The following is a 253269-nucleotide window of genomic DNA, read 5'->3' on the forward strand; positions in this document are numbered from 1 at the left end:
GCAACAATCCCACCCGTTGCTTCCCTCCTCCCCCACCACTCCTGGGCTACCGTGGCAGTTATCCCCCCATTTCTGTGCTGAAGTAATAAAGAATGCATGAATAAGAAACAACACTGATTTTATTGCTTCTGCAAGCAGAGATCAAAGGGGGGAGGGGAGGGCAGTTGGCTTACAGCAAAGTAGAGTGAACCACCATTCTGCACTTACTCAGCCTATAGCTGAAAATGGGAGTTTGTGACAAGCACTAGGATAGAAGCACAGGCAGGACTGAATCTCCATTTGTGTGTGGGCCTTTGGTTGACACTAGGAAAATACAAAATGTCCCAGGATATGTATGTTGGGGGACAGTTCTAAACGGTAGCTTAATTTTTTTATTTGCAGCAAAATGTAGCGGTCTAAGTATCTGATTGTGATCCCTGGTAGCAAGGGGTGGGCGCGACCGCACGGTGCTGCTGACTGGGGAGAGCAGCCTGAGGCAGAAGCCTCCAGCTGGCCTGATATTCCAGGCAGGATTGAATCTCCATTAGACAAAACTTAAAGAAGAGAATGACCTGGAGTCATTCCCATTTTTGCCCAGGCGCCCCCGACCGACCTCACTGAGGCCAGCCAGGAGCACCCATGGGATGACAATGATGGATATCAGTCATACTGTACCATCTGCCGTCCGCAAGGCAAGACAAGGCAAGGCAAGGCAAGGCAAGGCAAGAGGATGCTACTGTGTAGCGCTGCAGCACTGCGTCTGCCAGCAGCATCCAGTAGACATACAGTGACATTGAAAAAAGGCAAGAAATTATTTTTTTCCCTGAACCACCCGCGACATGTTTTTGACTCTTCAGACTTTGGGAGCTCAGCCAAGAATTCAAATGGTTTCGGAGAGTGCAGGAACTGTGGGATAGCTACAGTCGTCAGTCGCCCCTCCCTCCATGAGCATCCATTTCATTCTTTGGCTTTCTGGTACGCTTGTCTCAGCTCCTTAAGTTTCACGCAGTACTGTGTTGAGTTCCTGTTGTGGCCTTTGTCCATCATAGCCTTGGAGATTTTTTAAAATGTTTTAGCATTTCGTCTTTTGGAACGGAGTTCTGATAGAACAGATTCATCTTCCCATACAGAGATCAGATTCAGTATCTCCCATATGGTCCATGTTGGAGCTCTTTTTTGATTCTGGGACTGCATGGTCACCTGTGCTGATCAGCTCTCCGTGCAGGGCAAACAGGAAATGAAATTCAAACGTTCGTGGGGCTTTTCCTGTCTACTTGGCCAGTGCATCCAAGTTCAGATTGTTGTCCAGAGCAGTCACAATGGTGCACTGTGGGATAGCTCCCGGAGGCCAATACTGTCAAATTGCAGCCACACTAACCCTAATTCGAAATGGCAATACGGATTTCAGCGATACTGCCCTCGTCGGGGAGGAGTACAGATAACGATATTAAGAGCCCTTTATATCGAAGTAAAGGGCTTCGTTGTGTGGACGGGTGCAGGGTTAATTCAGTTTAACGCCGCTAAATGAGAGATAAACTCATAGTGTAGACCAGTACCCCGTCTTCCGACAATGGCCAATGCTAGATGCTTCAGAGGGAATGAACAGAACAGGGTAATTATTGAGTGATCCATCCCCTGTTGTCCACTTCCAGCTTCCGGCAGTCAGAGGCTTAGGGACACCAGAGCATGGGGTTGTGCCTCTGACCAGCTTGACTAATAACCACTAATTGGCCTAACCTCCATGAAAAGGTTACTTACCTGTAACTGGAGGTTCTTAGAGATGTGTGGTCCCTATATGGAGTCTAAGTGTGGGTGCTCATGCGCCAGAATGTTTTTCTAGCAGTGTCTGTTGACCTGTGACTATGTGTGCTCACTTAGAGTGCGTCATGACTCCATCAGGTGGAGATATGTTGGTTCATGTGTAACATTCGTGGATGCACCTGGAGAACCATTTGGAAATTTGTTGTGAGGAGTGGGCTTGTCCCTTGCATTGATTAGCAATAGCTTGAGTCTTTGTGACGTCCAAAAGGCACAGGTTCACTGGCGGTAGAATTCCAGTGCACCTTGGATGTTGAGGGAGTGTAGTACTCTGTCTGTGTGCGATCTGGGACAGAAGACAGGGAGGTAGATGCACTGATTTAGGTGGAATTCCGATGACACTACCCTAGGTATGAATTTTGGGTGCAGCCATAAGAAAACCTTATTCTGTGGAAGATGGTGTAAGGTGGGTCCGCCATCATGGCCGCCAGTTTGCTGATCTGTCTAGCCAACCTGATGGCCACTAAGAAGATCACTTTCATGGAGACAGAACATTTTGCCAGAGGCCCGAAGAGGAGCTTTGTGAGGGCAGAAGAAACAAGATTAAGGTCTCACAAGTGAGTGGCCTTCAGGACTGGCGAGAAGGTATTGAGCAGACCCTTCAGGAAACAGATGGTGGTAGGGCATGTGAATACTGAGGCACTGTCCACCAGAGGAAGAAAGGCACTGAGCACTGCCAAATGGACCTATATGAAGCTGAGGGCCAGGCCCAACATTTTGAGTTCAAGAAGGGGACTAATTGCACCCTCAGCAAGTTCGCAGATGACACTAAGCGGGGAGGAGAGGTAGATACTCTGGAGGGTAGGGATAGGGTCCAGAGTGACCTAGATAAATTGGAGGATTGGGTAAAAGAAATCTGATGAGGTTCAACAAGAACAAGTGCCAAGTCCTGCCAAATTGATCTATATGGAGCTGAGGGCCAGGCCCAACATTTTGAGTTCAAGAAGGTAGTTGAGGATGACATGTATGGATATTGTCCCCGAGGGTGTTGATGTCAGTGGGCATGTGAGGTAAAGCACTTCCACTTTGCTCAGGAGCAGGCCCTGGTGGATGGCGTCCTTCTTTGTGAAGGGATGTGTATCACTGGAGTGGAGCATGCCCTGTCTATCATCAAGCCCCATCCCACTTAGGAAGGAAGAATCTCATGCACTGCTAGAGGCTGGGGACCTAAGATCCCTCTAAGCTGCGTGGATGCGCAGCTGCCTACCAGAGCCGCCCAGAGGATTCAAGGAGCCTGGGGTCATCGGCAGCGGGGGCCCCCCCTTCAGCGGTAATTCGGCGGCAGGGGGTCCGTCCGCTCCAGGACCCGCTGCTGAAGTGCCCCGAAGACCCGCAGCGGGGGCCCCACGCCACCGAATTACTGCCGAAGACTCTCGTGGGGGCCCCTGTGTGGTCTGGGGCAAATTGCCCCACTTGCCTCCCCCTCTGGGTGGCCCTGCTGCCTATTAAGCCATGCACAGGGGCTCACGGCTGCAGTGGGGAGAGAGGCATGGACCTGCCGCAGCGGGGAGAGGCATCCCTCCCCACCAGCCCCAGCACGGACTTGCCCTGGACTTGCCGCGGCAGGGGGAGAGGAGCCCCTCCCCCAGCCCAACCCAGCCCAGCCCAGGCCCACCGGCACTGAGGAGAGAAGCCACTCTCCTGCCCCAGCCCAGGGCTACCAGAGCTGCCACTGGGGAGAGGTATCTCTCCCCTGGCCCTGAGCTGCTGCGTGAGAGAGGGCTGGGGGGAGTCCTCTCCCTCCACTTCACCCCCAAGGCAGCCTGCACTCCATACTCCTCATCCTTGGCTCCACCCCAGATCCTGCATACCCCCCGCACCCCAACCCTCAGCCCCTGCCCTGAGCTCCCTCCCACACCCCAAGTCCTCATTCCCAGCCCCACCCCAGAGCCATCACCCCTAGCCGGATCCCTCACCCCCTGCACCCAACCCTTTGCCTCACCCCTGAGCCCCCTCCCACATCCAAACCCCTCATCCCCAGCCCCAGCCCAGAGTCCACACCCCCAGCCCTGAGCCCCCCTCCTACACTCTGAACCCCTTGGCCCCACCAGATACATTTTGTTATGTGCACTAATATGGAGGTGATGTGTCACACATCACCTCCATATTGGTGCACATAACAAAATTCATTCCACACATGGACATAAAAAATTAGAGGGAACACCGTTGGGCACCGACTGGCTAAGCAGCAGTGCTGCAGAAAAGTTCCTGGGGATTACAGTGGACCAGAAGCTGGATATGAGTCAGCAGTGTGCCCTTGTTGCCAAGAAGGCTAATGGCATATTGGGCTGCATTAGTAGGAGCATCGCCAGCAGATCAAGGGAAGTGATCATTCCCCTCTATTCGGCACTGTTGAGGTCACATCTGGAGTATTGTGTCCAGTTTTGGGCCCCTCATAACAGAAAGGATGTGGACAAATTGGAGAGAGTCCAGCGGAAGGCAACAAAAATGATTAGGGACTGGAGCACATGACTTACGAGGAGAGGCTGAGGGAACTGGGGTTATTTAGTCTGCAGAAAAGAAGAGTGAGGGGGGATTTGATTGCAGCCTTCAACTACCTGAAGGGGGCAGGGCGGTTCCAAAGAGGATGGAGCTCAGCTGTTCTCAGTGGTGGCAGATGACAGAACAAAGAGCTATAGTCTCAAGTTGCAGTGGGGGAGGTCTAGGTTGGATATTAGGAAAAACTATTTCACTAGGAGGATAGTGAAGCACTGGAATGGGTTACCTAGGGAGGTGGTGGAATCTCCATCCTTAGAGGTTTTTAAGGCCCAGCTTGACAAAGCCCTGGTTGGGATGATTTAGTTGGGGTTTGTCCTGCTTTGAGCAGGAGGTTGGACTAGATGACCCTCTGAGGTCTCTTCCAATCCTAATCTATAATTTCCCTCCTCCTGAAAGTCCTACACAAAATTTGCTGGGACTGAGCTACAGTAATACTTATAACCCAATTCTGGCTCCATCAGTATTTGTTCATGGCCCTCCTGTGACTCTCTGCTCACATACAGCTAAGTCTCTGCACATTCCTGGATCTCATGCAAGATTGAGGCCAATTCTGGCATCCCAATCCAGGCCCTCTTCACCTCACAGCTTGGTTTTTGGATGGGGCTTGATGATAGGCAGGGCATGCTCCACTCCAGTGATACACATCCCTTCACAAAGAAGGACGCCATCCACCAGGGCCTGCTCCTGAGCAAAGTGGAAGTGCTTTACCTCACATGCCCACTGACATCAACACCCTCGGGGACAATATCCATACATGTCATCCTCAACTACCTTCTTGAACTCAAAATGTTGGGCCTGGCCCTCAGTTCCATATAGGTCCATTTGGCAGGACTTGGCACTTGTTCTTGTTGAACCTCATCAGATTTCTTTTACCCAATCCTCCAATTTATCTAGGTCACTCTGGACCCTATCCCTACCCTCTAGAGTATCTACCTCTCCTCCCCGCTTAGTGTCATCTGCGAACTTGCTGAGGGTGCAATTAGTCCCATCATCCGGATCATTAATAAAAATGTTGAACAAAACTGGCCCCAGGATCAACCTCTGGGGCACTCCACTTGATACCGGCTGCCAACTGGACATTGAGCCGTTGAGCCTGACAATCTAGCCAGCTTTCTATCCACCTTATAGTCCACTGATCCAATCCATACTTCTTTACCTTGCTGGCAAGAATACTGTGGGAGACTATATCAAAAGCTTTGCTAAGGTCAAGGTATACCATCTCCATTGCTTTCCCCATATCTACAGAGTCAGTTATCTCATCATAGAGATGGGGTGAAGGCATGGCATAGGATGTCTGTCCAGAGGAAAAGAGCATTGAGTAGGGTGACCATATTTCCTAAAGGGAAAATGGGACACCACGTGGGACTGGTCCGAGCTCTTCCCCCTCAAGCCGCTCGCCTAAGCTGCCCCCTCTGTGCATCCGAGAGTGTTGCTGGTTGCCTGAGCACGCCCTCCCCCGCGTGAAGTTGTCACTAGTCACTTAAACTCTTCCCCCCCCATTGGCACCCTCCCCCCTCAAGCCCTGCCTCCACCCTGTGTGGGGCTGGTATTTCCACTCACCCCAACCCCCCGCATGTTCCTCTGCCCCGCACTCCACCTTTTTGACAAAGATGGGCATTTGCTCTTGCCCACTGATCAAGCTGGTGAGAGCAAATGGGACAAATGCCCACATTTGCCAAGTAAGTCAGGATGGTCGGGACAGGGCTTAAAAAGGGACTTTTCCGGCCACAACAGGATGTATGGTCACCCTACTTGTGAGCCTGCCCCCATGACTCCTCTAGAGCAATAGTGGGGCAGTCTGCAGTTCTCGGGGGTCACAAAGTGGTCCCAGGATAGAGTGCCCCCCACTTGTGGAAGAGTTACCTCGGTGTGGCATTGTGCAGTTTCCACTCATGGTTCATGTGGAGAGTCCTGCTAGGGAGTTTTGGACAGCCAGGAGGTATGCATAGGCATAGTTTGACTTCTACATTTTGTGGGGGGACAGGGAACAGAGCCAGGCTGAGCCACCTCCACCCTCTGACTCACCTCAGCAGGCCACCCAGCCTGTCTGAGTGTGGTGGGGGGGAGAACACAACCAAAAATTATAACTCAAAGGGGAGGGTTTCAGCTCAAAGTTTGAAAATTGCTCAAGATGCAGGGAGGGAGTAGCTAGGGGGTGTGTGCTGGGTGATCACTGCTCCTTGAGGGTTCTGCCAGCCCCAGAGCCAGGTCCTTCCCACCCCTGAGTGGCTCTTACTGGCAGTGTGAGCAGTCAAAAGGGGCTGGGAGCTGAAAAACAGCAGTAGGCTCAGGCACCAGCAGCAGGAGGAGGAGATGGGGGAATGCTGCCGCCGCCTGCACCATGCTACCAACCAGAGCAGCAGGTGCCCTGCACTGCTCAGTTCTGGCTTCCGGCCTCTGACCTGCCCAGGGGCGGGGCCTGGTGGGAAGTGGGAGAGGAGGAGTAGGGGTGCCTCCTCCACTGCTTTGCGCCCTGGGCTGCTGCCCTGCTCTGGTTACGGCCCTGCAGTTTGGGAAGGCAATGTCTCTCCCCCAAACTCCGCCCATGGAGGTACATGGCCTGGAGTGTGACTTGATGATTGATGCACCAATTCCAAAGGTGGATGGACTTGGAGCAGAGGGAGGGAGCCTTGCTTGTTCATGTAAACTACCACAGCAATGTTGTCGGAGAGCAGTTAGATGTGATGGGATCAGATGAGAGGGAGGAATGCCTGGCATGTGAAACGGACTGCCCTCAGCTCCAGGAGGCTGATATGGATCCTGGCCTCCTGTGGTGTCCAGTTGCCATGGGTTGTATGACAGTCCAAGTGGGCTCCCTAAGGGAGGCGAGGGAGGCATCTGTAGTGATGGTGGCTTGTGGGGTAGGATGTGTAACGGGGATATCGACCATGACCTTGGAAGGGTGGGTCCACCATGTGAGGGAGTTCAGAACCATCTGGGGGACCAGGACTCTGCTGGCTAAATGGTCCCTGTGTGGTCTGTAGATTGAAAGGAGCTACATCTCTAAGCGATGCTTGTGGATGTGGATGTGCGGAATCACCAAAGTACAGGCTGCCATGTGGCCACGGAAGGAGAGACAGCAGTGGATGGTGGTACGGGAGTTGCAGCATAGGTCTGCAGTTATGGAAGTCAGCATAGCAAAGTATTCTGCCACGGGGAAGGCGCGTGCCACAATGGAGTCTTCTTGTGCCCCAATACATTTGATCATCTGGGTAGCTAAAAGTACCACCTTCTCGTTGATGCAAATAGCAAGAAAGGTAAGTTGAGGAGCGCGAGAATTGCTAGGATGGCTGAGATAAGGCCTTCAGAGTAGCTGAAGTGGCACATATGTGCTGCCACGATGGTGAAAACTTATTGTGAAGACTCGCAGTGCCATTGCTATACCAAAGGGAAGGACTCCAAATTGGTGAGCTAGCTAGCAGGAGCAGCTAACAGGGGAGTTTTGCAAGGGAGTTCTCCAGGTGAAGGAGGAGCGATTACGTGACCCTTTGGGTAAGTTTGTTGTCTGTAGTGCATGAGTTTGTGGTGTGCTTGCTGCTTGACTGAAATAGACTGCGTGATCTGTTTGTTTGGGGGACTGTGTGCTGAGCCTAGCGGGCAGTGAGGCAAGGCTGAGTGCTTCTTAACAAGGCTTTGATCTCTAAGCCCTTTAGCACCCATCAACCCTTAACCAGGTGGCAGGGCTACTCAGAAAGACCAGGGCTTTAAAAAGACCACTCCTATATGACCAGAGGAGCTAGTGAACAAGAGCACTGAACAGGGGAGTTTTGTGAGGGAGTTTAGATGCGGGGGGGGGGGAAGGCTACAGTCACTTATTCTTTAAATTTAAGGCCAAAAACACCCCCTGATCAAAACATCAAACAAAAGAGCTGAAGGAGTGAGAAGACAATGCAGGCAGAAGTTCAGCAACAGAGTCGGGGCTACCCAGTTTATTGCATTCAATGCAGCATGTCTGATTACTTGCTCTATGGGCAGGTGGCGTATGTGTGCATTTGGTGCAAGGAGCTCCTGGCCTTCAGAGACTGTGTATGGGCTTTGGAGACCAGAGTGGCTGAACTGGAGGAGCTGAGGGAGACAGAGAGTTACATAGATGAGACTTTCCGGGACACAGCAGAACAGTCCCACCCCCAGTCTGACAACCTCTGTGCTGTTGAGGAGGATGAAAGTCTCAGGGAAGGATAACATCCAACTGGAGCAGAGGGAAACGATCCCATAGTTGGAACCCTTCTGCCAGATGATGTTGTGGTATCCTCTTGCACTGAGGATACTTCTCTGGGGGAGGGAACTCCAGTTATTAGGAAGAGACAGATAATAGTTATGAGGGATTCAATTGTTAGAAACAGACGTAGCTGGGTTTACAATGACCAGGAGAACCACGTGGTGACTTGCCTGCCTAGTGCAAAGGTTGCGGATCTCTCAAGACTTCTAGATAGACTTATATGTAGTGCTGGGGAGGAGCCAGTGGTTGTGGTACATGTAGGAACCAATGACATAGGGAAGGATAGGAGAGAGGAAAGGAGGGGAGAGGAGGCGGCCAAATTTAGGTTGCTAGGTAAGAGGCTGAAGCCCAGGACCTCCATGGTAGCATTCTCTGAAATGCTTCCAGTTGCATGCACAGGCAGAACTGCAGGGTCTCAATGTGTGGATGAGATGATGGTGTAGGGAGGAGGAGTTTAAATTTATTAGGAGCTGGGGAACCTTTTGAGAAAGGGGGAGCCTATACAGGAAGTACAGGCTCCACCTAAACCAAAATGGAACCAGACTGCTGGCACTTAACATTAAAAAGGTAATAGAGCAGTTTTTAAAGTAAGGGCTGGGGGAAAGCGGATAGGTGCGAAAGAGCATGTGGTTCGGACAGAGACATCCCTTAGGGGAGATCTATTACTGGAGATTCTCTATGTCCTAGTAAGGAGGAGAGAATGGAAGATAAAATACGGGTAGGATCTGATGAGAAACAGTCAAATGAAAGAGTCCCATTCAATTATATCATGTAATGGCAGACAGCTAAAAAGTGACACTTTTTAAAGTGCTTATATACAAATGCTAAATAATAAAATGGGTGAACTACAGTTCTGCATATTAAGTGAGGATATTGATATAATAGGTATCACAGAAATTTGATGGAATGAGTATAATCAATGGGACACAGTAATACCAGGGTAAAAATATATTGGAAAAACAGAACTGGTCATGCTGGTCAGGGAGTGGCACTATATGTGACAGAAAGCGTGAAATCAAATGAAGTAAAAATCTTAAATGAACCAAACTGTACCATAGAATCTCTATGGATAGCAGTTCCGTGCTTGAATAATAAGAATATAGCAGCAGGGATCTATTACAGACCGCCTGACCAGGCTGGCAATAGCGACTGCAAAATGCTCAGGGAGATTAGAGAGGCTACAAAAATAAAAACTCAATAATAATAATAATAATAATAATAATAGGGGATTTCAACTATCCCCATATTGACTGGGTACATGTCACCTCAGAACGGGATGCAGAGATAAAGTTTCTTGACACCTTAAATGACTGCTACTTGGAGCAGCTAGTCCTGGTACAAACAAGAAGAGAGGCTATTCTTGATTTAGTCCTATGTGGAGCACAGGATCTGGTCAAAGAGGTGAATATAGCTGGACAGCTTGGTAGTACTGACCATAATGTAATTAAGTATCAGAGGGGTAGCCGTGTTAGTCTGGATCTGTAAAAAGCAACAAAGAGTCCTGTGGCACCTTATAGACTAACAGACGTATTGGAGCATAAGCTTTTGTGGGTGAATACCCACTTCATCAGATGCCTGTAATGGAAATTGCCAGAGGGAGGTATAAATATGCAGGCAAGAATCAGTCTAGCGATAATGAGGTTAGTTTAATCAGGGAGGATGAGGCCCTCTTCTAGCAGTTGAGGTGTGAACACTAAGGGAGGAGAAACTGCTTTTATAGTTGGCAAGCCATTCACAGTCTTTGTTTAATCCTGAGCTGATGGTGTCAAATTTGTAAATAAACTGGAGCTCAGCAGTTTGTCTTTGAAGTCTGGTCCTGAAGCTTTTTTTGCTGTAGGATGGCTCTCTTGAAATCTGCTATTGTGTGTCCAGGCAGGTTGTAGTGATCTCCTACAGGTTTTTGTATATTGCCATTCCTAATATATGACTTGTGTCCATTTATCCTTTTACGCAGGGACTGTCCAGTTTGGCCAATATACATAGCAAGAGTGGGTATTTTGAGGAGGGGGGTATAGCGGGGTAGTCATGCTGCTCTGGCCCTGAAGGGGTTAAACCAGCCTGGGGAAGGCGCTGAGGCTGAGAGAGGGCTGCTGCTGGGGTAAGTGGCAAGCCTGGGCTGACAGGAGAAACTGCTACAGCTGGGGCCATGCCCCAATCAGGGCCCAGCTGGCCCTAATAAGAGGGCAGTGGGCCAGGAGCTCAGATAGAGTCTCTCGCTAGCTTGCCCAGGCTTGCCACTTACTCCAGCAGCAGCCCTCTCTCAGCCTCAGTGCCTTCCCCAGGCTGGTTTAACCCCTTCAGGGCCAGAGCAGCATGACTACCCCACTATACCCCCCTCTCAAAATCCCCACTCCTGGGGGTAGGGGAGAGTCTTGGCATGGGCTCCCCGAGGCTACCCCTCCAGGGTCACCCTTCCAGGCCCCCACACTTCCTCTCTGATGCTTCCCAGCCTCGGGCCATCTCCTGGGACTGGGCCTCTACCTTCCGGTGGGCCAGCTCCATGGCTTCCAGCCACGCCCATAGGTCAGCATCCCCTGGGCCTTCCACTTGCAGGGTCTGGGTCCACTTAGTGGTCTGTCCCACAACCACCTGGGTCCCAGCCTCTTGCAGGCCCCACTCAGTCTGGGTTTCCCCATTGGTGACCAGCTCAGCGACGGTCTGAGTGCCGACTCCGTGCTGGGTCCCCGCCGTCTCCGCCTTGGCCTCTGTCACCTTTACTGGGTCCAGTACGGCCCCTTCCAAGCCTCCAGGCACCTCTGTCAACTGGCCCTCAACTCCCTTGAGGGGGCAGTACCTCCTCATGAGGCCTGGTATATGGCAGGCACAGCAGGCTCCTCACCCCTGTGCCACCTTGGGTCTTTCCTGGTCTGTCTTGGGTCCCACCCTTCTGCCAGGGCGGACGTGGACCCTGGACCTTGCCCCTGGGGCCCAAGCATGCCCACTGCATGAGGCCCTTTTGCCCACAGGCCCAGCAGATTAGCAGTTGCCTAGATTCCCTTACCTAGCGGACTGCCCCCGGAATTTGCCTCTCTCTCTCTCCTGGGGGAGGCACCCTGCCCCCACCCCAGTAGGGACAATCCTTCTTTATATGTCCCTGACTTAAACAGGCATAACACCTCTGGTGCTCTGCCACAGGCCTCCTGGCCCTGGCTCTCGGCCACTCACACCCTTCTCCACTATTCACCTGAAACTCCTTTCTAAGGAATTTTACCAGGGCCTGCTGTTCCCTTGCCAGCTGGCCCAACTCTTCATGGAGGGCCTTTTGCACATCCCAGTCCTTCCTGGGCCTCCTGGATTCCCTGTAGGTTGTCTGCCCCCTTCCAATGGGGCGCTGACACCGGGGCCCAACCAGGGATGGCCCTTGGGGTCTCTGCATAGAAGACCCCCATGTAACCGGGATCCATCATCCCCTGTTCCTTTAAGTCTCCGGGCAACAGTCCCACTGTCCTTGTGCTACCCCTTGTATTGGGGGCAGACCACCTATGCCCACATTCTCCACCAGTCTTGTAACAGGGCGACAACTGGATCTCACTTCTGGTTCACCTTACCCTCTATTCTGAGAAGCATGAGCAGAGGGCTGGCTAGATCCACCCATGACTTCTCACCCAACCTGGCTTGGGGAGGAAAGGCTGCGTTTCTGAGTAGTCCTGGACAGGGATCTGCTCTCATTCTCGTGTCCATATGTCTTTCCCTCATGGTGGGGCTTGTCTAGCGGTCTTGGTACCATCAGATCTGGTGCCTAGGAGGTGCTCAGAGGTGTGCTCACCACTGGTGATGGACAGTGCACCACCAATTCCATTGGTCCTGGATCTGAATGCGCCCGTGGGCACATGGCCTCCTCCATTAAGAACTTCCAGAGGTGAAGTTCTTAAGCCTCCCGCCTTTGGGGCAGGACTTACAAATGGTGCAGCAAGCCATGATGTGGGTCTCACCAAGGCAGTACAGGCAATGCTGGTGCTCACAGAAAATGAGCATGGGCAAGAGGCATAGTTCTTGAAGCCTGGAATCTAGGGCATAGACCCCAGGGTTGGGGAAGTTTCCCCAAATGAGGGAAAAAAACTAGACTAACTAAACTATCTGCGAGTAACTAAGAACTATATAATACTAAGAACAACTATCTAAAAGAAAAATGGAAAGTAAATCACTCCCAGCAAAGCTAAGAGTGTGAAGGAACAGGGCTTCCAACCCATCATGTGGCTGTAAGAGGGAACTGGAGCGGTGTTGACCCGCATGGCCTATTATAACCTCGGCTGCAACACAAGGGGGACACACACTGCAAGTGTGCGTCAATAGACATGGCCCACTCCTGTTTGGAATTTATATAGGGATCATCACTCAAAGAACTAGTTGTTTTTTGAACCATCATTATAGTTTTTGGCCTTCACAACATCCCCTGACAAGGAGTTTCACAGGATGACCGTGCGATGTGTGAAGAAATACTTCCTTTTGTTTGTGTTAAACCTGCTGCTTAATAATTTCACTGTGAACCATGGTTTCTGTGTTATGTGAAGGGATAAATAACTCTTCCCTGGTCATTTTCTCCACAAGTAATGATTTTATAGACCTCTATCATATCTCCCCTTAGTTGCTCTGCAGCAAATACGATCAAGAACATTTCTGTAAAGCCATCACACATTTAGTTGCCTGCCAAAGGCCTGGGCTAGAGCCAACTTCTCCCCATGCTGTGTGGGTTTCATGCGAGACTCACCTGCTCCTGCCAGATCTCCTGAAACTGGGGCACACATAGCTTTGTGACAAAACATTTTAGGGCAGTGTGAAATCACAGTACATGCATCAAAATATCAGCTATTCAGGCAACTCTGTGAGATTAGGAAAGAGACAAGTTGATTCAGACCATTTCCTGGTCCCTCCTTGGTGGGAGCAGCATTAGCTGCATACAAGAATAGCATTAGGCCAGACATTCCCACATGAAATAAAATTTCTGCATAAGCTAATGTTTAAGAATTGGCAGTGGAATCTGTTTTGGCTACCATATGGTGACTGTTGAGGAGAACCCTTGTCCTCTGTCCAGGATCCTTCAATCTCTTGGGTTGTGTCTACTCTGGCTAGGAAACTCATGCCTCAATCTCTGCTTGCCACGCCTGTGGGAGGTCCACTGAAGCCGCGGGACCAGCGGACCCTCTGCAGGCATGCCACCAAGGCAACCTGCCTGCCGCCCTCACGGCGACTGGCAGAGTGCCCCCTGTGGCTTGCCACCCCAGGCACACACTTGGCGTGCTGGTGCCTGGAGCCACCCCTGGCACTAGGCTTCATCTTGGGGAGCTGTCCTGGGCCGTGGCTGCTTGCTGGGAGGCTGAGGCTGACAACATGCTGTGGAACTGCTGTCAGGGTGGTGTGAGGTTCCTGTAGGCAGAGATAGGCTCTCTGGACATCACGTACTGGGTTCTACACAACTGTGTTGCATCTATTCTTTGTTTTACTAGGTGCTTGAGGCCTGAGTGGGTTTACTCAGACCCCAGGAACAGCCATTACTGGGTGCTGCCATTGTTAGTGGCAGGACTGACAAGGATTGAGAATCCAGGAACTTATGCCCTCATTATCAGAAGGGCAAAACTGCAGCCAGAGGACAGAACGCCCTTGAGCTGCTAATTCTAAACTTGTTTCCTTCTCCTGCTGAGAATCCAGCTCCCAGGAGTCCCAAACTGCTCCACTCATGCTGGGAACCTCTCCCCCACTCATGAGGATCCACACATGGGCAAGTTACAAATAGTAAATAAGAAACACATGTTGTTCACCAGATCAAGGAGTGGTGGACTATGTGCTCAAGGGAGCAGCATGACAAAGTAGCAGCTCTTCTCATACTAGCTATCCTGCACTGACCTCTCAGCTTTCCCACCTGGCTGCAGGCCACACAAGCCAGCAAAAAGGAGACAAATGACTAGAACAGCACTTGGGTTGTGTTGTGCATCCCACCATAACTGAGCAATTATCAGCTTTTATCTGCAACACCTGATTCAGGACATACTCACTATGCGACTTAAAGAAACAATTTTATAAAAACAAACAACATTATATACAAGCACAAGGACTCTCCTGTGGCTCATCGGCAGGGCTTGAGCATTGGAGCTTCAGATCCCCACCACAGACTTCTGTTGCAGGAGTGATTTATGGATGGGTATAAACTGTTCAGGAAGGACAGGTATGGAAGGAAAGGTGGAGGAGTTGCACTGTATGTAAGAGAGTGGTATGATTGCTTAGAGCTCCAGTATGAAACTGGAGAAAAGCCTGATGAGAGTCTTTGGGTTAAACTTAAAGGCAAGAGCAACAAGGGTGATGTTGTGGTGGGCGTGTGCTATAGATCACCAGATCAGAAGGATGAGGTAGACGAGGCTTTTTTCGGACAACTAACTGAAGTTTCCAGATCACAGGACCTGGTTCTCATGGGGGACTTCAATCACCATGACATCTGCTGGGAGAGCAAAAAGCAATGCACAGACAATCCAGGAAGTTTTTGAAGAGTGTTGGGGACAACTTCCTGGTGGAAGTGCTGGAGCAACCAACTAGGAGCTGTGCTCCTCTTCACCTGCTGCTCACAAACAGGGAAGAATTGGTAGGGAAAGTAGAAGTGGGTGGCAAACCAGGCAGCAGTGACCAAGAGATGGTTGAGTGCAGGATCCTGACAAAAGGAAGAAAAGAGAGTAGCAAAATATGGACCCTGGTGTGACAGGTTGGATCACAGAAAAGCCTTGGGGCTGCCAACTGATGTGCCAAGGCTGCTTCTGCCCCTGCTTTCCTGGCAGCTTAGGACTTTAGTGCCCTGCCTGGTTTGAGCCAGACTCACTAGACTGCTGAAAACCCAGACCCAGGTTCTGAACCACATCCCCTAACAGCTGTAGGCTTGACTGAAAGCAACTTACAGAAATGTTCCTGTCTTTAACACTCAGATGTCCAACTCCCAATGGGGTCCAAACCCCAAATAAATCCATTTTACACTGTATAAAGCTTATACAGGGTAAACTCATAAATTGTTCGCCCTCTATAACACTGATAGAGAGATACGCACAGCTGTTTGCCCTCCCAGGTATTAATACATATTCTGGGTTAATTAATAAGTAAAAGTGATTTTATTAAAAACAGAAAATAGGATTTAAGTGGTTCCCAGTAGTAACAGACAGAACAAAGTGAATTACCAAGTAAAATACAATAGAACATGCAAGTCTATGTCTAGGAAACTGAATACAAATAAAACTTCACTAGTTCCAGTAAGCTTCCTTTTACAGACTAGTCTCCTGCTAGTCTGCATCCAGCAATCACTCACACCCCCTGTGGCTACTGTCCTTTGTTCCAGTTTCTTTCAGGTATCCTTGGGGGTGGAGAGGCTCTCTCTTTTGCCAGCTGAAGACAAAGTGGAGGGGTCTCCCAGGGGTTTAAATAGACTTTCTCTTGTGGGTGGAGACTCCCTCCTCTCTCCTATGCAAAGTCCAGCTCCAAGATGGAGTTTTTGAGTCACACTGGCAAGTCACATGTCCATGCATGACTCAGAACTTACAGGGTAGCAGCCATGGTTCACATGCTTCCTTGAACATCCTCAGGTAGTCTTATGTGGATTGGAGAATTCCAAGATTCATTGTTCCTTGCGTGCTTCTTGATTGGGCACTTAACGTTGCAAATTCCTTTCCAAAGAAGCTGACAAAATGCCTTACAAAGCTTACTTAGAAATCAAGCAAGTATACAGCCAATATTCATAACTTCAAGTACAAAAATGATACATGCATGCAAAGACGAGGAATGTATTCAGTAGATCATAACCTTTACCAAGATATGTTACATGGCATATGTAGCATAAAACATATTCCAGTTGTGTCATATATACATTCCAGTTATGTCATATATAAGCATATTTCCATAAAGCCTTATCGGGGGCACTGCCACACCTGGAGTTCAGAAAAGCAGACAGATTCCCTTAGGGAACTGATGGGCAGGATCCTCTGGGAGGCTAATATGAGGGGGCAAGAAGTCCAGGGGAGCTGGCTGTATTTTAAATAAGCCTTATTGAGGGCACAGGAACAAACCATCCCGATGTACAGAAAGAATAGCAAATATGGCAGGGGACCAGCTTGGCTTAACAGTGAAATCTTCGGCGCTTAAACTCAAAAAGGAAGCTTACAAGAAGTAGAAATTTGGACAGATGATTAGGGAGGACTATAAAAATATTGCTAGATCATGCAAGGGTGTAATCAGGAAGGCCATAGCACAATTGGAGTTGCAGCTAGCAAGGTATGTGAAGGGTAACAAGAAAAGGTTTCTACAGATATGTTAGCAACAAGAAGGTGGTCAGGGAAAGCGTGGGACCCTTACTGAATGGGGGAGGCAACCTAATGACAGATGATGTGGAAAAAGCTGAAGTATTCAATGCATTTTTTTGCCTTGGTCTTCACAGACAAGGTCAGCGCCCAGACTGCTGCACTGGGCAGCACAGTATGGGGAGGAGGTGAGCATCCCTCAGTGGTGAAAGAACAGGTTAAGGACTATTTAGAAAAGCTGGACAGGCACAAGTCCATGGGTCCAGATCTAATGCATCCAAGGTGCGGAGGGAGTTGGCTGTGATTGCAGAGCCATTGGCCATTATTTTAGAAAATTTGTGGCGATTAGGGAAGGTCCCAGACGATTGGAAAAAGGCAAATACAGTGCCCATATTTTAAAAAGGGAAGAAAGAGAACCCAGGGAACTACAGACCAGTCACCCTTACTTCAGTCCCTGCCATAATCATGGAGCAGGTCCTCAAGGAATCCATTTTGAAGCACTTGAAGGAGAGGAAGATGATCAGGAACAGTCAACATGGATTCACCAAGGGCAAGTCATGCCTGACCAATGTGATTACCTTCTATGATGAGATAACTGGCTCTGTGGATATGGGGAAAGCGGTGGATGTGATATATCTTGACTTTAGCAAAGCTTTTGATATGGTATTCTTGCCAGCAAGTTAAAGAAGTATGGATTGGATGAATGGACTATAAGGTGGACAGAAAGATGGCTAGATTGTCGGGCTCAACTGGTAGTGATCAATGGCTTGATGTCTACTTGGCAGCCAGTATCAAGCGGAGTGCCCCAGGGGTTGGTCCTGGGGCCAGTTTTGTTCAACATCTTTATTATTGATCTGGATGATGGGATGAACTGCACCCTCAGCAAGTTCGCAGATGACACTAAGCTGGGGGGAGAGGTACATAAGCTGGAGGGTAAGGATAGGGCCCAGAGTGACCTTGACAAATTGGAGGATTGGGCAAAAAGAAATCTGATGATATTCAACAAGGACAAGTGCAGAGTCCTGCACTTAGGAAGGAAGAATCCCATGCACCCCTACAGGCTGGGGACCGACTGGCTAAGCAGCAGTTCAGCAGAAAAGGACCTGAGAATTACAGTGGATGAAAAGCTGGATATGAGTCAGCAGTGTGCCCTTGTTGCCAAGAAGGCTAACAGCATATTGGGCTGCATTAGTAGGAGCATTGCCAACAGATAAAGGGAAGCGATTATTCCTCTCTATTCAGCACTGGTAAGGCCACATCTGGAATATAGAATCCAGTTTTGGTCCCCCCACTACAGAAGGGGGACAAATTGGAGAGAGTCCAGTAGAGGGCAATGAAAATGATTAGGGGGTTGGGGCACATGACTTATGAGGAGAGGCTGAGGGAACTGAGATTGTTTAGTCTGCAGAAGAGAAGAGTGAGGAGGGATTTGATAGCAGCCTTCAACTATCTGAAGGAGAGTTCCAAAGAAGATGGAGCTAGGCTGTTCTCAGTGGTGGCAGATGACACAAGAAGCAACGATCTCAAGTTGCAGTGGGAGAGGTCTAGGTTGGCTATTAGGAAACGTTATTTCACTAGGAGGGTGGCGAAGCACTAGAATGGGTTACCTAGGGAGGTGGTGGAATCTCCATCCTTAGACGTTTTTAAGGCCCGGCTTGACAAAGCCCTGGCTGTGATGATTTAGTTGGTGTTGGTCCTGCTTTGAGAGATTAGACTAGATGACCTCCTGAGGTCTCTTCCAACCCTAATATTTTATGATTCACCTTTTGGGTGGCCCAACTATTAGCTGGGACATGACACACATTCAGCCAGTGGGTCATACAACTATTTGTTAAATAGCTGCAGGATGCTGTGATTAGGAATCTTGAGGTTTATGCCAGGCTCTGGGAGAAGAGTGCTATATGAGGTGAGAGCTGGGGTTATGGACTGGATGGGGTGCACACAGAGTTAGCCTTGTAACAGGGTTACTGGTCTTGTTGGTTGGCTGGTTTTTTGGCAACCCCGCAATACAGCTCTCCCAGGGTGAGAAATGTCAGGAAGTAACGCTGCGGGAAAGTTTAGGGTGTGTTTGTCCTCCCTGCCACTGGGAGAAAGCAAAATTAGTTCACTCTACTGTATAGCAGTACCAGCAGCAAGATTGGCGCTGCCTCTGTACCCTCTTCCAGTGAACAATAGTCTGTTGCTAAATGAGCTTATGCCTGTGACAATATTCCAGGGACTCTGCCTACTAACGTGCTAACATATCAATAAGGAGCCAGCGAGGTCATGTCACAGCATGGTCAGGTGGAAGGTGGATGAGACTTCCTCTGTCATATTTGGAGACTGGGTTCTCCCAAGATCAGCCCAAAGTGGCCGTGTGCAGCCCCTAAGGTACATCAACACGGCAAAAACAAAACAAAATAAAACAAAACCCCCACAAATCCTGTGGCAGAGAGTCTCGAAGCCCGGGTCAACAGACTTGGGCTCATGCTGTAGCACTAAAAGTAGCTCATAGACGTTAGGGCCTGGGCAGAAGCTTGACCTCTGAAGCCCAGGGACAGGGCTGGGTTCAGAGCCTGAGCTCCTGCTGGAGCCCAAATGGCTACACAGCTAGTTTCTCCACCGTAGTTTGAGCCCAAGTCTGTTGACTGAGGCCTGGTCTACACTATGCGTTTATACTGATTTTAGCAGCGTTAAACTGATTTAACGCTGCACCCGTCCACACAATGAGGCCCTTTATATCGATATAAAGGGCTCTTTAAACCGGTTTCTGTACTCCTCCACGACGAGAGGAGTAGCGCTGAAATCAGTATTACCATATTGGATTAGGGTTAGTGTGGCCGCAAATCGATGGTATTGGCCTCCGGGCGGTACCCCACAGTGCACAACTGTGACCGCTCTGGACAGCAATCTGAACTCGGATGCACTGGCCAGGTAGACAGGAAAAGCCCCGCGAACTTTTGAATTTCATTTCCTGTTTGCCCAGCGTGGAGAGCTCATCAGCACAGGTGACCACGCAGAGCTCATCAGCACAGGTAACAATGCAGTCTCCTGAGAATAGAAAAAGAGCACCAGCATGGACCGCACGAGAGGTACTGGATCTTATTGCTATACGGGGAGAGGATTCTGTGCTAACAGAACTCCGTTCCAAAAGATGAAATGAAAAAACATTTGAAAAAATTTCCAAGGCCATGATGGAGAAAGGCCACACCAGGGACTCAGTGCAGTGCAGAGTGAAAGTGAAGGAGCTCAGACAAGCCTACCAGAAAACCAAAGAAGCAAACGGAAGGTCCAGGGCAGGGCTGAAAACATGCCGCTTCTACGCTGAGCTGCATGCAATTCTAGGGGGGTCCGCCACCACTACCCCACCCCTGTCCGTGGATTCCGAGGTGGGGGTAGTAATCTCAGCCATGGCTGAGGATTCTGCGGACAGGGAAGATGAGGAGGAGGAAGAGGACGAGCTTGCAGAGAGCACACAGCACTCTGTTCTCCCCAACAGCCAGGAGCTTTTTCTCACCCAGTCGGAATTACCCTCCCAAGCCACTAGCCAAGACAATGAAACCATGGAAACGACCTCTGGTGAGTATACCTTTGTAAATATAAAACATGGTTTAAAAGCAAGCGTTTTTTAATGATTGATTTGCCATGAGGATTTGGGATGCATTTGCGGCCAGTACAGTTATTGGAAAAAGTTTGTTAACATGTCTGGGGATGGAGCGGAAATCCTCCAGGGACATCTCCATGAAGCTCTCCTGGAGGTACTCTAAAAGCCTTTGCAGAAGGTTTCTGGGCAAGGCAGCCTTATTCCGTCCACCATGGTAGGACACTTGACCACGCCATGCATGTAGCAAGTAGTCTGGTATCATTGCATGACAAAGCCCAGCTGCGTATGGTCCCGGTGATTGCTGGCATTCAAGCAACATCCTTTCTTTATCTCGCTGTGTTATCCTCAGCAGAGTGATATCGTTCATGGTAACCTGGTTGAAATTCAGGAATTTAATTAAGGGGACAGAGATGGCCATTCCTACTGGGCTGTTTGCCTGTTGCTTAAAAGAAATCCTTCCTTGCAGTTAGCCAAGTGGGGGGAGAGGAGGGGGGGGAAATGGCGCTGAGCTTTTTCATGTTTGGCTAGCAGGGATCTTCCCTGCTACCAGCCATGCGGTGGGGTGGGAAGGGGGGTGATTAGCAGTGATCTTCCATGATACCAGCCACGCGGTGGGGGGAGGGATAAAGCGATCATCCCAGAGAATTGGATGGCGGGTTGGTTTCTGCTGCTGCATGTTAACAGGAAAGCAGCAGCACTGAACGGGATTTCCTTGGTATTTGGGAAAGGAGGGCACTGTGTATACGAAGGCTGCAGAAGCCGAAAGACAATGGCTTACCATGGCCGCATGCAAGTTGAATTCTGCTGTCTGGACCTGCGTCTGTGAGATCTCTAACATCAGAGCCACATGCACTCAATATTAAGATGCAAAATGCGACCTTGTAGTGAAATCACATGTGCTATGTAAGGTGAATAGTGTTCACCATGAAAGAGTAAAAGCATTGTCCTGTAAAATGTATCTTTTAAAATACTTCTCTCCCTTTTTTCCCTCCCTCATGCAGCTGCAAATTTTTCAAGCCTCCCTACTCCATCCTGAAGACTATCTCAGATAAGGCGGCAGAAAAAAAAGACGTGAGACGAAATGTTCTCGGAAATCATGGAAGTGACCCGCAATGAAAGAGCTCATCTGAATGAGTGGAAGGACGTGGTAGTAAATTACAGGAAAGATGCCAGTGAACGTGAGGACAGGAGGGACCAACGTGAAGATAGGAGGGACGAACGTGAGGAGAGGAGGGACGCTCGAGATCAGAGGTGTAGGCAGGAAGATCAGTGGTGGTGGGATGCAACGCTGGGGCTGCTGCGTGATCAAACTGACATCCTCCGACGTCTGGTGGAGCTTCAGGAACAGCAGCAGGGTCACAGAGTGCCGCTGTAGCCCGTGTAACCACCTTCACCCCTCACCATGTTCCATATCTTCCTCACCCAGACGTGTAAGAACGCGTGGGGGAAGGCTTTGTGCACCCGCCCACTCCACCCCCATGGACAGCCCAACCAAAAGGCTGTCATTACTTTGAAATTTTTTTAGTGGCCTTTGCCTACCCTCCTATCCTCCTCCCAAACCACACCTGGGCTTACCTTGTCAGTTCTCTCCCTCTTTTTATAATGATTTTTTAATAAAGAATACATGATTTTTAAACGATAGTGACTTTATTTCCTTAAGCAAGCTGTAATCGAAGAGGGAGAGTGGGTTGCTTACAGGGAATGAGTCAATCAAGGGTTGGGGTTCATCAAGGGGAAACAAACACAACAGTCACACCGTACCCTGGCCCGTGATGAAACTTGTTTTCAAAGCTTCTCTGATGCGCACTGCTTCGTGGTGTGCTCTTCTAATCGCCCTGGTGTCTGGCTGCACGTAATCAGCGGCCAGCTGATTTGCCTCCGCCTCCCACCCTGCCAATAAAGGCCTCCCCCTTACTCTCACAGAGATTGTGGAGCACACAGCAAGCAGCAATAACATTGGGGACATTGGATTGGCTGAGGTCTGAGCAAGTCAGTAATGTGCGCCAACGCGCCTTTAAATGGCCAAATGCACATTCTATCACCATTCTGCACTTGCTCAGCCTGTAGTTGAACAGCTCCTGACTACTGTCCCAGGCTGCCTGTGTATGGCTTCATGAGCCATGGCATCAAGGGGTAGGCTGGGTCACCCAGGATAACTACAGGCATTTCAACATCCCCAACTGTTATTTTCTGGTCTGGGAAGTAATTCCCTTGCTGCAGCCGTTTAAACAGAGCAGTGTTCCTGAAGATGTGAGCATCATGAACTCTTCCTGGCCATCCCACGTGGATGTTGGTGAAACGTCCCTTGTGATCCACCAGTGCTTGCAGCACCATGGAAAAGTACCCCTTGCGATTTACATACTGGGTGACCTGGTGCTCCGGTGCCAAGATAGGGATATGGGTTCCATCTATTGCCCCACTACAGTTAGGGAATCCCATTGCAGCAAAGCCATCCACTATGACCTGCACATTTCCCAGAGTCACAACCTTTCGTAGCAGCAGCTTAATGATTGCTTTGGCTACTTGCATCACAGCAGCCCCCACAGTAGATTTGCCCACTCCAAATTGATTCCCGACTGACCGGTAGCTGTCTGGCATTGCAAACTTCCAGAGGGCTATTGCCACTTGCTTCTCAACTGTGAGGGCTGCTCTCATCTTGGCATTATGGCATTTCAGGGCAGGGGTAAGCAAGTCACAAAGTTCCATGAAAGTGCCCTTACGCATGCGAAAGTTTCGCAGCCACTGCAAATCATCCCAAACCTGCAAAACTATGCGGTCCCACCAGTCTATGCTTGTTTCCCGGGCCCAAAATTGGCATTCAGTGGCTAGAACCTGCCCCATTACCAGCAGGATCTCCAAAGCGCAGGGGCCCGCCGTTTGAGAGAATTCTGCATCCATGTCCTCATCACTCTCGTCGCCGGTCTGCCGTAGCCGCCTCCTCCTCACCTGGCTTTGCAGGTCCTGCTTCAGCACAGACTGCACGAGAATGCGCGAGGTGTTTACAACGTCCACGATTGTGGTCTTGATCTGAGCAGGGTCCATGCTTGCTGTGCTATGGCATTTGCACAGTTCACCCAGGAAAAAAGGCGCGAAACGGTTGTCTGCTGCTTTCACGGAGGGACGGGTGAGGCTGTACCCAGAACCACCCCCGACAATGTTTTTTGCCCCATCACGCACTGGGATCTCAACCCAGAATTCCAAGGGGCAGGGGAGACTGCGGGAACTATGGGATAGCTACAGGATAGCTACCCACAGTGCAACGCTCTGGAAATCGATGCTAGCCTCGGTACATGGACGCACACTGCCGAATTAATGTGCTTAGTGTGGCTGCGTGCACTCAACTTTATACAATCTGTTTTACAAAACCAGTTTATGTAAAATCGGAATAATTCCGTAGTGTAGACATACCCTGAGACTCTGATAGTGGGGTTTCTTTTGCTGTGTAGACATAGGTGACAACTTTCTCTGGCGCTGGTGGACGCCTACCCCCCTGCCCCAACTCCACCCCACCCCTAAGCCCACACCCTAGCTCTGCCCCCTCCCTGCCCCATTGGATTTCTTCCCCCAGGGAGGTGTCACCGGCCATGCAGAGGAAATTGGCCTCTCCATGTCCCCTGCCTGCCGCTAGCTCGCTGTCAGCCTTGCGCCACCTCTCCCCCACCCGCTGGCCTCAGCCCATCTCCCCAGCCAGGCTGCCAAATCAGTGGGGGAAAGCAGCCTCCGCACCCCCATGGTGACAAGCCCGGCCCCGCGTGCTCTTGACAGCACCGGGCAGGTGCCTGTTGTGTTCTCGCTTCTCTTTTGTGTGCCTGCTGTTTTTCACATGGCGGCTGCTAGAAAGGGGGCAAGCAGCAGAGGGGTTCAGCAAAGCGCCGCGCTAGTGGCTTGGCAGGCAAGGTTTCCTTAGGGGCCTGGCTCTGCACAGGGTCAATAAAAGAGCCAGTGAGCCAGCCCCTGGCAGGTGTTACCCAGAGGGAGTTATTGGGGATAAGCAGTCCAAAAGAAGCAGTGACTCATTCTCATCCACTCCTGCCCTGGCCTAAAGAGCAGCTACCTTGTAGAAAACTTTGAAAACCCATCTTCTGAGACAAAGTGGTACCTGTCTTGTTTGGCCCACAGGTTTTTAGTTTTGTTTTTTAATTTAGGAAACCCCTGTGAAAACAGGACTTTAATTGTTTCACAATGCCTCACCCCCATTCCAATCCCATCCCCAAAGTTCCTGCCCTAACTCCGCCCCCTCCCTGCCCCTACTGGATCCCTTCCCCAAATCCCCGGCCCCGCCTCTTCCCCGCTCCGTAAATTAGCTGTTTTGCAGCGCAAGCACTGGGAGGGAGGGGGGAGAAGCAGGATGCAGTGGCGTGCTCACGGAGGAGGTGGAGGTGAGCTGGAGCAGGGGGGTGAGATGGGGCCACGAGGAGCTGCCGGTGGGTGCTGAGCTGAGTTGGCGCCTATGTGTGTAGACGTACCCCAAATTAACAGAGGCCAAGTCTACACTACAAAGTTAAGTCAACTTAAGTTACACTGACATACGGCCACTGCTGTAATTAAACCTCTGTTGCATGTCCACACTATGCTCCTTGTGTTGGTGCTGCGTATCTACAGCAGAAGCTCTTGTATTGACCCAGGAAGCAGTGCACTGTGGGTAGCTATCCCACTGTGCAACTGGCAGCAGGGTGCTTTGCGAAGGGTTTGCAGTGCCTCGTAGGGGCAGGTTAAGTGTCACATGATGCAAGTTTCTCAATCCCATAATTCCATGGGCATCCTACTAGGTTTCCAGCTGCTTTTCAACTGCCCTGGTAACCTGCGAGCCAGCCATTGCGTCAGAAAGCCTGGATCCTGCAGTGCTCTTCAGTATTGAGCTGTGTTATTAACACAAGGCTATAAGAGGAGCCCAATGGGGGGCTATTTCGCTGAGGGAGGCCTTGAAGGAGCATTTTAATAATGAGCCACAGTAACATGTGTTGCTGTAATGTGCTGGCATTGTTTGTTAGCATTGTGCTATGTACCTTGTAGTGATTGCTGTGTGTGTTCAACTATATTGCTATTCTTGGTGAATGTTAGCAGATATTCTGACACTAAACTTGGAGGAGTAGTAGATATGCTGGAAGGTAGGGATAGGATACAGAGGGACCTAGACAAATTAGAGGATTGGGCCAAAAGAAACCTGATGAGGTTCAACAAAGACAAGTGCAGAGTCCTGCACTTAGGATGGAAGAATCTCATTCACTGTTACAGACTAGGGCCCGAATGGCTAGGAAGCAGTTCTCCAGAAAAGGACCTAGGGGTTACAGTGGACGAGAAGCTGGATATGAGTCAGCAGTGTGCCCTTGTTGCCAAGAAGGCTAATGGCATTTTGGGCTGTATAAGTAGGGGCATTGCCAGCAGATCGAGGGACGTGATCATTCCCCTCTATTTGACATTGGTGAGGCCTCATCTAGAGTACTGTGTCGTTTTTGGGCCTCACACTACAAGAAAGATGTGGAAAAATTGGAAAGAGTCCAGCAGAGGGCAACAAAAATGATTAGGGGGCTGGAGCACATGACTTATGAGGAGATGCTGAGGGAACTGGGATGATTTAGTCTGCAGAAGAGAAGAATGAGGGGGGATTTGATAGCTGCTTTCAACTACCTGAAAGGGGGTTCCAAAGAGGATGGATCTAGACTGTTCTCAGTGGTACCTGATGACAGAACAAGGAGCAATGGTCTCAAGTTGCAGTGGGGGAGGTTTAGGTGGGATATTAGGAAAAACTTTTTCACTCAGAGAGTGGTGAAGCACCGGAATGGGTTACCTAGGGAGGTGGTGGAATCTCCTTCCTTAGAGGTTTTTAAGGTCAGGCTTGACAAAGCCCTGGCTGGGATGATTTAGTTGGGAACTGGTCCTGCTTTGAGCAGGGAGTTGGACTAGATGACCTCCTGAGGTCCCTTCTAACCCTGATATTCTATGATAACTTCAGTTTCCATACATAGTTTTTTATTCCACACCCATACCCATGTGGAAGCTGAATTAAAAAGCAGGATAAATGTTTTAGTCAATTTAAGGACAGTGTGAAATTTAGCCCTAATCCTAACAACGCGAGAGTTCTTAGAGATGCAGAATTTTCACCTCACTTTTAGCTGATAAGGATTTAAGCTGATTTAAGCAGAAACCTTGAGATAAGGTAGAGTCTGAAGGGAGTTTGTATAAACAAAGGATAACTGTTAGCCCTTGATGTTGTAACAGGAAGGTATAAATACTTGCCTTATATTGCTTGTAAAACAAAGATCTGCCTAAAGCCAGGGGGACCTCCGTCCCACCACAGTCTTCCCTTGCAATTACTCATAATAAACAGTCTCTGGCTGGTTGCTAACAAATGCAGAGTGAGGACTTGTTTTCTTCCACAAAACCTACCTGTGTAATGTGGAGGAAAACTTCGTATATGCAGGGGAAAGTATCTTTAAAGGGGAGGGAACAGGGTGAACCAACACAGCTTTCACAGCTGGGTGTATGTGTGACTGTTCTATTTAATTTCCTACGAGGCAGAGTGCCTTGGGTGCTGCTGCGGCCCTGGAAGATACCTGGAATGGAGGGTGGGAGGGGGAGTGTAGGGAGGTCCTCGAATGCTGTTTCTTTTCTAATTAAGCTTTGTATGACTGGAGAAGGTTTCAGCCAGAATTAAAACACAAAAACCTTCCTCAAAAGAAGTAAATCCCTTTTCTTTAATGAATAATCTACAATAGGCATACAAAAATTGTACCTATTTCTCACTCTCCATCAGTAATTTAATCCTGTGCAGTTTACGTCTATATGAAAAAGTGAATGCCAGTGGTATCTTTCTTTCTTCCTTAAAACCATGCCCGCTTTTCTATAGTCTGAGGCTAAGCACCCTGACCCCCACCCTGACTGCTCCCTCCAAAAGCTCCTCACCCTTATACTAGTACTCTGGCTGCTCCCACAACCCCGACCCCAGCCCACTTATTCCCTCACAGCCCTCACCCTGACTGCTCCCCAACCTGCATGTCAGCACCCTGACCCCAGCCCCCTCTTTTAGAAGCAGCATGCCTGCAAATCTGCACTAGAGTGACTATTTGCCTCCCTTGTCTTCTGCTATGCCTGCTGCAGCTTTTTAATTCTTTACATGTCCCCCTATTATAGCTCTTCTCCTCCATGCCCTCGAGAAGTTCCTGCAGCTGGAGCAGAGCTGGGCCTCCTCTTCCCACAGACCCAGGCAGGAGCATGTTTGCTGCCTGAAGCCATCCTGCACAGCTGGGCAGCTGCTATGTGAGCTCTCCATACCTAGCAAACAGGAAGAGCAAGTTCAAAACTTCCTGGGGCTTTAAAGAGGGAGGGGCACATGCCTGTGTGCAGTAACCTTCAAAACGGTGACTGGAGTGGTCACAATGGACATTGTGGGACACCACCTGGAGGCCACTTAGGGCAACATAAGCAATGCAGCATCTACACTGACGCTGCATCACTCTACCTACATCGCCTTAGGTGCTACTCCTCTTATCAAGATGATTTTATTATGTTGGTGCAGCAGGAAAGTTAAACTGGCAGGAGGAGCATCACAGCATATACCTCTGTAGCGTAGACAAACCCTCAATTTCTTACACAGTGTATCCTTAAGGGGCAGTTCTGATTCCTCACACACACCAGGGCTTTTTACTCCTCACACCTATCCAGAAAGTGGGACTCTGCAACCCCACATTGAAACATTAGCAATCCAGGAGATGCTGAGTTAAGGGCTGCCCACACACTTCTACTGATATCACCAATCACTGATAGCGCGAGGCGAGGGGGAAGGGCACCTACAAAAACCAGGAATGCAGAGTTAAGGTGAAGGTGACACTTTCCACATGTCCTTAACTCTGTCCCCTTTGAGCCCTGCCTTGAAGAATCCCTCAGGAAGACCACAGTACTGCACCCCTTCCTTCATCTTGGAGTTGTGCCAGGCACAGAGATAATGGAAGGTTTGGTTAAGGAGGACTAAGGCATTGTTATATTGCCAGTTTCTATTTCCCTACCCTGCGTGAGATGCTGAGACAGAGCAACACATGCACACCTACCCAGAAGAGGTGCAGCAGAACAGACAACTGGATTCAGCCAGACTACAGAATGGCTTTGAAAGCCAATGCACTGCAGAGACCAGCCCGAACAGTTCAGCAGCATTTTCATTCCATTCTCTGCAGAAAACTGCGCCCTTGATTTCACAAATGTGCAACACCCAACATGTTGAAATAAAAGCATTTAGCCACCATCCTGCTCTTGCTAAAGCAGTAGCTGAAGCAATATCTGACCCAGCTGCGGTTTCATTAGTCAAGGGGAAAAAGACAGGCCAGGTCATGAAAGATCTGATTTTCCAGAGCTGAGCACCTGAAACTGGAGCCTGATTGTCAAATAGAAGCTGAGCTCTGGCCAGATTAGCAAAAGTGTTCATTTCATACTGTGACCTCAGCTATGACCTAACACGCTGAGTTCTGGAAACCTGGCCTCCGGGATTTGTCTAGGCTAGAATTTGTGGCCCTGTTGCAACTCAATTAATTACCAATTAATGCAAGTTAACTAATAGGACTCTAAATGCTAGTCTAGATACTTCACAAAGGTCTGTTGCGGGAGTCAAGTTTAAGGTTTGGCCTGGGAGTCTGTGATAAAGGTGCTTTCACAAAATACAGCACAAAGGTGGCCTTTAAAAACCAAATTACTATATATACTAATATTTCTGGTAAAAAAGTGAAGCATCAAAGAGCGGGGGGTCAGCTTATAAACGGATCTACACCAAAATTTGATGATTTTAAACACTATGGAATTATTGAATATCTAATACACTGTTGTTTTGTTTACCTGGAGTATCCACAGGCACGGAGACCCTCAGCTCCCAGTGGCCGTAGTTCGCTGTTCCCAGTCAATAGGAGCTGCAGGAAGTGGCTGGGAATGGCTCAGTGCAGCTAGAGGGAGCTGAGGGGCTTCATGCCTGCGGACGCTCCAGGTAAACAAAACGTCTGAACCCACCAGCAGCCTACCTGACAAGCCAGGAGCCAAAGTTTGCCGTCCATTTATTGATGTCAATACTGCAGCATTTTAAAGTTGCAAAGGCTTTGTTTAGTGGACTAGATTGGCTTGAAATGAATACTAAAAGAGCAGTGCTGCAGAACTGCATGATATTTGCCTCATGCATTTCACAAAATGTTATGCCTTACAAGCCAATCAGAAAAAAACCCATGAACGATAGTACTATAGCACTGGTGTCAGTCCGCTAGTGTGTAATTTGATCTCTTCATGCATTTCTGCCAGTGGACCTCGTAAGTCTCGAGCCAATATGAAAATATAACACACAGAATCAATGGAATCGCTAATAAAATTTAAATAGCCTGTTATCACCACAAACATGCCAATCTACAGGGCTGCTTTGAAATAAACAAAGAACAATAATAATTTGACAGTGATAAAGCTGGTGACATTCCTATATAAAGTCCTAAAAAATCTATAACTATAATAATCTATTTTCATACTAGTATTTAAAATGAACGGTGAAATCAAAAGAAAATGGTCTGCTTATCACACAGCCTTCAAACTTAAAAGTTGTTGAATATGCAGAAGCAAACAATAATTACACTACTGCTCATGAATTCTGTATCAATGAGAAGCAAGTAAGAGAATGGTGAAAAAAATAAACACTAAAAGACATGCCAAGAAGCAAGAAAAAACATCCAACGAAGTGTGCTTCCTTTCCTGAGCTAGAAAAAGATCTCAATAATTGGGTTGTTGAATGACAACAAAATAGGTACATTGTCACTAGAACTGGAATTCGTCTGCATGCTCTGCAAATGTCAAAAGATGACAAATACAAGTCAGTAAAGCTGTCAATGTTTGTCGCATCAGCATTTGGGGTACTGCTTCATGAACTGTCATAGTCTCGGTCTTCGTCAGCGAACAAAGACAGCACAAAAGCTGCCGAGACATCTGGAAGAAAAAAATCGAATCTTTCCAAAGGTTTATTATAAAATATCGAAAGGAATATGCATTTGAACGGTCACAAATAGCAAATATGGACGAAACACCAATGACATTCCATCTCCTGAGCAACAGAACGGCAACCGGTGTTGGTGAAAAAAGTTTTAATTAAAACCACTGGCCATGAAAAAATCCATTTTACGATGGTTTTATTGTGTTTGGCAAATGGATCAAAGCTCCCGCGTGTTATTTTTAAAAGAAAAACCTTACCTAAAAACATGAAATTTCCTGCTGATGTAATCGTACGTGCACATGAAAAGGGATGGATGAAAGTGGGACTATTGAATGGCTGGAAAAGTGTGGAATAATAGACCAGGAGCACTTTTCAAGAAACCTGCTATGCTCGTTTGGGACATGTTCAGGGCATACAAGATGGATGAGGTGAAAAAAGTGGCCAAAAATATGAAAACTACTTTGGCTGTAATATCTGGTGGCTTAACTTCAGTTTTTGATGTCTGCCTGAACAAACCCTTTAAAGACAGGCTATGCAGAATGTGGTCTGAATAGATGTGCTCAGGCATGGTGAAGTTGACAAAAGGTGGGAATCTTATGAAACCCGAAATCAATCTGGTTGCTCAGTGGGTCAAGGATGCGTGCGTGTCCTTTCCCTCGGAAATGACAGAAAAATCAATTCGGAAATGCTGTATCAGCAATGCACTCGATGGGTCAGAAGATTATGCCATATTTGATGATGACACAACAGAGACTGATGATGAGAAGGAATCTGAGTCTGAAGATGACACTGCTGACATCTACGATGACAATGCAGGTGCAGCTGTGACTGAAGCCGAGTTTAGTGAACTGCTTGGTGAATCAGAGACTGATTCAGACGTTGAAGGATTTTAAGACTTTTTAAAGTCTCATATTGTTCTAAGGTACTTATTTAAATATCAATTTGCTGATTTTAAATATTGACTGTAATTGTGAAGGTGAAAACGTATTAGTTCAGTTATTATTATAACAGCAGGTTTTTCGTTAGATTACATTAAAATAATTCTGGCAAAACTTTTGAGTGTTTCTTTGTGATGCCAACTTTTAAAATATAGCAAGGGTTGGCAAACTTTGTCTCCTGGCCTGTCAGTGTAAGCTGCTGGTGGGTGGGACATTTTGTTTACTTGGAGCACCTACAGGCACAAGTCCCTCAGCTCCCAGTGGCCGCAGTTTGCCGTTCCCAGGCAATGGGAGTTGCGGGAAGTGGCGTTACTTCCCGCAGCTCCCATTGGCTGGGGACAGCAAACCGCGGCCATTGGGAGCTGAGGGGCTCCGTGCCTGCGAACGCTCCAGGTAAACGAAACATCCAGGCCTGCTAGTGGCTTACCTTAATGGGTCAGGAGCCAAAGTTTGCCAACCCCTGAAATATAAGGCCAGCTTATGAAAGGGTCATAGTTTTTGCTATTTTCCCAAGGTATCCATCTTGGGAGGCTGGCTTATAAACAAATGGCTAATAAACAAGTATATACGGTAACTAGTTTGATTGGGTTAATGTGACTTGTCACATCCCTTCCCATGTTAGCTTTGTCCTGACTAAGATTTAAAGGTGTGATGATAGCGTGCCTTAGCTGATGTCTCCTAACACTCACCCTACACTCTGGTGGAAACAGGGCAGTGTGGATTTCAGCATGCACTACACTGGGCGAGTTGACGTTTGGCTCCCCCAGGCTCCAATATGCACTATTTAGCACGTATGAAAGTAAGCCTCACCCCTTCTAAACTGGAGTTGTAAAACACCTGTGTTAGAAGTTATTAGCTAACACAGAAAACACCTTTTATCCCAGTCCAGAAGTACCAGAGATTAGCCTCTACAGTGGCATCACTGCCAAGTTTTGTTCATCTTCATGTGGAACATCTAATGTAAATATAATACACTAATTTGCACATGTGAAAATAATTTGCATATAACCATAATTTCACCTTTACAAAAATGGCCTGGATTTAGTGCTGGTGAAGGCATCACCTATATGACAGCACTGTTGAACAAAGCCCTCATTCTCCTCCATGCTGTCAAGCCAGCAGGCCTCACCACTAATCTGGAGATGGATGATGTTTCTGCTAACAGGGTAGCAAGGAGATCAGTGGTAACAGACAGCTCATTCGATAATTATTTTTTCAGAACTATAACGTAACCAGTTTGTTGGCTAGATAGTTTTTACACAGTGCTGGTGTAACTGTGGTGGGCCCAGGATACTGGACAGACAAGGTGAGGGAGGTGATATCTTTTATTGGACCAACTTCTGTTGGTGAGAGAGACAAGCTTTCAAGCTTACACAGAGACCTTCTTCACCAAGAAGAGTGTGGTGTAAGCTCAATAGCATGTCCTCTCACCAACAGAAGTTCAACAAAATATCACCTCAGCCACCTTGTCCAGCTAGTTTTTAATCCATTTAGTATGTGCTGCTTTGATTTTGTTCAGTGCTATTTTTAAATAAGAATTCCATACAGTAGCCAGTCAAAAACATGAGTCTAAATATATCACACTTACCTTTACCAACCAAATTTGTAATTTCATCAAAAAACAGTATCAAGTTGGCTTGGCAAGATCTATTTTCCACAAAACCATACTGAATGGCCTGAATTATGCTGCCATTCTTTAATTGTTTACTGACTGCATCCAGCCTCAGCTTTTCCATTATTTTACCAAGGATTGATGTTAGGCTAAGCACATTAGAGTTACCTGGGTTGTCCCATTTACCCTTTTAAAACCTTGATGCTACATTGCCCTTTTTAAAAAAAAAAAAAAAGCAGTCCTCTGAAACTTCTGGAACAGTCCAAGATTTTAAAAATTCCACATCAATGGTCAAGAGAACTCCTAGACCAACTCTCTTAAAACTCTTGGGTGCAAGTTATCCAGTTTGCTGATTTAAGAATGCTTAACTTTAGCTGCTGCGGTTTAACATCCTCCCCAGTTGCTGTTGGAACAGAGTATTTCATTATCACTGTAAGGCATGAAATCATCATCTAGCTTCTTTTGAAACACAGAAGAAATATTTATTGAGCACTTCTGCCTTTTCTCAATCAATATATACAATTTTACCATCTCCATCACTAATCAACCTAGACTACTGTTAGGATTTCTTTTATTTGTGATATATTTAGCAATGCATTGCCCCTCCAACAAATACAACTTTTACAATACAGCTCTTCCTAGAAAGGTCCCCTATAACCTGATTTAGGCCCTGTTATTTCATTCGTTGGAATGAAATGAAGTCAGCAGAACCAAGCATCGACCACCATCACTGGTGGGAGGTGGACAATAGGGAAACTGGAGGTGGAAGCCTGGGGCCTGATGTTAGAAAGCAGCACAAAAGGCCTCTGCATGGAACCTGACCTAAAAAAGGTCAGAGGAGCTGCTGCATGCTTCGAGTGTAGACCATCCCCCCTTTGCTGTGATTATAGCCTGGGAACTCTCAGGAGTCTCTCTCCTCATGCCAGTAACTCATAGGAGGTTTGGCTTAGGCCATTTCCTATTTACTGCTCTGGGATCCTGCATGCAGTTATGGAAATAGTTAGTGCTTCCCAGCGAGTACTGGATAGGGCTCCTGTTTGGATCTTATTCCTACATGGGAGCTCACACTTCATCAGAAAGGCATTTCCTCATATACTCATTGCTTAGGAAGAGGGCTAGAGAGTGGTCCAGCCAGTACCTCTGCTCTCCCCTTAATGCAGAGAGGGTCAGCACTGCAGGAAACCTGCATGTTTAAAATCCAGAAAACATGAGGAGACAATGTTTGCAAGGGGACTAAGTCACAAGCTAGAGGATTGCAAGAGCACCCTCAACCCAGGACCAGGATCACTGAAGGATTTGGTGAGGGTGGGGAGGGAGGCACTCAATTACACCATTGGCAAGAAAGCAAATACAAGCTGCTGTTTTCAGGCTCAACAGGAAATACAACACACAACAAGCGGTGCCTCACCCCACTAGCTCAAAAGTAACACATTTCTCAATCTCCATCTAGATTAGATGTTCCATGAATCACATAAATGTCCAATCCTTTCCTGAATCCTCCTAAATTGGCCTCAAATCGATTTGGCAGCAGCAAATTCTTCTAGACCTCCTATCCCCAAAAGATGTTTGTAACACTGACCACAATGGACAGGACACATCTATTAAGAACCATCCACCCAGGCTTGTAAACTGCAGGTCAAAAAGTCACAGCTGAAGAGAACTTCAACATGGATGACTAACTGGTCTAAGGAGGGTCTTTTAAGGCAACTGTACGGGTGTATCCACAACATAGCCCTTAAATGCATGACTAGAGGGCAGAGAACAAACTCCTACAGATATTTTATTTTTGATACTTTCACTAAAAAGATACATAGGAAATGAAACACAAAACATGTGATAGGAACAAATGGAGGAATTCAGAGTGTTGGCTGAAAGTGCATCATTAACTCCTTCTACCGTGTCCCTGGTCCCATCCCATCCCTGAAGCACAGAATCAACAGCACACGAAAAGAGCAGCACTACCCAAAACCCAGACATTGTGGGAGGCTTGGTAGGAGTGACTGAGGCTTCTGATCCTTGATCCAAAGATGTAAGATGGGCTAAAGGGGATGGCAGTCTAGCAAGCTAATGGATGAAGCTGCATTATTTGCAGCTTTAGCTGTGGAGCTTGGACTGTATGTTTTGTACACAGCATTATGGGCATGAGAAGATGAGGTCTTAGGAGCCAAGGAAGTAAACAACTGAGAGTAAAGGCATGAAAAGGGTTTGAAGTGCCAGTTCTAGATGCCTTGTGTCTTGAGGCAGGGAATGGCTCTTATTCAGTAGTACATGTACGTTCTAAATTGATCCTGAGTCCTGTCTACCCTCCCATGTCTCAGTCACCAAGGGATCTGCTGGTTCCACTGTTCTGCACAATGACAAACACTAACAGGGTTGTGGTGAGCAGCAGAGTGAGGTTTCTGCTGCCAGAATAAGCTCTCACTCCCAAGACAAGTCCATCAATCTTCTTGAAGAAAATGCAACCATGTTAAACACATTATTCTCCTCACCTCTTCCAGTCTGTTTCCAGTAGGCAGACTGGGATACTGCAGTGTTGCCAACACCCCAATCTCCACTTCTCCCTCCTCCACTATTATCTGGAGTGCCAGCCCTTCTCCTCCACTGGGTCTCAGTAGTTGAAAGCATTAGTGTGCAAATTCTGTCCTTTGTACCCAGGTCCATGTATAACCTGCAGGTGTAGCTCCAGTGCAGCGCATACTGGCAATCATCTGCATGGAAGTGCACTTGGTACATGGAACACTTAGCTTTAAACATTTAGTTTGTATGAGAATCTGAAGCTGGCATATCAAGAACAGTTTGGATTCCACCCTCAAACATGTCAGATCAGCTGTAAGTACGTATCTTCCTAAACATTCATTAGGCTGGCTAACCAGCCAAAGCTCCAAGCGTATCTGCTGTGTTGATAAAGTTAGCTGTTGGGTTGGCAGAGGATGCAACTTCTCCTGACACACCCAAGTACCTTTTTCTAGCTTCACACAGAGCTCTTGATTTCAAGTGGCTGCTGGGGAGATGTCTTTGTCCACACAACGTATCAAGCAGTCCCTGCATCCCCAGCTATCAGGAACAGTCTCTGCAAATCACGTAAGACTCTCCTCCTTCAGCCTGTCCTTCTCAAGGAGTTTCTCTCACCTGGGCTTCTCCAAAGTCACTTCTCCCGAAGGACACAAACACCAGCATCACAACGCTGTGTCCCTAGGGAGGTCACCACTTCCCAGCTGTCAATGATGGGATCATAGCACTCAATGCTGCTCAGCAGCGAGTTGCCATCATACCTGCAAAGGACAGAGGGCTACAGGTGAGCAATGATTTCTGAGAGGGAGAGAGGGGAGTACAGAGCCCTGGGTGGGAGCTTAAGGAGTTACCCTGGGCATTCGAAGGCCCAGAATGCTGCTAAAGGTCTGTGTACAGGGAAGGAGGGCTGAATTAAGATCAGTACAGCAGTTCCAGAGCACCTCTCCCACCATCTCCCTGGCCAGCTCAGCAGCGTTCCAGCACGTGGCGCTGCTTGTTTAATTCACTATGGTGATACCATGACCTGTCAGTCTTTGGGTGCGCCAAAAGGGAAATACATGGAGAGCCCCTGTTTTGAAGCTCTACTGCAGGATCTGCATCCATTGCACTAAACTTACTTGCTGGCTATTAGTTTGCTTAGTGACAACAAACCACTCCCCCTCCCCCAGCCTGGGTTGGACCCTCCCTGCTAATACGTTTTAAACATGGCTGTCCTCGTCTGCACTAAGGATTAAGTCTTGTTTAGCAGCATGTTAGAGGACTCCTTTCCTACCACCAAACAAGTTCCCAGTATAGACAACCCCTCAAAGACCAGCAAGACCCACCCTTCTTACCCAGCTATTGCATACAGCCGTCCCCTCAGCACGGTGGCACCCACGTAGCAACGAGGTGTTGTCATACTCGTCACAGTAGTCCAGGAATCAGTGCGAACGTTATAGGCTTCCACAGAGGAGAGATGCGCTGTCCCATCAAACCCACCAACAACGTAAATGTGATCGTTCAACAACGCTACTCCTGCTCCTGGAAGGGGAAGGGGAGTTATGCTGAGCAATAGTGACCAGCACACGATTATCACTGCAGCTAGGCTGGATGGAGAGCACTCTCCCCATAACTGCAACTCTATGGCAGGGATGCTACTACACTTAACAGGGATGGAAAGGACATATCTTACTTGCTTCAACTTTCTGCAAAATAGCTTGTTAGAGTTCAAGTGTTTCCTGATTGTTCTTACCTCAAAGGAGACACTTTGGTGAAAGTTTGGTAAACTCTGTGGTTTTCATTCATCCATTCAACTGAAAAAAAGATGGTTATTCACCTTTGTAACTGTTGTCTTCGAGATGTGTTGCTCATATCCATTCCAATTAGGTGTGCGTGCGCTGCGTGCACGGCCATCAGAGAAACTTTTACCCTAGCAACACCCGGTGGGTTGGCCGCAGAGCCCCCTGGAGTGGCGCCTTCATGGCGCTGGATATATACCTTGGCCAACCCAGCGCCCCCTCAGTTCCTTCTTGCCAGCTACTTCAATAAAGGGGAAGGAGGGCAGGTCTGTAATGGATATGAGCAACACATCTCGAAGAACAACAGTTACAAAGGAGAAAGGATAGCTCAGTGGTTTAAGCACTGGCCTACTAAACCCGGGGTTGTGAGTTCAATCCTTGAGAGGACCATTTAGGGATCGGGGTACCCTGTCAGGGACAATACTTGGTCCTGCTAGTAAAGGCAGAGGACTAGACTCAATGACCTTTCAATGTCCCTTCCAGTTCTATAAGATAGGTATATCTCCATATATGATATTATTATTAAAGGTGAGTAACCATCTTTTCTTCTTCAAGTGCTTGCTCACATTGATTCCAATTAGGTGACTCCCAAGCCTTACCTAGGCGGTGGGGTCGGAGTGAAGTACCGTGGATTGTAGGATCGCCCTACCAAATGCTGCATCATCTCTGGCTTGTCTAATGATGGCATAGTGTGAGGCAAACGTATGCACTGAAGACCAAGTAGCAGCTCTACAGATCTCCTGGATTGGCACCTGGGCCAGGAAGTCTGCCGACGAGGCTTGAGCCCTCGTGGAGTGAGCAGTGAGATGGGGGGTCGGGATCCCGGCCAGATCATAGCAAGCACAAATACATGATGTGATCCAAGAAGAGATGCACCGGGAGGAGACCGGAAGACCCTTTATCTGGTCTGCTACCACGATGAAGAGCTGTGTTGTTTTCAGGAATGGTTTCATACATTCAGTGTATAAGACAAGAGCCCTACAAACATCGAGGGAGTGAAGCCGTTGTTCCTGACTATTGGTGTAAAGTTTTGTAAAGAAAATCAGGAGGAAGATATCCTGGTTGATATGAAAAGTCGATACCACCTTGGGAAGAAAGGCAGAATGAGGTCATAGCTGCACCTTATCTGTATGGAAGATTGTGAAAGGTGGTTCTGATGTAAGAGCCCTGAGCTCAGAGACCCACCTCACCGAAGTGATCGCAACGAGGAAAGCTGTTTTCCAAGAGAGGTACAAAAGGCAACATGTGGCCAAAGGTTCAAACAGAGGTTCCATAAGTCTGGAGAGGACCAAGTTGAGGTCCCAAGTGGGTATAGGAAAATGAGGTGGATGACATTGGGGTGGAGTGACCACTCATGGTATTAAAAGGACCTGCTGAGGTGGTCCACCAACGTGTTCTGGACCCCTGGTAGAAACAATGCCACTAGGTGAATGGAATGGGCTATGCAGAACTCCCAGAGTCGAATGGCCTCTTGACAGAAGGGGGAGGAACAAGCCCTCCCTCGCTTGCTGATGTAGAACATGGCCATGGTGTTGTCTGTGAGGACCAGCACACAATGACCATGCAACCACTCCCAAAAGGCTTGTCATGCAAGATGCACTGCCATCAGCTCCCATACATTGATATGAAGAGAGAGATTGAATGCGGCCCATAGACCTTGCGTCTGGATGTCCCCGAGGTGGGCCCATCCGAGGGCTGACACGTCCGTGATGAGGGACAAGGAGGGTTGAAGAGTGTGGAAGGGGACTCCTTCGCATACCACCCTTGGGTCTAGCCACCATTGGAAGGAGGCCAGGATACTTTCCAGAACAGTGACCACCAGGTTCAGGCTGTCTTGACCTGGGCGGCAGACAGATGCCAGGGAGGCCTGAAGCGGTCGGAGCCGAAGTCTAGCATGTCTGGTCAAGTATGTGCAGGAAGCCGACCAGGAGACTCGGGCATGTTCTTGCCGTTGAGGTTAGGAACCTCTGAAGGTTCTGGATGAGGCCCGTCAGAAAGTGGAAACGCGCGTCCGGCAGGAGGGCTTGGGCACGCATGAAATCTAGGATCGCCCCGTTCAATTCTATTCTATTCTCTGGGTTGGTTCTAGAGTCGACTTCGCCAAACTGAAGAGAAGACCTAATAGAGAAAATGTGTCCATGACCACTTGAACGTGGGATTGCACCTGTTCTTTGGTATGACCTTGGATGAGCCAGTCATCGAGATACGGGTATACCTGTATCCGTCTCCGACGAAGGGAGGCTGCCACAACTGCCACACATTTGGTGAACACCTGGGAGGCCATGGAAAGACGCAACGGAAGGACCGTCAACAGGTAGTGTTCGCGGTTGACCACAAAGCGGAGGAAGTGTCTTTGTGCCAGATGGATTGCTATGTGGAAATATGCGTCCTTCATGTCGAGGGCAGCATACCAGTCTCCAGGGAAGGTATAATGGTACCCAAGGAGATCATGTGGAACTTAATGAATTTGTTGAGTCCGCGCAAGTCCAAAATAGGCTGAAGCCCGCCCTTTTCCTTGGGTATTAGGAAGTGATGTGAGTAAAACCCCTTGTCCCTTAGCTCCCTTGGAACCTCCTTGATTGCCCCCATGGATAAGAGTGTTTGACCCTCCTGAATGAGGAGTTGCTCGTGAGAATGGTCCCTGAAGAGACAAGGGGAGGGAAGGTGGGGAGAAAGAAAATTGGACAGAGTAACCCCTTTCCACCGTGCGAAGAACCCAACGGTCTGTGGTTATACGGGACCAAGCACAGTGGAAATGGGATAAACAATTCAGGAAGGGTGGGGTAGGATCCTGACTGAGGTCCGGTACATCATCCAGTACATCGAACATCCCTTCAAAAGTTTTGCTGAGGGCTTGGAGGGGCCTTGGCTGGGTTGGTGGTTGGAGGGTTTCCTCCTGGTATTGCACCCCTGCCTCCTGTAGAAGTCCTGCCTCAGCCGAGGAGGAGGATAGGAGCTTTGGGGCTGAGGCTTAAATGGCTTCCTCTGGGTAGCTGGTGTGTGCATCCCCAGCGATCACATTATGGCCCTTGAGTCCTTAAGGCTCTGAAGCCTCGAGTCAGTTTTGTCTGAAAACAGGCCCTCTCCATCAAAGGGAAGATCATGTAATGTTTGCTGAAGCTCCGGTGGTAAGCCAGAAGCTTACAGCCAAGATATACGTCTCATTGCAATGCCCGAAGAGAGGGTCCAAGCAGCAGAGTCTGCGGTGTCCAACAAGGCCTGTAATGAGGTCCTCGCCACCGTCTTGCCCTCTTTCACCAAGGCTCCAAACTCCTCTCTGGACTCCAAAGGAACCAGCTCCTTGAACTTTAACATGGAGTTCCAAGAGTTGTAGCTGTATTGGCTCAGGAGCACCTGCTGGTTTGTGATCTGGAGCTGAAGACCGCCTGAGGAGTAAACTTTGCGCCCAAATAAATTGAGGCATTTGGCCTCTTTTGATTTGAGTGCTGGGGCTTGCTGACCATGGCACTCCTTCTCATTCACTGAGGCTACCACCAGTGAAAAGGGCTGTGGATGTGTGTACAGATAGTCATATCCTTTGGAGGGGACAAAGTACTTCCACTCCACCCCTTTAGTAGTTGGAGGAATGGACGTGCATATTTGCCAGATTGTTCTGGCTGTGGTCTGAATGGTCCAGATGAGCAGTAGGGCCACCCTGGATGGAGCCTCTGCGGACAAAATGTCAACCACAGGGTCCTCCACCTCTAGAACCTCCTCCGCTTGGAGATTCATATTCTGCACCACCCTACGTAAGAGGTCCTGGTGGGCACAATGGTCTATTGGGGGGGGACCCGAAATAGCAATGCCTGCCACTGCCTCATCAGGTGAGGATGAGGAGGAGGCCACAGGAGGAAGAGGATCATCTGGGCCATCTTGGTCAGCTGCGTCTCGGAGTCCTGAGCCCACGATTTCAGCGTCCGGACCCAGAAGTGGGGCTGGAGGAGGTTCTGGAGCCTGGATGGACAACGCCCCAGTTTCCATGCCCCCAGGAGCAAGATGGCTGATGGAGACCTCTGGTACTCGCGACTCGGAGAGGGCTGAATGAGAAGGCCCTGATGGAGCACCCTGGGCCTCGTGGTACGCCCAGGATGTCCAAAAGGGCCACTGAGTAGACCCTTGGACCAGACCTTGTCTCTACGCCTGCCAACGAGCAACCCCTGAATTCAGATGTGATCCAAGTGGCGGCGGTCTGATAGACGCGACCCCGCGTCTGACTCTGTCAAATGAGAGGCAGATCGCGATGGAGATTGGTACCACGAAGATGGAAAGCGATGCCGCGAGAGGGAGAGGTGCCATGACCTAGATCAATGCTGGGATCTGGACCAGTGCCAAGATCTGGACCTAGACCTCGACGGTGATAGTCGTTGGGAGTGGCGTCTGGACCGAGAACGGTGTACAGACCGTTGCTGAGACTGGTGCCGGGAGTCTGAACAGTGCTGTGAGTACGACCACTGCCGCAAAGGAGAGTGGTGCCGGGACTGCGAGCGACGTCGGTACTGCGAGTGGTGTCGGGAGCAGGAATGGTGCCAAAAGCAGGAACGGTGCTATGGCTCAACCGACAATGCCAGGTGGATAAGGGCCGGCTTGCCCCGGGATGGGACCACACGAGCAGCCTCTTTCTGCTGAGGGGATGCCGACGCTGTCATAGCAATCAGATCCCTTGCAGCCGCAAATGTGTCTGGAGTTGATGGCAACTGGACTTCAACCACGCTATGTGTCGGGGAGTCCAGACTCACCGGCTCCGCTCTCAGTGCCGGAGTCAATGGTGCCGAAGTCGGCACTTGTGCCCCTGGTTGCTCCTCTATGGGATGCGGTGCCGAGGATGGGTCCAGGGAAGCTCGTGTCTGCTGAGGTGGGCCAGCATTTACTGGTCTATAGTGCCACTTCTGACCAGGTGAGTGCAAGCGGTGCCAGACCGATGGTGCTGGCTGCGGTGACAGGGAATGCCGGTGCCATGGGTCTCTATCAGAGTCCGACTGCAGTGCAGTCCCTACTGTTGCAACCAGGGCGCTGCGCACTGAAGCGCTTGGTGCTGGGTCTTGACACGGTGCTGGAGGTTGAGGGCTAAGAGCCACCTCCATGAGGAGCTGACACAAACGAAAGTCCCACTCCTTTTTAGTCCAGGGCCAAAAACCTTTGCAGATCCTGCAGTTCTTGGTCTGATGAGACTCCCCCAGACACTTTAGGCAAGAGCCATGGGGGTCGCCTGTTGGCATGGGCTTGGAGCAGGACAACCAGGGTTTAAAGGCCAGAGCCTTGGGCCTGAACCCAAGCTACCGGTGGGGAGGAGGGAAGATCACTGCCAACCCGCTAAGTAGAACTATTTATACTATAACTATATAAAAACTAATTATACTAACTATAAACTATTAACAAACTATTAACACTGTTCAGAGGAATAACACTAGGGAGAGTGGAGAGCAGCAAAGCCGGGCTCCACAGTTCCAACGACTGTCATGGATGGTAAGAAGGAACGGAGGGGGCGCTGCATCGGCAGGGATATATATCCAGCGCCATGAAGGTGCCACTCCAGGGGGCTCCACGACTGACCCACTGGGTGTTGCTAGGGTAAAAGTTCACCGACGACCATGCATGCAGCGCACACACACCTAATTGGAATCAATATGAGCAAGCACTCGAACAGCAACAACTGGATTTCTCTGCTTTTAGTGGACAGTTTGGGCAATACGCATGGGGAGGGGACAGGGCACTGGGGTCAGGCTGCAGACAGAGCTGAAGCAATAGCTCTAAACATGCTTGCCCAACTCAAGGGTGCAGAAAGGTTTAAACCCAATGGAACTGCCATGATTCTACTGAGTGTGTGTGGGAGGCCATGCTGGGGGACTCAGTGCAGAGGAGTAGTTTGATGGCCGTACAAATGAGTGGATCCATTAATATGCACACATAGGTATAACCCCTGCACAGTGCATGCATTTATCTCTGGCTGCTACTCAGCTCATTGGCTGTAGCGGGGAGAAGGCAACTGCTCTGCACCAAGCTGGAGATGGAATTCCTTTACCCCATCCCTCTTAGACCTTCTTCACACAGTCAGGCAATATCTGGCCCTACGTACATGAAGGCTGCTGTCATCAACCTCAGTGATGTGGTGGCACTGAAGCACAGCAGAATTAATATCCCACCTTGCTCCAAAATGACCATACCTATTGGATAAGGTCAAAGTGACCCTTTCCCTGGGATGTGGTTTACTGGTAACTCAAATAACAGAAAATAAACCTCACCCTAAACTCTTTCCCAGCCTGATTGTTCCTAGCTACACTACCTTTCAGATCTGGTGCAGCTGTGAAGCACCTACCCCACTGAGCCAGCAGAATGTGCTCAGTAACTTTATGCAGGGTTCTAAATCCTGCTAAGAGTGAAGGTTAACAGCTGAGCCCTGGATAGATTCATAGATTCCAAGGCCAGAAAGGACCACTCTGATCATCTACTCTGACCTCCTGTAAAACACAGGCCAAAGAACGTCCCCAAAAGAATTCCTGAGCACATCAGTGAAAAACATCCCTTCTTGATTTAAAAATGGTCAGTGATGGAGAATCTACCATGACCCTTGGTCAGTTGTTCCAATGGTTAATTACCTGTTAACAGTGTATATCTTATTTCCAATCTGAATCTGTATCTCTAGTCAGGGTTGTAAATACTGCCACCTTGTTACAGTCAACACTATTAACTATTTTACTGCTGATCATCTTCACAGAAACATCCAGCTACCCTGGGATTCTATTCTATACGTTATTGTTTTATACTGCACTCACCACCATAGTATCCAAGAGCCTTCCAGTAATGCATTAAGCCATTTGACTATATATCGGTTACATGTTTATTCTCTCATTTTCTCCCCATATGGAGAAGCACATGAAGTGGGGTATCTTGGGTTGGCAGCATCTATTATTTTTAAATATAGGTATACATGTTGCTATGTGCTTATAGTACAGAAAGCAAGGGGAAAGTAGTGAGGTTTTTGATAGTCTACGTTCCTGGGGGAGTTTGTTTCATAGTCTCAGGCTACCCCAGACATGAGTTCTGTCTCCTGCAGAGATGAGCTTTACTTTTATTGTTGAAAGTTCCATTGTGCCAGATGATTGTGTGGGAGAGTAAAAAACAGTCACCTATCTTTCGTAACTGTTGTTCTTCGAGATGTGCTGCTCATGTCCATTCCATTCTAGATGTGCACATGCCCATGTGCACAGTTGTCAGAGATTTCTGCCTTAGCGACATCCGTAGGGCCAGCTGTGGCACCCCCTAGAGTGGCACTCCCATATATCAGGTGCCGCTGGCCCGGTGCCCTCTCAGTTCCTTCTTGCCGGCAACTCCAAAAGAGGGGTGAGAGAGCGTGAAATGGAATGGACATGAGCAACACGTCTTGAAGAACAACAGTTACGAAAGGTAGGTAAACTGTTTTTTCTTCTTCAGTGCTTGTTTATGTTGATTCCATTGTAGGTGATTCACAAGCAGTATCAACAGAGGTGGGCTTAAGAGTTCACAGCTTAGTGGCTTGCAGTACTGCCCTGCCAAAGCCAGTATTGTCCCAGGCCTGCTGGGTCAGAGCATAATGAGATGTACAAGTGTGGACAGATGACTGTTCTACATGTGGCTGCTCTATAGATGCCCTGGATAGGCACATGGGCCAGAAAGGCTGCCAAAGAGGCCTGCACCCTGGTAGAGTGGGCGGTGACAATAGCCGGGGATGGCATCTTCTCTCGGTCACAGCAGAAGTGAATGCAGGCAGTGATCCAAGAAGAAATTCTTTGAGTGGCTACTGGGCAACCTTTCATCCTGTCGGACACTGCGACGAACAATTGCATGGACTTACGGAACGACTTGGTTCTGTCCACATAGAAAGTCAGAGCCCTCCTATGTCCAGGGCATGTAGCCTGCGCTCCTCTTCTGACTTATGCAGCTTTGGAAAGAAGACCGGTAAATAAATATCCTAGCTCCAATGAACCTGAGAGACTATGTTAGGAAGAAACGCCGAGTGCGGCCTTAGCTGGACCTTGTCCTTGCAGAAGACCATATACAGCGGCTCTGAGGTGAGCACCTGAATCTCAGATACCCAGCAGGCTGACATCACTGCAACCAGGAACGCGACCTTCCAGGAGAGGAGAGAACAGGAAGCCAAGGGCTCAAAGGGAGGACCCATGAGCTGAGACAGCACGAGATTCAAGTCTCACAGAGGGACAGTGTCTCTGACTTGTGGGTAGAGGCACTCCAAGCTTTAAGGAATTGATATCCCAAGCAAAAACAGACTTACTCTGTAACGGCGGGTGGAAGGCCGAGATGGCTGCTAGATAGACCTTGATCAATGAGAAGGACAAGTCCTGGAGCTTGAGATGCAGGAGGTAGTCCAGAATAAGCTGCAGTGAAGCTCGCTCGGGACTAACGGCTTTGTCCGCAATCCAACAGGTGAACCGTCTCCACTTGGCCACGTAGTTCGCTCTGGTGGAGGGCTTCCTGCTTCCCAACAGAACACGCTGAACCTCTGCCGAGCACTGCTGCTCCTGCACGTTTAACCACGTAGCAGCCAGGCTGTCAGATGTAGTGCCGGCAGGTTGGGGTGCAGAAGACTGTTCTGTGGTTCTGGGACAACATGTCCGACCTGAGCGGTAGCTGGAACAGGGTTGCTACCGAGGCCCAAGAGAGTGCTGAACCAGTGTTGTTGCCCTGTCCTGTTTGATCTTCATGAGAATCTTGGGAAGCAACAGTACCGGAGGGAAGGTGTACATCAAAGCCCGACCATAGGAGCAGAAAGACATCAGACAGGGTTCCTCTGTCCCTGCCCCCAATTGAGCAGAAGACATGGTACTTCCTGTTCTGCCTGGAAGCGAACAAGTCCACCTGGGGAATTCCCCACCTGTGGAAGATGGAGCTGACCACTTCTGGATGAAGGGTCCACTCATGGCGAGACGAGAACATCCTGCTGAGGCGATCTTCCAACGGGTTCTTGGACCCCGGAAAGTGAGCAGCTACGAGATGGATGTTGTACTGTAGACAGAAGCCCCAGAACCAGAGGGTTTCCTGGCAAAGCAACCCTGCCTGTTGATATAGAAAACTATAGCCATGTTCTCCGTCAGGACCTGTACCATCCTGTCTTGTATATGAGGTAGAAAGGGCTGGCAGGCCAGTCAGACCGCCCTGAGTTCCCTGACATTGATAAGAAGGAAACAATCTTGACTGGACCAATGGCCTTAAGTGTTGAGATTGCCGAGGTGGGCTCCACAGTCCAGGTCCAAGGCGTCGGAGACAGGGATCACCGATGAGGATGGCAAAGGGAACACCTTCCGACACCGACACGAGATCCTGCGGCCAGATGAGGGACACCAGGACGCTGTCCGGAATCCTGACCACCCTACCAGTTGGGGACACAGACTGATGCCAGCCACACTGAACAGGTCTGAGGCGGAGTCGTGCGTGCCAGACCATACAAATACATGCTGCCATGTGGCCCAGCAGCCTCAGGCACATGTGGGTGGTGGTGAGGGGTGGGCCTGCAGGCCTGCAATAAGGTCCGACATGACCTGGAACCGAGTCTCAGGGAGGAAAGCCCTGACCTGAGTGAAGTCGAGGACCGCTCTGATGAACTCTGTGTGTTGTACAGGGGTTAAGGTTTCCTTTGTCTCATTTATTATAAACCCCAGGTTGCAACAAGTGGAAAAGACCAGGTTGAGATGCCTCCCAACTGACCCGGAGACCTGCCCTTTATCAACCAGTCATCGAGGTACAGGTATATTTGGACTCCCCGAAGTCTCAGGTAAGCAGCCACTGGTGCTATACATTTTGTGAATAACCTTGGGGCCGATGAAAGACCAAAGGGCATTGCTGTAAACTGGAAATGATGCCCTCCCATGATTTGAGGACTTCAATAACTCAGACATAGGTTAGGGGTTTGTTACAGGAGTGGGTGGGTGAGATTCTGTGGCCTGCATTGTGCAGGAGGTCAGACTAGATCATCATAATGGTCCCTTCTGACCTTAAAGTCTATGAATCTATGACACACCTGTGCCCCGGAAAGATGGAAATATGGAAGTATGCATCCTTTAAATTGAAGGCGGTGTACCAGTCTCCTGGATCCAGGGAGGGACTGATGGAGGCCAGGGAGACCATGTGGAACTTCAACTTCTGGAGTGACTTGTTGAGGTGACGCAGGTGGGTCTGAGGCCTCGTTTTGCCTTCAGAAATAGGAAGTAGCAGGAGTAGAATCCTCTGCCTTCCACATTCCGAGGAACCTTTTCCACTGCCCCCAAGTGAAAGAGGTCTTTGACCTCCTGAACAGGGAGTTGCTTGTGAGAAGGGTCCCTGAAGAGGGACAAGGGAGAAGTGGGAGGGGTGGTCAGCTGTGAACTGCAGGGTATAACCAGAGGAAACCATACCTAGTACCCACCGGTCCAAGGTGACACGGAGGCGGTTGAGGAAAGGGAGCGTTGGATCCAGTACAGTGGCTGAGGCTCTGTCCTCAAGCGGACTCTCAAAATGACTGCTTATGGCCTCCCTGACTTGTGAGAGGGTCAGGTTGAGCAGGCAGACGGGAAGAGGATGGGTAATGCCTCTTAGGTGCTTTGTCCTTGTTCTTTCTCCTGTAGGGGCCAGACCTGGGAGCCCCCCCCCCCCAGGACTTAGACTGTGTCTGAGGAGGAGGCAGAACATAAGAATGGCCATACTGGGTCAGACCAAAGGTCCATCTAACCCAGTATCTTGTCTACCGACAGTGGCCAATGCCAGATGCCCCAGAGGGAGTGAACCTAACAGGTAACGATCAAGTGATCTCTCTCCTGCCATCCATCTCCACCCTCTGACAAACAGAGGCTAGGGACACCATTCCTTACCCCATCCTTGTTAATAGCCATTAATGGACTTAACCACCATGAATTTAGCCAGTTCTCTTTTAAAACGCTGTTATAGTCCTAGACTTCATAACCTCCTCAGGTAAGGAGTTCCACAAGTTGACTGTGCGCTGTGTGAAAAAGAACGTCCTTTTATTTGTTTTAAACCTGCTGCCTATTAATTTCATTTGGTGACCCCTAGTTCTTGTATTATGGGAATAAATAAATAACTCTTCCTTATCTACTTTCTCCACATCACTCGTGATTTTATACCTCTATCATATTCCCCTTAGTCTCCTCCTTTCCAAGCTGAAAAGTCCTAGCCTCTTTAATCTCTCCTCATATGGGACCCATTCCAAACCCCTAATCATTTTAGTTGCCCTTCTCTGAACCTTTTCTAGTGCCAGTATATCTTTTTTGAGATGAGGAGACCACATCTGTACGCAGTATTCAAGATGTGGGCGTACGATCTATTTATATAAGGGCAATAATATATTCTCCTTCTTATTCTCTATCCCCTTTTTTATGATTCCTAACATCTTGTCTGCTTTTTTGACCGCCTCTGCACACTGTGTGGACATCTTCAGAGAACTATCCACAATGACTCCAAGATCTTTTTCCTGGTTTGTTGTAGCTAAATTAACCCCCATCATATTGTATATACAGTTGCGGTTATTTTTTCCAGTGTGCATTACTTTACATTTATCCACAATACATTTCATTTACCATTTTGTTGCCAAATCACTTAGTTTTGTGAGATCTTTTTGAAGTTCTTCACAGTCTGATTTGGTCTTAACTATCCTGAGCAGTTTAGTATCATCTGCAAACTTTGTGACCTCACTTTTTACCCCTTTCTCCAGATCATTTATGAATAAGTTGAACAGGATTGGCCCTAGGACTGACCCTTGAGGAACAACACTAGTTACCCCTCTCCATTCTGAGAATTTACCATTAATTCCTACCCTTTGTTCCCTGTCTTTTAACCAGTTCTCAATCCATGAAAGGACCTTCCCTTTTATCCCCTGACAGCTTAATTTACATAAGAGCCTTTGGTGAGGGACCGTGTCAAAGGCTTTCCGGAAATCTAAGTACACTATGTCCACTGTATCTCCCTTGTCCACATGTTTGTTGACCCCTTCAAAGAACTCTAATAGATTAGTAAGACATGATTTCCCTTTACAGAACCCATGTTGACTTTTGCCCAACAATTTATGTTCTTCTGTGTGTCTGACAATTTTATTCTTTACTATTGTTTCGACTAATTTGCCCGGTACTGATGTTAGACTTACTGGTCTGTAATTGTTGGGATCACTTCTACAGCCCTTTTTAAACATTGGGGTTACATTAGCTATCTTCCAGTTGTTGGGTACAGAGGCCAATTTAAAGGACAGGTTACAAACCCCAGTTAATAGTTCCGCAACTTCACATTTGAGTTCTTTCAGAACTCTTGGGTGAATACCATCCGGTCCCGGTGACTTGTCAATGTCAAGTTTATCAAGTAATTCCAAAACTTCCTCAGATTTGTCACCTACAAAAGCCGGCTCAGGTTTGGGAATCTCCCTAACATCCTTAGCCTTGAAGACTGAAGCAAAGAATCCATTTAGTTTCTCCACAATAGCTTTATCATCTTTAAGTGCTCCTTTTGCAGAGGGCAGAACACCTTCCTGCACAGCTGAGGGGTGTGCAGACCCAGGGAACAGAGGGTGGCTCAGGAGCTTAGAGTCAGCTCAGAAAAGAGCCCCAAACCCTCAGATGGCAGGTCCTGTGTCGTGGTCTGCATCTCCTGAGACAGCCCAGAAGCCTGCAACCAGGAGCTGTGTTGCATGGTCACCACCAACACGACCACCCTGGCAGCTGAGTCCGTCGCATCCAGGCCATCTGGAGGACTCCACAGGCCACCGCCATACTTTTGCTCACCAATGCGGCGAACTCATGGGCACGATCCTGTGGGAGGGTCCTCATGAACTTATTAAGGGAGTTCCACAGGCTATAACGTCCCAGCAGGGCCTGGTGGTTAGAGACCCTAAACTGTAAGCTGGCCATCGAATAAACTTTTCTCCCAAACAGGTCGAGTCTCCTGGCCTCTATTTTTGGGGTTCCGCTGGGGTGGCCCTGTCTGTCCCCTTCATTCACTGCAGACACGACCAGTTATGCCACTGTGGGATGAGTATACAGATACTCAAAGCCCTTTGTAGGGACTTGTATTCTTTTCTGCTTTTTAGGATGTTGGTAGAATAGATGAGGCATTTGCCACACCGATTTGGCTATTTTGACCAACCCTGGGTGGATGGGCAATGCAATTTTTGCTGGCGTGGTGGCCAAGATGACACTTCAGCAACCTCTTTGATTTGTAAGCCCAGATTCTCCATCACACATTTAAGGAGGGCCTGGTGCTCCTTAAAATCATCCAGGGGATTGCTGTTGTGGGAAGGTCTGAGCACCACCTCGTCCAGGGATAATGATGATGATTGAGTGGCCTGAGGGATGGTGTCACCCCCTTCTTTACTGGGGAGGGCTCCCTCGGCACCAGAGTATGGGGTGCGGGTTCCGCCTCCGCTGCAGTGCCGTGCTCTGATTGCGGCACCGGCTGCACCTTGGCCAGTTTGTCCAATGTGGCCAGGGACGGCTGGGAGTACTGGACCGGCATCACCGGCACCCCCCCATGGATTCCAGGACTGCCGCTGGGGGGCGGGGGGCGGAAGAGATGGCCCCTGCTGTGTTGGCACTGCATCCTGTGCCGCCTGTCTCCTGCATCGGAGGGGAGTCACCCTGCCTTGGTGACAGGCTGAGAAGTCATGGTCCAATGCGACGACTGACCCTCCGGTGACCACGGCGGAGCCATTGTGACATGAGTGTGCCTACTGACCCTAGGCGAGCAGCGGTGTGATGGGGAATCTCTTGACTAACTAACACTATTAGCTAATTAACTATGAAACTATTTACAACCACAACTAGCAACTCAAAGGATAAACTGCTACTTTTCTTGCAGCAAGACAAGGCACTCAACCAACTATCACGAGCGGTAAGAAGGAACTGAGAGGGCACAGGGCCGGCATTGCCTGATATACTGCCGCATTGGAGCACCACTCCAGGGGGCACCACAGCCAGCCCTACAGATATCACTAAAGCAGAAATCTATGACAACTGTGCACGTGGATACATGCACACCTAAAATGGAATCGACATGAACAAGCACTTGTAGAAGAACCAGTATTCCCTTCCAAGCTATCCCATAGTGGAGCAAATTATACTTGATACTAGGGCTGTCAGGAGATTAAAAAATCAATCGCACAATTAATTTCATTGTTAAACAATAACAGAATACCATTTATTTAATTTTTTGGTGATGTTTTCTACATTATCAAATATATTGATTTGAATTACAACATAAAATACAAAGTGTACAGGGCTCACTTTATATTTTTGATTACAGGTACTTGCACTATAAAAAAACAAAATAAATAGTATTTTTAAATTCACTTAATATAAATACTGTAATGCAATCTCTATCATGAAAGTTGAACTTACAAATGTAGAATTATGTACAAAAAATAACTATATTCAAAAATAAAACAATGTAAAGCTTTAGAGCCTTTAGAGCCACTCAGTCCTACTTCTTGTTCAGCCAATCGCTCAGACAAACAAGTCTGTTTACATTTACAGGAGATAATGCTGCCTACTTCTTGTTTACAATGCCACCTGAAAATGAGAACAGGCATTCTCATGGCACTATTGTAGCCAGCGTTGCAAGATATTTACATGCCAGGTGTGCTAATGATTTATATGTCCCTTCATGCTTCAATCACCATTCCAGAGGACATGCGTCCTTGCTGAAGATGGGTTCTGCTCGATAACAATCCAAAGCAGTGCGGACTGAGTCATTATCATCATTATCTGAGTCAGATACCACCAGCAGAAAGTTGATTTTCTTTTTGATGGTTTGGGTTCTGTAGTTGCCTCATTGGACTGTTGCTCTTTTAAAACTTCTGAAAGCATGTGCCAATCCTCATCCCTCTCAGGTTATGGAAGGCACTTCAGATTCTTAAACTTTGGGTGGAGTGATGTAGCTATTTTTAGAAATCTCACATTGGTACCTTCTTTGCGCTTTGTCCTATCTCCTGTGAAAATGTTCTTAAAACAAACATGTGCTGGGTCATCATCTGAGCCTGCTATAACATGAAATATATGGCAGAATGCAGGTAAAACAGAGCAGGAGACATACCATTCTCCCCCAAGGAGCTGAGTCACAAATTTAATGAACGCATTATTTTTTTAATGAGAGTCATCAGCATGGAAGCATGTCCTTTGGAATGGTGGCTGAAGCATGAAGGGACATACTCATGTTTAGCATACCTGGCATGTAAATACCTTGCAATGCCAGCTACAGAAGTGCCATGGAAATGCCTGTTCTCGTTTTCTGTTGACATTGTAAATAAGAAGAGGGCAGCATTATCTCCTGTAAATGTAAACAAACTTGTCTTAAGGATTGGTTGAACAAGAAGTAGAACTGACTGGACTTGTAGGCGCTGAAGGTTTACACTGTTTTGTTTTTGACTGCAGTTATGTAACAACAAAATCTACATTTGTAAGTTGCACTTTTACCACACAGAGATTGCACTACAGTACTTGTATGAAGCAAACTGAAAAATAATATTTCTTTTGTTTATCTTTTACAGTGCAAATATTTGTAATCAAGAATAATATACATTTTGATTTCAATTACAACACAGAATACAATATCTATGAAAATGTAGAAAAAACATCCACGATATTTCATACATTTCAATTAGTATTCTAGTGTTTAACAGTGCGATTAAACCTGTGATTGTGATTAATTTTTTTAATCACAATTAATTTTTTTGAGTTAATTGCATGACTTAACTGCAGTTAAGACGTACTTGATACGTTTAAGGGCGTTTTTGGGGTGGTCTCGACAGAAAGCTGCCTAATAAATAGTGATCTCTTGTACAACATTTCACTTTACATATTAGCTACCGAATAATACAATAATTAACAATAGACTCCAGTAAATTACATTTAATGTTGCTAAGAGCAGTTCAAGGGAAGCCATATCAACAAGCACATCTGTAAATACGTTAACATGTTAAAACGTGGAAATTGTAAGTTAAAAGTTACATAAACAATTCTGATACCAACCGTAACACCCAGTCTGGAAACAAAAATGTGACCAGCACCCAAACCTTTACTCTGACCCAAGCTTTCTGTTCCCTAACATTTTACAGTCAGATCTAAATTCCACTGAAGTCAATGGTTGTTCTTCCTTTCACTTTAATGACAACTGAACATGGACATCACATGCCCCTTTAACACAATCTGTTTGGATAATTGATAATATGTGTATGTTTGTTCTGTCTGAGCAATTTGGCTCATTCACTGAGACATGAATAGCTCCTGCGTAATGGACACATTTTAGGATTTGGTGTAAGAATTAATTTTAATGTATGTTCATCCAGTAGCTTTGTCTCTAATGATTATTTTCTAAATATGGGAACACAGAATTATTTCCCTCAGTAGGGAAAGATTTCTACTATGATGGGTGCTATTAAAAAATCTAAGACATGCAAATGGTCTTGAATATCTAGTTTGATTTTGTAGACTGTATAAGGCTGAATGAAAAGACAGGCTTTTTATAATCTTTGCATGAATAAAAGTAATGTGTTTAAATGGTCAGGTGTAATTTTGAGAGAATCTATGCACTGAATAGATAATGTTTATTTGTTTTTATTAAGGCAGAGTTCTGGTTGTTTTGAAGCTCCTCATGGAGGTTTCTGTTTAATGGTCTGTATGCATGAACTGGGCAGTAAAGCTGGCAGCAGGACTGTTTATGGAACATTAGTTTGAGAACTTCTTGCTTTGTAAGGGTTATTTTGTTAAAGTAGTACCTACTGGTACATCAGTTCTTAATTTTTCACTTCACAAGCAGGAAGATCTGGACGACCTTGTAAACTGGAGTAATAGTAATAGGATGAAATTTAATAGTGAAAAGGGCAAGGTCATACACTTAGGGATTAATAATAAAAACTTTAGATATAGATTGGGGACGCATCAGTTGGAAGTAACAGAGAAGGAGAAGGACCTTGGGGTATTGGTAGATCGCAGGATGACTATGAGCCGCCAATGTGATATGGCCGTTAAAAAAGTTAATGTGGTTTTAGGATGCATCAGGCGATGTATTTCCAGCAAAGATAAGGAGGTGTTAGTACCGTTATATAAGGCGCTGGTGAGACCCCACCTGGAATACTGTGTGCAGTTCTGGTCTCCCATGTTTAAGAAGGATGAATTCAAACTGGAACAGGTTCAGAGACGGGCTACTAGGATGATCTGAGGAATGTCATATGAAAGGAGACTCAAAGAGCTTGGCTTGTTTAGTCTAGCCAAAAGAAGGCTGAGGGGGGATATGCTTGCTCTTTATAAATATATCAGAGGGATTAATAATAGGGAGGGAGAGGAATTATTTAAGCTTAGTACCAATGTAGATACAAGAACAAATGGGTATAAACTGGACACTAGGAAGTTTAGACTTGAAATTTGACGAAGGTTTCTAACCATTAGAGGAGTGAAGTTCTGGAACAGCCTTCCAAGGGGAGTAGTGGGGGCAAAAGACATATCTGGCTTTAAGATTAAGCTTGATAAGTTTATGGAAGGGATGGTATGATGGGAGAGACTAATTTTGGCAATTGATCTTTGATTATCGCCAGATAGCTATGCCCAGTGGTTGGTGATGGGATGTTGGATGGGATGGGATCTGAGTTACTGCAGAGAATTCTTTTCTGAGTTCTGGCTGGTGAGTCTTGCCTACATGCTCAGGGTTTAGCTGATCGCCATATTTGGGGTTGGGAGGAAATTTTCCTCCAGGGCAGATTGGCAGAGGCCCTGGAGGTTTTTCACCTTCCCCTGCAGCGTGGGGCATGGGTCACTTGCTGGTGGATTCTCTGCAGCTTGAGGTCTTCAAACCACAATTTGAAGACTTCAATAACTCAGACATAGGTTAGGGGTTTGTTATAGAAGTGGATGGGTAGGGTTCTGTGGCCTGCTTTGTGCAGGGGGTCGGACTAGATGATCACATTGGTCCCTTCTGACCCTAGAATCTATGAATCTATGTGTCACTTGACCAAAGCTTTTGGCTATTTCGTTTCCTAGACTTTATAGAAAATATTTTATAATGCTCCTTTTGGGCATGATGACAAACTGGAGGGAGTTCAAAGAAAAGCAGCAATATGATTGGGGGTTGGAGGGATCAATGTACTAGGAATGATTAGAAGAGCTAGAACTGTCTAATCTGACTAAGTAGGGAGAACAAAATCACATGGTAATAATCTACACATATTCATAGAGTGTAAGTACCAAGAAGATGAATGATTTCAGCCCCAAATGAATTGTTTTCAAAAAATGAGAAGGGAAGTTGAATGGACGCAGGAATACATCCTGAACTCTAGTGTGCACCACCATACAACTACTGTAGTTAGTGCCCACAATAAACTCAGCAGCCCAGCTGCTCAACAACACAGGCCACTAGGAACACATCTCTATGATACACTGCTTTCTGCAGTGGCTCTTCATTGAACACAGACTGCAAGGTCACTGTCCTGATTCTCTGCATGGAACTGGCACAAATATCTGTATGTCTGTGACCATGACACCCTCCAATGGCTACACTGAATTGGACAATGAAATTGTCAGCTACTAAGGAGGTTTAGTGACTATGGAAGACAGAACCTTCATAGCAGATGGAGAAAAACCATGGAAACTTACTGCAAGATGAAATCAGAATGACAACTAACCTCATAACATTCAAAGCTGAATGTGAACACCCTCTTTTCACTCAGGTCCTCCCACACTAGCATCTTTGTGGTCACTTTAAAAAAACTAAAAAGCAAACCAAATATAAAACCCATCAGACCCTTAAGGTTGCTTTTTGGTGACCAGAAAGGAAGAAAGTGCACTGCTGATCTTTTTCATTTGTAGGAGGCATTCTGAAGTTAGGGTACTGAGTGCCTGATAGAGACAGAGGAGCACTGCTGGCCAGGGCATATCCTGACATGTCGTTCGGGAACAACACTGTCCCATTGGCATCAGGGCTATAATGGAGAAAGCAAGAAAAGCCTCATTGTGGAGCTAAGTCAACGGTCACCCAGGGCTGCATAAGGACTGCTGCTAGGATCGCTGTGCATCTATAACAGTGCTAAGCGCCACAGGCCAGAAGATATACGATGGCCTCCAGGATATGAAGGCAGGCCAGAAATCATTGCTCTATTCAATCCAGCAGTGCACCCTGCATATTGGAGTTCTCACCTGAGCGCTTGGTGGCCATTGGGGTGACATTTGTCCAGTGTCCAGTGTGAGGGTCATACCTCTCTACAGAGTTCAGGATGTTCAGCCCATCATAGCCACCTGAAACAACATGGGAACAAACAGTGGGTTCAACTCCAATCACCGTTTCTGCAACGAGAACATTGCAATGCCTGTGTCTGCTCCATCCCCGATGGCTCTGGCTTAGTGACTCCTTGGCAGTGTGAGCAACACTACTCACAGCACCTTGCAAGGCTGAACAAAAGGAAACACAGAATCTAGCCTGCACCAGGCAGGGATCGAAGTTCTGGAGGCCACAAACAGCAGGGGCTGGGGATGACCTGAGGTGGAAGGCACAGGCAGCCATTGCAACTTTTTCAGGAAATTGTACACAAAGTGGCCATGTCACACTGCCTCAGCAGGGGAAGAACACTGTGGTACCAGCCCAGAGGGCAAGGAGAAGAAGGGAACAAGGGAAGGTTGGGAAACCTAGGATGGAGCAGTAAGTGAAAATGTAGCAGACAACGTGAGACACGAGATTCCCCTAGAATAGGACCATGACAAGGGTGGTCAGAAAACAAAGCCATGGCGCTGCCTTGACCAAGGGCCATGGAGAAGCATCCAAAGAATGAACTCATTTAAGAGTTTAAGACCATTCTCCATCTGGGACTCACAACATTCAGCCTGCACATTCCAGCAAGTACACATCCCCCAACTTCCTCATATCTCAGCTGGCACATGGCCCAGCACACCTCCCATGGCTTCAGTACAAGTCATCAGCATGTCTCCTCAGCAGTGACTATGTGAGAAATCTGTCTGCTGACTGAGCTACCTAATATCTCAGGAGAGCGAAGTATTCAACAACTGGGATTCTCTTTTAGGCTGTATTCTGCACATCCCAAGAGCCCGTTATAGATGGTATTTGCCCTGAATTCTGGGTGGAACACTAATATTTGCAGAATGCTGATGGATCCTAAGGTCACCTACCGAGGCAGTAGATAACACCATTAGCTACAACCAGTCCTGCTCCTTCCCGAGCTGTTTGCATGTCTCCCAGCATACTCCACTGATCAATATTTGGGTCATATCTTTCCATACTGGTGTGACGTCGGCTTCCATCAAAACCACCAGAAACGTAGATCATATCTGCAACATAATACAGGGAGCAGATTCAGAGAGACATGAATACACACATATACCCTTCCCTCTCCAGCACTTCCCACCCTTTTTACTATTTCATGCACACCATGTACGTGTGTCCCTGTGCACAGAAGAGGCTTAGGGTCACTTGGACACTGCCATTCATTGATGTTACATCAGCACTTCCTTAGAATGAATATTTAAAAGATGCAACACACTATGCTTGAAACCTGCTGCATAAATACCAGCCCAAAGGCATTCCTTAGCTATATTCCCTCATACAGTTCTACTGAAAAATATCTACATGTATTGATTATATTCAAATTGTTCACTGCAAATGACATTTCATCAAATGTTTAAAAACATGTTAAACTGCAGTAAATGAATCCATACAGGCCCCTGAAGGTGCTCCCAGCCGAGAGAGGGGGAACGGGACCAATCTGTTAGCACTAGGCTGACCAGATGTCCCGATTTTATAGGGACAGTCCCGATTTTCGGGTCTTTTTCTTATGTAGGCTCCTATTACCCCCCATCCTCTGTCCTGGTTTTTCACACTTGCTGTCTGGTCACCCTAGTTAGCACCAGGTCCCAGCAGTGACTTCCAGCTGGGACACACAGAAGTTGGTCTCTGGGAGCAGCATGTTTCTAACAACTGCCTGGGAGATAAATTCGGAACTTCAGGGTATAGAATGGAAGATTCCCGCACCCTGGAGCTAGAAACACATACTCTTAGGATGAAGAAGAGGAAGGGCTGCTCTTACGGTTAATGGACAAGTGATTTTCTTTCTTAAACTCCAAATGCTGAGAGATACAATCTCCAAACAGTTACTCCTCTTCCCTTATCGGCTACCTACCCTCAGAAGGTACTGACACACTGTATTTCATGCTGGCAATGGACCTGAGTGGCCTCTGTGACAAGTGCTGATCAAAGTGTACCTCCTAGGGTAGTGGCCCCTGCCAGGCCTCGACGAACATTCATTGGAGCCACTGAGTACCAGATGCCATCCTCATCCGACGTATAATCCAAGCACTCCACAGAGCTGAGACGGGAGCGGCCGTCGTATCCCCCAATCACGTAAATCCGATCATGCAGGGACACCGTGGCAACATAGCGCCTCTTGCGGGTGATGCTCTAACACATTTGAAGAAGTGTCAAAGACAGAAAATGACACCAATACATTCAAAACGATCAGAGTCTCTCTAGATTATTCCATCTCTTTTTGCTCTTACACTGAAAGGGACCTGTTCATATAGCCAAAGCCCTCAATTCTATGTGGCATACTGGGTGAAAATTATATGTAGGAATCCTGGATCTGTGTGTATGGATCCCCTTCCCTATGTCTCCCCCTCAGCGCTCCCACCTCCCAGTCCAATATCCTCTGCACTATTTATTTTGCAATTAAATTCAGTTTACTTTCTGTTGCCCCCAAAATTTCAACGTTCCGGAGACGTTTGCATTCCCACCACTTGTCAGCACTGTAGTAATTGTCAAGAGGAAAAGCTGGAAAGTTTGGCAGACGTGTAGGGAACATCTTGGGGGTTTCACCCCCAGAGCAGAATGGGATTTGGGAATTCATGGCATCCAGGCTCTTCCAGGTAGGAAATGCAGCTCCTTCCTCCCTTCTCCCACCTCCCCCCACTTGGTAGAGGTGGAGGTGGCTTTACATTTGGGGAGTAATGTTCCTCATTCTCCATCCCAGGAGCCACTAGCTCCTCCAGTGTCCTCTCTCCACTTTCTCCCATTACATTCAGCAACAAACATGCATGTTAGCAAGGTGTCTCTGTTACAATATCAGTGGTGAAATAGTTACTGTTGACATTTAAATGATCATCAATAAACTTCACAGTTTTAAGGCCCCACTGAGATGAATGGGGCAAGCCACACTGAAATTACAGCTCCATGAGAGTGTCTCTGCACACTCAGTTAATGAAATAATAGTAATAATTAGCCTTCATACAGTGCTTGTTATCAGCAGATCAAAAAGTGATTAAAAAGAAGGTATCACTATCCCCATTTCAGATAATCAAACTGAGGCACAGAGAGGTGAGCAAAATCCAGTGTGTAATAGTAACAGAGCTGGGAACAGAACTCAGGTGTCCTGAGTCCTGGCACCTCCAAAACATCACTTCATGGCTCAATTTCCATTCATAGTTTGATTTTTTTTCCTGGGGCATATGAGACTTAATGGTGACCTGCAAAGGAAAGAATAGGGCTAGAGCCTTTTCTTAAAAAAATTCTTTACAATGGATAAAAGAAGAATGTGAATGGTTTTTTGTAAGTTTTTTCCCTTGTTTCTTTTCCTATAATAGAAATTCAGGTTCTGTCTAGGCTCTGAGGGTATGTTTATACACCAAAGAAAAACTTGTGGTTGCCCCGCGCCAACTCACTCGGACTCCCAGGGCTCGGGCTGTTTCATTGCTGTGTAGATGTCCAGGCTTGGGCCCTAGGTCTGGGACCCTTCAGCCCCACAGGGTCCTGAGTCCAGACACCCAAGCCATGGGTGTTTAGTTGCTGTGTAGACACACTCTATGGTGACTGTAGACTTAGTGATGAGATGACATCATAAGAAACCGAAAGTTATAGTAATTGAGAGAAGGGATTTTTAATCCGTTAAAAACTTAAAAAAAAAAACCAAAAAACAAACAGCTATTTAACTTCAACAACATATTAATATTTTGGAGAAAGGATGTATTTGTTTACAATTCCCCAACCTCATACCTGCAATTAAGGTGGGAAAGCAGATAGTGCACATGCTCTGAGACACTCATCAAAACCAGGGCAGATCAGAGTTGACACTCCTGATAGATACTTCTGAGGTAAAAAAAATAAAAATAAATTTTTTTTAAAGCCAGAAACAAACAAAAACCCTTCCATTCCTTTTTTTAATCCATCTTAAAAGGAGCAAAAAGGTCAGAAGCCCAATCCGATAAAGTCCTTTGCAGGTTTAGATATATGTATATATATATATATATATATATATATATACACACACACACACACACATATATATATATATATATATATTTTTTTTTTTTGGATGCAGAGCTTATGTAGCAATTTAAAACAAATCAGCAATAATGCAGCCATTTATACAGCCCTGTAATCACATCACACAGAGGGTTATGATTTAGTGTTGCAGGAGAGACAGCATACTTCCACCACTCCTCTCTTGCCCTGGAATTTCCCTGTTCAGTCCCTAATTTCTCCCCCTTACCTTTTCTCTTCCTCCCTCTCCCCCACTCCTTTCTCCTTTTCTGATCTTGGAGAACATCTGTTGTCCTCTAGCTCACAGAAAATAGTAGCAAGCAGGAATGGCATTTTCCTGGATAATGAAACTGGCTTCTCTACCCTAATCCTTTACTAAACTCTATGGCTAAAATATCAAGATTCCTACATAATCCCTTCCTGTGATTTAAAAAAAGCCCTACTCTCAAGTACATAAGGAGTTGCAGCTGTGCATAAAATTGGGAGTTCTTCACATTTTCCACAACTGAGAACAAGGAAGCCAAAAATAAGTTAAGATTTACTTGTTGGGGCACGGGGCGTGGGATGGGAGGAGAGAAGAAGGGGGACGACACATTAGAACACAGCCCATTTTAATTAAGCAGCACACAAACATCTGGAATCCAACACTTTTCCCAGATCTTAAAAAAAAAAAACAAAAAAAAACAACACAATGACTTTGCCTGCCCTATAGTAAACATTGACATTTACAAACAAATCAGTTGCTCCAATCAGTAGTTAGAGAGAGGCTTAAAATAGAACTCTAGACTCAACTTTAGCTCTGTAGAGGCAAAACACACGTGTTTTCAACAAAAGGAAGAGTGCTCTACAGCAGTGGTTCTCAAAGCTGGTCCATCACTTGTTCAGGGAAAGCCCCTGGTGGGCCGGGCCGGTTTGTCTACCTGCCGCGCCCACAGGTTCAGCCGATCACGGCTCCCACTGGCCGCGGTTCATTGCTCACGGCCAATGGGGGGGTGCAGGAAGCGGCGCAGGCCAAGGGATGCACTTGTTGCCGCTTCCCGCAGCCCCCATTAGCCTGGAGCGCAAACCACAGCCACTGTCATCATCTGACATCTGTCATCGTCTAAACCTGCTGTAACATGAAATATATGGCAGAATGTGGGTAAAACAGAGCAGGGGACATAAAATTCTCCCCAAAGAAGTTCAGTCACAAATTTAATTAATCACCATTTTTTTAAATGAGCATCATCTGCATGGAAGCATGTCCTCTGGAATGGTGACCAAAGCAGGAAGGGACATATGAATGTTTAGAATATCTGGCACGTAAATACCTTGCAACACCAGCTACAAAAGTGCCATACAAACACCTGTTCTCACTTTCTGGTGATATTATAAATAAGAAGTAGGTAGCAGTATCTCCTGTAAATGTAAACAAACTTGTTTACCTTAGCGACTGGCTGAAAAAGAAGTAGGGCCAAGTGGACTTCTAGTCTCTAAAGTTTTACACTGTTTTATTTTTGAGTGCAGTTATGTTAAAAAAAATCTACATTTTTAAGTCACACTTTCATGATAAAGAGGCTGGGGTGGTGTAGTCAACCGCTTTGATAATAGGTTCAGAAGAAGGGGCAGCGGAATCAGCAGGCAAATCGACATCCTGGTAAGAAAAGCATACCACGCCTGCCTGTGCCACACAGGGGCTATTAGTATGACCCTGGCACAGTTGGTCCGTATTTTGAGCAACACTCTGTGTAGAAGTGGCATCGGGGGCGGGGGGAATGCGTACAGTGATTTGCCGCTCCATTGGATCATGAACGTGTCCCCCAAGGAGTGTTTCCCTAGGTCAGCTCTGGAGCAGGATTCCGGAGACTTGGTTTTGCGGTTGCAAAAAGCTCCAGTTTTGGGTAATCCCATATTTTAAATATGTTGTGTAGGACGGTCTTGTTTATCTCCCATGCGTGATCTAGGGAAAATGGTCTGCTGAGCTCATCCGCGGCAGTGTTTAAAGAACCGGGTAGGTAAGAAGCTGAAAACTGGATATTGTGTTGGAGACACCAATTCCAAAGCTTCATAGCTTTGGTGCAAAGAGATGAGATCGAGCTTCTCCTTGTCTGTTTAGATAAAACATGCAGGCGATGTTTTCAGTCTTGATCCTGTTTTGGTTTTTGATGAAGGGGAGGAATTGGAGGCAAGCGTTGCAGACTGCTCGTAGTTCTAGGTTTATGTGTAAAGAAGCTTCGGTTGGGGCGTATCTGTAGTAATTATAATGGAGGGGGGGTCCTGTGGGAATGAGACTCCAGAGCAGAGATTGTGTGGAAGAATCCACATGAGTGAGTCCTTGACTTTGGTAGGGATGGATAGAAGTCTGTTTAGACCGTGTACATTTGGTCTGCAGACATTGGTCAGCCAGCCTTGGAAGCACCACATATAGAGGCGTGCATTTTTTACCACAAAAGTACAAGAGGCCATATGGCCCAGAAGTTGTAGGGAGTCTCAGAAAGTGACCTGAGGGTTGTTCCGCAACTTGGTGATCTGATTTCTTATGGTGTTGAATCTGTCGAATGGGAGAGATGCGAGTCCTCTTAACAAATCGAGGTGTGCACCTATGAACTCCAGTTGTTGGGTAGGAATCAATGTAGATTTGTTCGTTTATATGTAGGCCAAGACCTTGGAAACAGTTGACAGTCATCTGGGTGGATCAAACGGCCTCCTCAAGACGCTGCACTTTGAGGAGGCAATCATCCAGCTAAGGTAAAATTATGACTCCTTTTTTCCTTAGGTGAGCCGTTACCCCCGTGAGAATTTTGGAAAAGATGTGGGGAGCTATTGAGAGGCCCAAGGGCAAAACTCTGTACTGGTAGTGCTGTGAGCCCAGAACAAAGCAGAAAAAATGCCTGGGGCAGGATGTATAGTTACATGAAAATAGGCGTCCTGCAGGTCAAGGGCTGAAAACCGATCTCCCTGCTCCAGCGCTGGAATTATGGTTGTGAGGGTAACCATTTCGAATTTTTGCTTTTTGATGAACTTGTTGAGTCACCTGAGGTCGAGAATTGGCTGTCATCGTCTATTTTTCTTTTCTGTTAAAAAATAACAAGAGTAAAACCCCTTTTCTTTGTGCTGGTCGGGCTTCTATTTGCAGGAGATGTTGTACCTCTTGGTGGAGCAAGTGGTCATGAGAAGGGTTCCTGAAGAGGGATGACATACGTGGGAGGTATGGACAGGAAGGGAATGGAGTAACCCATTCTGATAACCTCTAAGGCCCATTTGTCGGTAGTAATGTTCTGCCATTTGTGGTAAAAAAAGTAGCAAGCAGTGCCCAAAAATATGGGTAGGTAATATGAGCACTGGAGTGGGGGGGGAGTCTTCTATACCCTTGAGCAAGGCTTCAAACCTGCTTGTTAGGTAGAGGGGGTTGAGAGTCGACAGAGTGGAGCAGCGACATTGGTACCTACGTCTCTGGTGTTGTTGCCGTTGGTGATCATATGGCCTCTGGTGTTGCTGAGTGTAGGTCGGATATTGTGGACATTGATATTGCTGATACCTATATTGTCTCCTTCTAGTCAATGGTGTGTGGATGTCTAGGGACCTGAGCATTGCTCTGGAATCCTTCACGGTATACAACACTTTGTTGGTCTTTGTGGTGAATAATTTGTCTCCATCAAAGGGGAGATCTTCCACAGTATTCTGAATCTTGTGTGAGAAAGAAAAAGATGTGATGCTGTTGCAAAAAAAGCGAACGTGATTCTGGGATGCATTAACAGGTGTGTTGTGAGCAAGACACGAGAAGTCATTCTTCTGCTCTACTCTGCGCTGGTTAGGCCTCAACTGGAGTATTGTGTCCAGTTCTGGGCACCGCATTTCAAGAAAGATGTGGAGAAATTGGACAGGGTCCAGAGAAGAGCAACAAGAATGATTAAAGGTCTTGAAAACATGACCTATGAAGGAAGGCTGAAATAATAGGGTTTGTTTAGTTTGGAAAAGAGAAGACAGAGGGGACATGATAGCAGTTTTCAGGTATCTAAAAGTGTGTCATAAGAAGGAGGGAAAAAACTTGTTCACCTTAACCTCTAAGGATAGAACAAGAAGCAATGGGCTTAAACTGCAGCAAGGGAGATTTAGGTTGGATATTAGGAAAAAGTTCCTAACTGTCAGGGTGGTTAAACACTGGAATAAATTGCCTAGGGAGGTTGTGGAATCTCCATCTCTGGAGATATTTAAGAGTAGGTTAGATAAATGTCTATCAGGGATGGTCTAGACAGTATTTGGTGGTGCGATGAGGGCAGGGGACTGGATTCTATGACCTCTCGAGGTCCCTTCCAGTCCTAGAGTCTATGAATCTATAAGATGTAACCCATGAGGCCCAATGCATCACGACTGCTGTTGCAGTGCCCCTGAGACTACAGCTTTGATTGCTGGCTCCTGTCCTCAGGAATATCGGTAATAAAGTCCATGAGTTTCCTGTAATTTCTGTGGCCACATTTGGCCAATAGGGCCATGTAATCAGCCATCCTGAATTGTAGTGTGGATGACACAAACTTTTCGACCAAGTAGGCCCAACCTTTTACAGTAACTCCTCACTTAATGTTGTAGTTATGTTCCTGAAAAATGCGACTTTATGTGAAACGATGTTAAGGGAACCCAATTTCCCCATAAGAATTAGTGTAAATAGGGGGGATTAGGTTCCAAGGAAATTTTTTTCGCCAGACAAAAAAGACATTATATACACATACACTATATGTTTTAAACAATTTTAAACAAAGAGTTTAATTTTGTACAGAGCAGTGAATGATTGTGATGCTTGGTTGAGTTGGTGGAGTAAGAGGGTAGGATATTTCCCAGGGAATGACTTGCTGCTAAATGATGAACTAGCACTCGGCTGAGCCCTCAAGGGTTAATACGCTGTTGTTAATGTAGCCTCACACTCTACAAGGCAGCATGGACAGAGGCAGGAGGGAGGAAACACAATAGATGCAGGGCAGAGGCTGCAAACACTTCCCTGCAAAAACTGAACATGATGATGAGCCCATGCTATCCAGCTGGAGCGCACCACTCCCTCCTCCTGACAACACATGCACGGCTGCACAGGTGCTGACTTTCCAAACTGCTCGGGGATGCGTGCATGAGTGAGAGAGAGAGAGCGAGAGATGCACTGCCCCTTTAAGTACATGGACCCCACTTCAAGTACGTTGCCCTTTTAAGCAGATCAGCCAGTTCAGACAGGAAGTAACAGCTTCCAGCAACCTCCCTCCTTTCTGTCTCTGAGCCCTGTCCCCCCTCCCGACTTTGGAGAGAGGGAGTAAGGAATGGGGGAGGAGGGAGAGGCAGGAGCAGGGGGACATCCTGATATCAGTACCCCTCTCCCCCCACAAGAAGGAAGCTCCTGGGAGCAGCTTGAGGGCAGGGCAAAAGCAGCACTGCAGTGGGGGGAGGGCCACCTGAATTGCTGCTAGGCAGCTGCTGAGTCACACATCTTACAGGGAATTTAACGGAGCTGATGGGGGGCAGCCCCCCTGGTTCTAATCCCCACAAGGAGGGGCTGCTCTCTTCCAGAGAATCCTGCAAGCAGTGGACAAAGCAGGCAGCTGCCAAACAACATAATAAGGGAGCACTGCGCAACTTTAAACGAGCTTGTTCCCTAATAGATCAGTAACATAACGAAACGTTAATCAGGACAACGTTAAGTGAGGAGTTACTGTACCGTCTTTGTTAAAGGAGGTGGATGGGAGATGCTGTTTGTTCCTCGGGTTAGCTGCTTCAACTACCAGTGAATTTGGTGCTCGGTGCATGAAAAGGAACTCTTGAGCTCTTGGAATAGGCATAGTATTTCCAGTCTGCTAGCTTGCAAGCAGGTGTTATAGTGGCCGGTGTTTGCCAGATATTCTTGGCAGGATCCATAATGCTGCATTAATAGGAGAGCAATCTTAGATGCACTGGAAGTCTGTCAGCTCATGCTGATTTTCAGGTACTTCCTCCAGGGTAATCTTAAATTCATTAGCCACTCTTTTGAAGAGATCCTGAAAATTAGAAAAATCATCCACTGTTGGATGTGGGGGCATAATAGCCTCATCCAGTGGGGATGGTGGCTTAATTAATATTGTTTGGAGAGGGGTCAGATGCCTCTTCTTCTGCGTGCAGCACTGCAGATTGTTCCTGTAGTTCAGTCGCAGATGTATGCACAGGTTCAAGAGGAGATGCGGTGTCACCTTTTCTGGGGCTGTATCGGTCACCATGGTGTCTCCTGTATGATTTCCAGGGGCCCCATTAATGCTACTATCTGGGAAATGGCATGGGTGGTCCCATCCAGGGTGGTAGGTCCTTGGAGTATGAAGACCTTGATCTCCTGTGTCCCATGCTGACTGGGGTCTGGAATTGGGAGGAATGGTATGGTGAAAAACCTCCCTGAACATCAGTCCTCATAACCAGAGAAGTGAAAGGGAACAGGAGCTGTCGGGGCCACATTGATAGGTCTGGTTAGAGATCAGTATCAAGCAGAGGGAACTGTAGGGTCAGTGATACCAGCAAATCCCTTGAATGAACAAACTGTGGTGCCGCAGTGTTTGCAGCCAGAGTGCATTCTGTTAGCTGCAATTGTGATGCCATGGGTCAGGTGGTCCTGAACGCTGCTGTGCCGTAGGGGCAGGAATAGTGGCTTGAGGTGCCGGTGCCACAGTAGCAACTGCACTAGGCTGTGACATGGGCAGGCTCAGTTGAATCGGCACTGGGTCTTTCAGGGTGCTGCTCAGTGCTGCATGAGAAGAGGCAGGCAACTTTAAGCCTGAAGCCCTGGCATCGGGACGGTGTGCCTTGGAAGCAGCCAGGGTACCTGCAGTGCCAGAGGTGCTGGGCGCTTCATAAGTGCTAAGCCATGGAGTGGTCGGCACCGAGGAGACAAATCTGCTTGGAGATCGTTTGGGAAGTGGTAAGTCTTTGTGAGGCAAGGCAGGTGGTTGTTTTTTTGCCTTTTTTTAAATTTTATTACTCTTTTGCTGACCTAGGAGGGTTTTGTGTCGCTCAGGAATCCGCACCTGGTTTGGAGGCAGGTACGAGGGACTTTTCCATTAATATTAACTTGAGCCTGAAGTATCTGTCTTTTCATAAAATCATAGAAGATTAGGGTTGGAAGGGACCTCAGAAGGTCATCTAGTCCAACCCCCTGCTCAAAGCAGGACCAATCCCCAGACAGATTTTTACCCCAGTTCCCTAAATGGCCCCCTCAAGGATTGAACTCAAAACCCTGGGTTTAGCAGGCCAATGCTCAAACCACTGAGCTATCCCTCCCCCCGACTTTTAATTTACTACAGTAGATACATTTCTGGGGGATGTGGGACTCCCCCAAGCAGCGAACACATTGAGAGTGGCCATCCGAAATAGGGATGGTGTCTCTGCACGTAGTGCAGCACTTAAAACCTGGTGAGCCAGTCAGATTATGAACTGACAGGAAAAACGGGAAGGAAGGAAAAAAACTGAGTTTTTTTGTTTGTTTGTTTTGAGGGACTGGGAAAGGAAAAATAAAACGTATCTGACTAAATACAGGGTAAAACTGTGTAAAACTAACTAGACTAGCTAAAAGCAAAGAAATTGCTTTCAGGCCAGGGACAGTAGAGAAGGAATTGAGAAGACTGGCCATGCATGTGTACTATTGAGACACGGTGGGCACGTGAGGCAGGCACCGCGCATGCACGGCCCGTGTAAGTACTGCTGTAAAAATCTCCGAGCGAAGGCGCAGGGACGCACCAACACACGGAGTGGAGCACCCACAGGGACACTCATTTTGAAGAAGAATGGGCTCTTCAATCTAGTAGAGAAAGATAAAAAACAATCCAACGGCTGAAAGTTGAAGCTAGAGAAAATTTAGACTGAAAACACGGTGTAAATGTTTGACTGCAAGAGTAATTAACCATTGGAACAACTTACTGAGTGTTGTGGTGGATTCTCCATTACTGACAATTTTAAAATCAAGATTGGATGTTTTTCTAAAAGATCTGCTCTAGGAATTATTTTGGGGAAGATATACAGCCTGTGCTATGCAGTGGTTCCTTCTGGCTTTGAAATCTATTAATCTATGAAGACATTTTTCTCAATGTATATTTCCTGAGATAATATTTTAATTAATCTTTCCAAAAAACCTGATATGTCTATGTTATCAATATTAAGACTAATGACCATCAAATAGTGGCATCTTTCCTCCACAGATCTTACTGTGCTCTACAAACTTCTCTTATTTATTACACACTATTTATACACTAGCATCATTTCACCACTGAAATACAGACTCCAGTGTGGCAGCTCTTTAACAGCTAATAGCAACATTACACAATAGCTTAGGAGAGGAAATGGAGAATACAGAATCTAACTACAGACGTAATTTAAGGAGGTAGATTACAATCATCCAAGCTGGAACACAGAAACTCATACAAACAGTTGCAAAAAGTTTCAGAGGAATTTTTAACAGCCATAAGAGCTTGGGATCTAAATTTAATATCTCACCTAAAAGACAGTCCCACAAGCAGCAAAGAGCCCTTGGTACTGAGTTGGGGCACCGGTGCAAATCTCAGTCAAGCGGAGGAAGGATGCTGAATCATTAATACTTCTGGCAACATCTAAACCTCAGCAGTCCCTCTGAATATAAATCTCCAATTCTAAGCGGAAGAGAATTGACAGTCCATATGGGGAACACTAGGCAATTATCCCCTTACCAGAATGTTTAGACCTATCAGTGTTTTGATCCATTACATTTGCAGGACACACTGGTGTTGAAAAATGTGGGAAAGCAGATGATTCCTTACCGGCAAGAAACTCCACTCCTGGGTCTTTGGGTCATATTTTTCCACCACATCAATAGGTGACTGCTGACTACCAAAGCCTCCAATCACTAGCAGAACCTCGTTAGCCCCTGTAGAAGAAAAGTCCAGAGTCAAGTTAATTCCTCTGCCACCAAAAGGTCACCTAGAAAGAATCCTTTAATGAAATTTTTGGATCCATCCTGGAGGGATGGTCTGTGCCAGGAATGATGGGGCACAGCTCCCTCTTTAGCTGAATATTGCTGTCACTGCTCTTTGTCTCCCTCCCTGCTCCATACAGACAATATTCAGCCTTCCCCACACCTAAAAGTGGCTGGTAGAGGGTGCATGCTCCTCCTAGCTTATTCTCACAAGAATGTTTTCCTTTCTCATAATCTAAGCTACCCCTCAGATGCAGGCCAGAGAGAACACCCTCCCTCATTCACCGTTTCACTGTGAGCATCAATGCCCTATCCCCTCTTCATGCAACCAGTTGCTGCTGTACCTACCTAGCTACCCAACTGAAGCACAGTAGGAGACCTATCCTGACAGAAGGAAGCAAGTCAGCTACAAAATACTCATAATTAAAGGCAGAGGGGATGATTTGGGGGAAGAACTATTTTCTGAAAATATTAAATTACAAATAAAGTCATTTTCAGGAGACCATGAAGTTAATTGTGTTGAATATTTCTCCTATAAAGGAAAGAAAAGAGTTCTGTGCCCTTTTTGCTTCTTTATCATGTACAAAGAAGGCCTGAAAGGATTTTTCCTGCCTGTTCTGTTTAGCTTAGAAATATCAAGAATATAATGTTTCCTCTTCTGTTTTTTTCTGGAGGTCTCTTGAAGGCGCAGACTAGTGGAGTGGGAGCCTGTTGAGCCCCTACTTAAAGGGGAGCAGTGTTGGATCTTTAACAAGGAAACTTATTTTGTCAGGAGTTTGAGTTAAATAAGTAAATAAATACATCAAAGAACAGTGTAATCGTTTCAAAATCTCTTCGCCCACTCAGTTGCCCCATTTCACCTCCTTGCTACTCATTCCATCATCATCCTACTACTTACCCAGTTGTCCATAATAGTGCCAAGTAAAACAAGGATAGCCAACCCCTGAAAAGAAAAAATCCTAAATATTCTGCCTAATCCTTCCTTGTACATCACAGAGAAGGGGGAGAAAAAATCAAACTATTTCTTCCTTTGCAGTCACCTTAAAACTATGTAAACAAGCAAATGATTTTGAAGCATGTATTTTATCCCAAAGCTCCACAGAGCTCTCTCCCATTTCTGTCTGATTTCTGCCTGTTCTCTGAGTGTATGTCTATGCAGCAATTTAAGCCCAGGTCTCAGGCAAGGCTCAAGCCAAACCCCCCTTGCATACACACAGCAAATATGCTAACCTAGGGCTCAGACCCAGGATCCCAGGACACTGCAGGGCTGGAGGGTCTGAGTCATAGAATCATAGAAGATTAGAGTTGGAAGAGACCTCAGGAAGTCATCTATTCCAATCCCCTGCTCAAGGCAGGACCAACCCCAACTAAATCATCCCAGCCAGGGCTTTGTCAAGCCGAACCTTAAAAACCTCTAAGAAAGGAGATTCCAATACCTCCCTAGGTAACTCATTCCAGTGCTTCACTACCCTCCTAGTGAAATTGTTTTTTCTAATATCCAACCTAGACTTGGTCCTGCTTTGAGCAAGGGGTAGGACTAGATGACCTCCTGGGGTGCCTTCCAACCCTGATATTCTATGAGTCTATGACTTCCCCTACTCTTCCTTGTTCCGTCATCTGCCACCACTGAGAACAGCCTAGCTCTATCCTATTTGGAACCCCCCTTCAGGTAGTTAAAAGCTGCTATCAAATCCCCACTCACTCTTGTCTTCTGCAGGGTTAACTGGGTGAAATTTTATGGCCTGTGTTATGCAGGAGGTCAGACTAGATTATAATAGTTCCTGGGTGGGAGTTTTCGAGAGAGATGAAAAGCATTTTTCCCCTGCAAAAGGACTGCCAAGAGCAACTGAACTCTAACTACACTGCAATGAACTGAGCTCAACTCTGCAGACCTGTCAGAAAGAGAGATCGTAACTTCAAGCAAGAAGGGCGCTTGCTAAAGCATGTGTCAAAGAGAGACAAAGAGTTTATTTTTGCTCTTTAACACTGAGGTATCTCTTCACTTCCTACCTTCCTGGTGTTTTTAATGATCTGGGTAAAGGGGTAGAAAGAAACTATCTCACCACATTGGCATACACATCTAGAAGCATAGACAACTTTGAGGGGAAAGACAGTCTTGTCGCAACACACAGAACTGGAAGTTAAGGAGACCTGGTCTCTATTCCCAGCTCTGTCACAAATTCAGTGTTTCTTCTGAGACAAATCACTTCCATTCTCTGTCTGTTTCCACCCTCTGTACAATGGGACTATTACTTGCTTCCCAAAGGGTTATGAGAGTTAGCTCATTAGTATCTGTGAAGCACTGAGATCATCAGTCAGAAGGCACTAGACAAGCATCTAAATACAATACCTGGCAATGTCCCAGAGAACCTCCTGAGTGTCTTTTCCTTTGTTGCTCACCTAGACGTGCTCTGGTCCTGGGTCCCTGCATCTGACTCCGGAGCTCAGGCCTTAAGTGGAATTTCTTAGCTTCATCTACAAGGTCTCTGCACGGCAAACTGCACCGTATAAAAGGCTGCGAGAAAACATGTATATGTTGTATGTTTGATTTCTTTTAAATTCCCTAGAAACAATCATGTTAGAACCAGTTCCACTGGATTTAAATGACATTAAAACTCTGGCTTGCATGATGACCTGCTGGCAACAGAGAAAGGCTGCAAGTGCTACAGACGAAAAAAGACCAAAAACCTGCACAGTGCCAGATACTGCAGGGCTCCCTAACTGTGGAAGAACAAACAAGACCGAGTAAATTACCAAACTAAGATAAAACAATTTAAGCAATATTTAAATTAGTTCAACTACGTCTATGCTGGGGATTGGCATCAGGGTAATAATATTAGTTTTAGATCAATTTCATTATACCAGTGAACCATTCTAATGTAGTTTGCCGCAGGAAACAACATGGGCAGCCTCCGGGCCAACAGCCGAAGTTTGAGTGCATGGGAGAGGGCTCAGAGCTGGGGCTTGGAGTGCAGGGCGGAGTGCATGTCCCTGCAGCTCCAAGGTGGAGGGACCAGGGGGCTCCGCACGCTTCCCATGCCCGCAGGTACAGCCCCCGCAGCTCCCATTGGCTGTGTTTCCTGGCCAATGGGAGCTGCAGTGCCAGCGCTTGTGTTGAGAGCAGTGCACAGAGCCCCCCTGGCCACCCCCCGCCAGAAACTGCAGAGACATGCCAGTCAGAGCCGGGAGCCTGCCAGCCCCACCAACCCTTCCCACCCAGCATCAACGAGGGCCTACCCGCCCCTCCCTCCCCAGCACAGGTCCTGGGCCGTGTGCTGCAACCTACTCCCTCCAGCACCCCCAGACCGCTCTCCCAGATCACCCACAGCCCCCTGCCTCAAGTTTTAGTTAGGGGTATATAGTAAAAGTCATGGACAGGTCACATCCATGGTTTACTGCCCGTGACCTATCCATGACTTTTACTAAAAATACCCGTGACTAAAACGTAGCCTTAATTATAGGCCATCGCTGAAGGGAAACAGTATGGAAAGAGTCCCCAGTGTGTCCTATTGAGATATGTGGGGCTGAACTATGGGATGCAAAGGAATAATAATATTGACTCTTAACCTTTCTATATCACAGGATCACTGTGCTGTTTATACCTCGGTGTCTATGACATCTGTGATGTAGCGTGGGGTAAGAAGCGGCATGCGCACGTACTGCAGCAGCTCTGGCAAGGAGTCCTCCCGTTCCTTTTTTGAGTGTTTCACCCAATTTATAACTGCCTCAAAAACAGGTTCTTCAGAATCCACCTAAAAAGAAAAAGTATTGATCAGACTTCAGAGAGGGTTGTTCCAGTGTCTGGATTTGGGATGAACAATAACTTTCCAGATTGTTGACTCTGCTTCTCAGTTAGCAAAAAGGTTGAATTCTTAAGCAACAGTTTATCATGAGGGTTTCAAAGAATGATATTTACAAATGATCACCAAGAAGTTGTCTTTGATTTTTCCTATTTGAAGTGCCACCCAGTTGTTTCCTTTTATATCACCATATCTCCCAATAGCTTTCTGGAACTTTCTATAGCCATTAGAATTTACTCATCGTGCTCCCATTAATCCTCTGCAGCCCATGTTCAAATGCCCAAACACTAACCTCTTAACACCAGATGCTCCGGCTTTCTTGGTCCATTTCTCCCCACTTGAAGAAACCAACCTTCAAATACCCACCCCCTCCCAGAGATATTTACTGACTCTGGAAAACTGAAATCTGTTGCAGACAGATCTGAGCACTTTGGCTAGGCTCTGAAAATACAAATTGTTTGACTGTCGGTAATTCCAGGGCACTCTAAAAGTGCAACCACTAAGGAGAAGGCTCGTAAGTAATTAAGGTTTCAGTAAGTCACTGGGGTTGGGCAAGAAACAGCAATGGGACATGAGTACCCACCTTACTGCCAACATGACTAGCGATTTCATTCCAGTCATATAGGAAAGCCAGATATTAGGCAGATGTAGGGGTCTGGTAAAACCTCACAGGTTTCAGCCACAAGATGATACCCCAGCCAAACCAAGTGAGCATATCAACAAACCCTTGGAGGATGCGGTAGGTTTAAAGATGAGACAAAGCTCTTACCAGGAACGCTCAGAGAGCACAGCCCCAGGTAAGGGGGCAGTTCTACATACAGAAACTCATTCTGAAACATAAAGCATACAGCCAAGATTGGTCACTTCCCTTTAAAACTATATATGAAGTTAATTTTCTTCCTTTCAGTATTGTACTTGGTGTGCTTGATCAAAAACACAGCATAAAATCTAAACATATCAAAGGCATGAATTGATACTCTGAGAGCATCCTTGAAATACATAAGCAAGTAGAAGTGATCATGCCCTTCTCTGTTAATACCCGAACAGCAGATCCCCATACCTAACAAATCTGCTGCTAAAATCCCACTTTAGAGACAGGGGAAGCTGCTGTAAACCTCAGGAATTTGAACAACACCAGCTTCATTTCCTCCCCAGTGTAACATCTATAGAGCACTCACTGAAATAATGGCTGAGGCAGATCTGAATGTTACAGGATCCTTAATTCTGTGAAGACAAGTGATACTGCCACTTATATAGGGTCCCCATGATAAAAAAAAAATCAATCTCCAGAGTAAGGGCTGGTACAGCATTAAAATCTCAGCTCCTGAGCTGAGTAAAACTACCATCCACACATGGGTTGCTGTCTCCTGCTCTCCCCAACACTCCTCCTGCTGCCAGAAACACTCAGAGCTCATTGCATCCATTCCCCCACCCCCTTGAAACAGAAAAAAGGCAAATGGGAAAACAGAGGGACAACAGGACCAGCACATGAGCAACAACAATCTCAATCCAGGCATGCTGGTGAACTTCAGAAGCCCAAATTTACACTCACTCGTTTGCAACCTGGGACGCAAATCTTGGACTGTTCCTGGAATAGCCATCATGGCTGCTACAATACATAAATTTGGTTTAGCCCAATCTTTACAAGAATGACTGCATGGCAGCAATGCATATAGTCAAACAACTAGAAGATTGGAAGGTTAACTGCAAGACCATGCTATACTCGATAATGCAGCAGTTAGATGGCTGAATAATCTAGATATCAACTTGTATGCTCACAACCCGGGAAGAATAAGTAGGGGAGGCAAAAGTGGATGGGAACCTGGGAGGCAGTAACCATGAGATGGTCGAGTTAAGGATCCTGACACAAGGAAGAAAGGAGAGCAGCAGAATACGGACCCTGGACTTCAGAAAAGCAGACTTTGACTCTCTCAGGGAAATGATGGGCAGGATCCCCCGGGAGAATAACATGAGGAGGAAAGGAGTCCAGGGTTGCTGGCTGTATTTTAAAGAATCCTTATTGAGGTTGCAGGAAAAACACATCCCGATGTGTAGAAAGAATAGTAAATATGGCGAGCGACCAGCTCGGCTTAACGGTGAAATCCTTGCTGATCTGAAAAGCAAAAAAGAAGCTTATAAGAGGAAGATTGGACAAATGACCAGGGAGGAGTATAAAAATATTGCTCAGGCATGCAGGAGTGAAATCAGGAAGGCCAAATCACACTTGGAGCTGCAGCTAGCAAGAGATGTTAAGAGTAACAAGAATGGTTTCTTCAGGTGTGTTAGCAACAAGAAAAGTGTGGGCCCCTTACTGAATGAGGGAGGCAACCTAGTGACAGAGGATGTGGAAAAAGCTAATGTACTCAATGGGTTTTTTGCCTTTGTCTTCACAAACAAGGTCAGTTCCCAGACTGCTGCACTAGACAGCACAGTGTATGGGAAGGAGCTGACCAGCCCTCTATGAAGAAAGAAGTGGTTCGGGATTATTTAGAAAGACTGAATGAGCACAAGTCCATGGGGCCAGATGCACTGCATCCGAGGGTGCTAAAGGAGTTGGCAGATGTGATTGCAGAGCCATTGGCCATTATCTTTGAAAACTCATGGCGGTCGGGGGAGGTCCCAGATGACTGGAAAAAAGATAATGTAGTGCTCATCTTTAAAAAAGGGAAGGAGGAAGATCCGGGGAACTACAGGACAGTCAGCCTCACCTCAGTCTCTGGAAAAATCATGGAGCAGGTCCTCAAGGAATCAATTCTGAAGCACTTAGAGAGGAAAGTGATCAGTAACAGTCAGCATGGATTCACCAAGGGCAAGTCATGCCTGACTAACCTAATTGCCTTCTATGAGGAAATAACAGAGGTCTGTGGATGAGGGGAAAGCAGTGGATGTGTTATTTCTTGACTTTAGCAAAGCTTTTGATACGGTCTCCCACAGTATTCTTGCCAGCAAGTTAAAGTAGTATGGGCTGGATGAATGGACTCTAAGGTGGATAGAAAGCTGGCTAGATCATCAGACTCAACGGGTAGTTGAGCTCCATGTTTAGCTGGCAGCTGGTTTCAAGCCGAGTGCCCCAAGGGTCAGTCCTGGGGCCGGTTTTGTTCTTCACTAATGATCTGGAGGATGGCATGGACTGCACTCTCAGCAAGTTTGCAGGTGACACTAAACTGGGAGGAGTGGTAGATACACTGGAGGGTAGGGATAGGATACAGAGGGACCTAGACAAATTAGAGGATTGGGCCAAAAGGAAGCTGATGAGGTTCAACAAGGACAAAGTCTAAAGTCCTGCACTTAGGATGGAAGAATCCCATTCACTGTTACAGACTAGGGACCGAATGGCTAGGAAGCAGTTCTGCAGAAAAGGACCTAGTGGTTACAGTGGACGAAAAGCTGGATATGAGTCAACAGTGTACCCTTGTTGCCAAGAAGGCTAACAGCATTTTGGGCTACATCAGTAGAAGCACTGACAGCAGATCGAGGACGTGATCATTCCCCTCTATTTGGCGTTGGTGAGGCCTCATCTGGAGTACAGTTTTGGGCCCCACACTACAAGGAGGATGTGGAAAAATTGGAGAGAGTCCAGTGGAGGGCAACAAAAATGATTAGGGGGCCTGGAGCACGATTTATGAGGAGAGGCTGAGGGAACTGGGATGATTTAGTCTGCAGAAGAGAAGACTGAGGGGGGGATTTGATAGCTGCTTTCAACTACCTGAAAGGGGGTTCCGAAGAGGATGGATCTAGACTGTTCTCAGTGGTAACAGATGACAGAACAAGAAGCAATGGTCTCAAGTTGCAGTGGGGGAGGTCTAGGTTTGATATTAGGAAACGCTCTTTCACTACGAGGGTGGTGAAGCAATGGAATGGGTTACCTAGGGAGGTGGTAGAATCTCCCTCCTTAGAGGTTTTTAATGTCAGGCTTGACAAAGCCCTGGCTGGGATGATTTAGTTGGGGATTCGTCCTGCTTTGAGTGGGGGAGTTGGACTAGATGACCTCCTGAGGTCCTTCCAACCCTGATATTCTATGATTCACTATACAGAGATTTTGTTTGCTAATTTCTTATTAAGGTGTCTGTTAGCTGGCATTAGATTAAGAGAAAGACAGAAATACTTTCTAGTTGGTAGATATAGTTGTCCAGCTAGTAGGTGTCCGTTACATTTTCAAGCCAAGCCTGAAGTGATTTATTTCAATAGTTTATTGCAGCAGTGCACTCTACAGGTTAATTGTGCAAGACAGTTCTTCCACTGCATCAATTTTAAATTTGCCACTTTTTAATTTTGAATGGCCTTTTATACTTGTATTATTGGGAATGGATAACTAGGAGTTCATTACAGTAGTGAGCATTTCTCTTTTTTCCCACCTACTTTGAAAACTAAGTAAGGGTAGCCTTTTTTCAGCTCTTATTGAACTGAATGTTCTGTGATAGATCTATCAGTCTTCTTCTTCTGTAGACCTTTTCTATTTATTATTTCTCTGCTTGATTTGTGATGAGCAAAACTGAACATAATGTTCCAGGTAAGAACCTGCCCTTAAGTTTCTGTAATAGCCCATTGTGACAGATTGTACCCCTATATTTATCCTTTTTACAAGAGCATGATAAATTTTATACAAAGTATGCCTTGTGAGTTATCATTTCAAAACTCAATGTGCTGAACATTATTGTTCTGGTAAAATCTGTGTACCAACATTGTGTGTAAGGTTATAAGATTCTAATGTAGAACATTGCTGAGACATGTTCCAAAGTTAGAGAAGCAGGCCCAAACCAGTTTTTCAGAGACAAAAGACACACTGATGTCCCGGCCAGATATCAGAATAATCAAATAGATTATCATGGGCTATCATCTGGTTACATGGCCATTCTTTGGCAGGAAGAAGGGTGTGAGCGAGAACTTCACATACTGGCACTGAAACAGTTGGGGGTTTTCTGTGCAAACAGAGTGACTGTCGCCTGAACCCAGCTGGGGGTGATCCTCCAAGAGGGGAGAAGGGTATAAGAATGAGAAAAACAGGCTCCCAAATCACCTCTCTCCCTTCATCTTTGTTCATGACACCAACAATGTTTGAAAGACAAAGAAAGCATCATTAAACTCAGGGAAGGTCCTGGCTGAAGCAATCCAGCCATCTGTAAGCTTGTGGTGAGAAAACCTTTTGCTTTTCAATTCACTTTGCTTGTTAAATTAGATATCAGTTTGCATTTTACCTTTTATTTTCTTTGTAACCAATTCTGACTTTTATGCCTCTTTACTTGCAATCATTTCAAACCTATCCTTCTGTAGTTAATAAACTTTTATTGTTTTATCTAAAACAGTGTGTATTTGTTTGGGAACCTCCACTTGAGATAACAGCACTGGTGCAGATCATTTTCCATTGATGAAACGATGGACTTTCTATGAGCTTGTACTGTCCAGAAGGAGAGAGCTGGGCAGTACGAGATGCACACTTCTGGGGACAAGTCTGGGACTGGGAGTTTGCTGGTGTCGCCCTGTATGAAATTCATGAGTGGCTGGTTTGAGCATTCATGTAATTCGCTGGGAGTGATTTTGCATGACAGAGGCTGTGTGAGAGCAGGACCAGGAATGGTTTGTTGTCACAACAGTGTAAAAGGCACCCCAGGTTGGAGATTTATGGGGATATAGTGATTCAGCAGTCCAGATTGTACCCTGGGAAATGTCACTCCAATAAAATGTTTTCCATAGTATTTTCTAACACTGCCTTGATAAATGTTAACATGATATTCACTGTCTTGGTGGCTCCTATGCACTGAGCTGCGCACAGATATCGAGATTTGCTCCTGGCACCTGCTGAAGACATAACTAATTCAGAAGCCAGCAGCATGCATACAGAGCCTGAACTGTTCTTTCCAGTGAATGTTACCTAGCACTTCCCCATACTGAACTTCATTTCTCATTGCATAGCCATGAGTTGGGTTGAGTTAACTTGGCTGGGTCCTTCTGGAACTCCTCTCTAGTGTTGACTAACCAAAAATGTTAGGTCAATACGTTCTCTCATCTCACTGTCACCTCCTCTTTTGGAGCATAAATATAGCATTCTAGTCCTAGCGCAGATCCACAGGGCACCCCACTATTATTCTTGTTTCATGACAAAAATTGGCACTTTTTCTTGTACTTTGCTTCCTTTTTCTTAAACAGGTTTCCATAGATGCCAGGACTTGACCTCTTATATTGTGATTAGCAGTATGCTCTTGGGAACTGTTGCAGAGTCATGGAGTTTAAGGCCAGAAAGGACCACCAGATCATTTGTCTGACCACCCTTATATCACAGGCCATCACCACCACCCACACTAAACCCAACAACTAAAATTATACCTACTATTACAGCCCACAGGAGACAAGAATATTACATACTATATGCAGAGAATAGAAGGGACCGATGTACACCAGTGTCTGAGAAAATTATTAAGTAAGATATAAGGGAAGAGCAAAATGGGTACCCAACAGTTCTCCTCTAGCTGTTATTATATTTGTTTATTCAGACTTCAAACAGGTCTTATATACTTGTTGGTTTGTACCTATGAGTCTATGCTCCTCTAAGCGAAGAGAGGCAGCTAACGTGAATTTTGGAGGGCACAACTGTGGGCTCTGTGCTTGGAGGTAGTGAGACTTGGTGAGTGGTGCATTTGGTCTGTCTATGGGTTATTTGTTTACTTGTGTGTACACGCTGCATAGCTGGGACATGGACCTCACAGTAAGCCTCTGAGACAGATCTGTTGATTGGTGCCTTGGAAAGGGCTGCATGTCTCTGACCCTTAGAGCTGCCATCTGCCCTGCTGTCTGATGTCTCTGAGTGGTCAATCTCTTCATAGCAGAGATGAGGCGGAAGCAAAGATGAGCTAAGCAGGGAGATTTGGTATAAAAAGGCACTTGCTAAGTGAACTTGAAAGCCACGAACAGAGGCAGCTAACAAAAAGACTTTTGGAGGATTTTAGAGAGGCTTTCCTGCAAGGTTCAGCTTTGTGTGTGATTTCAAGGTGACCAGTGATGTAACAATGAAACAAGATGGTGTTCTGCAGTGGATTTAGCCATGTTTTCTTTCCTCCCTGATGCCAGAGGGGGCTTCCTGAGCATGAAATGAAAGTTGGTGGTTGTGCTGGAAGAAAAGGTTCTTGGATTAGAGGAACAAGTAGAGACACTACTAAGAATAAGGGAAGCTGAGGAGTTCCTTGACAGCCAGGTTCAGGAAACATCAGTACCGAAAGGAGCAGGCCATCAAGAAGTGGTGAGAGAGGTCAAGTCAGAGAAGAGGCTTTTCAGTTCATAACTAAGGCTACGTTTTAGTCATGGTTTTTTTTTTAAAACTATATACCCCTAACTAAAAACTTGGAGCAGGGGGCTGTGGGTGCTCGGGAGGGTGGACGGTGCAGCTATTGGGGTGTGGGGGGTGATGCAAACCTAGGACCCCTGCTGGTGCATGAGGGTGGGGCGGGGCGGGGCGGGGCAGGGCAGGCGGCAACATACAGCCCAGGACCCCTGCTGGTGCTGGTGCAGGAAGGGCAGGAGAGTGGGTGGGGCTGGAAGGCTCCCAGATCCCACCGGCATGTCCCTGCAGCTCCTAGAGGGAAAGGCAGCCCTGAGCACTGCCCCCACCAAAAGTGCTGGCTCTGCAGCTCTCATCGGCCAGGAACCGCAGCCAATGGGAGCTGTGGGGGGCAGGCAGGGCACAGAGCACCTTTGCCCATCTGCCCAGGAGCTGCAGAGACATGCCAGTGGGAGCCAGGGAGCCTCCCCTAATCTAAGTGCTGCCCCACACACCTACCTCTGCCCCAGCCCTAAGGCACGCAGGCTAGGACTTGTGCTAGGGGCGGTTTGTGTGTGAGGCTGGTGAGGCTGGCAGGCTCCTGGCTCTGACTGCAATGTCCCTGCAGCTTCTAGATGCAGGGGTGGCCAGAGGGGCTACTGCCACAAGCACCAGCTCCGCAGCACTCATTGGCCAGAAACCACAGTCAATGGGAGGTACAGGGGCGGCGTACTGCAGCGCTCGGAGCCCCCTTGCCCCTCTGCCTAGGAGCTGCAAGGGACATGCCGGTAGGAGCCAGGGAGCCCCCCCAGAGGTAAGCGCCGCCCAGCAGCCCAACCCCTTGCCCCAGACCTGAGCTCCCTCCCACATACCCAAACTGCTGCTGCTGGCCCAGGGGCTGCCTGCCTTTCTAAACACTGTAGATGAGAATTTCCTAATTAAAAAAGTGTTGCATCCAACATGGGGGAAATTCTATATTAGACCTTGTCTTGATGAAGAGGAACTGATCACAGAACTAAAAATATACAGTAGCTTAGGAACAAATGATCATAAGTCGATCACATTTATAATGTGGAAGCAGAATAAACTATAGATCAGTGATACACATACTTGATGCTTTAAAAGGAACCAATTTTATAAAGCTGGAAACAATTATTAGCCAAATCAGCTGGGAGGAAGAATCAGAAAAATGTGAATGATATTTGGGAATTAATAACACTTTTCTAGATGCCCAAAAAAAGCCACAATCCTACAATTGAGGAAGACGGGCTGTACTAGTTAAAAATACTGATTTAGAGGGGAAGTGAAGGCTGGTATACAAAATAAATATATAAACAATTGGAAGGAAGGGGAAGTTCACAGTAATGAATATAAATCAGAAGCAAACAATTACAGAAAATTAATAAGAGAAAAAAGGAACAAAAGGAGAAATCTATGGTCAGCAGAATTAAGGACATTAAGGAGGAGTGTTTTAAATATATTAGGAACAAAAAGAATTCTAACAATGGTATTGGTCCATTATTAGATGGAAATGGTAAAAGTATCAATAATAGTGCAGAAAACACAGAAGTGTTCACAAAATTATTCTGTTCTGTAATAGGGAAAAAACACAGATGATGTAGTTATATCATATAACACTCTTTCCATTCCACTAGTACCTCAGGAGGATGTCGAACAGCAGCTACTAAAGTTAGACATTTTTAAATCAGCAGGTCCGGATTACATCCATCAGAGAGTTTTTTAAAAAGAGCTGTCTGAGGAGCCTGCTGGATCATTAACATTGATTTTCAATCGAACCTGGAGGATGGGGAAGTTCCAGAAGACTGGAAGACAGGGCTTTGGAGTGGAGGCCGGAGCAGCACTGGAGCAGTGGAGCTGCAGGTTTTTGCACAGCTCCAAAGCCCTGCTGGAAGAAAGCTAATGTTGTACAAGTTGTTAAAAGGATAAACAGGATGCCCTCTCCTCTAAGTGCTTCAAAATGGATTCCTTGAGGACCTGCTCCATGATTTTGCCAGGGACTGAAGTAAGGCTGACTAGTCTGTAGTTCCCCGGGTTCTCTTTCTTCCCTTTTTTAAATATGGGAGCTATATTTGCCTTTTTCCAATCATCTGGGACCTCCTCCGATTGCCACCAATTTTCAAAGATTGGCTCTGGAATCACATCAGCCTACTCCCTCAGCACCCTTGGATGCATTAAATCTGGAAAGATTGATAAGGAGAGCACCATTCTGTTCCCTAGTGTGATTTACGGGTTTGTGGCAGACACCAATCAATCAGGGGTGGCTCTAGGCACCAGCAAAGCAAGTAGGTGCTTGGGGCAGCCCACTTGCAGGGGCAGCAGTCCACAGGTATCAAGCCTGGGAGCTGAGAACCAACAGGGGCCCTGGGAGCTGTAGTTCCTTGGTTAGCTCCCTGCCTCTAGAGCCAGCCCTGGAGCAGGGAAAGAACTACATTTCCCAGCATGCCATTGGCCGCCATAAACAGAAAAGGGAGTATGGCAGCTGAACCTCATACTGCAGCTTGCTGTGAATAGAGAGCTCAGTGCTAGAGCGGGGTGGCACTGTGAATGGGGAACAAGTGTGCCCAAGGAGTAGAAGGCTTTGGCCCAGATACCCCCTTCAGAAGACATCCCCAGACTGGATTAGGTATACTGGTGTAACCTCACCTTGCAGCCCCCAAAGGAGGAATTGTGTGGACTAAATGGACAGTGCCCCTCTCTATCTGAAACCTAGCAAGGGAGGTATGTGGAACCCACTAGAGTTTAAAATGAAAAGTAAGGGATGGGAGGCTCTCCATGGGGACTTTAGCAGCTTTAGATACAGTACTAGGCACGTAGGAGGATTTCCACTTCTAAGCCATGAAAGCAGAAATTTACTTTTCCTTTCCAGATTTAGCTAATATTCAGAAAGGGAATCTAGCACTTGCCTTCCAGATTTGAACACCTCAAAATTCAGGAGTGCTCAAGCGCAATTTGGGCAGCTGTTACTGCATTTCTCCCAAATCAAATATACTGATCCACTGTAATTTGCTGTAGAAAAAGTAGGATAAAATTGAGCAAGAAATGCTTCCCAGTGGTTTTAGGACTGGAATTGCTATTTTCAACAGACATTGACTTTTTTTGTTTGTTTGTTTTATTTGTTTAAAAGGAAGACAGTGATATTGCACTGGCAAATTCCCCATTGAAAGAAAGAGTGGAACAAAAGAATAATAAAGGCACCTCAGCTTTTCCTCATTTATGGAGGACAGTCTTATAATATGCATCCAGATATCCTCCAATCACACAAGCTGAAAATTGTTCCACTTTACTGCAGTTCTGTAACCATATGGGAACCAATCCTGTCTGTGTTCTGTGCACATCTAAAATTCCTGCTGAATGACCCGCCCTGAGAGCAAGTTACCAGTGACCCAGAGCTGGGGTGAAAGGAGGGTGCGGGGGTGGGAAGAGAGCCCAGGGCTGGGGTGGCAGGGGTGCAGGGGAGAGAGACCAGGGCTGCGGCAGCTGGGGAGTGTGTGGGGGAGCCTAGGGCCGGGCAGCCAAACATTTTTTTTGCTTGGGCGGCAAAAAATCTAGAGCCAGCCCTGCAACTAATACCCCATGATGTGTTTTATCTGTTGGAACTCTGATCCACAAACATTCAAGATCATTTTCACTAGTGGTTACAAACTGGCAGACCTCCTCTCTAACTTCCTATCTCTCTGATTCCTTGATGACCAGCTCCATAATTCCATAAAATCATCACTTACAAAGTTTGCCGATGACACAAAAATTGGGAGAGTGGTAAATAATGAAGAGGACAGGTCACTAATACTGTACAATCTAGATCACTTGGTAAGCTGGGTGCAAGCAAACAACATGCATTTTAATATGGCAAAATGTGAATGTAAACATATAGGAACAAAGACCATGGGCCATACTTACAGGATGGGGACTCTATCCTTGGAAGTAATGACTCAAACAGATTTGGGGGTCATGATAATCATCTTTAAAAACAATCACCTACCTCCCGTAACTGTTGTTCTTCGAGATGTGTTGCTCATGTCCATTCCAATAGGTGTGTGCGCACACCGTGTGCACAATCGTCTGAAGGTTTTTCCCCTAGCGGTATCCGTTGAGTCGGCTGTGGAGACCCCTGGAGTGGCGCCTTCATGGCAGTGTATATAGGTCCCTGCCGACCTGCCTCTTGCTCAGTTCCTTCTTGCCAGAACACTCCGACAGAGGGGAGGCAGGCAGGAACTGGAATGGACATGTGCAACACATCTTAACGAACAGTAGTTATGAGAGGTAGGTAACCGTTTTTAGTTCTTTGAGTGATTGCTCATGGGCATTCCTGTAGGTGACTTCCAAGCAGTTTCTCTGGGGGAGGGGTTGGAGTTCACCTGGTTGCTGAGTGCAGGCCTGCCCTGCCAAAGGCTGCATCATCCCTCACCTGCTGAGTAATGACATAGTGTGAGGTGAAGATCTGGATGGAAGACCATGTTGCTGCCTTGCATATGTCCTGGATAGGGACCTGCGTCAGGAACGCTGCTGACAACATCTGCGCTCTCGTGGAGTGCGCTGTAAGTGGAAGGACTGAAAGTTTTGCCAGGTCATAGCAAGTCCTGATACAGGACGCGATCCATGATGAAATGCACTTGGACGAGATCGCGAGCCCCCTCATCCTTTCTGCGATTGCAATAAAGAGCAGAAGTGACTTATGAAATGGCTTTGTTGCTCAATGTAGAATGCTAGGGCACGCCTAACATCCAGAGACTGGAACATGTGCTCTCTGTTACTGGCATGAGGCTTAGGGAAGACCACAGGTAAAAATGTGTCTTGGTTCACATGAAACTGAGAGACTACCTTTGGCAGAAATGCAGGGTGGGGGCATAGCTGCACCTTGTCTTTATAAAATACCATCTGGGGGGCTCAGAAGTCAGCGCTCTGAGCTCGGATAGCCTTCTGGCCAAGGTTATGACCACCAGAAAGGCCACCCTCTAGGAGAGGTAGGACAGAAGGCAGGTTGCCATAGGCTTGAAAGGGGGCCCCATGAGTGCAAACAGGACTAGGTTACCATCCCACTGGGAAACAGGCCGTAATACTTGAGGATAAAGTCTGTTTAAGTCCTTGATAAACCTGCCCACCATGGGATTACCGAACACTGACCCACCCGCTGCCCCCCTGGTGAAAAGTCGAAATGGAAGCAAGGTGTATCCTGAGAAAAGATATTGCTAACTCCTGCTGCTTAAGGTATAACAGGTAGTCCAAAACAAGAGGAATTGACGCTAGCTGCGGTTCAGTTCCCCTTTGTCAAGACTAGATGGAAAAACGCTTCCACTTTGCCAGGTACGTTGCATGAGTGGAGGGTTTCCTACTTCCCAGCGGGACCTCCCTCACTGGGTCCGAACACTGACGCTCAAGAGAGTTCAGCCATAGAGTTTCCATGCCATGAGGTGGAGGGACTCCAGGTTTGAGTGTTGCAGATGGCCGTGGTCCTGTGTGATCAGGCATACAGGAAGCGCCGCTGGCCTGTCCACTGAGAGGTTCATCAATATGGTGAACCACTGCTGGTGGGGCCACACTGGCACTATGAGGATCAAGGAAGCCCCGTTCCGGCGAGTCTTGAGGAGGACCTTGTGTATGAGAGAGAAGGGCGGGAACGCATACAGCAGGTGACTTATCCTTGAAAAGTGAAAGGTGTCTACAATGGAGCCTGGGCTGTGGTTCAGGAAAGAACAGAACTGCTCTCACTTCCTGTTGCTCTGCGTCGCGAACAGGTCTATGTGGGGAGAGCCTGAGGGACCATTCATGACCATGAAATGAATGGTTGAGGCGATCGGCTAATTCATTTTGCGCTCCTGGAAGATGGGATGCCTCTATTGAGTGGGCGATACAAAAATCCCACAGCTCAGAGGCTTCCTGGCACAGGGGAGAGGAGTGAGCACCACCCTGTTGTTTATATAGAACATCGCTGCAGTGTCATCCGTCAGCAGTGACACGTGCACCCTGCAGGTGGGCCTAAAACACTTGGCATGCCAGACGAAGCAACCTCAGTTCCCTCATGTTGATATGCAGCGATAGTTCTGTGTGGGGCCATAGGCCTTGGCTTCTGATATTACCAATATTCTGGTGCCGCTTCTGGTGCCAGTTGTGGATGGAAGGCCGACTTCATCAGGAGGAGCTTCAAATGATAGTCTTGCTCTTAGTCCTGGATTTGAAACTCCTGAAAATTGGGCACTTATCTGTCTGATGGCCTTCTGCAAGGCACCTGAGGCAGGCAAAATGCGGATCGCCTGTGAGCATAGGTTTCGCACACTTCTCACATGCCTTAAACCCCTGAGACCAAGGCATGCCACGGTGCCTGGGGAAGCTAGAGCAGGGCGGACGCCCCACAGAGTAAGTCCAACTACAAACCACTATATAATGAAGTAACAACTAAGAAAAGGGGACCACTAGATAGGCACTTGCGAATGCAAGAGACTGAGCTGCTCCAATGACCGTCATTGGCGGTAAGAAGGAACCTAGCAGGCTGCGGGTCAGCAGGGACCTATAGACACTGCTATAAAGGCGCCACTGCAGGGGTCACCACAGCTGACCCAACAGGTAATGCTAGGGGAAAAACCTTCCAATGATTGCACGGAGCACAAGCACACACTTATTGGAATGCACATGAGCAACCACTTGAAGAACATATGCTCCTAGTATAATTCTAAGGCTAAAGCGGCTAATACAGGGGTCTCAAAGTCCTGGCCTGCAGGCCATCTGTAGCCAGAGAACCTCCCCACTGTGGCCCACAGAAACTTTTTTAAAAGTTCTTTCATCCGGCCCTCGTGGCCCGAGGGGGCAGGAGGGGAGCAGGCAGGAGAGATTCACAACATTGCTCCATCCTGATGCTCCTGATGTTATTCAACTAAGGCAGCTCGGCTCCCTGCAAGCAGTTCCCTATCCCTGCTGTTGCTGGTGGAGCCGCGGAGGAGAGAACAATTCAGCCATGCTGCCGACTGTCAGCTGCAGGAGCCGCCCCCCCACAACTCCCATTGGCTGGGGGAGAGGGACAGAGATACCATCACAAGTCGCTGGGCAAGGTCAGCCATGGAGGCAGTGTCACTAATCGCCAGGCAGAGTCAGCCAGGGCAGCATGAGGCCAAGGGAGTGAGGGAAAAGGGTGGAAAACAGGCTGGGAGGTGGCATGAACACAATCTTCAGTGACATTATTGGTCCTCTGGGAGGATTTGAGGACTGGCACTAGCCCTAAGGTAAATTGAGTTTGAGACCCCTGGGGTCATACAACCCATGGATACATAAACAGGAAAATCTCGAGTAGGAGCAGAATGGTTATTTTATCTCTATTCTTGGCGCTGATGTGACTGCTGCTGGAATACTGTGTCCAGTTCTGGTACTCACAGAAAGAGGGATACTGATAAACTGAAGGGGGTTCAGATAAGAACCATGAGAAAGATTAACGGATTAGGAAATATGCCTTACAGTAATAGACTCCAGGAACTCAATCTATTTAGCTTAACAAAAAGAATGTTAAGGAGTGACTTGATCACAGCCTGTAAATACCTACATGGGGAACAAATATTTAATAATGGACTCTTCAATCTAGCAGAGAAAGATAATCCAATGACTAGAAATTAAAGTTAGACAACTTCAGACAGCAAATAAGGCATATATTTTTCAACAGTCAGCATAATTAACCATCAGAACAATTTACCAATGGTCCCGGTGGATTCTCCATCACTGGCAATTTTTAAATTAAGGTTGGATGTTTTTCTAAAAGATACACATTATGAATTTTTGGGGGGGAAGTTTTATGGCCTTTGTTATACACACGGTCAGGCTAGACAATCACAATTCAGTTAATCCAGCAGGTCAACTGGAGGATGGTTTCTTTTAATTAAGCCTCTTTCAGAACCATCCTGATCTGGTGACACAGTGCAATTTAGTTTTTCAAGTTGTTTCATCATCTCTGTCACTTACTCACCTTCACTATCTATTAGAAAAACTCTTCTGCAATTTCTTTCTAAAGAAAATGGGGCATGTTTTCCACTGCATGCCAGAAGGTGAAGACTGGCTATGCAGAAGGTACCTAATTAAAAGCACTAAATTTTGGAATTAAAAATGTCAGTCACAGGTTTTTTGATATACCCTGAAGTTTGTCAGATTTATTTACAAAAACTTTGTAGTAAGGGTGAGTCAGCTGTCTTGCTGAATACAACATTAAATATTATGGAATACATGACACAGTTCTTCTCTGTTTTACGTTTTCTTCATCAGTATTTCTGAGCTGATTTTATATTTTAAATGTATTCTTAAGCCTTTATAAAGTAATCATTCCAGATTACTACATATTTAACTCACTGAAACAAAGACATTATTTTAAATTAAACCTCTGTGACTGATTAGTCTGTTCTTAACAATGTTCATTGCTTTTAGAAAAAGGGAACACTAATTTACTTTGTGTGATCTCCATAATAATAGATGTTTATGAAGTTTTACCAACTTTAGAAAATATGTTTCCAAAGATTTTAGGCATAACAAAGGATTTTATATCTTACTAGGTACTAGCTCAGTCTCCACCCTTTTGCTGGAGGGTTCTCTTAAAACTAGTTCATCAGATAAGCAGAAGTAAAGAAAGGGAAACGCTTTATCCAGCTATCTGGAAAGAAAGGGGTGTTGGTCCCTTTAAACCCTCTCTTCAACAGGAGTAGGGGGGGAGGTGAAGGGAGAAAGGGATGGACAAAGGACAGGAAGACTTTGGAAACAAATTTTTTTTTTTTTTAAACACAAACATGTATTTTAGAGAAGGATGGTCTTTTGAAGGATTTATTTAAAACAAAAATGTATGTTTGAAGATCCAAGCATTTAAGGCTAAAGATGATTGTGCATCTAAAAAAATCTATGCAAGGATTTTTTAGAAATGTGATTTTATAATCTTCACCAACTGTGACATTATTGACATGAAGTGGGACTGCATAGATCATTGTTGCAACCAAAGTCCTGTAGTGGCACCAAATCTTGTATTAAGGGGGTCAAATAAGGTGTCTCAGTAAGGCATGCAGGGACATGCCTATGGACAAATTATGATTTTTTTCCATGCCATGTGCTGGATAGCTTGTTTTGGACCAAAGAAAGCAAACACCACATGGCAAGAGACTATAAAAGGCTGCTGCATCTCCTCTATCTTGTCTTCAGTTCTGCTTCTTACTTCTGAAGGAAACTTGCTAGAAAATGAAGCTCTGAACAAAGGACTGAATGACCCATCCCAACTGTGGATGTACTCCAGAGACTTGATTTATTCCATCAGTGCTACAAGCCTGAACCAAGGACTTTGTCATTATTGTATGTAATTGATTTCATTTAACCAATTCTAGCTCTCATCTATTTTTCTTTTTATGAATAAACTTTTTGATTTTAGATTCTAAAGGATTGGCAACAGTGTGATTTGTGGGTAAGATCTGACTGGTATATTGACCTGGGTCTGGAGCTTGGCCCTTTGGGATCGGAAGAATCCTTCTTCTTTTACTAGGGTATTGGTTTTCATAATCATTCATCCCCTTAATGAGTGGCACTGGCGGTGATACTGGGAAACTGGAGTGTCTAAAGGAATTGCTTGTATGATTTAAGGTTAACCAGTGGGGTGAGACCAAAGTCCTCTCTGGCTGGTTTGGTTTGCCTTAGAGGTGGAGAATCACCAGCCTGGGGCTGTGACTGCCCTGCTCTAAGCAATTTGTCCTGAATTGATACTCTCAGTTGTGTCCTGCCAGAGGTAACATTGTTACACCAACTCACTAATGAAATATTTTTAAAATAAATTTTAAACTAAGGTCCTGTAGACTAACATGTTCTGAGTAAACACTTGATCTTACTACAGTGATGCACAACTGTTTTTGTCAGTAAATTCTCAAAGTGACAGTATATACTTAGGGGTTGGCAAATGCCTGTTAATGGCCTCATTACCAATTGAATGGCTCTTTAACAGTTTTGATGTTGTGCTAATAAGTCTGGCAGGCTTTTTCACTTTTAAGTTACTAGATCCCCTCTGGAGTAAGAGTCACGAGGGAGCAGCAGCCAGCTGTGGGAGCCTGCAGGAAGGGTCAGAACAGGAATAGGAAGAGATTGGGGCGTGGACACTAAGACCCAGTGGTGCCCCAAATTTCTATGTGTATGCCTAGGACAGCCCAGGCTGACATGATAGTGGCTGCAGCAGGGACTTCTGATGTTATCAGACTGTTTCACAGCTTTACTGGGCAGTCTCTTCCCTCTGCTGATTGGCTGTTTGCTTCCCCTCCCATGGTCAGTTCACCTCTGCCTCACTCTAGCCTCCTCCCTTCCCATCCCTCTCCCTTACACCATTTGCCTCTCTGTCTTCAGTGCTCTTCTCCCTCCTTTTCTGTTTGGCTTAAAATCTTCCCTCAAAAGAGTTTAAAAGATATTGTGGCATTACCATGCCGTTTGCCACCTGTCATTCTGCTGATGAGTTCTGCCACTCCCCCTACACCATGTTTGGTTTAGTTAGAGACTCTGCAACCTTTAGGGCAGGGACTGTCTCTTAATCTTTGCCCGTGCAGTGTCCAGCACAATGAGGTCCCAATCTCAGCTGGGATCTTTAAACATTAATTATGAATTTCCCGCAGTGGTGAATTTAAGCTGGCCCTTCAATGTTATTTTAATTCATTTTTTCATATTTAACTTTTCTTTGCTTTAATTATAATTTAAGGCCACAAAACCCAATGTAGAGTTCAAAATCTTTACTGGAGCAGGTGGACCAGTTCTGTAACACAGTGAAAAGAGGCAGATGCATCTACACATTGGTCCAGTTAATGCAGAGTCATTTCACGCAAATATTGCCCCTTTCAATCTTGTAACTGTTGGTATCAATGTATTAAGCTACATAAGTAAACTTGTCTATTAAAAGTAACACACACCAGAGTTTCTTACACAGGGGAATGTTTTACTTATTTTAATTTATGAAAAAGAATCAATTTTCCCACAAAACTTGAGACCAATTATTTGCCAGGTTTCAGGCAACCAATAAACCCTCAAAAAAAAAAAAAAGGCTAAGTTTGCAGGACTGTAAATCTGGTTCTAAATTCCTGAAGATCATAGATCCCCCTATACACTCCTGCAGTTTACTGCTCACCTAGGTGGAAAAATCCCACATTCATGGGAATGGTGCATGCACTCCTAATGCTGCTGAGCAGCATACAAAGAACGACTGATATACATTTAGGTCTTTAATTTCTTTCTGAAATAGGATACTGGGCACCAACACAAATTGTTTTTGGAAAGTCTGATAGCTCCTTCAGGAAATGGAGAAAAAGATGCTCTGCATAAGAACCAACAAGAGCTCTCTAGATCAACCAAAAATACTGGGTAGAAAATGCTATTAATTTATTTGCATAAAATGCTCCTAACATGAAAGTCTCCACTGCTTTTGGAGCCAAAATATCTGTACACTCGCCCCTCTGACCAGAGCTGATGCATACAACAGCAAACATGAAGGAGGCTTGGAACTATTTTAAGTCAAAGATACAGAGACCACCTGCAACTTGCAACCCAAGCAAGGGGGGAAAAAAAACTCATAGGGAAGGGAAGCAGACCAAACATCTCAAACAGGTTACTAAGAGAAAGCAGAAAGCCTACAAGGCATGCAAGAAGGGATGGATTAGCAAGGAAAGCTACCTCCTGGAGGTCTGGAAGCGTAGGGATAAAGTGGGAACTGCCAAAAGCCAAGCAGAGCTGGATCTTGCAAAGGAAATTAAAACCAACTATAAAAGGTTCTTTAGCCATATAAATAAAAAGAAAACAACAAAAGAAGGGGGAATCCAGCAAAAAGATTAAAGATACTCTAGGTATGGTCCAACACCTAAATGAATACTTTGCCTCAGTTTTCAATAAATCTAATGGGGATCTTGGGGGGAGTGGCCAGGTGGCTAACGGGCACAAGGAAATGGAAGTAGAAATTACCACATATGAGGTGGAAGCCAAACTCAGACTGCTTAATGGGACCAAATCGGGAGGCCAGGATAATCTCCATCCAAGAATATTAAAGGAACTGGCACATGAAATTGAAAACCCAGTAGCAAAGATTTTTAACGAATCCATAAACTCAGGATTCATACATTATGACTAGAGAATTGCAACTACTGTACCTATATTTAAGAAAGTGGGGGAAGTGATCTGGGAAACTACAAGCCCAGTAGTTTGACCTCAGTTGTAGGCAGAATGTTAGGACAAATTCTGAAAGAGAGCATAATTAAAGACAGAGATAAATTGTAATTTGTATAAAATACAACATGGTTTTACAAAAAAGTAGATTGTGCCAGACCCAACCTAATCTCTTTCTTTGAGATAGGACTTTTAATCTTGGCAAAGGAAAAGCAGTCGATCTAAACTAACTGGATTTCAGTAAAGTATCTGATACAGTTCCATGTTGGTAATTCTTAGTTAAATTGGAAAAGATGAGGATTAATACAAGAATCAAAAAGTGGGTAAGAAACTGGTTAAAGGGGAAACTACAACAGGTCATACTGAAAAGTGAACTATTGGGCTGGAGAGAAAGTACAAGTGGAACACTTCAAGGATCAGTCTTGAGACCAACCTTATTTAACATTTTCATTAATGACCTTGACACAAAAAGAGAGAGTGTACTAATAAATTTTGCAGATGATACAAAGTTGGAGGTATTGCCAAGATGGAGGAAGACCGGAATATCATACAAGGTTTGGACAACCTGGAAGCTGAAATAATAGAAATGGGATGAAATTTAATAGTGGAGAGTGCAAGATCACACATTTAGGGATTAACAACAGGAGTTTTTGCTACAAGCTGGGGACTTATCAGTTGCAAGCAAAAGAGCAGGAGAAAGACCTGGATGGACTGGTTGATCACAGGATGACTATGAACCACCAATGTGATGCAGCCATGGAAAATGCTAACACAATCCTAGGATGCATCAGGTGAGGTCTCCTATGTATAAGAAAGATGAATTCAAACTGGAACAGGTGCAGAGAAGGGCTACTAGGATGATCAGAGTAAAGTAAAACCAACTTTATAAGAGGAGACTTAAGGAGGCTGGCTGGTTTAGCCTAACAAAACGAAGGCAGAGGGGAGATATAATTGCTATCAGAGGGATAAACTCAACTCTTCTCTCTCCCTGGTGCTTAAGGCCCAATGATGGCACAAAACCAAAGGGATATACACTGCCCATCAACAAGTTTAGGCTTGAAACCAAAAAGAGTGAAGTTCTGGAACAGCCTTCCAAGAAGAGTGGTGAGGGCAAAAACCTAACCTCTTTCAAGACTGAGCTTGATAAATTTATGTAGAGGATGGTACAATGAGGTAGCCTACAACGGCATATGGACCATCTGCAACTGTTATTAACGAATATCTTTAGTGGCCAGAGATGGACACTAGATGGGGAAGGCTCAGAGTTATTACAAAGAATTATTTCCCAGGAGGTTGGTTGGTGGGTCTCATCCATATGCTCAGATCTACCCGATCACCATATTTGGGATTGAGAAGGAATTCCTGCCCCCTCTCCCCCGGCCCCATGTCCAATTGGCAGTAACTCTGGGGGGTTTTCACCTTCCTCTGTAGTGTGGGGCACAGGTCACTTGATGATTTGAGTAAGCGATGGATTCTCTGTAACTTGAGGTTTTAAATCAAGATCTGAGGACTTCAATAACTCGGCCAGAGGTTAAGGCCCTACTGCAGATGTGGATGGGTTAGAATCTGTGGCCTGTAATGTGCAGAAAGTCAGACTAGATGATCATAATGGTCCCTTCTGGCCTTAAAGCCTATGAGCAAAGGGAGACAAGGGGGAAGAGCTCAGACTTCACATCCACAGAGGACATTACCCAACATTGGGCTGGTTAAGCACACCTCACAAAATGCAGCTGGATTAAGAAGCTTTCAATTAATTTAAAAATCACTATTTTATTAGTGATGCCTACAGAATAGCAATACAAATGCCAGGGTGTTTTTTAATTTGCTCTAAATTTGTTCTGTTCCAGAACTTCTAAAGTTAATGTAAACCAGCTCCATAAGTGTCTGCTATGTTGGGGTACAACTTCATCCCAGCACATGGGTTTCACTTCCATGAATGCCAGCGAAACTAGAAGAATGAGAGATTTCTTGCCTGTACAGAACACACTGGAAATGAAAGCAGAATCCACAAGCACTATCCTATCAACAATCAACACTGGCCTAAGCATAGCCTGATGCCTAATATATATATCCCACTGTAACTATTTTTGTTTTCACTACAACTTTTAACCCAATTGATCACCAACTGTCAAGCCCAGGCCAGAGTTCTACACCAAAGAGAAATATCCCCCATGGCTGTTGCGTCTTAGCCTTTCTCCTTGATTGTAACTAATCTGGTTCTGGTTTGTAGTACTGGTCTTTTCATAACAGCTAGTAACCGACACAGTAACCAATGTTTCACTCTCCATGTTCCAATGACAGCTACCTTGCTGTAGAGGGGAGGTTACACTCTACCCGTCAGTTTCAGATTATGCAGCTGATTCAGTAAGAAGCAGATATCAGCAGAGCATTCAGAGCCTGCCTGAGATAGCCACTCCAAGAGTATTATGAGCTAACCAATGGCGCTAGACATACCGCGATTTGCTTTTCTTTCAAGCAGTATTTTGCTCTCACTGATTTGCACAACAGCTCCTGCTACCTTTACCTGAATTTCATCACATTTTATGAGCTTTTCCACCTCTTCCTGATTTAAGAGGATGAACTCTTCATGCTGAACCACCTCTGGGAAGTGTTTCTGGCTGAAGACCTCTGCTGCCTGCATTAGATCAACGCAGTTGTGTGTCTCAGCAAAATCTCGGATGCCCAAACAGTTTGATGGATCCAGCTGGCTTTCCAAGAACTCACAACAAGCCTGCTTCACACCTATGGAAATGAGATGAGTGAGTGAGCTCATGCACTTCTGCTATCCAATCACTGCTTTGGAAAGTAATTTAGAAAACCAAGCTCTAGTCTATATTGAAAAGTAAACCCCAAAGCGTTGCTTAGAGGTATGCACACACAAAGGGGCATATAGGCAAACATTTCTTCAGGGGCCAGGAAAAAAATAAAGCAACAGACTGTATGTTTAGGCCACTGACTATTTATACATATTAAAAATAACTTGACAGATATAAGAGAGACTCAAAAGGAAGTCTTACACAGCTCAGGGATCTATAAGACCTGAGAGTAGGAAATGCCCCGGGACACTTATTTGTTTTATCATCATATCTCCACGAGGTTCAAACTTTCTTATCAGTGAGAACAGAGTACACGCAGCAGCGCATTTGACAAACAGCTATTATGCAATTTAAAGACAATAAGACTTGAATCTGGAAACAGCCCAGCAGCCTTTTCTGCCTTCTGCAATCTTTCCTTTACTTACAAGTCAGACATTCCAGAGCTCTAAACAGCATCAACTGCATGGTTAATTGGTTTGCAATTACCTTTCAGCTGAAGCAGACATGCTGCTGGGAGCAATTCCTGGACATTTTCTACTGTCACGTGAACCGTTTCTGTATACACAAAGTCCAGCAGGATTTCCATAGTAGAGGCTGTCAACCCTTGGATATCCACATATGGTTTATCTTTTTCTGAAAGCTACAAATTAAAAGCAAGGGAGATAATGGTTTATTTTCCAGAGCTCAGACCAAAAATCCAGTGATGGCTCTTAAAAGTTGTCCTTTTAGAGTACTCTGCCTTTTCAGTGCATGTAAAAAGGGAAAAGATAAAGATGAAGGAATTCCCTTGAAGAATTCAGGGTGCATAGAGGAGACAGTATTTATTTTGTGTAGAAGGATGCCTCAGGGAAACTGTATTTTGGAAGAAGTCAGATGAGATTTGGCACAACAGAAGCTTAATGGGTGGTAAGATGAATGGCAGACTCACTATCACCACCTGGCATAGGTGCAGACTCTACAGGTGTTCCAGGGCTCAAGCACCCAGGGAAAAAAACAGGGCACTGCCCTATCCACAGTGGTTTCACCCTGGTGCTGGTGGCCTGATCAACTATTTGGTAAGCACTTGGGGGAGTGGGGAAGAAACGAGGGACCAGTGGGTGGGCAGGTGGGGGGGGGGTCCTTCAGGGCTAGAGAGGAGGGAGCAGCAAGTAGGCAGGGGGACTTAGGGGAGGGAGCGGGGCAGAAAGAGGTGGAGCGAGGGCAGTGACTTGGGAGAACAGGCCAAGTGAGAGTGGGGCCTTGGGGTGGTGCACCCACAGGGAAAAATAAAAATCAGCACCTGTGTCATTTGATATGCAGATGGGAGGAGGGGAGGAGAGTCCCATCCCGCCCCCAACTCTTCACCTTGGACTGGCTGCCTGACACATTATGGGTTGTGTGGAGCAGCCATCTCACGCCTGTCTTTATAACCACCCCACAAAATATTCCATTAAGCCAGAGTTAAGACTGAAGGGATAGATCGGTAATTTAAGGATAAAAATCCTTACAAGAACTTCATCGCTCTATTAAAAAGCCAGGAATTTCAGAGCCAAGGTTAAATTTACATGAAAAACATGAAAATAGAGAAATGCACAGTTAAGGTACCCAATCAACCTTAACTCTGGCCTACTTGACAATGCCAACCTTCCATCTTCCTTTTGTTATTTTTTAAGATGTGTTATAAATACTTTTTCTAAAGGCTTTAAAGGAGTCATCAAATATAGACATATTAAATTCCGAGAAGCCATAGTACTTATATATGTTCAGGTGAAATGCTCTGTGAAGCATAATTTCAAGTATCAGTTTATAATTGGTTTCATGTCTCTATTGTAAACCTGCTGACTCTGTTTCTAATAAAAAGAACAGGAGTACTTGTGGCACCTTAGAGACTAACAAATTTATTTGAGCATAAGCTTTTGAGGACTACAGCCCACTTCATCAGATGCATAGAATGGAACACACAGTAAGAAGATATTTATACATAGAGAGAATATGAAAAGGTGGAAATACCCGATACCAACTATAAGAGGCTAATTAATTAAGAGAAGCTATCATCAGCAGGGAAGAAAAACTTTTGAAGTGATAATCAAGATGGCCCATTTCGGACAGTTGACACGAAGGTGTGAGGATACTTTAACATGGGGAAATACATTCAATTAGCGTAATCTCCGAGCCATTCCCAGTCTCTGTTCAAACCTAAGTTAATCATATCTAGTTTGCATATTAATTCTAGTTCAGCAGCTTCTTGTTGGAGTCTGTTTTTGAAGCTTTTCTGTTCACCTTAACGTCTGTCACTGAGCAATTAGAGAGATTGAAGTGTTCTCCTACTGGTTTTTGAATGTTCTGATTCCTGATGTCAGATTTGTGTCCGTTTATTCTTTTGTGTAGAGACTGTCCGGTTTGGCCAATGTGCACGGCAGAGGGGCGCTGCTGGCACATGATGGCATATCACATTGGTAGATGGCGTGGCTGATGTGATTAGGTCCTATGATGGTGTCACTTGAAAAGATATGTGGACAGAGTTGGCATTGGGCTTTGTTGCAAAGATAGGTTCCTGGGTTAGTAGTGTTGTATGGTGTGTGGTTGCTGGTGTTTGCTTCAGGTTGTGGGGCTGTCTGTAAGCGAGGACAGGTCTCGCTCCCAAATAAATATCTTCTTACAACCTGCGGTTGTATCATCCCCTAATGCCCCTACTCTACTTGCGCTACACTGATATCATCATCTGTACCCATGGAAAAGAAGCCCTTGAGGAATTCCAACATGATTTCAACAATTTCCATCCCACCATCAACCTCAGCCTAGACCAGTCCATACAAGCAGTCCATTTCCTAGACTCTACTGTGCTAATAAGCGATGGTCACATAAACACCACCCTATACCAGAAACGTACTGACCACTATACTTACCTAAATGCCTCCAGCTTCCATCCAGGACACACCACACGATCCATTGTCTACAGCCAAGCTCTAAGATACAACCGCATTTGTTCCAATCCCTCTGAGAGAGACAAACACCTACAAGATCGCTATCAAGCATTCTTAAAAACTACAATACCCACCTGTTGAAGTGAAAAAACAGAGCCAGAAGAGTACCCAGAAGTCACCTACTACAGGACAGACCCAACAAAGAAAGTAACAACGCCACAAGCCATCACCTTCAGCCCCCAACTAAAACCTCTCCAGCGCATCATCAAAGATTTACAACTTATCCTGAAAGATGATCCCTCACTCTCACAAGTCTTGGGAGACAGACTTGTCCTCGCTTACAGACAGCCCCCCCAACCTGAAGCAAACACTCACTAGCAGCCACACACCATACAACAAAAACACTAACCCAGGAACCTATCCTTGCAACAAAACCTGATGTCAACTCTGTCCACATATCTGTTCAAGTGACACCATCATAGGACCTAATCACTATGGGCTAGCATACAGAACCACAAAAGCTGCTCCTGCAAGCTGGTGAGGATCTCCTGTCAGCATGCACAGGCCTTTAATGAGATCTTCAGGATGTGACCTGTGAAGCAGATTTTTTTTCCCCGAAGCCTGTATATGGCTAAAGGTGGCACTGTCAGCACCAGACGAGTATGATTCAGAGAAAAGTACTTGAGCTTCTCTGGTAAAAGATGAGATTAAATGGTTATGGACAAGAATTCAGTGAGGAAGGATTGTTGCTTGGACACAGAACTGCCAGAGTTGAAGGAGAAGAAAATAATCCAGTAGTGGAGGAAATCAGTGTAGTCCTGGGCCTTCCTAAGGTGCAGGCAACACAGGAGCAGAGGAAACAGATGAGCCAGTGCCGTGGGCTACTGGGATGCACTTTACAGTAGAAGAGAGGGGAACAGGAGTCAAAGGTGATGGAGAAAGCAGAATGAGGGTGCAAAAGAAAGTGGGTAAGAAGAGTGTAGGAAGACAGCAGCCTGAGGATTGCAGAGAAGTGGGATGTAGAAGGGAGTAGACCATATACAATGAGACTGAGTGGCAATCTGAGAGAGAGGATTCATAAAACTTAAGGCCAGATGGAACCACTAAAATCATTTACTGTGATCTCCTACAGAGGCCAGGCCAGAGAACTTCACCCAGCGATTCTTACATCACAGAATATTAGGGTTTGAAGAAACCTCAGGTGGTCATCTAGTCCAATCCCTTGCTCAAAGCAGGACCAACACCAACTAAATCACTCCTGCCAAGGCTTTGTCAAGCCAGGCCTTGGAGATTTTTAAGGAGGGAGATTACCTAGGTAACCCATTCCAGTGCTTCACCACCCTTCTAGTGAAATAGTGTTTCCTAATAGCCAACCTAGACCTCTCCCACTGCAACTTGAGACCATTGCTCCTTGTTCTGTTATCTGCCACCACTTGAGAACAGTCTAGCTCCATCCTCTTTGGAACCCCCTCATCAGGTAGCTGAAGGCTGCTATCAAATCGCCCCTCACTCTTCTCTTCTGCAGACTAAATAGCCCAGTTCCCTCAGTCTCTCCTCATAAGTCATGTGCCCCAGCCCCTCAATCATTTTCGTTGCCCTCCGCTGCACTCTCTCCAATTTGTGCACATCCCTTCTGCAGTATGGGGACCAAAACTGGGCACAATACTCCAGATATGGCCTCACCAGTGCCAAACAGAGGGGAATAATAACTTCCTTCAATCTGCTGGCAATACTCCTACTAATACAGCCCAACATGCCGTTGGCCTTCTTGGCAACAAGGGCACACTGCTGACTCATATCCAGCTTCTCGTCCACTGTAATTCCCAGGTCCTTTTCTGCAGAACTGCTGCTTAGCCAGTCGGTCCCCAGCCTGTAGCGGTGCATGGGTTCTTCCTTCCTAAGTGCAGGACTTCAAGCCCATAACTTCTGGTGAGTTACAGCATGTCTCTTAGAAACAGACATCCATTCCTGATATAAAGACTCCAAGAGATGGAGAATCCAGCAGGTCCCTAGGTAAGTTAGTTACACTATTAAATACATTTTCAGATGATGAGTCCCCATTTAGTTACTTTGAGATCTGTTAAATGGATTATAAATTAGCCAACTAACATCTTACTGTGTATTTTTCCCCCAATAATGCTTTTACTTTCTGCCTTATCAATTGTCTGCATTGCATAACTGCTAATTTACTACTATCAACTCTCTTTTTCCATTTGATAAAACTGCTGCTTTCACATCCCTTCTTTACCAGGACAGATTTTCTGACTGAAGAAGCCTTTAGATACAGAGAAATCAAGAAGGAACCAGTTTTTTAGTGAAAACAAAATCAGATGAGTGGCCATTTTGGTAAGTGAGCAAGCTATATCATGGTTTAAAATAATAACACAGGAAGACAAGAAGTCAGGTGTGTGTGTGTGGTGGGGAGGGTATCAATGTGGAGACTGAGGTCACCAAGGATGAGGATGGGAAACTGAGAAGAGTGGAAGAGGGAAAGCCAAACATGAAAATCTAAGGAGAGTGCAGGAAAGGTGCTGCACTTGGGCCAATGCTTTGGAGAATCAAAGCACACACTCCTCTTCCCAGAGTTGTCAACCATGCAAAAGGCCAATGTGTAGTCTTGGTGAGGGCTGAGGAACAGAATAAGGATTGTAGGACGTCCCTGAAGAGCCTCACCCAAGGTTCATGAAAAGGAGGAAGGAGTGACTCTCCCATCTTGTGACCTCATTGTCCCCAAGAGCTATACTTTCCCTATACATCTCCAACTTCTGTAAACATCCTGAAATAAGCAGGAAGTAAACATCTTAGCAGGTCTGCTGAGGATGGTATAGGTACAGGAAGCAAAGCAAGGAGACAGGATCTGAAGGGGGACTAGGGATGCCAGGAATGTGACCCAAGGGGCAAAGACTTCCTAGTCTACTCCCCACAGTCATTTTCCTCGGCTTCACACAGTGCATACAGGTGTCCTGAGGAGCAAAGAACCCATCCCTGCTCAGCTACCTCCTCTGCCTTCTGGGCTGGCACATGAAGCTCCTATTTAAATTCTTAGCTTTTTACTCACCTAAGCTTTGGACTTGGACATCAACTCTTAAACTAGATAAGACCAGAAAACAAAGCATGCACGCCCTCTCTCTCTCTCTCAACTTTTCTTGAAACTAAGTGCCAAAACACAAACTTTTCAGATTTTGAAGAGCTCCTGTATTTAGAATAGTTAGGAAACACTCTTGGTCCAATCCACTTTAAATCTGGTAGAAAAATTCTTCCTTGGCCTCAAACCCTCTATCAATTTGGAAGCCTCTGCTTGTGGACTGGGAAGAAGGGCAGTTGGGGAAAGCTGGGCTCTGAGATACTCACTAGCAACTTTAATCATGAGAAGGTAGCAATAGCTACTATTTCATAACACACTGGCAGTAATTCAATGCCCAGATTATCAAGAACAGCACCTACAATCTGCATGAACTATACCGCCTGTCTCTGTGGTTATCAGGTAGGATTTTTATTCAAGGACATCCAAACTCTGCTTCATTTTGGCTCTTTCAAATGCCCCAAAAACATTCAGCTTGCCTGTAAATGATCTTCTATAAAAGAGATTATAAGCCACTGCCTCAACGTGATTCCTTCTGCCTCAATGCCCTGTTGAATGAAGACCCTTAACACATTCAGTGTGAGGAGCTGACTTTGCTTTATAAATCTGTATTATTTTGGAATCATTTATTTCCTGAGAATGTTCTGCCTTAGCCTCCATTCACCAGCCCAGGCAGCAAACAGTGCTATGAAATCAGAGTGCATGCATCTAGGATGGAAGTCTCATCTCCATTAATTAATATATGGGTAGTTTGAAGTTAGACTGGGTATCTGAGGGGACCCTACCATCATTTTTCCATTATCACTATTTAAAAAAAATGACCAAGAACAAACCTAATAATACTGAACACATACTGGATTCAGTTATTGTCTACACACAAGAGCACAGCAAATGATATTCAGACAATTGCTAAGAGAATGGAATGAGATTTGGTAAGTTTCTCTTTAGTATAAATGTAGTGCTGTTAAATCACCTAATGTAGCTCTACATCTTGGAAATATTTAAGATAATTTACCTCATATTTACTATCAAGTGCATTCACTTAGTTCTGTTCATCCAGCACCAATTAGGGTAACAAGGGACCAGGATTAGAATTTTTACTATCCTTCTTCAGGCAATAAGCCAAAAACCCATATTTTCCTGAACGCGTTAGGAAGGCCCAGGAAAGCACATCTCAATATGGCTTAATGCTATTAGAAAAGGTTCAAGGAGTTATAAGACCTTTAGCAACATCAATGGTTTGGGCCTAGGATACCTAAAAGATCACTTAAAGCTCCTGGACAAGGAATGCAGGCAGCTCCATTTCTCAGGCACAAAGCTACTGCCCCCCAGGGGTACTGCTCATCCTGTGCAGGAGACAGAGCTTTCTTAGGGCAAGACCAAGGTCATCGAACCACAAGCATCATCACCTTCTGCTCTGACTGCAAGGCTTTCTTCCACCTTGCCTTTGCTGATATAGACACACAGGACACATTAAATGATTTAAAAAACCCGAACAAAAAACTATAATTTCATCTTGGAGAGAAAAAAGAAACATGACAAATGCTAGTCCTGTGGCTTAATGCTCTATTGGAACGTGCTCACACTACAGTGATGATGCCCATACAAAAACCTGAACAGACTCAAAGGTAGTTTATTTTCAAAATGAGAAGGATGTTTCCACATGTTGTTTATACCACACAAAACAGTTTCTAGAGAGGACTTTTGCTAATCCTTGAAACCATCCGGGCTTTTCAGAATCGGAGCCAGTGATCAGCTCTTAGAGCATCCTTGGATGTTGTGATAGACTCCTCAGAGACAGAAGTCCCAGTGCAAAATCAGGAAGTAGGGGTACATACAGGCTGAAACCGCCCCTCAGTTTTCACAATGAGGAACAACTTTGAAGTTAAAACTGAAGGGTTGTTTTAGCTTCCCCACTCCACTCAGCACAGAAGCAGCGAAAAAGTGCTGTCAACAGCCAGGGATTCAACAGTTGATCAGTGGCTTCTCCTCCTGTAAAGCAGAGAGGGAGAAAAATTAACATTAAAACAGGGATTTAAAATGTTTAAAGTAAATATTAAAAAGTCAGGGAGAAGAAGGAAACTAGACAGAAGGATGGCCTGTGATTCTATTTGGATATTAGAGACAAAGGTGGGTGAGGTAGTATCTCTTATTGGACCAAATTCTGTCGGTGAAAGGAAATAAGCTTTCAAGCTTACACAGAGCTCTTCTTCAGGTCTGGAAATGGTACTCAGAGTGCCACAGCTTAATACAAGATGGAACATATTGTTAAGGAAAGCCGTTAACATGTTGCAAGAGACCATTCAAGGTGAAGTGAACAGTTAATACCTCACAGTGGTAGGACAAAAGAGGGTTAGTGGATTACAGATTGTTGTAATAAGCTATAAATCTAATGTCTTTATTGAGTTATTGATTTTTACTATCTAACAAAATTATGAATGTAAGCTCCCAGGCTCATCTTTTGAAGATGTTGTGCAGGTTTCTTCTAAGAGGTCAGGTGTGGAATGATCATTTTGTGAAGTGTCCACCCACAAGTAACATGGTGTTTTTGTATTCTCATTTTTCTGTGGCCAGGTCTACTCTATAAACTTATATTGGTATAAATACAAAAAATCCACACCCGAGCAAAATAGTTATACTGACTTAACCCCTGATGTAGGCAGCGCTATGTCGGCAGGAGAGCTTCTCCCATCAACATAGCTTCCGCCTCGCAGAGGTGGATTAACTACACCGATGGGAGCAGCTCTCCAGTCAGCACAGAAATGTCTTGATTTAACAGCTACAGCAGCGCAGCTGCACTGATGCAGCATTTTAAGTGTAGACCTGCCCGGTGAGAGTTCGAGAGTTTGATTGTTTCATTTCACCCACATAGTTATTGGGGTATTTAGGATATGCTTTCACAGTAATTAGACACTTGCAGCTGGCCCGTACCAGCTGACTAGCCTGAGGCCCACAAGCCCAAAGGTGCTGTTTAACTACAGTGTAGATGGTTCAGCATGGGTTTCAGCCCAAGCTCTAGGACCCTCCCACCTTACAAGGTCCTAGAGGCTGAGTTCCAGCTTAAACATTTACACAGAAATTAAACAGCTCCTTAAGTCAAGGCCCATGAGCTCAAATCAGCTGGCAAAAGCCAGCCATGGGTTTGACTGCAGTGTAGACATACCCTTAATACGCTGGATGAGGTATACCACATGTTGTGATAGGCACGTGTAGGACCCATGGATCTTGAAAGGTGTGTTGTGTGGTTCATGGAGAAACAGTTTCAGCCTAGTTCCTAATGCACACTAATCACTGCCACCATTGGCCCTTACTGGCAGTTTCAGCAGAGGTCCCAAGGACTGACTTTGCTACTGATAAGGGCTAAATTTCACTGACAGGGAGTTAGTGGCTGGTGTATGGGGATGTTTGTATTGCTTGCTGCCCATGTTGTGACTATTGTTGGATAGAGAGCATCAATCTCCAGAAAAGCGAATCCTGTATATTTACCAGCAATAAATTCGCTCCAATTTTTTAAAATCACATATTCATCTACACAAACACTGCATAAAAGCCAGCCAAGGTTGCTGAATGACAACAATGTAAAATTGAAAATCATGAAAATGAGGAAACATAAGGAAACATAAGGTAAAGGCATATATCTATTTACATCTTTCGCTAAGATCTGGGGAGAAATGGTATCTCCAGAAAGGGCTACTGGCATTGTAGGGAGAAAGACTCTCAGTTTGCTTCAGCATGTTCTCTCCATACCAACTCAGAGGCTACTAGAAAAAGGAAATTCTCTTCTCTTCTCTGGTAAGAAGAGGCAACAGAAATGTATCTTTTATAAACCCAGTTCCACAATCCCTTACTGCGCCCTTCATGTTTTTTTCTATCTGCTCCAGCATTAAGTTTGAATCAAAGCCACAGACAGCACGTCTATTTAGCAATCTGAACCAAACAGTGAACTGCAGCTCAAACATTATCACCTTTCAGCATTTTGCAAAGAAAGAATGTGCAATTTGTGTAAATCATTATCAAATATTATGAAGAGTCTGGTCCAGTGAATAGGGCGCTAGACCTGGAGCTCAGTGCTATGGTTCTGCCACTGACCTGTTGTATGACCATGAGCTAATCCCCTCTCCTGTCTGTACCTCTCCCTTCCCAACCATTTCTCAGTCTTTTCTATGACAGGCTGTAAGCTCTGAGGGACAGGAACTGCCTCTGGCTGTACTCAGGACAAGGGGGCTAAGCGCTACCATGGCAGTGCACCGGGGGATGCTTTCAGCAAAACCCTTGAGCCCTCAGGAGTTTCACAAAAACCCAACGCAGCCATCCTGGGGCTCGGCACGAGAGCTCGCTGGCCAAGACACCTGCCAGCGCTGGGCGCCGCGAGCGGCTCCCGCCCTACCTCGCTAGTGAACATGGCGCAGAAGTAATCGCTGCAGGCCGCCAGCACAATGCGGTGCGCGGCGAAGTCCTTCTGCTCCACGCGCAGAGTCACGTCGCAGAGCGTGCTGCTCTTCCGCAGGGCGTTCATGGCGTTCAGGATGGACTTGGCGTGGGAGTTGGTCATGACATCCTTGGGGGCCATGGCGGCACGGGAGGGCCCAGCTCCCGGGCGCCTGGCCGGGACCCTCCCCGCACTGGGGGCGCCCGGGAGAGAGACGGCGACCCCCGGGCCGGGTGGCTCGGCTGAGGGGACCCCTGCGCGCGGAGGCTGGAGCGGGGCCCGACTGCGCTAGACTGAACGGCTGCGGAGGGCGGGGGCAGCAGCGCATCCAGCGCTCCACCGCCGGGCCCGGCCGCCTCCGCCGCGCCAACCGCCAGCTCCGGGCTCCGCCGCGGCAGCACCCGGCGCACGCTAGTGACGTGACCCCGCGCAGACCCCGCCCTTCGTTACCCAGCAACGGAACCCTCTCCTGTTGCCCAGCAACAGACCCTGTACCCGAGCCCTGGAGGCTGTGTGCGCCCACCCACCTCCCAGGATTTCCAGTAAGGCCTCTGCTCCGCTCGGACCCGGGAGCAAGAGCCTTGCAAGAGCTGCGAGACGTGCGTGGGGATAAAATGACCACACTCTGCACACTGGCCAATCCACAGGAGGGAGTTCGTTTGTAACTTGCTATGCAAGCTGTGGGTCACTGAGCAGGGCCCGAACCCCACTTTGCTGTCAGCTGCAATTTTACTCCATGGGATGCAAATCCTTTTACGCTGTACACTGCAGTGATACCGTGCATGGTGCCATTACAATATAAGGTGTAGTGTTATCCTATGCAATGCAATCCTGTCTGTCATGGTATAATTCCCCACCCTGAACCTTAGCGTCCAAAAGATGCGGTACCAGCATGGATTCCTCTAAGCTCAATTACCAGCTTAGTACTTGTAGTGCTGCCACCAACCAGGAATTCCAGAGCCTGGTACACTCTGGTCCCCTCAAAACCTTGCCCGGGGACCCCCAAGACCCAGACCCTCTGGATCTTAACACAAGGAAAGGAAACCCTTTCCCTCACCATTGCCTCTCCCAGGCTTCCCCTCCCTGGGTTACCCTGGAAGATCACTGTGATTCAAACTCCTTGAAGCTTAAAACAGAGAGGAAAATTCACCTTCCCCCCTCCTTCTCTCTCCCCCTCCCAGATTCTCCCTGAGAGAGAAAGTAATCCTAACAGAGAGAGAAATTAACCTCTCTCTCCCCCTTCCCTCCTTTCTCCCCACCAATTCCCTTCGTGGATCCAGACCCAATCCTCTGGGGTCTCACCAGAATAAAAAAAAACAATCAGGTTCTTAAACAAGAAAAACTTTTAATTAAAGAAAGAAAAAAAAAGTAAAAATTATCTTTGTAAATTTAAAATGGAATAGGTACAAGGTCTTTCAGCTATAGACACTGGGAATACCCTCCCAGCCTAAGTATACAAGTACAAATTAAAATCCTTTCAGCAAAATACAAATTTGAACTCCTTCCAACCAAATACACATTTGCAAATAAAGAAACAAACATAAGCCTAACTCACTTTATCTACCTAGTACTTACTATTCTGGACATATAAGAGACTGTATCAGAGAGATTGGAGAGAAACCTGGTTGCACGTCTGGTCATTCTCAGAATCCAGAGTGAACAACAACCAAATTCTAACAGCACACACACAAACTTGCCTCCCTCAAGATTTGAAAGTATCCTGTCCACTGATTGGTCCTCTGGTCAGGTGACAGCCAGGCTCACTGAATTTGTTAACCCTTTACAGTCAAAAGAGACATGAAGTACTCCTGTTCTATTAACCCTTTACTATCTGTTTATGACACTGTCATACACAGCGCAGGCCATTCCATTATATACTGCAGTAGCGGCAAAGAGTTCTTTGGCACCTTATAGACTAACAAACGTATTGGAGCATGAGCTTTCATGGGTGAATACCCACTTCGTCGGATGCATGTACGTGGGTGAAGTGGGTATTCACCCACGAAAGCTCATGCTCCAATACGTTTGTTAGTCTATAAGGTGCCACAGAACTCTTTGCCAAAAATACAACAGCCGCTTTTACAGATCCAGACTTAAACGGGCTACCCCTCTGATACTATATACTGCAGCGTTACCCCCTACCCCCTGCAAATCATGTTACATTGTAAGCTGAAGTATTACCCCCTATGTGGTGCAAACACTGTCAACTATAGTGTCAACCTCTCCCATGTGGTGCATACCTTGTTAACACTATAAGGTGTGGTGTTACACCCCATGTGGTGCAAATTCTGTTACACTGGAAGCATCAGCGTTACCTCTGCCTGATACAAACCCTTTTACAGTGTAAGATGCAATGTTACTCTCCACCCCCACTGAAATGTGGTCCAAACACTATTAAACTGTAAGCTGCAATGGAATTCTGTGTGGTGCAAACCCCATTACACTGTAAGTTGCAGAGTTACCCTGTGCTGTACAAACCCTGGTACACTGTAAGCTGCTGTGTTATCCTGCATGGTGTAAATCCCATTATACTTAAGCTGCGGTGTTACTCCACATTGTGAAAACCCTGTTAGACTTTAAGATACAGTGTTACCCAGCATGGTGCAACCTCCTCTTTACCCTACAAACTGCACTGTACTCCACATGGTGCAAATCCTGTTGTACTGTAACCAGCAGAGTTACTCCACATGGTGAAAAGTTCTGTAACTGTGTAGAGAGAGGCCCAACCCATTGTTCCTTCAAGAATGCATGCCTTATTTGCATGCAAGCTGGGGCCCTGGGCTGGGAGCAGGGGGGCTGAACCAGAACTCACCTCTGATTTCTTGACATTTCCATGGCACTTCTCACCATTGCATCACCATCACTGCTTGGCCTAGCAATATTGTGCACTTCCAAAACCTTATTTAGGGAGGCCTCACAGCACCCTTATGAGGCAGGGAACTATTTTACAAAAAAGTAACTGAAGCCCAGTGAGGTAAAGTGGTAGAACCAGGAAGAAAACGTAGATCTCCAGTCTTATCCATCAAATCACAGTGTTGCTGTCCACAGTCCTTCAGCTTTCAGAGTCCAGCCCTATCTGCACCTCCTCTTCTCTTCTCCAGTGGTGTGCAAGGGCTGCAGTGTCCCCTGGAGGCATTCCCACCATGCAGGAACAGGTCTGCACAGCCCAACACTGCTCTGTTTCACAGCACCCAGCAAGGCACTGTGAGAAGCATGCCGTAATGTAGGCCTTGTCTACACTATAGAGTTTTGTTGACAAAAGTTATGCTGACATACAGCAACCGTTTTAACTAAACCTCTGCTGCATGTCTACATTATGCTTCTTGTGTCGGCAGAGCCCATCCACACTAGCAGCTCTTGCATTGGCACAGAGAGCAGTACACTGTGGAAAACTATCGCAGGGTGCTTTGGGAAGGGTTTGCAGTGCCTGATGGGGCAGGTACAGTTTCACATGAGGCAAGTTTCTCAATCCCATTGTCCCATGGGACTCACCTATCCCCTCCAGAGCCAGGCTTGGAGGAGCTGATGCGGAGCCTACCCGCCTGCCCAACTGGGGCACAGTGGGGCACGGCAGGGGTCAGTACCCAAAGCGAGGGGCTGGGCTGGGGAAACTGGGGCACAGAAAGGTGGCAGGAATCTATCCCTGGAGCGAGAGGTGGGGAAATTGGGGCACAGCAGGTGGGGGGGCAGACAGGTTCCTCTCCCTGGGCAGCGCAGGTACCTACTTTGGAGCCCGGTCCAGGAGCCAGCCAGTTCTCTCCATCAGGCTGTGGGGCAGGAAGAGCCTCAGCACCTGGTAAGCAGAGCTCCTCCAGACTCCAGCAGCAGCTGCTGCTCTTACTGCCCCCTGGTGGTGGTGGCCAGTTACTACATGTAATCGGGACTTTTAGTGTAATTGACTGGACACAGATGGTTTCCCTTTTTGGCTGGGACACCTGGCAACCCTACATCCATGAGCTGATCTCATCCAAACATTGGCTCATATTGGTGGTAGTGGTGTGGTCATATGCAGTGAAGGAAGGTAGAACTGTGTATCAGCTGCATATTCACAGAATGATAGAACTGGAAGGGACCTTGAGAGGTCATCTAGTCCAGTCCCCTGCACTCAAGGCAGGACTAAGTATTATCTAGACCATCCCTGACAGGTATTTGTCCAACCTGCTCTTAAAAATCCCCAATGATGGCGATTCCACCACCTCCCTAGGCAATTTAGTCCAGTGCTTAACCACTCTGACAGTTAGGAAGTTTTTCCTAATGTCCAACCTAAACCGCCCTTGCTGCAATTTAAGCCCATTGCTTCTTGTCCTATCCTCAGAGGTTAAGAAGAACAATTTTTCTCCCTCCTCCTTGTAACAACCTTTTATGTACTTGAAAACTGTTATGTCCCCTCTCAGTCTTCTTTTCTCCGGACTAAACAAACCCAATTTTTTCAATCTTCCCTTACAGGTCATGTTTTTTAGACTTTTAATCATTTTTGTTGCTCGTCTCTGGACTTTCTCCAATTTGTCCACATCCTTTCTGACACGTGGTACCCAGAACTGGACACAATACTCCAGGTGAGGCCTAATCAGCGCAGAGTAGAGTGGAAGAATTATTTCTCATGTCTTGCTTACAGTACTCCTGCTAATACATCCCAGAATGATGTTTGCTTCTTTTGCAACAGCATTACACTGTTGACTTATATTTAGCTTGTGATCCACTATGACCCCCAGCTCCCTTTCTGCAGTACTCCTTCCTAGGCAGTCATGTTCCATTTTGTATGTGTGCAACTGATTGTTCCTGGCACTACAGCAAACCAGTGGGAGCAGGAGACACTGGAGGTCTGATGCACATTCCTTCAGGCAGCTGGAAGGGCAGAGGAAAAGAAATATCCCAGCTGCTGATGCCTCTCCTCTGTAAGTGGCCCTGTGTGGGCCCCTGTCTACTACCTGCTCCGCAGAGGACTCTGTAGGAATGTCACTCTGCTACCATTCCTCCCCTGCAGGGGGCTCTGTGCAGGTGTTATTCTGCTTTCGTCCCCCTTCCCACCCCGTATTACTCTGCTGCCATCACCCTCCCTCAGGCCCCACAGCAGCCAGATCTGTGTGTGTGTTACTCTGCTACACAACAAGGGGCTCTGTGCAGGTGTTACTCTACTACCATTCCCCTTCTTCCTCCCCTGCTCCCTTACAGCAGCAGGATCTGTGTGTGTGTTAACAGGGAAGAATTGGCAGGGGAAGTAGAAGTTAATGGCAATCTGGGCAGCAGTGACCAAGAGATGGTTGAGTTAAGGATCCTGACATAAGGAAGAGAGGAGCAGCAGAATATGGACCCTGGACTTCAGAAAAGCAGACTTTGACTCCCACAGGGAACTGATAGGCAGGATCCCCTGGGAGGCTTATATGACAGGGAAAGGAGTCCAGGAGAGCTGGCTGTATTTTAAAGTAGTCTTACTGAAGGCACGGGAACAAACCATCCTGATGTACAGAGAGAATAGCAAATATGGCAGGCGACCAGCTTGGCTAAAAGAACTCTTCAGTGAGCTTAAACACAAAGAGGAAGCTTACAAGAAATGGAAACTTGGACAGATGACTCAGCAGGAGTACAAAAATATTGCTCAAGCATGCAGGGGTGTAATCAGGAAGGCCAAAACACAAATGGAGTTGCAGCTTGCAAGGGATGTGAAGGGTAACAAGAAGGGGTTCTACAGCTATGTTAGCAACAAGAAAAAGGTCAGGGAAAATGTGGGACCCTTAATGAATGGGGGAGGCAATCTAGTGATAGATTATGTGAAAAAAGCTGAAGTACTCAATGCTTTTTTTTTGCCTCTGTCTTCATAGACTGCAGCACAGTATGGGGAGGAGGTGAGCAGCCCTCAGTGGTGAAATAACTGGTTAAGGACTATTTAGAAAAGCTGGACATGCACAAGTCCATGGGGGTGGATACAATGCATCTGAGGGTGCTGAGGTTGTTGGCTGTTGTGATTGCAGAGCCATTGGCCATTATCTCTGAAAACTCATGGCAATCAGGGGAAGTCCCACACAATAGGAAAAAGACTAATGTAGTGCTCATCTTTAAAAGAGGGAAGAAGGAGAATCTGGAAAACTACAGACCAGTCAGCCTCACCTTAGTCCCTGGAAAAATCTTGCAGCAGGTCCTCAAGGAATCAGTTTTGAAGCACTTGGAGTAGAGGAAGGTGATCAGGAACAGTCAACATGGATTCACCAAGGTCAAGTTGTGCCTGACCAACCTGAATGCCTTCTGTGATGAGATAACTGGCTCTGTGGATGAGGGGAAAGCAGTGGATGTGTTATTCCTTGACTTCAGCAAAGCTTTTGATATAGTCTCCTACAGTATTCTTGCCAGCAAGTTAAAAAAGTGTGGATTGGATGAATGGACTATACGGTGAATAGAAAGCTGGCTAGATTGTCTGGCTCAAGAGGCAGTGATTAATGGCTCCATGTCTAGTTGGTAGCCGGTATCAAGCAGGTTTGTTCAACATTGTCATTGATGATCTGGATGATGAGATGGATTTCACCTTCAGCAAGTTAACAAATGACACTAAACTGGGGGGAGAGGTAGGTATTCTGGAGGGTAGGGATAGCGTCCAGAGTGACGCAGACAAATTGAAGGATTGGGCCAAAAGAAATTTGATGAGGTTCAACAAGGACAAGTGCAGAATCCTGTACTTAAGACGGAAGAATACCATGCACTGCCACAGGCTGGGTACCAACTGGCGACACGGCAGTTCTACAGAAAAGGACCTGGAGATTACAATGGACAAGAAACTGGATATGAGTCAACAGTGTGCCCTTGTTGCCAAAAAGGCTAACAGCATATTGGGCTGCATTATTAGGAGCATTGCCAGCAGATCGAGGGAAGTGATTATTCCCCTCTGTCTGGCACTGGTGAGGCTATATCTGGAGTACTGTGTCCATTTTTGGGCCTACCACTACAGAAAGGATGTGGACAAATTGGAGAGAGTCCAGCAGAGGGCAACGAAAATGGTTAGGGATCTGGGTCACAGGACTTATGAGGAGAGACTGAGGGAACTGGGATTGTTTAATCTGCAGAAGAGAAGAGTGAGGGGGGATTTGATAGTTGATAGCTTTCAACTACTTGAAGGAGGGTTCCAAAAAGGATGGAGCTTGGCTGTTCTCAGTGGTGGCAGATGACAGAACAAGAAGCAATGGTCTCAAGTTGCAGTGGGGGAGGTCTAGGTTGGATATTAGGAAAAACTATTTCAATAGGAGGGTGGTGAAGTACTGGAATGGGTTACCTAGGGAAGTAGTGGAAACTCCTTCCTTAGAGATTTTTAAGGCCCCGCTTGACAAAGCCCTGGCTGGGATGATTTAGTTGGAGTTGTTTCTGTTCTGAGCAGGGGGTTGGACTAGATGACCTCCAAAGTTCTCTTCCAACCCTAATCTCCAGGCTCTGTGCAGGTATTACTCTGCTACCATTCCCCTTCCCCTCCCCCAACCCCCGCGCAGCAGGGGGATCTGTGCGAGTGTTATTCTGTTACCATCCCCCTTCCTGCCACCCCACAGCAAAGGAATTTGTGCATGTGTTACTATCTCCTTCCCCAGCAAGGGGCTCTATGCGAGTATTACCCTGCTATCACCCACTCCCCAGCAGGCAGCTCTGTATGGTGACATAGTTGGGGGCACACTGACAATGGTGTTAGGAGGCCCTCCCCCAATTCCCACAACTTTAAAGAGCTCCCAACACTTCCTGGCAATTATTCCTGTGAAAAAGGAACTCCTGCTCCTCTATGGTATATTTTTCTGGATGGATTTCCATGAACATTTTGCTCTGGGCACTAGCATGGAAAGATGATCTTCCTTCTGCAGTCTCCTAGGAAACAGAGCTTGGTTTATGCGTGTATCTAGTGCAATGGAGAATAAGGACCAGCTTCCTGTTGTCCAATCATTGTATGCAAATTATTTAATGTGTTAATTTGCATATTTGGAGTTAATTTGCATGACTATATACAGAAGTATAAAACAAATGGTGGGTGGATTTAATGTTGGTGAAAGGCATCTCTTTGATGACCCTGATGAATGGAATCCTCTATTTACAAGGCAATAGCAGGGCCCACTGCTCAGACACACTGCACTGCCAGCAGGCCTCATCCCAGGGGAACTTCCTCTAGGGGGTCATTCACACTCCCCAGCCCAAGCAGCTCTTCTCCTGCCAGCTGAGTCTGCGAGTTACTGCAAAAGCTAGTGATGGATTTGTGATATAGGAGCTGGATTGGATTCATCTCATAGTAGTGCCACCAAGGATCAATGACATGGGAGCAGCTTCTCTACTCCTGGGGAAAATGGGCTGACTCTGGACCCTAGCCAGGACCCAGTCTCCTGATGACTCTCTCTCTCTCACACACAAACCCCTTGTCTCGCACCCTCCTGCTGGGGGTCACGCACACACACTGTGTCTCACACTCATCCATGGGGGCATACACACACACACACGCCTCTCAGACATGCACACATATACTTGTCTTAGCTTCCCACTGGGTGTGCACATGGACATGCACACACTGGAGATGGCACGCATGCATGCTGTGTCTCACACCCACTCACTGTATGCTCACAGTGAGGGAAGCATGCACATGCACCGTGTCTCCTCTCACAGCCACCCACCGGGGTGCACACATGCATGCACATGTACACACACTGGGGCATGCACACGCATAGACACTGGGGGTGCACATGCACACTGGGGGCACACTGGAAGCACACACACATTGGGGGCATGCATTGGGGCACACGTGCACACACCCACACACAGGGGGCACACGCACACACTAGTGGCACACCTACACACACACACTGGGAGCAGAGACTGGAAACACTCTACTCACACTGGACACACACACACACACACTCACTGGAGGTGCATTCACACATGCATACTGAAGGCAGGGACGCCCACACCCACACAGGGGCATGCACCCAGGGCACACACACACATACTCTGGGCTGGCACACACAGATACTGGGCACATACCCACACACTGTAGTTAGACACACACACACACACACACACACACACACACACACACACACACACACACTGTGACGTATACCTTGGGAGAGCGTACTGTAACCCCATATTCCTCATTTTCATATAATCATGATCTTACATATAAAGCATGCCTTGTAAGGTATCAGTGAAAGGTTATGATCTGCTGAAAGTCTTTTCTCTATCCGTATGTGTATCATGAATGCATATGAAGTTATGAGAATTGGGTTGTATGGTTATCACTAAAACATGCTGTAAGTTGGGGACTCAGCCAGTTATTAGCTCCCTAGAGGCAACAGCAAGGAAAGAAACCAACATCCAGGTGGGGTGTCAAACAACCCATCAACAGCCATTGTCCAGCAAAGGAGCTACAATGCAATGACTCACCTGCATGAGGCCACATCAGGGGAATTGCTCAACCTTGCCCACCCAGACATGCCTGGACTTGTGCTCCCCAAGCACATGGTCTGAGGGTATAAAACAGAGCGGACACATACTGGGCCCTTCTCCTGCCCCCACCTATGCTGCAAGCAACCAATACACTGAGAAGAACACAAGACTCCAAAAGAGGAGATTGGTCCAGGTTTAAGGAACAAACCTGTATATTAAGGACTGCAGTATCCAGTTGGGTTAATCTAGATGTTGCCCAGTCTAACAGGGTTGAGAGTTCAGACTGCATACTTACATTTTATTTTATTTTGGTAATCACTCTGACTTTTTGCTGATCACTTAATATCACTTAAAATCTACCTTTTATAGTCAATAAATTTGGCTGGGTGAGACACACTGGGCACACATGCGCACACACACACACTGGGCACGCATTCATGTGCACACTGGGGGAGACACACTGGGCACACACACACTGGAGGCAGACACACACACACTAGGCATGCACATAGGGTATGTAAACATGCACTGGAGGCAGACACACACTGGGGGCGAATGCACCCACTGGGCTCGACACACTGGGCACACATACACATGGTGGGAGACACACTGGGAAAACACATATACACACACTGCGGGAGACAGACTGGGCATGCACATTAGGCATGCACACACACACACTAGACACACATGTAAACACACTGGGCACACACATACACACACACTGCGGGAGACACACTGGGCACACATACACATGGCGGGAGACATTGGGAACACACATATACACATGCTGCAGGAGACAGACTGGGCACGCACACTAGGCATGCACACATACACACTGGGCACACACACAGGGGGAGACACTGGGCACATACATACACAGGCAGAGACACAATGAGCACACACCACACACTAGGCACGCACACAAACTGAGCACACACACACACACTGGGGGAGACACACGGGGCACACACAGACACACATGGGAAGATACGCTGGGCATGCACACACACCCTTGGCGCGCACACACACACACATACACACATACTGGGGGAAACATACTGGGCACACATACACATGGTAGGAGACACACTGGGAACACACATATACACACACTGCAGGAGACAGACTGGGCACACATACTAGGCATGCACACATGCTCACTGGGCACACATGCACACACACACACTGGGTGAAACACTGCACACATACATACACAGGCAGAGACACAATGAGCACACACACATACGCTAGGCACGCACACAAACTGAGCAGACACACGAGACACACACAGACACACACGGGGAGATACGCTGGGCGCGCACACACACACGTGCACACACTGGACACGCAAACACACACTGACGGTGACAGCTCTCTTTGTTTGGGGTCTGACTCCGGACTGGCCTTGGCCACCGCCTGCGCTGGACACGGCTCTCGCAGCCCTGCGGCAGGGGCCGGGTTAAGCCGGCCCGGGAGGAGGGGGCGGCGGGGTTGGAGCTGCCGCTGTCTGTAGGGTTCCCTGCGCCGCGGGCCCGGGGCGGATCGTTCCGCCTGCCCGCAGCGCACCGTATCACCACCGGCCTCCTGGTGCTTCCAGGGGAGCGGGAGGAGGATGGGGAATGGGGGCCCCCGACCCGCCTGGCCCCTGCTGGCCATGGTGCTCTTCAGCCTGACCACCTCTCTGGGTAAGAGCCTGGGCTGGGCATGGAGGCAGGCCGAGGGGCTGAACTCAGAGCTGGGTATGGGGCGGCTGGGGCTGGCTATAGGGGGTGAATTCAGACCTGGCACTGGGGCATGGAGAGCGTGGGGCTGGGTGTGGGGCTGGGGGAGAGCATGGGGCTCGGGGAGGCAGTGTGGAGATGGAAGTGTGGGAGTGGGGCTGTGCGGGAGGAAAACTACGGCGGGGGGTGGTGGTGTGGGGTAGCAGGAAGGGAGAGCATGGAGCTGGATACAGATGAAGAACGTAGGGGAGAGAGCTGGGGGGCTAGATGCAGGGCAGGAGGGTGCAGGGGAGAGAGCACATGGGGGATGCTGCAGTAACAAAGCGGAGTGTGGGGCTGAGTGCAGGGATTGGGTGTGGTGGGGAGTGTATGGTGGGTGCTGAGGTAATGGGGGGATCATGGGGCTGGGTGTAGGGGGAGTGTGTGGGGATGCTGAGATAACGGGAACATGTGGGGGGTGCTGAGTTAACCTGGGAATGTGGGGCTGGTTGCGGGGAGGAGTGAGTAGCAGTGGTGGATTAGCCACTGGACTAAACAGGGCCTTTGCCTAGGAGTCCTGGCCAATTGAGGGGCCCTGAAAAAATGGGTGCCCCTGTACTCTAAACCAGCTCTCTGGCAGGAGTGCCAGGCGGGGGGTGGGACTGGGCATGCCCCATGCCTCAACTCCATTTCCCCAGCAAGAGTGTGGGGGGGTGGGGAGGGACGCAGGCGGAAGGGATGGGGAGGACTTCCACTTGCTTTGGCCCAGGGCTTTTCAAAACTCTAATCACCCTGTGATGTGGGGGGGGGGTATGGGGCTGGGTGCAGCTGGAAGTATTAGGGGAGCTGAGGTAACTGGGAGGGGAGTGTGAGGTTGGGTGTGGGGGGAGTCTATGGCAGGTAATGAGATAACTGAGAGGAATGGGAGGAGTGTGTGTTGGGTACTGAAGTAACTGAATACTTCAGTACCCGACACACACTGAGGGAGTGTGGGGTTGAGTGCACGGGGGAGCCTATGTGGGGTGCTGAGGTATTAGGGGAACGTGGGGCTAGGTGCGGGGGGAGCATGGGGCTAGGTGCGGGGGGGAGCATGTGTGGGATGTTGAGGTAATGGGGGAAAATGGGACTGGGTGTCAGAGGGAAGCGTATGTAGGGTGCTGAGGTAACGGGGAAACGTGGGGATGGCTGTGTCAGGGAGCGAGGACCACCTGCAAGCAGGATTGAACCTGGGACCTCTAGAGCTAAATGCCTGAGGCTCTACTGCAAGGGTGAGCAAACTATGGGCCAGGGGCTATATCTGGCCCTTCAGATGTTTTGATCTAGCCCTCGAGCTCCAGCTGGGGAGCGAGGTTGAGAGTTGGCCCTGCTCCACATGTGCCATAGCTCTGCGCGGCTCCTGGAAGCAGCAGCATATCCCCCCTCTGGCTCCTATGTACAGGGGCAACCAAGGGGCTCTGCACGCTGCCTCCACCCTAAGCGCCATCCCCACAGATCCTATTGGCTGGGAGCAGCACCTGTGGATGGGACAGGGCACAGAGCCACTTGGCCGCGCCTCCGCTTAGGAGCCGGAGGAGGGACATGCCCCTGCTTCTGCGAGCACCTTGAGTTAAGCACCACCTGGCGCTTGCACCCGTGAGCCATCCCCCCAGGCTCTTGCCCCAGCCCCGATCCTCCTGCCCTCCAAACCCCGAGCCCATCCCAGAGCACTCTCCTGCACCTCCAACCCCTCATCTCCAGCCCCACCCCAGGGCCCGCAGCCCCAGCCCTAGCCCTAGCCCTCACTCCTCCACACCTTTCAACCCCCAGTTTGGTGAGCATTCATGCCCACCATCCAACTTCCATACCCAGATGTGGCCCTTGGGCCAAAAAGTTTGCCCACCCCTGCTCTGCTGCATTAGCTAAAAGCCACATGGCTTTTAGTTAAGGTAGCAGACTCATTAATCTCTAAGTGGTCTCAGTTCCACTAGAGCAGTGGTTTTCAAACTGCAGGTCATGACCCAGTACTGGGTCACAGAATGTAAAGTACTGGGTCGTGGTGGCTCTGGTCAGCACCACTGACCCGGCTGTTAAAAGTCCGCTTGGCAATGCTGCCTGACTAAGGCAGGCTAGTCCCCGCTTGTTCCGATACTGCGCTGTGCCCCAGAAGCAGCCAGCAGCAGGTCTGGCTCCTAGGAAGGGGGCCATGGGGCTCTGCGTGCTACCCCCACCCACAGCACCATTTCCGCCCTCGGATTGGCCAGGAGGTGTGTGGGTTACACTAGCAGTGTCATGCTGCTCACTCTTTGTGTCTGCATGTATTGGCCAGCTTTAACACATCTCATATTTGTGATTGGCTTAAAGTTCTATTGCAAGACCCTAACTGATGCTTTGAGTTGCTCTGCTTTCCGTCTTTCTACCTCTCTTATTCTGCATTCTTCCAATCTCTTCCTCTTGTATTGGTTTCATTGCTAGAAGTTAGGAGAGACTCGTTTAATCTTCATCCATGGTTTTAATATACAGGAATAGGAAAATCAGGTAAGTGAGAATATAGTAACGGATAAATGAACACCAGAAGATAGTCCTTTTTGCTGTCCATATGCCTATGCCAAATCCTGCTAAGAAATTGAATGAGGTCAGAGAGAAAACAATTGAGATGCTTTTATGCTAATACAAGAAGCCTCAGCCATAGGCACCAACTTTCCCTGGCACTGGTGGGTGTTTGCACCCCCATACCCCATGCTGACTCCATCCTTTCCCCACCCCCATTTCAACCCCTTCCCCAAATCCCTGCCCCAGCTCTGCCTCTTCCCCAAGTGCACTGTGTTTCCTTCCTCCTCCCTCCCAGCCACACGAAACAACTGTTTTGTGGTGCAAGCGCTGGGAGGAAAAAGCAGGCTCACAGTGTGCTCAGGTGAGGAGGTGTAACAGAGCTGGGAGAGGCACGGAGCTGCTGGTGTGTACTCAGTACCCACCAATTTTTCCCCATGGATGCTGCAGCCCTGGAGGAGCCACAGAGTTGGCACCTATGGCCTTGGCAACAAAATGGAGGAATGAGACCTCTTGGTGAAGGGCATTATAGGGATAACACAAACAAGGTGGACTAACTATTAGCTGGAAGACAAGTGTTGAAGGTATGTGTTGTTTAGGGGGAAATAAAGGTGGTAGGACCCACTTATTTCTGGATGAGATAGCTAACAGATTTCTTCACCAAGTAGTCACTGAACCAACCTGAGAGGATGCTATTTTAGACTTGGTTTTGGTGTAAGTAGTAAGGACAGTATAGAAGAGCTGGTTGTAGAAAAGAATGCTGGATCGAGTGATCACACGTTGATTCAGTTTAAATCAAATGGAGGGAAGGATAATCAAAATCAGGTCATAACTAAGGTTTTCAATTGCAAAAGGGAAGAATTTGATAAATTAAGGGAACTAGTTAGTGAAATCAACTGGACTGAAGAGCTCAGGGACTTCAATGTGGAGGAGACTTACCTTTTTCTACCTTTGACTTAAAGAAATTCCATCTGGAATTTGCATCCCAAACAAGGGCATAAAATTTGTAGGAAAGGGCTCTAGATGTAACTGGATGAATAAACACTTCAAGAAGGATATCAGGAGTAAGCAGAGGCCTACAAAGAATGGAAAGAGGGATTGATCAGCAAAGAAAGCTCTGTTTTGGATATCAGAGAGTGTAGGGATAAAGAGTTGCTGAAAATGAAGCTGAATTAGAAGGAAAATAAAATAAATAGTAAAAAGGTTCTTTAGCCATAGAAATAAAATAGAATAGGAAAAGAAGTGAGTCTGCTATGCAGTGAGGATGAGGTAGAGTGCAAGGATAATCTAGGTGCAGCTCCAAAACTAAATGAATAATTTTCCTCAGTTGTCAATAATAATGGTGATGTAGAACATGTGTAGTAGAGCCCTGTGCAGATACACAATTTATATCAATGGATATAAAGCAGATATCCGTGGATTTGCAGGACTCTAGTGACAACGAGCAAGACCAGCAGGACCACGAACTGCAGTGGCAAAAGCAGCAGCACGTTGGGCCGTTGCTCACAAAAGCCAATGCCCAGCCCAGGCAGCTCCTCTGATGTGGCTGTACCGCCACCAACCCTGCCCACTGGGGTGGGCACCAGCTCCCCGGCAACTATCCCTGGTCACACTAGTGACTAGTGTGTGCAATCAGCTTGCACACTCCTGGACAGGAGCGTGTATCTGCACAGGGTTCTAAACATGGGGGCAAAGGCAGGATGGCTGATGGGAATGAGTATATAGAAATGGAAACTACCAAATCCATGGTGGAAAGAAAACAGTTTAATACATTCAAGTTGGGAGGATCTCCAGACCAGAATACAGAAAGAACTGACACATAAAAGAGCAAGTCCAGTGGCAAGGATTTATAATAAGTGATCAAATCAGGAGTAGTACTATATGGTTGGAGAATAGCAAATGTTGTATATGTGTATTTAAGAAAGAGGAGAAAAAAGTAATCCAGAAAACTATAGGCCCATTAGTCTGACCTAAATAGCATGCAAGGCTTTAGAACAAATTCTGAAGAAAAAAAAAGATAGACATAGAGGTAAATGCAAAATGGAATAAAATACAACATGGGTTTACCAAAGGTAGATCATGCCATACTAGCTTGCTATCTTTCTTTGATAAGATAACTAATTTCTTAGCCAAGGGAAATGCAATGGATCTGATCTATTGGGACCCTAAGTAGTACTATATCAAATGTTCAATATGGGAAATCATTAGTTAAGATGGAGAGTATGGGGCGTAGTACAAGCATTGTAAGGTGGGTAAGGAACTGGCTAAAGGGAAGAACTATCAGGGCACAGCGAAATTACTAGTGGAGGTCCTCAGGGAGTTAGGACAGATCTTATTTAATAGTTTAATTAATGATCTTGGCACAAAAAGAGGACATGAGCTAATGAAATTTGCTGGTGACACAAAGTTGGGAGGCATCACCAACACAGAGGAGGATTGGAATATTGTACAGGAAGAATTAGATGACTTAGAGGACTGGTGCAATAGAAATGGGGTGAAAGTCAATAGTAGAAAGCGCAGGGTTATGCACTTAGGGACTAATAAGAATTTCTGCTGTAAGCTGGGGCCTCATCAGTTGGATATGACAGAGGAGGAGAGAGACCTGGGTGTATTAATTGATCACAGGATGACTATGAGCCACAAATATGATGCTACCATGAAAAAGGCAAATGCTATCCTAGGATGTATAAGGTAAGGAATTTCCAGAAGAGACAGAAGTATTAATGCCATTGTAGAAAGCCCTGGTAAGACTTCATTTGGAATACTGTGTGCAATTCTGATCACCCATGTTCAAGAAAGATGAATTTAAAGTGGAACAGGTACAGAAAAGAGCTATGAGGATGATCAGGGTAATGGAAGGCCTATTTTAAGAGAGGAGGCTGGATGAGCTTGGCTTGTTTAATCTAGCACAGGGATTCTGAAACTGGGGGTTGGGACCCCTCAGGGGGTCACAAGGTTATTACATGGGGGGTAGTAAGCTGTCAGCCTCCACCCCAAACCCCACTTTGCCTCTAGCACTTATAATAGTGTTAACTATATTAAAAAGTGCTTTTAATTTATAAGGGGGGTGTAACAGGGCAACTCACCAGCACGGCACCTCCTGTTGGTTGTCCAGGAATTAGCTTTTCCAGCTTCAGAGCACCCTCTACTAGCTGATGTCCTGCTTGCCACTGGCCCCCCATGTCCCTCTCAGACCCCAGTTCCCCTTTCCATTGGGTGCTTCCCCCTGGCAGTACCCAGCAAATCTCAGTGTTCCCTCCCCAAGGAACCCCCAACCTCCACCTCTCCTCAGTAGCTACTGCCAGTCACCATCTAGCCCCCATTCATTGGGGCAGACTGCAGTCTGTAAAGGCCACTCATCATTGGCAAGGGGTGTTTGGACCTGCTGCTTTGGTCTATCCTGGGCTGCACCTCTGCAACCCCAGTACCCTTCCTGGCCTTTCATCAAAGGCCTGCAGCCTGGGGGTTTTCCAGGCTGGAGCTTCCCAGCTCCTCTAGCCTTCCCCCAGCCCTACTCCACTCTAGATGCTGCGCTGCACTCCCCTCCCAAGCAGCCAGGCCCATCTCTCTCTACTGCCAGAGAGAGACTCTGTGTGCTTCTGGCCCACTCACCTCTTATAAGGGCCAGCTGGGCCCTGATTGGGGCATGGCCACATCTGTGGCTTGTTCCCCAATCAGCTGAGGCTTTCTTCACAGCTGCAGCCCTCTCCAGGGCTGCTTTTAACCCCTGTTCCTCAGGAGTGGGGCAGCTGCCCCACTACAGGGGGTCGGTCACACGCAGAGGCTTGCTATTTGTAGGGTAACCAGATAGCAAGTGTAAAAAACTGGGATGGGGGGTAATAGGTGCCTCTATAAGAAAAAGCCCCCAAAATCGGGACTGTCCCTATAAAATCTGGACATCTGGTCACCCTAGCTATGTGAAAGGGGTCACCAGAACAAAAGTTTGAGAACCACTGGTCTAGCACAACACAGGCTGAGAGGGGATCTGGTTGTTCTCTATAAATACATCACAGGGGGCGGGGGAGGGCAAACACCAAGGTGGGTGAAGAGCTATTGAAGCTAAAGGACAGTGTTGGCACAAGAAGAAATGGGGATAGACTGGCCATGAGTAAATGAAGACTGGAAATGTGAAGAAAGTTTCTACCATAAGAGGAGGGATGGGATGATCTAGAACTGCCTCCCACTAGGAGCAGTGTGGGGGGCAAACAACCTAACTCATTTTAAATTGGAGCCTGATAAATTCATGAAGGGGATTATGTGTTGGGGTTGCCAGCAAGAGCAGGGACTGGACTAGATGACCCAGGAGATCCCTTCCCAGTCTATATTCCTATAATCTGAGCAGACACCAGGACCTGGTTTGTTAAAGGGGAAGAATTCTGGATATGTGATCACCCTAAACCAGGGGTCAGCAGCCTTTCAGAAGTGTTGTGCCAAGTCTTCATTTATTCGCGGTAATTTAAGATTTCACGTGCCAGTAATACATTTTACATTTACAGGGGCCAGTGGATGGAACCCCAGACTGGCAGCGGACTGAGCGGGGCTGGCAGCCGGGACCCCAGGCTGGCAGTGGGCTGAGCCACTCAGCCTGCTGCTGGTCTGGGGTTCTGTCTGCCGGCCCCTGCCAGCTGGGGGTCCAGGCCGCTGGCTCCGCTCAGCCCGGTGCCAGCCTCGGGTCCTGTCCATCCAGGCCGGCAGCAGGCTGAGTGGGGCTGGTGGCTGGGACCCCAGGCCAGCAGCAGCATGTCACAGTAAATCAGCTTGCATGCCACCTTTGGCATGAGTCCCATAGGTTGCTGACTCCTACCCTAAACATTAGTGCTTAACAAAAAATAAGGGAGTACAGTCCCCGGTTTCAGAATCTAGTTTTCTCTGGTACAGTGGTCACCAATCTGTTGATCGTGATTGACTGGTTGATCCTGGGGACTCTTCCGGTCAATCATGATCTTCGGCTGCAGTGGCGCAGTAGGGCTGCCTGCCACTAAGGCAGGTTCCCTGCCTGCCAGGGCCCCACGCCACTCTCAGAAGTGGCTAGCATGGCCCCACCCCCTGTGTTGGGGGCAGGGGTCTCCACATGCACTCCTGCCTGAAAGCACCACCCCCGCATCTCCCATTGGCCAGGAACAGGAAACTGTGGCCAATAGGGGCTTTGGGGCAGTGCCTGCAGAGAGGGGTAGTGCACAGCGCCACGGGCTCCCTGCCCCAGCCCCACCCAGGGCTGCAGGGGCGCGTTGGCCCCTGGGAGCAGTGTGGCCTGCAGCAGGCAGGGAGCCTACTTTAGCCTCGCTGCGCCACTGACTGAGGTAAGTGCCGCCCAGTGGGAGCCCGCACCCTATACCCTTCCTGCACCCCAACACCCTGCCCAAGCCCTGCCCCCCCTCCCAGAGTCAGCACCCCGCACCCCCTCCTGCACCCCAACACTCTGCCCCAGCCTGGAGCCACGCAAACACCCTCCCAGAGCTTGCACCCTCATCCCCTCCTGCAGCCGAAGCCTCTGCCCCAGCCCTGACGCCCCTTCCAGAGCTAACATCTCATAACCCCTCTTGCACCCCAACCCCCTGCCCCAGCCCTTACCCCCTCTCAGAGCCAGCACCCCATAACTCCTCCTGCACCCCAACTCCCTGCCCCAGGCTCAGCCCAGAGCCCCCTTCCACACTGTGAACCCCTCTGCCCCAGCCAAGAGTCCGCACTCCCTCCCAACCCCCTGCTCCAGCCCAGTGCAAGTGAGTGAGCATAGGGGTGAGCAAGTGACGGGGGGAGGGGAATGGAATGGGTGGCTCTTTGGGGAAGGGGCGGGGTAGATCTTGGGTTGCCCTTAAATTCAAAAAGTGATCTTGGGCATAAAAAGGTTGGAGACCACTACTCTAGTATATGGTCGTAGTATTGAAACAACCAGAATATGTTTGAAATTGCTATGCTGTTCTACATATCTATGTGGCTGGTTTTTTGTTTTTTTTTGCTTAAAAGTCTCATCCATTTCCTTTGAGGTGAGAATTTTCATACCAGATATGAATAATGTTGAGAAATTGCAATGAAATTAGTTTGTCCCTTTCTGAATTGTGTGAGTAAAAACAACCTTTTTGTGCATTTAAAAATTTGTTCAGGTATGGTTTTGCACTTGGATAGCTAAAAACAGCTTTTGGGGGGGGTCCAAACGACTTCACTAAGTTTGAGAATCTTTGCTTTCAAGAGAAACAGAGTTCTGAATGTTTGAAAATCTTGGGTCCCAAACCAAAGATCTTGGGTCTTTTGAGTGTGTACATACCCCATGCACATGCAGGTTTTGGAATCTAGACCATCACCCATGTAGGCCGGAGTCAGTGTTTTAAACATGTGCGCATAGGTGTGTGCATGGGCACCAAACTTTCTCAAAACCGGGCCTTGATCTTCATATGTACGCTATTATATTTTCCATAATAGTGATACTCAACAGCTTGCAGCCAAGCAGCTCAAAGCATTTAACAAATATTGGTTATGATTTACAACCTCCAGGAGGCAGTTATGTTTCATTATCTCCATTTTACAGATCAGGAAACAGAAGCACAGAGGACACAAGATTTGCTCAACTTAAGTGGCAGAGACTATAACCCATATCTCCTGACTCCCACAGCTGTGTTCTAGTTACTGAATCAGACTGCCTCTTTCCCAGGGTCTGAGATCCAAATGATTGCACTGTGATACTGTTTTTTATTGTGTTTCCAGCTACTGATTCCAGAGGACTCTGTAGTCTAGATTTGGGGGAAGTTTTGTCCCTGCAGATCTTTCTGGATAGCAGACAAGAAGATTCTTTCTTCTAATGAATGAAGAACCTTGCTCAGTAGTCTTTTCCTGTAGCAAAAATATCACCTCACTTAACGGTTCTGTGTCACCTGTGCTCAGTGTTATAAGATGTTAATGCTAGTGCTGTAAGAAACTCTCAGTTATTTTGCAAATGTGACAAAGCAATGTGTGTGGGATGAATAAATTATGGGAAGCACAGGATACTGCAATGGAAAAAGTTGTTGGGAAGAGCACACAGCATCTATCCCTTGGCTTCAGATTGAAGGAACGGTTGTATTGGCTTGAATGTGCAAGACCTCCCTGCTGTTAAAAACTAGGAAGTGCTGGTTGTGGTTAGCGATTGGCTAGGAATCCTCCTTAGAGACAGTCTCCGTGGAGCTGATGCAAGTCTGGGAACTCATACTAGTAAGCTGGTTTCAGAGTAGCAGCCGTGTTAGTCTGTATCCAGAAAAAGAACAGGACTACTTGTAGCACCTTAGAGACTAACTCATTTATTTGAGCATAAGCTTTTGTGGGCTACAGCCCACTTCTTCGGATGCATGGAATGGAACATATATTGAGGACACACACACACACACACACACACACACACACCATGCAAAGGTGGGAGTTGTCTTACCAACTGTGAGAGGCCAATTAAGTAAGAGGAAAAAAATTTTTGAAGTGATAATCAAGATAGCCCAGTACAGACAGTTTGATAAGAAGTGTGAGAATGCTTACAAGGGGAGATAGGTTCAATGTTTGTACCAGTTCAACAGTTTCTCGTTGGAGTCTGTTTTGAAGCTTTTCTATTGCAAAATTGCCACCTGCAGGTCTGTCATTGAATGACCAGACAGGTTAAAGTGTTCTACTGGTTTTTGAGTGTTATGATTCCCGATGTCTGTAAGCAGACTTATACTAGTAAGCAGAGACTGAGATTGGGGAAAGTGAGTGGGATGGGCCATAGTAGTGCCCTAATAAGCGAAACTGCCCGCTGTTGTGCCAGATGTGCCATGTCAGGTGCATTATATAGTTATCTAACTAGCATTTTTGCACATTATTTTGCCTATCTTCCACTTCAGTTTTGACAACAGTATAGATATAGTGCTGGTAACTGCCCTGGGGACAAACCCCTCTGTTTATCTACAGGACAGCAGCAGGGCGAACTCCCAACCTCCCCACCCAGTCAGGCAGAGACCTGGGAGTCACCTTCACAGCAGGGCTTCCAGCCTGACCCCACAGCAGCAGCAGTGCCATTTATGGGAGGAGAAAACCCCTATTACGGACCCTCCCACACAGACAGGCCAAGACTCATCTGTGGTGTTTGGGTGTTGAGCCTGTGCAGGGTTTACTTGGTCGTGGCCTGTTGTCTTTCAGCTGGTGCTTGATGCTTTGCTTACCTGAGTACAAAGTCTTCTCCACACTGAGATGGCTGAGAGATGTAGCAGGTGGGTGGGTACCTCTCTCTGTCCCCCTCCAGAGAAGGATACAGTACTGCTGGATACAGTATTACCGGCAGAACTGGATACGGTATTTGTGTGCCCTGCTTTTCCCTGGTGACAGACTGGGTTTTGAAGTGCTGGGTGATGGAGGAGTGCGGGGAGGAGGCTGTGTGGTATGTTTGGTGGGGTTCAGTGCACCTAGAAGATGTGAGTATATGGCATCTCTACTCCCATGCCTCTGTGAGAGGGAATTGGTGGTCACAGACCCTGCCTTGCATGTGTAGGAGACCCAACCGTAGATAGGGGTTGCCTGGCCATTCTAGGGGGAACATATATAATGGGGTCTTTGTGTGCCCTTGAGGGATGGGGAGTGGGCTCTGCAGAGGGATATGTTTGTTTGAGAATGAGAATTGTTTGCTATACCCAACCAAAAAATAAAAACTAAGTTTTTCTCCAGCAGACTTTATAGCTCCCACTAGAGGCTCCTGCTTGGGTGCCCAGCTGTTCACCTTCGATGACCACCGCAGAGTGGAGAAGTAGAGGTCTGTGATGTGGGGGCTTGGCTGAGAGGGAAGCAGGACCCTCAATCCATGTGGTAGTGGGCAGTGGCAGACAAGGTCACAGGAAACATATGAGAAGGTCTAAGCCAGAGGCTAGATGTCTGGTCTCAATCCTGTGGCTTCTCTTGCAATCTCTCTGCAAGAGGAGGGGTTGGCAGATAGAGATCCAAAGTGGAACAATTATTCCAGAATAAAATCACTTTAATTCCAGAAGGAAGCAACCATACATGGAATTGTACCAACATAACTATAGGATATAATTATTCTGCTATAGTTATTGTGACCAGGGTCCCAGGGAGGGCCACACTGAGATTGCTCACTCAGGGCAAACTGCGAAAAATGGGGCAGACGACCCCCAACACTGAAGGTTATTTCTAATAATTAGATTCACCAGTCCAGCAACAAAACAGCTTCTGCAATACCTCCCTGGTTACCCTGAAGCCAAAAGCCACAGTTCCCTTAAACTGTGACAGTCAGACAGCCAAGGCAGATATGATGAGGGTTATTGAAAATCTTGTTCATCATATGAAAAGTTCTACCAATCCCAAAGGGTCGGACACTAAACTGGGAGGAGTGGTAGATACACTGGAGGGTAGGGATAGGATACAGAGGGACCTAGACAAATTAGAGAATTTGGCCAAAAGGAACCTGATGAGGTTTAACAAGGACAAGTGCAGAGTCCTGCACCCAGGACAGAAAGAACCCATACACTGCTATAGACTAGGGACTGAGTGGCTAGGTAGCAGTTCTTCAGAAAAGGACCTAGGGGTTACAGTGGACGAGAAGTTGAATATAAGTCAGCAGTGTGCCCTTGTTGCCAAAAAGCCTAACGGCATTTTGGGCTACATTAGTAGAAGCACTGACAGCAGATCGAGGGACGTGATCATTCCCCTCTATTCGGCATTGGTGAGGCCTCCTCTGGAGTACAGTTTTGGGTACCACACTACAAGAAGGATGTGGAAAAATTGGAAAGAGTCCAGTGGAGGGCAACAAAAATGATTAGGGGGCTGGAGCACATGATTTATGAGGAGAGGCTGAGGGAACTGGGATGATTTAGTCTGCAGAAGAGAGGACTGAGGGGGGATTTGATAGCTGCTTTCAACTACTTGAAAGGGGGTTCCGAAGAGGATGGATCTAGACTGTTCTCAGTGGTACCAGATGACAGAACAAGAAGCAATGGTCTCAAGTTGCCGTGGGGGAGGTCTAGGTTTGATATTAGGAAACACTATTTCCCTAAGAGGATAGTGAAGCAATGGACTGGGTTACCTACGAAGGTGGTGGAATCTCCTTCCTTAGAGGTTTTTAAGGCCCAGCTTGACAAAGCCCTGGCTGGGATGGTTTAGTTGGTGTTGGTCCTGCTTTGAGGAGGGGGTTGGACTAGATGACCTCCTGAGGTCCCTTCCAACCCTGATATTCTATGACACATTACTCACCAGGTCAGTGAATATTTCAGAACTTACCCAAAGATTCACTTATAGCATATTTTTATTAACTAAGCTAAGATTTATTTAAAAGGAAAAGAGAGCGAGAATATTGATTCAAAGATCATTACACATACAGATATGAATTAAGTACTTATGTCAGTTTCATAGGAGAGAGATGGTAAGCTTTAGGGTTGCAAAAAAATTTCAGATTAAATTACATAGGTTATAGTCCAATGTCCAATATCACGGTGACTCAGACTAGAGCTGGGGACCTCAGTCTTGCGATTCAGACTTCCCCTGATGAAGCTTAAGCAGATCTGAGATACAGGATCAGGGCCCAAGAGTTATTTTTATAGTTCTCTAGCAGCCTCTTGACAGCAGGTGAATAATAGGTGAATCATTGTGGCTTTGAAGTAGACCTCCTATTTCCTAAACATCACCAGTAATTACACTACATGGATTCATCAAGGGCAAGTCATGCCTGACCAATTTGATTGCCATCTATGATGAGATAACTGGCTCTGTCGATATGGAGAAAGTGGTGGACGTGATATATCTTGACTTTAGCAAAGCTTTTGATACAGTCTACCACAGTATTCTTGCCAGCAAGTTAAAAAAGTATGTGATGGATGGATGGACTATAAGATAGATAGAAAGCTGGCTAGATCGTTCAGCTCAACAGGTAGTGATGACTAGCTTGATGTCTAGTTGGCAGCCGGTATCAAGTTGAGTGCCCCGGAGGTCAGTCTTGGGGCTGGTTTTGTTCAACATCTTTATTAATGATCTGAGCTCCACCAGCCCAGGTCGGGTGGTCAAAGCCCAAGGGCTTCAGCCCAAGGCAGGAGGCATGTAATCTGAGCCCCGCTGCCCAGGACTGAAGCCCTTGGGTTTTGGTTTCAGCGCTGGGCAGTGGGACTTGGGGTTTGGCTTCAGCCCTGGGCCCCAGCAAGTCTAAGCCAGCCCTGGCAACCCCATTAAAATGGGGTTGCAACCCCTTTGGGGTCCTGACTCTCAGTTTGAGAACCACTGCTCTAGTCTATCTAACATGGCTTTATTAGCTATTTATAAGGAATAGCCCTAATTACCATTTACATGCTTTCCTAATATGTCTTTGAAGGTAGAATTTGGGTCATTTAGCCTGCGAGTTGCTTAACTCTTTCTGGTTTAACGTCCCAGCTGTACTGATCAATCCCACCATGTAGACAAGCCTTTACAGAGATGTTTCCCTTCAAGTCTCACTGCTGTAGCTGTGGCCCACAGAGGCACCTGATCTAGGGTTGCCAACTTTCTGCTCGCACAAAAAACTAAACACCCTTGCTCTGCCCATTCTCTGAGGCCCCACCCACTCCATCCCCCCTCCTTCTGTTGCTTGCTCTCCCCACCCTCACTTACTTGCTCATTTTCACTGGGCTAGCTCAGGAGGCTGGGGTATAGGAGGAAGTGAGGGCTCTGCAGGGGGCCAGAAATGAGTTCATTGTGTGGGAGGGGGCTTCACGCTGAGACAGTGGGTTGGAATGTGGGAGGGCATGAGAGCTCTGGCTGGGGGCGTGGGCTCTGGGGTGGGGCCAGAGATGAGGGGTTTTGAGTGCAGGATGGGGCTCTGGGCTGGGGCTGAGGGGTTCAGAGTGTGGGAGGGGGCTCCTGGCTGGTGCAGGGGGTTGGGGTGCAGCTGTGTGTGCAGGCTCTGGCTGGGGATAAGGGGTTTAGGATGCAGGAGGGTGCTCTGGGCTGCAACCGAGGAGTTCAGAGGGTGGGAGGGGGATCAGGGCTGGGGTTTGGGTGGGGAGGGCTCAGGCTGGTGGTGCGGGCTCTGTGGTGGGGCTGGGGATGTGGGGTTTGGGGTGCAGGAGGGTGCTCTGGGTTGGGACCAAGGGGTTTGGAGGGTAGGAGAAGGATCATGGCTGGGGCAGGGGGTTGGGGTGTGGGGGTGGGTGATCAGGGGTGCAGGCTCTGGGTGGCGCTTACCTCAGGCGGTTCTCAGAAGCAGCTGCATGTCCCCACTCCAGCCCTACGTAGAGGTGCGGCCAGGCGGCTCTGCGCACTGCCCTGTCAGCAGGAGCTGCAGAGCTGGTGCTTGGGGTGGGGGCAGCACACGGAGCCCCCTGACTTACCCTATGCCTAGGAACCGGAGGGAGGACATGCTGTTGGTTCTGGGAGCCGCGCAGAGCCTTAGTCCCGCTGTGCCACCGACCGGACTTTTAACGACCCAGTCAGCAGTGTTCTGGTTCTGCAGTGTTCCGGGTGTTCTGGTTAAAAACTGGACACCTGGCAACCACAGCCTGGTCTGAAGGCCCTTCAGTGTAAGAGAGAGGGGGCAATGGGCCCTTGGCCTCTGTGACTCGCTCTCTTCTTCCCCCAGAAGCCCATCACAGCCCAAGTTTGTCAGCCTTCATGGTGCTCTGCAAAGTCCATGTTATCTTCAGGCTTATGAACAAACGGGCTGGGGTGGGTTTCTGGGAGTCGACTCACTGCAGTCACATTTCTCTTGCCACTGTGTGTCTGAACTTACCTAGAAAGGAAAGACAGGCCTGTTTATTTTAGTGTATTTTTAAAAAAAAATCAGTGGATTCTTTGCTTCAGTCTTCATGGCTGAGGATGTTAGGGAGATTCCCAAACCTGAGCCAGCTTTTGTAGGTGACAAATCTGAGGAACTGTCACAGATTAAAGTGTCACTAGAGGAGGTTTTGGAATTAATTGATAAACTCAACATTAACAAGTCACGGGGACCAGATGGCATTCACTCAAGAGTTCTGAAAGAACTCAAATGTGAAGTTGAGGAACTATTAACTAAGGTTTGTAACCTGTCCTTTAAATCGACTTTGGTACCCAGTGACTGGAAGTTAACTAATGTAATGTCAATATTTAAAAAGGGCTTTAGAGGTGATCCCGGCAATTACAGATGGGTAAGTCTAACGTCAGTACCGGGCAAATTAGTCGAAACAATAGTTAAGAATAAAATTGTCAGACACAGCAAAACATAAACTGTTGAGCAATAGTCAACATGGTTTCTGTAAAGGGAAGTCGTGTCTTACTAATTTATTAGAGTTCTTTGAAGGGGTCAACAAACATGTGGACAAGGGGGATCTAGTGGACATAGTATATAGATTTCCAGATCTTGAATACTGTGTACAGATGTGGTCTCCTCACCTCCAAAAAGATATACTGGCACTAGAAAAGGTTCAGAAAAGGGCAATTAAAATGATTAGGGGTTTGGAGAGGGTCCCATATAAGGAAAGATTAAAGAGGCTAGGACTCTTCAGCTTGGAAAAGAGGAGACTAAGGGGGGATATGATAGAGGTATATAAAATCTTGAGTGATGTGGAGAAAGTGGATATGGAAAAGTTATTTACTTATTCCCATAATACAAGAACTAGGGGTCACCAAATGAAATTAATAGGCAGCAGGTTTAAAACAAATAAAAGGAAGTTCTTCATGCAGCGCACAGTCAACTTGTGGAACTCCTTGCCTGAGGAGGTTGTGAAGGCTAGGACTATAACAGTGTTTAAAGGAGAACTGGATAAATTCATGGTGGTTAAGTCTGTAAATGGCTATTAGCAAGAATGGGTAAGTAATGGTGTCCCTAGCCTCTGTTTGTCAGAGAATGGAGATGGATGGACTATCAGGAGATCATCTAGTCCAACCCCCTGCTCAAAGCAGGACAAATCCCTAGGTAGTTTGTTTTTGTTTTTGTTTTTTTACCCCTGTTCCCTAAATGGCCCCCTCCAGGATTGAACTCACAAGCCTGGGTTTAGCAGGCCAATGCTCAAACCACTGAGCTATCCCTCCCCCCTTGATCATGTGATCATTGCCTGTTAGGTTCACTCCCTCGGGGGCACCTGCCATTGGCCACTGTTGGTAGACACATACTGGGCTAGATGGACCTTTGGTCTGACCCGGTACGGCCCTTCTTATAAGGACACCAAAGCCTGAGCAATAACTGTTATTACACAGTATACATTTAAATGAATACGTGCTGCCCTGCCAGCAGGCTCAGCCCTGGTCTGGGTGGCTTCTTCTGTAAGGGGCAGGCAGTTCAGTCTTTATGAGCCATGAGTTCTTGGCGTTGAGTGAGTATGCCAATAAGGGCTTGTTGTCATGAGGAAAAAGCGTTTTTTGAAAAAGGTGATAACTGACATGTTTCAAAATCTGAGCATAGGCTTTGCCCCTTGTAGTTTCAAACTATTTAATAGCTTCAAATTAGAGTTTGCCCTGTCTTCAGTAGGATTGAAAATGTGTTAGCTATCATGTTTTCCAACAAACACATTTGTCAAGTGTGGACAAGACCTTAGTGCAGAGTAAAATGGAGAGATTCTGGTGTAGGAGCTGGAACTGATAATCTCATCTCATATAGGGGCTACCATTAGGTGGGAATAATCTCTGCTGAGTTGGGCTGGATTCATGCTGGTGATTTCTCAGCCAAGGCTCTGTGGTTCAGTCCCCTTCCTGTCCCCATTAGTGCTAGTGTGACACCTTCAGGAATGATGCTTGTTTGGGGGAAAAGGGTGACTTGCCCTATGTAGGTGCACAAGGCCTTAGTTAGTACAAAGGATTGTGAAAGGCACAGGAATGTTACCACCAGTCAGTGGGAGACTTAGGGCTAGGATTCATGGTCTTTCCAGCTTGCTACTGTGTACTTTTCTGTACACAACAGGGCACCTCTGAGCACTTGTATCAAAACAGTGATGTTTTAGAAGTAGGCTTGGCAGAATTTGATTTTAAATAATTTTGATAGATAATATCTGGCTTAAGCATGTTTTTAGCTGTATAGATTTAAATTTTCACAGTTGTAGGAAGTTATAAGTCAGATAATTAATGACAGCAGATGTTTAATGATGAGATGTTGATATTCAAAAAAGTTCAAGTTTTATAACTGTTAAAACACATTGTCAACATTATATGTCAAAATATACAAAGTAATATCCTTAAACCAACAAATTATCTGTTTTTACAATTCATTCATTAGTCCATATTTAACAATCGTAATTTACAGTCTAAGTCACTGGATTTTGACTACTGAGATCTCAGGTGGCATTTTCATAGTTTGCCTTTCTGTACTTTTATTATTGTGGAAATATTTGTTCATAGGGTGTGTGTACGGGGTGAAATTGACATTTACCAATAAACATCTAAGTGTATTTAGAAGTTAAATGGGTAGGTGTGATGGCTCTTCCAAACGCACAAGGACCATGCCACATGATTTGTCATGTCTGGAGGGGACCCCTCCTACCCTCAGAGGCTGGGAACCTTACCAAGGTGCTGCCTGTTGGTGCTGCTTGGGACTCCAACTTCCACATCTGCCTCTAGTGCAGGGATAGGCAACCTATGACACATGTGCCAAAGGCAGCACATGAGCTGATTTCCAGTAGCACTCACACTGCCCGGGTCCTGGTCACCAGTCTGGGGGGCTCTGCATTTTAAATGCAGCTTCTTAACATTTTTAAAATGTTATTTACTTTACATACAATAGTTTAGTTATATATTATAGACTTTATAGAAAGAGACCTTCTAAAAAGATTAATGTATTACTGGCACAAGTAGTCCTTAATTTAGAGTGAATAAAAGAAGACTCAGCATAGCCCCTGATTCTGACACCTCCCATAAATCTTCAGCATAACCAGAGAAGTGCAGACTTGATATTGATGATATTTGTAACCTAAAAATAATAAAAATCCAAGCAGAAAAAAGTGAAAATATAAATGCCTTTTAGGTTATTTTTCAATGCAGAAGGAAGCAAAACAACACAATGGAATGAGCACAAACAATCTTATCTTTCCATGGTAGGTCATCAGTAGAGACAGGAGAAAAACCAGACTCCTTTAGCCTTCTGGGTAACCCTGCTACTTTTCAGATATTGCTGTTTTAGATGCTCTGGTTCAGTAACGTGCTGCACTGAGTTGCGTACCAAAACAAGGCCAATTAGTCAGTGCTGGCTCATTTGCAGCCCTTCAGGCTTTGCCATTATTTGTTGTTTGCTTGCTAGAGTGCAGCTATTCTTGTCATTATGGCTGAGCAGATATTTCAATTCCAGCATCCTGTATGCAATGATTTATAGTCTCCCACGCAAGTGCTTCTGGGGCTGTATTGTCTCGGGCTAGCTCTCCTCTCCACAATGTGCTGTATGAGCCACATGTGAGGGTAGTTGTTTGGAAAGTTCTGGAAAAAAAATCCAAACAAATTCCACTGCTTATTGTGTTAAAATGTACATGCTTTTTCCTGGCTGAATATGTAACCCACACACCTCCTGGGTATGGTGCTCTGTCCAGGGGCGGCTCTAGGGTTTTTGCTGCCCCAAGCAGGCTGCCTTCGGCAGTTTGCCTGTGGAGGGTCTGCTGGTCCTGTGGCTTTGGTGGACCTCACACAGGCGTGCCTGCAGGAGGTCCACTGAAGCCGTGGGACCAGCAGACCCTCCGCAGGCAAACCACCGAAGGCAGCCTGCCTGGGGCTCTCGCGGCACTGGCAGAGCACCCCCTGCAGCTTGCCCCCCAAGCACGCGCTTGGCGTGTTGGGGCCTGGAGCCGCCCCTGGTTCTGTCCCACCTAGTGGCACCGAGACCACTTAGAGGGAGATCAATAAGTTTGCTCTACAGCCTTAGCTAACAGCCATATGGCTTTTAGCTGATGCAGTAGAGGCTCATACACTAAGCTCCAGTGGTCCCAGGTTTGGTCACACCTGCTGATGACCGAGGTCTGTCGGTGTTACACTTAATCTGTAAAGCTGGGTGTAGGCTTCTTAGCTAAGAACTTCCCAGCCTTTATGGTAACCCCTACCTGCACAGGAATACAGTTTTCTGCAGGGGAAGATGTCATGCTGAAATGCAGTGGGCATCTGTATGTACAGCAACATGGTCCTTGTGAGGATTCTGTTGTAGTCACCACACTGTTCTGCAGCCTCCTATTGCAGTGCTCCAGAAAGCTAGCAGGCCCTCCAGTGACTATTCAGAATGGGCTTCACTGTACATTGTATTAGGCAGTATGTGACACTGCTTGATGTTGTATCTCCCTGTGGTGCTCCTTCAAATTCCAAGGTCTAGCTGCCTCAGAAACACCTATGGGTTTGTTTTTGTTGCAGCATGAGGCTGGATCAATCAATCTCAGCCCAAGGCAGTGCAGCCACACTCAGTGCACAAATGTTAGTGGTGTTCTGCTGTGCCTCATGCCCATGTTGGTTTGCAGTTGTTTATCTCAGCTGATGAGCCTGTCCAGCTCCTGTGGTCGCTGACCTGGCTGCCATAGAAGTTAAGACCACAAGGAACCGTTATGATCATATATTCTGACTTCTTGCCAGCCAGAGGCAGATTAAGATTCTGTGCGCTCTGGGCACAAAGAACATTTGGGCCCAACCGCCAAACTCCCTGCCATGGGACCCTGCCCCTGCTCCTCCTGTTCCCCCATGGCTCTGCCTCCTGGCCTGGACAAAAGCTGGTTGGTAGTAAGAGCTGCCCAGGGAGTCTGAGCCACTGTGGCGAGCCGTGGACCCTCCACCTGCCCTGGGCGGCGCACCCTGGGGGACAGGGATTCTAGCATCCCAGCACCTCACCCAGGGCAGGTAGAGGGCCTGGGGCTCCCCACAGCTGCCCGGGCAGCTCTTACTACAGCCTAGAGTGACCATACATCCCATTTTGCCTGGGACAGTCCCCTTTTTAACCCTGCCATAGATGTCCTGACTTTTTTGAAAAAATTGGGCATTTGTGCTGTGTGCTCTTACCAACCTAGCATCAGTTGGCAAGAGCAAATGGGACAAATGCCCAGTTTTGTGAAAAAAGGCTGGGGAGCAAGCGGTGGGGTACAGGGGAGCGAGCAGTGGGCCAGGTCTGTGCAGAGCAGGAGCTCAGGAGAGGGGCTCGAGCCAGGTCCACATGAGGGGAAGGGGGGGCACATGGGGGCAGGACTGGCCTTAAGGGTAGGCCACCCCAGCAACTTCCCAAGGGTGCCATAATCAAGCAGGTGCACTGCTGGTGTAGAGTCAGAAACTGTTCCCAGCTGGCAGAAGAGTGCTGCATCTGGGGTGCCCAGATTTCTCTGGGCTTCCTTCCCCCATATTCCTCTGCTGGGGAGTGAGCAGTGACACACGCACACACACACACACAAACACACACACACACACACACACACACAGCTCATCCCCAAAGTTTTCTTGTGCCTCTCTAGGGAGTTGAGAGGGAGAGTGAAGAGCAACACCAATTCCATTCATTCAGGTCACTTTCCTCCACCTGGGCTATGCTGGGAGGTGAGCATCAGGGGCTGCTGCTTTTTTCTCTCCTCTTATGCAGCCCAGGTTGAGTAAGTGACCTGGATGAAGGAAGCCCTAATGTTGCTCCTCACTCCCCACCCCTCACATCCCCCTAGGGGTCCATGAGGAGGCGTGGCATTTGAGGGGGGAGCAAGCAGCAATGCCAGCTGCTCCATGTGTTCAGGTCAGTTTCCCCACGTGGGTGCAGGGGTTAGGAGCAAAGAGGGAACCAGTGCAGGGGTTGGGGTGCAGGGGGGATGGGGTGTCTGGGGAGCCCACAGGGGCGAGGAGTGCTGTTTTCTTGAAGGCCAGCCCTGGGCCAGGGAGAAGGGCTCAGAACCAAGGGGACAGGGGAGAGTGGCTTGGGACTGGGTGGGGAGGGGGAAAGGGGCTTGGGCCACATCTGCTTGGGGGAGGGGAATCAGGGAGAGGGGCTCAGACCAGATCCATGTGCAGGGGGAAAGGGAGTCTGGGGAACGGCTTTAGGCTCATCCAGCTCCATGCGTGGGGAATATATTTACACTACTACAGCTAGGCTCTGGCTTCTGGCCTAACCAGGAGGGAAGAGGAGAAGCAGGGTAGCGGGATCCCAGGAGGTGGGGGGGAGAGAAGGAGCAGGGTGGGGGTAGGGGAGGAGGAGGATCAGTGCAGAGGGGAGGGATGAAGTTCCAGCAATCCTGCTGCGGCTGCCCAATTGGCCAGGGCCCTTGGGCATGGGTCCCATTGGCCTGTGCGGTAATCTGCCTCTGCTCTCAGCTCTTTAGGAGATTCTCTTCCAAACTCCATCACTGCTCCCTTCCCAGACTCTTGCTTTCAGCAAGGCTCATGAGCCGTGGCAGGGCATGGAGGCATCAGGGAGGGAAGTCATCCATGTGGCTTCCTGCAGCACAGCACTGTGACGGAGCTTCATGCTATAGCCTTCCGAAAGTCCAGCACCTGTCCAGCATAGCAGCAAACTTCCTGGCTCCATTTGCCAGGGAGTACTATTTCCAACCTCTGCTCCCAGATGGCTTCAGAAAGCACTGGTCAGCTGTGCCAGCTGCAGGCCATAAATGGAGCAGGCTCAGCAACAGCAGAGGAGTTCCTGAAAGAGGAGCTGGTGCTGGCTCTGTGGGTGTCACTGGACACGCTGCAGCCTCAGCACAATGCAGGCTAAAGGACACCTCCACGAGCTCTGGGAAGGCCAAGGGCTACAGAGTTGCCAGCCCCAAGTGTTCAGCCATCAGCAAGCAGGCCCCCAAATCATCAGGTTTCAGAACATCTGAGATGCTGGCGTTCTTTACCTTTGGTTCCTGAGCATTTAGGGTTGCCATCCTCAGGTCCCTGCAACTAGGGGGCTAAGAAACACACTTGGGAGATTGCAAGGCTTTAGGGTTGGGATAAAATACCCTAGTTTGTTAGTGTTGCAGGGGCTTTTTAACAGGATCTGCACTGAGTATCTTGCTGCCTCTGGCCAGAAAAGGGCTCATACAGTAACTCATTCAAGGGCTTGAAGTGCAGTCACAGCCCCACCCTGCTCCACACCTGCTGTGTGACACCAGAGCCATAACCCCCAGCTCCCATAGTGTCATAGAAATGTAGGACTGTAAGGGACATTGGACCTTGAGAAGTCAAGTCCTGTCCCCTGAACTGAGGTAGGACCAAGTAAACCTAGACCACCCCTGACAGATAAGTGTCTAATCTGTTCTTAAAAAGCTCCAGTGAGGGGATGTCATGACCTCCCTAGGGAGCCTGTTCCAGTGCTGCTATCTGTAAAGTTAGAAAATTTGTCCTAATATCTAACCTAAATCTCCCTGGCTGCAGGTTAAAGCCATTACTTCTCCTATCTCCAGTGGTCATGAAGAACAATTGATCACCATTCTCTTTATAACAGCCCTTAACATGTTACCCCCCACCCCCATTAGTCTTCTTTTCTCAATGGCTGGGTTCAGTATCTAGGGGTTTTCTTAACATTAAGAAACAGAGGTCAGTGAAGTCCCAGTATTCAGAGGTGCATGCCACTCACTGCCACCTCTGCCTCTACCTCCAATACTGTATTCTGAGATTTCACCACTTAGCCCAGTGAGTTCTTAGTGGTTTCACTGGGTAGTGGGGAAACTCACTGCTTCTGCAACCTCTCCACTGTCATTCACTGTAACAGTGACCCCACCCAATGTTTAAGGTTCAGTCCCCTACCCATGTGTAGCAATATGCAGACTTACCCCTGTGGCACCTCCTGCTGGTCATCCTCAGGAATTAGCTCTTCAACCCAGAAGCACCCTCTGCAGGCCAGTGATCCACTTGCCATTGCCCCCCCCCCCAGGTCCCTCCCAGGACCCCAGTGCCCTTATTTCAAGGTTCTGCCTCCAGTGCCCCACAGTCTTACTGGGTTTCCCCACCACAGGGGGAACCCCCACCCCCTATCCCCACATCAGCTCAGTCATAGCTACTGCCAGTCTCTGTTTAGGGGCAGACTGCTGTCTATCAGCCAATCATCACAGGCAACAAGGGGTTTGGACTGGCTGCCTTTACCCACCCTCTGGCTGCCCCTCTGCAAGCTCAATACCTAGGAGGCCTAGAACTAGGCCCTGCAGCCTGGGGAGTTGCTAGCCTAGGACTTCCCAGCTCCTAAGGCCTTTCCCCAGCCCTGCCTCCCTTTAGGTCCCCTGGGTAAGGTTCCCCAGCAGCCAGGCCTGTCTGCCTCTCAAGTCAGAGAGAGACTGCTCCCTCTGGCTTCCCTGGCCTTCTTATAAGGCCCAGTTGCTTAGTCTGGGGCTTGGCCCCAACTGCAGCCACTTCCCCCAACCAGCCAGGGTTTTACTCCTTTGCCCGGACCCAGCCCTCTGCAGGGCTTTTCCAATCCTTGCTATACCGTTCCATCAGCCCAGAAACCCAATAGGTACACCATGTCATCAGTGATTTCAGCTCTAGTAATCCCTGATCAGAAACAAAGACTCTTACATGAGTGCATAGGCAGCACGTGATGGAGGCCAGGGACTAAGCCTCCCCAAACCTCATGCCAATGAGCGGAAGCAGTGGTAGATTTGGAGCCCCCTGAAAAATCTCCCAGCACGGTCCCAGAGCTGGAGGAGCTCTCGCTCCCTGCTGTGGCTCACAGAGCTTATCTGGTCTTGGGGGTGGGGGAGGCGAGTGGGGGCACAATGAGTGTGGGGGCAGGGCCATGGGTGGAACAGTGTGGGGCTGCAGGAGAAGGGGATGGAACCGGGGAAAGGCTCCAGGCTCAGCGCTCCAGCCAGGACAGAGAGCTCTGCTGCAGTCCCAACCCTGGCCGGGGCTGAGCTCTCAGCACCCTCCTCTGGCTGGGACCACGGGTGGGGGAACCTGAGAGCAGCAAGTGCGGGCAGGTCCTTGGCTGGAAGAGGCAGGCAGGGGGCTGGACTCCTCAAGGGGAAGCTTCACTCGCTGCCCATGCATAAGCAAAATCAGCTTTATTATTAATGCTGTGGAAAGGAAAGTCAAACAGCTTCAGGGACTCCCCATCACCAGAGAAGAATACCTGTTAGCATCTGTCTGAGTTCTACTTTGATTTGGCAGCACTTCCCTCTACTTAGGGAGTGAAGCTGCACTTAGGGTGATCCCCTCAATTAGGGCATGGTCAGTGAAATTCTGCTGTCCTGTAGTCATACAATAAGGATAATGGCATTCAAGACTAAAGTGAATTTTATCCCAAAACACCCACACTTGATCACTTTGGCAAAGCAGGTCTGCTGATCACCTAGGGCAGGGGTAGGCAACCTATGGCACACGTGCCAAAGGTGGCACGCGAGCTGATTTTCAGTGGCACTCACACTGCCTGGGTCCTGGCTACTGGTCCGGGGGTGGGGGCTCTACATTTTAATTTAATTTTAAATGAAGTTTCTTAAACATTTTAAAAACCTTATTTACTTTACGTACAACAATAGTTTAGTTATATATTATAGACTTATAGAAAGAGACCTTCTAAGAATGTTAAAATGTATTACTGGCACTCAAAACCTTAAATTAGAGTGAATAAATGAAGACGCGGCACACCACTTCTGAAAGTTTGCCGACCCGTGAGCTAGGGAAAGTTGAGATGCAAATACGGTCTGAAGTCCTGAAGTCTTTTCCTTCAGTGCATCAGTAGATGTTGGGGAGAGCTCATTCAGACCCTGCTCACATAAATAAAACCAAGTCCTGTGCCAGGGAAATCCTGGAATCCTCATTCCTGTGAAGCCAGGGCCTCCTCCCTTTAGGAGTGAGAGCTGAGTGCCAATAGCCATGTCCCCAGCTCTCCTCAGTGAGTACCTTGCACTCGGACTTAGGGTTAGGTTTGAGGTTTTTAACCCCTTCACATATTTTTCAAGGTGTCACCACATCCTTATGCCAGTAGAGTAATGTTGTTATGGTGACATGGTGGCATCACACCGCTACCTCCTAGGGTACCTCCCAGAGAGGGGATGCTTGGGAGAGGGCTGACACAGCTTGTGTATGGGGAGGTGTGTGTAGGGGAGCATCCTGGCATCAAAACACATTGGTTTGAAATGAACCTCGCTCCCCGCCCACTCCACCCCCTTGGTTCAGCCACCAAACTGCAAAATCAGCTGTTCACTGAGTTGGAGTGTCTCTCTCCATGGTGAGTGGGTTGTCAGCACTCCTGTCTAATGGATCTGTGCCCATGAGGGCCAAATCCGCCCTGCTGATGAGCGCAGGCCTCTGCTTTTCTTTCCTGTCTGATGTCCTGATACTTTTTTACCTTGTGCTGTTCTCTGGTCTGAGTATGGCGAGGTGGGGGAAGGACGGAGCTTGCCTGGAGTCCCTGTTCCAATCCATATTCTATATACAAGGTGCCTGCTGCCATGTGAGTCTCATTGGCCATGCTTGCCAGGTGCTTCACCTCAGGAACCCATCCAGGATGGATGCCCAGCCTGATGCAAGGCAGTGAGAAAGGGACTGCTCCAGAGGCTCCTAGTCTTCAGAGAGAGCAGTTCATCCCCTGACAGGCCTCTGAGTTGTACCCCAATAACCATGCTATTAGCTGTGAACATCCTGCTCCTGCCATCTTCGACGGGCAGTGACTCTGTATGCACAGGCCCAGCTTGAGGGACTTGTCCTTGGAAAGCAGGGTGAATGCTTCCCCAGTGGGTAACACTCAGAAAAACCTGAGCAGAGGCCATGGCAATCTGCTGCAGCAAGAGCCAGTATTATTCTGGACACCTCTTTGCATCCATCACTGAACTGGGAAAGGGCAGCAGGAACACTGGACCTGGTGTAGTGCTCCCCAGACCCTGCCTTCATTCTAATTCCTGGACTGGAGGGTTGAAGAGTTGGGGCCCCTCCCCAGCTGGGGGCTCTGAAGGGTCTGGAGGGTCTGACAGCTAGCTTCTCTCTCCACAGGCTTGGCGGATGAAGACTGCCTGTGGTACCTGGACAAGAATGGCTCATGGCACCCTGGCTTTGAATGTAACTTCTTCACCTTTTGCTGCGGCAATTGTTACCAGCGCTACTGCTGCATCGACCCCCTGAAGCTCATCACGGAGAGGCAGCAGAAGCACTGCCTTGCTTTCAGGTGAGAGGGGCATGGAGCCTGGCCAGAGCTCCTGCCTGGGGACACTGGTCCCACTGGGAATGACTGTGTCCTGGCACAGGGAGGGAGTGTTGATAGGGTTATGGACAGGCAATTGGAGGTTGAGACTCCTGCCCCCAGTTTCAGGAGTTGAAGACACATGCCATCCCCTCCTGGAAACCACCCTGTTCAGGTATTGTGGCCTTTGACATCTCTCCTCTCACTGTGACCAAATCTCTGTCTAGCTGCTTGGCTGCTGGCCCCCAGCCCAGGATCCGGACACCTCCCTCCCACAGGTTAAAAATAGCAAACAGCAGCAATGTCTCTTCCTCTCCATTCCTCCAAGTAGGAGCAGGTGGGTGGCCAGGTGTTGGTGTATGTGTGTATGAGGAGCTCTGAGAGAAGGAGGTGAGTGCTGCAGGTGGTTCTGGATGTGTCATTCTGGGAGGTAGCTGCACAATCTGGGTCTGGCTCCCATGGTAGTTCTGTCTCCTGCATTAATGAATCCCCACTGTTTGTTGATCGTGTTATGACTGCAAGGGTGTAGCTGTCTTGAGAGGTGGTGTTTGCACTGGGGAAGCGACTCTCAAGTGGTGGGGGCTGGTGCTACGTGACTTTGTCTCTTGTGACAAAGACCTTGCTCTGGGCTTTGTACTGGGTGGGGAGGCAGCACAGAGAGTGGAACCAGGTACCGTGCTTACGGTGGTCTGTGCGCTGACCAGGTGGGTTGCTGCATTTTGGAGCTTTTCCAGGTCCTGCGTTTTCATTCCCAGGTGCAGCGAGTTGTGATAATCAGGTGTGGGCATCATCTTGGCCAGCTCTGCCATGGGGATGTGGGGTGCAGGTGTGTGCATTTGCTGCTGTGACTCTTTGGGCACCCAGTGGCTTTGAGGAGCCCAGAGGTACCCCCAGACCACTGACAGATGTAACAACCTGCATGCAGATGCCCTCAGTAGCAGGGGTCAGAGGAGGTGAGTTGTTTAAAGTGCTTCCCACCAGCATCAGCTCTGCATGGGCTGGCGTCTGCTCCTCAGACAGGTGCTGAACTCGGAGGTGCCCGAAGAGCTGGGACTGGCTGTCTCTGATGTGGATGGGTGGGGCTGGCCATGTCTGGGACTGCTGCCCTTCAGAGCATCCTGTTTCCCCAGCTCTCTCTGTGGCTCCATATAGATGCTGAGTAAAGTGAGGGAAGATTGAGCCCCAGGGCACTGCAAAGGTGAGGGCCCTGGGGATGAAAGAACTGTTGCTCATCATGACCCTGTGAGTGAATAGAAAAAGGAGGACATAACAGTTCACCCCAGGGCTTTATGGAGGCAGAACCATGCTTGCTGATTGGGTAGCCAGTGCTGCCAAAGGTGGTTGTTCCTCTCTGCGACTCTGGTGGATGGCCTCTTCCTGGCAGAGTGCAGGGTGGTCTCTGTCTCTGTCTCTGCCTCTGCCTCTTTCCTGGTGCCTAACAAAGGGAAGCAGAGCACACCAATGCTCTGGCCATGCCCCCTTAGAGCTGTGAGGGGTGGTGCAGAGCCATTGCACAGGCCTTGTCTTCTGCAGGGCTTCCCCCCATGCCAGGGGAATTCCCCTTGCCTGGTTCGCTGTGCTGCTGAAGCTGGGATAAATGGGCCATAGTGCAGTGCTGAGTCAGGGACTCTTCGTGGAGTGCCATTGCCTTCAGTTCCTCCATGTGCAAAACAGAGATGAGTATCCAGCGGCAAGTTTGTAACGTGAGCTGCTATTGCAGCGAGTCTTTAATGGGTGTGATTACTGAATGCTTGTGGCTAGTGGCCAAGGCACGACCGGGGCATCACCTGCCCATCCCCGATATTTAGGCCTTGGCTACACTGGAGCTTTACAGCGCTGCAACTTTCTCTCTCAGGGGTATGAAAAGAACACCTCCCTGAGCGCTGCAAAATACAGCGCTTTAAAGCGCCAGTGTAAACAGTGCCGCAGCACTGGGAGCGCGGCTCCCAGCGCTGCAAGCTAAACCCCATCAGGATGTGGAGTACATGCAGCGCTGGCTCTGCGACCACACTCGCACTTCAAGTGTAGCCATACCCTCTGGCTCTACCCAGATTAAGACAGAGTAAGGGGGAAAGATGGCTGTAGGTGTGGGGTGAGGGCAAAGCACACAGGATAAGGTGATGGGGGTGAGAAGGTTGGTGTGATCAGTAGTGTTGAGTTGACCAGTTGGAGGGTGAGGATGGAGGAGAGGCCACAGGGCTTCTGTGTGGCTCAGTGCCAGGCTCCTCAGGTTTCTTTGTGGGAAGAAGTGGCTGAGATTGGTGCTTGTTCTGATCTCTCCCAGCAGCCAGCCCTGTAGCCAAGTCCTCCTCCCCTCCCCTACTCTTGTGAGCTTGGCATTTCTGTTGTCCCATGCTGTGTACTGTGGTGACAGGGTAGGATCTGGCAGTGGGAGGGAGCTCTTGGGCCAGTCCAGTGCAGGGCTTTGAAGATAAGGAGTGAGCCTTGCATTTGGCCCCAGTGTTTAGCCAGGAGCCTGTGCAGAGCGGAGTGCAGGTGTGTTGTGCTGTGCACACCTGTGCTGTCAAGTAGCTTGGCTGCTGTGTCTTCATCACTCCTGCTGGGTGCATTGCACTGTGGCCTGGTGGCCAGGAGTGCGGGGATAGCCAGAGCCCTGGGGCTCAGGCTGAGGGTCAGGTTGCTTACCAGCCACGGCTGGAAGAGGGCATGGTTTGCAGCCCTCACTGGTTGGCTACCCAGCCATGGTGATAAGCCCAGAAGGTCCCTAAGGCAAGCGTGTGTGAGTCGCCACAGTGGATAGGCTAGAGTGGGAAGCAAGAGCAGTGGGAGGAGGCTGCCCATTTGGGGGTTGGGTTGGGAGACTCAGGGGAGGATTTGTGTGAGGGGAGAGTGCCACATGATAAAGGCAGAGCAAAAGGGGAGGGATGACTGAGGATTCAGGTTGGAGATGGAGGGTGGGAAGGAGCTGAAGGAGGGGCTGAGGGAGGAGGGGAGGAGATGGAGGGAGGGAGAGGGGACGTGGCACCTGATAGCACCCAGGACTGAAGATCCCCTGCAGTCTGCTTGGTGTGTGTGTATGTGCAGCCAGTGCAGGTGTGTGTGTAGCTGTGTACTTGGGGGGTGGAGGGGGTAGCAGTGTATGCCATATGGAGGGAAGGGTGGGGCTGTGTTTGGGGAGGCATCTTGGTTAGTGGCTGTAGTGTGGGGGGAGGGGCAGTAACATGTGATCATTTAGGGGAAAGGAGCATTGGGGCAGGGCTCTGCATTGGGGGCCACCAGCAGTGTATGGCCATGTATGTGGAGGGAGCAGCAGTGCCTGGCTGTGTATGAGAGGGAATGTTCTGTGCATGGTCATTTATGTTGGGGGGTGGGGAGCTATGTATGTGTGGGGGATGGCAGTGTGTGGCCGTGTATATGGGGGATGCGGTGGTGCATGGCCATATATGATGGGGGGATGGCGGTGCATGCTGTAGACATGGGGAGGCATGGCTGTGTATAGCAGGGGTGGTGGCATGTGGCCATGTACATGGCGGGGGGGGGGGACTGGTCGTCCATGGTCGTGTATGTGGGGGGAGGCAGCGATGTGTGGAGAGGGTGGCGGTGCATGGCATGCAGTGTGCTCCAGTGCACGACCCATTCCCATGTGGGTTCCAAACTCCAGTGGCAGTGGGTCTCTCATCCCTGCAGTGGAGCCGTGAGTGGAATGAAGCCCATTGTGTTGAGGTGCAGGGCAGAGGCATTAGGGGAGTTCTGCAAAGCCTGCCTTTCTCTTCTCTGTTCTAATCTTTTGGGAGGATTTTGACTGCTGTTATGATCCAGATCTGCAGTGACTCATGGCACAGGCAGGCTCTACTTGATCAAAGCACTGCCCAGAGCATCAGGTAGGGCATTCCCAGGGTTGGGGAAGGGGTCCCAAGTCCCAGCCATGCACAACCCCCAAGACCACCCATTAATCCTTTCATCTCCACAGCCTTGGGGAGGGAGGGCAGGGTCCCAGGATTCATCTCTTGCAGGGAAATGGATCCATGCAATGTGCAGGGATCAGGCGCTGCCTGTGAACTGCACATCTCTCTGTGCAGCATGTAGCCAGCATGAGTCTGTGAAGGATCCACTTGGTCCAGGGAAGGGCAGCATTGGGCACTCGGAACAGTACTTGAGACTGCCCTGTAACCATGTCTGCTTGTGTCCCACAGCCCAAAGACCATCGCTGGCATTGCCTCAGCTGTCGTCCTCTTCGTGGCCATCGTTGCCACCATCATCTGCTGCTTCATGTGCTCCTGCTGCTACCTGTACCAGAGACGGCAGCACATGCGGACACCCTTCCAAGGTAGGGGCTGGCAGCACAACTATCCTCTGTGCTGCTACAGCCTGAGAAGAGCAGGGTGGGGCCCAGGAGGGGGGCAGAGTGGGCACCAGAGGAGGCTCAGGCACAGGAAGTACTTGGTAAATGTTGGTTGGTTTAGTTCTCTTTGACTCTAGGCTGGAGAGAGAGGGGAGCGATGCAATTAGGATGACTGTAGTGTGTGTGTCCAGGAGGAAGGGAGGGGAGGAAAATATTGACTAGCTGCTCCTTAACTGAGCACTGTCCATCCTGTGCACCGAATGCAGCATGGGGGAAAAAACAACATAATCATGTATCATCATGCATATGCAAAACGGGGGGCTGAATTAAGGTTGCACAGGCAACCTTATTTCTGGCATTTCCTAACTTCTATGGTTTTGACTTTGCAACCTTACCATAGTGTTTTGTGTGTAATGTTCTAGGTTTTTAAAACAGCAAACTGAAAAATCAGAAATTACATAATGTGCCTCATATTGACACCCACATGGATCATCCTCGGGTTTGGAACCTTTTGATCCACTACACAGATCTCTATCACCTGAGCTAAGGAAGTAATTGATCACAGTAGGTTGTCATCAGCACTACGGAGACATTTTGCTAATGGGTTTCACAGATATTTGCTGACACTAGAGGAATGGTGAAACCCAGGATTTGTGGGTTCCATTCCAGGCTCTGCAGGGAGGTATTCTCTAGTGGTCACAGACACTCTACCTGTGTCCCCCCGCCCCAAATACACACATATTTCACCCCTTCTGCCCTGTCTCTTCCAACCTGTCCCTAACCCATCCTGTCCCACCTCCAGCTCCTGGTCCCTGTTAAGCTGTCTGCAGTGGCTCAGGAGCATGAATACCAACCTCAGGGCAGACTATCAAGAAACAGGGCACGTGCCCCAAATTGGCTGTGAGTTCTATATTTGTATTTCACCAACCAACCAAGTGTGAACTCCTCAGACACTACACCATCCTCGACATGGGTACTCCAATTCCCTTGGGTACTCCAATCCACCTCTGGGGATTATAATAAATGAGCCTTGCGGTCCCTTCTATCCCTATGATTCTATGATCTTGCCACCCAGAGAAGCTTGCTTTTGTGGTCGGTGGTCCCTTTGACCCCAAATCACCATAATATTGAGGTTACTCCAAGTCCCAAAGGACTTGCACCTCAGATCTCACACCAAAGACAACACTTGTAGCCAATACTATAATACATGAACTAAAGAGTTAATAACTAAGAAAAAGAAATGAGAATTATTTACAGGGTTAAAGCAGGTAAACATACACACACAAATGAGTGGTTTCAGAGTAGCAGCCGTGTTAGTCTGTATCCGCAAAAAGAACAGGAGAACTTGTGGCACCTTAGAGACTAACAAATTTATTTGAGCATAAGTTTTGATGGGCTACAGCCCATGTCATCGAATGCATGCAGTGGAAAATACAGTAGGAAGAGATTTATTTTTATATATATACAGAGAACATGAAACAATTAGGCTTGAATGAAGACTGGGAGTGGATGGGTCATTACAGAAAGTAAAACTATTTCCCCATGTTTTTTCCTCTCCCCTCTTCCCCCCCCCCCCCCCGCTACTGTTCCTCACAACTTCTTGTCAACTGCTGCAAATGGACCATTTTGATTACCACTTCAAAAAGTTTTTTTCTCTCCTGCTGGTAATAGCTCACCTTAACTGATCACTCTCATTAGAGTATGTACGGTAACACCCATTGTTTCATGTTTTCTCTGTGTGTGTGTGTGTGTGTGTGTGTGTATATATATATATATATACACACACAGAAAACATATATATACATATATATATATCTTCCTACAGTATTTTCCACGGCATGCATCTGATGAAGTGAGCTGTAGCCCACAAAAGCTTATGCTCAAATACATTTGTTAGTCTCTAAGGTGCCACAAGTTCTCTTGTTCTTTTTGCGGATACAGACTAACACGGCTGCTACTCTGAAACCACTCATTTGTGTGTGTATGTTTACCTGCTTTAACCTTGTAAATAATTCTCATAACAGAGGCTGCTGTAATATGCAAGCCCTGTATGTCCTCTAGGGCTCACCCAGGCTAAGCAGCTGGGGATCCTTTGCTTGTGCTCAGAAATCTTGCTCTCACAAAGTCCAAGCAGCAAAGGGATCCAGTTCTTTCTGGCAGGGATTTTTATTCCCTTCCCGAGAGCTCAAGCTGATGGGCCGAGCCTCATGCACAGCTCCTCTTCATTGGTATGAGGGGAGCAATCAACAAAGTATTTTGTTTTCTGATGTTCCACAACAATTCGTCTAGTGTCTAAATTCCCAACTGTACATATAAAATGATGGGGTCTAAATTAGCTGTTACCCCTCAAGAAACAGATCTTGGAGTCATTGTTGATACTTCTCTGAAAACATCCACTCAATGTGCAACGGCAGTCAAAAAAGTGAACAAAATGTTGGGAATCATTGAGAAAAGGATAGATAATAAGACAGAAAAGATCATATTGACTCTGTATAAATCCACAGTACACCCATATCTTGAATACTGTATGCAGATGTGGTCACCCCATCTCAGAAAAGATATATTGGAATTGGAAAAGGGTCAGAAAAGGATAACAAAAATGATTTGGGGTATGGAACAGCTTCTGTATGGGGAGAGATTTATAAAATGTGACTTTTCAGCTTGGAAAAGAGATGAATAAGGGGGAATATGATAGAGGTCTATAAAATCGTGACTCGTGGAGAAAGTAAATGAGGAAGTGTTATTTACTCCTTCTCATAACACAAGCACTAGGGGTCACCAATTGAAATTAATAGGCAGCAGGTTTAAAACAAATGAAAGGCAGTATTTCTTCACACAACGCGCAGTCAACCTGTGGAACTCTTTGCCAGATGATGTTTTGAAAGCCAAGACTATAACAGGGTTCAAAAAAGAACTAGATACATTCATGGAGGATAAAAGCAGCAAAGAATCCTGTGGCACCTTATAGACTAACAGACATATTGGAGCATGAGCTTTCATGGGTGAATACCCATTTCGTCGGATGCATGTCATTCATGGAGGATAGGTCCCTCAATGGCTATTAGCCAGGATGGGCAGGGATGGTGTCCCTAGCCTCTGTCTGCCAGATGCTGGGAGTGGGAGGCAGGGAGTGGATCACTCGATGATTACGTGTTCTGTTCATTCCCTCTGGGCACCTGGCATTGGCCAGTCGGAAGACAGGATACTGGGCTAGATGGACCTTTGGTCTGACCCAGTGTGGCCGTTCTTATGTTCCTATGTGCTTTTGCTGGGTAGGAGATAACACCTTCTGTGGTAAACTAGTATTTCATACTTGGTAATGCTTCTGGTGCTTTTACAGGTTCAGCGCAGACACTTAAATGCTACCTAGTAACATGGGTAAGAATATGATTTAGTCATGAGGAGACTTTCTGGAACCTCCAGGACTTCTTCTGGGTCAGGGCTGGAGCTGAGGCCCATGGAACAGCTGGCCAGTGGCCAGCCCCAGGGCCGCTGGAGCAGGGGGGTGGGGCGCAAGTTGGGGTGTGGGGTGGCATGGTGCCAGAGCAGCAGACTGGCAGTCAGCCCTGGGGCTGCCAGAATAAAGGCCACCACAGCCAACCCTAGGGCCACCATAACAATGATTGGGGGGGCTGGCCAATAGCTAGCTGACTGGCCAGCCCCAGGACTGCTGGAACAGCAGCTGCTGGAACAGCAGCTGCTGGAACAGCTGACAGGCAGCCAGCCCCACAGACATGGAGCAGCCGCCGGCTGGACTGCTGGAGCAGTGATCAGGCTGGAGCAGCAACCCCTGGAACCACTGGCCAGTGTCTAGCTCCGGGGCCGCTGGAGCATAACAGCCTGGGCTGCTGCAAGGATAGCTGACCAGCAGTCAACCCTAAGGCTGCCAGACAGCTGACCAGCAGAGCAGCAGCTAGGATTGGATCAGCCCTCCTGGGGATGGAGCAGCAGCAGTCAGCCTCTGCTGCAGGAGCAGCAGCATGGCTGGAGCAGATGCAAGCCCCAACCGTGCTCTGTTTGTCTCCCCCACGCACACCCCCACCCCAAGGTATTTTTAGTAAAGTCAGGGACAGGTTGCAGGCTTCCGTGAATTGTTGTTTATTGCCTGTACCTCTGACTTCTACTAAAACTACTCGTGACAGAATATTAACTTTAAACATGGAACACAGGTATTATAAGTGAAATTAATGCCAGCAGCAATTTACAAGCATTCCATAAAGTCTAAACACCAAATGCATTTTCATAAACCTAATTCTTACTTTACAAATGCTAATAGATAGGGGAGCCAGACTGGTTTCTAGCTATGCATTTGTCAGTGCTAGGGGCCTGGCATGAGCTGGCACCGGGCTCGCCAGCATCACAATCCCGGTCCCATTCTCCACTCATCTATATAATAAGATTCCAGGATTGTCACTCTGACATCTAGAGTATCTGTTGAGTCCATGTGAAGCAATGGAAAGAGCTCCAGGCCTGGTTGAGGCCCTTTCTTTGTTGAGAATATCACCAGATTTGCAGTCTGTTACCATCCAGTTTTGAAGTTCTCAGCCATATGCCGCATATGATTTTGCAAATTACATCTCAGCAGAGACCAAGGGATGAATGGGCCCACGGGTGGCAGGTGAACCCCAGGCTCGGGGAGGCTAGCTCCCGATCCAGTCCAGCCCACCCCATCCCTTCTGCCCAAGGCTCTGCCCCTCCTGCTAGAAGCCAGAGCCCCCCAACCCCCTGCATGGTTGCCAGCTACCTCCACAGTCCCAGGCCACCCACAGCCCCAGAGTGCTGGGTGGTTGGATGAGCAGCACATTCCCCCTGCCCCCCAGAGTACCAGGCGGGTGACAGGGTCCTCCTCCCCCAGCCCCGGAGCACTGGGCAGGAGGGCGGGCAGTGTGCCCCACTTCCCTGCAGCATCGGGGTGCCCCCCCTCCAGTCCCAGAGTACAGGCTGGCCCCCATTAGCCCCAGCCCCAGTCTAGGGGCCCCAGCCATGGGTGGCAGAGCCTCCTGCAGCACAGCACCAGGAAGCGGGAAGGGACCTGGGGGCAGAGCATGGGCAGGGCCACACAAGGCTGTTCGGGGAGGCTCAGCCTTCCCTGCCCTTCAATACCTATTCCTGAGGGCATTCTGTGCCAAAAAATAAAAATTCTGCACACAATATTTTAAAATTCTGCTAATTTTATTTGTCAAATAAATGTAGAGGCTCCAGTATGGTGTTGGGGAGCACAGGCCACTGGCTGCACAGAGGTGGGAGATCACTGTGCATCTCCCCCTCCCCCTGGGACATGAATTTAGCGGTGAGGCTGCACCCATCCCTGACACAGTGCAAGGACTGGGCCTGCCCCAGAAACACCCCAGGGCCCTGCCCCTCCTTGTGGGAAGGCATGCTCTGCAAGGCATAATCCAATTGTGGAGGGGCTTAGTGTGGGGGGATCTAGGTGTGGGATGAAAGAATTCTGTGTTGGGCAGTCTGGGTGCAGGCAGCTCAGTGGGGGATCCAGTTGCAGAGGGGATCTGGATGCACAGAGGCATGTTTGGGGGGGGGGTGGTTCTGGATGCAATGGTAATGAGACTCTGCATGGGGGTGAAGGTGGTTGGAGCTCAGCAGAGCAGGTATGGATATGGGGGGGATAGAGCTCGGCAGGGGGATCTGGGTGTGAGGTGCTCAGTGAGGAGTCCAGATGTGGGGGAAGAGGGTCTCATTGGGGTGGAGATCCAGGTGCAGCTGGTTGGGGCTTGGTGGGGTGGGGATCTGGATGAGGGTGGCTCATTGGGGTGGTTCAGGTGCAGGGGGAGTGGGGCTCATCGGGGGGGTTCTGAGTGTGCGGGGGGTGAGGCTTGGCAGGAGGGTCTGGGCATGAGGAGGGCTGGATGCACAGGGGCAGATGGGGGTGCAGCTCCCTGTACAGGGATCCCTCCCTGTGCAGCTCAGGAGCGGTGGGTGCAGGAAGCAGGTGGGGGGCAGGGAGTTTATAGTTTACTGCAGCCAGGGGAGAAATCTGGGGGTGGGTTTGACCCAGCCCCAGACGCCATGCAGGGAAACAGGAAGTCCCATCCTTCCCATCCCAGCTGGGATTAGCAGCTGAGCCCAGCACAGGGTAGGAGCCATGAGCCGGGTCTTCCCCAGTCCTGCCTCCTGCCCTACTGTGACTTACCTCTCTGCTGGCTGCCCTGGGCACCCAAAACATACTCCTGGGGAAGGTTGCATGACCGCTTTTGTGGCTTCCCTCTGCTTCCCCATCAGAAAGTAATTTTTCTGTAGGGAAGTAAAGAAATCTGCAGGGGATGTAAATTCTGTGCATGCGCAGTAGCACAGAATTCCCCCAGGAGTAAATACCCACTGCTCGTGAATGGGCCCTAGAGACTGAGTGACCCTCTCCTATCCCCATGACTCGATGGAGGAACATTCGCAGGGGGTGGGGGCGCCTACTGTGCTCCTTCTGTATTTGTTCTGTGATTCTATCTCTGGGACTGCCAGCTCAGCCCTACTCCCTGCACTGTGGTCACTGTAAAATGTTGGGCTGGAAGGAGGAACTATCTCTACTCTTTGCAGATAGTGAGTTTTAGGGGGTGTACATGATCCCTGTAGCATCTGAAGCAGGTTCCTGGGGCTCTCAGCAGAGAGGTTCACTCAGGATGTGAGTGTCCAGCCCAGCAGAGCTTGGGATGTCACAGGGAGAGGGCCCCACTGCTCAGGGTAGAGCACATCCTTTTGAAAGCCCCGTGGGAGGTTTGGAGCAGTCACCTCCTCCATTGGATGCCTGGCCTTTGCAGCTCCCTTAAACATTTTGCTGGCCGATCTGATGGTGAAGCTTGAGTCTGTGATGCTTGCAAGGGAGGGTCCAGTCCAGGCAGGAAGCTAGGGCTCTCAGGCCTGGGGATGGTGGCAATTTCCCACCCTGGGCATTCTAGCCCCAGCGTACTATGCCGTTTTAGTGCGCTGTGGAGCTGCAGGCATGGAATCATAGAATATCAGGGTTGGAAGGGAGCTCAGAAGGTCATCTAGTCCAACCCCCTGCTCAAAGCAGGACCAATCCCCAGACAGATTTTTGCCCCAAAATAGAATGGTCCGCAGGGAGCTGCTTGATGCAGAGTCTCTTGCAATGGGGGTATCTGGGGTGGCCTGGTGGGATCTCTCTGTGGTGGAGTCTTGGGGTGGGGGTCTGCTGGAAGTTTGTCAGAGGGCCTGGAGCATTTTGGAGGCTCTGAGGTACTTTGGGGGCTGGCTTGGAGAAAGCCTGCTGGAGGCGTCTCAAAAGGGGATGGGGAGGGGGTATTCGCTGCAGAGTGCCCCTGCTCTGCAGCAGGAGAATGGCACTGCACACTCTGGGGCTTGAAGCGCAAACCTTGTCTTTGTCACACAGGCCAGGAAATCCCGTTGTCCAGCTACCCAGCTCAGCCACCATTCACCTACCCTGTGGATCCCAAAGCAGGACCTGCAACCCCCCAGCCAGGCTATGCCCCCATGGCCATGTATCCACCCACTGCCCCAGCTGCACAGTATCCGATGTACCCAGCAGGGCCCCCACTGTACAACCCAACAGGTAAGAGCAGCGGGAACCACAACACTGCTTGAAGCTCTCTTCTTTACAGAATTGTGTCCCTCCAAAACTAGGAGGCCTGGGGTCTCCTCCAACACCAATCGCTTAGGGGACAGTCTGTATCCTCTGCCCTGAGATCCAGTACTCACAGCCATATTCTCAGAAGGGCTCAGCACCCAGCAGGTTCCATAGGGAGTGGGGGTTCATTGTTCTCTGGGTCAGGAGGGGAGGGGTTGTTTGTATTCATTGAGATGGAAGAAAGGGTCCCAAAGTGTCATAGGCATTAACATGACCGTCACCATCCAACTTTAACCAGTGTTTACCAAGGTCCAGGGTTTGGTACATAGAGACCTCAGCCTGCTCAGTCCCATGCCAGACCCACCATTACACATTAACACTTCAGTAAAGAGACAGAACGGAAGGGAAACCAGTGAAAGGCTTGTGTTGTAACAGCCTCTCTCTTTCCCTGTCCCTTTAGCTGGAGAGTCTTGAAAGGAAAAAGCCCTTGTCTGACTCTGACAGTCTTTTAGATGGTATCAGAGTGGGTAATAACCATCTGTTTGGGTTAAAGAGAAGTTACTGGGCTGGAACTGTCATTGCTTCTGCTGTTAAAGTCTGATCCCGCATCATAGCAGACGAACCAAGAAAAACACAGAGAAACGGGAAAAGAACAGAATAGCCAGGAGAGGAAATGCAGCTTCTATCTCTGGGGTTGACTCTCACTTGCTACGACAGTGCTGGAAAACCCAGGCCCAGCACACGCTCTGATCAGCCACTCCGGCTACGTCTACACGAACACTGCAATTACACACCTGTGGCTGGCCTGTGCCGGCTGACTCGGGCTCGCGGGGCTTGGGTTAAGGGGCCATTTAATTGTGGCATAGACATTCAGGCTTAGGCTGCAGCCTGAGCCCTGGGACCCTCCCACCTTGCAGGGTCCTAGAGCCTGGGTTCCAGCCTGAACCCGAATGTCTGTACTGCAGTTACAACCCCTCAGCCTGAGTCCCTTGAGCCTGCGACGGTACTGGTGTCATCAGGGCCCGCCCCACTCTCTGGCCTGGTCTCGTCAGGATATCTCTCAGGATTAGGCAGAAGAAGATCTGGGGTCCGGGGTGGCAGCTGTGATGGTGAAACTCACTCCTTCCCCATCTCCTGTTTTTCAGTCCGCCAGTGTTTCAGAAGGCAGCTTCCCCTGAAAATCCCTCTTCGGTCTTGCCTCTGCATCTTTTCCCATCAGCATTTGTTGTTATCAGTTCTTGAGACAGTTTGTGAGCCTTCACTCATGTTTTACAGCTGAGCTTACAATTAGGGTAAATGTATAGGCGCAGTTATCACAACAGAGAGGACGGGAGTCTCCATTGTTCCCCATTTCGGGAGGGCAGGGGAGGGAGTCTGTGTGGTTCCCCACATGGAGAGGGACGGTCTGCATTGTTCCCCACGTTGGAAGGGCAGGGGAGGGGTGGTCTGCATAGTTCCCAATGTGGGGAGGAGTGGCCTGTGTCTTTCCCCATGTGGGAAGGGCAGGGGGTGGTGGTGGTCTGCGTTATTCCCCATGGTACTTGCGTGCTTTGGAAAGCCTTGCCCCATGTGCCCGTGTTCTCACCAGGGACTCTCTGGCAGTGCTGTCACTTGCACACTCTTCCCCACTCCTGCTCCCTGGGACCTGAATTCACCCCTCAGTCTATGAGCTCCACTTGCCCAGGAGTGTGCTGGAGCCCCACGCTTCAGAGCTCATCTGCTTACCCTTGTGTGGAGGCAGCAGCCCGAGGGGGCTTGTCTGTGGGTACCTGATGGCACCAGGTCCATCCCTAGTGAAGGCAAGGCCCTGGCATATGTTCCCTGGCTAGTTAACTGGTGGGGTGGGCACTCCCCAGCTGAGCACACTCTAGACTGGTATAGATAGGCCCTTGGTGATAGCATGAAGCTTGCAAAATGACTGTGTGGCTGCAGAGAGGGTGGGATTCTGCATCTGGGGCAGGAGAATGGTCCTCTGACCCTGATCTCCTCAGAGAGCAGGTGGCAGGTCCTCTGCTCAGTGCCAGAGGGAGAGTGTACTGGGTTGTAAAACAGTGTAGAATAGTGGCTTGTAGAACAGTGACAGCCTGTGTGTTCAATGGGCATTCCCTGCAACAGACCTAGAATTGATGGCCCTTGCATATTGAGGGGAGCTAGGCTAGAGTCCAGGCCTTAAGCCCCATAATGCCAGAGCGTGCCCTCAGCTGGCTATAGCAGCAGGTCCCTGAGTGTATTGGCTGGGTGTGCTGCATCCTCACCCACTCATGTTATCCCAAACCCCCCAGGGCTGGGGCATGTGTGAGCCTTCTCATCCTGGCACTCACTGCACTTGGCTCTGCTGAATGATGCTCTCCATCTCTTTCCTCCACAGCACCTCCACCCTATCTCCCACCACAGCCCACCTACCCTGGAGCCTGAGGAGACCCCAGAGAGACTGCGGAGTCAGCGCCTTATGCCCTGGACTGTGAGCTTATGAGCCCCTGCTGCAGGCTTCTCTGCTGCATTGTGACTCCTGTGAACCTCAGACACCTCGTGCTTGGTCCCAGACTAGCCATTGCCACCTTCTCCCTCAGCAAAGCGGTGCAGTACACCCCCTTCCCTCTCCTGCCTGCTTCACTGAGAGACCATGCCAATTAGGGTCCCCCTGCGGTCCCCTGGGTATGACAAGTGGGTCCCCCCAGGGCATGCCAAATGGGGTCCCCTTGAAGTCCCTTGGACATGATAAGTGAGTCTTTCCAGTGTGTACTGAATGGGGTACCCCCTCAGTCCCCTGGGCATGCAAAGTGGGGTACCCCAGGATGTGCCAAGTGGGGCACCCCTGCAGTCCCTGGGCCATTTCTGAGTGTCACAGCTCTGTCTGGCCTTAGTGAGGGAGGCTGAGTTCTGAGGGACCAAAATACACAACATGAGCACAAAGGAAGCTCTTGTGCAGCCACACACTGGCTCCTTTGTGGGACGAGTTCCCTCTGCTGAAGCTGCCTCTGCAAAGGCTCCACCTCAGCTCAGCGCTCACAGGCACCAGGATCTCAATAGCCCAATTGTGAGGGGTAGCAGTGCCCTGTTGGCATGACCCTGGTGTGACCATGGGCCCCTTCTCCTCCTGGCGTAGGCCAGGCCTTCCCAAGGGGCAGGTTAGTCTGAGAATGATTGCCATGGAACCAAGGTCTAGGGGGCTCCTAGGCAGCACCTCCTGTGGCATGGTGCAATTTCTGCAAACCTAGCACGAGGGCCCTGTCCATTTGCAGCTGCAGCAGGACAGTTGCATGCCGCAGGCACTGGGGCAGGGCAGGGTGCCACTTGGCAGGCACCCATAGTCCTGTTGCTCAGTGGGGCCTGGTACAGCTCATTGCTCCCAGTGGCTTCCTCCCAAAGGAGAAACCTCACATTAGGAGCTGCCATTGCAGCCTGCATGGGGCCGGGCATAGCACACTAACATATGGCCTCGCACTGCACTTGGGTGTCCAGGATCACTTGCCAAGCCCCGTCCCTCCTCTCAGGGCCCCTGAATGGCAGGAGGCTCCTGCTTCCATCTGGCATCTGGCCAGCATCACACAGCTCAGCCCCACAAAACAAGTGTGACCATTGCTCTCACAGGTGAGCCGCAGCCCCCATGCTATTGCATCCTCTGTTCACTGGCCAAGGGGGCCCCTGCTCACACCATGCTGCCCCCAGGGAGCAGTGGCAAGGTTAGGGGCTCACTGCGTCCAGGTGGCTTATGGGGGTAGTGGCAGGGGAGCTTACACTCAAGCTTCACAGGAGTCCTCCAGAGCTGGAGTGGGAATTTCCCTGGAGAAACACCATCTCACCCCCCTGATCAGTGCCACCCTTCCTGACTGTCAGACTAGAGATCCCACCCCCATGCATATGGCAGGGCAGAGGGAAACTCTGCCTCCTCCCCTGCAGGCCGGGTTGGCTTCCCAGCCTGTCTCTTCCTCTCCTACTTTCCCTGCTCTACAAAAACCTGTGATTGACCCTTCCCCAGGTGCATTGGGGTCCCTGGAAATGGGTAACAGAGAGCAGTTCTCACCTTGTCTGTAGTGCCAGGGCACTAACTGTGGGGTCCCTGCCCAGCTGGCCAGGGTCATTTGGGGTTATTGCTCCTAGTTCACTTCAGTACAGTATTTGAGGCTGTTTACTGCCCTTTCCCTGGAGGAGACAGGAGGGCCTCTAGGACAGTTGGGCAGCCTGGGGCCATGGCCAGGTCACTGGAAAGCTAGGTGCGCAAGATTTGATCACTAGTCCGGCCTGTCCTGCCCTAGACCCTGCTCTGTTAAGTCAGACTTGCTGGCCCATCTGGCCTGTGCCCTGCCACCTCAGACTCAGCCTGTCTAGGCTGCTGGCTCACCTCTGCCAACAGCTGGTATTTGGTGCTTCAAAGGAAAGTCACCTGGCCAATTGTGTGATACTGCCCTGAGGATTTCCCCTCCCTGATGCCTGCACTGAAGCCCAGATTTTGCTTTTCCCCAAGAAGTAGGAGTAAGGCTTGGAGGCAGGAGGTGAGCTGCCTCATCACCCTATGTGTGGTGGCCTCCTGCTCCAGCCATGCACCCACCTCCTGCTGCCTGGAGCCATGCAGCAGCCACTGCTGTGCTGCCATAGCTGGAATGACAAGTGTGTCCATCAGTGTGTACTAAAAACCTGATTAAACCTGTTCATAGGTAAATGCCTTCTGTGTTCTGGAACTTGAAGAGTGCAGGGTGAGGCCTGGCAGGGGCAGGGACCATATTCAGCCTGGCTTCGGGTACCATTAAACATCCCAGCCACTGAGCAAGGAGCAGGGACAGACTCTTGGCCTTCAAGGCCCTCTGGCTGAGGGGAGGAGGCTGCATTATGGGGTGTGACAAGAGCTCAGCTGGAAGGGTGAGTTTCTTTTACATAGTCCATGACAACGGGCCCCCAGAGGGACACAGTCAATGTCTCTGCCCTCAGCTGCTCAGGAGGCAAATTCCAGCATGAGCGTCCCGAGCAGGCAGAGTGCTCCTACACCTGCCTCCCTGTGCACAGGGCATCACCCCAGCAGGGCTAGGCATGGCACATCAGGGAGTCACCTCTCTTGGGCTCCCCTGTGGTGTGAGTGTGTGTGAGGGTGCTGTCAGGCTCTGGCAGAGTCAGCCAAGCTCCTGTCCTCTTGTCCCTGGGCCTCCGAGCTGGGCAGGAAAGCCTCTTTCCTCCTCCCATAGCAACGGGGCTGATTCAAACACTTCAGGTTAGTCATCTCAGGGAGCCCATTGTCTTCTTAACACAGTCACCTTGGGGCACAGCAGGACCCCACTGATGGGAGACAGCATAGTGTGGTGGACAGGACACAATAGCACACGAAGGTTCTGTTTCCAGCTCTGCCATTGCCTTGTTGTATGACTTTGAGCAAACCTCTATGCCTCTGTTTCCCCATCCCCATTTGTCTTGTCCGTTGAGACTGTAAGCTCTTTGGGGCAGGTCCTGCCACTCACCATAAGAACACAAGAAAGGCCATACTGGGTCAGGCCAAAGGTCTATTTAGCCCAGTATCCTGTCTTCTGACAGTAGCCAATGTCAGGTGCCCCAGAGGGAATGACCAGAACAGGCAATCAAGTGATCCATCCCCTGTCACCCATTCCCAGCTTCTGGCAATCACAGGCTAGGGACACCATCCCTGCCCATCCTGGCTAATAGCCATTAATGGACGTATCCTCCATGAACTGTGAACTATGTGTCTGTGCAGCATGTGGCATTCTGCAGGGCTCCAGGGGCTACTGACAGATAGTAACCCTAGTAGTCTCTTATGTGAAAGCAACAAAACCACTTCATACTGAATTTGGCGGATTTGTGTGGGGCTGATACCTGTCTGCCATATACCCCCCCATGTATCGCACACTCCCAGATGCGAGAGGCAGCAGCATCAAGCTGACGGTGTGTGTCTCCACAACTACCCTCTGGGGAATGGGCTCACATCTGCACCAGAGCCCTCTGCTGGGCTAGGACCAACTTGCTCAAGATGCATCCGTACAAGCTGGCTCCCGCAGTTGGATGAAATGTAGGCCAGCAGTGATTGCATGTTGTCTGACCTCCTGCATATAACATGGACCATCAAATTTCACCCAGTAAATCCTGCAGTGAGACTTTATCTTGTGGAAGAGCTAGCAGCGGTTCCTCAACTGCACTGATTCTTAAAGATGGTTGTGAAGTGAATGAATGCCACGTGGAGCTCACATCCCAGTGAGGGAGCCACTGAGCTAGAGCAGTTCTTTTAGACCAGTGGTTCTCAAACGTTTCTTCTGGTGACACCTTTCACATAGCAAGCCTCCAAGTGCGTCCTCCCCCCCATAAATTAAAAACACTTTTTAAATATATTTAACGCCATTATAAATGCTGGAGGCAGAGCAGGATTTAGGATGGAGGCTGACTGCTCATGACCCCCTATGCAATAACCTTGCGACCCCCTGAGGGGTCCCGACCCCCAGTTTGAGAACCCCTATGTTAGAAAGATACCCACACTTCATTTAAAAACACCAAGTGAGGAGAATCCACTACAGCTCTAGGTGAGTTGTTCCAAAGATTAATTGCTCTGACTGTTAAAACGTGTGCCTCCTTTACAGCTTCACCTTCCAGCCACTGGCTCTTGGGTCTTTGTGTGCTGGGCTGACCAGCCCTCCAGTGTCAGAAATCTCCCTATGCTGGCACTTACAGAAAGCAATCAAGTCACCTCTTAAACTTCTCTTTAGTAAACTAAATACATAGAGCTCTAACTGTGATGCAGGTTTTCCAGACCTGGAATCTTCCTTGGAGCAATTTGCTGATCCCTTTCCAATGTTTCAAGATCCTTTTCGAAAAGTGAATGCAGTAAGGTCTCCCCAGCACTGTGCTGAGATGCACCTTCCCACTCCTGCTCAGTAGGCCCGTGGACAAATCGCACGGTCATGTGATTCCTTTTAGCCACAGCATTGCTCTGGCGGGTCTGGGTGCTCACGGTCTGCTGGTTTCCACCATGACCCTTAAGCCCTTTGCATTTGTCTAACTTCAGCTTCCAGACACTTAATCTTGTACTGCTTTTGCCTGCTATATTAAAGAGCCCTCTATCAGAAGAAATCTACAGCCCATATTGGTTCTTATTGACTGGGATCAACAAAGCCATAGATAGGTGTCTAGGCTCCCTATGCAATGAATGGGGAGAGCTAGGTGCCTTATGGTATGTCTACTCTGCAGTTATACATCCCAGGCTGGCCCCTATGAGCTACTTCAGGCTTGCTGGGCTGGGTTAAGGGGCTGTGTAATTGCGGAGCAGATGTTCTGGGACCCCCAACTCGCAGGGTCCTGGAGCCTGGGCCCCAGCCCAAACCCAAATGCTTACATCACAATGAAACAGCCCCTTTGCCCGAAGCAGCTGGCAGGGGCCAGCCGTGAGTGGCTAACTGTAGTGTAGACAGACCCTTAGAATGCCACGCACACAGGCCACCTATGCCAGCACCCAGGCGATCTGAGGAAAAGTGGGGTGCTAAGCTCTGCCCCCTCTGGGAGTTTGGCATCTGAGTCCAGGCTGCAGGGAAGCACATAGCTGTGCCAGTGATTCTCATATAGGAACCAAGGGCACCAGAACAGGGGGCCAGGGCAAGTGACTGGGGATGGGGCGAATAGGAGTGAGCGGTGGGCAGTGCCTCAGGGAGAAGAGGTGGAATGATGGCAGGAAGAGGCAGAGTGGGTGTGGGGTCTTGGGGGGGGGAGAGCCAGAGTAGGGGAGGGAAAAGACAGAGTGGGGGTGGAGTTTTGGGGGAAGAGGCCAAGCAGGAGCGGGGCCTCAGGGCAGAGCATGAATAGACCATGGGTGTGGGGCCAGGGTCCAGCTGCCAGTGGCTCCCCACTTCTAGGGAGCTTCCAGTGCTCCTGCCAGGAACCCTCTGCTGGAGCCAGCCGTTTCTCATGAAAATCTGCCAAGTGCCTGCCTCACACCGGAGGAGGAGGCGGCCATCTTAGAACTTTTAGATCAGTGGCTGTAGAAGTCACCTGAGAGGTGTTGGAACCCCCTGTTCAAATCCTTTCTCCCCCTTAGGTGGAGGGAGGGAGGCAATTGACCTTGGGTTTCCCACATCCCAGATGAGTGCTCTGATCACTGGACTAACAGTGATCAGCACCACCTCCTGCTGCCAGCTTTTCAATGGGGCCCGATCCATTAGGTGGTCTCTGAGCACACCTCCCTGATCAGGCCCCACAGGAGAGTTAGGTGGAGAAGCACCTGTCTTCCCGTGGGTCATGGATAACACCAGGCCTTAGATGGGAGACCGACATCCAGATGCTTAGCCTTAGGCCTGGTCTACACTACAGGTAGGTTGACATAAGGCAACTTTATGTCAACCTAATTATGGCAGCATACACACTACAGCCTTGCTTCCACCAATGTAAGTACCCTACTACACCGACATAATGGCACCACCTCCGTGAGAGGCGCATGGCTTATGTTGGTGTAGTTAGGGCAACACATTGTAGACGCTGCATTACATTGGCTGTTGGCTGTCATTGCCAATTTCATGGCTCTATGCTGGAGCTGTGAAATTGACAAGAAAGCCCAGGCCAGTGGTGGGCTCCAGCTACCCCCACATCCCAGCTCCCCTCTCCCAGCCAGGTTGCTGCCCATGCTCCCTGCTGGGAACCCGGCTGCCCCCAAGCTCCCAGACGGGCTGCTGCCTCCTGCCCCAGCTCCTTGCTCAGGGAGCCAAGAAGCCTGGGTGGCTGCCTCCTGCCCCCGGTGGGTAGCTGAGAAGCCCAGGTGACTGCCCCCTGTTCCCGGTGAACTCCTGGTGGGGAGCTGTGTGGAATTGAGAGCCTTGGCTCTCAACCCACCACATTGCCCCTCTTCAGTCAGTGGAAGCGCTTCTGGTGAGCATGCACACCACCGACAGAAGGAGGGTAGTGTGGAAATCAGCCACTGCAGTAATTATAGCAAAGAATCCTGTGGCACCTTATAGACTAACAGACGTATTGGAGCATGAGCTTTCCTGGGTGAATACTGCTTTTACAGATCCAGACTAACACGGCTACCCCTCTGATACTTGCAGTAATTACATAGGTCGATTAAAGTTTGTAGTGTAAACATGCCCTGAGATAGCAGTGCACATGCCCACAGGCAGAAACATAGGTGCCCAGGGAACATTTACTCTGCAAATGTGGGTGCCGAGTTAGTTTAGGTGCCTGTAGGGTTAGGTGGCAGCCAAGTGGGGGTTTTGTAGATCACAGTGGCATCTAAATCTGGGGTTTAGGGCCCAAATACAGAAGGGTATTTAGACTCCAACTTCCACTGAAATCAAATACCTTTGTGGATCTGGGCCCTCTTCACTTTCTCTTGGCTAAGTTAAATAGGGTGAACTCCCGGAGTCTCACTGTGAGGCAAGTTTTCCCTACCTTAAAAAGGGTGAACCAAATGATCTGTGTAATTAGAAGCCTATTAGCCTGAGACTGATCCTGGGTAAAATAATTGTTGATATGGGACTCCATCAGTAAAGAGATGAAAGATAGAAACACTGGAGCCATACAGTGCCATAGAAAATAGATCTTGTCAAATGAACTTGATATTGTTTGACAAGTTAGTCTGGTCGCTTAGGTAATTGGATGGCCTATGGCATATGTCTTAGTACCACACAATAGTCAGCAGCATTCAAAATCAATATGGCCCATACTTAATAGATTCAAAAAGTGGCTACTGAGAAATCTCAAGTATCAGAGGGGTAGCCGTGTTAGCCTGGATCTGTAAAAGCAGCAAAGAGTCCTGTGGCACCTTATAGACTAACAGACGTTTTGGAGCATGAGCTTTCGTGGGTGAATACCCACTTCGTCAGATGCAATTTCCAGGGGCAGGTATATATATGCAGGCAAGCTAGAGATAATGAGGTAGTTCAATCAGGGAGGATGAGGCCCTGTTCTAGCAGTTGAGGTGTGAAAACCAAGGGAGGAGAAACTGGTTCTGTAATTGGCAAGCCATTCACAGTCTTTGTTTAATCCTGAGCTGATTGTGTCAAATTTGCAGATGAACTGAAGCTCAGCAGTTTCTCTTTGAAGTCTGGTCCTGAAGTTTTTTTGCTGCAGGATGGCCACCTTAAGGTCTGCTATAGTGTGGCCAGGGAGGTTGAAGTGTTCTCCTACAGGTTTTTGTATATTGCCATTCCTAATATCTGATTTGTGTCCGTTTATCCTTTTCCGTAGCGACTGTCCAGTTTGGCCGATGTACATAGCAGAGGGGCATTGCTGGCATATGATGGCGTATATTACATTGGTGGACGAGCAGGTGAATGAACCGTTGATGGTGTGGCTGATCTGGTTAGGTCTTGTGATGGTGTCGCTGGTGTAGATATGTGGGCAGAGTTGGCATCGAGGTTTGTTGCATGGATTGGTTCCTGAGCTAGAGTTACTATGGTGCGGTGTGCAATTACTGGTAAGAATATGTTTCAGGTTGGCAGGTTGCCTGTGGGCGAGGACTGGCCTGCCACCCAAGGCCTGTGAAAGTGTGGGATCATTGTTCAGGATGGGTTGTAGATCCCTGATGATGCGTTGGAGGGGTTTTAGCTGGGGACTGTATGTGATGGCCAGTGGAGTCCTGTTGGTTTCTTTCTTGGGTTTGTCTTGCAGTAGGAGGCTTCTGAAATCTCACAATCCAGTGATTGTTAATGGGGAATCAGCAATTAGTGGGGTCCCACAGGGTTTGGGTCTCACCCCAATGCTAGTCAATACTTGTATCTATGATCTGAAAGAAAATACGAAATCACTGCAGATAAATTTTGCAGAAGACACATTAATGGAGAGGTAAATAGCGATGGAGCGAGATCAGTTCTACAGAGCAAGGTGGATCACATGGTCAGCTGGGCTCATTTGAACAACATATGATTTCATACAGCCAAATGCAAGTCCCTAAATCTAGAAACAGGATGGGAAATGGTATTCTGGAAAGACCTTGGGATCCTGGGCCCAACTGACCATGAGCTCCCAGGCCTGTGCTGTGGCTAAGAGGGGGTCACATGATTCTTGGCTGGATAAGCAGAGGAATGTAGAGTAAGAGCAGGGAGTGGAATTTGGCACTGGTGAGAGCAGGACTGGCTACTATGTCCACATTTCTAAAGGGATGTTGACAAATTGGAACGAGTTCAGAGTAGAGCTACAAGAGTGGCAAGTCAGAAAACTTGCCTTACTGTGAGAGACAGAAGAGCAGACAGTCTGTTTAGTGGACTGGAGAAAGGCTTAGGTGTTAACTTGATGCGCTATGAAGGAACTCCCATGGCTTCACTCCTGCTGTGATCAGGCATTCCCTGTAGATGGCTGCTCAGAGGCTACTGTTAGGTAAGTCTTAGTTCAGTGTCCAGGGAACAGCTGGCCACAGCAAAAAGCTATTGGAGCTCACGGGCCGGGTGCTAAATCAGTCTCAGTTGGCACAGGCCCCCTTGCTGGCAGCCTCAGCAGGGTGAGGGGTAACGTTACTGTGCAGAATGAACCCCCAGATAAGGAGGGGGAGGCAGCATGTCTTGTGCAGTGCAGATTTGGGAGTTTCTAGCGCCTTTCAGCTGTGCCATCCAAACTGTATATCACCAAGACCACAATTTTGGGTAAGTTTAGATTCATGGATTCCAAGATCCATGGATCATTGTGATCATCTAGTCTGCCCATCCCAGGCCAGAGAACGGCCCCAAAGAATTCCTAAAGAGCTGTTAGAAAAACATCCCTTCTTGATGTAAACATTGTCAGTGATGGAGAAGCAACCATGCCCCTGCAGCAAATTGTTGCACTAGTTAATTATGCTGTTAAAAACATACACCTATTTCCATCCTGAATTTTAGCTTAAACTTCCAGACACTGGATTGTGTTATCCCGTCCTTTGGTAGATCAAAGAGCCCAGTCGTAAATAACTATGTATTTAGCAATTGTAATCAAGTCACCCCTTATGCTCATTTTTAAACTAAATATATTGAGCTTCTTGAGTGTATCAAGTTTGCTGGTCTGTGCTATGCAGGAAGTCAGACTAGATGATCACAGTGGTCCCTGCTGGCCTTGGAATCTAGGAAGTAGGCCACTGAGTTAGTGGGGGTGGCTTCTGGGATGCTTGGGGCTTGTGCAGCAGGTTTCCTAGCTGCAAGCACCCACCAGGACAGTTTCTGCTGGCCCAAGGAAAGGGGAGAGCAGGAGGAAGAATAAACCCAGGCCTATGGAGGGATAGCTTAGTGGTTTGAGCATTGGCCTGCTAAACCCAGCGTTGTGAGTTCAGTCCTTGAGAGGGCCATTTGAGGAACTGGGGTAAAAATCTGTCTGGGGATTGGTCCTGCTTTGAGCAGCGGGTTGGATTAGATGATCTCCTGAGGTCCCTTCCAACCCTGATATTCTATGATTGTGTCAGGCAGGCCTGTGCATGCCTCACATCTCTTGGGTAGCCTACAGTCCCTTCCATGACAGCCAGATCCAGGCCAGAACATCAAGGGAACATGCCTGGTGACCATAAGCAGCTGAGGCTGTAGTGCCAGAGTGAGTCCTGTGGCCTGTCTGTGACCTTGCACAAGGAGCCCCTTTATGTCCATTACAGCCCAGCCCTGTCCACTGTGTTAGACAACCCAGCCTTGGAGTCTCCTGGGGCCTTTGCTCTCCATTGCACCCAAAGACACTGCAGAGGCAGTGGAGCAGAATCTTGGTCCTGGGACAGGTGTCCCACACTCTGGGGCTTTGTGCTCCCTCCGCTACTTGCTGCTTAGTGTGTGCACACCTGATGGCAGCACAGCCACACATTACAGGCTCTCTGCTGCTGTACCAAAGGATGGGAAGAGGGGATGGCACCAAATGGGCAGTAGTGCCCAGAGTTCTCTGCTCCCAGAAGGTAAACAAGCAGGCAAGGGTTGGACCCCAGGAGCAGACAATGGGGGATTACTTGCTCCCATGCAGGGCTGAACACAGGATCAAGACACAATCTGCTCCAATGACAAGGCCCTTGACTCAGTCTTTGTCCTCTTATGACTCACTGTAGCAAATGGGAATGGTCTGTGAGTGCTAATGGGGCAGGCTGCCCTATTGCACAGGTGAGGGGTCTGGTCCATAGCCAGGCCCCCAGCACTAGCACTAAGCCTAGCACTGACATGCAGAGAACTGTTCTGCCCCAGGTGCATGGTGCAGCAGCCCAGAATGCACACTGGCCACCCACAACAGGAGTTTCATTCCCACAACTCCAATGTTTGCAAACACAGGAATTGCAGAGTTTGGCTGACTCCCCAGCTGCCAGCACAGCCACATATGCAGGATGCCAGTGCTACAGGCATTGCCAGCACCTTCAGGACGACAGGCAACCGGTCCCACTATCCAACAACCCCTCTGTGGGCTTGTGTGGTCTCAGAGCTGATTGAGAAGGCTTGCCCGTTACGGCCTTGCCTGTTACCAGCACCCTGCAGTACAAGAGAAGACTACAGTGGGCCCAGCCAGGGGCTGTGTGTGGTGCAGGCCCAGTGCAGACATGCTACTGCACAGGAGACTCAGCTCCTCGGCCACCAGTGCTCTCCACTCCCCACGGGTGGTGGAACCCATGAGCCCAGCTCAGCAGCTTGGCCCCAGCAGGGCTGGAAGGCGTCACCTTCTCTGGTTCCTGCTAGGGGCAGGAGGCCTGGGCCATGCCGAGCGCCAGCCCTGCAACCCCCTGTGAATTCCTGCTAATACCACAATAGAGCTAGTGAGGGACCCTGCTCTCTCCTGGCTGCCCCGTGCCTCTGGAAGGGCTGAAATGGGCACAGCTACCAGCTAGAAGCAGCCCTGAGGGGAAGGGGAGCCCGAGTCTTACAGCCCAGAGATTGGAGAAGGGAACTCCATGCTGCCCCGGCCCTCAGGAGCAGGAGACACTGCTCCGCCACGCCACTGCAGCTCCCAGCAGGAGCAGAGCTGGAGCTAGGTTTGCCAACAGTTCCTTATTACAAAGGACACCCCTCATTTTTTCATCTCTTTAGATGAAAACTCATCTCAGGAGTTGCTGAGTGCTGCCCAAAGCAGGAAGAAATACTGCCAGCTAATGCAGGTGAGTCCTGCTTAGTATTAATAATATGGGGAGGAGAGATGGGGCAGGAGGGCTCAGAAAACAGTCCTTTAATTTTGAAATACAATGTTGGCATCCCTGGAGCTGGGGTGGGGGCAGCTCTGCAGGCCAGGGCCTGGTCAGAGCAGGCAGAGTTGAGGCCAGGGATTGAGCGCAGCAGTTGCTGGAGCCAAGCTGTTACCAGTCCTCTGGAGACAGCTCCAGCACCAGCTCCCTGCCCTGCAGGTTCCCTGGTGGGTGCAAAAGGGGAGGCGCTGCTCGGTGGAGCAGCCCCAAGTGGGCCTCTGGGCTGGCACAGCGCCCTTGAGGCTGCTCCCACTGCAGCCGTTTGCAGAGGATTCAGCTTTGAGCACGAGCCCTGCTGCACAGCCAGCTGCCCACACGAGACTCCCTGCCCCTTCAGCCCTGGTGGGCACAGCACTGCCCCATGCTCCCTGCAGGTGACCCAGCCAACCCAGGCAGTGGGGGAAATGGACTGGGGGGACTGTCTCCCCCCTTCCTCTAAAGGCTTCTTGGCACCAAGGCAACCAGCCCTAGCTCCTAGTTAGGGCTGATGGGGAAATTTTCCATCTAGTCTTTTCCCCAGATGGAAAATGGGCCCCTTTTCCCTGCACAGGCAGGGTCCCTTTTCCCTCACAAGTTTTCAGTTTTGTCAAAAAAGCGAAAAATAAAAATAAAATAAAATAAAATAAAAAAAAAGACAAAAAATGAACTTTTCAGTGTTTGGCTGAAAATGTTTGGTTGGCCAATGAAAATCAAAATTTTCCACTGGGAGCAAGACCTGTTTTCCAACCACTATTCTCCTAATCCTCAATGAGCAAAAAATGGGACAGTCAGGCCTTTGAAAAGCCCACTCTGCAGCTGGAGAAACTGAGGCAATAATTAAGCAACTTGGGTAAGGTCAGCCAGCAAGTCTCTGCCAGTGCCAGGAGTCTCTCCTAAGTCCATTGCGTTAACCACAAGACCATCCTCCCCCAACATCTCACCGTGTGGGGGGCAGAAGCATTGACTGCAAAGAGGGGACAGTTCTAGCCCAAGGCCCAAATTTTAATAGTATTTAGGGGCCTAATACACTGATGTGCCCAGCCCACAGCTCAGCCTCATCAACCCAGATGCTCACAGGTATTTAGGCTCCTAACTTCCATTGATGTCAGTTGAAGTAGGAGCCTGGATACCTTTGTGGATCTGGGCTATAGTCCTTTACCTTAACCACTGCATTGTAACTCCAGCCAGTTCAGCACCATGCCTGTCAGCATAGCTACACCTAGTACTGGCACCTTCATCGTCAAGTGTGGGTGAGTGAGTGAGACTTGGTTCTGCCCTAGTGAAGAGCTGGGTGCCACTGGCTGCTCGGGCACACGGTATTCTTGTCTGCACACTGCGGGGTGGGGTGATAGATGCCTGCTTCTAAAGCAGCCAGAGGAGGGCTTGGCCACTAGAAAGGGTTGTGAAGGTCACAGAAATGTTAGCAGCCAACAGAAAGTAACACTCCAACTCACAGCTTCCTGGCTCTCAGCCCAGAGCACCCACTCTGGACTACAGGTTGGGTGTGGGGAGGTCTCTCCTGCTACACACAGTGCTGCTGCTTCAGGCAGAGAGTATGGCAGCCCAGTGAGCCACAGGATCAGAAAACAAGCCCAGATCACTTACTAGTAGGGTTCTGGAACTACTCTTGGTACCAGACACTAGGTCTCAGAAGGATGCCTGTGTCAGCTGTTTCATGTTGATCCTACCTCCTGCTCAGAGCTGGCTGTGGACAAAACCCATTCTACAAAGGGGAAATATGACTGATTTGTTAAAAGGTCAGTTTTTAGGTGGCCCCATCTCACAATATCTATTTTACCAAGGACAGGGCTTGGGTCAGATCTGTCCTGAATGGAAAAATACAGGTGAGTTTTGACAGCAGGAAGTAATTAAGAGCTTGTAAAACAACAGAATAGTGGGAAAGATGAACATGTACAACTCCACTGGCTTAGATCCTATTGGGCTGGAGGGAGTTGAAGGAATTAGCTAACCTCTGACAATTACTGTCAAAGTGTCCAGAGACTGGAACAAGAAAATTCAGTAACATGTTTCAAAATGGGAAGAAATGCAATCCAGACCCACCCAGTAAGTCTAAATTTCAGCCTTACCTAAGAAAAGACATTAAAGGCAAAAGCCACCAAGTATGTAGATCAACATTTTCATCCCTAATTATGTGGGGAGGGATAGCTCAGTGGTTTGAGTATTGGCCTGCTAAACCCAGCATTGTGAGTTCAATCCTTGAGGGGGCCATTTAGGGATTTGGGGATTTAGTTGGGGATTGATCTTGCTTTGAGCAGGGGTTGAACTAGATGACCTCCTGAGGTCCCTTCCAACCCTAATATTCTACGATCTATGAACATGCAACACCTCTCAGTCTCCATTGAAGCAGATGGCAGTTGCTGGTTCCCAGCCCCTCTGAAAGGGAAGGCTCTTATTGGGGTGCTCAATGGTAGGGTCCCACAGGGGAACATTTTTGCCAACTAACCCATGTTCAGAACAAGATACAAACTGTTGGGGAAGATCTCTGATTGCAATGCAGCAAGTACAGAAATAACTGCATTTAGTAGAGTGTCTGATAGGGTCCCCCAAAGATCTTATAAGCTAGTGAGTGAGCGAGAGTGTCCAACAGGGTCTGAAGGAACTGTGCTGGGTCCTTCTCTATCACTTCCCCACTTTGCTGGGAGGAAGCCTGCTAATCAGCTAAAGATGACAGGAGCTGACAATGCCTGGGAAGACAGGGAAATATTACTAAGGGCCCTGGAAAGGCTGCAAACATAATAGCCAATGTCATTTCGCACAGCTTCTGTGCAGAAAGGAAGCAATAACCCGCCCATGTGCAGGGCTCTGGGGCGCTGCCCCTGCAGTACATCCCCTTCCACTGTAGGCAGCACAGTCCCAGAGGGGGAGAGGCAACAGGGAGGGAAGTCAGAGAAAAGCAACACAACAAAGGGGTTGGAGTGCTGCTTTGGGTTAGATTCTACCACCCCACCCCAGCCCGAGTGAGAGTACCCTAGTCCCACCGAAGGCCTTGGGACCCTTCCTACGATAGGGAGGGCAGCAGTGGGAAAGCACTTACCTGGTCCATGCTGGAAGAGCCCCACAAGGATTCACTGTCAGACACCTCATGCCCTGAGTCTGGGGGCCTGGCTGGGATCAGGGGCCCTTCCTACCTTTCTAGAGAAACAGCAGGGAAGGACTGGCTCAGCAGCTGTGCATGCTCTCTCCCTGCACTGCGATACTGTAGTCCCACTTAGAAGCATAGAATTTCAGGGTTGGAAGGGACCTCGGGATGTCATCTAGTCCAACCGCCTGCTCAGAGCAGGACCAATTCCCAACTAAATCATCCCAGCCAGGGCTTCGTCAAGCCTGGCCTTAGAGTTTTTTATGGAAGGAGATTCCACCACCTCCCTAGATAACCCATTCCAGTGCTTCACCACCCTCCTAGTTAAATAGTGTTTCCTAATATCCAACCTAGACCTCCCCCGTTTCAGAACCCAGTGGGGCACAGTGAGGGCACAGGCCAGGCTGCCGCCATGCATTGCCCAGACATGGCAGCCTAGGCTGTTCACCTCAGAGTGTGTAGCACTTACCCCATCGCCAGGTGAAGGAGATTCTGGCCCAGGAGGAAGAGAGGGATGGGATTCAGTGTGAACAGGCATGTTAGTGTCACCCCAAGAGACTGACCTTCCCCCATCCTCCCTCAACAGTGCTACAGTTCCAGAAGCACTTGCTGAAATGGATCATTCATACTACCAACGGACACTGCTGAACATTTCTGGCTTCATGCCCTCCCGCCCAAGGATCCCCTCCTCCACTTTCCCTTCCCCCTAGCCCTAGTGACAGCCCAGTCTGAGAGGTGGCCACATCCTAGTTCCATGCAGAGCTCTGGGGACTCTTTCGGTGTCAGTGTGACAGGACAGGGATGAAGCAGAGGAGAGACAGGAGGGACAGGCAGCAGCAGCAGAGAAGGCAAATCAAACGCACTTGAAATGCCACGACCATGCCCCAGCTACTCTTACTGGAGTGCAGCTCCCTGCACAGGCCCTGCCTGGAACAGATACTGCCGGGGGAGCACATGGCCAGTTCAGAGTTTTATTCAAGTAGGGAAAGTTGGGGGGAAGTGTGGGAGAACCATGTCCCCAACCCCCGATCTCTCTCCCGCTGGCTGAGGGGTGGTTCATGTCTCTGTTCCATGCAGCCCCTAAACACTTCCCTCCCTGGGAGTGGGAGGTCCTACCCGCCCCCCCCGCCCCACGCTGCATGATGACCTGGCCTAGTGGCCCCTCACTGCTTGGGGGTCACTTGCTGTCGGAGGTAGAGATCGCGGATCTCACAGAGGCTGCTGCTCACACTGCTGAGGGCCTTGGCGATGATGCGTAGGATAGAGGCAGTTTCCCTGCGGCTTTCCGTGTACTCCCTGCGGAAGGCTCGCATCTCCTGCACCAGCTGCTCATTGGACTGGAGAATCCGCTTCTCCACAGGGCTGAGATGGCCACTCTCCAGCCCCCCCTCCTGCAGTGCTACAGTTACAGGGGTCACGCTTTCACTTGCGTTACAGTCATTCAGGTGCTCTGCCTCTTGGTCAAAGATAATACTTGTGAAATCCGTGCCCAGGGGCTCCTGCTGCCCTCCCAGCTCGCTGATGGCGAGTTCAGTTTGCGAGGGATTCTGCGGGCTCCGGCTCCAGCCTTCACATGGATCATCCGGCACATGGCCAGCACTCCTGAGGAGCCGCCTCTCTCCTCCCCGCGTCACTTGTTGATGGATAGCCTCAGTGGAAGGCGTATGGAATGGTTCTGGCTTCACGTCCACTGGCTCCTCCTTTACTGGCTCCTCCTTCACACCCGTCCCTGGCAAAGAGGATAGATCAGATCAGACTGGAAAGAGAAAGCAGGCAGCAGGCCAGAACCAGGGTCACCAACAAAGGGCGGCTTCCGACCTGGACATGGGCCACCAGGGAAAATACAGCCTGTGCTTTGGCTCTGGATAGCCAGGGTTACATTTGAACCCTACCCCTGCCAAAGCAAGACGAGAAAAATCTTCTGTCTCCCACATTCCTCCAACAGGAGGCCCGGGGGTCAGCCACAACACCGTCTTCCAGTTTCAGCTGCCATTAAATAAGGCAGGTAGCCATATTAGACTGGATCTGTAAAAAGCAACAAAGAGTCCTGTGGCACCTTATATTTTCATTAAATAAGGGTTTCCAGTCCTCCCCGTTGCAGGGAGAGCCATATCCCAGGCCTGCCCCCTCTCTGCCAATTTCACCCCATGCCAGGACTGGCAGCATTGCATAGTGAAGCCATCTAGGCTACGTGGACAAGGACATACATGTAGTGGATTTAATTCCCCCCACCCTTCCAATTTTAGTATCTAGTACATGAACTCCCTTGTGAAGAAGCTAGAGGTGCCCCCCACTCCCCTCCCATACACGACACAAAAACTTGAGCTATTTAACAGCAATGTTCTGGGTGGATCAAGAAAACTACTAATCCGCAAAGAGATTAGCTAAGGATCATATACAATGGGCTACCATGGGTGCAAGCCTCCAGTAATGGAGATACCACAGAAGAGACTATTCCCCCTTCTCTCCCACTAGTAGTTGTGGATGGTGGTTGTGGTGGGAGGGGGCACTCTGGTAAAGGGGTGGGTTAACGGTAGTAGTGGAAGGCTGGTACCGAAGGGGACAGAGGTAGACTACACTGTGTGGTTTGTGGCTAGGATAAGGTATGTGCTTGCAGATGGATAAGCAGGGATCGGTACATCTGTTTGTTAGGTGGCTTAACTTCATTTCCTTGTTTTTGTGTCAGGTATGTTGCGTGTGTAGCAACCTTAACTGCTTACCAGCAGAGCTGTGTGTATGAATTTCCTAACATTTTTTAAGTGGTGTTGTGGGAGTGGAGGGTTACACACAAAGGGGGATAGAAGCTGTGGCGTAGCCAGGTGGAGCGATCAAAAAAAGGCACCACCCACTGCGGTGCTTTTACTATCGGGGTGGTGCTTTTACTCACCTAGCAACACTCTGGGTCTTTGGTGGTACCTCGGCAGCAGGACCTTCACTCGCTCCGCAGGTCTTCAGTGGCATTTCCTTCAGTGCCACCGAAGACACCCGGAGCGAGTGAGGGCCCACTGCCAAAGTGCTGCCAAAGACCTGAGAGCCGCTGGGTGAGTAAAAATTAAAAAGGCGCCAAGATGCTCAGTGGAGGTGGGAGTGGGGGGGGGGCAGCCAATGCCCTGCTCCCACCCAGCCACGCTACTGAATGGAGGAGAAACTAGAGCAGATGATATGGATGTTTGAAGTACAGCTGCTGAGAGAGAATACATTTTAAATAATTCAGCAGCTGCACATGGGCCCTTCTCAGCTGTAGGACAGAATCTGACAGGAAAAACGTCATGGGGTCAGTCAATCTAGTCTGGGTGCACTGTGCACAAGCTTTCAGTTATAACGTGAACAAACAGCTAAAACGGTCATAGAATATCAGGTTTGGAAGGGACCTCAGGAGGTCATCTACTCAAACCCCCTGCTCAAAGCAGGACCAATTCCCAACTAAATCATCCCAGCCAGGGCTTTGTCAAGCCTGACCTTAAAAACCTCTAAGGAAGGAGATTTCACCACCCTCCTGGGTAACCCCATTCCAGTGCTTCACCACTCTCTGAGTGAAAAAGCGTTTTCGTAATATTCAACCTAAACCTCCCCCACTGCAACTTGAGACCATTACTCCTTGTTCTGTCATCAGGTACCACTGAGAACAGTCTAGATCCATCCTCTTTGGAACCTCCTTTCAGGTAGTTGAAAGCAGCTATCAAATCCCCCCTCATTCTTCTCTTCTGCAGACTAAACAATCCCAGTTCCCCCAGTCTCTCCTCATAAGTCATGTGCTCCAGCCCCCTAATCATTTTCATTGCCCTCTGCTGGACTCTTTCCAAGTTTTCCACATCCTTCTTATAGTGTGGGGCCCAAAACTGGACACGGTACTCCAGATGAGGCCTTACCAATGTTGAATAGAGGGGAATAATCACATCCCTTGATCTGCTGACAATGCCCCTACTTATACAGCCCAAAATGCCGTTAGCCTTCTTGGCAACAAGGGCACACTGCTGACTCTCATCCAGCTTCTCCTCCACTGTAACCCCTAGGTCCTTTTCTGCAGAACTGCTTCCTAGCCATTCGGTCCCTAGTCTGTAACAGTGAATGGGATTCTTCCTTCCTAAGTGCAGGACTCCTAAGTGTCTCCCTCCAACACACCTCCATATTCCATGCTGCATCAGCTGTACCCACGACCCACCCCTCTACATTTTGTGGAGCCAGACAGGGTTTATTGAAGAGACAGCATCAACAAAGTACCAAGGAAAAATTTCAACCAGAGCCCGAAAAAAAATTCCTAAAATATTTTGAGAGAGAAAAACCCACCACAGCATGACAAAGAACATTCCGGAGGCCTGAAAGTGACCTCATGTGAGCTGTCACACCAATGGCCCACCTGCTTTTCCAGGAGGGGGAAAAACCCTCACAAACCTATAACCCCCAAAACAGAAACATGGTCCCATTTTAGAATGTAACCTCAACAATGGAGCTTGACCTGAAAGCACCCTTTGAATGCCCTTCACAAGTGTCAGCTAATTTAGGCCCCATTCTTGCAAGTCTTCACTAACATGGAGTCCTATGTTAAGCCCTCATCAAATCAATGGGCTTATGCAGGGTCTGTGCTAAAAGACTGTAGAGTGACTGCCTAAGATCTCAGAGAGGTAGGGAAGCAGCTACCCCATGTCACAGAAAGGCAGAGAGCAGAGAAGTTAAGTGACTTGCCCAAGGCCAGAGAAGCAGTAAGGTGCTGTATAGCCAGCTGTAGAGCCAAATTCAGTGCTGGTGTAAACACACCATTCCACTGGCACTGTTCCTGCCAATGCTGAATTTGGCCCATGAGTTATTGTATATGCTCCTCTGCATCTAAGCACTAATAAAGTTATTGCAGAAAACTGAGCTGTCTGGATGGGTTTGTCTGACATGGGGCCAAGTGGCATTTCTGAAAGAAGTTGCCAGTTCTCACCATCCACAGCCCTTTGGCATTGCCAGCGCTGCAGATGCCAGAATGGGAAGAGAATTTTCCATGTTAAAGACGAACCCAAAGCTACACATGCAGAGGAAAGGAGGCCAGGTGAGCTCACTTACCCCTTCATAAGGGAGGGGTAAGGATATTTTAACAAAGCAAGAGGAATACATCAGAGCAGAGTTGGCTCAGAAAACATCAGAGTGCTAAAAGGAAGGGGGGCCAACTGACATCTTAGTGAGCAGTTCTGTATTCAAGAGCTATGTGGGGCAGTCTGGCATCCCAGCTCCTCAGAAGCGCACGTTATTGGTGACATGCAAGGGGCTACTTAGAGCACAGACTCGCTGAAGATCTGGGAGGAACTGAGGAATTATTAGACTGGAGAAAAGCAAGTTTTCCAGAGAGGAAAGAAGCATAACCCAGCCAATCACTGCTCGGCCAAGTTCTCTTCCCTAGGAAGCAATGGGGGCAGGGCAGGGGGTTGCCAGATAAGCTCAGGACCAATCTTCCCCCTCTCCCATTAAACACCCCAGCACAGGCACTGACTTTCCAAAGTGCTGGGGGTGCTTGACCCCCAGCTCTGTCTCAGGCCCCACACCCACTCCACCCCTTCCCCCCAGCCCCCACCTCTTCCCACCCCTGCTCCACCCTGTTCCAACCCCCCCCCCCCCCCCGGCACACCATGTCCTCACTCCTCTCTCTCCCTCTCAGTCTCCTGCACACCACAAAACATCTGTTCATGGTGGGTGGGAGGCACTGGGGGATGGGGGGAGCTGATAGCGGGGCTGCCAGCGGGTGCTCATGCACTCCATTGACTTCCCTGCTCACCCTCCCACCCACTGGTGCCAGGATCTCAGCCCTGACTCCTAACCGCTTGCCTCCAATCTCCTGCTCCTGCCCTTCAACATGCAGATGTGATGGCCTCTCAGATGATAAAAAGCCATCTTGACCCCAACTCCCCACAAATTACTGCCCCACCCACTCATTGAGAGCATGGTGCTACAGCCATTGTCTGAAACTCCTCCCTAATTCCATTCAGTGCCCTCTCAAGCCAGCATCTGCCCCCTGCATTGTCCTGAAATGGCTCCTGCACGTTCTCCAACAGCCATTTCCTGGCCCGATTTTGGGGCTGGTGCCTTCGTGGCCCATTGGCTGCCTTTGACACTATCACCCCATCTCTTCTAAAACAAATCCTGTCAGCCCAGGGCTTTCATGAGCTAGTCCCTTTCTGGTTCTCCTAGAACCTCTCTGATTGCTCCATCAGTGCACTCCCTTCTCCATCTGTCCTTATGCCCACCCCCCTACGGCCTCCACCCTGGCCTTGTCTCCGATGATCTCAGCTGCAAATGTGGCTTTGCCTACTATCTCTAGGCTGCTAACAGAGACAAGTAGGTGAGGGAATATCCTTTACTGGACCAAATACAGTTGGTGAGAGAGACAAGCATTCGGGCCACACAGAGCTCTTTTTCAGGCCTGGAAAAAGTACTTTGAGTATCATAGCTAAGGGTAAGGTAGAACACATTGTTTAGCTTAAGTAGTTAACACAATGGTAAGGGACAGTTCAAGGTGAAGTGGCCCATTAACACCCCTGCAGTCAGAAAAAAAAAAGGGGGGGGGGAGATTAGTGGGTTACAGATTGTTGTAATAAGCCATAAATCCAGTGTCTGTATTAAGGCCATGGCTATACTACCACTTATGTCAGCAAAACTGATGTCACTCAAGGGTGTAAATATTCCACCCCCAAGTGACATAAATTATACTGGCATAAGCACTAGTGTGCACAGCACTATGTCAGTGGGAGAGCTTCTCCTGCCGACAGAGCTACTGCCGCTCGTTGGGAGTGGGTTATGTCGACAGGAGAGCTATAGGGAGACCTTACAGCAGTGCCACTGCAGCGGTAGAGCTGCACCGCTGTAGGCTATGTCTACACTTTAGAGTTTGAGTCCATGACTGTTAGCATCTACCACAGTTATGAATAGAAGCTCCCAGTCTTGTCTTTTGACCATGTTGTGCAGGTTTCCTTTGAGAATGAGGACTGAGAGATCAGCTATAGAGAGTTGCTTTGTGAAGTGTTCACCCACAGGTGTACAGTGTTTTTGTCTCATTTTTCTGCATGCATTCATTCCAGCATGTAGCGATTATCTCATTTCTCCTACGTAGTTGTTACTGGAGCATTTAGTGTGCTGGGTGAAGTACACAATATATTATGATAGGCATGTGTAGCACCCATAGATCCTAAAAGGTGTGCTGTGGGGGGTATTGATCATAAGTAGCTGTGGAGACATGGCTGCAGGTTTTGCATCTACTGTTACAGCAGGGTCAGATGCCACTTTGAGCAGGTGTGTCCTGGACTGTGGGGAGCTTGCTTCTGCTGATGAGCTGATAACTCACAGACCTACCTTGACTCCAAACATCTCCCTCTGATTCACAGACTCCAAGCCCAGAAGGGACCATTGTGATCATCTGGTTTACGGCCTGCGTGATACAGGAAATCAGAACTTCCCCCCAAACAATTAGTGAAGCAGCTCTTTAAGAAAAGACACCCATCTTAATTTAAAAATGGTCAGTGATTGAGACTCTACCATGCCCCTTGTTCCAATGCTTAATTTACCAGTTACCCTCGCTGTTACATTTACACCTTATTTCCAGTCTGCATTTGTCTAACCACAACTTCCAGCTATTGGATCGTGTTAGACCTTCCTCTGCTAGACTGAAGAGTCCATTTTAAAATATTTTTCCCCATGTAGGTATTTACAGACAGTGATCAAGTCAGCCTTTGGTGTTCTCTTTGTTAAGCTAAATGGATTGGGCTCCTTGATTTTATCACTATAAGGTTTGTTTCTGATCCTTTAATCATTCTCCCAGATCCTCTCTGAACCTTCTTCAATTTATTAGCATCCTCAGAATCATAGAAGGATCATAGAAGAATCGGCTTGGAAGAGACCTCAGGAGGTCATCTAGTACAAACCCCTGTCCAAAGCAGGACCAACACCAACTAAATAATCCCAGCCAGGGCTTTGTCAAGCTGGGCCTTAAAAACCACTAAGGAAAGAGATTTTACCACCTCCCTAGGTAACCCATTCCAGTGCTTCTCCACCGTCCTAGTGAAATAGTGTTTCCTAATATCCAACCTACACCTCCCCCATCAATAATCATATCCTCCTTGGAGTGCCTCCTCAAAGCTCCCCAGCCATAATGTAAACACAGAACAGCCAGGCAGACATAAGAACATAAGAATGGCCATACTGGGTCAGACCAAACGTTCATCTAGCCCAGTATCCTGTCTTCTGACAGTGGCCAATGCCAGGTGCCCTAGCAGGAATGAACAGAACAGGTAATCATTGAGTGATCCATCCCGTCACCCATTCCCAGCTTCTGGCAAACAGAAGCTAGGGACACCATCCCTCCCCATCCTGGCTAATAGCCATTGATGGATCTATCTTCCATGAACTTATCTAGTTCTTTTTTGAACCCTGTTATAGTCTTGGCCTTCACAATATCCTCTGGCAAAGAGTTCTACAGGGCGACTGTGCATTGTGTGAAGAAATACTCCTTTGTGTTTGTTTTAAACCTGCTGCCTAATAATTTCATTGGGAGACTCCTAGTTCTTGTGTTATGAGAAGGAGTAAGTAAATACGGAAGTATTATTTTCTCCACACCAGTCATGATTTTATAGACTTCTATCATATCCCCCTTTAGTCATCTCTTTTCTAAACTGAACAGTCCCATTCTCATTAATCTCTTCACGTATGGAAGCCATTCCATACCCCTAATCATTTTTGTTGCCCTTTTCTGAACCTTTTCCAATTCCAATATATCTTTTTTGAGATGTGGTGACCACATCTGTATGCTGTATTCAAGATGTGGGCGTACTGTGGATTTACACAGAGACAATATGATATTTTCAGTTTTATTACCTATCCCTTTCTTAATGATTCCCAACGGTCTGTTCACTTTTTTGACTGCAGCAGCACATTGAGTGGATGTTTTCAGAGAACTATTCACAATGACTCCAAGATCTCTTTCTTGAGTGGTAACAGCTAATTTAGACCCCCATCATGTATGTATAGTTGGGATTATGCTTTCCAATGTGCATTACTTTGCATTTATCAACACTGAATTTCATCTGCCATTTTGTTGCCCAGTCACCCAGTTTTGAGAGATCCTTTTGTAACTCCTCACAGTCTGCCTGGGACTTAACTATCTTGAGTAGTTTTCTATCATCTGCAAATTTTGCCACCTCCCTGTTTACCAGATCATTTATGAATATGTTGAATAGGACTGGTCCCAGAACTGACCCCTGGGGGACACCACTATTTACCTCTCTCCATTCAGAAAACTGACCTTTTATTGCTACCCTTTGATTCCTATATTTTAACCAGTTACCCATCCATAAGAGAACCTTTCCTCTTATCCCATGACAGCTTACTTTGCTTATGAGCCTTTTGTGAGGGACCTTGTCAAAGGTTTTCTGAAAATCTAAGTACATTGTATCCACTGGATCCCTTCTCCACATGCTTGTTGACCCCCTCAAAGAATTCTACTAGATTGCGGAGGCATGATTTCCCTTTACAAAAACCATGCTGACTCTTCACCAACAAATTATGTTAATCTATGTGTCTGACAATTCTGTTCTTTGCTAGCCCAGTACTCAAGTCAGCCATACCGGCCTGTAATTGCCAGAATCTACTCTGGAGCCCTTTTTAAAAATTGGCATTACATTATCTATCCTTCTGTCATTTGGAACAGAAGCTGATTTAAATGATAGGTTAAAACACAGTTACTAGTTCTGCAATTTCACATTTGAGTTTCTTCAGAACTCTTGGGTGAATACCATCTGCACCTGGTGACGTACAGCCACGCTCTTACAGCTACTGATTAGCTAAGAATTGAGCACACAACTAGTCCATCCCAAGACATCAAAATATTTCTGTTCCCCTATCCTTGCTTCATGCATCTGTTATGTCTGGCCGTTGAGAATGTAAGATCCTTGGGGCAGGCACTGCCATTTACTATGGGTTTGTACACAGCATGGGGTCCTGGTCTGGCTGAGGCCACTATGCATTAACACAATATAAGCATGAGGCAACAACCTCAATGGGAAACTGTAGACATAGACGATGTGGGGTGGGGGTGGTATGTTACATACTTGGACTTTAGCACCTCATACTGTGTTTCACTGAATCTATCTCACAGCTGGATCAAATTGTTTGGCCAGAAGCACTATCATTTGTAACAGAAAGTGGCTGAAGGACTGCAGACAAAGGGGATCACTGGGTAGGGAGAAGGCGCCTGCTGTGGCATTAGAGGGAGCAGCATTAGTTGTCCTTTTAACATCTCCATTACTGACCAGGAAGGAGTGGGAATGATACATCTAACTATACCAGTTTGGGGAGAGCTGCACAGAATCTCTGAATATTAGGGTTGGAAGAGACCTCAGGAGATCATCTAGTCCAACCCCGTGCTCAAAGCAGGACCAACACCAACTAAATCATCATAGCCAGGGCTTTGTCAAGCCAGGCCTTAAAAACCTCTAAGGATAGAGATTCTACCACCTCCCTATGTAACCCATTCCAGTGCTTCACCATCCTCCTAGTGAATAGTGTTTCCTAATATCCAACCTACACCTCCTCCACTGCAACTTGAGATCATTGCTTCTTGTTGTGTCATCTGCCATCACTGAGAACAGCCTAGCTCTATCCTCTTTGGAACCCCCTCGTCAGGTAGCTGAAGGCTGCTATCAAATCACCCCTCACTCTTCTCTTCTGCAGACTAAATAAGCCCAGTTTCCCTCAGCCTCTCCTCATAAGTCATACCCCAGCCCCCTAATCATTTTTGTTGCCCTCTGCTGAACTCTCTCCAATTTGTCCACATCCTTTCTGTAGTGGGGGGCCCAAAACTTGACACAATACTCCAGGTGTGGCTTCATGAGTGCCAAATAGAGGGGAATAATCACTACCCTCCCCTCGATCTGCAAGAAATGCTCCTACGAATACAGCCCAATATGCTGTTGGCCTTCTTGGCAACAAGGGCACACACAGGTCCTTTTCTGCAGAACTGCTGCTTAGCCAGTCGTTCCCCAGCCTGTAATCGTGCATGGGATTCTTTCTTCTTAAATGCAGGACTCTGCACGTGTCCTTGTTGAACCTCATCAGATATTTTTTGCCCCAATCCTCCAATTTGTCTAGGTCACTCTGGACCCTATCCCTACCCTCCATCGTATCTACTCCCCTCCCCAGTTTAGTGTCATCCGCAAACTTGCTAAGAGTGCAATTCATCCCATCATCTAGATCATTAATAAAGATGTTGAACAAAACTGGCCCAAGACTGACCCCTGGGGCACTCCACTTGATACTGGATGCCAACTAGACATCAAACCATTGATCAGTACCCGTTGAGCTCGACAATCTATCTAGCTTTCTAGCCACCTTATTGTCCATTCATCCAGCCCATATTTCTTAAACTTGCTGGCAAGAATACTGTGGGACACTGTATCAAAAGCTTTGCTAAAGTCAAGATACCAGGGAGGACACAGGAAAGATTCAGAAGCTCTTGCTGAAGCTAAAAATAAAAGAGCAAAACTGCAATAGCTTTAAAAATTTAAATAAATAAATAAAAATCCGAGTGCCATGGAGGGAAGAGAGCCTGAAAGAAAGTACTCATGGAGAAGGAGAAATCTGGGAAGGAGCAGTGCTACAAGAGCCAGAGGAAGTAGTGGGAATAGCAAGAGAGATGCGAGTTTGCAGAGTGATATGGCAACAAAGCAGTGTGGCACTGGGCAGCAGCTGCTGAGGTATCATGTTCCCAAGCAGGGAAGCAAGGCCCTCCCCACAGCTGTGTGCCAGCCACACCTAGATCACGGTGTTCTGTTCTGGTGCCTTTTGGAAGCAAAGATTTGCTTGTTAAGGCATAGTACAACTAATCAGGAAATCTGTGTCTATTCCTGGCACTGCCAGACTCTTTGTGTGAGCTTGGACAAGTCAGTTCACCTCCCATGCCTGAATTCCCCCCCCCCCACTAAAATGGCCACAATACTGTGCTGTGACAGAGGCGTAATCCACTGATGTTGGAGGTGCTCTGATATTATAAGCGCCATAAACTATAAACAATACCAGAAAGATACTGACCAGAGAAATTGCACCCAAGCTCTATCAAATGCACAGCTAGGGTGGGGCCCAAAGGAGAGACTGAGTGTCTACATGTCAAGCTACTGTGCTAAAAAATAGATTGGAGCCACAATGGGCTGAGGGGCTAGCCACCCAAGGACCCACCTAACGTCTCAGACGGGTATGTGCGAGGGCAGCTAGGGGCTCATGCTATGGCAGATACCCTTCATTTTTAGGACACTCCCTTGATCAGAGCTACTGCGAGCATGTCTCCTCAAACCAGGAATCCCCCCCTCCACCCCCGCGGGGAAGCCTAACCTACAGGGTCTCTTGTAACATGGTCTTTCTGCTAAAGGATTCGCTAGAAAGCCCCAGGACCTCGCAGTTCTTGTGTGATCTGCTCTCCGGGGTGCTGGGCGCAGGGACAGGCCGCCGGCTTTGCCAGGCTGCATCACGCAGCTATTCCAAACTCGAGCAATCTCAAGGCTACATCTCCCCAACCACGACCCCACGGGCATTAGAGACCTGCCCTGGAACTGCCCTCCAGGCTGGCATCCCACAGACAAGCTGCTGCCGTGCGGCTGGGGGGAGAGCTAGCCCCAGGGGTTACCCCCCACTAGCAGGTGCGGGCTAGGCGGGCAGGGGAAGGACGCCAGGGAGCGCCCCGACCCACGCAGGGCAGCGGATCTCCGCGAGCACTCAGGGCCGGGCCACAGCTGGGGCAGCCAGGGAAGCGGCCCCAGGCCAGGCAGCGCCGGGGGGGTGGGGAACAGGGCCTGGCTCAGGGGCGCTGGCGCGGCCGGGCCTCCCTCACTCACCCTGCGGCGCGGGCACCTCGCCGGAGCCGGGCGGCGCGTCCGGCGGGCACACGGCGTGCAGGCCCCATTGCGGGCCGAGCTCGGGCTCGCGGGGCTCGGCGGCGCGGGGCGCGGGGTAGCCGCGGATGTCGGGCGGCGCCTGGCGCTCCTGGCGGTGCCGGGTGATCTTGTCGTTGGCCCGGCGGCGCAGGCCACGCCAGCGGTTCTTCACCTCGCCGATGTCGCGCTGGTTGCGGCCCGCCGCGTTGATCTTGTTGGTGATGCGCCACCAGATCTTCTGCTTCTCGTAGGCGTTCACGTTGGTGGAGCTGGCCCCGAACAGCAGCTGCTCGTAGCGCAGCACCTCGCTCATCAGGATGTCGATCTCCTGCAGCGTGAAGTTGGGCTTGCGTTTGGGGATGCCGCGCCGGCCGGCCCTGGCCCCGGCCCCGGCCATGCTGCTCGCCGCTGCGCCCGCAGCCCGCGCCTCATGGCTCCGCGGGGGCCCCGGAGCCGCCCATGCCGCACGCGGGCCAGGCGCGGAGCTGGCAGCCGGCGGGACTGGCGGGAGGCCGGCCTTTGTCTGCGGCCGGGCTGGGAGCGGAGCGAGGCGGGCCGGGGGAGCGGCTCCTGCGCAGCGCCGCCGCCCCCTGCTGGAGGCTGCGGCCTGGCCGGCCGCGGGGACAAAGCCCGCGGGGTGGGGCCGGGGCCCCCCAGGCCGTAGCCGGGCCTTGGGGCACCAATTTCTGCCCGGCTGCTGCCTGTTGGGCCCCCCGGGGCCACGGGCTCGCCGGGCTGCGCCAGGGGAGAGGGAAGTGCTGGGCTGGGGGTTGTCCGGTGGCGCCACACCGAGCCAAGAAACCAGCCCCGGACTAAGGGACATGGAGCTTGTGACTATCCTATGGTCTTCGGGCAGGGTCAGCCTGTGTCCTGTGCTGCCCCCAGCAAACCCAGCTCCGCCGGGGCACTGTGTGATCCAGGGCTGGTAGGATGTCCGGCCAGCTGGTCAGTGCCAGCCCCAGTGGGCTCTCCAGACTTGCCTTATGGGGCAACTTGTAGCCCCACTTTGCAGCTAGGGACCCTGAGCCCAAAGAGTCCAGGCTAAACTTGTCAAAAGGGGCCTCTGGTGCAGGTAGCGGGTGCCTTGTTTTCAGGCTGAATTTTTTAGCTTGGTTGAGTGCCTCCAGCTACAGTGCAGGTCAGCATCTCAGTGAATCAGACCCAAGGGATCTCAAGTTGGCCACCTAAAATTTGAGGCACCCAACATTGGCTGCCATTTTTGAAAATATGGACCTCTGTGAGATGCCTAAAGCCATGCAGTGACAGGGCCGGTGCAACCATTTAGGCGAACTAGGCGGTTGCCTAGGGCGCCGAGATTTGAGGGTGCCAAAAAGCTCCCTCAAATTTTTTTTTAAATGGTTGAGCAGCCGCTGCTGCTGGGACAGAGAGGGAGTCTGAGCTGCCGGCGGCAGCCGGCAGCCCAGGGTGTCCCCTGGGTCAGGGCGCCTCCGCTGCAGCCGGCAGTCCAGGGGGTCCCTTGGGTCAGGGCGCCGCCGCGGCAGCCCGCAGTCCAGGGGGTCCCCTGGGTCAGGGCGCCTCCGCGGCAGCCAGCAGCCCAGGAGTTCCCTGGGTCAGGGCGCCGCCGCGGCAACCCACAGCCCAGGGGGTCCCCTGGGTCAAGGCGCCGCCGCGGCAGCCCACAGTCCAGGGGTTCCCCTGGGTCAGGGCGCCGCCGCGGCAGCCTGCAGTCCAGGGGTTCCCCTGGGTCAGGGCGCCGCTGCGGCAGCCCGCAGTCCAGAGGTCCCTTGGGTCAGGGCGCCGCCGCGGCAGCCCGCAGTCCAGGGGGTCCCCTGGCCCGGGTCAGGGCGCCGCCGCAGTAGCCGGCAGCCCAGGGTGTTCGGAAGGGGCGGCAGGGGCAGCTCCTGTGGCAGCTCCACGGCCTGTGGAGCTGCCGCAGTCGTGCCTGCAGACGGTCCACTGCTTGCGCAGCTCCAGTGGACCTCCCGCAGACACCACTGCGGCAGCTCCAACGGAGCTGCCTACCTGCCCAGTCAGGGCATAGTAGGGGGTGAGGGGAGGGTTGAGGAATGTTCAGTGTCCCCCTTAGAAATGCTAACAAGCTTATTAAGCGAAGTTTTGATGTACTTGATACATGCTATTAGATCGTCAATTAGGCATCAACGAGATAATTTAAGAGTAAATGTCTTTTTGTTTGAAGTACCACTGAACACTAATCTGTCCATTGCCCTCTCCCTCCTGTGTTACTGCTTGAAGCAGAATCCTGGGTAACAGTAATGGGGATGCTGGTAAAACCTTTTAAAATATTTCCCCTTTATAATGCCACATTTTAAATACAATTTTAAAATTAGATCCCATAATTTCAAGGCATCGATTTCCCCGTTTGGACAATTAAATTGCAATTGTCGGCATGAACATCATTTTAAAGCTGGGTTTTGAAAATCTAATTTAACTTCAAAAATTAATGACCAAAAGATGGGCATGTGAAGTAAGGTAAAAGTAATTAACCGAGGGTCTAGCATTCACTCCCAACACCGCAAAAGAGCTGAGGGATTTCCAAAGAACTCCGGCACCACTACAGTGTATCGTTCAAACGTGAGAACATAGTTACTACAGATAATAAATAATAAGTTACCTGGGTTGGAAATAGATCTTTGTGGAAGGGAAAGCAGGAAACTTGTCTTTTTGATTACAGAATTATTTTGCTTCTGGATCCATTAAAATCATAATCGATTTTTTGGGGGAGGGGATGTGGGGAAGAAACTCTTTTCTCTACTAGGTTTGTTTATAGGCAGCTGAAAAGAAAAGTTAGCCAGCTTTGCACAGAACTGAAACCTAAAGGTCTCTCCTCCCTCCTTCTCTACTCTGACCCCTCTGGGCTATTCCAAATTAATTGTCATCTAATTGCCCAGCAAAGAAAGAGATAGTGGCAGCAATTAGACATAGCCCCCACCAGTTCAGGAGTCATTAACACAGTACAAAGATATGCTGCATGCTTTCCGTGCACCCAGGCCTAATGAGGGACTGGGGGCAAGAGGAGCAGAGCGGGGTGAGCCCCTAGGGAGTGAGCCGCAGAGAGCCAGTGCCCAGGAGGCTGAGAGGGCAAGGGGCTGCAGGGGCGTCCCCACTGCTATTTAAAATGCAGATCCCGCAGTGGTACCTCTCCATGGGACAGAGCCGGTTCCTCACAGAAGCTTCTGTCCAACGGCTCTTCCTTCTGCAGCCGCTCTTTGTGCTCCAGCTCCATCCATGGCAGCTGAACCCCGTGTCCTGACTGCAGCCAACCCCTCATCCCCTGCCCTGCTTCCAGTCAGCCCCACACCCCTTCCCCTGCCTCCAGTCAGTCCCTCACCCCCTGCCGTACCCGAAGCCACCCCTGCTGCACCCCCTGCCCTGCCTCTAGCCAGCCTCACACCTCCTGCCCTGTCTCTAGCCAGCCCCTCATCCCCTGCCCCCAGCCAGCCCCACACCCCCTGCCCTGCCTGCAGCCAGGCCCACAGCTCCTGTCTCCAGCCACCCCACACCCCCTGCCCTGCCCACAGCCAGCCCCTCACTCCCTGCCCTGCATGCAGCCAGCCCCTGCTGCACTCCTTGCCCTATCCATAGCCAGCCCCACACCACCTGTCTCCATCCAGCCCCTGCTGCAGTCCCTGCCCTGTTTGCAGCCAGCCCCACACCCCCTGCCCTGCACGCAGCCAGTCCCACACCCCTTGTCTCCAGCCAACCCCACACCCCATCTCCAACCAGCTTCGCATCCCCTGCCCTGCCCAGAGCCAGCCAGCCCCACACCCTGTCAGGTTATTCAATTATTTTCAGTAAATATGTAGGCTAAATAATGAAATTAATCAATTTTCAAGCCTAATATGTATTAATTCTAATGAACAATGTCACATTATGCAGTATTAATTTTTGAACATTTATAATAAGCAATGCTCTTGGGGGAGGGGTGGAGGCAGAGGGCACAAGGTGGAAGTTTTGCCTAGGGCGCAAAATATCCTTGCACCGGCCCTGTGCAGTGAATTAGTATCCATCCAATTAGGACACAGTTTGTTCCACGCTACCAGTCCGATACTTAATCCAGAATGTCCTGTAGGCAGGTTGCTTAACCTCTTGGAGCCTCTGCCTTTCTGTCTGTGAAATGAGGATCATGCTCCTTACTCAGCCCACATAGCAAGTAACAGACATATAGGCCACTTGTCACAACTTGAACTGCTGAGTAGGGCCTAGGAATTATTGTGGGGCGGGTCTCTGGCCTGTGCTATCCAGGAGGACAGATTAGATGATCATAATGGACTGTGGGGTGGGGTGTTGCATTAGGAGATTATCTGGGTGACTAGGATTGAAATGGTCGATCTGTCTGGTGTTATGAAGTGTGTTGATTTTAGAGTATGGCGGGCTTAAAGATGTACATGTTGAACTCATGCATTTGCCTTTTTAACTCTATTTTATAGGAAATAACAGCTGGATGGTTTTGTTTTTCGTTAGTTCACAGTAACACTGGAGATGAATTCCTGAGAGAGAGAGAGAGAGTTTTATCATCTGATGCTGATTTGTTCTGGTGATTTGTTGTATTGTTTGCATTTTCGGAGGGAGAAAGTTAAGGTTGAGTGAGTGGTGTAGGTTGGGTAGTGCACAGGGTCAAAGGCTCTCAGCACAGACGCTCTAGGTCTGTGCCCGGGGCCCCAGCCCTTGGAGCTGTGATTTAAAAAAAAAACAAGAGTCTGATATAAGGTAAGTTTCTAGCTCATTGTTTCAAAGAAAACCTTGAAAATATGAGCAGTGTGTAGCTAACATACAATGCCTGACGGAGTCTGTCATAGCCTGGAGCAGTAGCTGTCAGAGAGGTGAATTGCCTCACACATGTCAACAAGCTTTTAGCTGAAAGACCCCCCTGCCCTCCTCCCCTTCCAGGAGCTCTGCCAATACCAGCCCAGCACAGGGCTGTGTCTGGAGCCCAGTCCACCTACATCAGTTACTGGGATAAGTGTTGGAGACCCTCTGCTGTCACACCTGTCTCCCTGGAGGTGGGGAGTGGGGGAAGGAAAGGGACACCTGCTGCAATTCCTCCTGCTCCTGAGGAGATAAAGGGCCTGCTGCATTCCTGGGAAGAAGAGTGGGGCCCCACATTGCTGTACCTGCCTCTCTGGAAGGGGCATCCTGCTGCCAGCGCTCATCTCTCTGGATGAGGGCCCTGATGCAGGGTTGAGCTGCAGGGGCTTCGTGTCTTGGGGTGCCTAACAGTATTCCCTCTAATTTTTCCCAAGCATGTGTAGAATGTAGTCACTTAGTTTTGTGAGATCTTTTTGAAGTTCTTCACAGTCTGCTTTGGTCTTAACTATCTTGAGCAGTTTAGTATCATCTGCAAACTTTGCCACCTCACTGTTTACCCCTTTCTCCAGATCCTTTATGAATAAATTGAATAGGAGGACTGCGGCTGGGGGTGTGCGCTCTGGGTTGGGGCTATGGATGAGGAGTTTGGGGTGCAGGCTGCCCTAGGGCTACAGCGGGGAGAGAGGACTCCCTCCAGTTCTCTCCCTGCAGCAGCACCTGGGCTGTGTGGGGAGAGGCACCTCTTCCCACTGCAGCGTCTCTGGGGCTGGAGCCGTGGGATAGGCGCCTCTCCCTCGGCCACCACAGGTCTGGGCCGGGGTTGGGGTCAAGAGAGGAGCGCCTGTCTCTCAGCCAGCCCTTGTCCAGGCTGGGGTTGGGCTGAGTTGGGACCTCTCATATGACACATCACCTCCATATTGGTGCACATAACAAAATTCATGTGGCAGGGGTGGGGCTGAGGGGTTTGGCATGTAGGAAGGGGCTCAAGGCTGGGGCAGAGGGTTGGGATACAGGGGGAGGACATAAGAACATAACATAAGAACGGCCGTACCGGGTCAGACCAAAGGTCCATCTAGCCCAGTATCTGTCTACCGACAGTGGCCAATGCCAGGTGCCCCAGAGAGAGTGAACCTAACAGGCAATGATCAAGTGATCTCTCTCCTGCCATCCATCTCCATCCTCTGACAAACAGAGGCTAGGGACACCATTCCTTACCCATCCTGGCTAATAGCCATTTATGGACTTAACCACCATGAATTTATCCAGTTCTCTTTTAAATGCTGTTATAGTCCTAGCCGTCACAACCTCCTCAGGTAAGGAGTTCCACAAGTTGACTGTGTGCTGCGTGAAGAAGAACTTCCTTTTATTTGTTTTAAACCTGCTGCCTATTAATTTCATTTGGTGACCCCTAGTTCTTGTATTATGGGAGCAAGTAAATAACTTTTCCTTGTCCACTTTCTCCACATCACTCATGATTTTATATACCTCTATCATATCCCCCCTTAGTCTCCTCTTTTCCAAGCTGAAGAGTCCTAGCCTCTTTAATCTTTCCTCATATGGGACCCTCTCCAAACCCCTAATCAGTTTAGTTGCCCTTTTCTGAACCTTTTCTAGTGCCAGTATATCTTTTTTGAGGTGAGGAAACCACATGTGTACACAGTATTCGAGATGTGGGCGTACCATGGATTTATATAAGGGCAATAATATATTCTCAGTCTTATTCTCTATCCCCTTTTTAATGATTCCTAACATCCTGTTTGCTTTTTTAACCGCCTCTGCACACTGCATGGACATCTTCAGAGAACTGTCCACGATGATTCCAAGATCTTTTTTTTGACTCGTAGCTAAATTAGCCCCCATCATATTGTATGTATAGTTGGGGTTATTTTTTCCAATGTACATTACTTTACATTTATCCACATTAAATTTCATTTGCCATTTTGTTGCCCAGTCACTTAGTTTTGTGAGATCTTTTTGAAGTTCTTCACAGTCTGCTTTGGTCTTAACTATCTTGAGCAGTTTAGTATCATCTGCAGACTTTGCCACCTCACTGTTTACCCCTTTCTCCAGATCCTTTATGAATAAATTGAATAGGAGGACTGCGACTGGGGGTGTGCGCTCTGGGTTGGGGCTATGGATGAGGAGTTTGGGGTGCAGGCTGCCCTAGGGCTACAGTGGGGAGAGAGGACTCCCTCCAGTTCTCTCCCTGCAGCAGCACCTGGGCTGTGTGGGGAGAGGCACCTCTTCCCACTGCAGCGTCTCTGGGGCTGGAGCCGTGGGATTGGCGCCTCTCCCTCGGCCACCACAGGTCTGGGCCGGGGTTGGGGTCAAGAGAGGAGTGCCTGTCTCTCAGCCACCCCTGGTCCAGGCTGGGGTTGGGCTGAGTTGGGACCTCTCCCCCCGGCTGCAGCAGGCTGAGGGAGAGGCATCTCTCCCCGCTGTAGCTCTGAGCGCCTCTGCACTGCTTAATAGGCTGCTGCATGGCTGTGCAGCTTAGAGGGAACTTAGGTGCCTAAGGACCTGGATTGCTATAGGCCAGCCCAGAGGAGACAGTGGTGAAAGAGCCAGAGGAGAACTGGCAGGGTCGGTTAACTTAATGCCAAGCTCTTCAAGCTTTGGTTGGTGTGTCCAGAGTGACCCCCCCACCTTTGGACTCCACTTCCTAAAGCTCCTTTTCATGCATTTCTTGTGGGGATGAAATAAACAAAGGCACAGCTTCTCTCCAGCTAACCCCCCTTACAGCTGCCCTAGCTGGCAGACAGGCATGACCTCTGGCCAGGCTGACTGTGTCTCAGGGACCCCTTGCCCCCCAGCTGTCAGCATTCCTGCAGGGGACAGCAGCAGGGCAGTGAATCTCCCCTTCCCTCCCAGGGAGCATGTCTAGCCTGGGGGTTGTTGCCAGGCCTACTCTGAGGACCGTGAGCTCAGATCTGGGCACACTCCTGAATCAGCTGGAAGGCTCTGGGTTTTTGCCATCCTCCTAAGTGTCAAGACTTCCCCAACCCTGAGCAGCTGCCTCCAGTGCACCCTACCACAAGCGGAGAGCTATGAGCTATGGAGAGTGTCCTGCTGAGGCCTTGGCAGGGAGGCAGGGGCACAACATTCGGCCCCCCCAACTGGTTGAGAAACTGTGTGTGTGTGATGGGGGGCAGGATGGTTCAGGGGGTTGCCAGTGGGTGGAGGGGGAGCCCAGCCCAGGTTCGCCATGGTGGGGGGAAGGGAAAGAGGACCTGCCCTTGGAGGCAATGTCATGATTCATAGATTCATAGATTCTAGGGTCAGAAGGGACCAATTTGATCATCTAGTCCGACCCCCTGCACAAAGCAGGCCACAGAACCCTACCCATCCACTTCTATAACAACCCCCTAACCTATGCCTGAGTTATTGAAGTCTTCAAATTGTGGTTTGAAGACCTCAAGCTGCAGAGAATCCACCAGCAAGTGACCCATGCCCCCAGGCTGCAGGGGAAGGCGAAAAACCTCCAGGAACTCTGCCAATCTGCCCTGGAGGAAAATTCCCTCCCGACCCCAAATATGGCGATCAGCTAAACCCTGAGCATGTGGGCAAGACTCACCAGCCAGCACTCAGAAAAGAATTCTCTGCAGTAACTCAGATCCCATCCCATCCAACATCCCATCACAGACCACTGGGCATACTTATCTGGCGATAATCAAAGATCAATTGCCAAAATTAGGTTCTCCCATCATACCATCCCTTCCATAAACTTATCAAGCTTAATCTTAAAGCCAGATATGTCTTTTGCCCCCACTACTCCCCTTGGAAGGCTGTTCCAGAACTTCACTCCTCTAATGGTTAGAAACCTTTGTCTAATTTCAAGTCTAAACTTCCTAGTGTCCAGTTTATACCCATTCGTTCTTGTATCTACATTGGTACTAAGCTTAAATAATTCCTCTCCCTCCCTAATATTAATCCCTCTGATATATTTATAAAGAGCAAGCATATCCCCTCTCAGCCTTCTTTTGGCTAGACTAAACAAGCCAAGCTCTTTGAGTCTCCTTTCATATGACAGGTTTTCCATTCCTCGGATCATCCTAGTAGCCTGTTTCTGAACCTGTTCCAGTTTGAATTCATCCTTCTTAAACACGGGAGACCAGAACTGCACACAGTATTCCAGGTGGGATCTCACCAGCGCCTTATATAACGGTACTAACACCTCCTTATCTTTGCTGGAAATACCTCGCCTGATGCATCCTAAAACCGCATTAGCTTTTTTCACGGCCATATCACATTGGCGGCTCATAGTCATCCTGTGATCTACCAATACCCCAAGGTCCTTCTCCTCCTCTGTTGCTTCCATCTGATGCATCCCCAATCTATATCTAAAGTTCTTATTATTAATCCCTAGGTGCATGACCTTGCACTTTTCACTATTAAATTTCATCCTATTACTATTACTCCAGTTTACAAGGTCGTCCAGATCTTCCTGTATGATATCCCGGTCCTTCTCCGTGTTAGCAATACCCCCCAGCTTTGCGTCATCCGCGAACTTTATTAGCACATTTCCGCTTTTTGTGCCAAGGTCAGTAATAAAAAGGTTAAATAAGATTGGTCCCAGAACCGATCCTTGAGGAACTCCACTAGTAACCTCCTTCCAGCCTGACAGTTCACCCTTCAGTACGACCCGTTGTAGTCTCCCCTTTAACCAGTTCCTTATCCACCTTTCAATTCTCATATTGATCCCCATCTTTTCCAATTTGACTAATAATTCCGCATGTGGAACCGTGTCAAATGCCTTACTGAAATCGAGGTAAATTAGGTCTACCGCATTTCCTTTGTCTAAATAGTCTGTCACCTTCTCAAAGAAGGAGATCAGGTTGGTTTGGCACGATCTACCTTTAGTAAAACCATGTTGTACTTTGTCCCAATTACCATTGACCTCAATGTCCTTAACTACTTTCTCCTTCAAAATTTTTTCCAAGACCTTACATACTACAGATGTCAAACTAACAGGCCTATAGTTACTCGGATCACTCTTTCTCCCTTTCTTAAAGATAGGAACTACATTAGCAATTCTCCAGTCGTACGGTACAACCCCTGAGTTTACTGATTCATTAAAAATTCTCGCTAACGGGCTTGCAATTTCATGCGCCAGTTCCTTTAATAGTCTCAGATAAAGATTGTCCGGGCCCTCCGATTTTGTCCCATTAAGCTGTGCAAGTATGGCTTCTACCTCAGATGTGGTAATATCCACCTCCATATCCTCATTCCTGTTTGTCATCCTTCCATTACCCCTAAGCTCCCCATTAGCCTTATTAAAGACTGAGGCAAAGTACTTATTTAGATATTGGGCCATGCCTAGGTTATCCTTAACCTCCTTTTCATCCTTAGTGTGTAGCGGTCCACTTCTTCTTTCTTTGTTTTCTTCTTATTTATATGGCTATAGAACCTTTTACTATTGGTTTTAATTCCCTTTGCAAGGTTCAACTCTACTTGGCTTTTAGCCTCTCTCACTTTATCCCTACATGTTCTGACCTCACTAAGATAGTTTTCCTTGCTAATCCCACCCTTCTTCCACTCCTTGTAGGCTTTCTGCTTTTTCTTAATTACCTCTCTGAGATGCTTGCTCATCCAGCTTGGTCTACAACTCCTGCCCATGTTTTTTTCCCCCTTTCTTTGGATGCAGGCTTCCGATAGTTTCTGCAGCTGCGACTTAAAGTAATTCCAGGCCTCTTCCGCATTTAGATCCACAAGTTCTTCAGTCCAATCCACTTCCCTAACTAATTTCCTTAATTCTTTAAAGTTAGCCCATTTGAAATAAAAAACCCTAGTCCCAGATCTATTTTTGTTTATCCTTCCATCTAGTTTGAACTGAATTAGCTCATGATCACTCGAACCAAGGTTGTCCCCTACAACCATTTCTTCTATGAGGTCCTCACTGCTCACCAAAACCAAATCTAAAATGGCATCCCCTCTTGTCGGTTCTTCAACTACTTGGTGAAGGAATCCATCAGCTATCACATCCAGAAAAATCTGAGCCCTACTATTCTTGCTAGCACTTGTACTCCAGTCTATATCTGGGAAGTTAAAGTCTCCCATGATCACACATTTCCCATTAGTGTTTACTTCCTTAAAAACATTACAGAGGTCTCTATCCATATCCAGATCAGATCCCGGCGGTCTGTTGCACACCCTAAGCACTATCTCAGGGGAGGCTCTAGTAGCTTTCTTTCCCAGTGTGATTTTTGCCCAGACAGACTCTCTCTTGTCCATTCCATCACTTCTTATTTCTTTACAGTTAACCTCCTCATTGATGTACAATGCTACTCCACCACCTTTGCCTTTATTTCTATCTTTCCTAAACAGCACATAGCCTTCAATACCTGTACTCCAGTCATGACTACTATTCCACCATGTTTCTGTTATCTCTATAATATCCGGTTTCACTTCCTGCACCAGTAGTTCTAGTTCCTCCATTTTGTTCCCTAGGCTCCTCGCATTAGTGTACAGACATCTTAATTTTTGCCTTTTGGCTTCACTCACATTCTGTACCCTGTTAGGCACAGACATTCTACCACCAACATCACCTGTTAGTCTGTTATCTACACTAGCCTTCCTCCTTATGCCAATTCTTCTGTCCACGGCTGTATCCCCTCTTACGTTGTTTACTTCCCTCTCAAGGTTAAATTCCGGCATGGAGATCTCCCAGACAACTCCCAACCATCTCCCCCATGATGAGACGGTTGGATCTGGACACTTGCTGGCACCTATGTAAATAAGATGACACACATATGCAAATAGGCACATTAGGGTGCTGATTCGTTTGCATAAAGTCACCAGCCATCTGCACTGTGTAAGCTAGCAGGTGCACGGAAGAGGAAGCCTGTAGACCTGTGTAAGCTCTTCCTTGCCTTGGCCTTTGCGTGTCTCTCCCCTCCTCCTCCTGGGGGCTGAGGGAGAGGGGCAGCTGGCTTGCACAGCAGGTTTCTCCACTCTCCCCCTCACTACACAGTGTGTTTTGGGTGGCTTCTGACAGACCAGCTGGCTATCTCTAATGCAGACACTCCCCCCTGCTCTGAGCTCTGGCTTATCCCAGTGAGAACATTGAGCCCCCAAAGAGGTCAGGGCTTCAGCTGACACTGCTTGCCACCTGGCCACTGCATGATAAACTGCCCTGACCCCACACTGGCTGCTGTGATGCCACTCACACAACTGTTTTCTGCCTCTCCCCTTGGCACCTGCCTGGCTGGCTGGCTTGAAATAACTCAAGGTACGTCCAGACTACCCGCTAGATCAGCTGGTAGCGATCAATCTATCAGGGATCAATATATCACATCTCGTCTAGATGCGATATATCGATCCCCGAGCACGCGCCCATCGACTCCGGAACTCCACCAGGGCGAGTGGCGGAAGTGGAGTCGACGGGGGAGCTGCGGCCGTTGATCCTGCACTGTGAGGACGGGAGGTAAGTCGAAATAAGATACATTGACTTCAGCTATGCTATTCCCATAGCTGAAGTTGCATATCTTACATCGACACCCTCCCCCCCCCCACCCAGTGTAGACCAGACCTCAGACTCTCCTCTAATCTCCTCTCCTGGCTGGCATCTCACCACAAGTATGGGCTGGCTGGCCAATTCCTGTCATTGTCTTTTCTGTGCTTCCATGACTCCATCCTCTTCTTGTTCTCCTGCTGCCTTCAGTGTATCAGCTCTTCTGCTTTCTGTGGGAGTCCCGCAGGGCTTCATCCTCTTCTGTCTCTACATCCTCTATAGGGATGATCTCAGCTGCAAATGTGGCTTTGACTATCGCCTTGTGCTTATGATCCTCAGATGCAGCTCCCTGCTCCAGACTGGGCTTGGGATTCTTACATTATAAAGGAGAAGAGTAAGAGGGGACATGCTCTAAGTCTGTAAAATATACTGACTGGTCTAGAGAAGGGACATGAAGAAGTGTCTGTTATACCTGTCTCACAACACAGGAACATGGGGGACATTTAATGAAACTGAAAAGTGGGAAATTCCAAACAGAAGAAATAATCTTTCACACAGCATATGATTAGCATGTGGAACCATTGCCACAGGATGCTGAGGTCAAGAACTTTCCAAGATTTAACAAGGGATTAGACAGTTATATGGACAACAAGAATAGCCAGAGTTAGAATAGTTAAAAAAATTAAACATTGTAGCGGGGATCAGTCCTCTGGTTTAAGGGCTTAAGCCCATCTCTAGCTAGTAGGTTTCAGGCTGAGACTCCCCTGTGGTGCAGATTATTTCCCTTCTGCCCAGTGCGGGGTTTCTTGCTCCTTTCTCTGAAATAGCTGATGGTGGTTCCCGTCAGAGACAAAAGACTGGACTTGACAGACCCTGGGTCTAATCCAGTCTGTTAATTCGATTTCCTATGTTCCGCCAGTTAGTGGAAAGCCGGGGCGGGGCAGGGCAGTGGCTCTTGCAGGGAGTTCTTGACAGCGCCAGGCTCAATTTCTAAGGGAAGCAAATTCTATATACTATTTTTATTTTATTTTGATTTAGAATAAGAAATATGCCTGTGCAAACTGCTACCAATTACAACCCGCTCATCCCTTCACCATTCAGACCTCAGGGATTCAGGAGTCAAATTAGAGATCGACATTACCTGAAAGAGCCACAGTCATGTGCATTCGTTTCATTTACTATAGTGATGTATAGTCATATTTAAACAGTATGATGGAAAATATTTAGTTTATATGTATGTATACATTAGGGCTGTCAAATGATTAAAAAAATATCAATTGTGAGATTAAAAAAATCATGATTAATCACAGTTTTAATCACACAGTTAAACAATAATAGAATAATTTACATTTATAAGAAATGTTTGGTTTTTCTACATTTTCAAATATATTGATTTCAGTTACAACACAGAATACAAAGTCTACAGTGCTCACTTTATATTATTTATTATTATACATATTTACACTGTAAAAAACAAAATAAACTATTTCAATTCACCTCATACAAGTACTATAGTGCAATATCGTTATTGTGAAAGTGCAATTTACAAATGTAGAATTATTATTTTTTTACGTAACTGCACTCAAAACCAAAACAATGTAAAACCTTAGAGTAGAGATTCTCAAACTGTGCTCTGCGGACCCTCTATTCAGGTGGTCCACGGATAGTTTCCTCTAAGGTGCATGCCTGGGTGGCTGCACATGAGAGAATGAAGGGCCACCCACCTAGCCCTCGTCCAGACTAACCCGCGGCATCGGCGGGTTAAAATCGATTGCTCGGGGATCGATATATCGCGTCTAGTCTGGACGCGGTGTATCGATCCCCGAGCGCGCTTACATCAATTCCGGAACTCCATCAATCCGAACGGAGTTCCGGAATCGACACGGAGAGCCGCGGACATCGATGCAGCGCCGTCCAGACTGGTGAGTACCTCGATTTTAGAAATTCGACTTCAGCTACGTTATTCTCGTAGCTGAAGTTGCGTATCTAAAATCGATTTTAATACCTAGTCTGGACGTGGCCCTAATTAGTGGAGCTGCACAGGCATGGCTCCACTAATTAGCTGCCTGGACCCTGGAGAAGATGCACATGTAAGGTAAGGTGGTGGCCTTGGGGGGAATAAGGGGTAGGTGGGAAGGGGCAGTGGGGTGAGAAGAGGGGGTGGGGGAATTTGGGATGTCCAGGGCTGTGGTGGCCAGAGAAAGAGGTGACTTTCCCCAGCGTGGGGGCTGTGGCTGCAGGGGAGAGATGCCCCTGCTTCCCAGTCCCAGCTCAGCGGCTGCTGTGGTGAGGGAGAGAGGTCTCAGCCGTTGCATTAGAAAAGTAAGACTACTGATATTAAAATATGAGTTGTGTGCTTTTATTTGTAGAACAAAAACAAGTTAATTATTAAGGGTTTTTTATATAGCGCTTTTATCAAAAGCACTTTACAATAGTTAGCTAATGGTACAAGCAACATTTGGAAAGATCATTAAGTGGTCTGCTGAGACCCTCAGCAAATTTCAATTGGTCTATGAAAGAAAAAGTTTGAGAACCAGTGCCTTAGAGCCTATAAGTTGAAGCATGCAGGAGCATGCAAATGTTTGGCATATCTGGCATGTAAATACCTTGCAACACTGAGGAAAAACCAAATTCACTATAGAAAATGTAACCAGGACATGAATAGTTCTTGCTGACTTGAAAATTCATATTTTAGGATCTTTTCAGAATATTAAGATGGCACGAACAGCAATTTGCACTCTCATTTTTTTGGAAGCCCTCCATCAAAAGTTGTGGCAATATTAGAGCTGTGGCGAGCAGAGCAGCTGAAAGATTCTAAGACCCAGGACTCTAATTTTGGACTCTGTATCCAATATACAGATATTGTGGCTGGAGATCTTGATACACAGCTAATGTGTATAGAATAACACCAGTTCTGCATGAAGCAGGTGCTCAGCCTCCTTCAACTTGATTGGGAAGCTTAGAAGAAAGTAAGGCTGCTTTTGCAGTCTGTCGTCGTTCAGGCATAATGTTTTGACACAATATTTAAGTAATTTAATGTAAACCCTTGTATGTTCATTAAAGATTAATGCTTTATCACTAAAAAAAACAAACAAAAAACTGGCTACAATAGTGCCACGTGAATGCCTATCCTCACTTCAGGTGACATTGTAAATAAGGAGTGGGCAGCACTATCTCCTGTAAATGTAAACAAACTTGTTTGTCTGAACAAGAAGTAGAATCATAGAATGTCCAGGTCGGAAGGGACCTACTCCAACCCCCCTGCTTGAGGCAGGTACTAGTTCCCAGGCAGATTTTTGCCCCAGATCCCTAACTGGCCCCCTCAAGGATTGAGCTCCAAACCCTGGGTTTAGCAGGCCAAGGCTCAAACCACTGAGCTATCCTTTGCTGCTGCCCCTGCAACTGGGTGGACCTGTAGGCTCTAAAGTTTTACATTGTTTTGTTTCTGAGTGCAGGTTTGATAAAATAATTCTACACATGTAAGTTGCACTGTCATGGTAAAGGGATTGCACTACAGTACTTGTATGTGGTGAATTCAATAATACTATTTCTTTTATTTATATTTTTATAGTGTAAATATTTGTAATAAAAATAATATAAAGTGAGCACTGCACTTTGTATTCTGTGTTGTAACTGAAATCTATATATTTGAAAATGTAGAAAAACATCTAAAATATTTATAATAAATTTAAATTGGTATTAACAATACGATTAAAACTGATAATGATTTTTTAAATCTAGTTAATTTGTTTGCATTAATTGCACGCATTAAGGGTGATTGACTATCTATCTTTCTATCTATAATTCTCACAGCAAAATGACTATTTTATCAACTATAATTGGTTAATAACAGTAAAGGTATTCTGACTGGTTAATAACGTAGATGGGTTAATAATTCAATCACACAGTGTTTTAATAACACATGTGTCAAAGAGCTGCAGGAAACACATTAAAGAGCCACTTGCTGTTGCTGAGACACAGTCTATTGCTAGTCTAACGGGAGCATCCCCATCCATCAGAATGTATATCCAGCCAGTGCTTCATTTGTGCCAAGGCTGAGCACATCTAGGGTTGGCAGTTCCTAGCCCTGGCAGCTCTGAGCTCCTGGCCAGCAGCCAGGGCTGGCCTTACCATGAGGTGAACTGAGGCAGCCATCTCGGTGCCAGACTGGGGGGATGCCACTAGGACACAGAGTGTAGAAAATTATGTCTGCTGCTGGTGCATATGTATTCTCTCTGCTCTAGATGCACAGAGATGGTGGAGTGCTGTGCTGGAGGAAGGAGGGCATAAGAGACATAACAGGCAGGCAGGAGAAAAGGTGAGAGGGAATAACAGAAAGCAGCAGGAGTTGCAGGGAAAGAGAGGAAGAGGAGCCTCTTGTGACCTCTCTAGCATCCCCAGGAGCCTGGACTGATTAACACCAGCTTCTCAGGGAGCTTCCTGTTTCCTGCTGCTTCCCTGAACCCACTTGAGGAGAACAGGCAGTCAACTGAAGTAGTAGGAGCCAGTTAGGCTCTTAAGATGCTGATATCTTCCCTCACTCAGGCCCTGCTACCCAGGGCCGGCTCTGGCTTTTTTGCCACCCCAAGCAAAAAAAAAAAAGAAAAAAAAAAGAAAAAAAAAAAAGGGGCAGGGCCACCGGAGCAGAAAAGCAGGGGAAAAAAACCCAAAAAATGGCACGGCTGGAGCAGCAAAGCACGGGGGGGACGTGGCACAGCTGGAGCGGCAAAGCAGGTGGGAACTCGGCACAGCTGGAGCAGCAAAGCAGGGGGAGAAACAAAGGCGCAGCCAGCAAAGCAGGGGAAAAACAAAACAAAAAGCCCTACAGGGCGGCCGGAGCCAGGGGACTCCCTGTGCTGCAGAGTCTAATGGGGGGAAGGGGAGGGAGTGGGGGGAGAGAGAGAAGGGGGGTGGCCAACGCTTTAGCGGAGCGCTCACTTCGCGGCCCAGACCGCTGCGCCACCTGCTGGGAGGGCTCCGCTCTGGTCGGTGGGGAGGGAAGGACGTGGGCTGCCCTGCCGAGTTTGCTGTAGGGCGCTCCCCTCCTATGCGCCGCCACCCCCTACAGGGCGGCCAGAGCAGCCAGAGAAAAAAAAAGTGGCAATGCTGCCCTAGGTTTGGGCGGAATGCTGCCCCATAGAATCTGCTGCCCCAAGCACGAGCTTGCTCAGCTAGTGCCTGGAGACGGCCCTGCTGCTACCAGCTTGGTTGTTTGTCCCCTTTAATTGAGTGTTGAGAGCCACTCTAGCTGACACAGAACAGCAATCAGGAGTGAAAGAAGAAAACACCCCTCTGGGGCAGCATTCAGAAAAAGAATGAAAACAAAGGAAGATTTTCTATCTAAGCAGGAAGGAGCTCTCCTGAGACACATAGACACAAATGTTCATGGTGAGCCTTCCGGCCCCAGTGAGGACATGAGTGGTGAGGAGATGCCTGATCTTCCAGTTAGTCAGAGCGCAGGTGACCTGACAGGTACTGCAGCATCCATATCTCCATCTCAAATGGATGTAACCATGCACATTCCTAAAGAAAAGTGTAAATCAGAGAAGAGTTTGGTGGAGGTGCAAGAAACATCTGCTACTGAGTTTAGTTCCTTAAGTCTAGATGATCCAAGACTGTGAACCCACTTGAGCAGTAGCCTGAGGGACTTCCTTGTATTGCATGGGCCACAGCAAGTGAAAAACTTAATGTTCCCCAAAGACAATGAAAACAGAAGTTTCCATCCAACACATTACTGGCATGAAATCCCCAATGGTGACAAAGTGGAGAGGCCGTGGCTTATGTACTCAAAAACCCAGAATGCTGCATACTATTTTTGTTGCAAACTCTTCCAGGCTAATGTTCCAGCCACATTGGGTTCTACAGGAACAAAGGACTGGAAAAATCTGGCTAGAAATCTGGCATGCTGTGAGAAGGCAACAAATCACCAGAGAATATTTCATAGGTGGAAAGAGCTTGAGATGAGACTAAGGTTAAAAGGCCACCATAGATGATCAGCATCAAGAGAAGATTGCATCAGAGTCTCTTTACTGGCAAAATGTTCTGAAAAGACTCATTGCCATTGTGAGAATGCTTGCTACCCAAAACCTAGCCCTGCATGGCACTTCAGATCAGCTGTATGTGCCAAACAATGGAAACTTGTTTAAAATTGTGGAGCTGATGGCTGAGTTTGATGCTGTAATCCAGGAGCATCTAAGAAGAATCACCACCCAAGAAATGTACGCACACCACTACCTTGAAAAGCAATTCAAAATGAGATCATACAGTTACTGGCAACAAAAGTCAAACAGAAGATTGTGGCAGATCTGAAGTCAGCAAGATATTACTCTGCTATTTTGGACTGCACACCAGATATCAGCCATATGAAACAAATGACTTTAATGGTGCGTTTTGTAACAACAACAGAACCTAGTGAAAATATCTCTGCAATGGTGACTGTCACAGAGCATTTTCTATAATTTATTGACATTGACATTTTTTTGTCCCATGCAGTTCTCATTCATTGAACTTGGTGGTCAGTGATGCAGCATCAGCTTCTAGTGAGGCTGCTGAATTTTTTAATGTAATTCAAAGCATCTATGTATTTTTCTCTGCATCAACTCATTGATGGCAAATTTTGAAGCAACATCTGGGAACATCCTCTCTCACATGAAACCACTGAGTGCCACATAATGGGAAAGTCAAGTGGAGACGATAAAGCCTATCAAACACTAAATTGGGAAGATAGATGATGCCATAGTTGCCATTATGGAGGATAATGCTATGACAGGAACTGTTCGTGGGAGAACAGTGGCAGAGGGAAATGGAATCACCAGAAACATACATAACTTCAAATTTCTGTGTGGCTTAGTATTGGGGCATGACATACTGTTTGAAATAAATGTTGTAAGCAAGAGACTCCAAGGTGTTGACCTTGATATATCTAGAGCAATGGAACAACTGGACCAGGGGTCGGCAGCCTATGGCACACATGCCAAAGACAGCACATGAGCCAATTTTTAATGGCACGCTGGAGCCTGCCGGGATTCCAGCATGCCATTAAAAATCCTGCCCAGCCCAGCCCGCTGTCCTCTGCCCTCTGCTCCCCCCGTGGGGGCAGGGAGCAGAAGAATAGCCATGCACATGGGGTGGGCAAATGGCCCCACTCTCCGGGCACGGCAAGCCGTGGGGTCTGCGCTCCTGGGCCGGAGCGCCGGGCGGAGAGCAGCAAACTGCTGGCCCCTCCCCCACCTTCTCCCCTCCCCTGGGGACAAGGAGCTGGGGGGGTTGTATGAGTTGGGGGGGTCCTGTCAGGAGGCAGGGGTATGGAGAGGGGTTGGGGCAGGCAGGGAGTGGGGGGGCGGGGGTTGGATGGGTCGGGATTTCTGGGGGTCCTGTCAGGGGGCAAGGAGCAGTTGGATGGGGCATGGGAGTCCTGGGGGTCTGTTTGGGGATGGGGGTGTGGATAAGGGTTGGGGCAGTCAGGGGACAGGTAGGGGGTAGGGTCCAGTCTGGGGGCAAGGAACAGGGAAGCTTAGATGAGGGTGGAATTCTGGGGGGAGGTGGGAGCAGGGGTCCCAGGAGGGGGTAGTCAGGGGACAAGGAGCAGCGGGGTTGGGAGTTCTTAGAGGAGCAGTCACCCAGCCCTCTCCCGAGCCCTGACCCCTGACCCTCCCCCCACAAACACATACCACGCCCTCTGCCCTGAGCCCTGCACACCCCGCAGGCCCCTGCCCTGAGCCCTGTACCTCCCTCATACACACCCAACCCTCTGCTTGACTCCTTCACTCCCTCCCCGCCCCCGCAACCCTAGCCCTGACTCTGGCACCCCCACCCATACCCAGGGCCAGTGGAAGCACTAGGTAAGTTAGGCAGCCTTCAAAGGAAGGTTTGAAAGCTCGAAGCCTCTGGTAATTGGCTGAGCCTTAATCAGTAGGCGGGGCATTAACTCAGGGCAGGACTTTATAAAACCGCGCACAAGTGACTAGAGAGCTTGCAACCAGGGGCTGCTAACAGGGAGTTTTGCAAGGGAGTTTGGAAGGGGAGTGGGAAGGGAGGGGAGGTCCCTTGTCGGTTCTACCTGTTCCCCTGTAGTCCCCTTAAAACCTGTAATCCAAACCATATTCCAAAATCCCTTTCTTTAAACCACCCTTTCATTAACTAGGAGACAATGCAGGCAGAAGCCCAGCAGCAGAGTGGGGTCTATCCAGTTTATTGCACTGAGTGTAGCATGTATGATTACCTGCCCTGTGGGCGGGTGGCGTATGTGTGCAGTCGGTGCAAGGAGCTCCTGGCCCTCAGAGACCACGTACGGACTTTGGAGGCCAGGGTGGTGGAACTGGGGAAGCTAAGGGAGGCAGAGAGTTATGTTGATGAGGCTTTCCGGGACACTGTAGAATTGTCCCACCTCCGCTCAGACAGCCTCTGTGCTGTTGAGGAGGAAGAAAGGCCCAGGGAAGCAGGGCAGTCAATGGGAGCAGAGGGAAACCTTCCCATATTTGGGACCCTCCTTCCAGATGGTGCTGGGGTTGCCTTTCTGGGGGAGGGAACTCCAGTTGCTAGGAAAAGGCAGGTGTTAGTAATGGGAGATTCGATCATTAGAAACATAGGTAGCTGAGTTTGTGATGACTGGGAGAACCATATGGTGACTTGCCTGCCTGGTGCGAAGGTTGCGGATCTCTTGAGGCATCTAGACAGACATGTGTAGTGCTGGGGAGGAGCTGATGGTCGTGGTACATGTAGGTACCAGTGACATAGGGAAGGATAGGGGAGATGTCCTGGAAGCCAAATTTAGGCTGCTAGGGAAGAGACTGAAATCCAGGACCTCTATGGTGGCATTCTCAGAAATGCTCCCAGTTCCACGCGCAGGGCCAGGTATGCAGGCAGAGCTTCAGAGTCTCAATGCGTGGATGAGACGATGGTGTAGAGAGGAGGAGTTTATGTTCATTAGGAACTGGGGAAACTTTTGGGATGAGGGGAGCCTGTACAGGAGAGATGGGCTCCACCTAAACCAAAGTGGAACCAGACTGCTGGCACTAAACATTAAAAAGGTTGTAGAGCAGTTTTTAAATTAGGAGATGGGGGAAAGCCGACTGCTGCAGACGAGCATGTGGATCGGACACAAACTTCTCTTAGGGGAGAGTCTGATGATAGGGTATCTCCAGGTTATAGTCAGGAACAGAGGACGGAAGAGGATAATGTAAGGGCCAGATCAGATGATAAACAATCATATAAAAAAGAATCTGTCACATCAGAAAAAGGCAGACAAATAAACAGGGACAAGTTTTTAAAGTGCTTGTACACAAATGCTAGAAGTCTAAATAATAAGATGGGTGAACTAGAGTGCCTTGTGACAAAGGAGGATATTGATATAATAGGCATCACAGAAACCTGGTGGACTGAGAGCAATCAATGGGACACAATCATTCTGGGGTACAAAATATATTGGAAGGACAGAACAAGTCATGCAGGGGGAGAAGTGGCACTATATGTGAAAGAAAATGTAGATTCAAATGAAGTAAAAATCTTAAGCGAATCCGCATGTTCCATAGAATCGCTATGGATAGAAATTTCATGCTCTAATAAAAATATAACATTAAGGATCTATTATCAACCATCTGACCAGGACAGTAATAGTGATGATGAAATGCTAAGGGAAATTAGAGAGGCTATTAAAATTAAGAACCCAATAATAGTGGGGGATTTCAATTATCCCCATATTGACTGGGAACATTTCACTTCAGGACGAAATGCAGAGATAAAATTTCTCGATACTTTAAATGACTGCTTCATGGAGCAGCTGGTATGGGAACCCACAAGGGGAGAGGCGACTCTAGATTTAATCCCGAGTGGAGCGCAGGAGCTGGTCCAAGAGGTAACTACAGCAGGACCGCTTGGAAATAGTGACCATCATACAACAGCATTCAACATCCCCGTGGTGGGAAGAACACCTCAACAGCCCAACACTGTGGCATTTAATTTCAAAAAAGGGAACTATACAAAAATGAGGGGGTTAGTTAAACAAAAGTTAAAAGGTACAGTGACTAAAGTGAAATCCCTGCAAGCTGCATGGGTGCTTTTTAAAGACACCATAATAGAGGCCCAACTTCAATGTATACCCCAAATTAAGAAACACAGTAAAAGAACTAAAAAAGAGCCACCGTGGCTTAACAACCATGTAAAAGAAGCAGTGAGAGATAAAAAGACTTCCTTTAAAAAGTGGAAGTCAAATTCTAGGGAGGCAAATAGAAAGGAGCACAAACACTGCCAGCTTAAGTGCAAGAGTGTAATAAGAAAAGCCAAAGAGGAGTTTGAAGAATGGCTAGCCAAAAACTCCAAAGGTAATAACAAAATGTTTTTTAAGTACATCAGAAGCAGGAAGACTGCTAAACAACCAGTGGGGCCCCTTGATGATCAAGATACAAAAGGAGCGCTTAAAGATGATAAAGTCATTGTGGAGAAACTAAATGGATTCTTTGCTTCAGTCTTCATGGCTGAGGTTGTTAGGGAGATTCCCAAACCTGAGCTGGCTTTTGTAGGTGACAAATCTGAGGAACTGTCACAGATTGAAGTGTCGCTAGAGGAGGTTTTGGAATTAATTGATAAACTCAACATTAACAAGTCACCGGGGCCAGATGGCATTCACCCAAGAGTTCTGAAAGAACTCAAATGTGAAGTTGCGGAACTATTAACTAAGGTTTGTAACCTGTCCTTTAAATCGGCTTCGGTATCCAATGACTGGAAGTTAGCTAATGTAACGTCAATATTTAAAAAGGGCTCAAGAGGTGATCCCGGAAATTACAGACCAGTAAGTCTAATGTCAGTACCTGGCAAATTAGTCAAAACAATAGTTAAGAATAAAATTGTCAGACACATAGAAAAACATAAACTGTTGAGCAATAGTCAACACGGTTTCTGTAAAGGGAAATCATGTCTTACTAATCTATTAGATTTCTTTGAAAGGGTCAACAAACATGTGGACAAGGGAGATCCAGTGGACATAGTGTACTTAGATTTCCAGAAAGCCTTTGACAAGGTCCCTCACCAAAAGCTCTTACGTAAATTAAGCAGTCATGGGACAAAAGGGAAGGTCCTTTCATGGATTGAGAACTGGTTAAAAGACAGGGAACAAAGGGTAGAAATTAATGGTAAATTCTCAGAATGGAGAGGGGTAACTAGTGGTGTTCCCCAAGGGTCAGTCCTAGGACTAATTCTATTCAATTTATTCATAAATGATCTGGAGAAAGGGGTAAACAGTGAGGTGGCAAAGTTTGCAGATGATACTAAACTGCTCAAGATAGTTAAGACCAAAGCAGATTGTGAAGAACTTCAAAAAGATCTCACAAAACTAAGTGATTGGGCAACAAAATGGCAAATGAAATTTAATGTGGATAAATGTAAAGTAATGTACATTGGAAAAAATAACCCCAACTATACATATAATATGATGGGGCTAATTTAGGTACAACGAGTCAGGAAAAAGATCTTGGTGTCATTGTGGATAGTTCTCTGAAGATGTCCACGCAATGCGCAGAGGTGGTCAAAAAAGCAAACAGGATGTTAGGAATCATTAAAAAGGGGATAGAGAATAAGACTGAGAATATATTATTGCCCTTATATAAATCCATGGTACGCCCACATCTCGAATACTGTGTACACGTGGTTTCCTCACCTCAAAAAAAATATTCTAGCGCTAGAAAAGGTTCAGAAAATGGCAACTAAACTGATTAGGGGTTTGGAGAGGGTCCCATATGAAGAAAGATTAAAGAGGCTAGGCCTCTTCAGCTTGGAAAAGTATAAAGTCGATTGCGCGTGGCCACACTAGGTACATTAATTCGGCGGTGTGCGTCCATGGTCCGAGGCTAGCGTTGATTTCTGGAGCATTGCACTGTGGGTAGCTATCCCGTAGCTATCCCATAGTTCCCGCAGTCTCCCCCGCCTCTTGGAAATCTGGTTTGAGAGCCCAGTGCCTGATGGGCAAAAATCATTGTCGCAGGTGGTTCTGGGTACAGCCTCACCCCTCCCTAAGTGAAAGCAGCAGACAACTGTTTCGCGCCTTTTTTCCTGGGTGAACTGTGCAGACGCCATAGCACTGCAAGCATGGACCCCGCTCAGATCAACACCGCGATCGTGAACGTTGTAAACACCTCACGCATTCTCGTGCAGTCTATGGTGAACCATGAACTGCAAAGCCAGGCGAGGAGGAGGAAGTGGCTATGGCAGCGCGGCGATGAGAGTGATGAGGACATGGAAACTGAATTCTCCTTAACCACGGGCCCCTGCGCTTTGGAGCTCCTGCTGGTAATGGAGTAGGTTCTATCCATTGAACGCTGATTTTGGGCCCGAGAAACAAGCATAGACTGGTGGGACCGCATAGTTTTGCAGGTGTGGGACGATTCGCAGTGGCTGTGAAACTTTCGCATGCGTAAGAGCACTTTCGTGGAACTTTGTGATTTGCTTTCCTCTGCCCTGAAACACCATAAAACCAAGATGAGAGCAGCCCTCACAGTGGAGAAGCGAGTGGCAATAGCCCTGTGGAAGCTTGCAATGCCAGACAGCTACCAGTCAGTCGGGAATCAATTTGGAGTGGGCAAATCTACTGTGGGGGCTGCTGTGATGCAAGTAGCCAAAGCAATCACTAAGCTTCTGCTACAAAAGGTTGTGACTCTAGTGTAAGCAGAGTCAGGATAAGCTCTACCCTGACATCTGGTGGAAAGAATGTCAGAGAGTGTATTTGCATAGGCACGCCCACCCTATCCCAGACTCCCAAGCTGTGGGATTGCTTGGTGACAAATTGCTCACCCTCAGTTGGGTGGTACTGGCTAGACATGGGACATGGGTTCCAAAACCCAGAGAATTGAGAGAGGCTGGGGACAGGTATTTGTGCCTGGTGGTGCAGGCTCCTTGTGGAGCTAGAAGCACCAGTTGCACCCCCTCCTCTCTCCACTGTGGAATGTCAGAGTTGATTTTTTATTTCCTTAAGAATCCAGATACAGGTTACTGAGCTGAAATCACTTTGGGCTAATGGTGCACTAGCACTGGGGCTCCCCTACTATGAGCTGGAATCACTAAGAGTTGAAATCACAAAAAAGCTGAAATGACTGAGCTGAGAGCACTGAGCATTGTGCTAACTAGTGGGGGAGCCTGAAGATATGCTGTGGAACAGAGCGGCTGGTGGAGCGGAGCAGTTGCGGGGATGGCTGGAGCGGATCATGGGACAGCTGGTGGCAGCAGAGTGGAGTAGCTGTGGGACGGGTGGAGCGGCCCACAGAGTGAGCAGAGCCGAGCAGTTTTGCAGAGCAGCTCATGGAGCAGAGCAGCTGGTGGAGCGGAGCAGTTCCTGAGGATGGCTGGAGGAGCAGAGTGGAGCAGCTGGTAAAGCGGAGCAGTTCGTGGAGAAGGCGGAAGCAGAACCCACGGAGAGGCAGGGCAGTTGGCCCCGGACCACGTAAGGTGCCCCTTTCTACCCAGGCTGGGGGGGGGGGGACCTCTACAGATAGACTCTTGAACTCTGGGGTGGCATTGACCAGAGACTTTTGGGTTGTTGGACTTTGGGGTGATTGGACTTAAAACCCTAAGCGGAAAAAGGACAGTGGTAAACGTACTTGGAGGTGGGTTTTTGTTTATGGTTTGTGTTATAACCCTGTTTGTGGTGTTTCTCCAATGGGATGCCGCATTGATTCCTTCCTTTATTAAAAAAGATTTTGCTACACTCAGACTCCGTGCTTGCGAGAGGGGAAGTATTGCCTCCTAGAGGCGCCCAGGGGGGTGTGGTATGTGAGTGTCCCAGGTCACTGGGTGGGGGCTCGAGCCGGTTATGCATTGTGTTACTGAAACGGATCCCCTGGATACTGAACCCGGCCCTTGTTGCTGCCAACTAGAGGGGCAGAAGGGTTACACTAGGAAACGTGCAGGCCATAGTGGATGGCTTTGCTGCAATGGGATTCCCCAACTGTGGTGGGGCGATAGATGGAACCCATATCCCTATCTTGGCACTGGCGCACCAGGTCACCCAGTAGGTAAACCGCAAGGGGTACTTTTCAATGGTGCTGCAAGCAATGGTGGATTACAAGGGACGTTTCACCAACATCCACGTGGGATGGCCAGGAAGGGTTCATGACGCTCGTGTCTTCAGAAGCACTGCTCTGTTTAAAATGCTGCAGCAAGGAATTTACTTCCCAGACCAGAAAATAACTGTTGGGGATGTTGAAATGCCTGTAGTTATCCTGGGGGACCCAGCCTACCCCTTGATGCCATGGCTCATGGAGCCATACGCAGGCAGCCTGGACAGTGGTCAGGAGCTGTTCAACTACAGGCTGAGCAAGTGCAGAATGGTGGTAGAATGTGCATTTGGCCATTTAAAGGCGCGCTGGCGCACATTACTGACTCACTCAGACCTCAGCCAAACCAATGTCCCCTTTGTTATTGCTGCTTGCTGTGTGCTCCACAATCTCTGTGAGAGTAAGAGGGAGACCTTTATGGCGGGGTGGGAGGCTGAGGCAAATCACCAGGCCTCTGATTACGCACAGCCAGACACCAGGGCGATTAGAAGAGAACACCGGGAACTGGTGCGCATCAGAGAAGCTTTGAAAACGAGTTTCATCATGGGCCAAGGTATGGTGTGACTGCTGTGTTTGTTTCCCCTTGCTGAACCCCACCCCCTTGATTGACTCATTCCCTGTAAGCAACCCACCCTCCCCCTTCGATTATAGCTTGCTTAAGAAAATAAAGTCACTATCGTTTAAAAATCGTGTATTCTTTATTAAAAAGCTCATTATAAAAAGAGGGAGAGAACTGGCAAGGTAGCCCGGGTGTGGTTTGGGAGGAGGATAGGAGGCAAGGAAAAGGCCACTAAAATCATTTCAATGTAATGACAGCCTTTTGGTTGGGCTGTCCATGAGGGTGGAGTGGGTGGGTGCACAAAGCCTTCCCCCACGCGTTCTTACACGTCTGGGTGAGGAAGATATGGAACATGGTGAGTATTGAGGGTGGTGACACAGGGGCTGCAGCGGCACTCTGTGACCCCGCTGCTCTTCCTGAAGCTCCACCAGACATCGGAGGATGTCAGTTTGATCACGCAGCAGCCCCAGCATTTAATTCTGCCACTGCTGATCTTCCTGCCTACACCTCTGATCTTCCTGCCGCCACCTCTCATCTCGAGCGTCTCTCCTGTCCTCACGTTCACTGGCATCTTTCCTGTAATTTGATACCATGTCCTTCCACTGATTCAGATGAGCTCTTTCATTGCGGGTTACTTCCATGATTTCAGAGAACATTTAGTCTCGTGTCCTCTTCTTCCTCCGCCTTATCTGAGCTAGCCTTCAGGATGGAGTAGGGAGGCTTGAAAAATGTGCAGCTGCATGAGGGAGGGAAAAAAGGGAGGGAAGTATTTAAAAAGATACATTTTACAGAACAATGGTTATACTCTTTCACAGTGAACAACACTATTCACCTTACACAGCACATGTGATTTCACTACAAGGTCGCGTTTTGCATCTTAACTTTGAGTGCCTGGGCTCTGGTGTTACAGATCTCACAGACGCAGGTCCGGACATCAGAATTCAGCTTGCATGCGGCCATGGTAAACCATAGTCTTTCGGCTTCAGCAGCCTTCACTTCCATTCACAGAAGCCACCCTCACCTCCCCTCCAATTCTCTAGGATGATCACTTTACCCCCTCCCCCCACTGCATGGCTGGTATCATGGAAGATCACTGCTAATCACCCCCTTACCCCCCACCATCCACTGGTAGCTGGGAAGATTCCTGCTAGCCAAACGTGAGAAAGCTCAGCGCTGTCCTTCCTCCCCTCCCCCTGCTTGGCTACATGCAAGGAAGGATTTCTTGTAAGCAACAGGCAAACACCCCTGTAGGAAAAAGACCATCTCTGTCCCCTTAATTAAATTCCTGATTTTCAACCAGGTTACCATGAACGATATCACTCTGCTGAGGATAACAGAGCGAGATAAAGAACGGATGTTTCTTGAATGCCTGCAATCATCGGGACCATACGCAGCTATGCTTTGTCACGCAATAATACCCGATTACTTGCTACATGCATGGCGTGGTAAAATGTCCTACCATGGTGGACGGAACAAGGCTGCCTTGCCCAGAAACCTTCTGCAAAGGCTTTTGGAGTACCTCCAGGAGCACTTCATGGAAATGTCCCTGGAGGATTTTCGCTTCATCCCCAGACATGTTAACAAACTTTTCCAGTAACTTTACAGCCCGTGAATGCATCCCAAGCCCTCAGGGCAAATCAATCATTAAAAAAAGCTTGCTTTTAAACCATGTTTTATATTACAAAGGTACACTCACCAGAGGTCGCTTCCATGGCTTCACTGTCTGGGCTAGTGGCTTGGGAGGGCTGGGACGGTAATTCCGTCTGGGTCAGAAAAAGCTCCTGGCTGTTGGGGCTAACAGAGTGCTGTGTGCTCTCTTCACGCTCGTCCTCCTCTTCCTCCTCCTCACCTTCCCCGTCTGCATAATCCTCAGGCATGGCTGAGATTACAACCCCCACCACGGAATCCAAGGATGGGGGGGTAGGGCTGGCGCAGCCCCCTAAAATTGCATGCAGCTCAGCGTAGAAGCGGCATGTTTTCTGCCCTGCCCCAGACCTTCCATTTGCCTCTTTGGTTTTCTGGTAGGCTTGTCTGAGCTCCTTCACTTTCACTCTGCACTGCACTGAGTACCTGGTGTGGTCTTTCTCCATCATGGTCTTGGAAATTTTTTCAAAAGTTTTTTCATTTTGTCTTTTGGAACGGAGTTCTGTTAGCACTGAATCCTCTCCCCATATAGCGATCAGATCCAGTACCTCCCGTGTGGTCCATGCTGGAGCTCTTTTTCTATTCTCAGGAGACTGCATTGTTACCTGTGCTGATGAGCTCTGCATGGTCACCTGTGCTGATCAGAGTTCCACGCTGGCCAAACAGGAAATGAAATTCAAAAGTTCGCAGGGCTTTTCCTGTCTACCTGGCCAGTGCATCCGAGTTCAGATAGCTGTCCAGAGCAGTCAGTGGTGCACTGTGGGATACGGCCCGGAGGCCAATACCATCAATTTGCGGCCACACTAACCCTAATCCGATATAATAATACTGATTTTAGCGCTACTCCTCTCGTTGAGGAGGAGTACAGAAACCGATTTAAAGAGCCCTTTATATCGATTTAAAGGGCATCGTAATGTGGATGGGTGCGATGTTAAATCAGTTTAACGCTGCTAAAATCGGTATAAACACGTAGTGTAGTCCAGGCTCCAGTGAATTGCTCTCTGACTCCTGTCTACTGTCATTTAGAAAACGAGGGAAGTCCCAATTGCTCTCTGACTCCTGCCATGTGAAGTCCTTTGATTGTGAATCAATAATTGTACAGATTGCTGCGTTGGTAGGTACATTATTACAGTACACTAGCTCCTCTGTCTTGTAGTAGATTGCACAACAACAGCCAGAAGGAGAGTGGAGCAGCTTGGGGGGCAGGGGGAAGTATGTGTGTGCAAGGCACACTTGAGCTGTGCTGTCAGAGAGGTGTAGCCGGGGCCAGCTTGAACATGGCATGCTCCTCGGAGAGCAGGCTGCTGGTTTTCCAGGGCTCTGCTCCCTGGGGAGAAAAGGGAGGGAAGCCCCGGCTGGCAGCTCTGTGGGCTCTCTTGAGTGGAGGGGTGGCTAAGCCACTTTAACCCACCTTCCTGTGCCCCAGCTTTCTACCCTCCCAACCTTGCTTTGGTGTGAGGGCCGCACACTCTTTGCCTCACAGTGCTGCCTGCCCCACACCCCCCTGCCAGAGCGAGAGCCCAGCATTCAACTCCCCAACCCGGGCGCAGGACGGACTGGCGACACACTGCCATTGCGCTGTTGCAATTGCACTGTGACTTGGCCCACTCCTGCATGCCATAGACTGGAGAGGAGAGCGCCCATTTCACCTTGCAGCTCTTTGAATCCTACCCTGTCTGCCCCCCACTCCACACCCAAACCCAGTCTGCTTCCCTTGCACTCCCCAGCCAAACCCGAATCCCCACTGACTCAACCCGGTCTGCTTCCCTTCCGCTCCCCAGCCAAACCCAATCCCCCACTGACCTGAACCCAGTCTGCTTCTCTTCCCCACCTAACCCGATACCCCAGTATGACTGAGTATCTGTCATTCTAATTTTATAAATTTTATTAATAACAGTCAATATTATAAAGGTAGAATAAAATGTAGTTGATTTTAATATGAAAGAATGAAGGAAGGAAGTATAAATGACCAAAAATGGTTTATTTCTGATTACAATCAACATTGCTTAATTTTAAGGAAAAATCATCCTGATCTCTTAATCAATGTTTACGTCACCTAGGGAAAGACATACAGCATTAGCTTATTCAGCTTCTATCCAATGCCATCAAACAAAAAATCCTAGCATCTGCTTGTGCTGCAAAGTACTTTTCGATCGTTCTAGATTGTACACCAGATGCAGGCCACGTTGAACAAATGACCATGATCATTCGGTTTGTGGATAGGCGTACTTCAGAGACAGAGAATGAGACTGAATCAGTATGCATAAAGGAACACTTCTTGGGATTTGTGTCACTTACGGAGACAACTGGAGCTGGTATGACAGAAACTATTCATCACCAGTTAGAAGAGATGTCATTGCCTATAGAAAACTTGAGTGGTCAAGGGTACGATAATGGGATCAATATGAAAGGGAAAGAAAATGGAGTCCAGCGAAGAATTTTTTATATTAATCCACGAGCCTTTTTCATTCCTTGCAGTGCACATTCATTGAATTTGATTGTTAATGATGCTGCAAAGTGTTTCTTGGAGGCAACTGCCTGCTTTGATTTAGTTCAATGGGTTTATGTGTATTTCCCAGCTTCTACACATCGCTGGGAAGTTCTAACACACCACATATCTAATCTCACAGTTAAACCATTGAGTGAAACAAGATAGGAAAGTCAATTGATGCCTTGAAACCTATTCGCTATCAGCTTGGTGACATCTATGATGCCACTACTCTAACAGGATCATCTGGCAAAACGTCACGAGTTGATACAAAGGATCTTGCAAAAGCCATTTCTAGTTTAAAGTTTCTTGTTTCTCTTGTTGTGTGGTATGACATATTGTTTGAGATCAACATGACAAGCAAACAATTTCAGGTGAAAGAGTTCGACATAAGTGACGCCATTAATCAACTTGGAGAAACCAAGAAGTTTCTTGTAGGTTGCAGAAGTGATGCAGACTTTGAGAAAACATTGGGAGATGCAGGTGAATTTGTGAAGGAGTTGGATGTACCGGCACTTTTTGAACCAGATCTAATCTGTATTAGAAAAAAGAGGAAGCAGTTCACATATGAAGTAGATGAACCTATTTAAAATCTGAAAGAAAAATTCAAAGTGAACTTTTACTTTGCAGTCATCGACACAGCAATACATTCAGTTAAAGAAAGATTCACATTGATGCAGCATATTAGTTCAGTATTTGGCTTCCTATATGATGTTTACAGTTTGCAAAATACAACACCAAAGCAAATCATGGAACATTGCTTGAATCTGGAGCAAACTTTGCAACATGGTGAATCCAAAGATATTGATGCCTTTGACTTGTGCAATGAATTGCAAGCTATTGTAAAACGAGTCCAAAAGAGTGCATCACCGCAAGATGTATTGAATTTCATATGCACAAATAAACTGACAGATAGTGTTCCCAACACAGTCATTGCTCTTCGCATCCTCTTGACTCTCCCAGTTTCTATAGCTAGTGGTGAATGAAGCTTCTCAAAGCTCAAGTTGATAAAAACATACATGCGAACATCAATGTTGCAACAAAGACTTGTTGGGCTATCTACCTTGTCAATAGAACATGACATTGCTCGCAGCATTGACTTGGAGGAACTTGTTTCTAAATTTGCTAAAGTGAAAACATGGAAAAATAAATTATAACATGTTACTCTGTGACAGTGTATTGTGTATAATGTATGTGATTTATTTTAAGATCCATGCTATGTTGTGCCAAGTGAAAACAATAACAATATCAACACTGTCAGGTTATTCATTAAATATGTAGACTAAATGATTAAATAAATTTTCAAAATGAACATGTATTAATTCTAATGAACACATTATGCAGCATTCATTTTTGAAAGTTTTTAATAAGTGATGCTCAGGGGGTGGCGGGGGGACACAAGGTGGAAGTTTTGCCTAAGGCGCAAAATATCCTTGCACCGGCTCTGCCCATACCTAGCGCCCCCTCTGCCCTGACACCTCCAGCCCCCAGCCCTTACTCCAGCCCGCCCCCAGCCCTCTGGGTCCTTGCTGCCGGTTCCGAACAGTCCGCTGCTGGTCTGGGGCTCTGGCTGATGGACCCTTGCCAGCCGGGGTCCTGACCGCAGGCCTTGCTCAGCCCACTGCCGGCCTAGGCGAACAGAACCCCAGACCAGCAGCGGGCTGAGCGGACCGGCGGCGTAAGATCCCCCCAGTGCATTACCTCTTCACCTTCTCTTCCCTTGAAGGGGGCAGGGAGGCTGAAAGCAGCCCCCTGCCCATGTCCCTGCCCCACAGTCCTCCTGCCCAGAGCTGGTGGAGGGACCCAGGCTCCCCACAGCTGCCTGCGCAGCTCTTACCCCAACCTGCTCTGGCCGGGGGTGGAGCCTCAGAGCCACAACCTGGCCATGGTAAGAGCTGCGCAGTAACAATTGTGAACTCCTGGATTGCTGTACCAGTCTTACCATGGAGTCACAGACAGTCCCCCTAGATTCTCTAGTCTATCTTGCCACACAGACAAACTGGACTTTGTGACAAAAGGTCACTTAAAAAATCATACCACATCAGGTTGCTCCCAGTCCCAAGAGACCAGTCACTTACCCCAGATCAGTTGGTTCTCTAGATCTTACGCCAAAGATAATGTTGGCAGCCAATTCTATAGTAAACTAGCTCAAGGTTTATTAGCTAAGAAAAGGAAGTGAGAGCTATTGAAGGGTTAAAGCAGGCAAAATGTGTGCACAGGTGAGTCATGGTCTGTAATTCCAGATGGTGGCAGTGATGTAATAAACTTAACTTAGAATCATATAGGTTAGCAACCACTTAGCAAGTTCCATGTTAGCTAAAAATAAAAAGCAATAATGAAAATATATAAACAAGTGCAAAACCCTGCATAAAGGGTATACATTTTGGACTTGGACATACTTTGTCTGCTATTACACAGTCTTTACAAAACTAATCATTTGGTTGATTAGGCTAATCAATATTGCAGCATTTGATTCCAGTGTTTAGTCTGAAGAAATTCTCTTTATTAGCAATTCATTTGTAGGTAAGTTCCTCCTGCAGGGCTGCTGGAACAATTTGTATATTGGAGATGCTGAGAACCATTGAACCAAACTGGTGAGGCCACATCTGGAGTACTGTGTCCAGTTTTGGGCTCCACCCTACAAGAAGGATGTGGAAAATTGGAGAGAGTCCAGCGAAGGGCAACGAAAATGATTAGGGGGCTGGGGTGCATGACTTACGAGAAGAGGCTGAGGGTGTCACGGACTCACAGATCGTGCCCACTCTTGGCCCTGTGCGGTCTGTGGGGGGTGCCCCTTTCAGTGAGACAGCCCTTCTCAAGGGTCCACTCTCTCTCAGGGTTAGGCCCCTCCAACTCCTGGAGCCGCACCTCTCTGAGCCTTAGCACACCTGTTTCTTGCCGAAAAGTCATCTTCTAGGCAGGGTCTTCCCTTTCTCTGGAGGTGATAGGAATGTCAGGGAAGGATTCTATTCTTAATAGCCTAATAGCACCTTATTTCAATGTGACTAGTTTGGAATGTGAGGATGTGACCATACACTTCCCAGCTTATGGCTGCCTAACTACATCTTAGCTGAAGGCCTTAGCCTGTCACAGTAAGAGAAGGCCATTACACAGACAGACAGTGATTTTGATTCTTTCTTTTATACCTCTATAACTAGCTAAGTGATAAGAATGCACCTAAATTCTTAAAATATAGGCCTTTACAGACAGGTCTGAATATCTATATCCTAACAAGGGAGTTGGCTGATGTGATTGCAGGGCCATTGGCCGTTATCTTTGAAAACTCGTGGTGATTGGGGGAGGTCCCAGACAATTGGAAAAAAGGAAATATAGTGCCCATCTTTTAAAAAGGGAAGAAGGAGAATCTGGGAAGTCCCTCAACTCAGTCCCTGGAAAAATCATAGAGCAGGTCCTCAAGGAATCCATTTTGAAGCATCTGAAGGAGAGGAAGGTGATGAGGAACAGTCAACATGTATTCACCAAGGTCAAGTCATGCCTGACCAACCTGATTGCCTTTTATGATGAGATAACTGGCTCTGCGGATGAGAGGAAAGCAGTGGACATGATATATCTTGACTTTAGCAAAGCTTTTGATATGGTCTCCCACAGTATTCTTGCCAGCAAGTTAAAAAAGTATGGATTGGATGAATGGACTATAAGGTGGCTAGAAAGCTGGCTAGATTATTGGGCTTAATGGGTAGTGATCAACAGCTCGATGTCTAGTTGGCAGCCAGTATCAAGCAGAGAGTCCCAGGGGTCGGTCCTGGGGCCAATTTTGTTCAACATCTTTATTAATGATCTGGATGATGGGATGAATTGCACCCAGAGCAAGTTCTCAGATGACACTGACGTGGAAGGAGTGGTTGATATGATGGAGAGTTAGGGATAGAATATAGAGTGAACTAGACAAATTGGAGGATTGGGCCAAAATAAATCTGATGAATTTTAACAAGGACAAGTGCAGAGTCCTGCCCTTAGGAAGGAAGAATCCCATGCACCTCTACAGGCTGGGGACCAACTGGCTAAGCAGCAGTTTTGCAGAAAAGGACTTGGGGATGACTGTGGATGAGAAGCTGGATATGAGTCAGCAGTGTGCCCTTGTTGCCAAGAAGGCTAAGGGCATATTGGGCTGCATTAGTAGGATCATTTCCAGCAGATCGAGGGGAGTGATTATTGCTCTCTATTCGGCACTGGTGAAGTTGCATTTGGAGTATTACGTCCAGTTTCGTGGCCCCCCACTACAGAAAGGACGTGGACAAATTGGAGAGAGTGCAGTGGAGGGCAACAAAAATGTTCATGTTTCTGGGTCACATGACTTATGAGGAGAAGCTGAGGGAATTGGGATTGTTTAGTCTGCAGAAGAGAGGAGTGAGGGGGGATTTGATAGCAGCCTTCAACTACCTGAAGGGAGGTTCCAAAGAGGATGGCGCCAGGCTGTTCCCAGTGGTGGCAGATGTGAGCAAGAAGCAATGGTCTCAAGTTGCAGTGGGGGAGGTTTAGGTTGGATATTAGGAAAAACTTTTTCATTAGGAGGGTGGTGAAGCACTGGAATAGGTTACCTAGGGAGGTGGTAGAATCTTTATCCTTAGAGGTTTTTAAGGCCCGGCTTGACAAAGCCCTGGCTGCGATGATTTAGTTGGTGTTGGTTCTGCTTTGAGCAGGGGGTTGGACTAGATGACTTCCTGAGGTCTCTTCCAACCATGATATTCTATGATTCTATGATTATCCAGCTGCTCTGGTGTCCCACCATGTCTCCTAACCCCTTGGGACAATGCACATCGCTGGGGCATATGAAGGAAGCAGCTCACTCTTATGCTCCCCTGAGTGCAGGGCCTGTTATTTTCTCTGTCCCTTGTGAAGAGTCTGTCATGCATCAGTCCTTGGCAGAGCGCCCCCTAACGGTGACATAGAGAATGGATGATTTTAGATTTAGCATTTACCCTAAGGCAGTGGTCCCCAACCTTTATGGCTGGTGGGCGCCAGCCGAAGGACCACTGCGGCGGTGGAGCACCCGCCAAAATGCCACCGAATTTTGGCGGCGACGCCTCTCGATGATGTCGCTTGCCATTGACAAGCGACATCATCGAGAGGCGTCCCCGCCGAAATTCGGGAGTGACGCCTCTCGATGATGTCACTTGTCGACAGCAAGCAGCGTCATCAAGAGGCATCCCGCCAAAATGCCGCTGTGGCATTTCGGCAGGTGCTCTCCCAGGGGCCAGGAGGCGGGTGCATTAAGATGTCTCCACGGGCGCCATGGCGCCCACGGGCACCATGTTGGGGACCCCTGCCCTAAGGCATTCCTGCAATGTGATGTACAGAAGGAAGACTGCTATTTTTGAATGGCATCAGATTGTGAAATGAAACACAGAGGGTAAGAAAGTTCAGTGGTCTCTTGCCCAGCCGCCAGTGGCAGGGTTCTTCCTCCGCAGCGCGAACTGCTCTGCAGAAGCACTGGCAGTCCCTTCAGCTTCAGCCACGGGTGCACTTGCTGCTGCTGCTGCTGTGGCTCATAGTGGCACTCAGCCTGTGGCTCAAGGCAGGCTCTGCACTGCCACACGGGAACTGCATCTTGCCAGAGCCCATGGCCATCCGCAGCCCGCTGCTCACTCCTGGCTCACCGGGGGTGCCATTTCATATTTGGGTGGGGAGGCAACTTTCACTGTGATTCCAGGGGCTACTTAGGCACCTGAAAACTCTAGTTGTTTGTGCAGATAGTAACTTAGAAATTAGCTGTTGATTTCACTGTACACACACAAACTCACAAGAATATTTCCATCAATCATAATTGAAATATACAAATAGGGAAACAAGGAAATGCTCCAGTGATTTAGACTCTGAAACGGGCTGGTTAAAAATGGACTAGTGAATGAATAGTTCAATCAACAAATCCTTTCTGGTTTTAGGATATATATTTTGTATATCTTGACATGTGGCATTGACAACTTGTGGTGTTTGCAGTGTTGTAGCCGTGTTGGTCCCAGGATATGAGAGCCACAAGGGGGTTGAAGTAATATCTTTTATTGGACCAACTTCTGTTGCTGAAAGAGACAAGTTTTTAAGCTCCACAGAGCTCTTCTCTGTGGGCCTATAAGCTCTGTGGAGGTCAAAAGCTTGTCTCTTTCACCAACCAAAGTGGCCCAAACAAAATTATTACCTCACCTGCCTTGACTCTCTCAGTTTGTGTTTTAACAGCTTTAAAGCTTGAACTCTTTGAAACTCAACTTCTATTGTCATTAAATAATGATTGGACCTCCCCCCATAATTTCCCACAACTTTAAATTGATAAAAAACAAAAAAACTTATAATAAACAATTGATATTATCCTCCAAAGTCATAAAAATAAATACTGTGTCTACCAAGCCTATTTCTAAGCCACCAGAGCAGCAGGATTGAAGCGCAGGGCGGGGGGGGGGAGGGTGAAAGAGGGCAGAGTCTATCCTCACTAGAGTTTAAGGGCCTGAAACTTGAAGTCATCTCACACATTGTTCTCACACTAACAGCAGGAATCCCATCGACTTCCAGAGGACAAACGAGGCTTGCAGGATATGGAATTAAGTCAGAGATGGGAGTAAAGAAAAGTGTTTCCTTATTCTTGATGCCATTTAGAAATGTGCACAGCATTTTGCCCAACAGCTTAGACAAAGCCCAGCCCCAAGGAATGTCAGTATTCTGCTATGTGGTGGAAACAGAAACAGTTACAAACCAAAAGCCTGAGGGTGGAGATCAATGGTTAGGGATTGACTGTGCTGGGAACATACCCCTGGGACAGGGCACAGGGCCATGACTCAGCTCCCTACTCACTGTGGAAAGGAGCTAGTCTCAGCCCCTCCCATACTTAGAAAGCATACTGCTTCTCTGTGTTACAGAATCATAGAATCATAGACTTTAAGGTCAGAAGGGACCATTATGATCATCTAGTCTGATCTCATGCACAACACAGGCCAAAGAATCTCACCCACCCACTGCTGTATCAAACCTATGTCTGAGCCATTGAAGTCCTCAAATCATGGTTTAAAGACTTCAAGGTTTAAAGAACCTTCCAGCAAGTGACCCATGCCCCATGCTGCAGAGGAAGGTGGAACCCCCCCAGGGCTTCTGCTAATCTGCCCCAGAGGAAAATTCCTTCCTGACCTCAAATATGGCGATCAGCTAAACCCTGAGCATGTGGGCAAGACTCACCAGCCAGCATCCAGGAAAGAATTCTCTGTAGTAACTCAGATCCTACCCCATCTAACATCCCATCACAGGCCATTGGGCATATTTACCGCTAGTAGTCAAAGACTAATTAATTGCCAAAATTAGGCTATCCCATTATACCATCCCCTCCATAAACTTATCAAGCTTAGACTTGAAGCCAGATATATCTTCTGCCCGCACTACTCCCCTTGGAAGGCTGTTCCAGAACTTCACTCCTCTAATGGTTAGAAACCTTCATCTAATTTCAAGTCTAAACTTCCTAGTGTCCAGTTTATATCCATTTGTTCTTGTGTCCACATTGGTACTAAGCTTAAACAATTCCTCTCCCTCCCTGGTATTTATTCCTCTGATATATTTATAAAGAGCAATCATATCTCCCCTCAGCCTTCTTTTAGTTAGGCTAAACAAGCCAAGCTCTTAGAGTCTCCTTTCATAAGGCAGGTTTTCCATTCCTCGGATCATCTTAGTAGCCCTTCTCTGAACCTGTTCCAGTTTGAATTCATCCTTCTTAAACATGGGAGACCAGAACTGCACACAGTATTCCAGATGAGGTCTCACCAGTGCCTTGTATAACAGTACTAACACCTCCTTATCTCTACTGGAAGTACCTCACGTGATGCATCCTAAAACCGCATTAGCTTTTTTTTCATAGCCATATCACATTGGTGGCTCATAGTCATCTTGTGATCAACCAATACTCCAAGGTCCTTCTCCTCTGTTACTTCCAACTGATGCATCCTCAATTTATAACTAAAATTCTTGTTATTAATCCCTAAATGCATGACCTTGCACTTTTATTAAATTTCATCCTATTACTATTACTCCAATTTACAAGGTCATCCAGATCTTCCTGTATGATATCCCGGTCCTTCTCTGTATTGGCAATACCTCCCAGCTTTGTGTCATCCAAAGAAGTGAGCTGTAGCTCACGAAAGCATATGCTGAAAGAAAATTTGTTAGTCTCTAAGATGCCACAAGTACTCTTGTTCTTTTTGCAGATACAGACTAACACGGCTGCTACTCTGAAATCTCTCCAGGCTGCAGCTCGTACTTGGCCAGCTCCAGCAGCTGCTGCGCAGGGAAGGGGCTGTCCAGCAAATACTGGCAGAAATCTAGAGGGGTACATAACCCCACGTGACCCCCCACATGTCACCTATGCAGGAGAGGGATTGGAGCAGGCTGTGCACATGTGCAGAGCACAGCATGTATAATAAATGAAGGGGGGGTAGCCCCCGTTTATGAACACCCAGCCAGCCAGTTAGCTGTAAAATCCCTCTTGGTGTCTGTTCTCTGCCTGCTTTACCTGTAAGGGGTTAACAAGCCCACAGGTGAAAGGAAGGGAGTGGGCACCTGATCAAAAGAGCCAATGGGAAGGTTAGAACTTTTAAATTGGGGAAAGAAACTTTCCCTTTGTCTGTTCTCTCTGGGCTGGAGGGACAGAGCAGCAATGCTGTAAGTAGCTTAAGCCAGATATGATCATGAATCATCAGATCATGCCTAGAACTATTTCTCTGCACTCCAAATCTGTAGGTAGATCAGAATGTTTAGCTAGATGTGATCAAGTTTAGTTCTTATTTTGTCTCCTGGATCTCCTCTGTACTAACCCCCCCAGATGCTTTTGTTTGCTTGTAATCTTTAAGCTGAACCCCCAAGAAAGCTATTTTGGGTGCTTAATTTTTGTAATTGTTTCTTTTAAGATCTAGCAAAAAGCTTAAGTTCCAGATGTATTTTTTCCCTTTTTGTTTTTAAGAAAATTTACCTTTTTTAAGAACAGGATTGGATTTTTGGTGTCCTAAGAGGTTTGTGCATGTTGTTTGATTAGCTGGTGGCAACAGCTAATTTCCTTTGTTTTCTTTCTCAGCTCTTCCCTTGTGGAGTGGAAGCGGGGGAAGTGTATGTGAAAGGGCTTGAGGGTACCCCATAGGAAGGAATTCCCAAGTGCTCTTTCCTGGGTTCAAAGGGTTATTGTTTTTTTTAAATTTGGGTGGTGGTAGTGTTTACCAAGCCAAGGTCAGCGAGAAGATGGAGTTTAATACAAACCTGGAATGGCCAGTATTAATTTTTAAAATCCTTGTGCGCCCCCACTTGTGCACTCGGAGTGACAGAATGGGGATTCAGCCTTAACAGCATGCACTCCCCTACCTGCCAGGGGAAACAGGAGAGCCCTAGCCTTGACAGGCATGGAGCTGTGAGGGGGTGAGATTGCAGGCCTATCCCACCACAACCTATACAGCAGGAGGCTCCGAGCCTCCAGCAGGGACACATAGAACAGCTGGAATACGCTTCCCCTCCCCCCACCAGATGAACCTCAGCTGCTCATCCCAGAGAAATAGAGAGCCTCTTCCAGCTCAGGTATAGCCTCTAACATGGGGGCCTCCATCCTGGGAGCCCTGGATACCCTGCTCTGGAGGAGTTACCTGGCAGGTCCAGTTGTCTCCCTGCAGCCTGGGTCCATCTGCTCTCTCCAGTGCTGCATGTCTGGACACCGCTTGCCTGCCTAGCTGCTTCCATAAGCCCAGCTGGCTCTTGGCAGGTCAGGTTGGGAGGTACCAAACAGCGTCCCCCTGAGCATGGTGCCCTGGGCGGTGGCCCAGCTTGGCCACCCCTAAGGCCAGTCCTGAGTGCTGCCATTAGCAGCACTGTACACAATGCCATACCATGTCACCCTTACTTCTGTGCTGCTGCCGGCAGCTACAGAGCTGGGCGCCCCACCAGTAGCCACTGCTCTCCAGCTGCCCAGCTTGAGCCCCAGCACCTCTTTCATTACAAATTAAGCACTGTCTCCAGACCCTGCCTCTCTTCAAAGCTCAGCAGAGTCAAGTGGGCCATGCACCGTGCCCTGAAAGCCAATAGGGAGAACACCCTGTGAGCCACCCACTCTCTATGATATGGGGGAGATCTAGTACCAGCCCTGCCCACTGGGTGGCCAGTGATCATGGAAGAGGCATCTGTCAGGTAGGCTGGTCCCAGGCCACTGGGGGTCAAAACTGTCCCCATAAAATCTACCCAGAATTTGAACAATACTCTCCACAAGATAGCTGCAAAGATCTTCAGGGTAGGAGCCAGCTGTCAAATTGAAACTTCTTTGGTTGGATCTTGAGGTGACTACTGAGAGCATGCCCTGTTTCCTGGAGCATCCATCCCACTCTGCTAGAGAGCTGAAGAGTTCTGGTTACCAGGTGAATAGGAGGCTTCCCTGAGGTGACTTGGGACTAGGATATTTTGGGCTCTGTGAAGGGAAATAAGCACCTGGAATATAACCTGGAAGTGGAGTGGCATGCAGGTAGGATGCATGCAGAGAGAGAAAGGATGGCCTGGTGATTAATGCACTAGTTGAGCCTTGGGAGACCTAGATTCAATTTCTTCCTCTGCTACAGACTCATTGGGGTGACCTTGGGCAAGCCACTTAAGGCTTGGTTCAGAAAGGGATGTAGGCACCTAGGTTTCCTAAAGGGGAAGCTAAGTCCAACATTTAGGCACCAGTGACATTCACAAAATCACAGCCTCCCCTGGAGGCACCTAAAGTCCCACCAGTCAGCATGCACAAGCCACCTAAGTCCTGATGCCACTGAGCTGCTTGGAGTCCTGACTCACACCAGTGGGACTGTTGCACTAAATTCCTTGCCTAGCTCACTTGCAGGGCCTGAGCTGCCAGGCGTGCACTGAGCATGCATGGCCAACTGTATGCCTGTGCCCATGTCCTATTATTCCAATTGCCCAGTGGTTAGGGCACTCAACTGGGATGTGGGAGACCACACCACATCAGGAAGAGATGGGGGTGTAATCCCTACCAGGGAATCATCTAGGTTGTTAGCTTCCAACAGGCTGCAGTTGAATCAGAGACAGACCCCACTCTAGGGAGCATAGGGAAATGTGTCGCAGAGGGGAGCCCAGAGAAAAGGGAGGGGATCTCAGAAACCACTGAGGTGAGGATTCCTGAGACTCCGTAGCTATTTGTATTTGTAGTTGTATTTGTATGTGTGGAGGCTGGTAGGGGAAGTGTGCTGGGAGAGAAGCCGAGCCCTGATTAGGGGGCGGGGCTTCTCTCACTAGGGGTCCTATAAAAGGTAGCCAGTCAGTCAGACAGTGGCGTAAACAGCCTCGCAGGAGCCAGCAAACAGAGCTGTAAACAGGGGCATTTGAGTGGGAGTTTGGGGGAAGACTAAGAGAGGCAGACAGAGGAACACACAGACTACTGAAGGGAGTGTGCGGTGTTCTAGCAGTGTCTTAGTGCTTGTTGGGGGTTGTTTTGCTGTGGGTGGTGGTGGTTTGGGTTGGTTTGCGTTTCCTAGATTTACAGGATTTAGGTGGGAAGCCTATGACAGATACAGAGGCAGCAGTTGTAGTGACCCAAGCAGTGGAAGACGCAATGAAGATGACTGGATGTGGAAGCTGCAGCATGTACACAGTCCTGAAGGGGGTACCTGAAAAGAGTTTTCTCTGCATGAAGTGCCGCCTGATAGAACTGATGGAAGAAAAGATCCTAGGATTGGAGATGCACGTGGAAACTCTGGTCGAGTTTAGAAGGGAGTTCGAGCGGATGACGGAGCAAAGACATGATGAGGCTGAAGGGAAAAGCTCAGACTTGCAGATGGAAGCAGGACCAAAGAACTCTGAGGGGAGACTGCTGGGTGAGGAAAGTGGACGTGGAAGCACGTGACTAAGCAAACCAAACAGAGGAAAAGACAGGCTAGTGAGGGAGCAATAGAGCTCAGGAACAGGTTTGCAGAGTTGGAAAATGAAGAAGGGGCACAGCAGGTGGTCGCTGAAGGTGAGAGGGCAAGGAAGAAGAGAGGAGCAGCTAGTCCTATAAGGAGAGGTTATGAGTCAATGGAGATGACACCAAACATGAGCCTTAGGAGGATACTGGATGTGTTGCAGAGGATTGCAAGGGTGAATAGGAATCGAGAGGACTTGCAGCCAGAGGGAACAGGAAATAGACCAGAAAATCATACCATCACCAGGAAAAGGCAAGTCTATGTGTTTGGGGACTCCTTACTGAGAAGAATAGACAAGCCGGTAACCAGAGCTGATCCGGAGAACAGAAGGGTATGCTGTCTGCTGGGTACTAAGATATGGGATGTGGACCTGAGGCTGAAGAGGATCCTAACGGGAGCGGGAAAGAATCCGCTGATTTGTCCTTCATGTGGGAACGAATGATACGGCTAGAGTCTTGCTGGAACATATCAAGGGAGACTATGCCAGGCTGGGGAAGATACTTAAGGAAATTGAGGCTCAGGTGATCCTTAGTGGGATTCTGCCTGTTGCTAGAGAAGGGCAACAAAGGTGTGACAAGATTATGGTGAACAACAGATGGCTCAGGCAGTGGTGCTATAAGGAGGGCTTTGGGATTCTGGCCACTGGGAGGCATTCATGGACAGAGGACTGTTCTCTCAGGATGGACTTCAACTGAATAAGGAGGGTAATAGATTTCTAGGATGGAGGCTGGCACAATTGATTAAGAGAGCTTTAAACTAGGAATTGGGGGGAGATGGTTGGGAGATGGCCAGGTAATCTCCATGTTGGATTTTAACGTAGAGAGGGAAGAAAACGAAGCAAGAAAGGATACTGGTGTGGGTAGAAGAATGGACATACGGAGGAAGGGTACTGTAGATACAATTCTAATAGGTGATACTGGTGGTACAATGTCTGGGCCTAATCGGGTAAAGAATGTGAGTGAAGCCAAATAGCAAGAATTAAGATGTTTGTACTCTAATGCGAGGACCATAGATAACAAAATGGAGGAACTAGAGTTACTGGTGCAGGAAGTGAAACCAGATATTATAGGGATAACAGAAACATGGTGGAATAGTAGTCATGACTGGAGTACAGGTATTGAAGGCTATGTGCTGTTTAGGAAAGACAGAAATAAAGGCAAAGGTGGTGGAGTAGCATTGTACATCAATGATGAGGTAGACTGTAAAGAAATAAGAAGAGATGGAATGGATAAGACAGAGTCTGTCTGGGCAAAAATCACATTGGGGAAGAAAGCTACTAGAGCTTCCCCTGAGATAGTGCTTGGGGTGTGCTACAGACCGCTGGGATCCAATTTGGATATGGATAATATTTATGTTTATTAATGTTTTTAATAAAGTAAATATTAATGCAAATTGTGTGATCATGGGAGACTTTAACTTCCCAGATATAGACTGGAGGACAAGTGCTAGTAATAATAATAGGGCTCAGATCTTCCTGGATGCGATAGCTGATGGATTCCTTCACCAAGTAGTTGAAGAACCAACAAGAGGGGATGCCATTTTAGATTTGGTTTTGGTGAGTAGTGAGGACCTTACAGAAGAAATGGTTGTAGGGTACAACCTTGGTTTGAGTGATTATGAGCTAATTCAGTTTAAACTAAATGGAAGGATAAACAAAAATAGATCTGGGACTAGGGTTTTTTATTTCAAATGGGCTAACTTTAAAGAATTAAGGAAATTAGTTAGGGAAGTGGATTGGACTGAAGAGCTTGGGGATCTAAAGGTGAAGGAAGCCTGGAATTACTTCAAATCAAAGTTGCAGAAACTATCAGAAGCCTGCCTCCCAAGAAAGGGGAAAAATTCATAGGCAGGAATTGTAGACCAAGTTGGAAGAGCAAGCATCTCAGAGAGGTGATTAAGAAAAAGCAGAAATCCTACAAGGAGTGGAAGATGGGAGTGATCAGCAAGGAAAGCTACCTTATTGAGGTCAGAACATGTAGGGATAAAGTGAGAAAGGCCAAAAGCCATGTAGAGTTGGACCTTGCAAAGGGAATTAAAACCAATAGTAAAAGGTTCTATAGCTGTATAAATAAGAAGAAAACAAAGAAAGAAGAAGTGGACTACTAAACGCTGAGGATGGAGTAGAGCTTAAGGATAATCTAGACCAGGGCCGCCCAGAGGTTTCTGGGGGCCTGGGGTCTGCTGCCGAATTTCCGCTGAAGACCTGGCACTTCAGCGGTGGGTCCCAGGGTGGAAGGACCCCCCCTCCGTGGGTCTTCGGGACACTTCAGGGCGGGTCCCGGAGCAGAAGGACCCCCCACCGCCGAATTGCTGCCGAATTGATGCTGAAGACCCAGCACTGCAGCGGCGGGTCCCAGGGCGGAAGGACCCTCCCTGCAGTGGGTCTTCAGGGCACTTCAGCGGCGGGTCCTGGAGCAGAAGGACACCCCCCCCGCCACTGAATTTCCACTGAAGACCCAGCACATTGGCGACAGGTCCCAGAGCGGAAGGACCCCCTCACCACAGGTCTTCGAGGCACTTTGGCGGCAGGTCCCGGAGTGGAAGGACACCCCCCCAACCACCAAATTGCTGCAGAAGGTGCTCTGGGGCCTGGGCCCCGTGAGAGTTTTCCGGGGCCCCCGGAGTGAGTGAAGAAAACCCTCCAGGGCCCCCAAAAAACTCTCGTGGGGGCCCATGCGGCGCCCAGGACAAATTGCCCCACTTGCCGCTCCCTCTGAGCTGCCCTGATCTAGGCATGGCCCAATATCTAAACGAATACTTTGCCTCAGTCTTTAATGAAGCTAATGAGGAGCTTAGGGATAATGGTAGAATGACAAATAGGAATGAGGATATGGAGGTGGATATTACCACATCCGAGGCAGAAACCAAACTTGAACAGCTTAATGGGACTAAATCGGGGTGCTCAGATAATCTTCATCCAAGAATATTAAAGGAACTGGCACATGAAATTGCAAGCCCATTAGCAAGAATTTTTAATGAATCTGTAAACTCAGGGGTTGTACCGTATGACTGGAGAATTGGTAACATAGTTCTGATCTTTAAGAAAGGGGGAAAAAGTGATCCAGGCAACGACAGGCATGTCAGTTTGACATCTGTAGTATGTAAGGTCTTGGAAAAAATTTTGAAGGAAAAAGTAGTCAAGGGCATTGAGGTCAATAGTAATTGAGACAAAATATAACATGGTTTTACAAAAGGTAGATCATGCCAAACCAACCTGATCTCCTTCTTTGAGAAGGAAACAGATTTTTTAGACAAAGGAAATGCAGTGGATCTAATTTACCTCGATTTCAGTAAGGTATGTGATACGGTTCCACGTGAGGAATTATTAGCTAAATTGGAGAAGATGGGGTTCAGTATGAAAATTGAAAGGTGGATAAGGAACTGGTTAAAGGGGAGACTACAACGTGTTGTACTGAAAGGCGAATGGTCAGGCTGGAGGGAGGTTACTAGTGGAGTTCCTCAGGGGTTGGTTTGGGGACCAATCTTATTTAATCTTTTTATTACTGACGTTGGCACAGAAAGTGGGAATGTGCTATAAAGTTTGTGGATGACACAAAGCTGGGAGGTATTGCCAATACAGAGAAGGACCGGGATATCATACAGGAAGATCTTGATGACCTTGTAAATTGGAGTGCCTAGCTGCACAGCATGATGGATCTGCCTTGGCAAAACGATCACTTTGGGCTGGGGTTGGGTTACAAATTACCCTAGTGTTGTGTGCAGGGGTAAGAACATAAGAACGGCCATACTGGGTCAGTCCAAAGGTCCATCAAGCCCAGTATCCTGTCCTCTGACAGTGGCCAATGACAGGTGCCCCAAAGGGAATGAACAGACAGGTTATTATCAGGTGATCCATGCCCTGTCATCCAATCCCAGCTTCTGGCAAACAGAGGCTAGGGACATCATTCCTGCCCATCCTGGCTAATAGTCATTGATGGACCTATCCTCTATGAATCTGTCAAGCTCCCTTTTGAAGCCCATTATAGTATTGGCCTTCACAACACCCTCTGGCAAGGTTGACAATACGCTGCATGAAAAAATCTGCACACCGTATTCAAGGTGTGGGTGTACCATGGATTTATATAGAGGCAATATGATATCTTCTGTCTTGTTATCTATCCCTTTCTTGATGATTCCCAATATTCTATTCACTTTTTTGACTGCTGCTGCACATTGAGTGGATATTTTCAGAGAACTATCCACGGTGACTCCAAGATCTTTTTCCTCATTCGTTGTAGCTAAATTAACCCCCATCATATTGTATGTATAGTTGGGGTTATTTCTTCCAATGTGCATTACTTTACATTTATCCACATTAAATTTCATTTGCCATTTTGTTGCCCAATCACTTAGTTTTGTGAGGTCTTTTTGAAGTTCTTCACAGTCTGCTTGGTCTTAACTATCTTGAGCAGTTTAGTATCATCTGCAAACTTTGCCACCTCACTTTTTACCCCTTTCTCCAGATCATTTATGAATAAGTTGGATAGGATTGGTCCTAGGACTGACCCTTTGGATGGAGGATGAAAGATCCAGGGAAGTAGAGCAGTCAACGGGAGCAGAGAGAAGCCTTCCCATAGTTGGGACTCTCCTTCCAGATGGTGTTGGGATATCTTCTCGAACCGAAAAAGAATGGCTTAGGTTTGGGAATCTCCCTCACATCCTTGACAGTGAAGATAAGAAATGCTATTATCCTTATTGTATTAATAAAGGATAGAGGAACTGTACTTAGCCTGCCTGATTGAGGGGATCACCCTAAACTGAATCTTACACATTAAGCAGGGGGTAGGGATGCTAAATCCCAGAGAAAGAGTGAAGGCTGAGTTTTTTTGCTCTAACTTAGTGCCATGGGTTCTGCCCAAAGAGTCCTAGCCACCATTTGACTCTTTCCTCTCTAGTGTTTAAAGACAGAGCTGATTAGGCTTAACTGAGGGTCTGTGTTTGTGTTCAGTGATTACACGAGCAGAATCACTGATAAATAGGTTTAAGGACAGTGGGTAAAGGGATAAAGACAGTGATGAAATGAAAGATAATGCAAAGGCTGTACTGGCACCAAGGTTCCCTGCTACTCAGTGAAATCATTAAAGACCGGGGTTAAACAATGGACCCTCAGAATGTAGCATGATGGGAATAGCAGCAAGAATCCAGCAGTAGCAGCAAAGAAAAACAGCCAGTTTCAGAGGTGTGACTGCAGAGATGTTGTTCAATGTTCTCTCCCTTTTAGGGTGAGAGGTGACCACACCTCTGAACTCTGGGACTTTGCTAACCAAGGACAGCCAATTGTGAGGGGGGTGCAGCAGAGGGAGAGGGGAGTGATGTGCTAAAGGGACATTCATTCATCTGACTTTTCCCCTGCAAGGTGAGAAGCTGAGGCAAAGGATACTGCCCAATATGTTTTGGGGTCGGGTTTCCTTATGGTCACATGCTTTTTAATGTGGTTGTGAAGTTGTCACAAACTAGTGCTGGTTCCCTTTTCCTTTTAATAAAAGCTTTCTCTTTGCCTGTATGTGGGGAAGTATTGCCTCTTAGAGGCACCCAGCAGTGGTGTTTAGTTTTCCCAGATTACCGGGAGCTGGTTCTGTTTTGCAATGTTAAGAGGAACCTGTAGATCAGTGAGATTGACTGAAGCTCACGAGCAGCAAGAGGCTCTTTAATTTGTCTCCTGCAACTCTTTGCAGCACATGATATTAAAGCGCTGTGATTTAATTATCTCGCGTGAATGTCCTGAACACTATCTATTGGCTGTAATTGGGGTGCGTGTGTGTGTCCTGAGAAGGGGAAGATCTTTCTTAGGCAACTACCTCCAGGAGAGGGTTCACAGCTGAGATTCCTGAGTGGAGGGAAGTGCCTCCTTCCAATCTGTCAGGCACCTAAGGCCCAGCTCAAGGGGAGCATCTGGCCCTGAGTCTCACTGCCTTCTCAGCATTTCGCCCCTGGCTGGCTCAGGTAGGTCCCTGTTCGGCATGCTGACTTCAGTGGTCTCTTTTTAAGTGCCTGACTTTGCCCATGTGTTATATGAGGGCCTGGGCACCTAGCTCAGGGCTGTGAATTCCCTGTGCAGCAGGGCACCTGGGAGCTAGGTATCACAATGCCCAAGTCCCCTTTGTGAACATAGCACCTAGACTGGCCTCAGTTTCCCATCTGAGAGCACTGCCATACATCTCTGGGGTATTGGGAGGACAAATGCATTGAGGTCAGAGGCGCTTAGATCCTATAGTGACAAGGGCCATGGAAGTCCCTTAGAATGCTCTGCTACCAGCGGGGTATGGTCTGGCCAGCCAGTGGGTGCAGCCAGCTTCTGTGCCAGCCAGAGCTTCTACATAGCCATCTCATCAGGCCCATGTCATGGTCACCTAGCTTAGCGCGAAGCCAGGCAGCCCACACCTCGTGTGAGGTTTAGCCCTTCATCTTAAAAATGCCCATGAATTCCAAGGCTTTAGCCTCTGTCAGAGTTGCTGAGCACGCCCAGTTCCAACTGCCACCAGCCACAGCTGCAGGGGCTCAGCCCCTCCAGAAACCAGGCTCAAGTTGGCTCAACTTGGGCTCTCCAAACCAGAGTATAAATGACCTGGATTAGGAGTGAGGGAGTAGAGAATTGCCACCACATGAGGGCGCTGCTGCATTCACCAGCCACAGCTGGGCTCCATGCCACACTTAAAATTATTTAGATTTTGATGTGATCCTAACGCTGCCTAATTCCCTGCAGTTTCATGTGTGTTCAGGCTATTTCTTTGGATCTTGTCTGAAGCTGCTGTATTGTGTTGCAGTGCACTGCTTCAGAGGCTGCCTCATTCCACCCAGAGGTGCCTGCTGTAGGGTGAACGGGATGTGATTTCTGTCTGTACAGTGCTTTGAGATTCTTTGTCTTGAAGGGTGTTGTGTGGACATGAGCATGGCAGAGGTGATGAGAAACACAAAGGATTGCACACTCAAACTTACCTGGGCTGTGTCTGTGACCACCTACAACCTCCCAGCTGTCTGCTTATGGAGGCTGTGCTCATTACTGTAAGCCTCTGAGCTCCTCTCCTGCATGCTGTATCCAGGGAGACCTGATGTCCATCATCGTGGTACTTAGCTGTGGCTAACAAGTGCCCTGGGTTTGCTTTATCAGCCTGTTCAGTAGGTAAAAGCCTTCACCATGGACCCAGCACGAGGACGGAGTTTGGTGACCATCAGGAGAAGGAGGGCATGAGAGAGGGCAAAATGCTTCTTGGAATTCTGGCCAAGTGCCAGGGAGCAGGCAGTCAGGATGGCAGGCGGCATGAGGAGATGTTCAAGGAGTGGTGGGAGGACAGAGAACTCCAGATGAGCATGGGGCAGTTAGTGGAAATGCAGCCAGTGCTGCTGGAGAACACATGGGAACAGGCAATCTTAGTGCCTTGCTTTGCGGAGCATGGAGAACACAGGTTACTGGCAGATGCATTGCACTCTCTAGGAGAGCCCCCTGCACATCACTAAGGGGAACAGCCATGGCCTGAGGTACTGCAGTTTGTACGGCTCTGCAGGGCCGCCGAGAGCAGGTTTGGGCCCCGGTGAAAAAATTTTGTTGAGCCCCCCAGCAAGGGCGGACTGGCTAAACAGGGCTGTTGAAGCCAGGCCCAGGGTTCCTTCTGGACTACCAGGCTCTGGTAATTTGTACCAGCTTCCCCCTCCTCTCATTGGCCCTGCAGGCTCTGCTGGGACGTGTGTCTGCTGCGTGGTTTAGTTCAGGGGCGCTTGGTCTAGGTGGGGAGCCGAGAGCCAAAGCACAGCCATTTCCAGGCCGAGCACTTTCCCCCGTTCCTGGGCCCTTCCTATTGCTGTGTTCAGAGGCTAGGCAAGACTGGCACAAATTTGGCATACTGATCTTATCAACTGCCACATCAGGGAACCCTGACTGCATGAATTCATCTGTTATATCCTGCACCATGCCCACTGTCTTCCTGTGCAGTAGGACATGCTGAATTCCCTGGCAGACATCCATCAGTGCCCCACTGAAGATTTACTCACAGACCAGTAACAATCTAGTGTGGCGAGTTCCCATATTTCTGTGCCACTCCACATTGGTGACAGCTCTCGTCATAGTGCTGCAGGTCTGGGTAAACTTGAGACACAATTCCAGGAACACGACCTTCTGCACCTGGCAGTTCTGGAGGCACTACTGGCCATCCAGGGTCTCCAGAATGATCCGGTCCCACCATTCAGTGCTTATTGGTTGGACCCCAGATTGTCAATCCACTCAGTGTGGTTGCTTTGAGCATAGATCAAAGAGGAATGGCTCACCAAGCTCAGCACTCCTGTGCCTCTTGGCTGAGTGTAGCAGGGTCTTCTTTCCTGTCTTAACAACACATAGGAGCACTGCATTCTCTGTCCCTCAGCCATGATGACAATGAGCACAGGCAGAGATGCCTTCTTGGGCTGATGGATATTTGACCCCTGTGACGGGTTGGATCACAGAACCCCACATGGGAGCTGCCACCTGATGTGCCAGGACTACCTCTGCTCCTGCTTTCCCTGCCAGCTCGGGACCCTAGCACCCTGTCTTGCTGAGCCAGACACCCTTCTCTGCTCCAACAAAGACGCAGGGTCTCAATTACTTGCCCCGAAGCTGCAGACTTAACTGAAAGCAGCTTACAGAAGTGTTCCTGTCTTTAACACTCAATGCTCAACTCCCAATGGGATCTAAACCCAAATAAATCCGTTCTACCCTGTATAAAACGTATACAGGGTAAACTCATGAATTGTTTGCTCTCTATAACACTGATAGAGAGGTATGCACAACTGTTTGCCCCACTCCCAGGTATTAATACATATGCCAGGTTAATTAATAAGTAAAAAGTGATTTTATTAAATACAGAAAGTAGGATTTAAGTGGTTCCAAGTAGTAACAGACAGAACAAAGTGAATTACTAAGTAAAATAAAATAATACACGCACATCTATGTCTAATACAGTAAGAAACTGAATACAGATAAGATCCTCACCAGTTCCAGAATGCTTCCTTTTACAGACTAATCTCCCTTTAGTCTGGGTCCAGCAATCCCTCACACCCCTTGCAGTCACTGTCTTTTGTTCCAGTTTCTTTCAGGTATCTTTGGGGATGGAGATGCTCTCTCTTTAGCCAGCTGAAGACAAAATGAAGGGGTCACCCATGGGCTTAAATAGACTTTCTCTTGTGGGTGGAGACCCCCCTCCTCTCTCCTATGCAAAGTCCAGCTCCAAGATGGAGTTCTGGAGTCACCTGGGCAAGTCACATGTCCATGCATGACTCATAGTTTTTACAGGCAGAAGCCATTGGCCACCTGGTATCTTGAATGTGGATTGGAGCATTCCAAGATGCATTGTTCCTTAAGTGCTTCCTGATTGGACACTTAACTTTGTGAATTCCTTTCTCCAGGAACTGACCAAATGCTCTATTAAGGTTATTTAGAAATCAAGCCAGTACATGGCCAATTGAGTACAAACATGAAACATGCATACAAATAGGATTAATAGATTCAGTAGTTCATAACCTTTACATAGATATGTTAAATGGCATATGTAGCACAGAACATATTCCAGTTATGTCATATATATTCATAAGCATATTTCTATAAAGCCTTATCGGGGAGGTGGGTTTCACAACCCCTTCTCCTGCAATTCCCTCAGATGCCAGTAAGTATCCTACATTGTGCTGTGAGAATGTCCCTGAAGCCATGTGCTCTGAGGTATGCATGGTGTAATGTGCCGCTCTGTGGACACAAGCGTTGCAACGTGCAGTGGTGCAAGGACAACAGTGTGAACACCCTCCGCGAACTAGCTGTGCTGAGCTAACTGAGCCATTAGAACTGGCCTCAGTGTGAACCCTGGGCAGAGACAAGCCCCAAGACTCCCCATAAGAGACAATGAAGTTGGAGTTTTTATCCTGTCTGTGCTGAACAACCCGATGCTTCTGTGGGGAAAGTAAAAAGGAAAAGCTCAGCAGGATCTGAAGAGAGATGGAGGGAGAGCCGGAAAGAAGCAATTAGGACAAAAGACAGGACAGGTTCCTTGGCCCCGGAGTCCAACGCAGGCAACCATAGCACATAATCCCCTTCAGAAATTGATCAGACCCCATCTCCAAATGAGTTGCATTTGCCTTTTGCTTGGCCACACCGCACTGGTGGCTCATAGTCGTCCTGTGACTGAACAATACACCCACGTGTTTCTCCTCTCTTGTTTTCAATGGATGAGACACCAGTTTATAGAAGAAATTCTTGTTATTAGACCCTAAGTGCAAGGCTTATTAAATTTCTATTGCTCCACTCCTCTAGGTCATCCCATTCATCCTGTACAATCTTCCAATCCTCCACAGTATTGATGCTGTTTTCTAACTTTGTGTTGCCAGCAAATTTCATTAGCTCACATCCTACTTTTGTGTCAACGTCATTAATGACGAGATTAAATAAGATGGGGGCCAAGACCCATCTTTCAGAAAGTACATTAGACTCTGTCAATGAGAAAAGAAACAGGAGACAGACAGGAGCATGTGAGTGGAAGTAAGAGCTTGTGAGAAGCCAACCTGACCAACCTGATTGCCTTCTATGATGAGATAACTGGCTCTATGGATATGGGGAAAGCAGTGGGTGTGATATATCTTGACTTTAGCAAAGCTTTTGGTATGGTCTCCCAGCAAATTAAAAAAGTATGGATTGGATGAATGGACTGTTAGGTGGATAGAAAGCTGGCTAGATCGTCGGGCTCAATGGGTAGTGATCAATGGCTCCATGTCTAGTTGGCAGCCAGTATCAAGCAGAGTGCCCCAGGGGCCAGATCTTTATCAATGATCTAGATGATGGGATGGATTGTACCCTCAGCAAGCTTGGAAATGACACTAAGCTGGGGGGAGAAGTAGATACGCTGGAGGGTAGGGATAGGATGCAGAGTGACCTAGACAAATTGGAGGATTGGGCCAAAAGAAATCTGATGCGGTTCAACAAGGACAAGTGCAGAGTCCTGAACTTAGGATGGAAGAATCCCATGCATCGCTTCAGGCTGGGGACTGACTGGTTAACCAGCAGTTCTGCTGGGGATTACAGTGGACGAGAAGCTGGATATAAGTCTGCAGTGTGCCCTTGTTGCCAAAAAGGCTAATGGCATATTGGGCTGTATTCGTAGGAGCATTGCCAGCAGATCAAGGGAAGTGATTATTCCCCTCTATTCGGTCACACCTGGAGTATTGCGTTGACTTTTGGGTCCCACTGCAAGAGGGATGTGGACAAATTGGAGAGAGTCCAGCGGAGGGCAACGAAAATGATCAGGGGTCTGGGGCACATGGATTGTGAGGAGAGGCTGAGGGAATTGGGCTTGTTTAGTCTGCAGAAAAAAAGAGTGAGGGGGGATTTGATAGCAGCCTTCAACTACCTGAAAGGGGGTTCCAAAGAGGATGGAGCTCGGCTGTTCTCAGTGGTGGCAGATGATAGAACAAGAAGGAATGGTCTCAAATTGCAGTGCGGGAGGTCTAGGTTGGATATTAGGAAATACTATTTCACTACGAGGGTGGTGAAGCACTGGAATGGGTTACCTAGGGAGGTGGTGGAATCTCCTTCCTTAGAGGTTTTTAAGGTCAGGCTTGACAAAGCCCTGGCTGGGATGATTTAGTTGGGGATTGGTCCTGCTTTGAGCAGGGGTTGGACTAAATGACCTCCTGAGGTCTCTTCTAACCCTAATATCTATGATTCTAAACCTGTGTAATGGTCCAGGACAGCTGACCTAACGCTGGATGAAGCTACAACTCCTGGCACAGAAAAGTGACTGTTGCACTGTTTAGTGAACACTGTCAAGCTGTCCTGCAGGGATATGTGCAGCCTGGTAGGAACCAAGCCCCAAAGTGGCTGTGAGTTCGATACTTAGATTTCACCAACTAGTTATCAAGTGCGAACTCCTCAGGTGTTGTAACAGCCTGACCATGGTGTCACAGACACTCTGATCTGTCCTGCCACCCAGGTGAGCTGCCTTTGTGTTAGGTGGTCCCTTACACCAATGATCATAGCACTAATCAGGTTACTCGCAGTTTCAAAGGACCTGTCACTTACCCCAGGTCAATTGCACCTTAGATCGCACACCAAAGACAATGCTTTTGGCCAATCCTATAATAAACTAGCTAATGATTTATTAAATAAGAAAAGGAAATGAGAGTTATTTATAAGGTTAAAGCAGGTAAACATAGATACACAAATGAGTTACAATCTTAAATTTCAAAAGGTAATAAAAGCTTCTATAACAAGCAAGCTCTATATGTCCAGGCTAAGCAACTGGGAATCCCTTGCTTATGCCTAGAAACCTTGCCTCATAGAGTCCAAGAAGCACTGAAATCCAGTCCCTTCCTCCTTGTTAGTGTTTTTTTATTCCCTTCCCACCTTCTGCAAGCTTAGGTGATGGGAGGAATTCATTTGCAAGGCTCATCTTCCAGGGAGGGGCAGAGTAAACAAAGTCTTTTGTCCCCTTTTAATGTTCCACTCTAGTCCATCTGGTGTCGCTGGGCCTCCCTTGTGTGGCAGGACATAACTCCTTCTGCTGAAGACCATGAAGACCACTGATTCATGTCTCCCTGCCGGCTGGTGGTTCAGACCATCACAAAGGCTCACAAAGCAAACACTTCAATGTTATCTTACAATGTGGGATTTAGATGTTACAAGTGGGATTAATGCCGCAGCAACTCACAAGCGCTTCATAAAGTCTAAACACCAAACACATTATTATCATTCTGATACCTATTTGAACAATACTAACAGCCAAACTGATTCCAGCTCTGTACTTGTCAGTATTCACCTAAGGCACTTTGGCAAGAGCTGGTGCTTGGTCTGCCAGCATCACAAACACTATCTGTCTAAGATACGGCTCTGGCCTCCATCACTGTAGTAGCTGGGAGAGCAAGATGTTTGGAGTTTGAGGGGTTGTTTAGCAAGAAGAACCCAAACAAATGTGGGGAAAATGGCAACATTTCAAGCAAGGTCATTTTTAAATGCTTCCCTGTGAAAGTGAGCCAGTATTTACTGAAAAAATGGTAGAGGAAATTCACTTATCCTCTGAAGGGCTACTGCCAAATTTGGAGATTAACTTCAGTTACTAAAGGGAGGAATTTGAGACCTGCTTTAAGTGGAAAGCACAGCTCAGCTAACCACAGAATCCCCCTGTCTCTGTAATGTATATACCGCAGCTGGAACATCTCTGAGGCCTGGTGGCCTCTGGCCATCCAGGAGAGAGGGACAGGTATGATGTGGGCCGCAGTGCAAACTCACTCCAGCCTCTCTGCCGAACTGGCCAATGGGGTGTCACGCACTGTTCACTGTGGTCAGGCATTTGTGCTGAGGACGCCAGTTCCTTAGGAAGTGGGCCGAGCTGTCCCTCTTGTCCTGACTCATCACACACAGGCCAGCAAACAGCCAGCAGATAGAGACGTCCAACAGTCCCTGCTGGCCTGAATTTGCCCTGCTGACTCCATTACCCATTCCCAAGAGCCCTGCATGAGGCAATGATGTCACACATCCCTTTGCTGTTCTGCTGTTGGATGGGTTTTGGGGCCCCCACTCCTGGCTCGTCACTAATGCAAATGCCACTCTTAGAGCTGTGAAAAGAGAGGACGGGATGGGAGTGAGGAGCAGACCTGGATCTGAATAAACCTGTCAGCATGCGTGCATGTGTGTGTGTGTACATGCACACACCTCGCTGGCAGGGACATGGCTACAGTATAGCTCTAGCCTGCACTGCAGATGGGCACTGAATAATGTTCTATAACCAGACTAGAGCTTGAGTCTTTGCCCAATCTAGGCAGCAGGCCCTGTCCTGGCTGGTGAGTAGTAGGAATTTGTACTGGGGAAGGGAGGCCTCAGCACAGCCTAGCTGTTTCTCTTTCCCCCAGAAGTGTCTCATTCCTCCCCATTGCTATGCCATGAACCATGCACCTGAGTAACAGCCTGCCCCAAACTACTCCTGGGGGAATTCTGCACCAAAAAAAAAAAAAATTCGGCACACAATATTTTTAAATTCTGCAAAATTCTTCATGTTTTATTTGTCAGAATAACAAATATAATCACACCTGTTTCAATTATTTTGGTAATTTATTTCAAAATACCTGTTAGCAAGTACGTCCGTAACAATACAGACAATGAAAAAGATTTAGGATTTTTTTTTTTGGTCAAATAGAATCCTTACTAGGCATATAAATACAGAACTTTGAGTAATTCATTTAAACTACAATACAGAACCGTATTTTCCACCTCCCCCCTCAGAAGCAGTGCAAAGGCTTGTGGGAGTCAGGGGTAACAGGAGCTGAGGAAGAGGGATGGATCCTAGGAGTGAACTTGGAGGATTGTTTGGTGTGGGTGGGAGAAATATGGAAGGAGTGTTTTTGGGGGGGCAGGGAGGAATTGTTAAGGAGTCTTCCCCATGTAGAGCTTGTTTGACCCTAGCCCCTCCCATTCAGTCAGGCACATTTGCCTTTGTCCCCATGTGTCCTTGCACCCCCTCCCCCTGTCCCCATGTGTCCCTCCACCTGCACTCAGACACCCTTCATGTGTCCCTGCACTCTCCCATGTGTCCCTGCACTTCCTCCCCCATCCCCATGGGTCTCTGTGTCCCCTCAGCAACCCCTCTTCTCTCATGTGGCCCTGCATCCCCTCCCCACTGTCCCCATGTTGCCCTGCACCTCCACTCCCATTCAGCCCCTGCCCCAGTCTGTCCTCCCGCAATAGCCCTTATGACCCCCAGTCTCTGACCTCCTAGCCCAACGCTGGCTATCCCCCCATCCCCTACATGGCCTGACAAGTGCTGCCAGGCAGGCAACTTCTTCCCTTCCTTATCTGCAGCTGGGGCTGCTCCTACCCTGGAGTGGCAGATCTGTTCTAGCATCACAGTGGCCTCTGCTGGGCACAAGGTGGAACTGCAGAAACTTTCTGGCAGAGGTTATTTTAGTGTCCATCTCATGCTGCACCCACCTGGCACGTTTCCAGTTCACTTGGCCCCTCTCCCTGGCAAATGGGCCTGGGTGGGGAGTGGAGGTGGTGGGTGGGACAGATCTGCTTCTCCTGCAGGGTGAGGGTGGCTGCTCTGGGTTGCTGCCTTTGCGCACGGGAGGAGGTGGAGGCCTGTGTGGCAGGTAACTCTGGTGGGTTGAGGAGAGTGCGGCAGCCCCAGGCCGGGCATGGGAGGCAGCAGGGGATGTGTGTGACTGGGGAAGGCACTGGGAGGCAGTTTTCGCTGCTCAGCCCGAGCTGTGGGTAGTGCCCTCTCCCTTCCCCTTGCTGAGGTGTCTGTGAGTCCCCCCACCCAGAGGTGGCCCAGAGGCACATGATCCTGACTCCTGTGGCCCCAGACCCCACAGTGGGATTGGCTGCCCTGGCCCAGGTAGGTGGGGATGAAAGGTTCCTGCGGCCAAAGGATATGTCATGTGCTCCTCTACCCCTCTTTAAATTCTGCCCCCCTACTCCCAACATTTACATGTCACCTCTGGCATGGCTCCTTCCTTCTGTAGCCTGCAGCTTGGCCTGCCCATGGGCTCTTCCCCAGACTACTCCTCTGCAGAATAAACTAATTCTGTGGAACAAGAGAAACAAAAGGCCCCGTACTGGGCTACCTGCCACAAGGCAGTGCTGGGGTTTACTAGTTGCTGATCAGGCGCTGGCCCCCACCCGTCCTTCCTTTGCAGGGCTCGCGCGAGGGTTCTCTCCCACACCACTGCAACTACTGACCAAGGACGGGAGGATTCACCATCACTGACAATGGTCAAATCCAGCTGGGATGTTTGTCCACCAGCTCTCTGCTAGGAATACTGTGGGGGCAGGTCTCTGGCCTGTCTTACAGAGTTCCACAATAGTCCCTTCTGGCCTGGGAATCGCTGCATCTCCCAAAGCCAGTGGGACTGAATTGGTCTTTCCCCTTGTAATGCCTCTGGCCAGGCTTGACATCTCACCTAGTTGTACCCCCTACTTGGTCAGTGTGGGGGCTGTCCATAGGTGCTGACTTTTATTTTTCCCTGGGGGTGCACCATCCTCATTCCACCCCGAGGCGCCACCCTGCTCTGCCCCCCTCTCCAATCCTGCCCTCACTGTGCCTCTTCCTGTCCCAGCTCCAGCCCATGCCCCGAGGCTTCTGCCTACTTGCCACTCACTGCTCTCCTCCCTCCCCCAAGTGTTTCCTCCAGCCACTGAACAGCTGTGGCTACTGGGTACGGAGCACCCACTATTTCTTTCCTTGGGTGCTTGAGCCCCAGAGCACCCATGGAGTCAGCACCCATGTGTCTATCTGCCCATCATAGGTGGGTGGTCAGTGTCCCTGGGTTGGGTATCGCTGGTGAGTAGTCAGTGTCCCTGGGTTATATCTTTCTCGTGTGGACTGGTACTTAGCCTGATTCACAAGTGTAGGGCCAGGGCTCATTATGCAGTATATTCATAGCAGCTCTTATGTGAGAACAGCCACACTGAGTCACGCCAATGGTCCATCTAGCTCAGTATCCTGATTGCCGACAGTGGCCTAGGCCAGGTGCTTCAGAGGGAATAAACAGAACAGACACACATTGAGTGGTCATCCGATCAGCCACACCGAGGTTCTGGCAATTAGTGGCTAGAGACACTCAGAGCAAGGTGTTGCATCCCTGACCAGCCTGTCAAATAGCCATTGATGGATCTATCCCCCAGGAATGTATCTAGTTCTGTCGTAGTGTTGGCCTTCACAACATCCCCTGGCAAAGAGTTCCACATGTTGACTGTGTGTTGTGTGGAGAAGTACTTCCTTCTGTTTGTTTTAAACCTGCTGCCTATTAATGTCATTGGATTAACCTTGATTTGTGTGTTATGTAAAGGAATAAATTATACTTCCCTATTTACTTTCTCCACATCACTCACAATTCTATAGACCTCTATCATGTCCCCGCTTAGTCGTCTCTTTTCCAAGCTGAAAAGTCCCAGTGTTTTTAATCTCTCCTTCTCATGTCTGAGTCCCTTGTGATGGATTCCCACCCTTCTCCAGGATGCACCTGATGTACTGGGGTTCCACTGAGCCTGTTCCACCAGCCTGAGCTCCCTCACCTTGTCTTGCTGCACGCGCATACACACACACACACACACCTGCAGAATGACACTGATACTGAAATCGGTGCTGCATGGGAAGGCTTTCAGCTAGGGAATTGCCCAGCGCTCAAGTGCACGCCCCCTCTGTGGTGTAAACCCAAAATTGTCTTGTCTTGTGCTGCACAGGAATCTGGACAGCGCAAGCTCAGGAAATCTGCCCCCTCCCTCAGTGTGGAGGAAGATATGCACAGCTTTTTGCGCCCTCCCGCCTCCCTGTTACAAATTACACAAACTGGTTTTGGAATAAACAAAAACCAAGTTTATTAACTATAAAAGGTAGATTTTAAGGGCTAGCAAACAGAACAAAGCAGATTACTGAGCAAATAAAACAAACACGCAGACTAAGTTCAATACACTAAAAAACTGGCTACAAATAGTAATTTCTCACCCTAAAATGTTGTTTTAAGCAGATTGCAGAATTTCTTTTTGTACAGACAGCTCTTGCTTGCAGTTTAAATCTCCAAGTATATCCTTCACGGGCCAGACACTGTTCCCAGCCTGGGTTCAGTACTTCCCCCTTCCTTCCCTTTTGTCTTTGTTTCTTTGATGTCTCAAGCAGTCATCTTGGGTGGGGATTCAGTGTAGAACGAACCAAGATTACTTTCCTTCCCAGCCTTAAATAGGATTTGCATATGGTGGGAATCCTTTGTTTCCCAGTTTGACGACACCCCCACCTTAATGGAAAAACACTAGAAGTACAAAATGGTGTCCAGTACCACGTGACAGGCTGTTTGCATACTGTCTGGTGGGCATTCCCCAGGTGAAAACACAGTTGTAATTGTTAGATAGTCAATATTCCTAACTTTAGATTCAGAAATGATACATGCATATGAATTGGCTAATCATATTCAGTAAATCAGAACCTTTCCAATGATACTTCACATGATCCATCTTTCATAAAATGGAAAGTGCAAAGCGCTCCACTTGGGAAGGAAAAATCAGTTTCACATAAACAAAATGGGAAGAGACTGTCTAGGAAGGAGTATGACAGAAAGGGATCTAGGGCAGGGTTAGGCAACCTATGGCACAGGTGCCAAAGGCGGCACGCGAGCTGATTTTCAGTGGCACTCACACTGCCTGGGTCCTGGCCAACGGTCTGGGGGGCTCTGCATTTTAATTTAACTTTAAATGAAGTTTCTTAAACATCTTAAAAACCTTATTTACTTTATATACAACAATAGTTTAGTTATTATAGACTTATAGAAAGCGACCTGCTAAAAAGGTTAAAATGTATCATCGGTACGTGAAACCTTAAATTAGAGTGAATAAATGAAGACTCGGCGCAGCACTTCTGAAAGGTTGCCGACCCCGATGTAGGTGTTATAGTGGATCACAAGCTAAATATGAGTCAACAGTGTGATGCAAAAAAAAAGCAAACGTGATTCTGGGATGCATTAACAGGTGTGTTGTGAGCAAGACACGAGAAGTCATTCTTCCACTCTACTCTGCGCTGGTTAGGCCTCAACTGGAGTATTGTGTCCAGTTCTGCGGACCGCAGAAAGATGTGGAGAAATTGGAGAGGGTCCAGAGAAGAGCAACAAGAATGATTAAAGGTCTTGAGAACATGACCTACGAAGGAAGGCTGAAAGAACTGGGTTTGATTAGTTTGGAAAAGAGAAGACTGAGAGGGGACATGATAGCAGTTTTCAAGTATCTAAAAGGGTGTCATCAGGAGAAAGGAGAAAACTTGTTCATCTTAGCCTCTAAGGATAGAACAAGAAGCAATGGGCTTAAACTGCAGCAAGGGAGGTTTAGGTTGGACATTAGGAAAAAGTTCCTAACTGTCAAGGTGGTTAAACACTGGAATAAATTGCCTAGGAAGGTTGTAGAATCTCCATCTCTGGAGATATTTTAGAGTAGGTTAGGTAAATGTCTATCCAGGATGGTCTAGACAGTATTTGGTCCTGCCATGAGGGCAGGGGACTGGACTTGATGACCTCTCAAGGTCCCTTCCAGTCCTAGAGTCTATGAATCTATGAATCTAAAAAAAATATATCTTACATATGTCATATTTCTATGAAGAATACGGGGCATAATGTCATATCCCTCATACACCATCCAAGGGCCATGCCTCTTAGCATAGATATCCCTGGTGTGTGGCAAAGGACTGGCCAACAGACGCTTTGAGAAGGTTTGGCTGCTGTATGGCTCTCAAATGTGTACCTAGACAAGCCCTTGAGAGGATATCACCTTGTGGAAAAGGGGAAAGAGGAGGATCACTTGGTGATATGTAAGAAAACTATTGAGAAAGATGCTGCTATCATGGAAATAGATGCCAGTGGAGCAAGCACTCTATCATTAACCAGTTGGAGATGGAGTGCTGGGCATGGGCCCAGCTAAGCTAATCAGTGCCCCTGCGCGCAGTGCAGCTTTTGTGATGTCAGTGTCTCTGGGTAGAGGCTTTGCTCTTACGCTGTCTGGGAGCCACTGTCTTAGTGGGCCAGTAGAAAGGCCCAGACATGTATGTTTGCCTAGGGACAGGGAGGGGTTAATCTGGCCCTAGCCATGTGCTCAGGGCTCAGGAGATGGGCACTACCTTTCCCCGCCACCCCAATGGCCAGGCCCCTGTCAGGATCCTGTGATGTCCAGGCTCCCCGCCCCTCCAGGAGCCTGTGATGGCCAGGCCCTCCCCCCCACCAGCCTGGATGGCCAGGTGCTCCCGCTCCCCCCCCCCAGCAGTCTGTGATGGCCAAGCGCTCCCCCCCCAGGAGTCTGTGATGGCAAGACCCCCCCCATGACTCTGTGATGGCAAGACCCTTCCCCACCCAGGAGCCTGTGATGGCCAGAACCTCTCCCCCACAGGAGTCTCTGATGGCCAGGACCCCCTCCCCTCAAGTCCTGTGATGGCCAGGCCCTCCCCATCCCCTGAGCGTGCTGTAACTGTGTCAAGGGCAGCAGGAGGGAGTTGAGCCTTGTTTTCTTTCCTTGTGGGTGCAGTAAGCAAATCCCAGCATCCTTGCTGGCCTGGAACTGGCCGCCTGCCCGGAGTTAGGAAGAACAGAGGAATGAGACTCCACTTGGGCAGCTCTGTGCACAATGCCCAAATATAGACATTTTGCTGGGTCCCAAGAAGTCAGCTTTAGAACCAGACTCGGCAGCCGGCAGCATCTGCAGCTAATGCGGGGTATGAGCCTGACTCAGCGATCTGCTGCAGGGATCAGCTGAATGAGTAGCGATGCCTGGCCAGGGAGGGTTCCCTCTGGCTTGGTGCAGCCCTGAGCCCATCTTGCACAGTGAGCCGGCTGGCTATGTGTTTGCAAGCACATGCATGGAAGTATCTGGGTGTAGGTGGGGATGCACATATGTGTTTCTGTGTGCATGTGTACACCCAGGCATGTGTCTGTGCATACTGGGATGTCCATATGGCAAACTCCTATGTGGCGTTCCCACCGGCATTTTGTTAAATGGGGCCTTTTCCATGGTACCCTCTGAAAACTCCTCTCTTATACATGAGTTACGCCCAGAGCCTGATCGGGTAGCAACAGCCTCACTGTGAGTGTTGGAGAATACAAAAGCCCTACAAGGAAGGGTCCATCCCCCCACCAGCCCTTTGGGGCGCATTGGCTAGGGTGAGCCATCCTGGGATTAACCTGTCAGGTGGGGGCGTTGCTGTGGGATGCAGACTCTGGGCCTGGGAGTCAGCGGCCTCCTCCCAGCATAGGATGGGGATGAAGTGCACATGCTGATGTTTTGGGCTCAGCCTTTGGTCCCATTGCCAGTGCTGAGGCATTCCTGACACATGGGCTGTCCCAACTGGCAGACGAGTAGCTCTGCAGTGGCTTTGTCCTTGCGTGGAAAGGACCCAGACGACAGTGTTGGGCATCTTGTTTGCCTATAAGGTTCTCTCAGCTGAGGGTGTGCGGTGGAGGGGTGGTGTGTGGGGGGGGAGGAGGGTGTGTGGGTGTGCTGGCAGCAGGTGTTCTGGGTGTCTGTGGGTTGTGCGGAGGGGGAGCTACGCTGCAGTGATGGCTTTGTGCCTGGTTGACACCACAGCCTTGGCTGTTCTCTGGCAGGTCTCTGAGCTCCAGAGCCAGAGCCTCATGCTGCTATAGTGCCTCCCCTCCTGATGGTCATCGACCCACCTTCGCCCTCCACCCCAGCTGCAGGAGGTTCAGCACCAAATCTTTGCTCCTCCTGGACACTGTAGAAAGGCTGCTACTGCCATGAGGTTCTGTAGCTTGGTCCTCCATTGGCTGTTCGGCTCTGCAGACCTGGACTCATCTGCTGGACTTAGGTTACCAGGGAAAATCAGTTTTGAGTTTATGAAGCCTTGACCCAGCCTCCATGCCTGGCCCTGCCATTTATGAAGTGTATGGAAGGCCCAGCTAGTCTCATTGCTTCTGGGTTTCACCGGAGACTCTCCACCGGGGTCAGCGGCGAGTGTGGCCCTACGGTGACCAAGTGTCTGGTTTTTGACCAGAACACCCGGTTGAAAAAGGATTCTGGCGGCTCTGGTCAGCACCGCCAACTGGGCCGCTAAAGGTCTGGTCAGTGCTGCAGCGCTAAGGCAGACTAGTCCCTACCTATCCTGGCACCGTGCTATGCGGCGCCCCAGAAGCTGCCAGCAGGTCCGGGTCCTAGGTGGGGGAGTGGGGCTATGGGGCTCTGTGTCTGCTGCCCCCGCCCCAAGCACTGGGAACCAGCCAATGGGAGCTTGGAGGGAAGTGCCTGTGGGCAAGAGTGGCGCGTGGAGCCTCCTGCTCCCCCCCCACCTAAGACCTGGACCTTCTGGCCGTTTCCAGGGCACCATGCAGCACGGTGCCAGGAGAGGCAGGCAGCCTGCCTTAGCCCCACTGACTGGGAGCTGCTTGAGATAAGCCCACGCCCCAATCCTGAACCCCAACCCCCAAACCTGGAGCACCCTCCTACACCCCAAACCCCTCATCCCCAGCCCACCACCCCAGAGACCACGCTCCCAGCTGGAGTTCTCACCCCCTCCCACAGCCCAACTCCCTGCCCCAGCCCGGAGCTCCATCCTGCACCTGGAATCATAGGTGCCGACTCCGTGAGTGCTCCGGGGCTGGAGCACCCATGGGGAAAAATTGGTGGGGGCTCTGCACCCATCGGCAGCTCCCCGCACCCCCACTCCAGCTCACCTCCGCCTCTGCTCCGCCTCCTCTCCTGAACACACTGCTTCTCCCCCCTCCCTCCCAGCGCTTGCGCCACTAAACAGCTGTTTTGTGCAGCAAGCCTGGGAGGGAGGGGGGGGAATGTGGCACACTTGTGGGAGGAGGTGGTGCCGGGATTTGGGGAGGGATCCAATAGGGGCAGAGTTAGGGCGGAGACTTTGGCGCAGGGTGGAGTCAGGGCATGGGTGGGGCCAGGGGCACAAGCACCCACTGGAGAAAAAAAAAGTTGGCACCTGTGCCCTGAATCCCTCATTTCTGGCCCCACCCCGGAGCCTGCACCCTCAGTTAGAGCTCTCACCACCTCCCATATCTCAACTCCTTGCCTCAGCCCAGTGCAAGTGAGTGAGGGTGGGAGAGAGCAAGCCACGGACGGAAGGGGAATGTAGTGAGTGGGGGATGGGGCCTCAGGGCAGAGGCAGAGCTAGGGTGTTCAGTTTTGTGTGACTGGAAAGTTGGTAACCCTACCCCCAGTTTGCACTGGACAAACAAGGAGCGACTCAGGCCAGGGCCTCCAATAACTGTCCTTTACTTTGCACTGGTTAGTTGCTTTGCTCTGGCAGGTTTGCCTAGCAACTCTGGAGTTTCCCAGCAGTTGAGCATTTATCTTAATGTGCCTGAAACCCTCAGCCTCCCCCATCAGGAGAAGGAGTTTCCTGCCAACAACCAGCAGGAGCAGCAGAATTCCCATTTAAAAACCTATTTACACAAGGAACAAATCAGCCATGTACATAGATGCAATAGTTCCCTCTGGTGCAAATTCTCCCTGGTGGTTTAATTCCAACCCAGGCCAGTCACATTACCATTAGTGACACTGGCACACCCACAGCCTGGGCCAATCTTCACCAGCAGCCAAGGGCAGGAGTCCTGCTGCTGCAGAGCTGCCCTGCTCTGGTAAACTCTGCAGCAAGCCCCAGGTGGGCTGTTTTCCCCCAACCCCAGAGCCATCCATATTGATCACAGGCAGTGTTTGGTGAGCTTTATTAGTGACACAGTGGGTGATGTTGTACACGGTGCAAACAGGTTTTACCGTCACAGAGGACAGAGCTGAGAACAGCTGCGGTGTTTGCTTGTAGCTTCACACTTTTCAATGTATTCTCCACAATGTCCTTCCCTTCCTGCGTGGCAGGATGAAGCCCGCACTGGGTGGTTCCGGGGGAACGTGACTTGGCTTCTGTTTATAAATCAGCATCTCCAGCACTTAAAAAGCCCTTTGCAGACACTAATTAAATGCTCCCCACCCCCCAAGATGGGCATTAGTCCCTTGTTATACCAAGAGAAACTGAAGCAGCGAGGCTACATGACTTTGCTAGGGCTACAGGGAGTCAGCATCACTGGTGGGTTAGAACTGAGCTGTTCCTGGCTCTGAGGTCTACGCTATTCATTGGCACACACTGCCTGTGCCTTTGAGACAATGGGGCAGGACAGCTCAGAGCATGGGGTGGGCAGGTAACTTGTACTCTGTGCAGTAGCAGAGCATGCAACATTGTCCCCCACATCTTCAAGATGCTGCTGGCAGGTCTTTTGAGTGGGTTACACATGAGCGTCAGAGGGTGTTGGGCCAGCTCAGTGACTGGGTCTTGCTCTGTCAGGCCACAGGGAGATCAGGGATTGGTGCTTGTTGAGATCCCCCAGATCTGATGTGGGGTCTCAGATAGATGCAGTATCAACATGCTTAGTCTCGAGGGTGGGGAATGGGAGCTTGTTGTGCCGAGCTAGGGTCAGGCTCATCCAGCTGCCTAGCAAGCTTGGGTGTAAGTAGGGTGACCAGACAGCAAGTGTGAAAAATCGGGATGGGGTGGGGAGTAATAGGAACCTATATAAGAAAAAGACCCAAAAATCGGGATTGTCCCTATAAAATCAGGACATCTGGTCACCCTAACTGCAACTCCCAGTGCCAAAACCTAGCTCAGGCCCTCAACTCTGGAGATCCCAAGAGGGCAGCTGTCACAAAGCCCTGAAGGAGGCAGGTGTCATGTGTCTGACACTGACATGAGGACTTGGGGTGTTGGTCAGACCTGAAAGCAGGGTGCTTTCATTTCTCATTGAACAGCATGGCGGGCCATTTGCTCCTCAGGTCATGCTTGGCAGCAAGCAAGCCATGCTTGGCGCAAGTCATGCTTGGCAGCCCGCCTGTGCAGTGTGTGAGAGCCCAAGCTCGCTGCAGCATATTCCCACTGTCCAATGGCAGAACTTAGATAATATTTTGACTTCAGGGTCCCAGAGACACAGATAAGGTTTTCATCTTGAGGCGAAAAGACCAAAAACATCAAGACACTTGATCACGGCCCTGGAGAAGCCAAAAGACTACTCACACTTGATCTTAGCTCACAGAGAGCCGAAACTACACCAGCCTTATGTATTTATCCATCAGCAGGGAGAAGTGAGAACAGAGCCCCTCCAGTGCTGCTCCATAACAGCCAGTGCCCATGGCCGGCGTTCTGCTTTCATGGGCCCTGCCCAGCTTACTGTGCTACTGCACCATGCAGCATCAGGGCCCGCACCACGCCTTGAGCCCACTGCGCTCACACTTGGCCGTACCAAGCAGCTGCAAAGGCCCAGTCCCTGGCGACCAAGCCCAGCAAGGCAGACGAGGCCCCATCTGAGCACACCTGCATATTGATCAACACATTGGCAGAGCTGTGCCTTGGGCTGGCCACGCCTGCTGCCCTCTTTCAGAAACTGGACCTGAGATGGCTCCTGGACTTGGGTGCAGCTACAGGCACCAGCAGGTGAGTCAGGCATAGGCGCTGACTCCATCGGTGCTCCAGGCCTGGAGGCTCCAGGGCAGAAGCACCCATGGAAAAAAATTAGTGGGTGCTCAGCACCCACCAGCAACCAGTTCTTCCCCCCACCCAGCACCTCCCACCCACCTGCTGCCCAGCCGATCAACTCGTCCCCCTCCCTCCCAGCACCGCCCGCCCACTCCAATCAGCTGTTCCATGCTGTGCAGGAGGTTCTGGGGGAGTG

General features: G+C 48.4%; 2 protein-coding genes and 1 long non-coding RNA gene across 5 annotated transcripts; 1 reads left to right on the plus strand and 2 right to left on the minus strand.

The window, feature by feature from the left end:
• Positions 1 to 29237: 29237 nt before the first annotated feature.
• Positions 29238 to 106087, minus strand: KLHL12 (kelch like family member 12). 3 transcript variants are annotated; one of them, XM_030561064.1, is made up of 11 exons: positions 105717 to 106080; positions 95831 to 95984; positions 95053 to 95270; positions 72932 to 73081; positions 71730 to 71844; positions 69175 to 69281; positions 58363 to 58558; positions 57274 to 57432; positions 56290 to 56388; positions 36701 to 36887; positions 34620 to 36127 (listed from the first exon to the last, which is right to left on the minus strand). In XM_030561064.1, exons 1-11 carry the CDS (start codon positions 105897 to 105899, stop codon positions 36001 to 36003), a joined length of 1695 nt encoding a protein of 564 aa, XP_030416924.1. In that variant the 5' UTR covers positions 105900 to 106080; the 3' UTR covers positions 34620 to 36000. The 3 variants fall into 3 exon arrangements, with proteins under 3 accessions (XP_030416925.1, XP_030416924.1, XP_030416926.1); XM_030561065.1 differs by lacking the exons at positions 34620 to 36127; positions 36701 to 36887 and adding an exon at positions 29238 to 30301 and having other exon boundaries at positions 105717 to 106087; XM_030561066.1 differs by lacking the exons at positions 95053 to 95270; positions 95831 to 95984 and having other exon boundaries at positions 105717 to 106078.
• Positions 106088 to 116483: 10396 nt separating this feature from the next.
• On the plus strand, positions 116484 to 160624 carry SHISA4 (shisa family member 4). Its single transcript, XM_030561070.1, has 5 exons — positions 116484 to 116842; positions 143150 to 143321; positions 147491 to 147624; positions 154997 to 155176; positions 157560 to 160624. The coding sequence occupies exons 1-5, from the start codon at positions 116770 to 116772 to the stop codon at positions 157604 to 157606; spliced, it is 606 nt and encodes a 201-aa protein (XP_030416930.1). The 5' UTR covers positions 116484 to 116769; the 3' UTR covers positions 157607 to 160624.
• On the minus strand, positions 118660 to 129794 carry LOC115650731. Its single transcript, XR_004000205.1, has 3 exons — positions 129784 to 129794; positions 120061 to 120064; positions 118660 to 118738 (listed from the first exon to the last, which is right to left on the minus strand). It is a non-coding gene; the product is annotated as an uncharacterized LOC115650731 (long non-coding RNA).
• Positions 160625 to 253269: the final 92645 nt, after the last annotated feature.

This window comes from Gopherus evgoodei, chromosome 4 (genome assembly GCF_007399415.2).
Source record: "Gopherus evgoodei ecotype Sinaloan lineage chromosome 4, rGopEvg1_v1.p, whole genome shotgun sequence".
NCBI classification, from domain to species: domain Eukaryota; kingdom Metazoa; phylum Chordata; order Testudines; family Testudinidae; genus Gopherus; species Gopherus evgoodei.

What these genes read in the sequence shown, in the direction of transcription:
- KLHL12 (XM_030561064.1), bottom strand. Translation starts at nt 105,899, where the DNA reads ATGGCCCCCAAGGATGTCATGACCAACTCCCACGCCAAGTCCATCCTG. An exon ending in CAGATGTCATAGACACCGAG is followed by an intron (nt 71,845 to 72,931) that starts GTATAAACAGCA and finishes GTTTTCTCGCAG; the next exon opens with CCTTTTATACGGTGCAGTTT. An exon ending in CGGCTGTATGCAATAGCTGG is followed by an intron (nt 36,128 to 36,700) that starts GTAAGAAGGGTG and finishes TGTCCTTTGCAG; the next exon opens with GTATGATGGCAACTCGCTGC.
- SHISA4 (XM_030561070.1), top strand. Translation starts at nt 116,770, where the DNA reads ATGGGGAATGGGGGCCCCCGACCCGCCTGGCCCCTGCTGGCCATGGTG. An exon ending in AAGCACTGCCTTGCTTTCAG is followed by an intron (nt 143,322 to 147,490) that starts GTGAGAGGGGCA and finishes TGTGTCCCACAG; the next exon opens with CCCAAAGACCATCGCTGGCA. An exon ending in CCCACTGTACAACCCAACAG is followed by an intron (nt 155,177 to 157,559) that starts GTAAGAGCAGCG and finishes TTTCCTCCACAG; the next exon opens with CACCTCCACCCTATCTCCCA.